Genomic DNA, 261,869 nt, shown 5'->3' on the forward strand with positions numbered 1-261,869 from the left:
TCTGTCTAATCCTTTTCTCTGTCTAAGCTATATAAGTACAGCTTTTGAAATAGCCACCTCTTTATCTTATCCCTTTGAAGTCCCTACACAGCAGGCCCCATGCACACAGATGTTTTCACTTAATTCACTTGATTAGCTCTCTTCTCAGGAGTGTTTGAATGAAATGGTTTGATTGTGCCTCCTGGAAGTTACATGTACTTCATTACTAAAATGTGTCCAATTCAATTTTGGTCACTAATGACATGTATAATCACTGGTTTATGCCCAAAGACTGAATTTATAAATAAAGCTGATCTGTGTCTGCCACTGTTGCATTAGCTTTTATTGAGCATGATCAGTATTCAAAGCATATGCTGTAAGATGCAGTAAGATGCTGTAAGATACAAACATCTCACTAAATTAGATACTAGTCAGGAATTTATCAGCTGTAATCTCCTCTCTTCCACCTGCTGTTACAGACGTAGATACTAGACTCACTCATGGACACTTCTGTCAAGGGCTGAGGTTTAGCCCTAGAATGTCTAAAAGTTCTACAAAGTGCTTAATGTAGCTAAGAATTTAAATTTTTTAGATTTTATTAGATGGTTTTTAAAAAATGGCTACCTCATCCATACATGTGGCGCGTGTCATGTGTATTGTTAAGAAAGTTTCTGTTCCAAAGCGCGAGGGCGTGGAGGTTTGTCTGTGTCTATGGCTCTATGTACTGTGGAGGCAGAGTCATTCACCTACCATTTAAAAGGTTATTGGTTTGATCCCTGGCTCACACTGAAATGTGGGTGTAAGTTCTACTGTTGTAAAAAAAAAACATTTAATATATGGCTTATTGTAAAAAGTGCTATATTTGGGGCCAAACCTCAAAGTCCTGTTGTAAGTTGTAACTGTACCAATTCTGATATCAGCTATTAGTTCCATTAGTTGTATTGGTTACATTTTATAGCCTCCTCTTTAGCTTTATGGTTTTCATCTTTTTATTTTCTGGAGCCAGAAGTATCTATATTTAGATAAAATGGGGATGTAATAAGTTATTAGCTAACAGCAGACTCAGCGGATGTTGTGTACCACACAGCAAGCCATAGTAATAGTCAGGTAATTTTATGAAAGCTACTCGGATACCCCACGGAGCTAAAGCTTAGCTGAAATCTGTCTGCTGCAGCTGCCTACATGGGCACACCTGTCACTCAAGGGAGTCACATCCCAAAGAGGGAGGCTTTTAAAAAGCAAACAATGACTTAAAAAGGTCTAATCAGTCAGAAAGTTTGTATAGGATTATTAAAATATATTCTCAAGTGTCAGGTTCCAGGGGAGTCCGGATGTTTGGTTTTTTTCCCCATTTCCTCTCCAGGAGGCTTTGGGTGGCTCCTAAAGTAACCTGAAGTAACCTGAAGTAACCTTCAGGGCCTTCCTGTTCTCTGCACCTGCAAGATTTATTCAGGAGATCTCCGTATTCAAGGACCAGACTGTACTATCTACCATGGTGATAATCTGGCTCTGTTCTTCATCTCCTTTGTACTCCCTTCTGCTTCTCGTCTCCTGTTTAGAATCCCTGACCCACAACCTGCTCACCCACTGCAAGAACCCTCCTGTTTACTCAATACCCCCTGGACTGGCATCTGCCCGCCCACTCTCTGCTGCTGCACTCATTATCCTAGCTCCAGAACCCAGCCTGCCCGCAGACTTAGCCCCTCACTTCCTTTACTCTTTCAACCACAAGTAAGGATTTGTAATTCAGTCACTACGGACACCATACCCATTTATTTCTATGTTTGCCAGGTGTAACATTGTTTTTACCCGTCCACAGACCCTCCCTGACCCCCAACGCGGTAACGCCCCTCTGCCCGCTCACTTCACTTTTACACCTTGTAAATAAAAACACCTGAACACCAACATTACTGTCTGAGTCTGCTTACTGGGTCCAGTAAAGGACCCAGTAAGCAGAGGGTCCAGTTTTTAATTCTAAAAATATGAAACACTCACAATCAAATAAGGTCTACCCACCCCATACATGTAATGGAATTGGAACTCACATATCCATCAAACAAGATTTACATCCATATATCCAGTATTTCTCTAGCTGAACTTTTTACTACAGTGCTCTTTTAATATCTGTTATTCTCAAACAGACACATTTTACTACAACAATGACCTAATTAACGTGTTATCACAAATGAGCTTTTAGAACAATTTGAAAAGAATACAGTTAGCAACTGTTAAATAATTTTTAATAGACTTTGTGTGGCATTAAAATATGAGTCCTGGTAATTCTATGTATTATAATACAGCATGAAAAAGAGTGACTGACCAAAGCAAATGGACAAATTATTCTCGAGCCATGCAGAAATAAATAAATGAATGAATGAATAAGCCAGTGTCGATTTCTGTAGGTAATCCCTGAAGCCTGGAAACTGCATGAAAACACACACACACCTATATGTGTGTGTGTGTGTGTGTGTGTGTATGAAATACCCATGGAGAGGTGTGGGATCATTATCGCCAAACCAAAGGTTGTGTGCTCAGTGGGAGCAATATTAATATTATAGTGATATGATGTTAATAACAATACCTTGCCTCACACCCAAATTAGGCAGAATCAGCTGTCTTGCAATCAAAGTTTTTTTTTCCTGTTTAATCGAGAATTTAATCAGTAAACTGAACAACGTGAATCTTAATCACGTGTTTGTTCTGTCATGTTGCAAATCTTTGGTAAAGGTCAGCACTGGCACTATCACCTTCAGTCTGTGACTCTGTGTTTCCCCAGATTTCCTGACACATGGTAGTTTTGATTGCACAACAAAGTCATACACCAGATAAAGTCCTATTACAATGGTAAAATAAAAAAAATGAATACATACCGACAGAGATAAAAGAACAAAATTAAAATATGACCAGCACTGTGTTTGGAAAAATGTCCAATTAAAGTTATTACCAAAGAATGTTTCTAATTCAAACTCGCCGATGACAGTGAAACTCCATTAGGTGTGGGATCCCTGCGCAACTGTAATTAAGTAACGGAGAAAGAGAAGTGGGTTGAGTATCAAACACAGACAGCTATCCACCATGTGCGTCTTCTCAGCAAATTACGCTCTCTTTTCATGCCATTCTGCTCTCTGTAATTTAATTTTAATACGATTCTAAGAAACAAGCCAAGGTCTACCATGCTCCTTGTTATTCATGAGAACTCAGCCTACCATCTGTTATCGCAACTAAGTCTGTCAAAAAAAACCAACCTAAATGTATTACACTGTCGGCTGCGACGTGTCGGGCGCTTCTGTTTCTTAGATGCACAACAAAAGTAGAATCATGTTACTGCCCTTTATGCTTTTTTAAAAAGTGATTCATCCCCTGTAGGCGCTTTAAAACCTCATCAGTTACAGATGTTTCCAAAACTGAACTGCTTTACAGTCTGCATCACATTACAAGTGCAATCAACTGTAAAAGGCGGTAAGTATATTGGCAATTACATCCATCCAATATTGACTGGCCCCTAAGATTTGAACATTTGGTGAGTGCTCAGGCTTTCCTTTTGCTAAATCCCTGTGCAATATGTAAATGCATATTTTGGCATGGCTAGAGGTCTAAGTTTTAGGTTAATGATATTTTATTAATTTTTTGTGGAAATAATTCATTCTGTTTAAGAGTACTGGCAGGCAAACTGGTTACTCACCACTGACTGAGGGAACGAGTCAAAGGTGATGCCAAGTTTAACAGTAAAACATTGCAAAGTAATCAGATGGGAAATTATATGAAGTTTAACTATTACTTGTTTGATTCTACTGTTTACACTGTTCAACTGTTCACTGTTGTGCTCTCAGTTGCTGAAAGTGTCTTTGAAACATCAGGATTTTTTCTCTTATCTTTATCTGACTGTCTAGCCCAGAGGCAATCCCCCTTCGGCCTTCTCTCTTTCTACAAACATGTTATAACTCACAGAGGCGCCATCCATTCTTTGTCGTTGATCCTTTGTATCATATCTTTCCATCACAGATACTGCAATGGCATCCTAAGGTAAGCTTTCATGCTGTATGTAGCTGACAAGAGCAGCTGTGCCTCTAATGTGCATCAGCCTCTCTGTGGAGTAGACAGAAAACACACCTTTGGCAAAGAAGAATGATGGGACAGTAGCAGCAATACTGAACCCAGGGCTGCTTGGCATGGCCTTGCTGTAAGTCCTTCCAAAGGTGTTAGGTAACCCCTACTAACAGGGCTGCGCATTAACCTGCAGCCCAGCAATTGTCTAGGTGTTCATGACTGCCAAGGGAAGCTGCCTTGGAAATACCAGCGTATGATAGACTGAGCTGTCTGCACCCTCCTGCCCATTTTGGCACCAGCTTCTTCCAGATGACAGCTGGGAAGTAATTAGCAAACTACCACATTCTTCAAAACACAGAAGGACCTCTCTCTGTCGGCATGCAAAGGCGCAACCGCTCGATGTCAGAGCGAGTTTCAGGATACAACTGCTTCCCCCTGAACTATGTGAAAAACGATCAACTGTTTCTGCACGTCCAGCCTAAATCTTTTCATTCTGAAGGGGGGATGCTAATAATTTAAAGGCCGATGTAGCTCTAATATAAATGAGTGTGTGACATGAGTAAATGAATCTTTCCCCACTGTCAAACACCAAAATAGAGCATGGATAGCTCCAAGTAATAGAGTTTCATAAAGTGGTAATAGAGGTGTGATCTAGCTTCTAAAAGTAAATAAGAGCAATGCAAGTGTGGCCCAAATAAGGCATTATACATATTAGAGAGAGCAACATATTCGTTTAATTTTAGAATAGTAAACGCCCACCTTTGTCTAATGCGCATATTAGCATAGCATGGAAACACAGTTGCTACTAATCACATTATTTAAAGCTTTGTGGCTAAACAGAGCAGTAACTCTGTACCTGTGTTTATAGCTACTCTTTTGCCACAATATGGCTGGTGTATATTTTTACTTTATGGACATACTCATAGTTTATGATTTTAATGTCTTGTCTTGCTCTAGGTATATGCTACAACTGTTACATGTTCATTCAGAGAATGCTACACACAGTTTAAACTGCACTCTAAGCCTCTGCAGCTAATTATTGTTTACAATGGTGTCATTCTGTTTATACCTCTGAAGTGTGCGTTTCCACTAACATGGCTAACTTGGAAAGTAACACAAACCAACAGCCATCATCGATTTTATTTGTTCACCTGTGATAGTCTTGGTATGACAAATAAAAATGGCTGCCATGGAAAGGACAGGCTGCTAATACAAAAAATGCCTACAGGTTACAACAGTTCCTGTTTCTGAAAATGTGTTAAAGGTAAACATGTTATCATTCTGGCAAGGATTTGTTTTTGTAAAACTATTTTTACATCTTCCTTGGCTCATACTTGAAGCAGTGACTTTTCTTGGCCGGTGCTAACTGCGTTAGCAATATTGTTCATAAAATAAAAGTGTAACTGGAAAGCATTAGCATGTGTTATCATCAGTGTCTTGATAAGTGTTATCTCGGTTAGTCAGATGTTTGTTAGATGAGAACGTAATAGGAAAGCTTAAAAAGGCATATTACAAATGTTGAGACTGCTTATTCAATAATAATAATAATAATAATAATAACAATGACAAAAATAATTTTGATTGTTTTTGGCAGTCAAATTGAAACAGCAGAACATTTACTTCAAGTGTAGTTTTGCAAAATGGTCACTAGAGAGCAGCAAAATATCACTGAATCCTAATTAGAAAATAGTTGAAACTGTGTGTTTCTGTTTTTAGGCTCCATACCTGTATCACTTGTATTTCAAAAGAAAAACAAATATCCTCAGAACAACAGCATATTGACCTGAACACAAACAAACAAGCAAACTCTAAATCACTCCCAGACTGGTTTTCATGTGTGTTTCCTTTTGGTAGGACACAAATAAGAAAGTTTTATTTATTTGATATCTATCCTGAAGCATTTGATCCTCAATAAGCTAAAGTTCAAAATAAAAGACCTGCACACACAACTGGAGGCACTCTCATGATAGTCTTGTCATGTCGGCACAGTGCAGCATTGTAGATGCGTTTAAAACCGCAACAGTGGAATTGCTAATATTTTATTGTAAAACCATTTTTTTGCAATGAGAAATCAGTACAGTACTGTGCAAAAATATTATTGATAGAAATTCAGAAATAGGTACAGAGATATAATAAAACACAGCCAAACATAAATGAAAATAAAGCATATATATGGCAAAGACTATGCAATTCTAAAGAGATTAAAAGGTGAAATTTGGTAGGACCACCTTTGTTTTTAAACACAGCCTGAACTCTCTCTGGCAGTTTTCGTGTAATTTGTTAAAGTAGTCTTCAGGAATAGTTCTCCAGGCTTCCTGAAGGACGCACAAAGCTCTTCTTTGGATGTTGGCTGCCTTTTGTTCTGTTGTCTGTCCAGATGATCCCACACTGCTTCAGTAATGTCGATGTCCCGGCACTGAGGAGGCCAATTCATGACTGATGGAGTTCCATTGTTTGTTTACTGTCCAGGTAGGCTTTTACTGCACTGGCAGTGTGTCTCTCCTGACTTCTCCAGTCCACTCCATAAGAGTGATGCTACTGATTTTCAGTCCAGTTTTTGTGTATTTTGGCATACCTGAGCTTTTGTCTCTGTTTCCATTTGTTAGGAATGGCTATATGACAGCCACCCTTCCACCGAGAGTGGAATCAACATAGGTCATATTACAAGTCTTTGATGTAGACAGTTTTTTTCACCTGCCACTTCTTATTTTGTCTTCCACCCATCAAGTTTCCTCAGATTTTTTTTAAAGACACACTGCAATCCATATCAAAATAGGCCAAGTTTTTTGGCTAATAGTTCTCTGGGAATTTTATGGCTGTCAAATTTTCTATTCAGCTAAAGAAATGGAAAAAAAAGTAACAAAGTGTCTAAAGATACAATTTAAAATTGGTTCTTTGCTGTGTTCATCCATTGCATTCGGTACCCTTTTTGTGCTTGAATGATTCAGCCAGTGTTAAGTGTCTTAATAAATACACTTGACCTGAAAATGGTGAGGTAAAAAAGCTTCACAAAGCCTGGAGAACTATTGCCGAAGACCACTTTAAAAATGTATTAGAAAATCTGGGCCCTTGGAAGCAAAATATTAAAAAAATGAGGGGTAGTTCAAAAGTTTAATACAGTACTATATTTGCACAGGTACAGTGTGATCTATAGCCCTTGTGCAGTCACATGTTGCAGTGAATTTTGCAGTCTATTGATGGAGGCAAGTGTTCTATATATCACCGGCCTGGTAATAAAGGGGGTTTTCTTGCCCTTGGCTAATATATGCCATATTCATATGGCATATATTAGCAAACCCAAGTTTCAGCTTCTTTTTGGCAGGCACCTGCTAGTGTTACTGATTTCAGAAAAGCTGAAACACGTCACATATTTCTCACAGTTTCAGTTGCAGATCTTCCAAGAAAGTTAAAAAAAAATGATCAAAGACATCTATTTACGTTACATAGCAAAATCTATTCAAAGTGCTTTACAGACAAACTAATAAAAATTTAAGAGTACATAACTATAATGTAATAAAACCGTGAGAGAAGGAGATGGCATTAAAATTTTCATTTAAAAAACAAATCCTTCATATTACAGTTTGAAGTTGTAACGTATTCGTGTAATTATAATTTTAGGGTAAAAACTACTCTATAATACTAAAGAGAGAAACCCCAAATTTTTCTCATGTGGGTTTCACAGGTTGCCTTATTTCGACAATTCTTATATGTAATACGTGTAATTCCTATAATATACACTAGGTGGTGGTGTCGCACTGACTATTCGCCTCATATCAATGAGCTCTGTGATTAACTGATATCAAATTTAATCTGTGCAATATATCAGCTCATGAGCTTATGTAGAAGCTCATAAAAAGATCTGTGTAATCGCACTAAATTTATTCTGTTTTGGTGAAGCGCGCAGATGATTTTCAACATATCTGTTTGTCATTGACCTAAACGCAGCAGCCGGGCCATTCCTGTATGCTTGCTTTTGCAAAAGAAGCTGCAATCAGTTAATGCCCCAATAAAAGCATAATATGCAAATCATGTGGTGACATATGGGAAAGGATTTGTGCTCGAGGGCTTATGCGAAAAACAGGGGGAAAAATGTGAAAGAAAATAATTTAAAAGTTATGGTGCCTGTTGGAGTGCTACCCTGGCTATGGAGCAGTGGGTATAACGCTGGACATTATGGGAGCTTCGGAGAAGAGAAGATTTATGCTGCGCTTGGTGGGTTTGCAGTGGCAATTTTGAACACTGAGATTTGAAATTTGCAATCACCGGGGCGTTGGTGGTGATAGAGTAAAGCTAACGGGAGAGACACGGAGAGAGAGAGAGAGAGGGGAGAAAGGAGAGAGGGAGAGGGGAGCAGATACTTGGTAACGCATCACAGCAGGACAGGCAATCGAGTCTAAAGGCGCCCAGCCAGCGACGGACACGGACGAGGAAGGTAGGACAATATGATAATGGCATGATCACACAGTTGTGAGTTTGTGGACACAAAGCAGAAATGGAGTGATGACTGCAACAGGGAAGAGGTTTCCACATAAATAATAATGTTTTGCGTGATCTGCTCTAACACTTCCATCACCATGTGCCGCAATTTGCGACTTTTTATGCTCACAAATAGGTCTGACTTCGGCATTTCGTGAGGCAGTGCGTTTTCAATTTCCGCACAAAGAAGAGTTTTGGAACTAGTTGCCTGGTGATGCAATTAATGTTTTAATGTGGTAAGATTTTACAGAAATTTTGGACATTAAAAAAACAGCACCTGCACTTCATTCAAGTTGCGTCGTTTTCTGTAACGCCTCTGTCCAACTGTTGCTGCTGTATCATCAAATTCTTCTTATGTTATTTTGTCAGAGTAACTAAAGAGACCGTACATGTGAGGTAGCGTGCATTCTTGCGCAGAGGTGTCAGGTGTACGGTGTTATCTCAGGTAGCCCTGGCGACTCTAGAAGTGCCTGCTGGGAAGCGCCCCGGTGCCCACTTACTTATTCATGTGTCACCTGAACACCGCTGCGACGCAACGCTTACTTAGAACTTTTATATATTTATAAATGCGTGTGTGTGGATTTGCTTCATAAATAGGTGATGCTGCAGCTTTGCATAGTAGCGCCGGTGTACTTGTGGTTGTTATGAAACTGAATGAAATCTTTATATGCTTGCCTCTAGCAAAGTGAAATATGTGACAATGAGGAAAGAGTAGCTCAATCAAGTTCTTTTCAAACTGTAAACCTGATAAAGTGAGCAGAAATCCACTTTATATGTTTTCATGTATTTATTTATTTATGTGAGCAAGCTTCTCACCATAGCAGTAATGAATCACTTGCAATCAAGGCTAATATGGGAATATCTTTTTGCCTTAAACAGTATAATTCAGATTAAACATTGTAATCAGCAGCTGCAGTTTTAATCGGGATTAATTAATTAAACAGTCAACAAGATTTTTGTTCCTCTGAGAACTGAAAGAGTGTCACTGCTTTTATTGTAATCCACTGCGAGATCATTTTGGCCTTGGTAATCCCATATTCTGGGTTTTCTTTCATCCTTGTTTGTTGTGGACTTGTATATACTGTAAGTGCAAATATAATTGCTATGCTATTGTGACTTTGGTTATAATGTTAAAATATACCATAAAAACCACATTTGCTTGTTTCATAAGCCTTTAAAACGATTGTTAGAATGTGACCTTCTGTTCAAAGAATCTCATGTTTTATATTCTGCGTGTGATAAACTGGAGAGAAACTATTTCAGTGTTTCATGCATTATGTGGGGAAAGCACGCCTCTGACAGTTGCCCTTTCTGAGTCACTGTCATTCTTTAAGTTCAAAAATACGAGAAAAAAATAGTGAAACGGAGAGTCCATATCTGACAGACGCCTTGACTGGCAGCCTCAAATGAAACCCAATATGAGGGATAGAGGAATGAATTGCAGATATGGTGACTGGACTGGACTGTTGTATGAGGTCTCAGGCAGGAAGCAGAGCAGAGGATAAAGACAAGAAAAAGAAAAAGCTGTAGTACTGTAAAGTTTAAGAAAGGTAAACTTGCGTAAGAGGAAAAGGTGGGAAGATAATGAAGAGTGTGGAAAAGTGATAGATATTAAAATGAGGCAAGTCATTTTGTTCCGTGGTGTTGGCATAATTGCTGCAGCTCAGCTAATCTGTGGAAATTGTGAGTGGAACCATTGGGAAAGGGCTGCTGTTAATTATCAGGTGTAAAAGCATCTGAACAGGCTGTATACCTGCTCTTGAGCGACAAAAAAGTGATGGCTGAAATGTTGGTACTAGTTATTTGTATGTTTGTTTATTTTGAATTAATAGATTTCTAGAAGCCAGAATTGAGTTTAACAGATTTTTAAAATTATCATCTATGTACAGTGCACATGTATATTAAACACAGTGCTCTCCATATGACAGCTTTCAGCACAAAGCTCACAGATGAAAGGTTTCCGGCCTTTTGACTTTCAGTTTTAGTAACTACACCACATTCCCTGTGATTATAGCCATTGCATGTTTCCCACTTTTCCAATTTCTGCACCAGCCTCTCTCCTGGTCCAACTACGTGTGGTCATTAAATCAGCCAAGGCAGTCGGGCAGAACTGAAGAAAACAGGCTAGAGAAGAGGAGAGGGAAGAGGAGACGATTTTGCTCAGCCAGTTGTTTTACAGGTGCTGCCATCCTTATGGATGTGAACACAGGCTTTTCTTTGTAATGGTGTACAAAAGGCACATATTTGATCAGATCAGTGACAGTGTCCTCTTAGGGAAGGAGATGGCTAAAAGAGTTGGTTGTAAACCCAACAATCCACAATAATCCTGTTCCTGTCTATTGCTACTAATCCCTGTATTGATTCTTTATTGTGTAAGTGTGAAACCATTATGAAGGAATTTAGAAATTGAAATTTCCCTAAGGACAAGACTGAAGCTTTTTACTCATTGTAGTGAAAACACTGGGGATTCATATCTAAGCCAGTAGCATTTACCATATTGAAATGCGTTCTCCCCTGGAAATAAACCATGCCATGTAAAACAAACAAAACAGCAATTTAATGGCAGCTCTGTGACAAATCCTTGTTGTTGGTATTTATGCCTGGAATACTGCCCTGAAGTCGGAGTGGAACAGAACGGAAGATGATGGAGGGGGAGGAGAGACAGGAGGGCGAGGAAAGATGGGAGGCAGGACTCGTTGAGGTGAATGGTTGGGATGCAAAGGTCATCTGTGTTGGAGAGGAGCTGCTAAATGTTGTGTTTTGATCTTTCAAACAGAATAGACAGTCAAGTGCAGGCAGAGTAGCATGACTGTATCCTAACAGAGACAGAGACAAAAGGAGATGAATGAGTCTCTACAGGCTATCGGCTGCCCTGTGACACAGCTGTCTGTGTTTATGTTGTCTGATATACACTCGGGCCTCTGCTGGGACAGCGTTACCAAGCTCATCGCAGCGCATGAAGGCCAAGTGGAGAAAGAGCCTGGTGACGATACGGGCGTTTTATGGCTGACATGAAAATTTGGGAAGGAAGCAATCAGTTCAGATTATGGAGGAGTTAAATTTGTTTAGCGTCACAGAATCTGAGTGTGAAAGAAAGAAAAATCACAGGTTAGCCCTGAATTGAGGGAAATATAGTGTATATTGAAATAGATGGTGGGTTATTTCTCTGATTATGGTCTAAAATAAAGGGAAGGATTTTAAAAAAGCTGTTTTAGGGTATCTACTGTATGGCTGACAGGAGTGGAGATAAACAAACATTGTGACCGAGTAAAATGAAAGTGGAGTTGAGAACAACAAGGACGTGACAGTATATCGATCTTGGCTTTTTAGCAGTAGATGGATGAGAGGAAAAAGTCACCTAGTATATCATTATGTTCACACTACATACTTATACCACATAAAAGTCTAAAATAAGAGCATTAAGATTGCGTTGTCACTGTGCACTTAGGAAAAAGGAGATGACAGGAGGAGATACAGCTGTCTGACTCTGCTGTGGTGTTTTAAATGAAAATCTTATGAGACAACGAGCTGTAATGTTCATCTTTTTTTCTCCCCACAAAAGTCCATTATGATACTTTTTTTTGTGCATCATTTTGTGTTTGTTTTTCATTGCGTCGAATATGGATCTAGTCAACTGTTCTCACTTTTTCTGGCAAATTAATATTAAAGACATTCCTTCAGAACCGTTCTTGGCTTTCATAGCGTACATATATCATCATCATTTATCATCCGCGCGTAAGCACTTAATCACCTAAACATTTAAAAGACTTGTATATCCACAAATGTGCTCCTTTACCATACTGTAATAACACATGCCTACTCTGTCACAGGTGTTGATTTTTGTCCCTCTGCTCTTTAGCCCACAGCCTCCGTGATTTCCCCAAAGTATTCGGATTTTGATTGGTTAGAGCACTGGATTTTCCAGAGCTTCATCCCAGTCTATCTTAGATGAGCTCAGAAGGTAGCAGCTTTTGTGGATCTTGTTTATATGTTTTTCTTTTCTTTGCATATTAGAATTTTAACATTTGTAGTTGGAGTGATGCACTGTCTTTGCTAACAGTTCACAGGATTTTAAAAAATGATCCCTGAGCCCATGTAGTGATTTTCACTGGAGAACTTTGCCTCTGAGGGGCTTTTATTGGTTTTTGGCCTTAATGCTGTTATCTCATATTTGTTAACCCCTTAATTCTTTGAGCATCATTTTTGATGCATGCAGTTTTTTGTGAGTTTTGGAGACTTCTGCATCATCAGTGTGATTTTTTCCCCCCTGAAAAACAATACATTTTTGAACAATAAAAAAATGCCAGCAAATAAGATGCAAATTAATAGTTAAATATGGAAATTAACATTTAATTTATTTATTTATTTATTCATTTATTTATTTTTACAAATTTGTGAGATAGTTCAATGAACTCTCCATTTTGTAAGAAACTTGGATTTCTGGCAATCATTTCATGGTTAGGCATTTCATTTTTTAGACTTTTCCAAATTTTGGGGATATGTAAAATCCCTCTGGGATGGTAATGTTTTCTTATATTGAATCATCTTGTTAATTAACTGAGTTGTGAAATGTTTCACCAGATGTCTCTTTAAGCACTACACTATTTTTGCACTCTTTCCCTGCCCCTGCTCCAACATCCCTGAAACCCTGTTGTTACTGTTATTATCCCATGTAACACTGAACATGCTGAGGACAGACTCTTGGGTCACGCCAGTAACACCATAATTGTTTTATTAGTAACTGTAATACGATGACTGAATTTAGGAACAGCAATACCTTATTAAACATTTGGATGTGTTGCACCCAGCGCTGATGGTAACTTGCTTTTCACACGTTGTGGCGTTGGTCAACACGGGACAGGGTGTATCAATTGCGCCTTTTCAAGCGTTTTGTTACAGGCTGCTGTAATGATGCGCCATTCAGTGCTCCCGTGCTGTTCTGGATAATTACCATCTCCTCAGGTTCTGTGTAAGCTGCTCCCTCTCCCCTACCGTGTTTTGCAAGGCACTACTGTCAGCCCATACAGGATCAAAGCCGATGCAGGCATCTCCATTGGAAGAACAGTGTTGTCTTGGCATGTGATCTACAGTCCCCCATATCTTCTAGTGGGGAGTTAGTGATCTTTTATTGAAGGGAGGTTTCACTCCAGCTGCTTTCTGAACAAGCCAATCAGCAGGGACCTGCTTCGGCTCATCTGAGAACTGGAAGCAGCTTATGTTATGTTTTCTCCAGTTCCTTAAGCCTTGTGTAGAGTTTGGTGTGCATATATATGAATGACAACTCACATTGTTATTAGAAGACTGGGCTTAGGTCACTGTCATAAAAACAATAAAACAGAAATATTTTAAAAATCAGTCAAAAACCTGATTAAAAGTAAAAAAATACATTTTTATTCAATTTGAGAATAATAAGCAGAATTCACATTTTTGTACCCAAATTTGAGCCGGCACACCCGGACTTGTCTGAGAAGTCTGAAATTAATCAAGCATAACATTTAACCACTAAAGCTAGTTTGTTCTGTTCTGGACTGAAAGTACACAACTGTAATTTAGCATCTTAATCAAAAAATAACACCTTTTAATTTCTTACATTTTATTTTGTAAAACAGTAAATTTGAAAATTCTAAGCATTAAAAATATAATTTTAATTTAAATGCTTGCTCACACTGGTGGATTTAACCATTACTGAAGCATAAAAAGTGATTTTGATAATTACCAATGCTGTTAGGTATTTGGCTGGACATGTGTTGTTTTCCAGGATATAGTATCTCAGTGGCTATTGGCTTGATTTTCTCAAGACTTTGACAAAATCAGTTCACTTATAATCAGGGATCTGTGCCAGTTTGATTACAATTTCTACTCAGAAAGCACTGCATGCCCTGCAATCCAAATGGCATCCTGTTTACACTGCACTCTTGTCATGTAAGTGAGGTTTGCTGACTAAGGGTTTCAGAAAGTCATGTCATATTGGAGATGAAGAGATCAGGAGGGCGGGAAGGAAGACATTACTCAGCTCATCAGAGCGGTGCTGCCCCTCCCTCCTCCCTGACAAAGCCAAATGTCTGCTAATCTGTCTGTGATCACTGTGCTAATGAGTGATGGCTTTTTTATGAGCACCAAGGGCAGGCAGAAATCACTCATTGATTTGCTGTAATAACCCAGATTTGGCTGCCTGCTGAGGTCCAACACTCTCCCCTGAAAACGGTGCCTTTGAGATTAAAGCAAGTCAGACACAATTGCCATGTAATCAATAATATCGAGTGGTGTAAGCCAGGAGATACCATGTGGGAAGGCAAGCCTCTTTGGACAGAACACACTGGGTTCAGATATTACTCTTAACTTTATGGTGCCTTAAAAGGTATATCGCTGTCAGATAAACTCTGGGGTTGTAAATCATTACACAGACGTGGATCACCGCTATCCCAAACTTTACCACCAGGACATGTATAAAAAGGTTTCCCTAAATATTAAATAGACAGTAAGTGGACTATTGGACTTAAATTGTGGTGTGCGTAAGTGTGAGAAACTTGTGATCCAACATTTACAGGTAAAGATAAGCTCCTCTAACCACAACAAGCGAGTCTCAAGAACAGCCCAAGGTTCTCCTTTTGAAGTGTAGTTTCGATGAGATTTACTTACCCACAAATAAAAAGAGCACGGCCCTTAAAAATATGTATTTGTTGTGTTGCTGATCTATATTTTAGTAGTAGATATGATTTCTTCCAAAGCTTAGCACAGCGGTCCTCAGACATTTTTTGGACTACCCCACTTCAGAATCGAGTTGCGTGGTAAATCAGAAAAACGTAGAAAACACTAATAGCAGAAAAGTGAGAAGACTAAAAAGTGAAAAACATGAAAAAATCAGGTAGAAAAAACAGAAATGGGAGAAAGAAGGAGATGAACAGTAGCTCTGACAGAAACTGGGGAGCTGGTGGTGAAGGATTGATAGATGGTGACAGTATTACCAGTGGAGTGGGACAGTGCTGGAGAAGGACCCAGGTTGGTTTGAGGAACACCTCCTGCTGAGTCGAGTCCTCTGCAGTTTAATTGGCACATTTTGAGTTCAGCTTTTCCAGTTTTTAACAAAACTTGGTTAATAATTTTTTTTTTAAAACATGGTTTAAATCTGTGTCTTTGATTATACAATGCTCCTAATTTTTTTTGTTTGGGGACACATATTTCATGAACATGCTTAGAAATATTCTCCAGTTTCGCTTTCGTACATCATTTATACAAAGTCTGCTATCAAAGAATTGGTTTTAAGTTTGGAGTGTGTAAGACACGTGGCCATGGTTAGTGTTCCCGTGGAGCTATACAGAGTTTGATTGCAACCCTTCACCTTCCCACACTCCCCTACTGTGAAGTGATTGCAGTGATACATACTGTATGCATGTTGAACTGCACATGTTCACACAATAGGCTGAGTTAAAAACTTAACGAATCTAATTACCATTTCATTTTCAATAATGTTTCAAGCTGCACTACAACATAACAAGAGGGGTTGGGAATATGTTGTATTTCAGACAAATTGGCTTGTGTGATAAGATCACATTATGGAGCATGTGATTAGATCTTCGAAAAACTGATACGTTCTCAGAAACTTAAAATTAATCCATTAAAAAAACGCAGTTGGTTTGTGGAAGCGGCCATGTTGCCCTGCCATCTTGAATACAGTTATTTATGCTTCTTTTTGCTAAATTTATAATATAATGTGTTTCAAAAGCCATGAAACAAGCATTAAACCAGTGAATCAAACCATTAAACCTACACAAGCATTGTTGAAATGATTTTTCACTGAGTTTTCTCTTTCCTTCTTTTTGTTTGAGGTTTTTTTTTTTTTGCTAAAGCCAAATACGTGTCCAAAGATTGGACGCAGCATTTTTCGTTGGAACACAATGCTTGAGCTGTGCAGTCGGCTAGTGTTTGACTTTTCCTTCATGATGTTTCCATGTTCAGACTGGACAGGTTCGATTCAACACACATGGTATTACGACAAAACACATAATACACATAGTGTGACTACACACAGTAATATGTTTTAAATGGAAAAAAATCACAGAATTAGGAAACATGGGGCTGAAGTTCTGAACGTCGGTTTTGACTTATTCTTGATTCATTTCTCATCCTATTTGTCGTCAGATAAAAACAACACATGTAAAATCATCCTATTTCTGATGTCTACAGTTCAATGAGGGAGATTGGCCATGTATATTCGAAAGTAACTTTATTGCTTTGACCACAGACATGCTGTCCATAATATGTAAACATGTGTAATATATCTGTAATAATCTATAAAAGTTTCAAGGTTTGAAAGCCAAAGGGCAAAATGTATCAAAACCACATTAATCTAAAAGAATCACACTGCAGATACTGTAGACGCTGAGGGGCTGGCAGAGGCGTGAACATCAGACAGAGAGTCAAATCTTCTTCTAACAATGAGGCCAATACTGTCATAACTATGTGAGATCATAAATGGCCGTAATTCATTATAGAAAGAGAAAGTGAACATGGATCTGGCTTTTGGCATCTGCTGCTGCATAAATTCTCTCACAGCTGGATGAATGACGAGAGCCCCGCAAGGTGCAGGAGCAGCTGAGTGTACCTCAGCACATGCTGACAGCAGTATGTCAGTTACAGTCTATTAGTTTGTTGGTTCACTAACTGTCTTGTGGCTCATATGTTGGTATAAAAATAGGAGTAATCAGTGGCTGATGCAGACCGTCATCTTAATTTCTGAACAGGAATTTTGAAAAATAGCTAAAAGTTTAGAAAAAGTGCATTATTATAAATGTTATTACTGTTGTGAGTGCAGCTAATCATTAAAACTTTATCATGCTTCCCAAACCATAACCAGTGTGTGGAACAGGAACTCTGGGGCCCCGTAGCTGTTATCTGCTCTCCCTGGGGAGCACACTACCCAAAAGGTTCTAATAATTAGTCCCAACCTGCATATCAAGGCTCATCATTGGCATTACGTGCTATGACATGGGGACTCCACAACAGTCTTTACAGTTCAAAACGCATGCAGGCTCCAGGAACAGGAACATAACCAAGAGTATGCTTGTTGTTTTTGAGGATTATGCGCCACGAGTTTGTCCCCCAGGGTCAGACTGTTATCATAGAGTCATAGCATGTCCTGAGGGGTCTGAGGTAGAACATTTTTTCTGGAACCAACCTGAGCTGTGGTGCATCATACTATTCCAGTGTGTTTATGTGTAAATTTCTTTGGCTGGACCAACCCAGTCGTTGCTCACTACCAAGCCTACTCATCGCATTTAGCTCGCGGCAACTTTTGTCTCTTCACAGAAATGAAAATTAAGTAAAAGGGTCACAGCTTTGACAGGAAACATTCTTAGCATAGACCGGAGAACTAGAAACAGTGTGCTCCTGCAAAAGATCACTGCATAAAGGTTGCCAAATTTAAATAATGCATGGTTTTTCACTTTTTACTGAATTTTTAGAGTTAAGTTATTATGAATAACTTTCAAGTTTGTCATTTGCTCAAAGCAGTACTTAGCAGCTGGTTACTTTGCTTATGCCTCAGGCAGGCTGTAATAGGAGCCTGGAGTGATAGGCACAATCCAGGTTACACACATAGATAAAACAGGAGGCAGGTCGATGTGTGAGATTCCCTCGTCCTCCAGCTGCAGTATTGTCCGTCTGCAACTTTTGGAGGAATGCATATTTGTGAGAATGTTTAATAATGAATCCACCTGCATCCAGGTCACAGCAGCGATGCTGATGCAGTAAGACTTTTTTTTATTTTCCATGGCTGCTCCCAACGCTTTCAGATCTAATGTGTCAGTCTCGACCAGTATCCGTCAGTCATATTCACCCATTTGTCATCTCAGAAATGTCCGTTAGCATTTGGAGGAAGACTGAGTAAGGGTCTGGATTATGTGTGTGTGTGTGTGTGTGTGTGTGTGTGTGTGTAGGTAATAGACTGAGGGATGTGTTTCAGACAGCAATGTAAATATCCACCATTAATATCTAGGACAGGGTAAATAAAAATGATATATTGCACAACAGATATTTAGTACAAATTTCAAGGCATTAAATTATATCTTTCACAACAATAATATTTTACAAAGATGTCTTTTTTTGTTTTCAGGCATTTGCCTTTCTTCTAAGAGAATCAGTAGAATATGACTTCATCCTATATAGAACTACAGACATATAGAAAATGCTTTAAAGGGATTAAAAAAAAGAATTAAAATACATTGAATGACTTTGCTCACTTCTCTGTGTACAATTTCTTAAGATCTTTTTGGAGTAGACAGCTGGGAAATGGCTTTATTGATAGTTCTAATTCAGACTGATCAGCCCCAAGCATCAAGAAGGAACATTTCACCATTAGGTCCAGCTGTGTTGTATTTAACAAGTTTGACACATTGTGTCAAATACCAGTTAAGACCAGTAACAAATATGCAATATTCTGATACTATTAACCGCTATTTTTTCTATCAGACACATGAAACATAAACTAATTTCCCTAATACTTGTTATGTGCACTTATTTACTTGACTGTAGAGTTTAAAAAGACTTTTGTGAGGGGTCATGGGTTTCTTGTTCACACTGTCTGCTTGGATCATTTAGTTGTTGTGTTCCTGCTATTCTGCAACTGTGTTACCAACAGGGAAGTTGCAGAGTGCCCTCTGGTGGAAAAACTATCCAACATTAAGATGGTTGAAGGGTGTTTCTTCCATCTCCATCAAATTTTAATTTATCAGCCTTTATAAATAATGATACTGATGCGTTTTGTATTCAGTTACTGTTTGGTTATCTAGTTTGGTTGTCATAGATCATGGAAACCTCTTCTGACAGCCTTAAAGGACTTCCGTCCTACATGGTGAAGTTCAGGGACTTGTTGCAGTGAAGGATTGCCCAGATGTGGCAGTAAATGGTAAATGGCCTGTATTTGTATAGTGCTTTTACTAGCCCCGCCTAAGGACCCCAAAGCGCTTTACATACCCAGTCATCCACCCATTCACACACACATTCACACACTGGTGGAGGCAAGCTACAGTTGTAGCCACAGCTGCCCTGGGGTAGACCAGTAAGGGGTCTTGACTAAATGTCAGTATTTGGCGGATTCAAAACAAAACTCCCCTGAACGCCAGGTGTTCGGGGTCCCAGACAGATAAATTCATGTGAATAAAAGGGGGGAAAAGGAAAGGATGAAGGGATGAGGTAAAACAAATAATAGTGACAGCCATACAGAATGCATTGTTACAGGAATTGAAATATAATAATGCAGAGGAAGCTAGAATCCAAATGAAAACAAATGTGCCTATTGAAAGGGACACACATGCATAGCTAAAATCAAGACATATACACATACAAATACACTCACACACATATTTATACAATAAACAATGACAGCCTATTCTTTACTTTAAATTTCTTTCTCACTCACCTGTAAATTTTAGCTGCCTTGTTGGAATTGAATCCACTGCATAGAGTACACCTCTAACGGCACAACAGCAGCATTTGAATTGTATATCCATGCTTCTTACGCTGGTGTCTCTTTAGTCATTTGCCATTCTTTGCTATAAGATACATGAAGGAAAAGCAGCCCCATATTTGCACCATTTTTACCATGAGCGATGGCACAGTGGGCTTCAGGGAGAAGGAGGATTTGGAAAGATAACACTCAAAAATTAAGTTGTCACCAAATGAGTTTGCCTACCTGTGAGGCCCTGCTGAAATGACCTTCTATGGACATAGAAGTACATTTCAAAGTACATGGCTTAACATAAAGTTCAACATACAAAACTAATGTTCAGAAGTGCTCAGTGTGTCCCCTGCACTGCATATGTCCATACGATAGTCAAACTCGACCCATAGTTTTGCGAGCATGTCTGGAGACACTGCAGCCACGTCTATTGTTATGCTACCTACTGTACCAGCAACCACATGAAACTCGAAAACGGTCTTTCCGACAGTACGTGTTGTGATCGTTACTGGTGAATTAAAGCGCTTTGAAATGAGTTGATTGTTTGTGATATACCCTGTGCTTGTGTTGGGGTATTATATGGCTAGAGAGCTCCAGCAATACTTGTAGTGTACAGGACAGTTGTTTTATCTGACACACACATTTCAGCTTGTGGACTTCACCAGGTTCACCATAAAACATACTGCAGACACCACTTGAAATAGGACAAGTATAATGTAAAAAAAAATGCTAAAGCACCAGTCATATAATTCAAATACATTACACCCACATGTCGTTTACATACAGCCATATGGGTTCAAGCTATTCATTGTTCTGAAGCAGTCCAATAATAATAATTATAAACAGTAAGTGGTAACTTAAATTGGAGCAGTATAAATTTAAAAGCCATTAAGAACTTCTGGCTGAATTCATCTGGAAATAAACACTGAAAATAAGAACAATTCCACATTAGAAAATTCTCTTCTTCTTCTTTTTTTTAGAGAACTGACATTACATTATATTACCATTTTTTTGTTGGGCTTAACCCAAGAAAATGCTTGTAAAATTGAGGATGAAATGTTGTCTGTCATTGATATATTGAGGATCAGGCCTTATTTTAGTAAACAAAACAATCTGTCTGTTTGTCTTTTATCAGGTGCAGGTGATGTCGAGGAGTGTGGGTTTAGGTGGCAGGATGGCAGTCGCCAAGCTCCTCCTTGCCTTCCTCTTTCTCCACTCTTTCTGTGAAGGTAAGTCCTGGCTGCGAAGAATAAGGATCTGTAAATCCACAGACTAGACTTTCATTTTGTCGAGTGTTGGTTATTAGGGAAAGGTCTTTATGCTGCATATTTTATACAGTTACCATAAATCCCTGCAGTAGTGCATGCATTTCAGTTTGATTTATGACCGTGGATAAAAAGTAGCAAATTGTGGTTTTAGTTGGCAGCTATTTTTGTGAATATGTAGAACAGTGTGAATTTGAAACTGAATAATTGAAAAGGTGTTAAATCAGTCAAACTTCCCAGAATAAAAGGCTTTAAAAAATGTATGTGGTGTCAACATTTAACTGTAGATCTACCTTTGTTAGTCAAATAAGGCATCACGAATAACTATGGGTTTTTTTAAGTATCTTTATCAGTTACTAGGCAAAACAGGAAGATGCCAGTTTATGTTAGTTAGGTTGATAGCAGGAGTAGTTGTCCTGCTTCCTTCTCTGTTCCCCGTGCTAAATGCTTTCCCACACTTTTTTCTGGCCTGTGCACCTTTTCAATCCTATTTCCCATTTTTTTCTCATTATCATTCCTTCGCTCACGCTTTCCTGCTCTACTCTCCCCCACTGTCTCTTGCATAATGTCTCACATTATTATAGTTAAGCCATAAGCACCACCAAGAAAAAAATGTCTGGTTTGTTTCCTTGCTGAGTATGAAGGCTTTGGGGGGGCAGATATAGCGAGAGAAAGCTCCGCTGTTGTGGAACGTCATGGTAACTGTCTCTCGGTGACAGGCAGGAGACACCTCCAATCACGCGCAGCGCTGAAGCAGCGTGGAAAGTTATTAAGCGAATGTCACAGCCTCTTTCCATCAAGCGCAATGAGTTTATCAAGACCTTCCTTCTCTGGAGTCCTCCAGTCTCTCACCTCTCACTATCACCTCGCACCTTGTGTTTTCTTTCCGTGTTGCTCCCTCTTTCTTCTCCTCCCCTTTTAAATCCCTCTCTTTCTCTTGCCTCTTCTAACTACCCCATTAGCACACTGACCTTGTGCTCCTCTTGAGCATTACCTCCCTGATCCAGCAAATTGGATTTATGATCATCATTGTGATTATTTTGTAGCTGTAATCAATCCGCATTACTTTAACCAAGCCTGGCGTAATGCTTCGCAGTAATTAAACCACAGGTACGGACAGGAGCTTATTAACCCTCACCCTAACCATCTTCAAACCCTGTCAAGCATGTTCTTGGAACTTAAGAGCTAGAGGCAAGCCAGAGATGAGCATCTTCTTCTGCACAGACGGGCACATGACTGAACAAAAAGCTCGTACTTTCAAAGCACCTATTCACTCTATCAAGCTCTCTCACTTCAAACAAGTTGGCCTCCCCTTTCTTTTGCTTCGCTGTCTCTGTGGTCTGCCGGCTTGTTCAGCTGATCAAAGACCATCAGCTTTGTTCGCTGATCTTTCCCCCTGAAAAACAGCTTGTATTGCTCTGCCTTTTGACATTACAGAACACTCGCCAAACACGGGACGCTATTAACCCTTTAACAGGCCCTTTTAACCCGTTGTGTTGTAATGGACAATCCCTCCCATACGTAAATCTTCCTACTTTTGTCTTTGCAGATGGTTTTTCTATTTGTTAAATTTAAGTAGTTGTCATAAAAAATTAATACAAAGAGAAGACATCAAAGATAAAGCTGCAGTGGAGGTTTTTTAAAGGAATTAAAAAGTAACTCACCCATTTTTAAAAAGTGCAGCTATTGACGCATTTTATACCACAGTACCTACACTCTGCACTAGATGTGCACCATTAAAATTAAAAAGTGAAGGTCATTAATTATTCACGTAAACTTTTTATACTATTAAAATAATAATAAAAAATGGTTATTTTGGCATTCAGGACAGGACCCCAGGAGTCTAGACTCTGGTAGCGACTGTGGGACAGGTGGTAGACGTGTGAGACACAATATGAACGATTCACCATCAAAGACCAGGGAAGAGAAGCTGATTGGATCATAAAAGGCAGGCAAGAAGATAATTGGAGGAGTGACGATAACAAAATCAAGGATGAGGAAAGACTAGCCCTGTGATGGACTGGTGATCTGTCCAGGATGTATCCCGGCCCACATCCATTAACAGCTAGGATAGGCTCCAGGTACCCGGTGGCACTAAAAGGATAAGCAGTTGAGAAAATTGAGGGAGAGATTGGGGAAGCAAACAGGAACAGAACAGCAGGAAAAACCCAAACACCCAACTTGCACAAAAGCTTCCTTGAGGTTATTAAAGAAAGCTTTGATTACGAAATCCAAGATAAATGGTGGGAAAATAGAAAATGTCCAAAGTTAGATTTTGCAGTCAAATCAAAGTTTAATGCTGCCTGCAAGACTAACATCATGAACTGAACACACAGCTGTAGTGCAGATTGATTTATAGACATTCATATTATGATGTTTGCTGTATAAATATTTGAGAGGGAGACAAATCAAAACATGCTGTTGCCTCTTTTTTTTATTTTTTGGTTTAAGAAAAGCAGCTATGTGCAAAAATATTACAGGAAGACCAATCAGAGACCATGAGCAACACTTGATATTCATGAATTCTCAAATTCAGCAAAGCACATTATTATTTTTTGATAAAAATGCCAAATTGCAGTTATTACTTAAATTCGTGAACATTAAAAATGGTTTTAGTGGTAAACTTTTGACTTCTGAGAGAAGAAGTTAACCTGGGATTAAAAGTTCAAGTTTTTAATAGATTTCTAAAATATTCGTTTTCTTGTTTTTATGACAAGTCGTCCAAAAAAATCTGAAATGTATCCTGAATTGCTCCCTTCTCCCCAAAGGCTCCAACCAGCCACCACGTTTCCTGAACTACTTTTTCTCGACCTACCTTCTCATCTATGAAGACACACCTATTGGTGAGTAGATTCAGCACAATTCAGTACATATACTTCGTATTTTGAATATATACTTCTTTTGACATTTTTGTTTGGCAGTGTGATTTTTCTAATGTAAAATATGTGCTGTGGCTCCAAAACACTGGGATACACTGTTATATGTGATGTGTCTACAAGGTCTAAAGTAAGTTATTCTTTGTTTTGGCTTTGTCACTGTACTCGCTGCACAGATATGTTCCGTCCTCTCTTCCTTGAATACAAACTGCAGAAGAAAAAGCAAATCAAGAGGAATGTCATAAAAAACGCTGACAGTGATGGAAATGGATGTCCATTATCATGATGCGTGTATATGTATGAGTCTGGTTGTCTGAGTGATTCTTTTTGCTATATAATATTTAGCTTGCACAACAGAAACCTGGGACGCTTGAGATTTTTCACCTCCTGATGTTGATGTCTGAAAGAACTTGTCCACATTGGGTACTTTTGTGTGAATATAATCTTGCTCATTACATGTCCCACTAGTTTTGGGGGAAGAGCAGGTACTAAGTTGAGCCCAATTCCTTTGGATCTATTATACCCTGTATTTATTTTCTCATTTTTTTTCATGTCATTTCTGTTGGTTGTGGTGATTGACAGGGCAATTTGAAGATGTCAGGCTTTTCATCATCTCTGAGGGTGTCAGTGGCTTGGAATTAAAATCCTTTATAGTGGATTGATTTTCTAGGAGTTTGTTTTTTATCACATGACCTTTACACTCTACCAGTCTGTCAACACTCCTAGCCTGAGTCTTAAATTGTTCACTTATGTCTACAACCTGAGAGCTGTTTTCTGCGAGTGGTTACATGTCACGGGCATTGTCTTGCGTTTTTAAAATGCACCATCAAGCTGTCAATGTCATCTCCAGTGTCATCATCTCAGTTAAATGTTTTGTACTATAGCCAGGACAGACTACTGTATCCCACAGTAGGCCCTACAGTAAATCTGCATCATCATGACCTCAAACACCGTTGCCTGGTTTGCCATATTTATTCAAAAGGACAAAGCCGGTTCTGGCAGAAGGCCATCTCTTCATAAACTCAGCTGCTGTTCTAACCAGTGAAGGGCATGGATATGTTAGTGGGTGGCATTACTAATTTCCCTAACTACTCCATTCCACATTCCAATTGCTCTTAGGCCATGAATTATTGTCCTCCTCTCAAGCAGCTGGGCTTTGGTACAGCATTGGTTTAGAGAGCTGTCAGTCATGTCCTTGGCCCGGTCTGTAATGGCTTACTCAGTAATGTGATTGTGAGGCCGGCTTGAATGATCAGACAGTGACAATTTGTCAAGATTATCGTTTATTAGCTCAGCAGATGTCCTCCTCTAGGAGGCCTTCCAATTCATAAACACGTAAACACACAAATGTACTCACACAACCACGCGAGCCTATGAGTCAAATGTTGGTGTGTTATGTGAGGAAAGGATGTGACCTAGTGAATAATACCTTAAGATTCTTTTTCAACCTAAACACCTACAGGTGTAGGTGTACAGCAGCAATTACAGCTGCACTGGATTGACGTTACGCTTGCTTTTCATTTGAATAAAAGGCCATGATGAAAAAGAAAACGCATATTTTCTCATCTCAAGGTTCGGTGCAAAGATTGTGCAAAGAATAAAGAAGTGTTAAATTGGCCTTTCAGGGCACAGTGGAGGCGATTTAATCATATTCAAAACTTAATATGTTCCTCTGTACTTCATTAGACCATTATTTTCACACAAATTTGATGAACGTAAATGAGCACCTGTCTGGCTGACTGGAAGCCAAACTGCTCAACTTGAGCGCAATGATCAGGTTTCCTCAGCCACTGTGATTGGTTACATTCGGTTACCATGGAGGTTGCTGGATTAAGTCATTGTGGTGGTGTAACAGTGGTTCGTGCGAGCGGGTTGTCTGAGATGACACCAAGAATTAGTATAATAGATACAAGAAAAACAGCCTGCCTTTTAGGAAAATTGCTGTACATGGATGCCCATGGAGACACTTAAAACACCGTTTTTTTGGCCTTGTCTTTTCAGCAGATCGGTAACTTCAGCACATGGCCTCTAAGTCAGTATCCTCATGCCTTCGTACAGCATGCAAAAACACATTCAATACAATATTTATCAGGCAGATGAGGGAACACATCCAAACATGGATATTTCACTCACTTCTCTCCTCCTCTCAGCAGCAAGGGATTTGATTTGGGAACTGGCACAAGGTGTTTGAAGGATGCTGCGCAGATGTGTGCTGAAGATGCATATGCAACGCAGTGGGATTAGGTTGTGACTTGGTGTGAACTCACACAAGTGACATATACTGTATACTGTCGACAACGGCTAACTTGTGGGCGCTTCCAATATAGTCGGTGAGCCAAATCTTCCTGCTACGTGCTCTGACCATTGTGAATAAATAAAAATTTGCTTTTAGGAAGCAAAATTGTGGTCAGATGATAGACAATAGTTTTGAGATTATATTTCAGCAACTACAGTTCTTTTTGCACCAAACACGAACTTGTGCATAACCAAAGCCTGCTCAAGCATGACTGGTCAGCAGAAATGAGTCTACAAGCAAACAGAAACCAGAAAGCTTGTTTCTTTCCTACACATTCTTCTGCAAATATCTCCTTATACTGATTATTTTGAGTCCAACAGAGATTCCATTGTTTTTCATGCCAAAAATAAGAACAATTTCAGTTTAAAACACGAGTGAGGAGGACCCAGGAGAAATCTTTTGCCCACCCTGGCATGAACGATGCTCGTGATTATGTTGTATTAGTGGTCTGCTGTACACTACAGTTATACAGTGATACCTGTGATAACATATATTTCAATGTTTTGTTTGGAACCAAATCCTCCCCATATCTATGTTCAGTCTCTGCACGTCTGTGTGTTTGTGCGAGCATGTCCGTTTCATTTGAGTCTGCATGTGTTCACATTCAGTGACTTTTATTCATTTATTTATTTTGTCACATCCAGGCAGTGGGATCATTCACTCTTGGAGGGGAGGGCAGCTAAACAGAAGAGCTGATGTTTAAATGCAGTGGCAGATAACAGTGTGTGTTGTGTCAGGAAATGGGATGTGTAATTAGACAGAGAGAACACTTTGATTAAACGCTCTCATCTCCTAATCCACTTTGCCCTGATTCGGCAGATTAAGCTCTCTACTAAGTAATTAACTTGTGGAAACACAACATTTGTAGAAAAAAAAACTTCCACACTCTGCTGGGAAGGTTGGTGCATGTCTTGTAGTTTATGCCAATTAAGCAAAAGGTTTTGCTGCCTCGTTCTGTTCAACAATTTGGCTCGGGCTTTAACGTCATGACAATCCGTGATTATTTATGTGGGGTAAGGTTTTTTTATATTCATTCAAAATCATTTCTTTTTTTTTACTGAGGGAGTGAGAAGCCTCAGAGGTCCAAGAGAACAACAGGAGATAAGTTTCTGGCTGTGCTGATTGCATGAATGTAGGAGATCTGTTTCTGAAGCAACCCTTTGAGTTATTGTAAGTTAATCATTATAATCATCAACCTGAAGAGAAAAAAAAAGTCTTTATTTCCTATAGATCACATATGGACATATATGACTTCAAAAAGCAGCAAAGCAGTATGCTAGGTTTTCTATTAGCCAAACTAGTATTTTCTTCTTTCACATGTTTTCTGTCTGATTTTAGAAGAAGCTAAATGAGACCTGAAGCATGGCTCTTCGAGTCACAGTTTTCCCCTCCCTCTCTCCTTTAGTCCTGCATGATAGATGTAGAGCCATAGCTGCATCTCCCATTACCAGGACACTATTAAAACAATTAAAATAACAACCTTCTGTCACAACTTCTTCCCTCTCCCGTTTCTCTCTCGCTCTCCTCTGCACCCTCACATTCTTCGACTGCCACAGTAAATACCTTGCACTTTTAATTAGCTCTGTGGCATACCCAATTCAATAATAATTAAAGAGCAAGAGGTAGCCCCAAGGAAGAACTTATTAAAGTCTTCCCCTAAATGTGTTGATAATGTCTGTGTACTCTCCCCAGCCAATTCCCCACTGTCAGCTGCCAAGCACGCTCTGCATTAACTGTGGCTTGTCAACTCTCTGTTTTCTGGACGCTGTCTCTTTCTCAGCCTTCTAATTCGGTCGATCGGCTCTGTCAGCTTGCCCGCATGCGTTGAAAAAGCGGTATTTATAATTTTCGCGGGTTGTTGTGGGCTGATGGTGTCCTAATGTGAATGGTTTTTATTTTTATTGGATCAATGCTTTTTGATAGATTTGTCTTTATCTGACATCTAAAAGCAGGTGTTTGAACCAGCATAGACAAATTTGGTGTTAAACAGGTCGTGGCAGGTTGTGATTTGGTGCTATATAAATAAAGTTGGATTAAATTGGATATGATAGTAAAATAGTTGCCTTTATGTTTATTTTTTTTATTTCTGACTCATACAAACTATACCTTTATTTACTGACTCAGCACAGGGCATCAGGTACAAGAATTGTAAGAGACAGATTTGTACTTGGTTACTTTGTGACTTCAGTGTGTTGGCAGCCATCTAAAACACTACAGTATGCATCCTGAAATATGCTATCATTCACATGAAGTAATGTTCTGTTTAGAACGTCCACTTACAGTTCTTAAAGTGTGCTACATCAATAAAATGCATGTAAAATTATTTTTTTATTTTTATTTTTGATTTTGGCTAAACGGTTATTGTTTTTCACCTGATCCTGGTCTGTCCTCTCTCTCTCTCTACATCCTCATCCCTCTTTCTCTGCACTGAGTTACACAAACTCTATATTCAAGTAGAAAATAACAGATAGCTGATGTAAATAAGATATGTAAATAGAGTACTTGCACTATCGTTTTTTTTTAGTATTTGTACTGTGAGTTCTAATAGTAGCAGGTTGGGGAGAATCCATATTTGATAAGAGTATCACACACTGCTAAGTGATATAAAAATGGTAACATGGTGAAAACAGAAGATACCTTGGATTTATCACTATGGGGTTGACTCTGACTACATGTCCACTCTTACTTTTTGCTCTCTCTCTTTTGCTGTCACCATCCTGCTCTCGTTCTCTTCCTCTGTGTCCTTGTGCTGTCAATGAAAAGATAAATGTAATACTGAAAAAGAAATTTCAACCCAGTAAAGGCAGAATTTGATTCAAATCAACGTATGATAATATTTTAATTGAATTTGCTGTTGGCCATTAACATATGAAGTAACCTCCTTGTGACTTGGTCTCATCTGGATTTAGCTTCAAATTTCCTTTTCTTTAAGAAAAACAAATATATACAATAATGGAAGAAAGAGAAATTTAACTCAAGCTTCTTTCTTCCCTTTAATACATTGTCCTTCCCTTTATTTACTGCAAACAACCAATGAAAAAAGTGCATCAGCTCCCTGTCTGGCATGTAACAGTATGCTAGCAAATAAACTGGATCAGAAAGCTAAAATAGCTAATAATCTCTTAGCAGTCTAACCTCTTTTAGCGCTAACGATTTTCAAGAGAATATAGAGATTAAATGAGCAGACACAGCAATAACCCTGTGTTATCAGAAATAATGTTTCAAGTATGTATTTTGAATTATTGTGCATCATTTATTTGTGTCGTGACATTACATCTTCATTTTCTTTCTGCTGACGCAAAGTAAGTCTCGTTTATTCATGACAAACCTAGCTGTTGAAGCATGTGAGGTCTCTGTGTGTGTGCACTGTGGCATCATAGCATCAGGAACATCAGACATTTAAATATGTTTTAACTCTGTTTTCACTTCCATAGACAAGATGGCAAAATATAAGATTAGAGCACATTGTCAGAAAATAATACTAAAATGTGTTATTCCTATAATAATAATTATTATTATTATATATTATATATAGTTATTTTTAGAGTCACTGAAACAGGATTTAGGGATGCATGAATGCCCTGAAAAAGGGTGTAAATTTGCTTATGTTTTATTGACACTTCAGTTGTCTTACTTATGTTACGGCAGTACAAATTCTAAAGTTATGCTTTTAAAGATTTTCCTGAGTTGTATTGATGTTTAGTCAAGTGTGCAAATGACTTTCTTTTGTTAAGATTTGTTGGAAAGATAAGTCAGACTCCAAGGTCAGTTGTGCTACCTTGAAAATAATATTTTCAGTGTAGCACTATAGTGTTTTGAACCATATTCCTGCACCAATGAAAATCTCTTGGGAAGCAGACATGACTGATTTTAATGTTCAGAAAATGACTAAAGAAACATGAATGCTCCTTTGAGGCTTTTCTCTTCCTTGAGAGGCATTTGGAAATCATATCTAATTCCCCATTTGTTGCACCTGGCTGGAGATGAGGACTGCTTTTTTTTCTGCTGCTGATCAAATAATTGGCCAGACTATTACCTGCTTGGAGAGAAAAACCTCATACCTGGCTGACACTACTGGTGTGAACCACTGACTGAGGTGCAGACTCCCCCATCTTTGGCTCTGAGCTTCTGCATCAACCAGCAATACATTTTCTCTCATTTTACGGCTCCAATTACACTGTAGCATTTCCTAACACTAACACCTGCTCCTCCTACCACATAGATGTTATAATATACTGTATATATACTGTATATTATAAATATATATCATAAATATTCTTAAAATTATCTTTGCACCACTTTGATTTTACCTATGTTGCTGTCCACCAAACAGCAACATCTATTTTTGATCAAGCAGGAATCTAATATGCGTAACATTTTAAATATGTAATGCTTTTAACAGTTATCTGTGAATTTTTTTTAAACCTGCTGAATAATATTAACCTTAAGGTTTTGTCCCATTCTTGCAGAAAAAATCTTAACATCTTAACAGTTTTAACACACATTTTCAAGGTGGTGCAAAGAGCTCACAAGTACTCTAAAGTAATCTCAGTTGTCACATTTAAATATATTAATATATATTTAAATATATAAAAAAACAAGAAAAACATTGAGTTCAAGAAAGTTGCTATGTTTTCAAGTATTTAGTGTTAGCCTTGAAAGGGTCTATCTTTCCCTGTATCTTTTACTTGCTCATCGGGAAGCATAGTCAAAAGCATTTAGAACGATTGTGAACCCTTAATTCTTTTGACATATTAAATACCTCAACACACTGGAGGGCTTTAACAGGACTGGAACACGCCCAGGAATGTTTTGCCTGTCTTTTGTGTTTTCTGTGGACAAAGTATGTTGGAACAGAAACAGAAGACATAAAAGAAGAAGTGAATAAAGATGAGTAGTGATTTTAAAGAAAACAGAAAGGGTAATTAGGGTACTGTTAGGAGAAAATGACAGGAGAAGTTCCTCCGAGTGTTTATTTAGTTGTTTTTAGCATATTAGCTGGTATCGGGGACCATCTCTCGGCAGGATGCATGCTCTAGATGTTTGTTATTGTTACTCCTAGCAGGGCAGCTCATTGGTCTGTTTTTACTCCCACGTTTAGTCCTCATTTAGCCAAATCAGAATGCTGTGTATGTGTTCTTTTTGAATCTCTGGCAACTGCTTTTGTATCTGTCACTGTGAGTTTGAGTTGGTGGATGTGCTTTGTGCACGACAGTGACTGTGTCTTTGGCTGTGCATGCGCGTCTTGGTTTTATAAATCCTATCTACCAGCTGCAGATGTGAAGTATTCCTTCCTGCTGAGGTTTGAACCATCCGATCTCGGCAGGAGATGAGTCCTAACATGTCCGGGAGATATTCTTAATGACTGGAAGTTTTTCCTCTCCACATGAAGAGTCTTCGCCTACCTCAGTTTAGGAAGGGGATACACTTGATCTTTTTACATCTTGTGACAGCTCGCTGCTGTCATTGAGCTGTTGCATTGACTCCCACAATGGCTTACCAATAATGCCAGCAGACTGCCATCCAAGAGGGACCTCTGTTTTGGTTTAGTCAATCATCCCTTATCTCTCCCCGGTGGTGCCTTGCTCCCCCTTTCCTCCCCCAGGAAATAATGGGGTCCACGGTTCAGCGGTGTCTGCAAACACACCATCCATCATGACGCTGTGCTGTGCTATATTGTCTGCGCTTACCTAGCACGTGATATGTTAGCGCTATTATGGCCCGTGCAAACGCTTAACACACAGGTCGTCATTGCAACATTGCCTCCGCGTTTTCTCGAACGCTAAGCATCGTGAACACACTTAATTTTCACTCGTCTTTTTTCTTTCTAAGTATCTGACTTCGTCATTGCTTTCCTGCCCGCACGGTATGCTGTCTCTTACTCAGTTTGGAATGATAAATGATACTGGTGGTGTGGTGGAGTGAAATGTTACCCACAGTATGTATTTCCAGTGCAGCCACGTTGCATGTTTTCCAGGAATGTGCCCTCCAAACCACTCAATATTTAATTTTTATCCAGGAGAAAAGTAACATTGTAAATTTTCACCATTCAAATAACAGTTGATGTACAGTAATTTGATATATTTCATTGACAAACTGTAGTCGAGACCTGGTTTTGAATAACAGCTTTTATCTGTAAGTATAAGGGCTATTAAACCACTTTATACATTTTGGGATTGTTAATCCATAATAACATGTTAAGATGATGTTTTTTAAAACATGTCATTCTTAAAAGTAACAGTTTATTACTTCTGCCAACCACAAAATTTTCCCCCCAAATATTTCCACCATCTATTTCTGAAAAGTGCTGCATGAAGCAAAATTATTATGAACTAACTATAGAACTGTTTGGCCTTAGTTAGCCAACTTAATCCTGGGCACATCTGTCATGTTCTGATGTGAAATAGTGTCGCAACAACAACATAAAAAAAAAACCTAACAAAATCAGTGGAAGTTTTATTTTAAGATATTTAAACATCTGTCAGTTTGTCTTTTCAGTGATTTCTTTTTCCTGTCTGTATATACTGTTGTTTAGCAGCGGTGTCCTGCGTTCTGCATGAAAATTTCTAAAGCAAACGTTTTACCTTTAAAACTATATTTCCAACAGTCTAGACTTTTTCTATGGGAGGTATTAAACTGGATCTATGCTGCAGTGTAAATGTTAAATAGACTGGTACTCATATAGTGCTTTTCTACTCTGAGCTCCCAAAGCACTTTTTACTACACACCTCATTCACCCAATCAGACCAGCATGTTTTTATATACCCAAGTTCCTGCAATAGCTGGGGAATCAATCTACCAATCTCCTAATTGGTGAACAACCTGTTCTACATGCTAAACCATCATATCAAGAAAGGGCACATTTGATTGGCTCTGATATGTCACTTTTGACTTGAATAACAGGTACGACTCGGCAAGCTCAACTGTAATTTTTCATTTAATTTCACTGCCTGATTACTGTCGACTGTTTATAATTTTCTAGGTATTCCTGGTCATTTGAGGCTCACCTTGAAACAGGCCTTTGTGGAGGTGATATAAAAGTGTTTATTGTCATGCTCTGAATCATCTTCACAGGTCAGCAACCTTTTTAAGGTTTGTTTAGCAGTAATTCCTCAGAGTTGGACTCTTAGACATTTCAGAGTGTAGTGATCTCTCTTTATCTCCCTATCTCCTTTAAAAGCATACTGCTTCTTTGGTGTGCCCTGCTCCATACAGGGTTTTTTTGTCTTATGACCAGACAGTGCAAGAACGTTGAGAAAAATACAAAGGTGGCGGAAGTGTGAATAACTGTAGGCTGTTTGTGAGATATTTCTCAGGGTTGTAAAAGTTAATTGAAATTGTCTGTGGGAATGTGCTGCGACACCAGGTTGAGCAGCGCTGCCAGTGCGCCCAGCGCCCAGCTGACAGGCCTCACCGCGACGGTGGCAGTTGTTAGATTAGCTGACTAATCGAAGCTGGGCTCTCACACAGTGATAATCATATTTAGACCCCAAATGAAATTTAGGTTTGAATGAAATTCATCTGTATGCGGGTCTCTAGAGTTTGAGGAATATACAGCATAAGGATTTAGACACACTAATCTGTGTCACTGGACAAGACACTTACTTGTGAGTGACTCAAAGTCATCAATCAGTACCCGAAGATATCAGCTTTGGTAAAAAGTTCAGTCTGTTGATGCGTTCGTGTGTGTGTGCAAATGAAATGCCTCGGATTTAAACCCAGTTTAATCTCCATCCAGAGGAATTGCCTTCCACCTGATCAGCACTTATGCATTTATGTAGTTTTATATTTAGCTTCTTTTTTTTTTCATTTTTTCTCCTCAAACGTACTTATTTGTTCAGGTTTTACTGTTTTGTTTACTTATGCATTTGATCGTGTGTATGTGTGTACTTGTGTGTGTGCACATGTTACCCCATTCTCCTGTAGTGAAGGGTGCATTGCTGGATGGCGGATCAGCTTCTCGCAGCTGCTTATCTGGCCCAGGTGGGTCACGGCTGATACCTGCCTGAGCCACGCAGAGCAGCTAACCTGGAAATTGATGTTTCACATCAGCGACCACCTCTCTCTGCTCCAGTGCAGGAAAGCTGAGGAGGAGGAATGCATATGTGTGCGCATTTCTTTCCATGTGTGTGTTTGTGAGAATGTATCTGTTGCTGTTTCTCTTTGCTCCTTTGAAGATGGACATGCGTGTGGCGGTTAGTGTCGTGACTCAAATGCTGATAGAGATAGGCTCGTTTTTTTTTTTATGCATACGGAAAAAGGCCTTCTTTTTAATTATAAAGAAGATGTAAGTTCGAAAAAAGACAAGAAATTAAATGTCATGGAAAACTCTTAATGGTCTTTGAAACTCAGAAGGTCTCAAATACCACTAGAGACGATTTTCAAAAATCTCTTAACTAGGTTGGGATAATTTTCTGAAAATTACCCGAGCATGATAGAAGAAAGTGAGTTGCAGCTGAGACAAAGGATTTGAGTTTAGTGCACATTTTTTGCAACACCTCATTTTTGCCATCAGCAGCATCAAAGTTGCGATAGTAACAGTACTAGGTTTTTGTTTGCTTTACTTACCGCAAAAATGCGTTCGTTTCTGGAGCAAGATATTTGCTAAACCTTCAAATTATTGTTTGGATGACATGCTAGATCAGCCTATATCCAGCCGCTTGCAGTGTGTAATATCACCGTTGGGTCGTCAGAGGCTGGTGTGCATTCTATGAAGAAAGGTTATCTCGTCCTTGTCTTGAAAGCTGACATTTGTTCTCATAAAGGCCATTGTGCTGGTGCCAGATGGAATTAACTGACATGTGGGGTGCCTGCACTCTGTCCCCCATTTTGTAGACCAGTCCCTGGCTCACATGTGCTTTCTTCGATTTACTCTATTTTAATAATTTTGGTCTGATTATGTTCTCAGTATACTTACATTCACATGAAAAACCACTACAGCCTTTTCAGTGCACGTTCATACATAGTGACTTTAGCGGTAGCTCTTAAGTATTTGTCTCTTTTAAATATGTGCGTGTTTGCTGTAAGCTCCATAAAAGGCCAAGAGGGCAGGTGAGTGTGTTTGTATCTGTATCCTGTAATGTTTATGTGGTTTTTCACGTTGGTGCAGCGGTGAGCTGGAATGACTGCAGTATAATAGAACTCGTCTCTTTTATCTCACAGCCGAGATGATGTGTGACGCGAGGCCTACTTAGAAGTGCGGATCACTTTTTTAAGGAATTAGGCAAGCTTGTCTTCTCTGCCTTTCTTTTTAGCCCCCATTTTTGGTTGGTTGGTGTTTTTTTTGTTCTCTCCTGTTTGTCTCCCTATGTGGTGGTTTGTCTCCAGTTATTTATTTATTTTTATTACAGATTCGGAGCTTTTCCGCTATCAGTCATTGTGTATGGTAAGGTACCTGCATTCACGCCTGCACAGCCTCGCACACTTACCATACAAAATACGAGGTTGTTTGTGCTCACTTTTAACCCACACCTGTCACAGTTCTCGGGAGATAGTGATGACAGTGCGTCTTGCTGAAGGAGACGCTCTTTTGTTCATGAGTTTGTTGTTGTTCACGAGTTTGAGGATGACACGGAGGAGGGGGGTGGCGTCCCAAACCAATAAACCAGAGCAGCTGTCATTGTCCAGATCTGTCCTGTTTTTGGGGTGGGGGGTGGGGGGTTTATGCCCCCCCTCATCACTATGTCCCTTTCCCCAGATTGACCAAAGAGGTCAATTGCCAATTTGCCAGTGCCAATGTCTTTGTCAGGAAACAATATTAATTTTGGCTAATTAGGACCTAAAGCTAATGAGCACTACAGATAATGAGTTCATTTATAATCCATAAAACAACTGCGGCGTGTTATGGGATGGAGGGAAAAAAACTGTGATGGTGGCAAATTCAGCTGCAGCGTAACAAACAGTCTGGACATATGCGTTTACACACACACACACACACACACACACACACACACACACACACACACACAGGGCATGCTCTTCAACACACTCATGCTCTCTCTTTCTAATACACAGACACTCACATACATGCACGCACACACACTTAAGGCTCTGGCATGTCTGCATTGCAGTCCTGTACTGGTCAGCTTAATATATTTTCAGCCAAGCTTTTCAGACAGTGACCGTCCCGTCCCCTTTATTTTCTATGTGCATCTCCTCTCTTCTCTCTACCTTTGTATTTCCAGCTGTTACCTGTCTCACACAGAAAACAGTGGGAGTTCAGATAGGAAATGTGATGTGGAGGAAAAAGAAGAAGAAATGAAAATAAAAATTGGGGGGGGGAAATCATGGGAGGAAAGTGCTGGAGGAATATTGAAGGAAAAAAATGAAAACGAGAGAATGAAGGATTAATGGAAGGGAAGAGGCAGGCTGAAGCAATAAGGGGGTGAAGGAAAACGTGGATGTGAAAGTGATACACACATGGAGAAATTGGAATAGATACTGGCAGAGGAGGCAAGGAGAGCAAGAGGGCTTCACAGCAGATGGACATGAGAGAGAGACAGTGGGAGAGGGAGAGAGAGCAAGAGAGAAAGAGAAGCTGAAGATAGAGCTGTGGTTGTACCTCTGCCCAGCCAGACAAAGTCCAGCTGGCATTGACTTGGCCAGTTAGTCAGCTAAACCTAACTGAGCTGGAGCTGACCGGGATCAGACATGCTCGGGCGGCGTCCAGACCAGAGTGTAGTTTTGCAACTGTTACGGTACACCTGTCTGGTGAGGACGAAGTCCCAGAGAGATCACCGAGCTTGGCTGCTGCCGCTAAGTTATGTTAAAGTTTCCAACAATAAATTAGGAGTAATGTGATGCTATAACAATGTGATCCAGGGGTGTCAAACATAAGGCCCGGGGGCACGAATTGGCTTGGCAATAACTCCAATCTGGCCCACTGGACAGCTTTGGAAAACATAAAATGCATAAAATTTGGACTTTTAGCTGTATTTTCATACATTTTACAGCTTTCTCTTTACTAACGTGGCCATTCTTGCTACACTAAAGTTAATTTGATTTTTCACCATCTACTACAGAAATGCAATTTTCAGCATTTCTTTGTCACATAGAAAAAGTGAGACACATTGTTGAAAATATATAATATATAGTGGGTAAAATAAGCATTGAAAACATCACCAATTTCTCAAGGTGCTATTGACATTTCTCCAGGTGTCAGTAACAACCCATCCAATCCATACATGTCGGTGGCAACTCGGGAACTCGACAGTTAGCAGCATGGATGGTCAGCATCAATGCTGCTTCCAAGATTTCCAATTTTGCTTTGAGAAAGTTGTGTTGTTCCTTTGCTGTTAGGAGATATCTGCAACTTGAGAACTCGCTGATAAAAACAGAAAGGTTACCATTGCTGTCTGAAGCATTTCAGCTGGAACTGCTCCTTAGACAAGGCGGGACACTTTGTGCCACCTCTGGGTGTTACTTTCAGTTCAACCTACCATGTGTCGATAGACACCGAAGTAGATACTTCAACACCATTTTCGGTATTTTCAGTGTTAACAAAAAACCCAAACATTTATTTCCACAGACATGTCTCCATTAAGCTGCTTTTTATAAAACTTGAGAATAGTTTTATAAAACCCCACATAAGCCAAGTAAGGAAAGTGGAAGTATTAAGTGGATTCAGTGTTGTTTATATTCACCAACACACTGCCTAAACAAAATATGAGATCTTAATGTAAGGTAGCCAAGTCCGAGCTTTTAACCCTATGACAAATTTGAAATGTCCACCATAATGCACGACCTTTTAAAAAAAATTAATTAGATCACTAACTGTACCTTAATGCCTCTTCCGTAATGACTTCAACATTCAGTGGTGTCTGCCATTTGGGACTGAAGTAAGTGGATCAAAGTGGCCTTGGAAAATATGAGATTTCACTTGGCAACAGGATGGATTGTAATCTATTAATTTCCTGTCTTTAATGCTCTATAGACTATTCAGCACATAGTTTAGAAGTATTTTACAATATACAAGCAGTTCAGCAGCCAATTAATCTATGACAAAAACAAAATAACGTGTCCTCTCTCTGGCATTCACGAAGGAGTCATGGTCCCAGGATTTTGTGATGCTCTTAAGTTTTGGTTCCTGTTTTGTATTTTAATGTCATTTCTTGTTGTGTTTCAAGTGCTTCTGTCTTCTCCACTGATTCCCTGATTGTTTCCACGTGAGTCTTGTACTGTCTCAATAGTCTGTCCCTTTCCTTGTTTTTTTAATGTGTGTTTTACTGTCTTCACCTGTAGCCCCGTTTTATTGCGTAATCGCTGTTTTGTAAATGTATATAGTCTTGTCTTTGTACATGCAGTGTTCCTCGTGAATCCTGTTCCTTTTAGGTTCTATATTTTTTGCTCGTATCTTTTAGACTGTTTCTCTAATTTTGTCCTTTGCCCATAAAGACATTTCCTCATTACCTCTCCAGCCTGTGTCTTGTACTTGGAACCTCTCTTGAACATCAGGCCACATAACAGAGGATGACAAGTATTTATTGATTGGCAGCTTTAGTATTAGCAGTAAAAATTACTTTACCTACCTGAGGTGCTCAGGTAGCTTGGTAGTTATTTAATAAATATTTAAAGCATTTTGTAAGTTTTCCAGGAACTAGAATGCACTTCAGTGTAACTCATCTTAGTCTACAACATGTCTCCATGCAGTTCCTTGCAATATATAGATAGATAATGCTAAGCTAATCAAATGCATTTATTTAACTGATCATCAGCAAATGTGATCATCTCTATAAAAGCAGGCGTATTGGTAGTTTGCTGCTCTGGAGCATTCAGGTGTGTTTTAATATAAGTCCAATGACGAAAGACATCAGCAATGATAATGAAGCAATAGTTGCTGCCAATCAATCTGAAAAAAGATCTAAGCTCATTTCTGTCATTCCACTGTGAAAAGGATTATTCAGAAGTGGAAAACATTCAAGACAGTTTCCAATTTTCCCAGGAGTGCACGTCCCAACGAATTCCCAAAGGTCAGATCATGCAATGCTCAGAGAAATTGCAAAAAGGCCTGTAGAGTTTGAGCTACAGACTCTACAGGCCTCAGCTGAATGTTGCCTCATGTTAAATGTTAAAGCTCTTGACAGTACAATGAGAAAAAGACTGAACAAGTATGGCTTGTTTGGAAGGGTTGCCTGGAGAAAGCCTCCTCTCTGAGCATTGCAGCACAGGTTGCAAACTTGCATCTAAACAAACCACAAAACTTCTAGAACAATGTCCTTTGGACAGATGTTTGGTTTTCTCCAAATGTGGTGCTGTGCATCATGGCCAAAGACAGCATATCAAGACAAATACGTCACACTAAGCATAGTGGTGGAGGGATGAGCCTGGGCATCCTCTTCTGTACACCACAGTACTCTAAAGTCAAACATGAGGCCGTCTGTCTGTCAGCTAAAGCTTTGCTGAATGGCTGAAAAATGAATGAACCAAGATGCTGCAATGGCCCAGTCAAAATCTAGATCTTAACCCAACTGAAATGCTGTGGTGGGACCTATACAGAGCTGTGCATGTGTAAACGGATGCCCACAAGCCACACTGAAGTGAATCAACACTGTAAAGAAGAGTGGTCACACAGAAACCAGTCCAAATTATTGCTGCTAAAGGTGGTTTTAGAAGCTACTGGAGCATCACTCAGTTTTTTCACACACTTCTGCATTTTGTCTCAGTTTTTGTTAAATAAATAACTACATGATTGTTGTTGTTCTTTTTTTTTTGTTTTTTTGTTTTTTTAAAGAATAAGAAGGACATTTTTTTCATTTCTGAGTGCTCAGAAGGGTTCCATATTAGTGGCAACAAGAACTTTAGGTCACCTCTCACTTGCCAGAGCCTCATTCTTGACCCTAGCTCCTGCCTTACCCCCAACATCTCCATCCACATTCGCAGGGCTGACAGAAACAACATCAACCTTATATTTCAGCAATACAGGGGACAAATGATAAACATGTAAACGGGAGAGAAAAGAGAAAAGGTCAAAAGGGAGAAGCTTTTGTTTTAGTGTGAATGTGTTTATGTGTGTGTGGCTTCACGGTGAAAGTGGCATGTTCCATTACCCGAGCATGATTTAGCTTACTCTGAGGTAATAGTCAGTCCTGGTGGGGTCAGCAGAGGGCCAGTGTGGGAGAGGAGGGCATGTAGGGAGAGAAACGAGAGGTAAACAACAGAATAAGAACTGGCTTGAAAATTGAGCTTAGCAAGAAAAACCAGATGAAAAGAGCAAGACGTGAAGAAAGAAAGAAAGAAAAGGAAAAAACTGGGCATTCTTCACAAAGTGCCATTGTTGATGGACATTTTGGCATATTGGCAGGAGTGGTGCGGTTTGGGGTGGATGTGTGTGTTTTGGGCAGGCATTTGCTTTTGTGACAACGACAGGCCAGGCTGGCTGAGCCGTCACTCCAGAAGCCTTAGCAGCACACAGCCACCTGTCCACTCCTATCAGCGCTGCCTGTGTCCCTCTGTCTGGCCTCCACAAGCAGGACGGAGCGTGACGAGAGGATGACAAAAAACGAAAGCGAGAGAGAGAGAGTGGGGGAACAGCAAGACTGTGATGGGATGGAACAGAAAATAGCAAGAGCAAAGAGCTTTACTGTGTGATCGGAGACCGAACGGAGCTGCGTGTGAATTTGCAGTGACAGGTCTGTCCCCCTTCACCAATGCGTGGGATGACTGTCCACTAATGTCCTTCACTGTCCTCCAATTTTCTCAGCTTGATTGGTTAGTCACAGCCTTGTCAGTCAGTGTTTTCATCACTTCAACATTTGGGTGTATTAGAAAGCCAATCCCGAGCCGGACATCCAATCAAATGCCTCGTCTTCCTCAGATCGCTGTGCGATCGCTCTTATCATACGCAAGGCAACCAATGGTTCGTGTCTGGACGGAAGGCAGCTTCAAAAAATATTTGCAAGAGTTTCTAATGGTATTCTTTTATGTGAATTATTTCTTTTTGTCTTTAAAATATACTTAACGGTAATCAGAGTTGCAGTTTCCTATGACATTCATCATTGTGCACCTTAAAAAAACAAAAACCTTGATGCCTCTTTTTCTGGAATCTCAACAGGAAACAAACAGATCACTTTGACTTTGTTCTGTTTTTGCAAGGTTACAGCATAGTGAGGAAGAATTTTTATTTTAAGCTGTGAACAGGTACCCAAACCATTTGTTTCCAGTACGTTTCGCCTCCTTTTTAAGCTCTCTAATAGCGATTGCCTCCTTTCTACAGAAGACAGCCATGAATCTGTACAGTACATATGCTACCCGACAGTCAAACTGCATGTTTCTTTGTGCTTCTCTCAGACATTTTATTTATCAGTTAAAAAAGAGGTTCCACATGAAATGTACATTGATATGAGTACTTCTACATTTTTATAGCTTATAAATATGTTTATCTTGTGTTACTGAGTATGTACAGCCTGTATACTAAAGTTATACGCACAGATGTTGAGTGTGTGCTTTAGGAGGTGTGTATTTCTCTCAGGAGTGGCTAAAGAAAAGGCAGAGGGTGTCCGCTCATCCGTGACAGATTTGGTCATAAATCTGTCGGATTAATACACAGCCTCTCAAGGACTCTTATGGTGTATGTTGTTGAAACACAGGAGTCACTTAAAGCCAGACTCAAGGTACTATTTGTCTTTGGCTCGATTCCACATCACAGTTATTGATGTCACCAACACGTGTGTGAACACTTAAACATGAGTACGCGTGCATACAGGAGAAAGGAAACTGAAGAAAATGAATGAGAGGAAGATGAAATGGAATATGGCAAATGTTTTGTTTCAGAGGAACTTTTGAAAATATTTTTGTGTGGTAAATCTACTTTGTTTTGCAGCAGCAGACAGATTTAACATCCTTTAAAGGGTTCTAGCTGTGATTTGTGTCCACTATTCAACAGGAACATTGTAGTCCTCTGCAGTTTTCAATTTACAAATGGGTTGCATTTGTTTATTTGAGACATAAAGACTTGGAAACATTATTGGTGAGCCATTTTCTCTTTTTTCCCATCTTTTTATTGTTAGCTATTTAACTGACCACCGTGGGGGAAAAAGGTTTTACTGTCAGTCTCCTTGGTTATTTTCATCCTACGGGGATATAAACTAACAGCATGCATCCTTTTTTCAGCTATTAAAGATGCCTCCCAAAGACGTACTTCTCTCTTTATATGGAAATGGAGGTCCAAGCACTTATTTTCTGGCCACCACACTATTGTCATTCCAGGAAGATCTGTTTAGTTTACTTCTGCGTCCAACTGGCTTCCCCGAGGCCACCTGTATCTGTAGACGTTAACGCAGCGCACAACACCGTGGGCATAGAAAGCAGCAATGAGTTGATTTTTAACTCATTTCCATCTCATTTCTAAAGGAATAGAAGAAAGATTCATTTGCTGTGTTTTTGACTGGTGGCAAGGGTGTAACTTAATGCATATGCCCCCAAGAGGTCTCTTAAAAGGATGAGTCTGAAACTGCTTAAATCCCCTGATGGAATCTGACTCATAAATTAGTCTCAAAGTGTTTCACATGAGCCAAATTGACTGACGGAGTTAAGTTTGTACGTTGCTATGACTGCTGAGGGTTTGGACTGAGAAGTGCATTGTGCTTCATGCTTGAGAGTCCATTTCTGTCACTCTCACTCAACTGTCAGGATGTGTTGTGAGGACCTAACATTGCATCTCACCTGTTTGAGGTGTGGAAAAGAGCAGAAAGTTATTTTATTACGTCCTGAGCAATTCTTTCCCCATATCATTGATTATTTGTTGTAACTAACAAATTAATATTGCGCAACTCCCTTGTTTCAGAAATGCTCATATGGATCCTGCTGCTGTCTGATGCTCCAGATGTATATAATGAATTCATAAGAAAGACAGCTACAAACACATGAAAGTATTAAACATATCATCTTTACAGTGCACAACAAGATAGATTGCCTCACATTAAAACCAAGAAAATGCAAATATTTTAGAAATTACTCCAAAATGTGTTTAAAACTTATATACTGTTGTTTATTTAAACTTTTTTCTGTCTAGAAATGCAGGTAAATAACCGTAATTTGTTGATTTAATCAACAACTAATTTTTGTAAAACTGCAAATGTGAAAATGTATGCATAACAACAAAAATTATTGTTTGATTCATCATGCACACACAGGTGGATTAACCATTAAAAACATGACTGTAGCATGAACCTTACATTGGGCAGTGGTCTAAAAAATTTGATAAGCATTTATTATTGCTGAGTCTCAATAGGGACATATTCTGTCCCTATTGTCTTCATTTCAGTAAATTTAGAATATTTTTATAGATATTTCAGTTTGCAAAACTGTACATGTGAATATGGTGAATATAGAAATATTCCACATGCATGTGAGGTATTCTGTGATTTCAGCTCACATACTGACACTTGCCAGAAACTCTTTGCGTCACATTTTATCTAAAGCTAAGCCTTAGTCCACATCTCAGCACCAAAACTGACATAAAATATAAATGACCAGAGTATGCAGAAGTCAGATTTTGCATACCTGAGTTCTTTAAAATCCAAACTCTTTTCATCTAGGTTTTGTCTCTCTCACTTCCCTCTTCAGTATCATGTCCGTGACAGACTGAGATTTTTCTAAAATTCAGCTTCACAGTAAAGTATTTACCTCAGCTAAGACAAAGTCAGTAATAGGTCAGATTAACAAGATTCACCATAGCACATATTCCATATGCATGTATAGGGACTGGTGCATTAGGGGTGTGCATGCTCTGCTAACACACTGTCAGACATACCACAAACAGAAACTGCTGATAGCTATTGCAGCCGAGTATATTCAGTAGAATTTCCTCCTGTATGTGTGTAAGTTTATAGCACAGCTTTATAGAACAACATTATATGATATTACCCTGTTGCTTTATTCAGGTTACTCTCTCGCTCTTTCTTTATGATATGAGTGTTTGCGTCCTTGCATTGTGCTGTAGTGGCATATAATTTGCACATGCTCTTGTTTGCTTTTGTGCTTTAGCTCTGCGCTTGCTATCTGTGATGCTGAAAAGTGTACGGCACTGTAGCTTGGAGTCACACTCATAATCACAACTGTTCTGTTTGACAGATGTGAAATTTAGTTTTGCTTCTCACCACAATCTTTTTTCAAATTTTCTTCACGTGGTAATCTATAAAGTGGCAAATGCTTCACTTTAAAGTAGAAGTGCGCTGTATGAAATTAGCTCATGCTGCCAGTTAACTTATGACAGTGTTTGCCTGTGTGAATTTTTGATGGCAGTGATTGATGTGAGGCAGCGCGGCTTCAGCTTGGCATTGCTGATGTGTTTGAAGGCTCTCTTTGTCAGCGGATAGACAGTGCAGTAACATGAGTGGCATCATACTGACTCATCAGCCAACTGATTGCATGACTTCAGTCTTACTGGCCCTGCCTCAAGACAACCCATCAAGTATTTATACAGAGCAGGTAAAGATCAAGATTCTCTCCAGCACCATCCTGCACAGTCAGTCAATCTCATATAGTTCGAGGTGGCTTCATCCATCCATTCTTTCTTTCTTTCTTTTTTTTCTTTTTTTTTTGTTTGCCCCTGCTGGTAGACAGCTGAACATTGCCCATATATCCATTAAGCCTCTGTGCTCCATAAAATTTAAAGCTATAATTCACTGCATGCCTGAAATTGCAGTGCTGACAGTGCCTGTCCCAGTGAATCAGAACTCAGATGAACGAGAGGTCTAGAGATGTCACCAACATAATAAACAGGGCTTTGGCCTACAGCCCCTTTTCTTTCTCAAGCCTGAGGCCCCAGGGCAGGGCCGAGGCTAGTCCCCGTCTAACGCGCACGACTCTTATTGATCCAGCAGGGATTGATGTCCTCCAGCGGCTGATTTAGCTCCCCCCACGGGCCCCCTTGCCTTTTCTAAAAGGTTGGGCTCAGTAAAACATGCAGGTGTTGCTCTCTATAGGTTAGCAAGTCTTCCTTGCTTTTTTTCCTCCTCCTCTTCTTCCTCAGTTTCAGGCTTCTGCCTATAGTGGTAGTGTGAATTTCAGTCCTGACATAGTGAAGCAAAAATGGTTTGTCTTTACGAACTCATGCTTTTGGAAAAGTGCTTACAGTAATGGGGTGTATTTGTTACGCCCTTTAAGAAACATCATTGTTCTTCCTCCTCTCTTCCACTAACATCTACCCTCATTTTTCCCAGCTTCCTTATTGTGGCCATCTCACACTCCAGCCCAGACATTTAAACCTAAATGCTCTCATTGTTTTCTGTAAGCTTCCCAGTTAGGTATCCATCCTCTTTGATTCTGTAAGCAGGTGGAAAGTGTTTTTATTTAACATTAATACATCTTTATGGAACCTTCACAGCTTGAGTGAGCAATCTGAAATTTGTGGGGTCTTAAGAAGAAAGTCTCAGATTCTTGATCTGCAGATCTAACAAGATGTGGTAGCTGTTTCAGTTCAGTCCCTAGATGTTTTTGTGAGCTTACCTTCCTTTGCTGTGTTTCTGACCCACTCATTCTCATTCCTATGCTGCCAGAAGCAGCGGATGTCACAGAGATATGCACAAGGTGTCCCTCAGGATCTGTGCTGTGATTCACCGGTCGCAGCAGTGTAGGATGCTGGGACCTGTTTGAAAGTGTCAAAATCTGCATTCAAAAATGTATAAGAGGCTAGATTTAATTTAGTTTTAGTTTTATATGCTGTTTAACTTTTTTCTCTCTCATTGTTTAGTTATATTTACACACAAAGCATCTTAATCAAGTTCATGATGGCAGTTCTTGCTGTCCTGGGAATGACGCTGTCTCTGACTTTGTGACTTTAGTGTCACTTTACAAACGTGAATACAACCAAAAAGTGGAGAGAAAAGTGAGAAAGTAAGAGGTTCAGAGGACAATCGTAGAGAGAAAGGTGAAGTAGAGAGATGGTTCCTCTCGCCCATTGCTCTTGTCATGAATGCAGTGTTGCAGACTAGAAGGGATGGGGAGGGGGTAATATTAATGTGTACTGTATCATTCATAACAGTAATACTGGCATCACTTGCTGCTAAATAGCATCATTTGTCAGGGGAAAGGGCTTGGTGTCACAGTGTTACAGATAAGCATTAGAGGGATACCTACGCTACACACACACACACACACACACCCAAACACAGCTGCGTATATGTGACTTTAGAGGACATTGCACCGACTTACATTCATTTTCTTTACTCCAACCTAAACTATAACCATTAGTTGCCTTACGTTAACCAAAACAAAACATTTAACTATGTCTTCACCTTACATTTTAATACTTCAACCTAAATCATGACCCAAAGTATTTTACACCTTTTTTCTTTACCCACAATCCTGAAAATGAATCCTAATGTTAAACTAACACAGCATAAATCTAACTTGAAATGAAAAAACAGTGTTTCAAAAATCTGTAAGAAAAAAACCAAAACAAAATGATACAATTAACCACTTTTCTACAATTCGTCGTTTATTGAAATGTCTAAATCTTTTTTCTACCTTAATTTATGCTCAGAATGTCTTTCACCAAAGTATAATATCCTAATATCTCAGAAATTTCCATATTTGAGGACAAAATAAATTATGTAGATCCTATTGTCTTTATCTAAGTACACCCATTTTGCTCTGTTAATGTCTATAACCTTAGGCAAGGTTAAAAAAAAATCTGTTAATAAAACAAAACTGACCCACAGGAGCCAGAAAAGAAGTTCTCAGGCAGTTTTACTGGTCTCTGCACTAAATCTCTATGTAAAAAATGTATTTATCGCAATAATATATAACTACACACGTATTTGGTGATATAATATATTAGCATCTAGAGCAGCCCTTCGTTTGTCTAATCAGGGCAGAGAATCTAACTCATATTCTCAGTAAGTTGGTCTCGGTTCATCTTTCTTCTCAGCAGTAAGAGTTAATCTTCCACAAGACTGTCTCTCATACATAGTCTGAAATGAACATTTGTTATCCTTCACTCAAGTGTATGTCTACCCACGTGGAGCAGACAATTCGTTCACAGTCGAGAGGGCCAAAAGGAGGAGGGAAAAAAAACAGTTATTATTGATGACTATGGGGTAAAATGCTTAATTTGCACCGTCTTCAACCAAATTATAACTCATATTGAAAGCAGCTGAATTTGCATAAATCTCATTAGACTGCAATGAGAGGGGTTCATAAATCGTTATATTAATTAGTCATTTTTGCCACCCTTTCATAAGAAAATGGGGTGTATTAATAAAACGAGAGGGGTGTGTGATTGTGAAGCCTAATTGGTCACTGTATTAAGCAGTTTGGTGCGCAAGTGACAGATTTGATTTAGTTTGGCTTCACTTCTGTTGTCTGGCCAAGTACGTCCGAAGAGGGAGGGGGGGACAAGTGTATGTGTCTGTGCAATTATTGAATGATCTGTTTATTTTCTCTTCTGTCCATGCACTCCTTTAAAAAAACTGTTCTTAACAGTAGTCAAATGCTTACCTCAGCATATATCACCCTGAGGTCAAGAGGCAGTCAAAGAAAATTACGCCCCAGATTAAGTTAAATGTGTTTCCGTGAGGTTATCCTGTCTTGACATTTAGGATAAATTCTCAAATTTTTGAATTTACAAACAGCATTTTTTGCAAATCTATTAACAGGTTGAGCACAAATAGCAGTTACAAGGCAAAGATAAGCCCACAGTGTTTTGGTATAGTCCTCTTCTTCTTCTTTCAGCCGATCCTTTAATCTGCCTTCATGTCATCCAGCCCGTGACAACAATCCTCCGCCTTTGTCTTTGGCCAACAACGGCACCCTGTTGGCCAACAACACTGGAGACGGTCATTCTTAACCTGGACCCCGACCGATCATTGATGAGCCGTGTGTTTGATTTGGCAAAGATTTTTGCTGGATGCCCCTCCTGACATAACCCACATTTATCTGGGCTTGGGACCAGGGAAATACACTGGCTTGGCTGGGTTCTTGCTATAGTCCATCCATCCATTTTCCCAAGCACTTATGCAGCTAGTGAGGAGGGTGCTGGAGCCCATCCCAGCTATGATAGGTTGAGAGGCAGGAAACAAACACGGGTAAAGTCTGTCACCGGACAGACCAGAGGCACAGGGCAGAAATGAACAGGAATTTTAAACTAGGTACCTGTGAAGTGACAGTGACTGGTATCTTAATGTATTTTATGTACCGTATGTTTTGGACTTCAGGGAGGAAAACCTTGCCTCTGATATTTGGGAAAAAGCTTCTAATCCTTCCAGGATTCATATATATATATAATATTATTTACAATGCTGTGCTCAGGCAGTTTGACCCTGGAGGGTAATGAACCTTGCCGACCAGCTTGGAGGTCTTGATACCGTCTTCTGTGCCGCTCTTAAACACAACCTCATGATACATTTGTCCAGCGTGGCGGATTAGCCTGCATGATAGCACGCCACCTCTGGCTTTGATTAGCCAGCTTCTACTCTTTATGATGAATGAAGCCTGTGAGCTGCTGCAGCTCCAATTAAAATTCCTTTGCTCCTGCACGCTACTGCATTTCTTTGTGCTGTGCCTTTGTGTGTTTTCAAGTCGACTTCAACCGTTACATTACCAGGACATCTGGAGTTTTACAACATATAGTTGTTGTGGTTCCCTCTTTTTTAGTAGGTTTCCTTGAATATAATGTTGAGAAGTCAGAGTTTCTGTCACGATGATGGTACCTTGTTAACTCTTTTGCATTTTATTTTGATGTATTTATTTATACATTTAAAAAAAAATCTATTTTAATGCAAGGCTAACTTTTTCATGTAGCATGCAAATATGAAAATCTGACATGACAACTGCATTTGTGTGAATATTCAGGAATTGCGTGCTCTCACAAACCAGCGCTTTCTAAATTGCCTCAGTCAATAACAATTTGTTGACGCCTTCTTTGACTTTGCAGGACTTCTGACCTTTGACTCTCTCCCTGACAGGTTCATCGGTGGCCCAGCTGAAGGCAGATGATCCTGAAGGGGAACCCCTCATCTATGGGGTTTCAGGACAAGAGGCCATGAAGTATTTCGTCGTGACCAAAGAAACCGGTGTGGTCTGGCTTCGACAGCAACTCGACCGTGAGGTACAAACAAACGAACTCGTGCACACACATACTAACTGCTACACACACGCTCATACATTACCAAAGCAAATGCACCGGGTACAAGAAAAGACACACAGAACAATTTTGAAAATAGGATACGCGGCGTAAATTATCAAATGATGAAAGAGTCCCGAAAAGTGCAAAACAATGTGAGGGGGAAAGCACAAAGGACGTCGAGCTCAGAGTGGCTTCTGTAGCTCCTTTTTGTTTTCTGCTTTTCTGCTCTGCTCCTTTGCATTACATGTCTATGCAAATTTTGTGCTGATATGGATCTCTGTCTCCACCAGACCAAGTCAGAGATGCAGGTCGAATTCTACGTGAGTGACAATCAAGAGGTAAGAGACAGATTTGCACTGCATTCATAGTTGTGACACATTTCTTCACACGCTGACATCCTGCATATAGCCTGACCTCATATCACACAGAGGCCTTGCAATCTGTCTCTTTTTCAGTCTCTCACTTTTACACTTACCCTTATTTCTCTTCCTCACATGACACCTGTCTGACTCAACACAGTATAGTCACTGAAACAAGTGACATTCAACCTACTCTCCCCAGCGAGAAATCTATCACACACCTGTCCTGTTTTTTTTGACTCTGAATCGTGGCTTTGTGCCACATTTACATTGACTTTGGCTCTTTGTCAGGAAACGTGTGGCAGTGGCTTTGGAACTATTTAACCAAGGTGTTTCTTTCCCCAGGTGGTCAAAGACACAGTTAACATCCAGATCGGAGATGTGAACGATAACGCCCCAAACTTCCACGGGCAGCCATACACTGTCAATATTCCAGAGGTAAGGATGCCCGGACGTTATTTACCGTTTGTACTCGAGTGGAAATGAGACTGTGATTTTATTCATTACTCAGGATTACATGAAAAAGAAAAGTCATCATATGCAAGACAATTTCTATTTAATTTGCTGACTTTTTGAACATCAAAACAATGTCAAAGTAAAAAAAGTTTTACTTCCAGTAGAAGAACATTTTCCTCTGGAATCTGTACTTCAAACTGATGAAAACTTTGGAAAACACAAAGCTGCTCTTGAATTTTAAGAAATGCTCAGAAAACATAAATAAAATTCACCTCACCGTCATGACTATTGCAACAGCTGTAACTGCACGGTGGCTACGTCTGATTTATGGTGATCATCTACTATTCATAGTGCATTTTGGTCTTTGCCATGCTGGAAATAGCAGTGTTTTGCTGCACCTGTGATCTTCCCACGATTTCAGGAGTTGTCTTCCAGCTAATGTTTAGAGAATGTGTACAGCCTCCCTTGCAGGGAAGAGAAAACACCGTCTCCAGTGCAAATCTCAATCTCTATTCTCTCCTTTTTCTGTCCTCCCACTGAATCGGCTACCTTCCTTCTCAGCTCTCACTTCTTTCCATCTTTGTGTCTCCTCTATGCCCTCTCCCTCATCTAATCCTTGATATGAAGTAATTGCCAAAGTGGAGTGGAGGACTTCAAACAGGGACTGAAATCCACACACACAAACACATACACATCCACAAGTCTTGTTGTGTTTATATTGAGCACATACCCCTTTCTGAGTCTTCACCAAATCTTCAAAGCCACTGGCGTTTTCTCTCCCAATCCATAAAGTCAGGCAAATAAATGGGAGAAATAAGGACTGTTTAGACGAGGCTGTTTAGATCACCCACCAGGGAAGATTCTCTCAGGCCATTGAATTGAACCGCCGCTAAGTTGTGTGGGACTCACTTATAGTCCACATGCAGACGTTTCAAGCTCTGCAAACAATAGGATTCAGTTTAGCCTTGAGAAAGCCATTAAACAGGGCTGCGTTTGACCCTCAGTCACTCACATACTGTTAGTTCCCTTGCATCACTTACTGAATTACTACTGCTGTCAATCCTGGCATCCTATTGATTAAAAAATTTAAGCTTATTTGTTTGAGGCTATAGAGAGTGGAAATAAATCAGACTCCAGTGTACTCCCAGGCAGTACATACATCCGAGTTTTCCCCAGCATTTCTTTACATTGGAAATAGTGTAAGCCTGTAAAGTGAGCCATCGCTTACTGAAAAGAAAACATGCAAACCTTGTGTGTGTGTGTGTGTGTGCGCGCGTGTAAACACAATGTGAGACTAATGCAAGTGAAATATGTTTTATCACACATCTCAGTGAACTAAATTGCGTACTTTGCTCGACAAAATGAGACACTGCAATTTCATTCATATTTTCACGACTGCGTTGCAATCACAATGCAGCACACAGTCCAATCTGTACGCACAGAGCTCTTTATTAAGCCGCTCTCTTTTCCACTTAAATCCTTTGCCAGTTTTGGGAACTGTTTTCGTTCATTTCAAGTCAGCCTCTTCCTCATTTTACCCTGTTTCTCCTTCCTCTACCCTTTTCGCCACCTTATCTTATTTCTCAGCAACTTTAGTTACCTGCATTTTTATGGCCTCATTACTTCCGTGACCCTAAGCGACCTTTAGCGGGCAAAGCAAACATGCTGCGACATCACTTCATCATGCTGTCACTCACTGGACATGCCACAATGACTGCGGGTTAAAGTGCCATCAGCGCATCAAAGGAGAAGATGGGAAACGGCGATGAGTGTGGAGGATGAAAGAGTGGCAGAAGTAACAAAGCAGAGGCGACAAACAAAGGATTCAAACGATGAGATTTACCGCAAGTGACAGAGAACGCAGGACGGAAAGAAAAGACCAGAAACAACACAAAGATTCTCGTGGGTTTTTCGAAGAACTAGGATGGGAGGTGTTATGAAGTGAGGCTCGACGGCACTGTCCAGATGAAGCAATGCGAGTGGCAAGGTGAGCAGTGCAGGAGGCAGAGTAGCAGAGAGTGTGTGTAAATGTCATTTTAATTTGTAGAGCCATAAAGAGGGTGAAGGGGAGCAGGTGGGCTGCTAGCATTCCCTCTGTCAGTGCTAATGAGCTCGCCAGATTTACAGCATCCACACAGTTAGGCAGCCAGCAGCAGAGACCAGATACAAAGAGCGACAACTATTACCTAAAATAATGTTTTGATGGAACAGCAGATGGGCTACAACACAAATCCATTACTGGATGAGAAGGCAGAGTGAACGTACAACACACTGAGAAGCATTTTTTCACATTCCCTAAACTCAACAAATGGTCCTCTATAAAGGAAGCCCTCTGTTGACAAGCTCAAAAGCTTTTGCTGAGTGTGCGTCTGTGCAGCACCAAGATCTGAGCAATTGGGAGGCCATCCGTTATTTAAAGACCAACCTTCCCAATACCCTCACACACTCCTCAGCCCAGCTGCCTGACCCTTACACTCACCCGCCGGGAGCCAGTCAGTGCCACTGTAATAATATCAAACGCCATCAGAAACAGCTTCTGTTAAGTGCGCCCAGTGTGTGCCACCTCCTGCTGTTCAGGCCATCCTTGTTCTTGAACACAGTTTCCTTCTTTTTTATTTCTTTTAGTCATTTATTCTGATCTAATCCTCGTTCTCACCAGCACCTTTTTGTCATGCTCACTTACATATATATATACTTCACGCAGATACATTTATTCCGAGTTTATAGCCAGTGCCTCTGTCAGTGCGCCCCAGGGCAACTGTGGCTACAATGTAGCTTGCCATCACCAGTGTGTGAATGTGTGTGTGAATGGGTGGATGACTGAATGTAGTGTAAAGCGCTTTGGGCTCCATAGGGACTAGTAAAGCGTTATACAAATACAGGCCATTTACCATTATCTCTACTCAGTTTCCAGTGACCTCTGCAAAGCATCACTATAGTAAAATGTGCTTTTTTATTTTGGTTGAGCCCCTCCACTCACAACATTGCAGAATTCAGATAGCATATCTTTTTCGTCCTCTAGTCAATACTCTCATTCACCCCTCCCTACAGTAGATATGCAATGCAGTGGAATCCTGTCTTGGATAACGCAGTAATGATGCACACGAGATTGTATAGCCGACTTCTGACCAGCGCTGTAATGCGGTGCATAGATGGATTAAACGTATTGGCAAACAGGCAGACAGGCAAGAGGCTCCTAGTGATATATACCCAAACTTTATCTGTTTACTGTCTCTCAGGTATGTCAGGCAGGTGAGCAAATCCCTCCTCAGCCTCTATTTTCTATCAGCCATATCTCAGTGTCCCTCTCTAACCTACGGTAATCTCTGATGAACTATGGCTGATGATATAAAGCAGAACAACCCAAGGTGGAAACCCCTCAGGTGAAAGTCAGACATCTAAAGAAAGAAAAGCCCTCCATTCTGGCGCGGAGTTGCTGTGCCTGTTTTTGTTTCTTTTCTTTTTTATAGAAATATACTATTAGGACTCATTCTTAGAACTCTAGCTAGACAAATATCCATCTGCTTTCTCATATTTTTGATTAATTAGAGGGTTTTACCTGTTTATGCGTTTGTTTTATAGTCGTGTGGAATTCAAATCTTCATTGTTTTAGCTTTCCGTTGTTGGCTACTACTTTCTCCCACAGGTTTGAGATGGATAGCATGAAGGCATTTCACACAAACACAGAGGCAAATGCACTCATATTTTAGATAATATTGGCAGAGGGTGTTTGAGAGCTCCTATTATGCCTGCGAATGAGCTGTTTAGTGCTTGATGTAGGCTTTGGCAGCAAAGCAGAGGCACCTGCTATTTGATGTGCCCTCTGTCGCTGTCAGGTAGAACATAGACAAATCTGTTATATTCCTTTCTTCTTTGCCTTTGTTCACTTCTGAAAGCTGAAATTCAATCTCTACTATTTTATCACCTTCTGCCCTGTATCTTAGCAGGTTGCAGCATCTGAAGGTAATTTGTTTACCAGGTAAGAAAAAATATCTTAGCTCAAAAAGCAAATACAGTATATGGATGACTTACGTCTTTGCATTTACAAGGTTGTCTGAGAACTTGAAAACAAAAGTCTTGCTTGTTGTGAAATACATTTCTTTTGAAATTAGGCTCATGAAATATGTGCTACTGAGTGTTTACATATCCCACATATGCACTGCACGCAACCATCATCACCACCATCATATACACAAACACACTGTACAGAAACACACACCTGCTTTCGATATGAAACTCACAAACTCCCTTTCTCTTTCATTTTCTCCCCCTCTCTCTCTTTTTACCTTCTAAAAGTCGGATTTGGCCCATAATTATATTAGTATCATCTCTCCTGGTCTCTCCTATGGTGAAATTGAATCTAGTGGTTACAGAGCTGAGTGGTGGCTGGTTGACAGGCGCAGGCCTCGAAGAGAATTCTGCTTGACACTAAGACCCTGAGCCCCATAGGGAGGGATGGAGGGATTTATGAAGAAAGAGAAAAAAAATGGATAAAGTGAGAAGGTTAAATGGGAAGCAGTCAATATTTTACTCACCTAAGGCACCATTTATAACTTTCCACTTTCTACAGTTTTGGTGCACAGAATCTAATCCTAGGGAAAAGTTGTACGTCCCCATTTTTGGAGAAGAAATGGGATGCTGTTTGAAATGTAGATAAAAACCAAAAATGATTTCTAACTATGTAAAGCCTTTGGCGCAAATAGTATAAAATCCGCTTGAAAATCTCATAACTAATTAAGCAGAAAGGCAATGAGTAATATGACTGGCAGTGTCGGGGTTATTTCTCAGAAATAATGTCTAATTTATTCTTACTTTTCTTAAAGGTAGTGCAGTACGTTACCTAATTACTCACCAGAGAAAGTCATTCATTACACTGCTCATTACGTTACCTTCTTGTTAATCTATAAAATGACCTGAAACACATTGGCTCATAATGATGTTATGCAAACAGACTGTCCCAAACCCTATTGTAATGAGGACACACATAGGACCTTTTTCTTAGTTTTTACCTATGAACACAAAACCAACAATATTGCAACGCAAAGATCATAACCAGCCTAAAGACACTTCAATTGACACAGTGGTTCTATTTCAGAAACATAAACAGGACTGCTCATCACTGCTGTTTTTTACCTGTTGAAGTTCAGGCTCTGGCTGCTGGGCCGGGGTGGGCATGCACTCATCTTTATCACTCTGGGTTCTTGGCTAGCTTTGCGTTAGCTTGCTGTCTGTGCAAATGCTTTCAACGGGCTGGAGTTCTGTCAGCAGTATAATGCATTCGTTTCCATCTTGAACACAGTTTGCACTTTACCATCACTCTCTTGTCCTTAAAAGTAAGTCCATATCTCTGCAGTAGACTGTTCCACCATTTATTTTCCTGCCCCCATCTGACATCAGTTGACTGTAGCACAAGCACACAGAAGAAAAAAAACCAACGTGTTTTTTAATTTACCCAATGTGCAGATAGGGGCAGAATCTTTGTTACTTTGTTACTTTGCAAGTAACAACATAATTGTATCTGTAGTGTAATGACAGAATTTAGCACGTGACACGTTAATACGCCTTACACCCAACACTGAGGACTGGGTGTGGGGAGTGGACAATTGAGATCTATGTTTTGTCCTCTGTTGTCAACTAACAGTTAACATTATGCCTACTTTTCTGAAATACGTAAGCTGAACTTCATGTCTGCATTGCTCATTCTGGATGGAATAGGTTCTTTTCGTTTTTGACTGATGATTAATTTTTAGACTTCACTGAGCCTTTCTGGACAAATAGCTACTTAAGGGAGTTGTCAGAGAGATTGTTGAGCCTGTACAACAATTTTTTCCCGCATCCTTTCCAGTCCAAGGGTTAACACAACACATACTGCCGGGGCATCACATACTCTGCCATTCGTGAAGGTAAATCACCTTCTCTTCCTCTCTTTATCTTTCTGTCATTTACTTTATCCCGCTGAGCATGAAGAGCACCTTGATTTGTGTGCTACGCAGAGATGGGTGGAGAATTTGTCTGTCAAAAAAAAGGGAGGGCTTATGTTTGCGAGTGACCATCGGAAAGTGTATTTCGGGGAGAGGGAGACAAGGGGAGAGAAAAAGAGAGGAGTAAAGGAAGTAAGGTGAGAGCGCACAAGGAAAGCCTGGAAAGGGGCAAGATTGAAGGGAGAGGGAGAACGGTGTGCACTCCCAAAAGCCATTAAAGTTTGATTCACCCACTCCTCACTCTTTGAATAAATCAACCTGTCGTTCCCTCTCTCCCTTTCTTTCAAGTCTGTGGTTCCCACCTCTCTGTGCCCACCCCCACCCTGCCTTTGGCACTCTCCTTCTCTCTAACACTCTGTTGGCAGAATTGTGAATTCTGACGAGTTTTGCCAACATAAAAGACAGCTACGCATGTTGTCAGTCCCTCCATATTTTGTAGCTGCTTGTGTTAATGTTTATGTGTGTATAGGAGACAGAGGAAGATAGAGTGCTAGTTCTCATGGCACTTTTGTGTTTTTTAGACCTTTCAAATACAATCTGACAGCATCTGTACGTGTTGGCTACATGTATGAATGAGCACCCCGGTGTCTTTTTCATAAGTACTTGATAATATTTACTTATCTCTTTCAACACAGCACAGTTAACGGATCGACACACAAGATTACACCAGTTTGATCTATAATGGGACGTGTTTGTGTGTAGTTTTGACTTTTGAGTTGTTCAGCTCACTTAAAAGTTTGGTGAATAGGATATGCAGCAGTAATATGGGAAAATATAGATTTTTGTCCATCATGTAGTAAGAAAATTTTTACTTAATTCAACCACATCATTTGTTGTACTGTCCAATCTACGGTGTATGACAAACGTTCTCCATCACCAGCTGAATGAAACTGCCACGACAAGAGCGTCATTACACCTCTCTGAATCGCTGTATACATACACATATACAGGGAGTGCAGAATTATTAGGCAAGTTGTATTTTTGAGGAATAATTTTATTATTGAACAACAACAATGTTCTCGATGAACCCAAAAAACTCATTAATATCAAAGCTGAATGTTTTTGGAAGTAGTTTTTAGTTTGTTTTTAGTTTTAGCTATTTTAGGGGGATATCTGTGTGTGCAGGTGACTATTACTGTGCATAATTATTAGGCAACTTAACAAAAAACAAATATATACCCATTTCAATTATTTATTCTTACCAGTGAAACCAATATAACATCTCCACATTCACAAATATACATTTCTGACATTCAAAAACAAAACAAAAACAAATCAGCGACCAATATAGCCACCTTTCTTTGCAAGGACACTCAAAAGCCTGCCATCCATGGATTCTGTCAGTGTTTTGATCTGTTCACCATCAACATTGCGTGCAGCAGCAACCACAGCCTCCCAGACACTGTTCAGAGAGGTGTACTGTTTTCCCTCCTTGTAAATCTCACATTTGATGATGGACCACAGGTTCTCAATGGGGTTCAGATCAGGTGAACAAGGAGGCCATGTCATTAGTTTTTCTTCTTTTATACCCTTTCTTGCCAGCCACGCTGTGGAGTACTTGGACGCGTGTGATGGAGCATTGTCCTGCATGAAAATCATGTTTTTCTTGAAGGATGCAGACTTCTTCCTGTACCACTGCTTGAAGAAGGTGTCTTCCAGAAACTGGCAGTAGGACTGGGAGTTGAGCTTGACTCCATCCTCAACCCGAAAAGGCCCCACAAGCTCATCTTTGATGATACCAGCCCAAACCAGTACTCCACCTCCACCTTGCTGGCGTCTGAGTCGGACTGGAGCTCTCTGCCCTTTACCAATCCAGCCACGGGCCCATCCATCTGGCCCATCAAGACTCACTCTCATTTCATCAGTCCATAAAACCTTAGAAAAATCAGTCTTGAGATATTTCTTGGCCCAGTCTTGACGTTTCAGCTTGTGTGTCTTGTTCAGTGGTGGTCGTCTTTCAGCCTTTCTTACCTTGGCCATGTCTCTGAGTATTGCACACCTTGTGCTTTTGGGCACTCCAGTGATGTTGCAGCTCTGAAATATGGCCAAACTGGTGGCAAGTGGCATCTTGGCAGCTGCACGCTTGACTTTTCTCAGTTCATGGGCAGTTAGTTTGCGCCTTGGTTTTTCCACACGCTTCTTGCGACCCTGTTGACTATTTTGAATGAAACGCTTGATTGTTCGATGATCACGCTTCAGAAGCTTTGCAATTTTAAGACTGCTGCATCCCTCTGCAAGATATCTCACTATTTTTGACTTTTCTGAGCCTGTCAAGTCCTTCTTTTGACCCATTTTGCCAAAGGAAAGGAAGTTGCCTAATAATTATGCACACCTTATATAGGGTGTTGATGTCATTAGACCACACCCCTTCTCATTACAGAGATGCACATCACCTAATATGCTTAATTGGTAGTAGGCTTTCGAGCCTAGACAGCTTGGAGTAAGACAACATGCATGAAGAGGATGATGTGGACAAAATACTCATTTGCCTAATAATTCTGCACTCCCTGTATATATCCCTTCGAAAGAAGGGACTGCACTCACAGCTAGAGATTGACGAGGTACAACATAAATGCTACGGCAAGGGGGGAGCCAGGACGCCAGGTCAGGGGGGAGATATCATCACCCCCACCCGAGATTGGGTACCAAGCCCCAAGTGCGATAGGAGAAGGATCGTTGAGTGCGAGAGGAACTGACCTGAAAGACAGGATCATGGCCAAGCTTGAAACCTGGATCCCCCGTAGCCGGTTACCAAGATTACGTGAAGTACCCTCAAAAGGTCTGCTAGATGATGTTAATGCAGCACTACGGACGATATCTACAGCCACGATTAGTGAGACTAACAAGCTGATCTACAATACGGCAGCAGTGATCAGTGAGATGCTTGGCTACAAGTTGAACAGCCACAAGGGGCAGTACCCTCCATGGAAAAGGAGGCTAGAGGCTAAAATCAAGGTAGCACGGAGGGAGGTCAGCCAACTATCGGCGTTGCAGAAAGGTACAATGAAGAAGGTGCCTAAGAAGTACAGCAAGCTGTCCATACCTGAGGCCTTGGAAACTGCCAAGCAAAGACTCACAGCCTTGGCCAGCCGCTTGAGGAGGTACACCAGAGAGATAGAAGGCAGGAGAATAAACCAGCTGTTCTCCACAGAACCAGCAAAGGTGTACTCTCAGTGGCAAGGGAACAATAACAGAACAGCACCACCAAGGCTGGAGACGGAGCAATACTGGAAGACCATATGGGAAAAGGACGCAACCCATAACGGCAATGCTCAGTGGCTAGTGGATCTGAGGGCAGACCATAGCAACCTCCCTGAACAGGGTCCAGTAACCATCACGGTGGCAGATATCCAAGAAAGGGTCTCTAGTATGAAGAGTTGGACAGCACCAGGGCCCGACATGGTTCACGCCTACTGGCTGAAGAGCGTCTGGCAGCACAAATGAACCAGCTGCTAGTTGACGAGAGACACCCGGAATGGCTAACCTAAGGTCGGATGGTCCTGATCCCCAAGGACCCCAAGAAGGGACCGGTCCCATCCAGCTACCGACCAATAACCTGCCTCAGCACCACGTGGAAGCTCCTGTCAGGCATCATATCGGCTAAGATGAACAGGCACATGGGTCAATACATGAGCGGCGCACAGAAAGGGATTGGCAAGAATACCAGAGGTGCAAAACACCAGCTACTGGTAGACAGAACAGTCAGCCGAGACTGACCAACCTGTGCACTGCCTGGATTGATTACAAGAAGGCCTATGACTCAATGCCCCACAGCTGGATACTGGAATGCCTAGAATTGTACAAGATCAACAGGACCCTAAGAGCCTTCATCAGGAACTCAATGGGGATGTGGCGTACAACACTAGAGGCCAACTCCAAGCCCATAGCACAAGTCACCATGAAGTGCGGGATCTACCAAGGAGATGCTCTGTCCCCACTGCTGTTCTGCATAGGCCTGAACCCCCTCAGTGAGATCATTAACAAGACTGGCTACGGATACCGACTACGGAACGGAGTGGTTGTCAGCCACCTCCTGTACTTGGATGACATCAAGCTGTATGCCAAGCGTGAATGAGACATCGATTCACTGATCCACACTACCAGGATATACAGCAATGACATCGGGATGTCATTCGGGCTGGAGAAGTGTAGTCGGATGATAACAAAGAGAGGGAAGGTAGTCAGAACTGAGGGGATCGAGCTACCAGAAGGCAACATTGCAGACATAGAGGACAGTTACAAGTACCTGGGGATCCCACAGGCGAATGGGAACCATGAAGAGGCCGCTAGGAAAGCTGCAACCACCAAGTACCTGCAGAGGGTCAGACAAGTCCTGAGGAGTCAGCTGAATGGTAAGAACAAGATCCGGGCTATCAACACCTACACCCTGCCCGTGATCAGGTACCCAGCTGGTATAATAAGTTGGCCAAAGGAGGAGATAGAAGCCACTGACATGAAGACAAGAAAGCTCCTTACCATGCATGGAGGGTTTCACCCCAAGTCCAGCACCCTGAGGCTGTACGCTAAGCGGAAGGAAGGGGGCCGGGGACTGGTGAGTGTCAGCACCGCAGTCCAGGATGAGACAACGAACATCCAAGAATACATTGGGAAGATGGCCCCAACTGACCGAGTGCTCAGTGAATACCTCAGGCAGCAGAAACCCAAGAAAGAGGAGGGAGACGAGGAATCATCATGGAAGGACAGGCCCCTGCACGGTATGTACCACCGGCAGATAGAGGAGGTGGCTGATATCCAGAAATCCTACCAGTGGCTGGACAAAGCTGGACTGAAAGACAGCACAAAGGCACTAATCATGGCAGCACAAGAACAAGCTCTGAGCACAAGATCCATAGAGGCTGGGGTCTATCACACCAGGCAAGACCCCAGGTGCAGGCTGTGTAAAGATGCCCCTGAGACAATCCAGCACATAACAGCAGGGTCCAAGATGCTAGCAGGCAGGGCATACATGGAACGCCATAACCAAGTGGCCGGCATAGTATACAGAAACATCTGTGCCGAGTATACCCTGGAAGTTCCGAGGTCAAAATGGGAGACGCCCCCAAGGGTGGTGGAAAATGACCGAGCTAAGATCCTGTGGGACTTCCAGATACAGACGGACAAAATGGTGGTGGGTAACCAACCGGACATAGTGGTGGTAGACAAACAGAAGAAGACGGCCGTAGTGATCGATGTAGCGGTTCCGAATGACAGCAACATCAGGAAGAAGGAACACGAGAAGCTGGAGAAATACCAAGGGCTCAGAGAAGAGCTCGAGAGGATGTGGAGGGTGAAGGTAACGGTGGTCCCCGTGGTAATCGGAGCACTAGGTGCGGTGACTCCCAAGCTAGGCGAGTGGCTCCAGCAGATCCCGGGAACAACATCGGAGATCTCTGTCCAGAAGAGCGCCGTCCTAGGAACAGCTAAGATACTGCGCAGGACCCTCAAGCTCCCAGGCCTCTGGTAGAGGACCCGAGCTTGAAGGATAAACCACCCGCAGGGGTGTGCTGGGTGTTTTTTGTATATACAGTGGCTTGCAAAAGTATTCGACCCCCTTGAACTTTTCCACATTTTGTCACATTACAGCCACAAACATGAATCAATTTTATTGGAATTCCACATGAAAGACCAATACAAAGTGGTGTACACGTGAGAAGTGGAACGAAAATCATACGTGATTCCAAACATTTTTTACAAATAAATAACTGAAAAGTGGGGTGTGCGTAATTATTCAGCCCCCTGAGTCAATACTTTGTAGAACCACCTTTTGCTGCAATTATAGCTGCCAGTCTTTTAGGGTATGTCACTACCAGCGTTGCACATCTAGAGACTGAAATCCTTGCCCATTCTTCTTTGCAAAACAGCTCCAGCTCAGTCAGATTAGATGGACAGCGTTTGTGAACAACAGTTTTCAGATCTTGCCACAGATTCTCGATTGGATTTAGATCTGGACTCTGACTGGGCCATTCTAACACATGGATATGTTTTGTTTGAAACCATTCCATTGTTGCCCTGGCTTAATGTTTAGGGTCGTTGTCCTGCTGGAAGGTGAACCTCCGCCCCAGTCTCAAGTCTTTTGCAGACTCCAAGAGGTTTTCTTCCAAGATTGCCCTGTATTTGGCTCCATCCATCTTCCCATCAACTCTGACCAGCTTCCCTGTCCCTGCTGAAGAGAAGCACCCCCAGAGCATGATGCTGCCACCACCATATTTGACAGTGGGGATGGTGTGTTCAGAGTGATGTGCAGTGTTAGTTTTCCGCCACACATAGCGTTTTGCATTTTGGCCAAAAAGTTCCATTTTGGTCTCATCTGACCAGAGCACCTTCTTCCACGTTTGCTGTGTCCCCCCCATGGCTTGTGGCAAACTGCAAACGGGACTTCTTATGGTTTTTGTTAACAATGGCTTTCTTCTTGCCACTCTTCCATAAAGGCCAACTTTGTGCAGTGCATGACTAATAGTTGTCCTATGGACAGATTCCCCCACCTGAGCTGTAGATCTCTCCAGCTCATCCAGAGTCACCATGGGCCTCTTGGCTGCATTTCTGATCAGCGCTCTCCTTGTTCGGCCTGTGAGTTTAGGTGGACGGCCTTGTCTTGGTAGGTTTACAGTTGTGCCATACTCCTTCCATTTCTGAATGATCGCTTAAACAGTGCTCCGTGGGATGTTCAAGGCTTGGGAAATCTTTTTGTAGCCTAAGCCTGCTTTAAATTTCTCAGTAACTTTATCCCTGACCTGTCTGCTGTGTTCTTTGGACTTCATGGTGTTGTTGCTCCCAATATTCTCTTAGAATAATTACGCACACCCCACTTTTCAGTTATTTATTTGTAAAAAATGTTTGGAATCATGTATGATTTTCGTTCCACTTCTCACGTGTACAGCACTTTGTATTGGTCTTTCACGTGGAATTCCAATAAAATTGATTCATGATTGTGGCTGTAATGTGACAAAATGTGGAAAAGTTCAAGGGGGCCGAATACTTTTGCAAGCCACTGTATATATATATATATATATATGCATATATACATGGATCTTTATATATGTAGAAAATCTTTATCTTTATATGTAGAAAAGTGTCAGTTAGCTTCTGTTCTGGGGTCTGCAGTGTGCCACAGTATATGATTTACATCATTTTCATTGAAAAGACTGTCACCCTAGAACAATTCACTGTAAGGGGCCAAAACATTGACAGCAAATTTTCCCCCAAAGCATATGACAGCCACAGTAGTTTCTATTTTGTTGTCTTTTGCCACTCATCTGTATGTCTGAATGACAAAAAACTGTCACAGCCTGATGTTATGTATCCTATATCTGAATGGGGCTTTTCATAGAATAGTTATTAAAGAGTTTTACTAAAAAAGGGAATAAATTAATGTCTGAAAAATATTTGTTTAGCTCCAATTAGTGCCTTTATCCTCACCATGGCTCCATTCAGCATTATGCAAAGTCCTCAGTGACTCTTTCTCTCTGTCTTCTTTTGTGTTTCAGAATCCCCCTCCCTGCCTACACATTTGTTTCCCCCCCTCCCGTTTATAACCTTTCCAATTTTTGCAAATCTGTTTTGGTTGTCACTTTCACTATTGAAATTGTAAGGATAGACGGTCTAAAGAAAAATTATGCATATAGTGGAACTATAGAGGAAAGGAGAAAGAAGAAGAACTGAAGTCTTCAGTTGATCGATAACAATAATGTGAGAGTACTAACAGACTAGACTAGAAAGGGATCAAAGACCTAATGGTACCATCATTTCTCAGTAGAGCAGCTCACTCACAGACCACAGGTTTACTTGAGGTTTCAAGAGTTTCTAAAAGTAGAATGGGAGGCTTCAGCTATCGGGGCCCTCTCCTGTAGAACCAGCTCCCAGTTGGGGTTCAGGAGACTCTTTCTACCTTTAAGATTAGGATTAAACGTTGCTCTTTGATGAAGCGTATAGTTAATGTTTCAGGATCCGGTAACCCCGAATCCTCCATCAGTTATGCTATAATTGGCTATGGCTGCTGGGGGAACTACCAGTGATGCACTCAACCCTTCCCCTTCAGTCACTTTCAGTCCCTGTTTATCTGTATTCTATCGCTGCATGTCGGTAAAACTATTGACTACGCTCTCCCATAGTTTGTGTTTTGTCCTGTTTGTTGTTTATAGTCTCTTTATGCTGCTTTTATCTCTTCTCGCTCACCCTCATACACAAATAGCTGCCCATCCATGAATCTAGTTGTGCAAGGGGTCCCATCCTGTTCTTTCTCCCCACTGACGCCAGTTACTTGCTCATAGGATATCATCTGCTCTTTAGGGTTCTTTCTCTAATATTGTAGACTTTCTACCTTACAAAAAAACCCCCCAAATGAATAAAATTTACCTAGAGACAGGTGTTATTCTTACAGTCGTGTGAGTCACCACATACAAGAAGAAGGGATGTCTGAACCACTTGGCAGGTGGGGGCCTTTGTGTGTGGCGTGCACTCCTTATAGGTTCTGTCCAGGTCCTCCAACTTCCTCCCGCAGTCCAAATATGTGCATATTAGGTTTGCTGGTGATTATAAATTAGCTATAAGTGTGACTCTCTGTGTTAGCGCTATGATAGTCTGGTGGTCTGCTGGTGGTCCGCCCAACCCATCCCTGCCTCTCACCCAGTGTAAATTGAATAATAGGTTTAGAAATACTGTACTTACATATGGTACCTACAGTCTCCCCCTCCTTCATATTCCTTCATGCACAGTCCACTATAAATTTAGCGTCATGACAGGGTTAAGTGTTTATAATCATGCACATTGTGTTAACCACAAGCAAGATTGCCTTTTTTTTTTTTGGTGCCATTTCTTCTGTTTATTTAAAGTTTAGATTTCAGGTTTAAGAGAGCTGTGTTGCAGCAGACATGCACTGCAGTAACAAAAACAATTCTTTAACTAATTAAAGTGACAAACAGATGTTTAAGCTCCAGCTTACAGCCCATGATTGTCAGATATCTGCTTCATTTTCAGGTTGTCATACTAGTCACTCAGATATGTCTAGTATCATCTTGTCTGGCGCGTCCTCTTATTGAGCATCCCGGCACCAGGAGCTGAAAGGATTAAGTGATAGTATTTTTCTAATGTAACTAAATGTTACTCGTTTTGTTCATTCTTTTGAATCACCAATCATAGCATTGCTTGATCATATGCCCCAGAAGTTTTAGATTGTATATCGCTGCAAGAGATTTGCCCTCCGTGTCTTTGTTCCTGGAGGGCATAAACTGGTTTTATTTTAATTTTACCACTAACAAATGTTATATTTCATTTCCGCTCCTAGTAGAGCTGTGAAAAGGGAAATTAATTATATATCGTAAACAAGCATGTGCTTAGTGGTTTCTAGCAGGTTACTTTTCCTTTTTGGGGATTTTTTTGATTTAATTTTTAAACACACCATTCACACGTTTTCTTATTTTCTGTCAGAATTCACTGTCTCAATATGGCACTGTGTTGTTTCTGTGATCATTTAGTGTTTGCACATTTCAGAATTACATTCCTTCCAATGATTACAGTTAAAAGCTCAGCAAAAAACCCTTTGTGTCAAACTAAATGAGCAAGAAAGGACAATGGGATGTAGGATTACACATTACTGAGGTCTGGAAGTTGGAAAGGAATGCTGCACTCTGACATTGTATAATTAGGTACCCAAAGAACAGACCACTCCTCATTTTTAATGAACAAAAGATAATGTAAAAATGCACTGTACAGTCATGAGGACTTTGTTATTCTGTAACAGTTTGCTTTTGTTTGCTTTGTTTAAAGTCAATGAGCTGAAAGACAGCTCAGACAGTCTTTCAGATACAAATCTTTGGCTTATTGCATTTAGATATTTTGTGTTATAAGCAAGTTTTGCCCCGTCCCCAGTGAACACTGATAATAGCAACAGTCACCAAGATTCCTCTTCATTTTTGTGAAACCCCTATTGGCCCCCTTCTCGTCTCCATATTGTGTGATGTGCCCAAAATAAGAGCTTTGATGTATAACTGAACTGTGCATTCGCCCACTCCTTTCCCCCCCGTGCCCTGCCAGGACTTAACTTATAGATAAAGCACATGTGGGGAGGGATTCTGAGACTCTAGTTACCATGAGGTAACTAGACTGGTTAATATAAGATTTCCTACAAATGAAATAATAAAATGCTGTTATGAAATGCTGAATGAGCAAAGGAGGCTGAGACAGTTAAAGACACAGACAATCCTTGACACTCCACTTGCTGAGCACTCCATCACTGGTGTCACGTCTCATCAACAAGATGTTAATTTAATTTGACAATATCACATTGTAATAATTGAGATTAAGATAGAGCGAGGAGGAGAATGAGACAATGGAAATAAATGGTGGAGATATTTGCTTTGGAAGTACCAATTTTCATCTAATGATCCTCTTTAAAAAAAAGAAAAGAAAAAGGAGATGATTATATGTGTTGCCATTCTGTACTGGTGTTATTAGTTCTGCCTTGCTTTTTAATTAGCTATCATCATGTAATATACACAAAGCCCACCTAGTAATTCTCAGCTACGTTTTGCTGTAATAAAGAGGCTGTGGAAGTGTTTTTGTCTCATTTATGTCCATCTTCTTCCTTCCAGTACTTTTCTTTGCTCGATTATCTCTCTGTCCCACTCTTCCCTACTGCAGAGCTACATGAAGTGATTGCAAACGGACCCCGGTAGTGCAGTGGTTTCTGTGTACTGGCTGTCAGTCTGTTCAGATCTGTTTGTCTTCCCATATCTGACATTTACATTTAGTTTCATCTATTTGCATCTATTTCATTCTATTCTATTCAGGCAGATAAACAGAAGGTGCGATGGTAGGACCATTGTTATGTTTACTTTGCAGCACACTGCTGATGTATCATCATACGTCTATCTTATTCTTCTTAGTCACGAGTGTTACATATTGACACGTCGGGAAATATACTGCAGCTCCATAGATAGTTATGTAGGACAACTGAGTGAAGTAAAAATAGGCCCATTTCCCTTTATGCTGATAAGTTCGCTGTATCTGTTGCCAGATTGGGAATGCGTCTACTGGACAGAAAAATGTTTTTTCTTACATTAAAAAAATGTGTTTTATTCTGAGTGGCCTAATTCACTACAGGACAGAGGACTATGTGATATGCAGATGTGCTTCTGCTAGCCCAACAATGCATTTTCTATACTGACATGAAGGCAAATTTCCATGAGAACCCATCGTAGTATACCACCTGAGTGGCAGAGGTGGCAAACTATCTGTGTTTATTTTTTAGACTTATGATTTTTTATCATTTCTACTAGATACTTCTGCTTGCTATCCTTACTGCCTCCTGTTTATGAACATATCAATAAATGCAATGTCGCTTGAAGTTGTTAAAATGAAAAAATCTTGACTACATATCTCTTAAAGTCCCTCAGCTGATAAGAATACCCACCCAATCCAAAGAACACACTTTTTTCCCCCTTTTTTAAAATATTGTGCTTGTTTGGGTCCCTGCTGAAAATCAAAGCTTTCCTTTGGGGAGTAACCACTGGCCTTTTAAAATCCTAGAATAATGCATGAAAATGAAAGGGGTGCCAGGGTTCATAGTGCAGGAGAAGGACAGTCTGCTTATATGTGGTCAGATGTGTCTCCAGTTGCTTGAAGTCTGTGAATTATGCATTGGAAAAAGAAGCATGTAGATTTCTACTGGTGTCTGTGTGAGTAGGTGTGTGCAAAGAGACACCTGAGACATTAAGACTCATGGAAGTAGAGCCCCCTTATGCCCTCGTGGTACCCCATGCCCGAGGCTACAGATAGAGAGAGTTGTTGATATAGAGTGCAGCATACCTATAGGACCAGACTACAGAATGGAGAGATTCAGGACTACAGAGTTCACAGTGAAGTGAAAACACACAAAAAGCTTGAAATCAAGGACACGCTGGGAAACAAGGTGAGAGTAAAGAAAGGCACTGGGGGAGGGAGAGAGAGCAGGGTATCTTTTGAATAGCACAGAGTGCATCAAATCCCGTGTGCTGTTGAGATGAGATGGCCTCAACAGCAACCCTGGCATCGCAGTTCGTTTGATAATGCCATGTGTAAAGTGCAGCTTCCCTTGGTCATCGGCCTTAAACACTTGCACTGTTGCACATGCACGGTGGATTCCAGTTGTGATTGTTTAATATTACTTTAAAACCAAAATGTTTCCACTGTAAAAGAGTGGTGGACACAGGCCATGCAGGGAGATGAATCAGAACATGAAAATTGAGATGCGAGGTCACTAATATCCTGGGTAAAAGCATGAAATAGAAATAGTAAAAAAAAATGAGGTTTTAGAATTGTAGAAGATTCCTTCAATCAGACATGAGTATGTGGGGGGCAGGGATTGAAACGCCTATCCATCACTCCGTCCTTTCTCTAAACTGCTTATCATTGTTGCTGGGGGCTATCGTAGAACAAACTTAGTGAGTCATAGACTGGACAAGTTTTCAGTCTTTCAGCATCATCACTTTTAGACAAGCATGCGCATCCTCAGTCAGAGCTACCGGTTGCCAGTTAGTCCAGCCTATGTCTGCGCACTCTGTCAAGATCTTTTAATGTTGTGGGGATGTCATCTTTTTGTGCCAGAGGCAGAGAAACGGTGACAGGTGGATGAGATCAGAACAGATATACAGACTGTTGTTAGGTGACCAAAAATATAAGACCTATTAACCTATTAATTATATTTTTTAAGTCCTCTATATCTACATCATCAGCTGGATTTTTGTAACTTAAACCAAAAACCCAAAACCCAAACTTTTTTTAGCCTAGGACCGGTTTATGTCCGACAATATACAAAATAAAACCAGTACCGGTACCAAAAAAAAGAAGATTTATTCTTAACACACGAGAAAAGACCCAGGGAAACCGAGTTAACGATAAAAAAAATAAAAAATAACGATAAAAACCGATAAAAACCCTGAAAACCATAAATTTCACACCTGAGCCTCAACTCTCACTGCCTGGTACCAAGCGACTCACGGACTGGTACCGGTCCATGGCCCGGGGGTTGGGGACCGCTGACTTAAACCCTTAATTTGTTTAAGATAAACAAACTGTGAGCAATTAATAGCACAAAAACATTGGATTTAGAAAAAACTGATACAAAATGAAAAATTTCTGTGTCAATACAGACAAGATAAATATATCAATCATTGATGATTTTTAAAAGCAAAGCAGACTTATCGTGACGCTACAAAGAAACTACAGCAATGAGCAGACTACTCTGACCCCCAGTAGGCGTCTTGCAACATCTCGTTAAATGCATGCAAAATTTTAAACCCTTGAAATGTACCCCAGAAACCCAAATAAGTACCACAAATCAAATTTTGAGCATCTTTTTTTTTTTTTTTTTTTTTAGCAAATTAACAATTTTTCAAGTGAAGCCCCACCCTCACAGGTTCACATAAAGATACCAAGTCTTGGCATCCAACACACGCAGCCCGTTTGGAGGTCAGTTTCCAAATTTTAAGTTACAAGGAATCTTTACTTTGCAGGTCTTTGCCTAAATCCCTTCCCTCTACTTCACTTCATCTCTCCCCTCTATGTTAGTTCTGGGTAATTACCCATTTACAGTGTTTCCCTCACTCCCAGTGAATTCAAATCAGATCACTTGCACTGGTGAGTGACTGCAAACATAATCCAGCTGCCATAAAAAGCCTCTGGACCACTATGTAAAATTGCCATTCACTACTGGATTATGGGGCTTTGCGTTATTGTTCCAGCTGTGCACCTTTACAGGTGATCGCGCTCACCTGTAAAATAAAACATCAAGAGCTAATTGAGCAGTGTGCAGAATGAAGCTGTACAGGTGTACGCTCTGCTCTTGGTCACATACCTCCCATATGCACACACAGAAGCACAAATACAGGCTGCCCACACATACACAGAAATGCGCGCCTCCCTTCAACTAGTCCCAAATTCCCCTATGTCTTTAAAAGAAAGTGCAGACTGATTAAAGTCAGAGTTTTATGGGGAACTGTGAAGAATATGACAAAATAAATAAATAAAGCCAGAGTGTCTTGCCCCCTAGGCAACAGCCGTTTATATGATAATCAGCTCTACTCTAATTTGCATTTAATTCTATTTTAAAAAAATGACTTCTTAAAAAAAGGGAGTTGAGGAGGACAGGAAAATTGTGTATAAGAACAAGATGTTCAACAGTAGGAAAAGGAAACAGGATTCATCGTCTTTCACTGTTATCCATTAAGCAGTCACTGGTAATCTGGTAATCACTGATTCATGTCAATTTGACTTTTCGGTGTTTCTTAACTACATTTTTGCATGAAGCAAATGAAGCTCAGTTATCTTGCTTGATAGTTTTTATTAATCTTGATAGCAGCATTATAATGTTATCTGGACACTGGGATGTTAACACCTTCAGCATGCTTCTTATGTTGTAATAGCAGCCTTGAAATGGAAAGCCATTAGTAGGGAGCTAGGCTTATTCATAATAACATGAATTAATTTGCCTAAAATCATTAAAAATGCACTATGCTAAAAAGCAGAATTTACTAAACTAAGCAATTAGAGAAGAATTTAGAAGTATAAGATCTTTTTGCAGCCTGACAAATACCAGAAATGCATTATGCTCTGATCTCGACTTCAGTTTGTCTGATCTCTACCTTAAGAGAGCTGTGCATAAATGAATGGCCTCAAGTCTCAGAGGACTGAAGCAATGTTTCACCCGTCCACACACAAACCTTTGTAGAGCTCTAAGTTAAGTTAGTCGTGAAAATAATAGCTCGTGTCAGCTAATACGAGCAGCTGTATGTCATTTTAACAACAAAAACCTCAGTGAGTGTCAGCTAGAATTGCTGCTACCCGAATGTTATGTACACTAAGCTGTCCTCACAAGACTGTCAAAGTCCATTTTAAAATGTGCACGTCATCCACAAACTTTTGCATTTAAATTTGAGAGAAATTTCAGAAAAAGGAGCTTACCTACCTCCAAGCAGCAGTAGTTTCAACCACAGCTACAGGTAACTGCTTTAAATAAGGCAGGAAAAATGAGTTGTACTTTTAGTACTCTAAACTGATATGGATAACTTTCCATAACGGGTAAAAAAAAGGTTGCAGAGCTGGCTGATGTGATGTGGCCTGTCCTTGTACCCTTCCCCTGGGATCTACCCATCTGTCTCTCTCTGGCTCTGTGGATTCCTGCAGCATGCTGGGCCTGATTACCTTTACATTTAAACAAACAGCTCCAGCTCTTTGGAGGCAGTCAGCCATGAGCTTTGACAGGGGGTTAGGCAGTTTTGGGAGAAGACTGATAAGGAGATAAATATGTTGTCTTTTCTCCACGGAGAAAATAGCCAACCCGTACATACAAACACACGCCATCCACTGGAGGCATTGATTCCCTATCTCATAATCCTCTTACTTTAACCGTTACTGCTACCTCAAACCTTTCCCCAAACAAAGTCCTACTTTTAACCTATATTATTTTAAATATAGTCACCCAAACTTGAAGCAACATAAGACTTTTCAATTAATACTCCATTATTGAAAATAGTAAACACTAAAATTGAAAAATATCAGCCAAACCAAAAAAAAGCCCCTCAAAAAAACTGTAAGATCTAAATGGAAATTACAGGAACACATCATGAATCTTTGACACTCACACGCTCTCACACACACATTGGGAGGCTGTCTTTGCCTTTCAAAGTGGCCCCTCTCCCTGTCTGCTGGTGTGGAATCATTTTGTTCGGCTGAGTGCTTCTCCAGAAAATCGCAGACGGGCCATAGAGTGGAGCGAGAGGAAAGCGGTGAGAGAACAAGAAGGAATAAAAGCAGGTTATAATGTAAGACACTTTTTGGACATCAGTTCCTGTATGGTACACAAAGACTGCAGCGTATTAGGCTTTACTGACTAGTTTAACAGAAGGGGGTCAAACGATTTGGAGAGGAAAGGCTAACTGCCATTAGAAAATGATTGATAACTGTTAGAGAGGCATGCCTATAAAATATATATTAGTTGGGTCTGATTATGGGGGGGGGATCATAACCCCCCTAACCCCCCTGGAAATTACGCTCCTGGTTAGGATGGCCATTGGTGACTGGGTTGAAGTGGGATGCTTGAGGCAGAGATAAGGTGCCGGCCAACCAGGGGTTTATTCAGCAACACTCAGGGACACAGAAAATCTAACAAAACAAAATAAAAATATGTTGGACCTGTGGTCCAGCAGCAGACTCCAGACTTTTATTGACTGCTACTAATTGAGTCCTAAGCCATATCTGATGCAATTGTATAAGGTTACATATTAAACTAAACTAATAACGTCAACACACAGCTTGCATAACAATGTTTATTAACATTAAATCAATACAACAGAAAAGGCAGCAACTATTAAATTCACATTTCCCCACTTGGCCTACAAGCTTTGATCTAAATGAGAGCAGATATGTCTGTCAGGTTACCTTTGAATGACACTCAGGATGGCTGGGAACTCTTTTGGCTCAAACACACAGGTAAAGAAAACAGTCTTGCATTTAAAATCTTTCACTTATTAAGACAAAACTTTAAAAGTATTTGGGGGGGGGGGCAAAAGAAAACTTGCCATATTAATCTATATTTCTGTTCCTAGAGCAGACTTTCACCAGTACCAGCTGGAAGTCTGTCCACAAGGAAGCAACTACAGAAAAACATCAATCAATAAAACATAGCAAACTTTTTTCTGAGTGTTTATTCTTCTATACAAATAGTATCACAGTTACTCATGTGTAAATGAAGACAACCTGCATTACAGCAAAGTCGATCTTGATTATTAGATTATAGAGACTGTTTGCAGGTGATGAGTTACACCATGAAATAATAATGGCAATATATTTTATTAAATTTAATCTCAGCTATTTTGCTCTAAAAGACAGTCAATAGTTGTCCACACTGTAAATAGTTGCACTAAAATCCTTAACAGTGAAAACACCCACATATGTCTGATGTGTGCTCTCTTAAAGGATCGCACATTTAAACATTTAAAACACTTTGAGAATTGATCCAAAGCAACTGGGAAAAATGAAAATGTTCTTTTAGACAGATTTCACTTTCTACTTCTACTCGACAAAGCACACTTAGACAAGTACAGGCAATTGGCTTATCACCGCTAATTCAGTGAATTATGAACAAAGCACACTGGGTGCTTGCACAGTTTCCATCCCTCATGTTCAGAGTTGAGCTCACTAACAGTAATTATACTGCGAGAAAGCATCATACCTGCAATTGGAGTTAAACTGCAGACAGGTACACCTATCAGTAGACTCCACGCTGTCACTCATACATTCAGTCTCTTAGCTCAAACCTGGCTCGAGATAACACTCAATACTCAGGCTGAAATGATGGTATCAGACACGTAAGCTTTACAAGTGGGTCTCCTAAGGTTAGAGGGCTTTATGAGGTGGGTTTCCCATTTCCACCTCAGCCCCGAGTCCAGTCTCCATCACATTATCACAGGTACGTACTACTGCTCACTGCCCCTGGGAAATCACAGGCTATGAAGGAAGCCCTGTCACAACATTTACCATGAGTGGAATTGTAATTACTGACATATTTCTTTATGAGACGGGCTGTTTCATTGGTTTGTAAATGTTACTGCCATGACATACAGTATTTAAACTTGTTATTACCCCCCTTGAGACGTGGGCTTGTTTTGCCACATGGTTTCATCACCGGCCTTATTCGCTGAGTTTCTTTGCAATAAATAATGAACGTTAAGCCACAAGCTAGGTTTCCCAAAGCTCGGGATCCTGGACATGTTTCTGGAAACTTACAGGACACCGTTATAAATATAACACGCAACACGGCCATGAGATAAGTAATGTGGACTTAAGTCATAGCTGAACAAGTATTAGTCACACAAACAGAAATAAGGGTTAAAAACCCCAAAGTTTTAAAGTAAGACGAACCGCACTCTTTTTGGCAGGGTATAAATCCTTTTTGTATAATTTTCCTCATTTGCTATCGAAACCTCGCAGATGAAGGACACTTTATCTTGTTTCAATACCAGTGAATTATTGATAAGCTAATTTCAAATGTGAAATATGGTTTTGTGTGTCACCTCTATGATTAATTGAAGTACTCTTGTGATTCACCTGCTTCAGCATCTCTGCCAAAACTGCATACTGTGAAATTATTGCCAGCTCATGGCCTCACCTATTTGTATGAAAAAGTCTTACATACTGTATAAACCATGTAACTGTGCAGTTCGTGCCTGTATTTTTTCAGGATCTATCTTACTCACTGACCACTTTATTCGGTACACCACTTCTTGTTAGTGCCCATATCTAATCAGGCAGTAACACGGCAGCAGCATATAGGCTTCGTCAAGTTGAGCTGAAATTCAAACTGAGCATCAGAGTGAGGAAGAAGGTTTGGGGAACTGTCTGGCATGTTAGACAGGCAGGTCAGAAACTGATGATCCACTGAGAATTTCCCACACAGCCATCTTTAGGGTTTACAAAGAATCGTCTGGAAAAAAAAATCCAGCAAGTGGCGCTTCTCTGAGCAAAAATAGCCAAACTGTTTTGAGCTGATAGGAAGGCAACAGTAACTTAGATAACAGTGATTTACAACCAAGGTATGCAGTAGAGCATCTTCGAACACAACACACTGAACCTTGAAGCAGCAAAAAATTACATTGGCTGCCATTTGTGACAGTTAAGAACACCACAAATGTTAAAAATGTTGCCTGACCTGAAGAGTCTTGATTTCTGCTGTGACATTTGGATGGCAGGGTCAGAATTTGGCATAAACCATGAATGAAACATGAAAGCATGGATACATCCTGCCTTGCATCAACTGTTCAGGGTGTAGGGGATGTTTTTGGGACACTTTGGGCCGATTAGTACAAGCTAAACATCATTTAAACAGCATTGCCTGTCTGAATATTATTCCTCATCATGTCCATCCTTTATGAGCACAGTGTACTCTCTTCATGGCTGCTTCATCCAATAGAAAACCTTTGGGATAGGGCAGAATGGGAGATCTGCGTCATGGATGTGCAGCCAGTGTTAAAGTTACTTAATCCTGCAGACAGTATTTGGAAATATTTGCTGAAAGTGAAAATGATTTTTAACTTATCCATGTGGCGCGATCCTGTATTACAGAAATATCTGTACAGTAAATGACACACACAGCACACAGTGGTGATATTTGATTTAAAAACAACAACAAACAACAGCTGTTTAAATGGTGCTTGCTTAAAATTCAAGTTATTTACGAACATAGGACAAAAAGCTAAGGTTTTATTGCTTTTTTTTTTTTTTTTTTTGGTTTTATTGGAACTATCAGGAAAAGGAAGGAAAAAAAGAGGCAGGTTTGAGCCAGAAGTGCAAAAAGGGAAAACTCAGAAGAAAGGAGCACAGAGCATGTAGGAGAACACAACAAGGAACTGAGGAAAACTGAGGGCTTAAATACATACTGGAGGTAATAGTGAAAGAGGACTGTGGGAAAACGAGACACAGTCGAGCAGAATCTAACTAACGAGACAGAGAGGAAGCAAAAATGAACACAATGCACACAAAGCAAGAGACAAACAAAATAAAACAGGAAGTAACTAAACACCTGACACAGAGATGGAGAAGGAAAAGGGGGAGGAAGAACAGGAAACAAGAAATTGATTATAAACTATAACTATGAGCAGAACCCAGATAACTAATCTAAAGAAAGTCTGAGAATATAAATACTAAAAACAGAGAACCAAAGAAGATGTCAAGAACAAAGGACTAAAAGGCACTTAAATCCACTTACTTAATAATAAGGAAACTAAAGACTAATAAACAATGAAACTCAAATTATAAGCAAAATTTGGAACTAATAACGCAAATAGAATAAAGAAAAGACAAAACTCAAAGCACTGAGTCCAGGACCCAGGAACCATGACAGTTTAAATCTCTCCACCTTGAACCTCTTCCTCACACGTCTCTCTCACATCCTTGTAGAGATTAGCTGAGATGCAAGGAAGGAGCAAAGGAAGCAATGAGAAATGTTAACATCACACAGCACAGCCACTGTTCTCAGACTGCCCCCTAAATGACTTTAAACAGCTCGCCTAACGTCAGTGTGGACCGCTCCTGTTTACTTGTCTCACATTCTTTTACTAATCTGTGAAGCACTTTGTGACACCTGCATTAGAGAGGACATTTTTTGCACATTATTTCCACTTTGTGTGAATTCCAACTGTTTTGTAGCATAGTTTTCAATAAAAATATCATATTTGAATGCAAAAATGTTGCTTTATTGTACGACAACAATGACTGTTAATTTTAGTAATCAGCATGGTGAGGTCTTGTGCTGGCTCTTAGTTTCCAGGTAACATAGCAATAGTGCTTTTTATTTGTCTTACCTGGAGAACCGGACCATTAACTTTTACAAATATGTTTTAAGCTGTTAAGTTGTACACACCAACAGAAATCAGCTCATCAGAAACCAAAGCCTGGTCAAATCATTTACCCTTTTTTGTAAGGGAACATCTGTCTGCCCTGCAGTTCTGCACTCTCTCCTCATTTGAAATACATTCCCTCACATAGGTCGGAATAATGTCGGGGTAGTGTGACAAGGTGCCACATGTGGGAGGCAGTGATGGAGGGACAGAGGTTGTGCGAGGCAGACAGTGAAAGGGCGAGCTGAGCTGGTACAATCACATGCCTGCTGGGTTGCAAGCGGAGAGCAGACAGCTGGGGAGGAACTGAAAACCTTCTGAGCAGTGTAGGTGTAATCATGGCTCTATTGTAGTGAACAGTTGGGCCTCTGGCGCTACGAGCAGCAGGGAGCCGAAACCCAGGCACTGCCCCTTCAAATCACAATGTCTTTAACATTTCTGACAAAATAAGAACAAAACATTGTACTTAGAAGTCTGTAGGCTGGCCATGGGCTTTACTAGGTTGGATATAAAAGTTAGCGTGACTTTTATCGTAGTGATAGCATTTTTAACTTACAAGTTAGTCGCTGAATCAACGGGTCGCAGATGGATTTTTGGCCGACAGCAGCAGGGCCACACATTTGGTGGCTGGGTTGAGTAGTTGGACGTTCAGTTAGTTGCTTTCTGTCAATCTATTTGCCTTATTAAGTTGGGTTTTTTAAGATATAGTGAGTCACATCATCATACTGTTTGAAATGATGTCCAAAGTTTCATATTTGTTCTGGCTTTACTCTGCTAGGATCTAAGGTGACTATATGTTACAATCAACGGTTGAAATTTTCTGCTAAGCCTGATTTATGAATACTAATTATTATAAAATATGCCTTTCATCAAAAAAAAATATCATGATGGTTACACTTTTCTCATATATGATGGTTTTTTTAAGGTTTGTTTAAGTTGCATTCAGGTGCTCTACTCAGAAACATTACAGATGCTGTCATGTTGGGCAACAATGTGGTTTATTCAGCTTGTATACCATCATTAAAAAGCTTTTTTCGCTTACTTCGAAGCTTCTGCCACCCAAACATGTTAAATAAGTAGATAAATAAGCTCCAGCTGACACAGGCCCAATCAATAAAACATTTAAAAGTATTTAAAAGAGCCGCATCTTTTGCTTATCACCACTGATCTCTAGACCATGTGGCTAGAAAAGCTCACATTCAATACACCTGTCTTTTCTGAGCAGTGAAATCAATGCAGTTTCTGTGCTGTTATAAATATCATAGATAAGTAAATCCTGAGCAAATGAAGCACTTAAGAAGGAAGAAGCATGGTGGCGTGAATCCAAAGTAGCATCAAGGGCTTCAGGTTATTTTTACAAGACGAATTAACTTAGACTTCGTCAGAAAATGTATTAAACATATCCAGTATGTGCTAGGAAGAATACTAGAAGAATACTAACTAGCTGGGATGGAACATTGTTTATCTTGTTCAAAAAATATACGCATTATGGCATAAATTCAGGGGCTGATGGAGACCAATCTGCATTTCCTCAGAGAGAAGCAAAGTGCAAAGTATTGGTGCTGCTTTTGCAGTCTTTTGTTTAATGAGCAGCAGTGACATGCTACCAGCCTGAGCTGTATTAAATATCACATCCTCGGTCTTTGAGGAAGTGTAATATCAAAAGCTTTAAATGTTTAACTTTTATATATTTTACTTGTTTCTCTCCTCTTTAACCAGCGCTGTATTTTTTTCTGCTTTGTAAGTCGTGTTTAATTATTTGCCGAATTAATTGAATAAATAATAGAGTAATTTGGGGCTTTTAGTTCGTCCAATTGAAGAGCATAATTTGCGTTTACACAACAGTGTGAATGAATTTGGCTCCATACTGAGAGTGACACAGTAATGAATTAACTAAGTGTACTCTTGGACAGAGTCTAATCTCATTGTAGGGGCTGCTCCCTCAAGGACTCCTAGAGGAGACAGCTGACATTTAACCAGTGGAATCCTCACAGGTCCAGCCCTCAGGGGATTCAAGCCCCGTTAAAGTCCGACAGAGAAGCTGCGGCGTGTAGTCCTGGTCCGTCCAGCTCTGACTCTCTGCGGCCTCAGAAGTGCCGCTGCCATTAAAAGCCGGAAATTTTAAACATAGAGGACGAGTAGTAGAGAAGGCAGGGCAAACACACCGTACGATAAAGCAGAGGCAAAGTTAAAAGCGAATGGGGACCCCCTTCTTTATTAGAAATGTCTCATGGTTGTTAGTGACAGGCCTTCAGTTTGATTTCCTCATCTGTATTCTCAGTCTTCCTCTGCCTTTTATCGCAGTCTGCATTCTTTCAGTCTCCTTACAACTTGTAGTCTGTTTTTTCGTGTCACATTTATGACCTTCTTCATACTTTTGTCTTTGCAGAGTTAAGATGAATCACTGAAATAGTAAGTTTTCCTTTGCTTTTGAGTAGAACTTACAATGGCACTGTTTAAAGTTTATTAATTGATATTAATTGGAAATCATTCCCATGAAATTCTGCTGCCTATGTTAGTCAGAGGACTTCACGGAGGACATCAGAGGTGTTCAGCTAATCTTGGAAACGGTCCCAGCACCGTCCTCTTGGTGTGATATGAGGTGACCTGAAATATTTTGGTTAAGTGGATCTTGAATAAGCTATTTATTCTTCAAGGCTTTGTCTCTGTCCCTGATAAGAATCCATGGCCACTGCATACTGTGCACAACATGCTTGATAAGAAAGGTGATGTACCAAGAAATTCACCAGACATATCTTGATATCTATGACATAGATTACCTTTCCTCCAATGCTTTGCCTTTTAAGTGCTGTCTGACAACTGGCATGACTTTCTTTTAGCCACACTTCTACAGCCTAATTGACGTAACGCTGCACAGGCAACTGTCCAGCATCTTTCGATCTGTAGAGGATCTCAGAGGTATTACTGAAGTGAGCACTAGGTTCTTGGTCACTTGCCTTCCTTCCTTAAACTTTTACTGAGTTGGCTGAAAGGCCAAGTCAGAAAAGTGCTTCCTGATTTCTTCCTTTTCACAATGATGCCCGCAAAGCTCCTGGGAAGTTTCATCGATTCCGCAGTTTCTCTCACTCTTTCATTGATCGGTGCTTCAGCATAATTGTATTTTGGAATTTTTTGGACTATAGAAATGTAAGGATACTTTTTTTGCTCTGTTATTTTACAGTATGTACTGTAAAATCTATCAAACTGATTACAATAACACAGGTAGCAATTAAAAATGTCAATTTTAAATATTAGTAGGAGTATTTAGTGGGAGCACTTTTGCATTTGAATGTTTTTCATGTTCATTTTTTTATGCATTTCAGCATTATTGTGACACAAAATTAGAATTAGCTCTCAGTTACGATCTGAATTTTGTACCATAAACAGAATGCTCCTCCGTCTCTATCTCTCTATATATCTCTGCTGTATGTTTCTCCTTCTTTCATAAGTAGCAGCTCTCAGAGGGAGAAGAGAGTGATTCCCACAGTGCACTTCAGATAAGACACAGCAGGGAACTGTCTCCATCCCTCCTCAACCATCTCTCCACTTAACATTCTTCTTCCCAAGGAAATAGCCCCATTTATTCAAAAGCTGCAAAGCACTGTCAAGGCTTATATGCTGGAATATGTGGCGTGACAAACCAATTGGCTTTTGCTCTTTTGAAGGTATAGGTAGTGACACATACATGGTTCTCAACTAGCATTCAGTGGTATCCGGTTTAGCTGCCTGTGCTTCCCCATTCTTTTGTCCTCGTTGTTTATCGTCTGTCTCATTTATGGAGGAATGATTGCGTAGTCTTATAGGTTAATAAAACCAGAATTATTCACTGCCTTGTATTTTGCGCCTGGTCACTCACATCGACTTCACACGAGTCCAATCAATAGCCCAATAGGAAGGGTACTGTGACCAATTGGAAAGCAGAAAAGTGCTAGTAGAAGATAGTATTGTGTAGTGGCTGCTTAGAGAATATTTCAGCTCTCTTTAGTGATGGACTGCTGGAATGCAGAGAAATCCATCAAGAGGAGCTGACGATCCAAGGCAACTCTTTAAATAGGTTGCTTTATTGTTTTGCTCTTAGTATTAAAATGCACCGTTTATGCAAACTGAGCAGTTTGACCTTCAGAGACTAAAGGGAAGCAAGAAGATAAGACTGAATAATGTGACTGGTTAATGCTCGCATTCAGTTTTCAGGGAGAGATTCCCAAAAAAATCGAATAGCGGCTCAGACGCGAGCTTCACCCGCACGCAGGCGAGCCCGCTAACCTGTGAAGCACCACACTGGCACACTGACACATTCTGCTGAGAGTTGGTCATCTGCACATCGCGGCAAAGCTTTGAACTGTTGTTGCTTGAAGTGCTTTGAATGCTGTGCCTCTGTCAAATCTGAGAGATCAAAACTGGCGCTGGCGTGTGCGCGCGGGTGTGTTTACATATACGAGCGTGTTGCGTTATTTACCGAACCTTGCGGCGTTTGACCCTGGCGGTGTTTATGAGTTATTGTTTCACAGGTTGCTGCGCAAAGAGAGATAGAAGGTGGCATGCTTCAGGGGAAGAAAAGGATACATCAGATCACATTCTTTATCCACACACACACACCTTTTTCCAAAAAGTGTCACACACACACACACACACACACACACAGACATGCATTCATCCAACACTTAACCATCAAACTACCTCCTTGACATCAAAGCAGAATTGATAATGTCGACATCCATTCCACACACACACACACACACACACACACACACACACACACACGTACATGCAACAATATTTAATTAATTCACCTAGAGTTTGATTGCATATATTTTCATCCAATTAATTTGTTGCTGTGCTCGGGTGTCGCGCTGCAGGCTGTGGGGTACCTTTAGAGGTGTTTCCAATTTCCTCCTAAGCAGACAACTTGACAAACATATTAAATATATCAGAGAAATGCAGCTTAGATGTTTATTCAAATGCAGTTATTGTTGTGGGGGAGTGGATTAGTAACTCTGTTCCTTCACTCGGCAATTGTCAGCCAGGTTACACTCAAAGTGATGCAGCAGAGCTTCTCGGGGACCCAAAAAAAGGAGAGCAGAGCATGGAAAGTGACTGAAAGCTGTCAGCTCTGGTTGTTGTTCTCATTTTGAAAGAAATATTTTTTATTTTCATTTTTTTTTCAACAAGAAATAGATTGGCAAAAAGTTTTCTGCTCTTCCTTTTTCACTCTTATTGCCACAGTGTCGTTCCCTCTTGTCAGAGCAACTGCACTAAAAGAAATATAATGTTAACCCGAGGCCTACGATTACATCTGAGCATTCACAACTTTCATACCTACTTTTTAAAAAAAAGTAAATTATATTAATTTTCACTACATAAATCTGAGAAATGATCCGGGACCCCGTCTGCATACATTACACAACATAGCGAGGATTCCAGGGATAAAAAACTTGCTCTGTTACTCTCGTTGACATTTGTTGCTCTCCTTAAATGCTCATATGGCAGTCTAGCTTGATGTGGTTGGACAGACCCGTTTGCGATGCTGTTTATGTTTGCATGCAGAGACCACTGCGAGAGAGCAGAGCACACATTTCATTACACAAATTACAAATGCGTACACACATATGCCCACGCGAGGTCTGATTCTGCTCATACTGTCTACCCCCTCTAACCCAGGCGTTCACACACAGTTACACAGTTTCATAGACTCTGACACACCACTATTTACACACACACACACACGCACATGCAAATAGACTTCTACACTCTCCTGACACCAGTGCAGACAGACTGTGGGGTCAACTGCTCTCTTACTGTGTCACTTTAGCTCTGGCTCAGGGCCCAGCTCAGTTCAACACCATGACCTCCCCATGTGGTCACACTCTGCCCCTGCGATAGACAAGACCACACACACACATAAACGTAGACACCCATACACACACACACTCTCTGGTCTGTGTCTACAGGTGTGGTAAACAGGAGGAGAGAGCAGAAGACCTGTGCAAGTGTTTTTTTTTTCCTTTTTAGTGGAATATCAGGATGCGTCCCATTCTCCTTCACGTCCTTTTCCCTCTGTACCTGTACACATTCTCATTTCTCATTAATCGTGCATGTATGTGTGGCTGTTTTGAGATAAAATTCCAATTAATGATGCCGTCGTTCCACAGACTTTTCGGGCTACCTGGAAAATGTGTGTCTTTATATACAGCCTTCTCTTTTTTTTAATTTAATTTTTTCTTTTGTTTGTTTGTTTGTTTATTTCACACATGACCCTCTGGTGTAGCATCTTGCGGACTTTCTGGGCATTTCATATATCTTTGCTTTTAGCTTTTTTGATACCCAAGACCATTTCTGTGGGCAACACAGATAGGCAATGCATATATTTACAGACAACAAAGTGCAACAAATACTTTCTGTTGTAGGGATAGATGCATTATTGTAACAATAACAGTTTGCTTTACCAAGGCAAGTTGCTCTTTCACTTGCAAACAAGAGGGTTAAGTCTGCTGTAAATTTGTCTTGTGTGCCAGAATTAAAGCCTGATCTTCATGGACAACTCAAAACAAGCATCAGGGTTAACGTTTCACACACGTGTCAGTTTAGCTGTATTACTGAAATAGAGCTATGGTTTCATCTTCTTTCAGACGTTCCGGAGGAGTCTGAACGAGGCTGTCTTTTTACTACAGCCTTTTAGTAAAGCTGGTGAACATTTGTCTCATTTTCGTCAATGTTGCTTCTTAGAAATGCATCCCAGCTTGGTACTGCAGGCAGGCATCCTGCGACAGTTCAGTTCACTTGTTTGATCTTTTTGCTCTTTTGTCCATTTTTATCCAATATGTCACTACCAACAATGGTGTGTCCTCCTCCATTCGTCATTGGCTCTCCTGACAAGCTGCTGAGTCAGACTTTTAGCCAGTCCAACAAGTTTGAAGTTTGAAGCAGTTTGTTTGAAGCAGCCGTCTTAATCATTGCTTTTATTCATCCAGATCGACTACAAATACTTTGTTATTAGATGTCATTATTCACGGGAAACGCTGCAGGGGATCAATCACAATCACAACCAAATTGTTTTTGATAGTAATAATTATTAATTAAGTTAAACTGCCATCTGTTGCTTTGGTAGTTAATAAAGCTTTCCTGTACCTGTTTTATTCTTTATTTTTCTCTGACTTTTAAATGTAATTATAGAAGGAGATATCTTCCTGCATACACTTGGGTTGTTGTTCGCCTATATTCACTTCTCTGTGTGTCTCCTTCGATGCGTCTTTCAGGACACACCGGTGGGCAGATCCATATTCATGGTAAACGCCTCCGATCCAGACCAAGGCACTGGGGGCAGTGTTCTCTTCTCCTTTCAGCCACCTTCTGCCTTTTTCGCCATTGATGGCGCCCGAGGCACTGTCACTGTGACCAGAGCTCTGGACTATGAGACGACGACAGCCTACCAGCTCACCGTCAACGCTACGGTCAGCACACATACAGTATCGAAACTTAGTCTCTGTTAGCAAAACTACATTAGTGCTGTTAAATGTATGCTGTATTTGTTTTTGTTTTTTGGTTTCTGAAAGGATCAAGACAAAATGAGACCTCTGTCCCGGCTTGCTGGCTTGGCTATCACCATCACTGATATCCAAGACATGGATCCCATTTTCACCAATCTGCCCTACAGTACCAACATAGAGGAGGATGTTCCCCTGGTCAGTAATACAGTCCCACTTAACATCTCACCACCACAGTGTGTATCCTCTTCAAGCAGCTTTCGTCCTTTCTTTCTTTCCATCCTGCTCTGATGCCAGAACATTTAACTTACCTTTTATCTTATTTCTCATATCCTGCTCCTCCTGTCCCATGCTCATGTTTTATTATTCAGTAGGGGTATACAACTCGTGCAAAGAAATATGATTTTAAAAAAAAGAGTTTCTAAAAGTAGAATGGGCGACTGAGCCTTTAGCTTTCAGGACCTTCTTCTGTGGAATCAGCTCCCAATCTGAATTCAGGATACAGATGGTTTGTACTTTTAAGGTTAGGCTTAAAATTTCCCTTTTTGATAAAGCTTATAGTAGATCAGCTGACCATGAATCCTCCCCTAGTTAGGCTGTAACAGGTCTTGGCTGTGGGGGTTTCCCATGATGCAATGAGCTCCTTCATTCACCTCTATGTGTTTATAATTGGACTGATTCTTATATAGCGCTTTTCTACTCTCCCGGAGTACTCAAAGCACAACATGCCACATTCACCCAATCACACCCATTCTCACAAGCACTTTCTCTATACATAGTACATTCACACACATTCATACGCCGATGGATGCATCGGAGAGCAACTTGGGGTTAGTATCTTGCCCAAGGATACTTGACATGCAGACTGGAGGAGCCAGGGATCGAACCACCAACCTTACGATCAGTAGATGACCTGCGCTACCTCATGAGCTACAGCCACCCCAAATTGAATTCACAGTGTGTCTTTTGTCCTGTCTCCCTCTCCTCACTGCCAAGTCTGGTTCTGCCAGAGGTTATTTCCTGTTAAAATTGAATTTTTCTTTCGCACTGTTGCCACGTGTTTGCTCAGAGGGGGTCATTTGATTGTTGGGGGTTTCTCTGTATTATTGTAGGGTCTTTACCTTACATTATAAATTACCTTGAGGTGATTTTTGTTGTAATTTGGGGCTCTATTTAAAAAAAAAACTGAATTGACTTTAATTGAATGACGGCATTATATTTCACATCTTATCGTCACTCCTGAGCCTCCAACACCGGAAACCTACATCCACCCAAATTCAGTCCAGCGCCCCCATATACAGCGCTGTGGTGGTTGAAGATGGTAATTACTGTTATAGATTTACAATCCTCATTCATAGATGCGAAGCCCCTGCCAAAGGTCACCAGGGTTACAGGATTTCTGGTCTTATGCGCTCATACTGTGGCATGTGTATGAAGTCTGGGTATAACATGAAGTACATTAGGGACTCAAAATGGCCATAGCTTTGTTTCAATCTCAAGTAGGTTTATAATGGGTATCTGATACACTAAATGTCTGTTTCTCTGTACACCATTATGTTCACTCTCCTGGCTCAGCTCTTAAACTCAGTTCCCAGGTGGCTAATGGTCCAGCTACTGATGTTTCCACTTGTAGAGAGAGAATTACACACAGGGGCATAACACTGTCCGTCCCGATTTCGGTTTCTCACTCTATCAGTTTTCGTTCTGTCTCCTCCCCAGTCTCTCACCCAAATCAGCCCCCCGACTCACACAACAACCCGCACGTCCCTCGTTCCCAGCCCGAATGCGCTGTAGTAGAAATGTCAAGTGCTACATTTGCATGCATATTAACGGGGCGTGACGGAGTCGAAGCCCGGTGTCTCCCAGACTCTCTGATTCATCAACTGTCACCAGGAAGGTCACAATAGGAGGAAGGGGGGAGGTGTGAGGGTATGGAAAGAGAGTAGGATGTTGGGGTGGAATGAGAAAAAGGTGACCGGAGAGAAGAAAAAAAAACAGGTATAAAGTTAGATGAGGGAATAAGAGGGAAGATTTTTTTTAAAAAGAGTGAAATTACATTGGATTGTAAAGTTAACATTAGTAAGTGGATTCCAGATCACAGCAGCTTGGAAGCTTTAATCCTCAGTAATACTGCCTCGGAGTGCCTCATCTCTTACCTCTAACAGTAGGGGGCAGTGTCTAATCCTATTACAGTTACAATGTAAGAGCATGTCACGGCAGATGCACAGCCAAAATCAGAAATCTATTACTTAGCCCTGTTGACCCCACTACAGACACAGGATTACAACAGTGCTTAAAGCCAGACACATAAGTACAAGCCCGCAGCAGCACCACACTTACACAGACACACCTTCAGTGACCTCATGTGGTATTCTGTGTCATTTCCATTATGCAGTGTTTGGTGGTGATAAGCCGAGGGCGTACAGTGACGGAATGAGTGTCAACTGTTCTCAAGGCCCTTGACATTTACACGTAGAGATATCAAACTTGGGTCCCTGTCATAGGTCATTTCTCAAAGGTGTAAGTGCGCACGCTCTGTTCCTACCTCTGCCTCTCTCTGGCGGCCTGTTTGTTTCTCTGTTTCTATCTTTCTTTTATTCCTGAGCCAATCAAGCGGTCATCCAGGGAAAAGTTTGACAAAGGAGTAGAAGAAATGGTTTTTTTTCTTATTTTCAGATGAAATCACAGGGCAGGGTTTTTAGCTGTTATAGCTGTGAATCTGCGCTCGGACTGACGTTTAAGCCCCTTCTAGGACAAACGCAATTTGGCTGTCAACTCAATGAGGAGAAGGAGAGGAGGATGGTGGGGGGGGTAATGCACTGTATAGCTAGAAATGAAAGGATGAAAAGAGGGAGAAGAGGTTCAGTGTATACATGTTAGTGTGTGTCTGCATGTGTGTGCAGGAGGGGAGGGATTGTATCTTTGACGCTTGATTGAACATATTGCACTTGTGTGGACAGCTCGAGAATATTGCTCATATTACTTCAGCATCACTTCTTCACACTCACTTTCTCTGTTCCTCTCTTAGTATGTCCCTGCATCTTTCTCATTTGTGTGTGTGTGTGTGTGTTTCCCCCTCAGTTTGTGATAGGTGCGAATCAGTCTCTCTAAAAGGCTTGTAATTGATTCTGCTGTAATTGGTCAATGACAGGAGATGCTTTGGCAGAAATGGAGCATAAACACGTCTTAGACACAATTTGCAGGATCAATGGGAGGCAGCCTGCTCGGGTGTGAGTAAGAGGGCTGAGATGGGAGTAAGGGAGGGACGGAGGAGAGAAGGAAGGAAGTAAGGGAAGGTCTCTCAATCTCACTGCAGCACAGGGGTTTTTAAGTACCACCGCTGCGTCTGATTGAGGCAAGAAGGCTGAGAAAGCTCAGCGGATCAAAGACTTTTCGAATAGCTTTCTGTCTTTCGTTTTGATTTTTTTTTCTCTTTTTTCAGCTGTCACACTGTGGTTTTGTTGAGTAGCAGAGTCATTGACGCAGCAGGGGAACTTCGAAACAATGAAAGGAGAAATAAACCCCAATGAAATGCTAATAACACACATAAAGAAAAAATAGTTTGTGATTTGCCTGCACTTTTTACGTTTTTTTCCACCCTCTCCATTGAAGAGATACAAAGGAGGATTGGAAATACAATACTGTTATGTTTTAAAATTTGATGGGCACGTCTTTGTGAGAGATAAGTGGACATTCACGGTCTTGATATGCCTAGGAATATTCTGTTAGCTTGCTGATGCTTTGGTTACAGATATCTGATTCACCGGGATGAAATAAGTATCCTGTCCTGATTTTAAAAAGAAGAAAAGAGAAAGGAGATTTCAAACATGTTCAAGTCTATCATCCTGTGTGCACATAGCAGAGGACAGAATAGCATGTAGTTGTATTTTATTTAGCAAAAACTGCTAACTGTGTTTCAAGTGTTTGATATTATTCTTATTCCTCTGATTAAAGTGGAAACTACTTTTCAACAACATGCAGCATGCAGCTTACAGGTTATATTTGTGTGTGTGTGTCTGCAGGGATACGAAGTGCGGAAGATAACAGCCATTGACCAGGATCTTGGTCGACCAAGAGGAATCGGCTACACCATCATCACAGGTCTGAGTCACATAATCGATCTGACATCCGCAGCACAGAGAGGGGAATCGATCACCTCTTATCATAATTCCGCAGTAATAATAGACAAGTCTCATCAAGCACAACAGTCAATAACAGCAGAGAGGAGCTCTTCAGAATTGGAGAATAGGCTTGGCTGTGAGCATTTATTAATCACTGTTTTCGTTCAGTTATGCAGAAGTCAGCTTTCATTTTGTGTTATCATTCTCAAGTTGGCTTGTGCCATCAAAACAGGATTATGATTTGTCAGCGTGACAAATTTTACCTTCGGCAGACGAGAAGGATGCCACGATTTTTCTGTTGTCGTCTCCCTTCGCTTTTTTTTTTGTTTGTTTTCTTTAAGATTTTGTTTTAGATTTGAGATAAAGTGCCAAAACAAATGACCGCCATATTAAGCTCACTTCAGAAATCCCTGACTTGTGTTGGTGTTACTATATCTGAGAGCTTTACTTTGGAGTTGTACAGCTTGTATGGTGCTGATAAGGATGAAGCAGTGATCCTGCATTAAATACTCAGTTTTCTTACTTCTGCCAAGGATATGATGTTTATGCCTGCCAGTTACTTTGTCTGTCTGTCTGCCAGGAAGATATCTCACAAACTGAACTGACTTCATGAAAGTTGGTGGACAGATTGACCCTGGGGCAAGGTTGCTTAAAGTTAAACTTTGGTGTCGATCCGCGTCTGGGATCGACTCAGATAGACAGGTATTTGTAATGACATGAATGCTATATTCATCCTTCCGAGGCTCAAGGAATCAATTTAATGTAAAAATTTTGTGAAATAATTATTGTTATGAGTACTAACGGCATGCAGCAAAAGCATTAACTCTGCACACACTTTGCAACTTTGTGTCTTAATCTTTATGCGCCACTGCACCACTTTGCTCTGTGAAACTGGTTTACTATGTTTCACATGCTTTGTAATCCTGTAAAACTCTTTGTTAAGCTTGCGCTAAAGGTGGAGATGGATATCTGGGAGAAGTTACAACAAGAGTAATATTGACTGACTATGTAACAGGATAAACTTTAAATGCACCCCAGTATTATGAATATAACTAGATTAAGTGAACACTCAGAATAATTCAGCTGTCATGTTTACACCTGTGCCAATTTATCTTACAGTTAGCTCTTAATGCAGAAAGCATAACTCAGAACAGCTTAATGACATAATGATGACAGTATCCTAAATTCCTCCTGCTGTAGTAAATCACTCTCTTTTTTTAAGATGCTATTATTTTGTAACTACAGCTCTTAATCAGTTTAAAAGAAAAGGTATTAATGAAAAGGTTTGCTGTGATTAATTGCAATAAATTACCTTTTTAAGACTGAAGCTTCTGATAGAAGAAAGGAAAAAAGCATGGAATTAATATAGAATTTAATTTCCTCTAAGTGGAATAAGTGGAAGCGAATATTAACATTAAATATAAATAAGCCATTCTTACAGTAATGTGCAAAAGTCTTGAATCACCACTCATTTTTTTATGTTTTACTTCAAAGTAGCAAGACTCTCTTTTAAGTGCTCGCGAGGTGATACTTATCAAGACTTAATGAACATCTTTCAAAGATTTTCTTTGGTCATTGTGAGAAAGGCTGAAGTATATCAAATTACACAGGAGAGAGGTACAACAGTGAGTGTCTGCAGCCCTCTGGAAAACACGGTGGAGGCTCCGTCAAGGTTTGGGACTGCATATTCGCCACTTCAGCTTGACGATGATCCCAAACACACTGCCGAATTCATTAAAAGCATGTTGACTGTCTAATATATCTATAAATTGATGCACTTATCTCCTATTTTCCTATCAAATGAGGGGCAGCTGAAGACTTTTGCACAGTCCTGTGGCTTGGATGAATACTTGGTAATATTTATTGAGAGAAATATAATCATATTGCCCAGTATACCCAGCTAATCAACCTTTTTAATTTTCTCCAAATCAGTAGTCACTGTGACGCCATCTTGCTTGAGTCCATTTCCTTCTTTTAAACTTAAGCATGCTCATTTGAAGTTTCAACATTGCCCCAGGGTAACTGGCCTGGACAAATGTTTAGAGAGTTAATTACTGGAAGGCACACTTTTCTTTTTTGTGCACATGGATATGAATGCATTTTCATGTGCCAGAAAAGCAGAACTCATGGAAGTGGATGCAGACCAGATACAGACAGATCGAGAGTTGACTGCACATTAACTTAATGTTAGTGCTATTTGTTGACATTGTATCTGAAGAGGATGGAAAACAAGTTTACCTGATGACTGTTCCATCAGTTTACCCTCAGCTGTTTCGTTTCTTTCTCCTCATTGATGCACATTAACACCTGTTTTGACACGGGGACGGTGAGCCACCTGTGCAATTTACAGAACCCTACATAACTTGTGAACAGATCCAGCCGTGCTAATTGTGTTCATTTTTCTTTCTAATGTGTCAGATATTACAATTGACTCACAAAAAAGGATGCAATAATTTTGACAGCACTATTATAAATTATTCTTGACTGTCACAAAGCTTCTGTGAGCGGCGAATAGTCAATTTAAATTATGATTTATATCTGAGTAATTGACCCAGTTGTGTTGCTTGTATGCATCGCAGCCGCTGAACGTATCAGTCAGACTTATTCGACCTGTTTGAGAATACAAACCTGTTGCCCAGCTGAATCATAGTTAATCAGGAGAGACATGAAGCATCCCTATTTTTATTAAGATAAAACACACAAACACTTTTGACTGTGTTGTCCATCCACTGCTGCAGTGCTCCTTTAATACCCCTGCAGGGTGTTTATTTCAACCACAATCAGTGTTTCAATCCTGAAGGACGAACAATCCCTCAAAGATCCTTCAGGACTGAAACATTGATCTGCGTGGTGGAAAATAAACACCCATTGGGAGGATTACAACCGTCTGTGGACTGTATCCTTTAAACTCTGCTTGCCCCCTGTTGAGCCCAGAATGGCCAGGATGGAGGGACATCGGTGCCTCCACTATTGCCAGCTGGCTGATAAGGGCTGGCACCGCTTGATAAGCTTGGCACACCATGGGAATTTGTGGTGATAAAGATATTCATTCTTCTACCATCTGCTGAGTCACTGCGCAATCTCACAGCTGAACGAAGGAATTTGACCCTTTGTCCACGCATGTGCGCAGCCATGCATTATTTGTGAGTGTGTGCGCTCGATAGCTGTATGCTCGGGACAAAGAGGCCACTGCCCAGCCCACTTCTTTACTGAGCTCACCATAAACCCGCTGCTCCCATTCAGTGCACACACCTACTCAGTCTTACTTACCGTCTGCTGCCACATGTTGTATTGTTGTGTGTGTTGTGCTTGTTGCAAAGTTGAGCTTGGCTGAGTTAAGCTCTGGAGGAGAAAAGCATTAAAAAGACATTAATTAGGTGGTGCGATGTATTCCCGGTCGTTGCAAAATCAAGAGTTATAGCACCGCACTAAGCCCTTATGGAGATGGAGTCTGTAGGCTTGATAAAATCATTATAAGTTTGATAGATAATGGAAGTTGAAGGGTGATGTAGTGCTAGGAGATAAAGGTGGGAGGGTAAGGTTATATGATGATGCATTTTGCATGGATATATGTGTGTGTATGCCTCTATATGTGTGTGCTCGTACATGCACGCTTACACATATGCCTCTGTCTATCTGCTCAGATTAGTGCGAGGGCGTGCTTGTTTGCAGACTTAAGTGTGACTCTGCATGACTCCTCTCTTGCCTTCCCGCTCCTCACCCCGAGTGTCCTCTGAGACTGCGGCTCACTCCTGCGGGACTCGTCTCATTAGTTCAGTAATTAAGATAAACGAGGTTTTAATTGCAGCTGTGATTCACGCTAATGATTGTGGGACTCAAGATGAGGATTTCCTCTCCCTCCTCCAATCAGGGGAGTGTATCTGGGATTTGATGTGTACATGAGATAGAATCGCAGCAGCACTCTGCCCGCAGTGTTGCAGTTGTTATTTTTTTGTTATGATGAAGGAGATTCAGGGTAGCGGTTCTGATGGTAAATCCCCGGTCCACAGGGTGAGACTTAGCCCTCTTATTGGACCTCTGACTCACTGCTCTCATTATATATCACTTTAGGAATAGCCCACTGCTGAACTATCCATTGGATTTTTCCTGCTCTAAACATCTGTGGGGGGGTTTCTGACCCAAAATGCTCCAACAATTCCTCAATTACTGGTAATGAGAAAGAAAGATTTTATCACATACCCATAGTGGCTGTTGCCTTAAACAAACAAACATATTCATGTATACTCCTGACAGAGTTTTGTTTTGTTTTTTAAGTGTGGCTAAAACACAATCTTTCTTCTGAGTTGATGGTCGGTAAATTACTTAATGCTCATCATTGTCAGTGGTACTAAAGTCGCTCCAAATAGACAAGTTACTTTTTATTTCATGCATTTATTACTTAATGATGTTGATCCCTGCATATCTTAAATGGGGCGTGCAGTATAATCATCAAAACAGCTTAAAAGCAGCTTAAAAGCAGCATTGACCATGCAATGTGCCTGCAAACAAGATTAAAAGACAATACTTAATTCACGTTGTAGTAATCATGTTAGCATGCTCCTTAATGCTGAGAGGCATGCTGAATTGAAATAAAATCAGTCCAGCATGCCTTTTTGTGATTATTGTATTTGTCATTTTTGCAAGGCTTTTTATTTGGGAAAGCTGTGCAGCAGATCCTTATCGATCACTCTTAGTGGTCCTTCTTCCTACTTATTCAGTCACACATCTGGCATGTAATAAAATTTAAATACACATTAAAAACCCTTTTTAAAGAAAAAAATAATGAGTTAATGGTTTGATTGGGAGAAGCTCAATCATTCGGGAGTGACTAGGGAGTAGATCCGTGGCTCCTCCTCCTTGGGGTAGCTCGTGCTTCAGGTGTTTCTGTATGAAAACACTTGATCTCAGGATGGATACTTGGCACTCAGATGTCTTTGGAATCAAATATCTGCATGCTTAGTCCTGTTTCACTGCTTGCTGTGACTCCAGTTCCTCTCAGGAGTATCAGATTACATGTTCCCGTGACAGTTCTCCTCTAACACTAGCATCTCAACTTTGACTCCAGTTGTTAGATCTTTGGAAAGATTAGTCAGATTAATCCCTCTAAAAGATAAGATCATAACAGCTTTGCACCACTGTCATCACTGAGATGATGCTTAGCCATCCTATCAAGCTACAGCAGAGCTAAAGAAGAAACTAAGCACATAAATAAATTGGGACTAAAAAGAAAGATAAAGAATACACAAACCCGTGGTGTTTCTGACTGATGAGCTTCTACACCAATGAGCTTCTGCCGTACCATATTATTATATTATCCACATCTATAGCATTACACCATAGCTTTTGAACATCAACTCAAGCAGTAAACAATCCCAAAACGTCAGCCATCATCTGCTCAAACCCATCCCCGAGGACGACAGGGGGGAAACACAGACAACACTAGTCAGTCTCAATGACACCCCCAATGACCTAAGGAACTATCACTCTAAAGCCCAGATGGACTCATTTTAGCACAATATCTACTCGCTACATGCTCATGTGTGTCTGTCTGCACACATATATGCTCGGACAGATCACCTACTTCACACTTACAGACAGACACAGACGGAGGAACGGAGAAATAAGAAAAGAACAGGAAATTAAAGCACAGTATTCATCTTAAGAAATATCAAAAATACCCAATATTGACCTACTGAACATATTTTACCTGCTAAAAAGAACTTTCTGTCTTGCTTTCTGTGATTTCTATTACAGAGGACTTGAGGCAAGCAGTCTTGCCCCAAAAATATTGCTGTCCGTTAGGATAAGAGTTAAGCTTGTGTAAAGTTTCTGTAGCCTCTCCTCTGCGCTGTAATGATAGTGTAAGAATAAGCAGAATAAAAGTCAGCCTTGCGTCTCACAGAACGAAAGGACATCCCCCAAGCCTTTCATATCAGCCTCTTGTTTATCTTTGTGTGCTTGGTTCTATCGCTTTTGTCACATGCAAGCACAACTAATCCCACTCTAAGCTCCTTCCATCGCTACACTTTTCTTTCCTTTTAGACCATTCTTCCTTTCTCATTGTAGCGTCTTCGTGCTGGGAAACTGCAGCAAAGATGTTATTTAATTTGCAGCTAAAGTAGTACAGATTTACAATATCATAACTTCACTGGGTATTTTGAAGTCTGTCAGGAACCTGAAGAGCAAGACCACATATTGCACATACACATTTGCCTATGGACACAGAGACAGAACAGGTGCCCACTGTCCACTGCAGTTAGTATTAGGGGGACATCCTCCAGCCTGCCCTCAGCAAAGCGGTGTCACAGGTACAGGCATGCCATTTCCTGCCTGGACACGCTGATAAGTTGCAAAGGCGATTATTTCCCGTTGTCTGTCTTTCCTCACATATCTTTATCTCTCAGTACTGCTACACCCTGATGCTCTGATTCCATGCGACTACTGCCTAACTTGTATCAGCAGACATGTTGTAATATGGACAAGCCTAATACCTGTTATTCTATAGGGAGCTCTTATTGTCACTGTCGCATCACGGGGATTTCTGCTGGTTTTCAATTAGACGCTCTGAGGCTCACCACAGCCCGATGCTATGTAATCTCTCAGGGAAGGCAGATAGTCTGCGGGACGCTGATTGCGACACAATCCCAGGACTAGTGAAGTCTAGTGGTGTCTAGTAGAGTGCAGCAATCAAATGCAATCACAGCCAAGTCCAGGCCTCACTTTGTTATGATGTGATCAGCCTCAGCATTACAGCAACTGACATGTGAAGTCAATAATACTGATCATCTCCTTACGATGCAAAATCTGCTGCGTTGTGAGGACATGATGCTCACATCCATGTGTTATTCTGATGTGTGCTAGCCAACTGGATGTGGTGGAAGACCAAGGACACCCCGCATGGCAACAACACTCCTCAAAGGCAGCAGCCCCTGCTAGCAGAGCAATGCACCTTGAAAGACCACAAAAACTGCACAGCTGTTCAAATTCTTTTCCACTCTTGAGCTCAGTTATTGGTCTGTGTTTTCATTGTAATAAAAGGTCTGTTTTGCTTTTGTTGTATTTCCAGCATACACTGAAGGTTTATCAATTGCTGTTCTGTTCATTTACCCTTGGGATAAAGAGGACACTGCTGGCCTTAAGAAGTGATATTCTAAGCTATTGGCTTGTGAACAACAGCATTTCCCAGTGTCAAATCCAATTTCCTCTTCTGCTGTCTTCTAACCCGCTGCTGTTTTGTACACTGTGCAAAACCTGACTTTGTATTGTCTAGCACGCTGCAAAAAAAATCAGATAATAGGGTAAATCAGTCTAGCCTAGTCTCACTGAGAGACACCAACAAGATTTTTCGCAAACATGCTGCTACAAATACACTTCAAATACACACACTGGCGATAAGACCACACTGCCAGTTCAATACTCAGTTGAAAAGAGACTGTGACGTCTTGGGCTGACAGACCAAATCCAGGAATCAATAGCTGTAAGCCTAATTATTTTTCATGAGACCTGAAGATTGTGGATCGTGGATACATTTATCTGTGACCAGGATGAGAATTGTGTGGGTCTGAGGTTAGGTTAGGTCAGTGGCATCTTGAGCTAAAGTCGCTGGAGGAAGCACACAGAATGTTTTAATGCTGTTTGTTCCTAATAAATATGTAATAAAGTAGGATTTATGCCCTGTCCAAACTGCAGTTGGACAGGCTCCCATTCCACCCACACACTTCCAACAATGGTCATGGGATGACTGTGTCTTCAATTATTTGTAACGTTACCAAACCAACAGTATTGTTGTTGGCCAGCAGGGTAGAGGTAAACTGTACTTCTCTTCCTCTTTCTTTTTGTTTGTTGTTGTTCTTAGCTGTTAATTTCACTTTTCACACATAAGTCAATAAAAAACTAAGATATGAGAAAATGTCCAGCTTGGCCTGATCATGTCACGTCGATGGGTGTGGGATCATGTCCCATGTCATAGAACAAGCAAATCTGACTAGTTCTTTTGGTAGAGGCTCAAAAGGCTAACATCTCATTGGATTCACTAAGCATATTCAAAGATAAGTGGCTGCAAGAGCCTGTTGTAAATTCAAGTCAATAAGTACTGCTATGGCAAAAAATTCCACTGTTGTTCAGCAATCCTCCCACTCGTTACTGGAAAAGCAGCATTTGTCTAAATGTTTAGAGCAGGGGTGTCAAACAAAAGGCCCGGGGGTCAGAATTGGCCTAGCAAAGACTCTGGTCTGGCCCACTTGAGAGCTTTGGAAAATGTAAAGAAAGACATATATTTTAGACTTTTAACTATATTTTACCGTTTTCCTACTAATAAAGACCTTCCCCATGCCCATTCATACTGCAGTGAAATAATAGATAAAGAATTATCTGTTTTTTCACTATCAACTATAGAACTTTATGAGATTTTATTGTTTTGTTTTTTTACAATGCCTCCATAAATAGGACATTTTTTTTGCAAAATATAAAAAAAAATCTGATTTATAATTACAGCTGTCTGGACAATGAGCTTTCAGTACTTTTTCCATAAGTTCACATTTATTACTTATCATTTAAGTCGTGCTGACAGATTTCTTTCATTTACTACAGCAGTATGTTTTATTATATAGAAAAAGTGAGACGTGCTGCTGAATGTACTGACAGAAATAGGAAGTTTGACGAGTCCCACCCGCTTAAAATCAAAGTAGGCTGTATGTGCCATTTGATGTAAAATGCATGTGGCATCCTCGGTGTAGAGATACTCATGAAAGTAAAGCTTAATTTATACATCTATAGAATCTGTGCAGAGCATACAACATAGCCTAGCAAATGGCCAACACCATTAACAGCATTTACATGGGTTGCTGGCAATGAAGGGATCCACGTCTCTGGAGCTGCACATCAGGTTACAGCATAAGTAAGGCAGGAAGGGTCAAAGCACAAAGACCGCTTACGTGCGTCTTACTAACTGTGTCAACCAAAGGTTGCAAACGGAAGTAGGTTTCATGTGCCAGACATTCTCAGACAATACTTGTCCTTGAATCTTTTCTGAAGAAAAAAACTTTTGATGAAGCTAATTCATTTAGTATTCATGAAATGCAGCTTGTCTGCCAATGGCATTATCACTTCACATCACAGACACACAGGAGCACATACATATGCACTAGTAGCTGTCATACACTAAAGGGTTTGTGTGAATGCACAGATGAGCACGTGCATAAGCAAATCAGTGTAAGTGAGAAGCTGTTCATTTAGATTTTGAAGCGAGTGTAGTTTGAAGACAATAACTAAAACCTCATCATTAATATGAATGCCTGTAGGCGTAATCCTTAAAAGTGACACTAATTTGTGTACATTTAGCAAAGTACACAAAATCTTAGCCCCGAGCCTCTAAGCACTGGCTGCTTGCCATATCACATTACTAGAATGTTCCAGCGCCCCCATGGTGTTGTCACAAACTAGAAAAAACAGTTGTCACTAGCTTAGTCATGGCGATTACACTCGGAGAAGTCCTGTTTCAGCTGAAAGTCATTGTTATCCACGCGCCACATGCCTGGTTGAACTCATCAGATCAGATCCCTTATTCCTTCTGCTCTCCAGGGCAATCCTCCCATAATAACTACACGTGTAAGTTTTCCACTTTTTCAACTTAGAACACGGAAGTCGCTCAGAATCACTAGCCCGTTTTTCCCCCTGTGTCTACACTCGCTCCTTTGCTCTTTGTGAGGGAGTGAATTTCAATAACAAAACTGTTCTCAGGAAATAAGCCTTCACTCCATTGTTAATGATGCAAGGGTGTAAATGTGTTTGTCAATACATAATATGAAATCTACACTCGTGTTTTCCACCTATTCTTTGGTAATGCCGAGATTCTTCAAAAGTGGCAAATTATTTGGATTTCTTTTATTTTGTAATTGTAGCACTGGCCATTGAAGCTGTTGAGCACATTATAAATTCCCAGAAAATAAGAGCTGCGTGTGTGAGTTTGTGTGTGTCTCAGTGCCTGTGGGCATTTCTCGAGGTGTGTGTGCGTGAGTGGATGAATTTGAGTGTGCAGACCCAGTCTAGACAAAATCATGCCATGCTTTCTCATTTTCCAGTCCAGTACTGTTGGTAATGTGAGAGCATGGCTAATCCCCTGGAGTCTCACATCACAGAGTCAAACTCTCCTGGTTAGCACTAAATGCACTCTGACACACACACGTACACAAATCTTTGAATTTCTTCTTAGGAGTTCGGAATTGAAACGGCAAAATATTAACACGCACGAAACACAAATTCATAATAACAAATTTGAATTTCAAAATTCAAATAAGGAGTTTATTGTTATTTGTGTATAATTTGGGTGCGTGTGTATCTTTGAACAGCAATTTTCATCCGTTGGGGGTCTAATCACTGTGTCCTAGCAGAGCACTGGAGAACACTTTGCATCAGCAATTAGATTATGATTATATTTTCTTTCTCAGTGGCACCTCTGAGTCACCCTGTGTAATTTCAGTCTGTCTCTCTGGTCAAGCTCAACACAACGGTGCCCTTCAAAGGCCCCTTCAATGGAACCTGAAGCAACGAGTCAAAGCCTCTCAACGGATGCATGCAGAGAGTACAACCAGCAGCCTGCTGTTATCTCGCAAATGTACATTACAGCACGGCACTCTAGAGCTTTTTGTAGATGCGCGTGTTTGTGTATGCACGATAGCCGCTCGGCCAGGTGAGCACCCAGTCGTCCGGGCAAGGGGCGGCTGTTGGAGAAGATTGGCATTCTAGTCAGGCCACTGAAGCTGACAAAGCAATTTAGAGGCAAGATGCCCACACAGAGTGGGTCTAAGTCCCTGATGCGCGTTACCCTCCCACCACCTCTAACAATTGTTGTCAACATCAACTTGCCTGCCTCTCCCATCAGGCAAAAAGAAATGTTGCAATGAATGTTGTGTCAGCTTAGTGTCACTAGTGCATAACACAAACTGGCAGTTTTTTTGTGTTTTTTTCCCCCCATGCACACTCTTACAGCAACACACTACTATACTTCTCCTAATAAGATACTTGGGTCTAGCGGTTACTGCAGGATTATTACATTGATTACATGTGGCCATCTTTTTGCAATATTCTATGTTATTGATCCTGTGTTTCATTGTCTTCCTGCTTCCGATTGTGGTCATTTTCAGTGTTCTACACCTATTAGGACTGTCACCCAAAGAAAAATGAGAGCATCTGCCGTTTTAGCAAATGGCCCAAAATGATTGTTGGTCAAATTCATGTTGGGAATCAATTTTGTGACCATAGGAATTATTCATGCTGACCATGAGGTCTAAGTGTGTAAGTGGGTAATATAACAATATAAAGCTGTTTCATACCAATGGTCTTTTGTTTCTTTGGTTTGTTTTAATCATAGCGATTGCCTCTAAATAAATTTGGGGTATTAAGTATTAAATTTGACTTAAGTCAAATAAGCCAGTAAGTCTAATGTTAACCAACAACTTGGAAAACATCAGACTTACTGGCTTATTGGCTCACTAGTCATTGTGCAGTTCATCAATAAGGTAGTCTCGAAGCTAAAGGATAGGTTTTATGATGGTTTTAATCCTTGTCAGCATCTTTATATTTCACTAGATAGATAGATAGATAGATAGATAGATAGATAGATAGATAGATAGATAGATAGATAGATAGATAGATAGATAGATGGCACTTGTCATCACTTACATAACTAAATTCATTATGTAGGCTGGATATGATCAGCAGTAGTTTCTGTGCCTTCTACATCCTACTCTCCACCTTTTGGCCTCAGTCCAATGCCAATTACCCCAAAGCTTTGCTCTCTTTGCTAGCTTGGCTCCTCTCCTCTATGTTCATTCTTCTGTAGTTTCCCTCCCTTCCATTCCAGACTAGATACAGGGCAATAATAGAGTGCCGAGTGGGGAGTGGGGAACACAGGCATGGGTTAATCTGTTGACCCCTAGCCGTTGTATACTATAGACTTACCATCTCAACGTGTTTCTCTGAAGTCTAGACCTCAGCTATTACTCTAACCTATCTGAAAGAGAATGTTTCTTAATCCCACTCAAAGTGTAGCTCGAGGTTCACAGTGTTCTTACTTGTGAATGTAGGGTTTCAGAAAAAGGGAAAATCCGCATGTGAAGAGAATATGCATTCTCGGGGGATATTGCATTTATCATGTCATATAGTGAAAGGAAGTTAGTTTAATCATGCAAAAGCTAATGAACAAGCAATTTGAGAAATGAATTCTGAGTCATGTCTCAAAATGTAAAGTGGTTTACCGTCACAATAAACTTTTCTTTTAATAATTGCAGTTGTTGTACGTTCACACAAAATAATCTGTCTTTTGCAGAGTAAAAGAAGTAATAGTTGGTAAGCTACAAAAACCATGACTGATTTATGTTATTAGGACAAAGCCAGGGGATTAGCTACAACGAATTTCTGGACAGAACCTTAAATTGTATTTCAGACAGATCTGTTTAATTTTTACTGAAAGGACCCTAAAGTAAATACAGTATACATATGTTTGTAATCTGCCAAAACTGGAGTTATGTTAGCCTTGAAACCAAATAAATTCAAGAGCTCATTTTTTGTTTTTCTCTAGGCCCTCTCCTTCAGACACAACACTGATGTGTGCCACAAAACACCCTGCCATATGTGCAAAAGGCTTCAGTATCAACTATGGTGAAGTGTAACCACACCTGTAAATGTTTAGCTCTCGCCGTCATTGCCACCAAAAGCAGAGTCCCTCTAAGTGTGCGTACTGCAGCAGGTGCTTCCGACCATCCACACAGGTGCAGACTGAGCAATCTGTTTTCTGCATGGAAATAGCAAAAGAGCATCCTAAACAAATGTCTTAATGCTATTGCAAATAACAAACATGGTATTAAATTTGACACAGGAGGCATGCACAGTCCAATCATGTGAGTGTCTCTCGTTCAGAGTTGTGCCATACTGAAAGCGATGCATGTTAAATGTTGTGGTGCTTAACCTTATAAGATTTCAATACCAAGTTTTAGTTAAACATGACCACACTGTTTATGACGCTGGCGTGTTCAAATTAAATTTGAACACGCTAGCATCGAAGTCATTTTTACATAGAATGCCACATACAGCTTACATTAATCTCAAATGGACCAGACCAGTCAAACTCTCCTATCTGTCAGTATAAACACGTTAAAATACACATTAAATGTCTCAGATATCTCAGTATAAGAAAAAGTAGTGCAATTTCAACAGTGCGACTTAGTTTTTCTACATTATAAAAAATCCTGATGTAGTAAAGGAAAGAAACCTATGATGCATTATGTAAAACTTGTTAAAACCAATAAATAAATGTGTCCAAAACAAATGAAAGAAATCTGTCAGCATGACTTAAATTCTACCACCTAAATTGTGTAATATAATTTAAAATGAAAATTCTTCTTAATTCACAATAGAACTTTTTTTAAACTGGGGCCATTGTAAAAACAAATTAATAAAAATCCATAAATTTCTATAGTCAATAGTAAAAAAAAAAACTTTACTTGTGTATCTATTATTTTACTGTTGTATGAAAGGCTATGGAAACGTCTTTATTAGCAGGAAAAGCTGTAAAACCTCTGAAACTAGAGGTAAAAATTGAAAAGCGATGCCATCCTTTATATTTTCTAAAGCTGTCCAGTGTGCTAGTCTATTCCAGGCCAATTCTAGCGCCCTGGGCCTTATTTTTGACAACCCTGGCATACAGCATAATGGTGTGCTGATGTGTAGTGCTCATTTTTGTCAGATATTTTTGATTTAGTCGATTATGCTTTATCTGTTCAGCATTATTTGATTTTTGATCATTCTCTCACATTAACCTGTTTAACCTGCAGTGTGTGACATCACAGATGACCTGCTGTGGTGGCCGCTGTTAAAAGTGTTAAAGTGCTCCATGTTAACACGGTGTAATTGAATTAGTCCTAGGTATGTTTCCCATTCATTCATTGATCTCATTTAGTCTTGTCTCCTCCATTGTTTGCCTTTAGCTGAACAGATTGCTGTAATAACATTCACATTTATAAAGTGCTACTTACCAGAGATTTCAAAAGGGCTATTCACGTCTCATATAACACATCATCGGCGCCAAGGATCACACTGAAAGTGTAAAGGCATTAGCTTCTCTGAGTGAGACTTGAGCATCTGATCTGAGAGACGCAGATACCAGGCAGTGCGGGGCTGGAGCGAGAGAACATTAAAAGTGAAGAGGTGAGGGCCATTGGGTGTACTTTTGTTTGTGCTCTCCATCTGCTGGGCGTAATTAGCAGGGTGTCTGAGAGAGAGAGGGAGAGAGAGAGACAGAAAGAGAAAGTGTCACAGAAAAGTGTGAGAGAGGTGTGAAAGTTAACGAGAAGGACGGTAATTTGAAAAGGAAGAGAGGGAATAAGAAAATATTAGAAGAGGACTCAAGTGGGCCTCGGTCTAATATTTTAACCTGTTTAATTGAAGTGAATAGATAACACCAGGCACACTTGAACTTGTTAATGAGAACAGTGCAGCGTTCATAATTTGAAATGCTCCTCTCTGAAGGAGTGCATGGAGTATGACAAAGTTAATGCAATTTATCAACCCGTGCAAAAAGGGGTGACTGCAGTCAGTCTGTATTGTAAGCCTATCATGTTACAGATTCTATTAATACCAAATTATACATCCAAATATGTTCTTTAAGTTCATCTGTGGATTTTAGTTTTTAAGTAAAGATCGTTTTAAATTCAAACTTAAAAACATTTGATATCCTACATCACACCCTTTCTTGCTAGCATGCATCGTCTTTGTTGCTTTTATTGCGATTGAACTGCCAATCAGCAGCACGAATGATACAGGAGACTCATGGTGCAAGCACAAATGGTTTTATGCCTGCATATGAGAATTCACAGACAAACAAAACAGTAGCCCATTTATTTAATTTTTAAAAAAGTCTCTGTGACACTAACAGCGATATTTAAAAAGAAAGATCTTTCCGATATCAGCCACGATGCTTGTAGTTCCTGGGATGTGTAACCATGCTTGCAATCAGTTACTGACAGCATTATCACTACATAAATTACAGATGAACTCAATAAAGAAGTGAAAAACTGAAGGCAGTGGAAGGGGAGGGTGACAGAAATAAAGCGGGTTCAGGAGAAGCAGCTTGTGGACAGGTTGGAGGAGGTCGGCCAGCCTAAGGGAGGTACAGAGATAAAAGACAGCACAGTGAACGCAGTATCCATATTACATGAAATAGAGACTTGCACATGGCTCATCCACCACCTTCCCTTCCAGAGGATTCTTGTTGTATCCCAGGAGACATGTTGAATTATCAACCATGCCGGTTTTGTTTCTCTCTCTGACTTTCTTTGGTCTGCCTCTCTCTCCCTCTCTCTCTCTCTCTCTCTCTCACTCCATCTAGGAAACACAAACAGTGTTTTTGCCCTGGACTACATCAGTGGATCCCTGACAGTGAATGGGCAGCTGGACAGAGAAAACCCCCTCTACTCAGCAGGATTCTCTCTGACTGTCAGGGTGAGCTGCTGAATGTGGGGGGAGTTGTGGGGTGGAGGGACTGTCGTGGCCTAGACAAGAGACTGAAAGGCTGCTTCACCGCTGGATTAAGAGAGAACTTTGATATGAAAGTGTATTCTATCTAGGCTAGATATAGTCTCCAAAGACCAACTAAACAGACCTCTTAGACTGGATATACAGTCTGTCGCTTATGCAGGAAATCAGTTTGTACTAGATATGTACGATGTGCGTGCAGTATATCTTTAGATGCTTTGTCAATATGCTTCTGCACAAATGAGACTCTGACAAACTCAAGTGCTTTTATTGGGCTCATTAGTGGCCATATTCATGCTTGTGATTCTGTGATAATGTCCCCTCCAGAGGCTCGTGCTGAATGAGCAGATATTAGAACAAGGGGAGCAGAGAACAAGAAAGAGGAAGAGGATTTAGAGTCCTCCTTAATGCTGAGGCCTCCTTTGTTCCTCCATTTTTTCCCTTTTTCTTTTGTTTGAAGCAGGTGTGATCTCTGAATCCCTGTATCCCTCCATGAGCCGAGTCTGTCTCGCTTGGCTTTTTAGCATGTCACTCCTTCCCTCTCGTCCCCCCTTGTCCCCCCACCTCCCGACCCGCAGCCTTGCCACCTTGTCCAGTCCTCCACTTTTGTTGTCATTATTTCTTCTCTTCCACCGTTGTACACCGAGTGGTTCCCACAGGGTGTGAGGGTGCGTGAAATGGATTTCCAAGTCCTGCTGAAAGCGGAAAGATTTGTGAACAAAGGCCTCATTTTTCTGTGTAGTTACAATGTTGCATTCGTGATCTTGATAGCTTGACAAGTCAAATCTGCCAGACCTTAAGATAAACGGCCTTTAAATATCAAATGGCCTCTCTGGCGTTCTTGCATTTACTGATTTGGCTGCAATTATTGGTAATAAAAAGCAGGTCGCGTGACATTTTTACACGAGAGACCATTGAGATACATTTGGCTCTGAGGTTTAATACAAAAAGAGATTCTGGCAAACATATTCCAGGCTCAGGCTTGTCTTTTTAATTGAAATCAATAATTACTAACCAGAAAAGTAGAATGAGCAAAAAGGCTGGAAAAGAAAAAATGTCACCCAAAAATGTATTTATAAGATATGGATTTTTCCCCCTCGTCTCTAAATTTTCTCTCCTCTTCTTGTGCTTTTTTAGCTGGTGCTGCTATTGATTGGAGTGTGCCGTAGTAATACAACTAATTTCTCAACTTCAGGCAGCTTAGATAGCGCTGAGCACGAGGAGGTGGAGGTCAAATTATTCTGGAGTACTGTTACGAAAGAGGCTAAACTATCTGATTATCCAGAGACTGGCATGTTGTTTCTGCTTCTCCTCCTATTGCCTGTGACACTCGCCCGTCAATAAAAGACAGCGGTTGCCCCTTTCTATCTTTCCCTCCTATTTTTTTCATTTCAGAGGGCAGCCATCTTCAATAACTGAGGCAGGCAAAAACAGAGTGTGTGTAATTGTGTCTCCTCAATTGGACTTCTTTCACCTAAATCTCATTGTGTGTTCATGCGTATGAGTGTGTATGTGTGGATGTACATGTGCTGGCCTTCTCTTGGCCTCACTTTGAGCCTATTTCTGTGATTGCTTTTAGGCCGTCTGTCCACCTTTTGATCCAATAAATGAACAGCTGTAAATACCGAGTGAGATTGCGTGCTGACCGCCTCCATCCAGAATGACATTTTCAGTCCAATCAAATGGATCGCTCTCTCTCACTCTCTCTATGTCTCTCTCTTTTTTTCTGTGTCCCTCTCTCTTTCTCTCTCTGATGAACATTTCCTGCTCTGGCTTCCTGTTAGGCCACCGAGCTGAATGACGACCGCAGTCCATCTAGGGCAACGGTGGTGACCACCTTCACCATCCTGTTAATTGACAAGAATGACAACGCCCCGAAGTTCAACAGTTCTGAATATCGGGTCCGCATCACCGAACTGGCACAGGTGGGCTTTGCCCTGCCCCTCTTCATCCAGGCAGAAGACAAGGACGAGGTGGGTAGATCACATCTTAATGGCTTCCAGTGTTCACAACATTTGTATGCCCCTGTGCTGACAACAGCTGTAGCGGGAGGCATTACGTTTTTGGCTTCTCTAGTCTCATCAACACCTTTCTTTTAATTACACAAGAACATTTGATCAGACTCGAGAATGAATGCAATATGTCGGGAACATCTGAAGTGACTTTCATGGCATCTGCTGCAAATATTCTCGTGTCAGTGATTGAATTTAGTGGTTACAAAACACGTATTTGCCCACAACTCAAGACTTCTTAGATCAGTGCTGGCAAAACTTTACATGTCAAAAATCCTGATGCACAAAACAACCAAACAATAACACAGTCAAACTTTTCAGTATTTCCAGTGACAACTTCAGTGACCTTTCAAAACTATGTCCAAAAAAGTAGTCGTTTAGTAAACAATTTCTGATGCATAAACTGCAGATATTCAACACACTTTTTTGCCCCAAGTCCTCATCTAGCAATCCTCAGGGCTGTGAGCCAGGCACATCTAGGGGTGGCCAGTTAGCCGGTGAAATTTGCCCCTTTAGTAATGCTGATGGCTTACCCACCTGTGGTGATAGCCCTGGGTGGATTATGATCAATCAACCATTTCTTGTAAACCTGGTACGGCTTTTGTCAGAATTTTGGTAATTTATGAAAATGCTACAAGTGGGTATTTATCTATTCATATCATTACTGAACCGATATAATTTGAATAATGAACACAGTGTGACATCTTCAAGCCAAAAATTTATAGAAAATAAGCAAAGAGAGACGAAATCTGTTGTTTGTTTTGTTAGAAATCTTTCAATTTAATTTTGGGGAAACATGAAATGTCTAAATGGATAAAATCACAAAATCACGCAACAAAGACAAATCATGTCTTTAGGCATTCATTCTAATATTCTGTCTGCCTTAGACATTTAATTTTGCTACATTGTTCTATTGTACAGTACAGTATCCTAGTGTAAAAGAGAACAAGAGTAAATCAGGATGTGAGAAAATGTTAGATGTATTTTGCAATCCTGCATCATACAAGCAGATCCAATATTCAGTATGAAGGGAATGTGATTAGAACTGCAATGAATAAATAGTAAACCTGATTGGAACACGCAGAATTGATAGCTCAAGTAAAGTTTTTTTTATCAGATTTCATACTTTTTTACTTTCAGTTGGAATAGATTGGCACTAACAAGATACATTCTTAATCTAGCTTGTTATCTTGTTTATAAATGCACAGCCAAAAAAGAACATCAGCCACTCTGTGAAACTATATTTCACTATGTCAGGCAGCAGTGTGTATGTGTGTGTGTGTGTGTGTGTGGATTGTCAGCAGGAGTGTACTACAGCCTCCTTTGGTTTGCCCGCCACTTCCCATTTACTGTATCTATCAGCCTACTGTGGTGACACGCAGTCACATACACTCAGACACCAAAACATACACAGAAGTCAAACATTTTAGGCTTGCTCTGCCTCACTCGCTTTCTTTCTCCCTCGCTCACATATGCACACGCTCGCTCACACCAGCGCATTGGACTCGACTACAATTTAATTTGCTCTGGAAGAGATGGGATAGAGCATCAAATTATACCTAACGAGGAAAATCAATCACCTAGGGTGCAGATAAGCCGAAAGCTAGTCAACTCTGATTGATTCAGGCGCAGCAGCCGCCAGGGTGGAATTTGACAGATAACTGTGAGTCAAGTGGATAGAAAAGAAGGTAGAGAATAAAGAGAAACAGACTTGCAGAGAGGAGAGGAGAGGAAAGGAGAGGAGAGGAAAAAAGATTGAGCAGAAAGTAGTCAGTGCGAGCAAAATCATAAGTTGTAGTAATTGGTGGAGCAGGACGAAAACAGTCAGGAGAGGAATACAGCACTTGAAAGGAGAGATAGCAGGAATATTTAGCAGCAGGTCTGTTTATCCATTCTAGGGATGGCGTGTTTGCTTCTGCCTGTGTTCCAGCAGCAAGCAGAGAAGAGAGCACTGCAAGCGTGTTGCTGCACGCAGGTGGGGTGACGACCCAGACACCTGGCATGTGATAAGAGGTCTCTCTGTAGGTTAGCAACCAACATTTTACCACCACCAATATCAGCGTTCGCTCAGGGGAGGCTTCCAGACACCTAACATATCTGGGCTAAGATTGCTTATTGCAAATGGGGGAATGGCTCCGAGACGGTTTTAATTCACTAGATTCGCCGTAGATGCTGCTTTCGAAAGCACTTACCAGAATCGGCGCATTAGCAGCCCCAGCTCACTGTTAAGTCATCATCATGCAACAAAACAAAAGGCATCAAAAAGAGCTTAAAAAGCAAAGTGTCACATGGAAAAAATATAAAGAGAAAATGCAGAAAACGTATTCCGGGGCATTTTAAACTCTACCAGTCTTGCATTGTTACTCTGCTGTGATAGAGCCACGAGTACATCAATTGCAAGGAGTAAAGCCCACGAGGTGTTTTTTGTCTTGCAGTTTTTTATTGCTTTTTTGATCTTTTAAACCTGCATGTCATTGCCGATACACACAAACTCATTCACACTCCACTACACCTGCTCTATAATCTCACTCCTTCCATGTGTAAGGGATTATAGGCAGGCATTTCTTTTCTTAGACTATGACACAAGTGGTAGTTACCTCTCTGCCTGTCGCTGCCTTCATATCCTCTTCTACTTGGCTAGCATCTTTAAAAACTTTTTGCTGCTGGAGCTTGTCACTAAACTTTGTGGCAGTTGCATCTGACAGGATGCTTTTATTGGGGGCTTCTAAAGGCAGAAGCAAATGGACGGGCAATTACGTTTATGGGCAGTTTGAGGTGACATCCCTGCATATTGGATGGTCTTTTAAATAGGAGTCATCAGCCACAATGGTTCTCCCACAGACGAAAACAAAAACAAGGGGGCTATTTCAACTGGCAGCATAATGCCAATTGACCACGCCACCCGTCTTCCTCTGTCTGCCACAATGGCTACATGATTGGCTGCCCTGAAGCTTTATACATCAAGACAGGAAGGACCTAGAGATGGGGTTTTTTCTCCCACTCAAGAAAGCCACAGGTATTTCAGACATGTGATGTCACTGGTTTATATTTACCCATAATGCATCTGCACGTGGGGATTTATCTGAGGAAAAAGAAGTAAAGAAGGAAAAGATGAGTTGGGGTTTTTTTTCCCTCCATTATTCCAAATTTCATATTCATACTTTTTCATTACACAACCGCAATGACACAAAACATAGTATTTCTAAATCAGTCTTCATGTTCACATAATCTACATAATCATAAACATTGTGCTGGCAACTTACGCTGCAGTGAGCTAGAAAGCAAACACAGACGAATGTAGCTGGATTGAGGTAGATAGTCATGGTTGTCACCAGGGATCACGTCAACCCCTTTTCCTCTCTCACAAAACACACAATGTGCGCAAAGCATATGGTTTTCTTCTTTGGCTAGGTAATCATGCAGTCTGACTTACTCTTAGAGCTCTGTGGGAAATAAATGGGGAATAAATTCTGTGTATCACTTAGACTGTGACCCAAGTTTTACAGACGGAGAAGCGATGAATCTGTGGTATGGGCGATGATTTGATTCTTACGTCTGATCACAGTTGGACCTTTCAGTGTTACTGTTATTAATATTCTGGCTTGTCACTTTGTTCTTTTTGTACAAAGTGCACTCCTCCACGCCAAATGCATCCTGAAGGAATTTTAGAGTTGGCTTCTTCCGTCTCGATTGAACATTTTCTTCACTGGTGAATTGTTTGGTGTGCCTTTTTATAACTGCTTCATTATGAGCGTTCAACATATTTCACAGTTGTTCTCAGAAAAGAAACATCCTGCTCAAGACCGACAATAAAAAAAAGCTGCTGCCTACATGCTGATGCTGGTTTTATTATTGTTAATTAAACACAACTCAAAATAAAAACTAGATGTGGGGAAAAATAATAAAAAAAATAGACTTTCAAGAAAATAAATGAACTAACTGAAATAATATTATGTGCTCGGAAAACTAACTAATAAAATACCGGAAATATCCTTAATTTTAGTCTTTATTAATGTTCATATCACAGTGACCCTGTTGAGGGTGTATTTGTATTTGGCTATATAGATTTATATATGATATATGATATATGATCATAATAACCGAAAAAAACTAATTAGAAAATCCAAAACTCTAATAATCTATTATTTTTAAATACAAACACACACATGTGACATATCAAAAGACGTGTTTGGAATAAGATAAGATAAGATAAAATAACCTTTATTAGTCCCACACATGGGAAATTTGTTGTGTCACAGCAGAAAGTGGACAGTGCAAAGTTACAGTAGCAAAAATTAAGAAAAACACTGGAATAGGATAAGATAAAAAGAATAAGAATAAGATACTATATACAACAGAATAAAATACAGCATTGTCAGAAAAAGAGAATTGCACTTAGTGTTATTGAGAAAAAGAGAATTATCCTTCCACATCATTCATGTATTTGTACAGGTATAAATTACAAGTGTCTTGCGTCCTGTCATCAGTGATACATTAATCTTTAGGATAGCTGCAATTTTATCATTTTATCAGCAAAGACAGAGAAATATTTAAATGAAAACACATGAATATCATACAGTTACTACACTGTTGTTAGTACATGTTATTACTTAACATTACTAGACTATGTGCAGGCTTTTGATATACATCATTCTAGGTACAACAGCCATAAATGCATGAAAAATATGTATGCTGTCTATCTATCCTGTCTAGATAGATAGACATGTTTTTTTCCTATAATTAAATGTGATTTCTTTTGACTTGCTAAATATACAGTACCATGGATCGTATACTGCACATTTGTCACTCGCAGGTTAGACTCAGTATATATTGCCACCTGACTGTGCTCCATCTTTTAAAAACACAATTTTCTTGCTGTTATTCTATCCTCTCTCTTATCCTTCCTATGGCAGGGGGTGAACAGCATGTTCCAAGTGTTTCTGACAGGAAACAATTCAGAATACTTCACCATCTCCCCCACAGCGGTGCAAGGGCGTGCCGACATCAGGATGAGGGTTGCCATGCCGCTGGACTTCGAACAGATTCGCAGCTTCAGTTTTTCAGTAAGTTTTTCAACTTAGTTTGAGTAGTTGTGCCCTGTAGATTTACCTGAAAAACCTGCATCACTGTTTTGTTTTTTTGCTAATATCTATTAAAAAGCCCAAAGTAGCTTAAAGATTTATAATCAATGGAAATGAACTGTGGACCGAGCCAGAGCTGTGAAAAAGAAAACCCGAATGTAACTTCATTTTGTTTCTTGAAAAGTGTTTTGATTTGTTTGGACACAAGGCACAGTTAGACTGGAGCAATATCTCTTTCTAAACAGCGCCGAGTTGTTTGAACAGTGAAATTGCTATTTTGTCACCTCAGTTTAACCCTGAGTTGTTTATAGAGTCAGAGTAGCACACTGTAAATCTTAAATAAATTCTTTCAGTAGCAAATTCAGATTACACTTTTTAAAATGCAACCAACAGCCTCCATGCATAATAATCTGTTGTTTTTTCCTTTAATTATTCTTTATATCTGAGGCAACATTCATGTGTGTCTGTGCGTATTCATTGCTTCTGTTCCTTGCTCTCTCTCTCTCAGCTTTATGCAAATGAATCCATTTCGGATCATGTGGGGTTTGCTCGCGTCTTTATTGAACTAATCAATGAGAATGATAACCGCCCCATCTTCAGCAGACCCCTCTACAACATCAGCCTTCCTGAAAACACACCACCTGGTACATCGCTGCTGCGCATCCTGGTGAGTTTCTGAGCGAACCACTGTGCGGTGTTTACACAGCTGAGAACGTGATAAATTACTCACAGAGTGGGGATTTATTCCTGGAGAGAAACTTAACACGGCTCCAAACAGATTACAATAAAACCTGGCTTGTACTAGTAACTTTTACAGGGCTTGCTTTATTGGGGATGAAATCTTGAAGTGTTTGTTTAGCCCACGTGACCCGGTACTCTCTTGAGACTTTACCATACGAGTAAGGATTTAATGTGACCCAAGCAAGGCACTGCCTGAAACTGAAAAACACAAATGAAAAACGCAGTTACCTACTCATCTACTATACTGGGCCACAGTTAACCAAATTACAGACAGCACAGTGGTTTAGGGAGAGAACAGTAGTGTGGTTAGTCCATATCATTGTTTGGGCAGGATAAAATTATCCTCAGAATTAAGATTTAAAGTTTCATATTAAGCTAAACTTCTTTGATCTGTAACAAATTGAAACATATTGCAGAAATGCCACTTCTAACTGGATTGTTGTTATCAGAGGAGGTTAAGGTGTATTGCTTTTCATATTGTATTGAAATTAAAGATGTCAATAATAATGGCATGACTCCATACAAAATAATGCAATTTAAGAATCGAGTTAAGGATATTTTTTTTTATCATATGTTGCATTATTTATTTCCTCCATGTCTATCATTGTTATTTAGTTTTGCACAGCTGAAGTAGCTTTGTACCTGCTCCACCTTAAGATCTCAGGGTCCCACCATTTAGCACCTGCAGCCACAGCTTTAATCAGATGAGGAAACAAAAAAACAAAAGCATTTCTGACTGTCTCCTCATAAGTCTGCATTATTATTCATTACTAGTCATCGCTGTGATGAACGCCCACAATCCACTAGATACATGTGCCAAAAACCACAGTGTGAAAATCAATAGTGTTTATAGACCAGTTGTTCATGAAACGGAGATTGCAGGGCTGTCTAATACCCAATAAGTATAGCTGGTGTTGGCCTCGTGCTGGAGCATGTGGTTTGCCTTGGAATCCTGATATCTGGCTGTGGGGAGTGAGTGGACTGTAAACAGAATGAAATGTGATGGCTTCAGTGAGGAATATACACTGGCGTGGCTGCTAGCACTCGTATACCCTGTTAGATGAAGGTTTCGATTGTCTGACCTGTTATCAAACACACACAAAACTGCACTGATATAGACATTAGTCCTCTGAGATTGAGACGTAACACATACATTTTAAAGAGGCATTTAATATAGTACACATTTCTAGGTGGGTTTTGAGACTGAGAAATAACAGACGCATACACACCTACAGGGTACAGTATATACAGTATTTAATATTAATGCTGAGGAGTTTATACTTTTGACGTCAGATGAAAGTCCATGACTGTCTGTACTCTTTGACCTTCTTTGGTCTTCACATGGTGCTTGGAAGGTATTTTCTGTTTCAGTTGGGATTCTTTCTTTTTTCTGCACTATGAAATTTTCTCTGCAAAGATGCAGATGGTGTAGCCCGTCTCTACAGAAATGAAAGAGCACTTGTCTCTGGCAAGAGAGGAATCCATTTGGTGCAGGTGTCCAACTGCAGGAAAAGGCGAACAGCTCCAGACTTGAATATTCCCACTGACATGTTTCAGCTCCTCTAAAATCTCTAGTCATCTATACGCCTTCATGTTTAGAGACTTCTAGACATAGTCTGATGTCAGTAAAACTACTTGAGAGCCATTACAGTGTTTTTGCTGACTGGAGTCTTGTTTTCTTCATCTTGCAAATTCTGTATCTACGGTGAAGTTTCTGCTCTTTTGCTCTGTGAGGCCAAGGCTAAGTGATAACTTTCCACTTGCTTTATTAATGACAATGCCACCTAGGTTTTAAAGAGCCGGGGAAATCTTGTTTCTAAGTTATTAGTTTTTGGTTTGATTCCACAGGGGAAGGCAATGCAACCTAGCCCAAGGACAGAGACTGGAGCAAGGATGTGTTTGGAAAAAAACACACATTTTAATTTCCCTCTCAATAATAAAAGAAAACAATCTGTAAATAGAAGGTAACTTGAGTCGATAAAAGTGACTAAAAAGAGTAAAACAGTTGAGCATTCAAATCCTAAATGAAAACAAACTTAACTTGTCAAAAAAAATATTACTCATAAGATATTGTACACCGATACATTATGACAAATGAAATCAAATAAGCTACACCAGCCTGACAAACAAGCTGTTACAGCACAGTCCAGTCTGTGTTACTCTGTCCAAGATTTCAGATCAAAGGCCTTTCCCAAAGCATGATCCTTTCCCATCCCCATATCAAACAGCCTGCCACAGTCAGTGATCACACCTCCTCCCTCAACACAGAGCCTTCCTCCCAATAGCACAGAAGACAACACTGGGCAGCGCTTTTGCTAAAACAGAGCTGCTGCAAACAACTCTGACACCGACACAGCTCCTCCTAATCCCGAATGCCCCTCTGGAACTCCTTCTATCCCGACACTAGTCCGGCTGCTTCACAAAGAGATGAAACAGGTTACTCACAGAGGTGTGCGAAGCTCTGGGCTCTGCCCTTTGGCTCTTCCAGATTTGACCATAGCATCTAGTTTTGGGTCTCGTTATGGTCGGTTAGCAGTGGCAAGGTGGTCATGGCAGCACATCTTCTACTCTGGCATCTTACTCTGGCATTCCCCATGTTCAGAGGAACATGGGGAATGGGTAGCCTCCCCATGGGTAGCCTTAGGCTACTTATAATATCTCCAGGTATTGATCAGCTCTCCCACCTATATCTCCATATTGCAGCTACTAAATGTTCCTCAGTGACCTGCCCCAGGCTGAAGACTTTGGCAGCTTTCTCTCACACTCCTCATTTAGGACAATTATACAGTCATTAAATCTGGCAGGTTATTAAAACTTTACATATATCAATTAAAATCAAGACATTTAAAAAAAATAAAACCTACACTATGCAGAAAAAAAGCTAAAAGACTACAAGCACAAAATAAACTGGCAAAGCACATTAGCCCAAATATTCTACCTTGTGACATCCCCCACCCCTTTAATGGTGGTATTCCCTAATACCTTAACCTTCATCAGCAGCTGCGCGCCCTATCCCAGGTGGGCGGTTGCTCTAAGTTTGGGCCTGTGAAATACTGAGGTTCTCGTACTGTCTTTACAAGCTACAAAGGAGGAAGTCGTCCAGAAATAATAAAATGTGCCCCTGCCTCAGACATCTGCTGTTAAGGCTCAGCCACTGGGACAACACAGAATTTCTATTTGTATATCTGTTCATCAGTTACACTCTTTGAGATGTCAAAGAAAAAGCCCTGTGCCTTACAGTCATTAAACTGTTTATTGTGGGCAGCAGCTTTTGCCATCTGCTGCCTACACCAGCCCATAAACAAAGAAAAGTTTTGGGTGGTCGTCTTTAGCACAATAGTGGCAATCTTAATCCTCACAAACACACTGCCACATTCAAGGAACCTTGTTAACCTCCATCTTCATATCCCTCCCAAGCCTAGCTGGGTTCCACGGTTTTCAATCTCAGGTCCTTTCATGAAAACCTCTTGTTGGACAATGTCAGTTAAGAATCCTGTGGCCTAAATTATTTTGTACAACCCTGCCTAAAACCCCAACAAGTCCACTTCAACCAGTGAGTCAGCAACATTTGTATTCTTTTATTTCCAATCCTGATATCTCCAAACAAAACAGTTAACTTTGGCAACCAGGAGGTATCGGCGTACACAAGCATTGTTGTTTTGAAAACTAACCTCCTTATATCTGTTCCTTACACCGCTATCTAGCTTCTTACATTTAGTCAGCATGGGTGAAGCTGAGCACACTGGTATGACCATTATTTTGTGTGTCTGAGATATCTGGGCACTGATCACAGCTCTCAAACCCGTATCCAGCCGACAACGCCAGAAAAAGGCCCACGTTGCCAAGGCCAAGTATTAACTTTCTGGTTACTTTATTAACCATGGTTTAAAAGAGCCTTGGATACATATATATAAATATATATATATGTTTTTTTTGTTGTTGTTTTTTTTTTAAGTTATTAGTTTTTGTTTTGGGGTCCACAGGGGAGAGCAGCGCAACCTAGCCCAAGGACAGAGATGGGAGCACCAATATTAACTAAAAATTTCATTTTATTTTCCCCCACAATAATACACGAACAACAATCTGTATAAAGAAGGTAATTTAAACTAGATAAAACAGTTGAGCATTAAAATCCAAAGGGAGACAACAAATATTTAACAAAAAAGGTATATTTTTATATTAATATAATGAAATGAAATTAAACTACACCAGTCCAAGGAGCAAGCTGTTACTACACAGTCCAGTCTTTGTTACTGTGTTCAAGACTTTAGACCAGGGGTCTCAAACTCGCGGCCCGCGGGCCATTTGCCGCCCACGTCTCCTCTACTTGCGGCCCGCATATTGATGTGAAGAAATATTTTTTTTTAATTATTATATGAAAAATGATTTAATACACGGCAGAGTGTTACAGGCATGGCCCTTTAAGACTGTAGCCTCATGGGCGGTGTAGTCCTTGCTGCAGGGAGAACGTGTGGGACCGCCCCTCCCGCTGTGTGTCTGAGCGTGAGGGAGGGAGAAAAAGGAGAGTCAAAAAGTACGAGGTGCTACCGAGCAGAAACGGGAGATGGAAGCATGTAAATATAAAAATAACCACTGCAGCCAAAAAGAGTGCCTGACGAGCCCAGTTGTAAGTGCTATTAAGACTCGACTGTACACCGTGTTCGTGTTTTCCTCCAAAACAATAAAGTTCTGCTGGAGCAGCCTTTCAACACCTCTCTCTGTCTCTCGCTAGCAAAGTTGACCCAGACAGTAAAGCTCGTTCCCGCCTACGAGCCCGACATGGAACCCAAAGTATTAGCCAGAGGTCTCCTTACCACTGTTCGGAGCCGCAGACCTGGCCGAGGTAACAAGAGAGTGCAAACATGGTTAGGGCTGTGTTAGTTCAGTGAGAGATTTATTTGGAAAGAAAACTATTTTCACTTGCAGTCGAAAACTAATGTGTACGCTTATGCCTGCATTTTTATTTTGTTAAATACAAACAAAATTGTAGCAAAAGTGCTGGAAAGTATCTGGCCAGAAAGAGCTGTTTATTTGGTAGTTCAATGAAACTACTTAAATACTTTTCATTGCAATGTTGACCCTGTGCTAACTTGCATATGACAAATGAAACTGAAGCGGAAAGGCTTCAGATAGTTAGTGAGAAAAAAAAAATGCGTTCATGTTTGCAATTTTGTCTTGTTACACAATATTTGGAATTAAATAAAACAAACAAAACACTACATTTTAGGAAATATTAGAGGGTGTTTTCGTTTTTGTTTTTTGACGGTGCCAGAAGTGGCCCGCGGCTCATTTGAGTTTGAGACCCCTGCTTTAGACCAACTGGCCATTCCCAAAGCTCAATCCTTTCCAGTTCCCATATCAAACAGCTGAGCCACAGCCAGCAAGCAGTCCTCTGTGGTGCGATGGTTATGTCGGAAATATAAGGAGGCCCAGACGATTCTGGGTAATGTTATTTTTGTTGTAGTAGGGACTAAAGTTGTGCACAATGATGGATGCTTGTGCCAGGATACTGGATCTCTATGATTTCCCATGAGTTTAAATGGTAAGGCAACATGGTGTGAGAAGTGGGATAGTATATAACGGCATTTGGAAAAGTCTGGGTGAGATCGCAGACAATGGAGTTAGAGCAGCTGCAGGGCGTGGATAAGGCCCCGTTCCCAAGCCAAGTGTGACACTCGGCTAAAGCCACCAGAGCCTTTTGACTTCAGCAAACATTACAAATGGGTGAAATGGATTAGATAGTTTGAGTGCTTTCAGCAAGCTAGTAATCTCCACCCAACATCAGAAGACAACCAGGTAAACATTCACTCATGTACTGCATGGGTGATGAAGCGGACGCCAAGAGGAGGGGCTGAACTTGTCTGTCAGTATGGTACGGTGAGAGATGGACTCCACAGCTTTTTTATTGCCAAAAAAATGTAGTATATGAAATATCATCCTTTAACTTGAGAAAACAAGGAGAAAATGAAACTGTGGACTCATCTGTTACTGATTTATATTCTTTGGCAGAACACTGCAATTATGTTGCGCTTCATGATGAGCTAATCAGAGACAGGCTGGTTCTAGGATATACAGATATACACGTGGGTGGGATACTGTGGGAAAAAGAGAGACATTCTTGGTAGATAGAGTTATGAGCAGAGACAAACATCTTCACGAGAAGAAGAAACTCAGTAAGAGGGGAAAAAAGCCCAGCCAGTAACATGTTTAGACTAGTAGACTGTCTAAATGCTAGAAATGTGGAAAAGTCCCTCAGACCCCAAAAGTAGAGTGTCCAGCAAACAGGTCGATCTGCCATTATGAAAGAGTGTGTGCCTCATCAAGAGCAGTGTATAAGGTTCAGGAAGAAGACAACACATTCCTTGGCATCTGCACTCTTCTCTGCTCAGCATACCTGCTGTTGAGGTGCTAGGCCTGGTAGCTCGAGTAGTTAGTGTCAGCCTAGAGACGCTGAATAGCAAATATTTGAAGGTGTGCAATGCTCTTGGTCTGAGGTAGCACCTATTTACTGTCAAACTGAAACCCAGTGCTATGCTGTTCTCATTAAAGACCCCACAACGGGTTCCCTTACCACCAACGCTGAAAGTCAAGAAAGAACTAGAGTGAATGGAGAAGACTGGAGTAAGGAGAGTTGATGAACTACTGGATAGTGGTATGATGGTGGTGCCTAAAAAGACAAGTGATCCTCATATATGTGTTGATCTCACCAAGCTCAGTGAGTCTTGACTGTAACATGGGTCTCTTGCAAATCCCACTAGCTAAAAAGTCTGCTAAACCAACAACCTTTATGACATCACTTTGCCACTATAATTTAACCAGCTGCCATTCAAGGTAACTTCTGCACTTCTGAGCAATTCTAAAAAAGCATGATGGCAGAGGTTGCTGTAGGTTTGGATTAATGTGTCACATGTCATTTGAGAGTGTTCACAGGAAGATTCTTGTATACATATTGGCACGGGCATAACTCTCAATACAGAGAAATATGTGAAAGGAAGTTCATGGTCACATTATCTCAGAACCAGAGAATGTCTGAACCAACTAATATGAGTGAACTGCGTAGTTTCCTTAGAATCGGGAACCAACTGGCTTTTAAGGAGAAGCAGTGGTTCTGGGTACAGATCGAGACAAAGAGCACATGAAGAGCATGAACACCACTGTGGACAGTGTAAGGAACATCTGGCATCAACACCTCCTACCTGAACAGTGTAAAGCAACATGTCTGAGAGAACTGTGTCTGCTCCAAGGTCATGAAAATTTGTCAGAATGGATGGCCAGAGAGCAGATCATGTGAAGAGTGTGCCTCTCTTACTGTGCATGAAGAGGGCATATCTGGTCATTGCTGTAAGTTTAAGAAACACAGTCCTCAGTGGTCTACACAGGGACATCTATGAGTAGCCAAATTCAGGGCACGTGCAGTGGAATATATGACAGTCTGGCTTGAGTCAGCAACTGAATGAACTAGTTTTGAACAATAAAACTTGCACTAAGGAGCATGCTAACCACAAAGACCCACTGCTCCCAGCAGATCACCCGGAGAGACCCTGCCAAGAGCTGGAGGCAGATCTGTTTACACTCAAAGGGAAAATGTACTAGCTGGGAGTGGTACAGCAGATTGCCTTTCACAGCTAACTGGAAATACTGCAAAATCTAAGATACTGTCATAACAAGTTATGTTTGGAAAAACATAGCAATCCACAGAACCTAAAGAATCTCCTGCCACGTTCCTTGTGCGAGACATGTTATGAGATCAGCTGCAGAGACGCTGGTTCCATGTGCTGAAGGGTCAGAGCTTGACCCTTTGGGTCCTGTAGGTTTTGTGGTGGTTGTTCCATCGATCAGGTGTGTTTGCTGTGCATCCTGTGGATTGGGATCTGGGACAGCTAAGGTTACTCAGGTCGTTGGTTTGGATGCTTTTGTGTTCTGCAACACTTTCCTGAGCAGTTCTGTAGTGTGGCAGAGTGTCTTGTCCAGCATTAGGGAGGCGAGGGATTCAAACACCGTGTTAGGTGGAGTGAGCATAAGTAAAATGAATCTCTTGAACTAAGGTTTCCCAGCAGAACAATGGATTGTAGCAGAATGATCAGGAATTAGTCCCCTCACCTGTTACTGTTTTTCCCCTGTGACTTCATGGCTGGTCAGTGTATATATGCATGGAATAAACACATCAATCTCCCCGAACACCCTCAAGGTCAACACAAGATGCCTAAAACCAAAGTCATTATTTATTTTTGGCTCTTCTCTATTTTCTCTTCCGTAAGACTCATATTAATAATCTCTTTGTATAGATTTGTTTACCTATGTGGGTTTGTCATAATGTAGTTAATTAGTGATTTAGACAGTAAGTTAGAGTGGTTGTGATCCAGTGAAAAACACTGATAGTGTTTATTTTCATGCTGCACTTGGAGCAAACAAGCTTCATCTGCCTCGTTTGTGTTTGTGTGAATGATAACATATTTATTTTGGCTCTGGCAGTACATGTATTTATAAAATAAGCGATAATGTCCAAAGTGAGGCACAAGAAGATGTTAAATCCATCAAGCTGTTGTTTCTGGTTCATAATGTTCAAAGAGAAAATAAAGGGGAGAAAGGATAAATGAGCTCATGATCCTTTTGTAAAATGTAATGAATCACATGTCTTTAAATGAATATTCTGTTCTGGCCATAAATTTTAAAGTGCAGGAATTCAAAAGTGGCCTTGGCTATATTCATCTTATGCTAGAACACTTCAAATTCCACTCAAGTCGGTCTGTACCAGGTAAAATAATAACCTACCTTGTCTATCACCTGACTGTTAAGGTCAAATTATCCTGATCGCCAAGCACAGAAAATCATGCTGAGATGGAACATTAGTTGTGAATAAATTAATTCATAAAGACCTTTGCTAGTGTTTCACTTATTACATTTCTACTTAACATTGGTATTTTATAGCTCTATGCAACTGTGCTGTTAATTGTTACTGGACTTATTTATACAGTAGTTGCATTGTCATCTTTCTGATACTCTCCATACCTGACTCAGTCTTTACCAGCAGTTGCTGGAGTTGTACCCCTGGTATCACAGTATAACCAGACAAGACTGAACTCACAGTGCTCTCTGTCAGGTGGCTGTAAAATGCAACAGATGGTGGTCAAATTATGTTTTTGTACCAAACAGAAGGATAACTCCTTCATTCTTAATCAGTGTACCCTGGTGGGCCGTCTTCAAAATGCAGCTGTAAACACACAGGCACACATACATACATACTGTGCTAGAAACTACTGAAATACAGTACACACATATAAGTAAATAAGTGTTTGACAAGATTGTTTACTGCATTGTTGGTCTGCATTATTCCCCTCTTGGTCAGAACCAAGTAAGTGGTTTCTCCCTGTTTCCAAACTTCAAGATAAATGAGGTAATCACGTATTAGAATATGTGAAAATTAGTACATATGTGAAAAAATAAATAATATGATACCTTTCGATTATGTTTTGCATATCAGCACATGATTTAAAAAAAATTGTCTGGTTCTTACCAGGTTCCAAAATTACTTAAATAGAGCCGTAGATGAACAACATGACATGTTACACCGTCATTATTTATTTAACAAAAACTAAGCCAAAAAGCAGAAGCAGTGTATGAAAAACTAATTACACCCTTGTAGCAGCAATAACTTGGAGTAATCATTTTCTGTTAATACTTTATTAGGCGCACATTGTTGTGGAGGAATTCTTTCTCACTCTTCTTTGCCATGTTGCTTCAGTTTATTGAGTTTTGTGGGCATTCGTTTATGCACACTTCCCTTGAGGTAGAGGTCTGGACTTTGACTGGGCCATTGCAGCACCTTGGTTCTTTTTTTTTTCTTTCTTTTTTTCCACCCAGTGGCTCTGTTGTAGATTTGCTGCTAAACTTGGGATCATTGACATGTTGCATGAAGTCATTTCATCCAAGCTTTAACTGTCGGACAGATGGCCTCAGATTTGATACTAGGGTACTGTGGTATACAGAGGTGTATGTGGTTATCTCAGTGACTGGAAGGTTCCCAGCTTGCCTCTCCATTTTTGTTTAATGGTTGTTAAATAAGCAATGACCCAGTTTAATATGTCATGTGTTGTTATTCATATGAACATGTATTTAACTAATTTTAAGACCTGGTAAGGACCAACTGAGTTTACACGTGGTCATCATCTCATTGGCCAGGCCTCGCCGGTCAGGCAGGCGGTGTGGACACGCAAAGTTTTGAATGCAATAACTCGAGAACCAGGCGACATAGGATTTTGAAGTTGATACCATAGGTGTGTCTACTAGGAGGCTGTTGGGTATCTGCTGTGTAGTGCAGTTTTGTTGTCATGTATATCATAGATATACCTTAAAATAATCATGTTAAGTGATACACCAACATTATGCCCACCTGCCTAATGTAGCACTGGTCCCCGTTTTGCTGCTAAAACTACTCTGACTCATCAAGGCACAGACTCCACGAGACCCCTGAAGTTGTGTTGTGGTGTCTGGCACCAAGATGTTAGCAACAGATCCTGTAAGTCCTGTACGTTGTGAGATGGGGCAAATGGATCGGACTTGTTTGTCCAGCCCATCCCACAGATATTCTGTTGCATTGAGATCTGGGGGAATTTAGAGGCCGAGTCAACACCTCAAACTTGTTGCTGTGCTCCTCAAACCACCATGAACCATTTTTGCTTTGTGGCAGGCTGCATTATCCTACTGAAAGCTACCCAGCTATCCTGTTTCCATAAAAAGAAGCACTAATGCTTACGTAGGTGGTAATGTCAAAAAGTCTAAAGGTAATATTTAAATGGATGTCATGGCCCAAGGTTTCCCAGCAGAGCATTGCTCAATGGTCCAGTTCACACTACCTGAATGGCTTGCCTAGTGCATCCTGATGCCAGGTGACACACACGCACCCAGCCATTCCCTAGATGTAAAAGAAAACATGACTCATCAGGTGAGGCCACCTTCTTCCACTGCTCCGTGGTCCAGTTCAGATGCTTGATGCTTTCAACATGGGAACCCCGACTGGTCTGTGGCGTGGCAGCCCCATAAACAACAAACTGTGGTACACTGTTTGTTGTGTACTGTCAGAATGCACACTGTATAGTTTTAGCAATTTGAGCTACAGTAGCTTGTCTGTTGGATTGGGCCCCCTGGTTCACCCTTCGCTCCCCACGTACATAAATGAGCCTTGGCTGACACCCCACAAGAGCTGCAGTTTTGGAGATGCTCTGACCAAGTTGTGTAGCCATTACTATTTGGCCCTTGTCAAAGTCAAACAAATACTTGTGCTTTTGTTTTCCTGCTTCGAAAGGATCAACTTTGAGGACAAAATGTTCATTAGCTCACTAATATATCCCACCCACTAATAGGTGCCATGATGAAGAGATAATCAGTGTTATTCACTTCACCTCTCAGTGGCCATAGTGTGATACCTGATCAGTGAATCAGCCCTCTAATTTACATGATTTTAAGGAACGTCAAAAGTTTCCAAAAAATTCACTGATCCATGCAGTCTTTGTATTTGTATCTAGCTGAATATGTGCACGCCTAGGGACTCAACAATTATAATGTTAACCTGGCTTTAAGCATCATTTGAGCTTTTTAGAAAGCTCTTGTCATTACCGATGACAACAATGAGGTAATATCATTATACTGAAAAGAAGAAAAGCTTCTTTTTTTTTAGACAATCGTGATGCCTGGATTAGTATCGGAGTTGAATTTGCTCTTTTATTGGTCAAAAAAAGGCTCATTCAATTTGAAAACATTTTGGCTATTGCAATAAAGTGAGAAATTACCCTCTGTAATGCTGTAGTACAGTCTGGATCTACCATGTAGGAACAACAATAACAGGGAGGATCATCCAATTAAGATTTATCCCCTACTATTTTACTACATAGAGACTGATAGTAGTTCCTGTCTTGCTTGTTGTCTTGTTTAGCTTCCTAAGAATGAAAATGTTTTTGCATCTGTGTAGCATATTAATACTGTGCTGAAAGTGGCTTGTATGTAAAGAGCGCGGGTAATTCTTTATACCTATGCTAATTGAATTTATGCATGTTGGTTCCCAGTTGTTTAAAAAAAGAAAAGAAGTGCCAAACAGCCAATCTGAAATGCTTTTTTTGGGTTAATATTCATAGCTCATCTGATCAGAGCTTATGTACAGTGTTAGTAAATGCATTACTCAGTGTCCGCTCCTGCATCCCTGTGGACACTTATGCTTAACATACCAGCGCGCACTGATACACAAACACAGACACACACACACATGCGCAAAAGCAGCGGCTCTTTAATATTTATGGTCTGCAGCATTACTTATCATTATAAATATTTATTGTGATTTACTCTTTTGTCTGGGTCTTTTTCTCTCTCCCTCTCTCGCTCTGTTCTTCTGTCTGTTCCTTACCCTGGGGAAACCAAGCAGCTGCTCGTATCAGTGAATCACTGTGATTTTTTTTCCTCTCCTTGGGTTTCAGAAGATCTGCCTTCTTCATTTCTTATTTATCGTATGCCCTCAGTTCTTGTTGTTTTTTCCTCTTTCTCTGTTTTACCATTAGATTGCTAATGGTTTTCAGGTGTTGCTCTGATTCGCTCTGTGATTCTTTGCCCATTTCTGCTTGGATGACATTCTCTAGTGCTCGTGCTTTCTATCCACCGAGCACTGAAAATATGCACATTATGCATACTGGAGTTTGCCTTCCCCCTTCTCTCCTCCTATAGTTGGTATTAGCGCTATAAAATATATCAAATCCGGCTTTCTCCTCCTCTCTTGTAACCTTCCCGTGATGTGTGTTTTACATGTTCTGTGCAGATGCTCTGCGTTTTAAGGCTAAGGCACAGTGATAAATGCTTCAAGTGGGTGGTTATAAATTACAGAGTGGCAGATGAACCCACCGCTACTGTTTAGACAGGCGTTTTTTAGGGTAATAGTCACAACAGCAATTATAATTCATTATTGTAATAAAAGGGGTGAAGCCCAGCTCTCTCCTGCTACTGAATACTCATACAGAGTTTCTGTTAATAATGGGGCCCCTCATTATAGGTGTCCTGACATTGTGAAATGGGCTGTGAATGGGAGTCCGGCGCAGAGGGTGAACAGACAGAAGCTGAGAGTTATGAAAAGCGAGTGCTTTCCAAGAGTTGGTACACTATCAGCTCCCGTTCCAGTTTGATTTCTATGTTGGCTCATTTTTATCTGGACAATATTGAAATATTTTGTTAAGAACTGGAAGCTTTTGGTCACAGGAGGTGTTAAAATTACAAGTGATGTTTAGTCAGAGCATTAGCTGGACGATAAAATGTGAAAATAATGAGCATCTTTAATAATAAGAGTCAAGAAGAGGGTTTCAAATTAGAATATTTTTTGCTCAAATTCTATGATGCTCACTTTACATTTATATAAATCACTACCGAAAACCTAAAATTACTTTGGTTTGTTCCCATTTTTCTGCTGTTGCCATTGACATTGTACAATTTTTTGACCTCAGCCCTACTGGGTTTATTCATAACCACAAACACATTTTTGTCTTTCCCTTTGCATGCATCACCTTTGTGGAGTTTTCTTTACTCTTTATCGTGTCTTTACATCCTCCCTGTTCTTGTGTTAATCTCATTCCTTCGTCACTGAGGCCAGAGGAACACAGGGAGACGGAAAAGGGGAAATCAAGACCTGCTGGTAAAGTGAAGCTGCCAGCCACTGAGAACTGCATTAAGCCTTCTCACTGGCAGCTCAGACTCTGTCTATAGCTTATGCCCACACTAGAGTCATCTCTCTTTCTCTGTCTTACTCCTCGCTTCTCTTCTCACTTTCACAGACTTCTTTTCCAGAGGTCTACATGTGGAAAATAATAAAGTGGCTACGTATCCATGCAAAGACAGAATTTATCTTGCAAGCTGCCACAGCGTGCCGTGAAAACATCCCCTCCTCTTTGTTGGAGACATTGTTAGAAAAGCGTTAAACTTTTATCTCTTTCTCGTTCCCGTTGTCTTGCTGTTATCTGGGTGGTCAGGAGATAATAGAAACAGGCAGTTCAATCCTGTCGGCAGGCGGCGGTTGCTTTGAGCACCCCCACCTGCTTGTTAATGGTTTGAAGAAATAAAGCAGTCGTAAATGTACACTCGCCATCTTCATTGCGCTAAAGTGTCTGCCATAAAAAACACACACAGACACACACACACAGCCCCCATCAACCCCAAGCAGGTGCTCTAGGTCACAGCTGGAGAGAGAAGCGGTCAGTCCTAGTGCGATCCGAGGAGGCGAGGTGTATTTCATTTCAGTTTTGCTGTTGGGGTTTGAGTTTTGTGTCTTACCGCACAGCTTCATGTGTCCGATATGAAAGTGAAGAAGAATGTATAAAATTCACTCATTAGCTCAGTCACAGGAGGGTTGAGTCAGTAGATGTTCAGGATATGTGATCATTAATTGGACACATGTCTGAATAGCCCCAACGTGGTATCTGAGTTTCTGTGCTTTTTCCAGGCTGCTGCTCTGCTGAGTCTTGCTCTGTAGAATTGATCAGAGACACAGACAGGCTCTATACAGTCCCATGTTAGTTTGTGGGCATAGAAACAGAGATCTGAGTGAAAGCCAACACTGTGTTTATTTAATTAAATTATTTAAATTATTTAATTCACTTTTTCACACGTCTTCGGTTGGAATGTGACTTGTTGACATGTCCCCTGTATGTTGATGTTAATTTACAAACTCAGAACGCCAATTTTTTTAAATCTACGTTCTTCAGAGGATTGTTAAAGGATGGAATTACATTGTTCTGTATCTTAAAACAACTTGAATTAAATAATAATAATAATGCACCTATATGCATGATGAAACAGCTTTAGTTTGATTTTGTTTCTCCTGTCTGCAGTAGCATTGCATCCATCCACCCATCCATCCATCCAGCAATTCGGTGTTCCCCAAACTTTGTAGTGTAAGTTCACTTACATTACTCCACCAATGCACGACACAGGAAACACTGGCCTTAATTAAGATTTTAATGTCAATTTGATCTGATTAATTCCGACTACTACAGCCTGCATTAATCTGGTAGCTTTCATTAAAGATTAGGTTGGCGTAATGTTGATTGTGGAGTTCCTAAACCTTAGCAAGAGCATCTTCACTTATTATGTGGACCACATGGTTATATCAATAGATATGACCATGTGACATGTGTTTACAGTATTTTAAAGCAATTTAATCACCAACACTTCTGTCTGCTGGTTTGTAAGTTTGTTTCTGATGATTAACAAGCAGAGCTGTTGTGACAGAATTCTTTTAATGAAGTATATTTTGACAGTTAGTGAAGTACCATTCACCATCGCCATCTTATTTTGAAAAAGGATGCGTCATACGATCTGACTGTGAAACCGACACTACACGCTTACTGCCTAACAACGTGATAAATGAGCCTGAGGTTACAGACAAGGAAGCCGAGGGCCGTTTTACCAAAGACTTGTATACCACCCTTATTGCATCCAGAGGACTCACTGCTGGTCATTTAAAAAAATGCAGTTTTAAGACACCTTGTAATGTACCGGTTTTACTTCTCAGACCTGAAAAATCCCTCTGTCATTTATTTATAACTATATATAACTATGTCAGTTTTTCACTTTACTTATGTATAGAAAAATAGACATGATTTTAAATTATCATGTTTTTTAATGTTAACCGTATATAGTAAGATGGCAAAAACGGTTGTTCATAAACACCAAACAAATGGAAAATTAAGAGGTTCTTTGTCGTCGTCTTCTTTGTAAGCTCCATATTCATTGTGTAAAACAAAAGGCACATATTTACACTAAAAATTGTTTAGCAATATCTATTTACAAAGAACAATGTACATGTAACGTATTGTACGTGTACTGATAAGATAAGATAACTCTTTATTGTCATTGTACAGTCATACATAGTACAATAGTACAATGAAATTGGAAAACTGTCCTACGTCGGCACTACATGTAACACAACACGACACGATACGTAAAAGCTGTCCTTGAGTCTCTTTGTTCGGGACCTCAGCAGCCTGAACTTCCTGCCAGACGGCAGCAGCTTAAACACCCCGTGTCCTGGGTGTGTGCCGTCCCGTAGGATGCTGCGTGCCCTCTTGAGACAGCGAGTGCTGTACAGGTCCTTCAGGGAGGGAAGAGGATGTCCAATGATTTTTTGGGCCATATTGATGACCCTCTGGAGTGCCTTTCTCTGTGCTGTGGTGCAGCTGGAGAACCACACACCGATGCAATATGTCAGCACACTTTCAATGGAGCAGCGGTAGAAAACGGTCAGCAGCTCCTTCTTCAGCTCCATTTTTCTGAGGATTCTCAGAAAGTGGAGACGCTGTTGGGCCTTCTTTAAAACCGCAGAGGTGTTAGAGCTCCATTGGAGGTCTGTGTCTATGTGCACACCCAGAAACTTGAAACTGGAGACCCTTTCCACGCACTCCCCGTTGATGCTGACAGGTTGCAGCTCAGACTTCCTCCTGATTTAAGTATTCACAATGATGTAGGGGTGTTTGATTAAATGATTGTTCTCTGGGCCTTACTTCTTACGTAGCATTTATGAATGTTAATCTATGATTTTGCCACGATCAGTAGTGTGGAAACCTAACCAGAGCAGAGGAACCCAGGTTCAGGACGATAACCTTGTGGACCGTGACTTTATCATCGTCTCCTCCACAGTCACTCTCACAGACCGGACAGCTTTACTTTTACTGTTTATGTGCCCATGTGGGTCCGCATTTGCTATCCCTTCTTTGTGATTGCGTTTAGGTGTGCAACACTGAGACAGAGGAGGTTGTCTGTGTTGGTACTGGGGGTCATCTCTATTTTGACAGCATGCTTTGACAGGCAGTAATTGGTTTCCTTTTCCATGCCTCCAAAGCTCCTGCAGAAAAAGCAATTTTGGTAGCCAATCAATTCAAATTTTAGCTCACTCAAGATAGAGAAGCCCGTGCAGCTTTAACCTCCTCGCTAAGGAAAATGTTCCTGCAAACCCCCACTCCCTCAATCCCAGCCCTAACTTGCACACATACGCACACAGACTACCCTTGTCTCTCTGCCATCCTCGAGGGGAAGCTCTCATTTCCGTTTTCTCTTGAAAGCAATTGAGTGTAATAATAGCTGTTTATACTGTAAATGGTTCGGGTGCATTTTTACCTCAAAACTGAATGAACCTATGAATCTTTGTCCATCTGTATCCTTCTCACATGTTCACAAACATATGCGCACACATACACACACCATCCAATACAAAATACAAAAGGTAAATACACAGGTACTCACACACACACAGAACTGTGTTTGCCTACTGGCTCTGCCCCTGTGATGTGAAGAAACACATCATTTAACCAAACTGGTCAACTGAGAACTAATTTCTTCTTTGTAGTTACTGCCTGAGGACCCTGGGGTTTGCAGAGTTTATAGTGGCAATCAGCAGCACTGTGACTCTTTGTGCAGAAACTTCTTAACAATTTAGTTTGGACTCTGATCAGAACGCTGACTCTGATACCTCAGTGCCCTGCTCCTCAGCGCTATTACAGTCCAGGCCCAGTATTTATCAGTACATCTGCCGCATAGTCTGTACACAGTTGTAGAACACAGTAGCGATATACCTAAAGTGTTTTGTGCTATCCTGGTATACAGCATTCACTTACCAGAATGCCTCCTTTACAGTTTATTTTTTTTCTTTTTGTGTTTTTCTAACTCTTTTCAGTTATTTCAGTTGCTCCCTAAAAAGTCATGTTTCATGAATCCATTAGCATGAAAACTATTTATCCGCGTGAACCATCACTGCACTTTAAATGGTGGTTGTAATTGTCTGCTAGGATTTTAGTCACATTAGTAAGGCACATTGCCCAGCTTTATTTCCATGTCATTTCTTTCCTCATTAAGTCCTACGCTCACTCTCCCCCTGTGCACCCCACCTCAACTTTTCTATCACCTCCAACTCACTGACTAAGAAAGAAGTTTAAGCTGCCATGGCAACGAGGGGCAAATGCATAATACCCTGGTGTCAATGATTCCGATTCCCAAGATGTTAAGTGACTGCAAAATCCCTCCGCCAACCAGTCTCTACTGTCCATCTGCCGAGGGCCTTCTGTGGCTAAAGTTGAAAGTCTTTGACATACAGTTGGCAAAGTGACTGGGCCATGGCGATTGTTTGGCTGAAGAAAGGAAGCATGCTGTCTGTAGGTCTGTCTGTCTGTCGTAGCGAGAGCAGTTCGGCTGTAGCGGCAGAAGCAACATTAGCTCCCAGGCTGGGCTCGGGCTCCTGTCACTGCCTCGATAGCTGTCACGCTAACACCCCTGCCACTATCATTGGAGCACTTATGGGCCTGTCACTCACCTGGGAGCAAAGGGAGGGAGGGAGGCACCGAGGGCCAAGGGTGTGCTAAGGGAGATACGTGCAGGGGAGGGGAGAACGTGGAAAGGCGCTCGGATGCAGAAAGGAAAGTGAGGAAAAGACACAAGGAAAAAGGGGAAGATAGTGGAGGAGAAGGGATGGGCTGGAATGCAAAGACGGAGGGTGGGGGCAGCCAGCTGAGCGGCATTAAATGATGAAGTCATTGAGACTCAATAGATGAAAACTCAAAGGTTAATATTACAACCTGACTGGATTTCCAAACACTCCGTTTGTATTTAGCAAGCCGCTCTCTACTTGTTCAGCAGGATGTGCTCCATTACACTTGACAACTGAGAAGGGGCCATTCGGACATTAAAAAGAAACATCGATTTGCCATCCAGGACAATGTACTCGAAGCTCTGTGAAATTACAAGCTTCAGCTAAACAGCATAGGGTAATTTTTAGAAGGAAGTGGAAAACACATTGATAGCTGCAGCTATCCGGGCTCACAAGGACATGTCACAGCCGCGTTCCAGAAAAAAAAGGCAGGCACTCTGGACACACACGTGTACGCAGAGGTCCACATAATAAGGTCGGTATCGGGGCATCACTGAATCACAGAGACCAGCACTGTGGTTGACAGAGCAGGCTGCAGACACGTTTGAGTCTGGCCCTTCAACTGACTGTAGAGGCACTCAAGTGAAACTCTATTACAACACCCTCTCCAGCCGCGATCCATCAGCACCAACACAACACCCCGTGTACACACGCCAGTTCACGTGTACACAAGCAGGCGTGTGTGTTTGTGTGTGTGTTTGCACAGACAGATCGCTTTAATGTGGCATTTCATTAAGCACAAGATTTCTAGAAGTCGTGCTCTTTCTATGGTATTTCTTCTGACACCCCTTTTATCTGCAAAACTTATGACAGCAATTGTTGTTGCTTTTAAGGCAACTGCGGGTCATGCGGGTGAGGAAAATGTATCACTCCTCCCATCAGACTTAATCCAATCAACACCTTTGGAGCGTGAAGCATGGCTTTCATGTTTTATCATAGAGTCATAGACAGCTGTTAGAGTGAGAAATTTAGGAAAAGGAGCAAAGTGCAGTCATGACAAGTGAGCTTATGCTGCCCCACACTTCAGCACAGACAGGCACAAATGTATGCAGAGGAATAGCATAACAGATACATTGTCTCGAATGGGATGAATATGTCATGGCTGGTTTGTGAGAAAAAATGATTACAATGTGTCTTTGCTATCATCTCACAAAACTTCAACAATAACTTCCTTTCCTAATTGTTTGTGCTGTAGCCTTTTCCAAGGCTACAGCACAGAAAATCAAGGTACACAGACACATGGCACAAAACTTTTTTTTCACATGAAAATAGTTTAGCCAAATGATGCTTGAAATTGAAAGTGACTCAAAAGTTAAAGTGGATGAGAAGCGAAAAAAAAAAAAGTCGGGATGAAAATCAAAATCGACAAACGACAGGAACTGAACATACTATCAAACTTTACTGGGAAGCAAATAAACAAAATTAAACATGATTTTAAATGTGTGTGTGTCTTCTTTTGTTTTTGGGTTTTTTGCCCGTCTAGGCCACAGACGGAGATGCAGGCACTTTTGGGATTGTGCGGTACTACTTCACTGATGAGCCAGACCAGTAAGACACAGCTACACACATACACTCACTTACACATAGTCAATCAGTCCACACACACACACACACGCGCATTAATTTTTCATTTATTTGGCCCCTTGTTAACAATTGTACCACACTGTTTCTGGCACACAGCATCACCAGAGACAGCTGAGCTACAACAATGTCTGGCGCTTATCTCAACGTCTGCTCTCTTCAGGCCACAAATACACCGAATCGCACACCTAGAAAAACAAACACTCACATAATTCACTCATTAATTATCACCAGTGTTTTAAAAGACCATCATTAGTGTGGCTTCCTATAATATGTATATTTTTCTGTCTTTAACAAATTTATTTATTTAATATTTAATTATTTATTTAACATAATATGGTGTCTTATAGGGGACCTCCCTGCATATAACTCTGTATTATACATATTTGAGTGGCTTTGCATGACAGTTTAAAATCTGTCTTTAGCTACCTTTTCCGTCTCTTAAGCCAGCTTTCTCCTGATTGGCTCCCTTTCACAAACAAAAGATTTGGGTGCCAGTTGCATGGGACTTCTGGGCTCTCACCCAGAGCTGTGTCATTTTCTAACTACTGTCTGGATTTCTAGTTTCATAGGGGGTGCTTGCCAGAATTAATTGGCCCCTTTGGAGCTGTAGTCCAAAGATGTAAATTTCCTGTGGTAGAGAGTGGTCCGTGGGATAGTGTTGGGGGTTTCTGTGCTTACAGCCAGAGCTAACCATATTAATCTTATGAAATAAAGTTAGTGCGGTGCACTTGTAGTCACAGGAAGAAAAAAAAATGGGCCTCTAACCTCACTTGTTTTTCTATCGCAGGTTTTCAATTGACGAAGAGACAGGCTGGGTCGTTCTGCAGGCCAGCCTTGACTATGAGTTAATGCGCCGCTTCACGCTGACTGTGCTGGCGAAGGACGGCGGTGGGGAGGAGACCACGGGGAGGGTCCGAGTCAACGTACTAGACGTCAACGACAACGCGCCACTCTTCCAAAAGGAGGCGTATGTGGGCTCGCTGCGAGAGAACGAACAGACTGTCCAGTCAGTGGCACGAATCAGGGTGATTATAAAGGCATAAGGTCGAAGAAGCACCTACACACAAAAGGCGGTGGAGTTTTAAAAGCATGCTTACTGTACAATATGTAGGCAAAATTACGCGCTCTTTACAAGACAGTGTCGTAAAAGTGTCCTGTTTATAGCAGCTGTAAAATACCCCATAAACATACACCTGTGACCATCGCGGGTTTTAAATATTAACACTCGAGACTAAAATCAACATCCATAATGGTATTGAAGTGCCGCATAGCAACAGTTTGTTTGGTTGCAATAAACAAACTACACTGTAAGATAAAAAATAATGTTTATTTATTATTGATTTGAAATGAAATTATTCCACACACTGAGCACTGAGACAGAATATTTCCTTGTGTTCTCTTGCACTTATTTGGTACATTCACATAAAATCTACACCCTGCTATACAGAATCTCACTCAAACCCCACCACAAATCTGACTCCCAAGCCTTTTGGCTTGGCTGCCCTTCTCGTCTTTCTTCTGTGTTCCTTCTCTGTTACTGTAATCACGCAGTAATATGTTTGTCTGCACTGTATCCAAAAAGAACAGGTCAGCTTGCTGTGTTGGCCATCAGTCACTGCCACACATAAGGCAGAGGTGCGCAGGCACAGTGGTAACCAATGGGTCAGCGTTTGCTTTGATTGCACCCACAAGAGAAAGACTATTACATCCCTTGTGGCTTTACGCTGCCACGGTTACACTATGGCAGTTTGCCTTTTGCATTGTGGGAACCGAGCTGATGGCCGGGCTCAGTGCTTTGGCTCGCTGTGTTTGATTAGTCTGAGCTAACCTTAAACGCTGCTGATATTAATACGCCGCCTCAGGAGGAAGGGGAGGGAGGGAGCCGGTCGCATAATTGTGTGTGTGTCAGCAGTATGCCCTGGAACCTCTTGTGCACACACAAATAAATGTACTCACACACAGAGTACTCCGGGAAAACAGGGAGGGATGGAGGAAACGAAAGAACGCTGAAATAGAAGGAGAGGGTGTTTTGAGAGACAAAGCAAAGAGAGGCTCTTGTGTTGTTTGCTTTTTGCCTTGGAGATTTGTGCCTCCTACCACTGCGCTTATGCTTTCTAGCTAAATCTTTTTTCATTTTCTCAACACTCCTTATTCCTTTGCTTCCTTAGCCGCTCATCTATTTGATTTGCTGCCCCCAACTCCTCTTACCTTTGAGTGGTAATGCAAAACTATTTGTCAGAATTTGATAGAGGAAGACGGTCTGGAAGAGAAAGCCGCAGCTTAGGAAGTTGTGGGGGAAGAAAGGTATTGCTTACTCAACACTCTGGCGTTAAATCAAAGAGGAGAGATTTGTGTTATGGAGAGAAACAAGTGAGTGTTTTTGACAGCCTGTCCAGCCTCTAATGATGCCAGTGAGGGCCCAGTAGACTCCCCTCACAGCCGGAGGACTCGTGTTTAAGTTCCTGCCAACTCGAGAATAATGAGGGGGTGTCATCATTGTTGTTGTTGTTGTTGTGGATTAGACCTGCAAAGTACGGTTTCATCTGTCCTCTGCCTGCTTGGCTTGTCTAGGCTCGGTTGGTGTTCATCCAGTATTGACGCCTGCGCCACTAATAGCCAGAATCAGCTTTAATCTGTCCAATAACATAGCGACGCTGACTGACACTTTCCTGGCTGCACATATACACTCAGACTCAAAAACACCCATGCTGTGCAGACATATAGTCATAAATATTATCACTGTCTAATGCAACATCTGTCCCATCGCACTCTGCGAGACTTTGCCTGTCGATAGCTTCTTTTACACTCCCTCTTCAAGGTGGGAAAACCCCACCATTATTACACCTCACTGCTTTATATAAAAGGTAAAAAGGCAAAATAAGAGTGCTTTGACATACTGCCCTAAAGCCGGCAGTGGAGGTGGTAATCTACTGTATGCATGTGTAAAAAGCAGATCCAGAAAGCTGAAGCTTTTGTGCAGAAAGCACACCTTTGATTCCGCTAAGCCAGCATGCTATCACACTCTTCCAGCATTACGTCTGCCACCATCAAGACACACTGGGTGTGTAAAGAGGCCTACTGAGCCACATGTTAAAGTCACTAACATCGTCTGCTCTCGCACACCTTCTGCCCAATCACAGGCTACGGATGAAGATTCTCCTCCCAACAACGTCTTGACATATACCATCATTTCAGTGTCGGCCTTCCCTGATTACTTCCGTATCATCATGGTGGAAGGCTACGCAGGTACGCAGATGTGGTTGAGTTTAAGAGTGTGTGCGTTAAGCTAAAAAGGATTGTTTATACGTAAATTTTTGCTTGGATTATTTGGGATTATAATAATTATTTGACCAGCAATTTTACTTAGATGTGATGTTTGTGCGCCTTCCTCCAGTGATCAGTGTCATCAGACCTCTGGACTATGAGATGGTTCCCAAGGGCATGATCTATCTGACAGTGATGGCCAAAGATGGGGGAAATCCAGCCCTCAACAGCACTGTTCCTGTTACGGTGGAGGTGATCGTAAGTATAACCCTGCAACATACACACAACAGCAACAACTTAATGACACACAGCCACAACTGAAGGTTCGAGTATCAGTTCCTCCTGCAGTTTTTGCTGACAGCTGTCAACAAATGCAGACACAGAGCAGTATTTTGCGAGTACACAGCTTTTGACTTGGTTTAATCTTCAGTATGTTTTCCACCTGCATAACCCAAATATAAACATGACAAGTATGCAGCCTTATTCAAGCTGTGAACGTTTTCTACCATCCGATGCTTTGTACATTCTCTCAGATGAAGACTAATGACCTTAAGCAACAACTGTCACGTCTTGCTATGTGCTGTCCATCGGCATATAGCAGCTTTTATGAAGTCTTGCCTTATGTGTAAAAATGTTATGGACCTCACATTATCACCAAGGGGATGGCAGCTTTTCCCGGGATGTCAAAGACATTTGAATGCTGTTTTTCCAAAGTTATTTACAGCAAACCCGCAAGCAGATGTGATTTGAAGTTTAATTGTTCTGGGTTCAGGAGTTTGTTAGTTGTTCCAGGAAATAAAACCTGAAAGGTAGGTCTCAGAGGACTCAAACAGTTCAGTGTAACTAGAGTGCTTGCACAGAGGTCACTGAGGTTAGTAACGCTAAATCTATCAGAGAAAACGTGCATTTCCCCATTACCATTGTGCAGCATGCTTAAGCGGCTGGCACTTTTAGGATTATAAAAACGACTTTAAAAAAGTTACTAGTACCCTAGCGGCCTTCAACCTCTGTTTTCTTTCTTAACATTAGCTGATGTGGAACCTGCATGTAATTCATTAAGACTTAAAGATGCCCATTTACTGATTGCTAAGACTTACATAATGTGTTGTCAGTAAATGTTAATGCATCTTTAATAATATAAAAACTGATAATTAATTAATTAAACTTTATTTGCAACTAATACCCCACAAAGTAAATAACTTCATTATAGTAACTATTTTAATCAAAGCTGAGATTCTTTCTAATTCTTCAGGCAGCATTGAATGACAGACCCTGCGACAGAAATCCTTACAGTCTCCCCACTTTTAAGACACTTTTGCCAAACCCTTTAAAAATTAGGAAAGAAGCCCACAGAGCTCTTATATCATATGTAGTGAATGAACACAGAGCTTCCTTATACTTATACAAATCCACATTGCACTTTGTGACAGGTGTCACCAGCCTCATCTGGTGGATTGTTTCATATGTTTCTGACTTACATATTGCTTTCAGTATTCCTTCACTGTTTACCTTCTCAATCCTTTTAACCCGTGTCTCACTGCAACTTTGTTTGCAGCTTTATCGCAGTCTGTGCAGCTATCTGAGCTTCCAGTTCGCTTGTCAGTCTTATCAGTAAATGTCTTATTTTGAGGCACTAGAAAAAGTCACAGCTGTCTACCCGCACCCGCACTGCATCACAGATGTTTTAATATATTAAAGGGTGGAGGAAAGAAAACACTCTGCATGAGCTTCTGGGTTCTGATCCTACAAGATAGTGCTTCAGAGCTTTTGATGCATGTTTCCCTGCAAATGTGTACATGAAGAATTCTCTTTTGTTTCGTGGGACAGACCGTATTGTGATGCTATGCACGGGCAGTTTTCACCTATATGGTTTCATTTCATGATGCTTTTGGGTTTTTTAGTTATCTTTGAACCATGTTTGAATGCTGATGTGTATGGAGGTTGTTCAAATGTTCTAATTAAAGGCAGTAATGACATCATGCTTGCACGTTCAAGACGACTCGCGTTGGAACTGTGGTCACAGAAAGCTGTCTAATATGTGTCCAAATTCTCATATTAATCAGGGTGCGGGTGTAATATCGTATTTTTTGTTGACTTAAAAAAGGATGAATATTGACCTTTGCTAAGGTGCAATAAATACAGCTTTAAAAATATAACGAGCAACCCAACACTAATAAGCAGTCTCTCTGCTGGCTCTTAAGGTCATTTCCCACGATAGCCATCAATTATACATGAAACCTTTTGTTCATAAGAGGGAAAAAAATGGCGTTTGAATGGATGAATCCATTTGGAATATTCCTTGATATGCACGGACAGTAATCATATCTGTATACATCCTACAAGAGGGAGAAATATTGTGTAAACCAACTGGGAGAGATGTGCCAAATTCATTATACTCTCTCTCTCCCCCTCTCTCTCTCTCTTGCTGTCCTCCACAGTGTCGTGACTCACACCACAGGGGTTTATCAGTGGCTGGCAGCATCACATACACACAATGCTTTGCGCCAGTGTAGCACAGAGCCCAGATAGATAATAGTGCCAGTGACTGTTGTTAAAGTGTTAACATTTCTCAGCGGCTCACACAGTGGGGAAACTCTCCGTGAATAGCCACACAACTGGATGTGTTGGTGTGAAATAGTCTAATTCAGCGAGTGGGAGGTTGTGAGGAAATGTAAATACTCTTACAAAGTCTGTTTTTCAGCCGAAGCTGTTGCACGCTGTAGATTCCTATCAGTACACAGGACTTGATTACTCTTTTGCTTCAGGCAGTGCCATTAGTAGTAATAATAATAATGTTTCTAACTATTTTCTCATATATTGCTGCAACAGTGTCTTCTTTTTTAATATCTACCTCAGCTTGAGCATCAATCCACTTATTGTCCAGCCTACTTTTTTTTTCTCCTAAAGCCACAAAACACATAACATTGCATTAACTGGTGGGATAGTTAATGTAGTAGCTTCAAAATAGTTTCTGACTGGACAGCAAAAACAGCAGCCGGCATGACAAAGTGTTTGAAGTCATAAAATAATATATTATAGGGTCTTTCAGCTCAGTAGCCATCTTCAAAGAGATTCCACCAGCACTGATGCTATTAAAAACGTTTGTGCTTCTCACTGTCTTAATTCCCGAATTTACTAATCTCAGTGTTAATGTGTGACGACGGTTTCAGCAACTCTTCTTTTTTAAGCAACATTAGCATTTTCTCATTGTTTAGCACATTGACTCAAGCTGTTGTTGATGTTTGTACCTCCCCCAGGATGAAAATGACAACCCACCCGAGTTCAGCAAGCAGTCCTACATCATCAAAATCCCCGAGAACATTATCGCCGGTGAGTCATTTCATACGTTTGGGGTTACAGTTTAGTTGCTAGAATACATTTTTCTGGTCGGCGCAGCCAACACAGCACTTAAACACTCCAGACAAACACCATGTGTTGCACATACAGTCACCACTCACTCGAATTGCCTTACTATTAGGATACATAACAAATGGCTCTGCTTTCTTGGGACTGTGTTTCCTTTTTTTTTTCTTTTTTTAAATGTTTTATTTTATTTCCATCCTCTGGCCTGCACTGTCTTATTTGTTTTGATTTTGCATAATGTTTTAAAATTCTCAGTTAGAATAGGATATTGACTATTCAAGGGTATTCACTGGATGCTATATTCATTCTCATGCATGCATTCAAAGGACTCTTTCATCCCAGACAATAGATTAGTTTCCAGTCGCTAGAGGGAAATGAGATATTTGACCGCCTTGTTCTCTGTCTCGAGTTCTGCCAGATCCTGGCCAGTTTTTATTCCTCGGACCCGATTTTGAAGGAGCGCATAGCTGAGCTGCTTGGGCCGGGGCTCGAGGTTTAGGAGACTATGTCTAAAGTGTTTGGCCCTGAGCTGAAGGCCCGAGGCTTGGGATGGAAGGCTGAGCTCAGGGCTAACCCTGCGGCTCTGGCTAGCCTCTCATCCCCTCTGCCTGCCAGGGTATTGATCAAGTCTGTGCCAAGTATGGGCTGTGCCAAACAAGCTGATAATCCACTAATCCATAAACCCACTCACTGTCATGCCATCAGTTGAGTTGTGGATGGGGGCGGTGAAGACATTAGCTCTGTGTTTGCCATTTCAGTCTGTCTCTGCTGCTCGTCTATCCCTGCCTTCTTTCCTTTGTCCTAGACTTCACATGTTTTCTCCATGATGCTGTCTCTCACTTCAGTGAGTTGTAACTTTCTTTATGTCTAACCCCCCCCCCCCCCCCCCCCCCTGCAGGGGCTACTGTGCTGCTTGTGAATGCTACTGATTTGGACGCCTCGCGGGAGTTTGGCCAGGCCTCACTCATCTACTCCCTGGAGGGCTCCTCTCAGTTCCGTCTCAACTCACGCTCAGGTACGTGTGTGTGCATGTTGTGTCTTTGTACCAGGGACATGTGTGAATTTTTTTTGAAATCTGTAAATGTAAGTCTATTTTGTTTGATTTTAAAACTGATTTTAGATTTGACATGCTACAAGTGACGGCTTATTTAAATCTGTGTATGCCCAACCTTTTGTGCTTTTTTTGGTTACTTTGCTTCTGTGCACTTTGCGACTGGCTTGCACCCCGTGTCCACAGCGATCCTCATCAAAAGAAAAAGAAATCTTTTTTTTTTTAATACTCTACAAACTTCTTAAAGTACCTTTAATAAGAAAAAATAAAACAAAATGAATACATATAAAATATAATACTGTTTGCTTAAGTAAATACTGCCCGGAGAGTGAGCTGTCTCTGCGGGGGTTTGCGCTCTCTGAGTGTTTGCTGTTGTTGTTCTTGTTGTTTTCTTTTTCCTTTCTTGGCACTTTTGATCTGATACCATGTGTGTTTCAGGAGAGATTACTACCACAGCACTGCTTGACCGTGAACTGAAGTCAGAGTACATCCTGATAGTCAGAGCAGTGGATGGAGGCGTGGGCCCACAGCAGAAGACTGGGATTGCCACGGTAACTATTTTATATCACTCATCAACCAATAATTTGACCTCAATAAATTCTGCTTCATCAGCATAGACGCTCCATAGCATGTTTTTTTTCTGTAGTATAAAAGCTATGAGGTTCTAGTAATCGGACTTGGCTCATCATATTGTATCAGTATGGTCAGTTAATCAAAATAATTTCCCTCTCCCACTGAATTTAGGTGAACATCACCATCCTGGACATCAACGACAATGCCCCCATGTGGCGAGACGAGCCATATAATGCCAACGTAGTTGAGATGAGTCCTATCAACACTGATGTCATCTCTGTGAGTGTATCTAGCCCAACTTGTAACTTGACTCATTAGGTGGTCTTACTAATAGTAACATGGGCACACTGTAATAATAATAATACTAAAACTGCATGTTTATTATCTCCACCAAGGCGGTTATGTTGTTACTAGCATTCGCACACGTGTGTCATTCTGTCTGTAAACACAATTACATCAATTCTGATATTTTAGGGGTGTAGAGTGGGGTTGTGACCTCTGACCTCTCCTTCACGGTGATTGAAGGAGAGTTATTATGGATTTTTTTAAAATAACACTAGGTTTTCAGACTGTTGGCACTTTTTGACTAATTTGATGGCGACTTTTTTTATGAACATTACAGTAAGAAATTTTAACCATTTGAATACATGTACAATGTTTTTGAATATTTTTTTAGTTTTTTTCAAAAAAAATTAATGTACTAGAGCCACAAAAAAACCACTCGAAATTATGTCAAGAATATTAAAAGGGGGCAAAAGCCCGAACTTTGCACATGTTGGGACTGCAATACAAACTTCATAAAGTGCATGTAAAAAGAGAAACAAACAAAGAAAAGCACAATGGATTTATACAAAACATAAGATGTTACCTTATTACCTGTTACCTTAAAAGTCAATACTGTGGTCTTGGAGTAGTTTCGTGTAGGACGGGTAGTGAATGAATTTAGAAGTAAGTTATTGAATTTTTTATATCTTTTGATTGGTGCACTGGTGTCATTTGATTTTTTTTTTTTTTCCTGGTTTGATTCAGTATTTTGCAGCTTAATTTGATTAATCTGATTTTGAAAACATGCCAAAGATGTGTTTTTAATTAAGAAAAAAATACTCAGTATCAGACACAGGGTGATCAAAGTGTGAAGACTGAATCATCCATTTTTTTCTGCTTTAACTGAAGAACAACATTTGAAATATAGACCTGCATACATACTCCGCTATCGATGGACAAATGGCCATCATGCATAGGTCATCACAAAGTAAACTCCTCTATTAGCCCAAACTCTCATTGTCCTGCTGGTGTCTTTGGCAATGTGTTGTTGTTAATTAAGCCCTGATTGTCCATTAATTAAAGAGGCGTCAGTGAGTGTAATTAAGGGAGTCCAATTGCTAATTAAAATGTAGCCCGCAGTCATACGCAAAGCAAATTATTCAGCTTCTAGGCAGAGAAAGAAGCAAGAACCCATCTCGCAGTGCAAAAAAAAGTGAAATGAAGAAATGGTGGGGAAAAAGAAATGGAAGATAAGCTTTGCACTGCTAAAATGTTGCCACTTTTTCCTAATCTCGTGTAGTTATTCCTCAGTTGACTTCTTTCAGGGTGCATCCAGCAATGCACTGCATACTGTATGTGCACAGTGGACAGACACAGTTGCTCCTCTGACCATTTTTCAATAAATCTGACCACCCAGGCTTACAGTCCTGTAATTGGCCCCAGTGTAGCCCTGGCCCAGCCAGTGTTTCCATGGTGACAAGAGGCCACCTGCTGAGTCCTCCTGGAGGTGTCCAGTGAGCCGATGAATTTGGCCGCTGTGTCCAGTGCAAGGATCAGCCCACTCAAATCTCAGAGAACCCCACCATCAATGCTGCAGCCTCTATACACACACACACACACACACACACACACACACACACACACACACACACACCGTAAGCCTCCTCGAAGATCGCCTTTCAAAACAATATTCCCTTTTCTGCCACTCTGCAGTCAGACGAGGACCACAGTTCAATAGACAAGGCTAATATATTTGCTCTCCATCTTTTAATGTGCTCTGCTCGGGCCAGAATTGATCAGTTCAACGGGCCCCGGCCAGACACTTCTCTCCGTCTTATATCACCTGCCTTTGTCTGTGCAGTTGCTAATCAATGAGGCTCTGAGATGCCTGCCTACCATGTCCCCTTAATAATTAAATACCTGCAAAACCTTTGTTCCTCTAATGACCAATTAACCAGTTTCCAGCATTTTTAGTCAGCGCTTTGAATAATTGATCAGCTCTTTAAAAATCAGCCTGTGCTTTAGCTGGGCTCCCGGCTTCGTGCATTCATCACCCATCGCCACTCTGTGTCACAAAATGAGACATTACTATTTTTCTTTTAGCTGACTGATGTGTTCGAAAAGTTGAAAGGAATTGTACACGATGCTCAGCTGCTGTTATTCTTTTCCCTCCCTCTATGTTCCTCCTCCTTCCTCTTCCTCCTTTCTTTTTTCACCAGAAAAAATTCTGTTGCAGATCATCCCTTCATCTTTAAATTGTTTTTGCAAAGTAAACCACTAATTTAGCTTTTTATATATCTCTACATGTGTGTGATATATGTGTGTATAGCAAACGGTTTTGAGGAAGCTGTCTAAAGAGCTCAAGCAAATGAAAGTAAAGGGTTTTCTTTACTGGTTTCTGTGTCCAGGTGTTGGCAGTGGACCCTGACAATGGGGAGAATGGGACAGTGATATACAGTATCAATCCAGAAAATCCTTTCTACACCATCAACAGCAGTACAGGGAAGATCCGCACCAGTGGGGTAACACTGGACAGGGAAAGCACAAACCCCAGGGACACGGTTCTTATGAGGACTATCGTCGTGTCAGCTGTCGACCGTGAGTAGTGTGTTACAGTCTGATTTTGGTTTGCGCTTGTAAAATGCTCCTATTAATTACAGGGGATCCAAAAGCAAGCTTAAATTGTAATGTGTCATTATCACATTATAGTTTTCAGTTCTCAGCAATGAGCCTCTTTTTCCAAGCCTCATTCCTAAAGTTTTATGTTGACCATGAAACCCTTTACGGTGGCTAATAAACTCCTTTGACCATGAGATATGGTGTGTGTGTGAGTGTGTGTGTGTGTGTGTGTGTGCGTGCATATAAATATATCTTTATCTATCCCTTTGGCACCCTCTTTAGGTGGTACACCTCCACTGCGTGCATCAGCAAGCACCACAGTATTTGTCAACCTGCTGGATCTCAATGACAATGACCCAACCTTCCTTAATCTGCCATCTGTGGCTGAAGTACCCGAGGGACTTCCCATTGGATCCTCATTTTTTAGGGTAAAATAAAAGACTGTGGCTTTGTAAAATTGCATTCCATTGCATTTTGGGGTTTATTTCCTAATGGCCTCTTTATGATTCCCATTTCCCTTTGCAATTCCCAGGTACTTGTAGCTTTTTTAGATGTCTACAATGTTGCCTTCTGGTAGTGCAATCCCCTCTATTTGGACTAATTTCCCTCTCTTTGTTACCATCCGACTGCTGATACTATTGGTAAATCCCGCACTTAATGGTGACTTGTGCTACTGGCTTGAAGTTGGCCTCCAGATACAGTCATAAGCTTTCTTGTAGTCAATCCATTGAGTATACATGAGTACAGGTTTTCTGAACATTTTTAGCATAGTGAGGTCCTGCAATCCAGTCTCAGTTCCAAAGAAGTTAGGATACTGTGAAATGTAAATAAAAACAGAATTGCATTTAGAATTAGACATTTTGAGTTTGATGTCAGCAACACATCTCGAAAAAGTTAGGATGGAATCAACAAAAGATTGGAAAAGTAAGAGGCACTAAACAGAAACAGCTGGAGGAACAACTACAACTACCGATGAGGCATAAAAAACAAGAGGGAGGGTTTCCCAGAAGTAACGATAGATAGAGATACACCCATGTGAAAAAATTGTGTCTACAAATTGTGGAAGATTTTCAGATGAATCTTCCTTGATGAAACATCGTGAATGAAAACTGAAAATATCAAAATCTAAAGTGCATAATATCATTAAAAGATTCTAAAAATCTGTGCAGTTCATGATCTCCAGGCCTTCAGACAGGCCTGCATTTACAAGGTTCATTCACAAATGCAGGTTAACTCTGTCATGCAAAGAAAAAGCCATATGTGAACATGCACAAACACTGTGCATTCTCTGAGGCAAAACTTTAAAATGGACTGAGGGAAAATGGAAATCTCTTCTGTGGTCAAACTGACTGAAATTTGAAATTCCTTTTGTAAAACATGGATACTGACTCCTTTGGAATAAAGGAGACAGGGACCATCCAGGGTCTTATTAGTGCTCAGTTCAAAAGTCTGCATCTCTGACGGTATGGGGTTAGTGCCTATGGGCTTGGCAGCTTGCACATCTGGAAAGGCCCCATCAATGATGACAGGTATATTCAGGTTTTAGAGCGACACATGCTCACATCCAGGAACGCCTTCCATATTTCAGCAAGACAATACTAAACCACAGTTAATGCCATACAACAGTACGGCTCTAGAGCAGAAGAGTGCGGACAAGATGAAAAATCGTGAAACATCATGAATCATAATGAATCATTTTGAATCATCACAAGCCAAAAATAGGACAAAGAATACTCAGAAGTCTTGAGCAACAACAATCTTGCTGCTGTCATCAAATTCAAAATGAGCTTATACTTTCCTTATAATGGTCAATTTTAACAGTTTAAACATTTGTCGTGTTTCCTGCCTTTTAATGTAATTAAATCTGGGATTCATTCTGTTTTTATTTATATTTTCTGTCCCAAATTTTGTGAAATTGGGTTTTTTTTAGTAAGTGCTATCCAACTTTTAAGGGAGGATTATATTATCAGCATATTTAGTGAAGATAGGCGATGACAGACAGAAACACAAAGTCCTAAAGGAATTTCTCACTTTTTTTAAAAACTTGACTGCCAAATAACACTGCAACACTGAATAATAAGTTTTAATCAGTTAAAATAAACATCATTTAACCACATTTTATTCACCATCTGCTATCTGTTACCCTTCTATGGGTTTTCTTTTCTCTGTATCGCTTCCTCTCTTTCTTCTGTAGATCCAGGTTGAGGATCCTGACGAAGATAAGAATGGTTTGATTACACTAGCATTACAGATGGGAATGCCTCGCCTCGACTTCTACCTGAACATCTCCACTGGCGTCCTCACCTCTTCGGCAGTCCTGGATCGCGAGCAGATCGGACAGTACCAATTGAGGATAATTGCATATGATTCAGGACGGTTCCCTCGTACCTCTACGTCAACCCTGACTGTCATAGGTGAGAGATTCAGATTGAATTTACCTTTGCTTTCTCTGAAATTACCCTAATGTGAAAGATGAAAACGAAAATAATGACTGTTTTTTGAAATAATAAAGAGTTGCTTCATTATGGCAAATAGCCCACCTCTGATTTCTCAAACATCTGCTGAATAAAATGCTGCCACCTGCTGGTGGGATTTGAAAACCCCCAAATGGGGACTGGGCTGATTGCTCTGGATGTGATTGAAGAAGATTGGAAAATCTGCTGCCATTAGTCAGAGAACAGCACACCTGAGCGAGAAAGGCAAAAAGGAAAAAAACTGTACTACTCACTGCACCACCCTGCTGCCTTTATTTGTCCTCATGTACATCTATCCGTGTGTCCTCGTGTTTTTCTGTGTGTGCCGTGCGTCAGTTCTGGATGTAAATGATGAGACGCCCACCTTCAACCCTCGCGTGTACAATGTTTCCCTGAAGGAGAGTGTCCCTAGAGACCACACTGTAGCCCGCCTCAGCTGCTTTGACAACGACGCGGGTCTCAACGCTGAACTTAGCTACTTCATCACAGGTCAGAGGTCACAGTGGGAGGTGTTTTTCTGTGTTCGTGGGTTACAGTGTTTTAAAGTCGTGGGAGACTTTGTGTGCCATCTGAACCCTCCTTCCATCCATCCATCCATGCGTGTGAGAGTTTTGCATGTGGCTTTTACTACGTACACATATTAATTCGCTTAATTTCTAAAATTGTGACTTCTTTTCATTTTTAGATGGTAATCAGGATGGTAAATTCAGCGTGGGTTTCAGAGACGGTATTGTTCGGACAGTGGTCGGTCTGGACAGAGAGACGCAAGCAGCGTACACTCTGATCATAGAAGCTATAGGTGTGTCATAAATGGATTTTTCAAATGATGCAAAAACTTGATCTTTTATCTTTGTCATTTTTACATACTGTGTGTTTATATATATATTTAAATAATGTGGTTTATCTTCAAAGCTGCTCTTGTTTGCCTGTGCATGCATGATAATGGTGTGAGGAAAAAGAACTGCCTGCACATCTGCAGTGATTTCAGACCATTGCTCAACTGCCTTTGTTCCTGTGTGAAAAAAAGAACAAAAACTCAGAGGTTTTCCTGTTTTGGAAAGCATTGAGTGGGGGTAGCTTATCTGCTGAAGAGGCCAGAGACGCCAGCGCTGGGAGAAGAAGCGGAGATAATGTAAAACTGTGCTCATTGTCCTCATTCAGCTGGAAATGACCCAGTTTTTAATGAGCCAAGTATATTATATAAAAAATCTCTTTTAGGAGGATTAATAGATTGTTTAGCCTGTGTCAGTGACTGTGTCTGTTTCTGTTATCAATGTCTAAAATTGATGTTAACCTTGAAACTGATGCAAACGTGTTTGTTTTTGCACATAGACAACGGTCCGGCTGGCAGCCGAAGGACAGGCACGGCTACCGTGTTCGTCGAGGTGCAGGACGTTAATGACAACAGACCCATCTTCCTCCAAAACAGTTACGAGACCAGCATACTGGAAAGTGTTCCCCGAGGAACAAGCATCCTTCAGGTGAAAAACACACACGGCACACACACACACGCTCATATATACTGCAAAACACATCCTGACAGGAATGGCACTTTTAGCGAATTTAAAACTCAAATTTATTTCCTTAAAACACACCGAATGAGTTACAGAGTGATCTCTTTTTGGCTTGGGTTGCATTTGTCTTGTCAATACAGGGAGTCCCCCATAATCTGAGACTAGCGTGACTGTCTTAATGTGTGTGAATTTCCAGATGGATGGGTTTCGGTGCATCAGAGCAACAAGAGTTGTGATGTTGGGTAGTGATGCTTGTCCCCAGACGTTGAATTTGAGTGAAAATATAGTAATAGACTAAAGTGATATTCTGTCATTTGAGGCTTAATTTTAGCCTCCAAGTCGTTTTGCTGGTGTCTTGTGGTAAAATTTTCTGTACTGATTTCTTTTGCTCACTGTAAAGTCACTTGTGACTATAGCACAGAGCTGTGATGAAAAAGATCACCTGTGATCCAAACTTCGACCTGGGATCAGTAACAAAAATGGGCTTTTTGATTATCTACATTTTAAATACTTTTCCTGTATTTTGTACCAAACTTCATTCACCTAGCATTCAAAGAAGGTTAAAGAAATACTATAAATGCACTCTTCACTCTCTCCTGGTATTAGTGATGTTTGCTGCACCGTTTAGGTAACAGTCAATCGTCCTTCAGGTGCTCTTCAAGTCAGATTTCGGTAACATAGTCAAATAGACAAGGCACAGTGAGGTGGGGTTCTCCGCTGGCCTCTGGCTGTGTTGTCTGTTGAGTTGGAGGCTGGGGAGCATGTGTGCTCTCGCGCTCCTGCGGCCTGCGATGAGGCGGCCGTCTGAAGGAGAGATTGTACGAACGCCGATACGAGCCCAGCCTCTTCCACACCTTCAGCTGGGGCTCGCTGGACGTCCTCCTTCTACGAGTCAAGCTCTCCCCCGGCCCGCAGCTCGCCTCAGAGTCCCCGTCCTGTTCAGAGGGCCGGCACACTGCCAGGAAGGCTGCAAATCCTGCCAGCAGCAGCGACAGCCCCAGCACCACCATGATGGTGAATTCTGGGTCGTGGATGTCTGAAGAATAAGATGGGGGCTGTCGAATGGTGGCAGAGGTGGCAGTGGTGGTGGTGGTGAGGGTGGACAGAGTGAGGTTTTCTGTGTTAGAAGTAAAGGTGACGTTGGAGCCCGGATCAGTGGTGTTCATATTGTCTCGGTTCTGGAAGGAGAAAGCTACATTAGTCAGGATGTTTCAGAGATTGTGTGAGTGTTGTTTTTAGTCTATTTGGCTAATTTTGGTTTATGCGTGTATGTGGGGTGTGTGTGTGTGTGTGTGTGTGTGTGGTCAGCCTCCATCAAAGCGCCATAACAGCTCTCTTGACATGCTTGCGTTTCGCATCTCCAGCCAAGCCTAACTTTGCTGACTAGGTTTATTTTAGGCCTATTCTCATGTTTTTGCTTAATTAGGCTCATACACTCAAGAGCTCATTATACACAATGACACACATGCACAAATATGCATAGAAACGCCTGCACGCACAGCCAGATGCAGAGACTGTTTGGCATTTGCGGCAATTATGTAGCTATTAAATCAAGGACTACAAAACAGTCAATGCTTGACAGGCTTTCCTCAATGTAAAACAAATTGGGTTTATTAAATTGCCCTCTTGTAAAATGCAAGGAACCCACCTCTTCTACCCCAGTCTCCAATTACCCACCCCCGTCCCTCCCTCCCATCTTCAGCATAGTAACATTTGTAAATGTCATCGTCCTTAATTCAGTGGAGACAAAGCATGGCTTATCGGTTTAAGGGAAACACATTGGGACGTGAAATTATTTTTAAGACCAAATGCCAGGAAAGCTGTGAAAAGGCCAGTGGAGCAGGATGGCTCGTTAGAGAGTCAGTTCATTAGTCAGCGCCTCCAAGCACATACGCCGCACTCGCATACATGCACGGACACACACACACACATGGCTATTCAAACACAAACTTTCTTTCTTACCCACACATATTGTAGCTTGCACATATTCGTGATTAGACACGCTGTTCTTAAGCTCGGCAGCCTGGCTCTAAGGTGCTCTCCCTCTGTTTCTCCCCACATTGTTGCTCCTCCAGATCTGACTACTCAGCTAGTTTTGAAACCAACAAAACTTTTTTCTATCACGCCTTGTTTGTCAGATTCACATTTGCAAATTTAACTGACTGTGCATGCAATTTCTCTAATAATTAATTTGTAGTAGAAACAAAATGAATTCTAGCAATATAACATCTCCAGTTTTTCAATAATTTACCGTTGTGGTAAATTCTTAGCAATTAATATTGACGCTGAAATCCCTTGAAAATATATACTCACGCTGACACTTTGGAGACTTTAAAGCAGAACTTTGTTTCGTTCCAGTAGTTGAGGTCAGATCTGTTTTGTAGATCCACACTTTGTAGCTGCACGCTCTTGTTTTTCCCCCCTCAAACTACGGCTTTTCCCAGAAACAGAGGGGGAAACGCTGGGGAGGAAGAGGGGAACGGGGTTGAAAAGGGGGTAAAGTCTCAGGAACAGCATCACAGAAGTAATACGTCTCAGCTGCTTTAATGACAAGGAGCCAAAGACAATAAAATATTTTGTCAGTCACACAGAGCCTTGGTATTTAAAAAAAAAGCTGCGTCTACACCACACAATTGCACTTCCAACATCTGGCTCCGCAATGTAGTCTTGCACTTTCATGCACCCCCTTTTATGGACCAAGTGGTGCATTCCACTGTGTAGTGCCCTATTCATCACTCACCAATCTGACCCCCAGCCACTTTTTTTCCTCCCGTCTCCCCCTCCCCTCCCCTCCTCTTTCTCCTCTCCTCTCTACATCTCTTTATAAAACTAATGAGACTGAAGTTGGGCCCCTCTTCACAGAGGGAGTGAGTGCGAGCAAAGGAGGACACACAGGGCAAGACAGAGACCGCGAGAGTGTGGGTCTCACTATATGCGTGCACCTGACTGCACATGTAAATGTGCTTGAATGGGCGTTTCTTCTGTGTGCAGTTAAGTCTGCACTTTGTAGGTACCTCCACAGATTTTGACACATTCACAGAGAAGCGAGGTGTGACATAAAGCCTCATCCAGTGCCGGCGACGATGCGCCTCTCTGGATTCAGAAAGTCAGTCGTATGACATGGCCCATTCACCAGCAGCCCAATATGTTTCACTGTTTATCTGTGTACGCTGTGGAGTCATGCTGTCTGTGCTGGGATTGGCTTTTTTGGGTGTTTCTGGCCATCTGCCTGTAACACACAGAGAGAGAGTTTATTGCTGCCAAGCTACGAAGAGGTTGTTGTGGCAACAAGACACTGGGCACCCGGCAATGTGTGGTGCATGGGATAGTATACAGATTTCTCCCTCTGCCTTGACAATTATTAAAAATGCATATGAAATGTTCTGTCTATCATCGGAGAAAGAGACTAGAAAAACTGAGATGCTCAAACCTTGTGGTAACCAAATCCAACTCTTTAAGTCTGTCCTGATTTTAGTTATGAACAATAAGAGCTCTCACATGAAGCTGCAATAATTGTCATCAGACTATTTTTTTTTAAAAAGCGTGCCATTGCCAATTTTAAAGCAAAAACAACTGCAGAGCTGTTTCCTTTCCCGGAGCTGGTTTGCTTTTCCATGTTATTTAGTATTTAAGTTCAGTGATCCTGTGCAGATGTTTTAAGGAAAATGCAGATGTCTTCTTTTTGTTTTTTCATTTTTGGTCTGTAAAGGTTCAAGCTACAGATGCAGACCAGGGAGAGAATGGGAGAGTCCTGTACAGGATCCTCACTGGTAAGTGTCGCAGTCCTTTAGAAAACCTTTGCACGTGGTCATCCTGCTCGCTGATTGAATGTCTACAGGGCTAAATACAGTCTTAAAAATGTGATGGCAGCTTTGTGAAGATACGATCTTTAGAAAAATGTTGACATAATGAAATTGTCAGAGTTCACTGATTTGATCATTCCTCTTGGTTCCTCTGCTTTAGCTTTACTCAGTGTGTATGAGTCAGGTCTTGCCAAAGAGTCAAAGTACCGGTGATGACGGGCTCTTTAAACAAGTTGAATTTGCCGTGTCAGCAAATGAAATGACCCACGACTATAGTGGACTTCAGTAAACCTAGGTTAAATGTGGATTTTTGTTCAGGTCTCTTGGCTTTGTCTCACCTTCCCTTTCTTTCACTGTCTCTCTGTCTGTGCACTCGTTTTTGTGATGGATGCAGGGAACAGCAACAATCTGTTCAGTATAGACAGAGACAGCGGACTGGTCACAAGAGGCCTCAGGGCTCTGGACAGAGAAACCAGCAGCTCCCATATGTTGGAAGTGGAGGCGTACAACAGTGATGAGGGCAGCATGAGGAGCTCTGTGAGGGTGAGAAGCAGAGAAACCACAGCCAATGAAAAATATATTATATGTGCATTATAATCAATTTGTGTGGAGGTGAAATTATTGTCTTTTATGTGGCTGTTTGATATATTTATTTAGGAAATATGAACCGTCTCCTCCTCAGGTGATCATATACGTAGACGATGCCAATGATGAGGTGCCGGTGTTTACCCAGCAACAGTATAACCGTCTGGGCCTGAGAGAGACCGCTGGCATCGGCACCTCTGTGATTGTGGTGCGTGCCACTGACCGTGATACCGGTAAGTCCAGTTTCAAATATGGCAAGAAAAAGGAATGTTTGATTCCAAATCTTTTTAATAACCATTCAGCATCAGGTTTTCTTCATCTAACACCAAATGGAAATACATATTTAGCTGTGCTATTTAGCATAGCTTGTACCTTTGATCATCAGCTTGCAGATCAATAAACCTAACACTAGTGGGTGCCTCCACAAAGAAGACAAACCAACCTCTTCTTTATTTTTTTTTCCTCTGGTTTTGTAACTATGGTGTGCACGAAACATCGCAATTGGCATTTAAATCACTACTTCTGCTCCATGGTACAAACTTCCTCTTATTCACTTCCCGTTGGGTAAAGTGTTGCTTAGGCAGCTTCTGACGCATCTTGTGCCGTGACATACATTTTCCAAAACATTAGATCAGGATCGAAACCGAAATAAACATCATATAGCCAAAAGAGCAGGGTTGACAACTGTGATTAATAAAAAACAGACTCGAGGAAAAAGGTTGCGTTTTGTAACTATAGCTTCACCGAAACAATGTTACAAACTTTTAAAGTTGTTATTCTTAGTAACAGTAGGTGGGGGAAAAAACACCTTTTTATTATAAGTTGTTTTTCTTTTAAATGACACCTTTTTCCTCTCTTGCTGTCCAGGTGATGGTGGAGCCGTCGCCTACGCCCTTGTATCCGGCTCAGACCGCAAGTTTGAGGTGGACGTAAGCACCGGCCTGGTTACCACTGTGGACTACCTGGACTACGAGACCAAGACCTCCTACCTCATGAACGTCTCAGCCACCGACCAAGCGCCGCCATTCCACCGTGGCTTCTGCACCGTTTACGTCACGTTACTTAATGAGTTGGATGAGGCCGTGGCCTTCTTCTCCGCTGGTTACGAGGCGTCGCTTCGTGAGAACATCGCCACGGGCACAGAGGTGGTCCAGGTGCAGGCGCAGTCTGCCGACAACTTGAACCAGCTGAAGTACCGTTTCGACCCCGACACGTCGCCCGCAGCTCTGGCCCTCTTCAAGATAGACAGCGTCACGGTGAGGGAGAGGTGGAAGAAAGGTCACTGATGATTTGATCACAATGTGCATGCCTTGTTTTCGTGTGTGTGTACTTCAAAGGCTGCGCCTACCTTCCGTCAGATATGCTTCATCCATTAACCGCAATGCGACTCAGTAACACCTCATCCCCGGTGATTTAGGCTAACACTCGTGTTGCTGTATGACTGTAAGCTGATCAAAGTGCTTTAGGTGCTTTGAAGTCATTTGATTCCTCCTTTGATAGATGAGAAATGGGGATTCCTTTGTTGATTTGTGTGATACTTGTTAATTTTCTTGTGTTTGCGTCGCTGTCACACTGGGACTTACATCTTGTATGGACTCTATGACGGTCACGGTATCTGCTGATGCGTATCTGTGTGTTGTTTCAGGGCCGCATCACAGTGACAGGCCTGCTGGACAGAGAAAAGGGTGATATGTACACGCTGACTGTTGTCGCTGATGATGGAGGACCCAAAAAGGACTCTACTGTGGTACGCCCCTTTGTTGTGAATGGTGTTGTTTCGGGCCTACCCCTCCTATTATTGTGCCTTGTGGATTTATTACTTCATGTGTTTGTGTCTACTCTGGTGCAGAAAGCTTAATGGCCTTCCTCTTTTATTAATTGCATCCCTCATTGGAACTGCAGAAGGTAAGACTTTACGTTCTTTTTATGGTGCCCTGAATGTTAAGTACAACAGTAAATGCGTTTGCTGTGTAACGTGATCATTATGTTTTGTTTGCCCGGGTTTGTTTAACGTTCAAGGTAAGTATTACTTTGCAAATCTGGAATTTAACCTCCATTCGCTCGTACCTCTGTACAGGTGTCCATCACCATTCTGGATGAGAATGACAACAGTCCAGAGTTTGACATCACATCTGATTATTCAGTCGCCATCGCAGAAAACACACCCAAGGGTAAAAAGGTGGCAGTAGTTCTGGGAAGGGACAGAGATGCTGGTTTAAATGGACTGGTGAGGTTTTTTTTAAAACAGCAGAAAAAAAATTACAGATCTTCTGTGTGTGGCGCTTAATATCAAATCTTTTACTTTACGTTTTACTGCACTTAACAGCTGACAAAGAGCAAAAAAGATGTTGCTTCCCGAATATGGTGCTTTATTTTTTCACTTCTTAGTTCTTAACACATCCTGAATCAAGTAAGTGTGCTTTCCCGGCATCTCAAAAGTGAATGTGACATTTATAACTTGTGTTTCACTTATTTTAGGTTGTGTATCTCTTAATCTGGCACGAGTACTACAAATATTCACTTCCTCAGACCGCATTACAAGAAGTCAAATTATGCTTATTTCAGTTTCACACTGGCTCACTTAGATTTTGGCATTTTGATGGCCAACTTAAGCTGCCAGAGTCACATTTTCCTGTTTTGCTACTGCCTACTGCGCAGGTTGTGGACTCTCACTTCTTATTTCTTCATTTACTTTCTTAATATGAAAGAAAAGCTATTAAAAATACCCACACTCTCATTTTTGGTTGCAGTAAGTAGAAGTAATCATCTGACATTCAGTCAGTGACTGTCTGCCCCCATTTTTCTTTCACTCATTCTGACTTGTTGCTCTTTTTCAGATCAATTTCACTCTGGTGGCAGGCAACATGGAAGATGTGTTCATGATCAAGACTGTGAACAACACTTACGGAGAGGTTTATGTCAATGCTCCTCTGGACAGGGAGTCTGTAGACCGCTATCTACTGAAGGTCAGATTACTATAGTTACCATAGGACAGTTTTTACCTGTGTCTCTTTCACATTCTACACTTACACCTCATCCCTGATTCAGCACAACAATGAACTAATTACTTGTCATACTTTTAACCAACGCGATCGCATGTTGGGCCACACACATAACCCCCCTTTCTGTCACTGTTTAGGAAGTTTAATTAGAAATTAAAATCCCTGAAACGTCTCAGTATATAAAAAAGAAGTGAAATTTCAACATTATGTTTCGGTCAGTATGACGCATTGAGGTTAAATTCTAAGAAGCATGTAAAATTACAGAGAAAGTTCTGGTAGCTTATTGCTCAAACTGTCCTGTAATTATAAAACATAAAGTTCTTATTAGTTCGAAGAAAAATCTCTGTGGTGGATTATGAAAAAACATCTTTAACTGTTTAACCGTTAAAGAGTTAGGATAAATGGCAATGGGGGAGGTCTTTCTTTAGTACAAAAGTTCAAGATCTTACTTCACATTTTCCAAAGCCATCCAATGGCCGGGTTGGAGTATTTGCTGGGCCGATTCTGGCCCCCGGGCCTTATGTTTGATGCTTTTAATTTAAAACCAAATAGACATTTTTTGACACTGTTGTTCTGTAGAGACAAAAGGCACAAGTGTTTTTTCATTTACTCGTCATGTTTTAATATTATTGATGTTAATGAAAACAGATTTTAATACAGTATTCAAAGTGCATGCATTTCATTTATTTATTCTCTGTGGGGTTTAATGCCAGGTATCAAAATGCATGCTGAGGCTTGTGTTCTAATACCCATCAGTTCACATGTATTGTTTTAGGTCCGTGCCACTGACAATGGCTCGCCTCCCAGACCCACGGACCACTCTCTCACCATCAACATACTGGACGTTAATGATAATGCGCCTGTTGTTGAGAGCCAGAGGGGCTACAACGTCAGCGTGAGTGAGGTAGGGATGCACTCAACACACGATCTAAACTAAGCAAGCCGGTGATGTCAGTGTATACAGAAGTATTTAAGTATTGAGCTGTTAAGTTTTATGATAGTCTACCACAGACAATCCATAATTTAACAAGGCTTCTTTTTTGATGTATTTTGCAGAACGTTGGAGGAGGTACATCAGTCGTCCGTGTGATGGCGACAGACCGGGACATCGGTCCCAATGCCATGCTGTTTTACTACCTCACTGCTGGAAACCAGGACCTGACTTTCCGCATGGACCGAGTGACCGGAGAGATGGTGACGCGCCCATCCCCTCCCGATCGAGAGCGCCAGGCCGAGTACCAACTAACGGTCACCGTGGAAGATGACGGCACGCCACCTCTGTCGGTAGGGCACAGCAGTAAGCATGGCATTACAACAGTGCTGCCAACATACAAAATACTCTCAAATCACTGAGACTATTGAATCTGAATTCATCAGGATGATAAATAACTAACCATTTTTTGTGTTTGTAAATGACATTACATCTTATGCACAGTGGTGCAGTGGATAGCCTCACAGCAAGAAGGTTCTGGGTTCCCAAAGACATGCATGAGGTAGACATGAATAGTTCTGTCTCTGTGGGCCACATTTACTAACACGTAGCGCCGCCGCAATCTGGGTTGTGACGTAAATAGTACTGCCAGGCGTCACAGCTCAGTGGATGAAAAGAATGTGTTAGTTTTGGCACATGATATTAAAGTAAACTCACTGCATCTGTGTTGGGAAAACAAAACACAAACTAAAACTGCCGACACCTATGAGCGCTATTTGGGGATTTGCAATTTACCCTATTTTTTAAATTGGACTCATGTGTTGGCCCGGCGACCTGTTCAGGGTCTACCGTCCCTCTTGCCCTATGATACCGAGCTTACACTCCAGCAGTATACAGACAGATGGGTTATTTTCAGTGTACTAATAATGGATATAAGCTCTCAAATAACACATGTAAGAGTTATATTTAAGAAATAGATGTTAAAATAATAACTGGGAAATATACTTAAATGTAATTTCAAGGTGAGTTTCAGGACAAATGATGATGATGAATAAAGTTGAGTAATGCTGGTGCCCAGAAAAAGGTCATTAAGAGGATTCAGCATCTTATACATAACTCTGTTTTGATCGTATTCACACTCTTGTCCGAGACACGGGTTCTGTTGAGGTCTGCTTAATGCTTTCTTATCTGCCTGACCTAATTAAGGCACAAATATGGCAAATATAAAATACAAGAAGACAAAAATATAGCGGTTTCTTGATATTCTCTTTAAGCTAAATGGCTTTCATTTCGTCAAAACGAAAGCCACAATTCACATTTCTTCTTTTCCCCTTTGTGTGCTTAGACAGAAGGAATAATGTACAGTACTGTATGAGTCACAAATGCATCCATTGTCATGCAACTTGTTTTGTGCTATAAATTTACTTGTCTGCACATGGTTAATGCACCTCTTTTTAATGCATTGTATAAATAGTCAATGTAAAGCTGCAGAAAAAGCTGGGAAGAGAACAATGGCCATCACCGGGGATTTTCACTTCTCATCTAGCTCTGTCTTTTCTCATGAAACAAGATGCTAAGCTTGTTTTATCATTTTCTCTCCTCAATGCCGGTCTCCCTCTGGTGTGCACCATCTTAGAAGCACACAAGTGGAACAACCTTGTTCTATCTGTGATGGTTCCCCAGACAGAAGTGCAGTATGTCCTTGTAATTTAATAGTTTTGGAGACCTGCCATTTGAAAGGAACAACTGGGAGACACAAGGCTTTAAAGTGCCACTTTATTATAAAAGCCACTAATAGCAGGATTCAGCGGTAATATACAGAACAAACATGCTATTTACAAGCCTTTTTGTATTATGTTAACGTTTGCGCTCATGTCAACATGCACTCACGCACTCAGTCCAGATTTTTTTAAAAACACACATACACAGACACACATAACCAGGCATATTGGAGAAAAAACACGAGCACTTAAACACAAAAAACAATCATTAACTCTTAGAAAATAAAAACATCTGTACATAATACCCTGAACTGTACACCTGCTACACATCGTTTCCTCCAAGCACCTCCTGTACAACTCAGTGTGAAAAAAAACCCCACCAGTGGTTTTAGAGTCACACTAAATAATATCAAAAATGCTGTCATATATACTTTTGCCCTTCTTCTCTTAAGCCAGGTTGTGTTCACTGATCTTAGGTTAACATTTTAAAGCTTTTTTCCCACACTTTCACTTGAAATATTTGATATTTATCAAACAGCCCCATTGCACACATACAAATAGAAATGAATACTACAATATATTTTACCACAGTCTAATACAAAAAACAAAAATATTCATAAGATTTACCTCCACTGCAGTGATTAAACCGTTTTAAGGTTTTGTTGTTGTTCTTTATTTAATAAAAATCTGACTACATTCAAGAGTAAAAAACAATGTTTAGAATTATTGAACTGTACACGAGCACAAGCAAGAACACCTTTTCTAAATGCTTTTTCTAAATTCTTCCTGCAATTTTCAGCACTTTATGAGAATATTTAAGGCCACTGTGAAGGGCTGCATTTCTGAAAGCACAGGAAGGAAAGACAGTATTTAAAGCAACAGGGCTTACGCATAGCTGAGGTAGCAAAGAAGAAATAGAAAACATGGCAAGTTCAAGTTAAAACAGACACAACATAATGCCTTTGAAAGTAAAAACTGTTCTTTTTTTGTACAAGACCTTTGGCACTTTTCTGATGATTGAGAGTTCGCTGGTGCAGACGGCTTAAATAAAATGACTAAAGAGAGAAAAGGGCGTTAAGTCATCTCCACACCAGTTGTTCGGTTTTTAAAAAAAACATGAAGAAGAAAGAAAACAAAAACAACACTGTTTGCTTCCTGGAGATGTAACCTTCCTGCCTTGTTGCGTAAAGGTTACAACATCAACAAGTTAAAAAGTAGTCATGTCTGGAGTCTTTTACATAGGATTGTTTCTTTGACAGCTTGTGCATTTCGCAAATACATAAAGACAGATTTACAATAAGTCTTCTGTTGGCCCCCTTACAGTTACAAAGAAACCACAAGAGTGACACAGGAAATTTACAGAAATCATTGTGAGTTCTTTAGGGTTTGACATGTCCTAAACAACATGCCACCCCTGCACATTTACTATAGCATAGGTCTTTGGTTGGTGTGCTTGCTGACGTATAGAAACCGCAATACTGACACAAAGTATACAGACAGTCACGCAAAGTGAGTTATTTAGGGCTGGAATCAAAAACATGCCAACACTATTATAAGCAGTGTGTTTCATCCAAACGAGGTACCTGATTCTAATTAATGGTTCGCAAGCCATTGCCAGTGTTTGGATGTAGAATGAAGCACAAACTCAGCTGCAACACAAGTCGTCACGAGCCAAAGTTCACTTTTTGCCTGCAGCTGTTGTTGCACGTGGAAGTAGTTTACGAATCAAAGAAATGCAGCCTTCTTTTTTCCCTTCTTGGGTCCAGACAATGTACAGACTAAGATCCGGGGTTATTCTGAGATGGCTCGCAAGGAGAACGTCAGTCTGAAGGCAGAGAGAAGAGGAATATAGTTGCGGGGCTCTTTCCAGATCAGCAGTTTGAGTGATGATTGAGGTTCAGCTCCTCTTTAAACCTACTGGAACTCTGGAGACTCAGGGATGGCAACTGCAAGCAAAGACAGTGCATGTCGGTGAGAGTACAGAAATCATTGTAGGTATCACTATCCACCTACACAAACACACAATTCTTTTCTTTTCCTTTTTTTGTTATGTGGAAAATTAGATATGGGGGTGTTCGAACATGCAAATGTGCACTTCCTGCCTCAAACATACCCGATCTTTCAAAAGTCAAATGAAAAAAATTAAAGAATTTCCTTTTCTTTACTTTTTTTTCCATAACTCCCACCTCTCAGAGTACTACAGACACGCATGGAGACTGATCAGTTACACAGAACTACTCGTGTTTCTGAAAACTCATTAAAAAGCAGAACAACAAGGCCTTGGGTCTTGGTTGCAACATGCTAGCGATAACAGGGAAGTGCTGCTTGTTGAATTCCGCAAAGTTTAAGGTCAGCAAGTTGGGAAAAAATGAAGAAGAAAGCTAAAGTGTGGCCTCCATCCACGTAACATGAAACCTTATGAGAAGCTGTGTATTTCGACATAACATCTGTGGACCACTGAAGGAAATGAGCTCCGGCATGGAAAATCCTCCTTGACAAATGTCAAAGATATTGTTTTTTTATGTCGAACATATGAAGGTTTTATCAATAATTTTGACTTTTCTTTGCAGACGGGAAACATAGAGATCACACCAAGAAATGGAAAAGGTGTCCAGCTCCCCAGTAAAAGAATAATGTTTGATTGAAGAGGTGAAAACTGCAGCGTATGGCACAATTTTACCTTATGTTTATGTTTCTCATTTCTGAGCTTCAGGAAGGCTTCTCCATATATTCACCTATTACAGTGTTGAAACCTTTATGGGTTGCTTAAGGCTGTATACTCAGTAAGTTGTACCTTACCCTCTTCCCATGCACATCTCAAACCGTGCTATAAGGAAATGGGGCCAATCCGCCTCAGTATGCCTGGAATGTCTGCACAGGTGTCCCAGGAATCGGCAGAAAAACACTAAGGATTGAACCTCTTAACCGTGACTAATGTTTCAATATTATTTCAAGTTGAGTCAGAAGGAACAACTGAAGGAGCCATTAGTGTTCAATGAGAGTGCTGATGGGTGGAGAATGACTTGTGGGAAGAATTAAGAAGAGGACAGTGCAAGGGTGTGTGTGTGTGTGTGTGTGTGTGTGTGTGTGTGTGTGTGTATGGTATGGGGGGGTGGATTAAATTTCCTACACAATATATTTTCAGAGTCATGCAAGACTCAGCCCAGCTGTTTTGGAGTGTGCAGCTATGCACTACAAATTCGCAAGCATCTTTCCACCAACACTTCCACCAAACGCAGGATGTTTCAGCAAAAGCACAGAAAGAACTAGTGGTTCTTTGTTGATTGCATCAGTCTTTTACCAGACTGAGTGCACATTTTGATATAGGTGTCTTGCAAAACCCCTTTGTGCAATGCAGTTACACGCATATACCGGTACTTTTTCAGTTTTTTTCAGTTTTTTCCAGTTTGTTTTTGAGTGTGAAATAAATGTGAACAAAGTGATTTGCATTCATTCACAACAATAAGAATATCCTAACAATAGATATAACGCACTATGCCATGTAAATGACCTCTAAAAGTGAGATGACTTGCACTGCCTTTTTGGGCTTTGATGTTTACCAGTGGAAGGTCCCTCATGTCAGCTACTCACTCTCAGCATGAATATTGTATGAGTACAAGTTGTGAAGCAGGGTGGGGGGGGTCCTACCTTCTGCTGGGAAGAATACGTCGCCATGTGCAGGAGGAGAAAGGGGTGTTCCCGGTTCGGACAACAGGTGGCGACCTGTCTCGGATGACTGCCTGGTCATGATCTGAGAAACAGTGCGGGTCTTTGTTTCTGGCGATCCCCCTCGAAACACTGGGTTTTCATGGCCTAGAGTCTCACTGAACACACACCAATATATGAAGAAGAAGCATGATTACAAGCGAGAAACTTTCGATATGACCCAGTAAACTGTTTCAAAACTTTCCTAGAGACATGCAAGAGTTTCATGTTTGTCACTTTGGATTTAATAAGGGCTTTTCTGTAATGACAATTTAACACTACCTACTATTAAATGATTAGCAGTAGGATTTGCATATACAGGACACATCATGTCAAAAGAAAAAAATGTATATGGCATACATGGTTTTAACTAGTTTATTTTAATGAGGCTAGTGGGTTTAATCTAGCTATTGTGTCACAAGTGTTGTGGCCACCATGTTCACAGTCTATTATTCTAAAGAGCAGCTGTGTTTTGAAGCTGGTCGCTGAGATCAGCTGTCTGTGGGAAACCTTACCTGTCCATCCTCACTAGCTCTTGTCCACCTGGGAGAGAGGAAATAGGAAACAGGCCATTGTAAATGAATTGAAACAAAGCGGAACACTACAAAAAGACTATGAATGCGCTTCCTACTGTGTGAAATACAGTTAATCGAGCTCACTGACAGGAAACATGTGTCAGAACAAACACTATGGGAAGGCCAGTGTGAGAGACTTATGTGGCCCAAAGGTGGAAATTAAGTGTGAGTGTGTGTGTGTAGCTGTACATCGGTAATACATACGTCTTCCTGACGATGAATTCTCCCTCTGTTTGTACACGAGCACTAGAATAAGAGGCAGGGACAGCAGAGCCACGATGCAGGCTGTTATAGCCAAGGCCACTGGCACAGAGCCTAGGGAAGCAACAGACAGGCTGTGAGTTGAATAACATCACGGAATAACTGCCTCAGACATTTATTGGTTGAAGGTCTGAATAATGTGTCATACTTGCAGTTGGTGTGGGATCCCAGACAGTGCAATTCTGAAATCCTTTCCTTGCTGGAAAGAGATAAATAAATCGGTTCTCACTCGTGTCAAAACAGTTTCACTGTTCAGCACATGCGCAACATCAGCTCCTGAGCTTCTTGCAAAATATATTGATTAGTGGCATTTCTGGGCATACCCAGTATAACCTTACTGCACATTCACAGCGTTTGACATACTTACGCGGTATAACTTGTAGAATAACATGGTTGTAGGCGTTCTGCGCCAAGGTATGTTTATGCGCCATGATTTCTGCAATCACACAGCAGTAGCGGCCCTGGTCCGAAGGTTTCACATTCTCTAGAATCAACCAGTGGTTGTGCTCCCTGCGATCCATCTTCACTCCTGGTGGCAATGGGCTGTTATGGTGTGAGTGAGAAAAATTCCTTGGGCCCATTCCTTTAGGACAGCGCTGGTCACTGTGGGCTGTGAAGAGCCAAGTACTCCTCACAACATCGTCGGGGGAAACCAGGGTACCTTTCTGGACACACGTCATGTTGACTGTTGCACCTTCAGGACAGGTGTAGTACAAGTGGGGAGCAGAAGCAATCAGCGAGTTATGGGGCTGGCCGTGGTGTGTCTCACCTTTGGCTAGAGACAAAAGACAAAAGCAATGGAAGAATGTAGGTAACGCAGATAACTTCCTTTCAGATGGTACCTCCTCCTTTCTACGTATCCATAGAAATGTTTCAGCTTAGAGATGCTAATATTAGGGCGTCGCTACTGAAAGAGGCAGGACAGTGAAACTTGTGGCCAGCTTTTAATAGGATCACACCAACTACAAAAGTGATGCAAATCAGTTCTCAGATCATTTGCATCTTCACTGTGTGCACTCATGGGTGAGACTGTGCCATATTTAATTCTGTTTGCTTATTTAATAATACTTCAATGTAGTATAAATATGATTATTTATTAAAATTGGGATAAAGTGTAGGTGTAGAGTATAGTGTAAGAAAGTGGCTGTGACTGTGAGTCAATCTAAGGGTGCAGGTATGTATAGTATAGTTGAATGTATGTATAGATGTATAACTGCATATGTTTTAAGTATGCATATCAGTGTGGAGTGCATCACTGACGGATCATTTGCTGGTATAACTTTGGAACGAGAAGACAGGAAGGAGAAGTAGGATCATATAAGTTTACACTTCTTCATTCTAATAAAGCAAAAAAATCGAGTCTTTTATTTGCTGATGTTTTATAGATTGTTTTTTTTTATTATTATTTTGTCTCAACAACTCCCATAAAGCTCAAAGTACTCGAAGCAACCTTTCTGGCTGTTCCTACTACAGACTTACTAAACTAAGTCTCCAGCACTATATATCACCATAATGACACACACAGAGTCACAAGGTCAAAGCAATAATAGCCATTCTTGTTATTATTCTGCTCGGTTCAGATCACACAAATTCCCTATAGCTATCTATTACAGATGACCCAGAAGAACCAGAGGAAAAAAGGAAGTACAAATATAAGTCACATCTGGTTTGGCAGCGGGTCTTTCCAGGGTACAAACTGCTGGAAAAAATTACACAACGAAAAAATTTTAAAAAGCAAAGGATAAAACCCTACAGTGACATTTTGATAATAACATGTTTTGAGCAATTTGAAATTAATATAGAAAATAAATGGCGGGTCTGCTGAAATTAGTTGCACACCTAGAAGTTGCACTGTGTTGAGTTCCTGCCAGGTACAGTGAGTCATTGCACAAGTAACCACAGTAAAAGCAGTCATTTTATCACCTGCCAAACTTAACATGGTCTTTAGTGGCACTCTTCTGCATGCTTCCTGGGTTTTTGTGCAAGGTTTGCTTCCTATTTTGTACATTTAAACTGTGGTTAAAAACCATGCATAGTTTGCTGTCTTGAAAAATATAAAAATGTCCTGAGGGAGTTAAATCGCTTGTTCCTCTTTGTGAGCTACAGAAATATATACGCAGGAACTTCTTCATCTCTTAAAATGGGGACAGTATAAAAAAAATCCCACTGAAGTTCTGTTTATTAACTTTAAATATCATCTTGCTGTTTGGTATTAATACACAGCAATTGTTGTGTATCGATATGTGTATTAATATCTCAGAGGATTGTACGTTTAAAGATCTTCTGCACACACTCATGTACATTCAGGAAACCGGCTACACAGCTGTGAGCCCGTTCTCAGCTTATTGCATAAACCTTTCTCCCTCTCTCACTCTCTGCCTTCAACCACATCCTGTTGTGAATTCTTCAGTGTTGCAGTGGAATGCATGAATAGATAAACATAAATTGTGTGCTTTCAATGATTATTGCATTGCAAAAACACAACAAAATTAGCTCATCCTCAGGGTAGGCGGTGTGACGCCACTCTCTGAACCTCACCTTAAAGCAGACACATGATCTGGAAAATACACACTGTAAATGACCCCTCGCTATGTTGTAAAAGAGCAGCGTAAATGCTGTCATTCTCTAGCTTCGTCAACGGGCGCAGATCATTATTTTGTAATGATCGGCCTTTGTAACAGATGATTAAAGAATGCTTACTGTTGCAAAAGTGACAGGAAGGCTGCATGCATGGGTGCGTGTGTGGGTGGACTGCAGAGAAGGAAGAGTATGCCCACGTATGTGTACCTTTTATAATGACACCATGGCAAAATTTTACAGTAAATGTGTGTGTGTGTGTGTCTGTTTAGGAGAGTCAGGGTGGAGTCTCAGTCAATGCCAGAATTTGAGGAGTGGACTTCCTTCCTGAGTTATCCCAGCAAATAAACACTCCCACACCCCGTTTCTTGCTCATTATTCCATGAAGCCAAACTTCAGATGTTGCGAACTTTGTGATTCTTTATGTGATGAAAACCTCAAGCAGGTTGGATGACTACCCACAATGCCAGTAATTTAACAAATTTCCCACCTGTGGGACTAATAAAGGCCATCTTAATTATAGCACTGGAGATGACTGTCCCTGCTGATTTATGCTCACTTTTAATGTTGGGGATTAACCTGTGAATCAGAGTCTTGATTAAACTATTTAAATGTGTATAAAATGCCAGTCATTATTTCCTAGCACATCTTTACTGTATTTGTCTAAACAACTATTAAAAAAATCCCTAAAGATCAGCTCTCCTACAATATGAGGCAACGCATTAACCAGTTTACACATTACTTACACAATTACTTGATCATTCAAACAGTGGTGGATTAACTTTGTTGTGCCTGCCTTATTACAGCCATATCCCAAACTTTAAAAACTTTGGTCCTAACTCTTTGTGTTTGCACAGATTCATTTTAACTTGTTCTGCTGACCTGCTTGTTGTGGTGCGTTCTCTATTAATAGTTTTCTTAGAGAGCCACTGCGTCATTTAAAGTATTTTCCCCTGCTAGTTATGAAAAAAATAAGCTGACAAGCTTCATCAAAGAAAGAAAAGTAATTTAAAAGCTCCCATCTTTTATTAGTTCAGTTTTTATGTTGTTCTATGTAGCTGTGTAATTTAGACAGTTCATCTCGTTCATCAACATTTTTACTTAAATCTCCAAAGTAACTAACTACCCATGTTTTTGTGAATCACTGAAAGCACTTCCACATGCGTCTAAGCCTGCAGAAACTTTTGCTTTGAATATGATTAGAGTAGATTTAACTACTTGCTGGCTCGTACTGGCAGTGCTACTTATTTGTAAGGGGAAGCTGCACCGTGCAAACAAGCCAGAATTAATAAGCGCACAACTGTTTTTGTCTAAATATTAACAGAATCAGCTGCTGTTAAATGCAAGAACAGTTGATCACCTTTCCTCTTTCATTGGCTGGCACATTTGTCTGCACAGTATGTGTGCATCCTGTGTGTGTGTGTGTGTTTAACACAATGTTAGGTCGATGCCATAATCCTGTATTCGGGGCTGAACTCTACTGGAGTCATTGTGTGTTAGGAAAAGCAATAGGAAGACCTGGGATGGTGATTAAAGTGAAACTTTTATCCCCCCACTGTTCATGGCTTCCTAGTGGGACAATAGGAGAGGAAGCCCTTTGCCTCTCCTGTTTCACACCCACCCTACCTTCCTCTTCTCCTAATTTCATTTTGACAGCTCTTTAAGCTTTCTGTAGACCTATTTCACAGAAGTGATGCATATCTAAGGCGAGAGTAAAGAGAGCATTTTTTTCGGTAAATATAGTTAAATGTTAACTAATTGCTGGGGGAACAGCTTGGAAGCGCTAATGTGCACACACATTTCTTACCGACAACGCTGTGATCTTTAAATAGGTATTCAAAGGAAATGAATATGATTTCTTTTAGCAAGCCAAGTGGGTGGCGTTTGCATTCTCGGCACTACCTGAGCTGTCTTGATGTGGTTTCCAAACCAACAAGCTATGCCATGTGTCTGGAGCGGTCTGATTTTCTTTTGCATGTATACAACAGACGTGTTTTTGGCTCAATTATACATATAAGTTTCCTCCTCTGATCTCTGTTCTCAGAATCCTGATAGCCCCCGAGGGCCCAGAAACAGGCCCTCCTTTGTATTAAGGCAGAATGCCACCTGTTTAGGACATGTTGCCACTGACAGCTTTCTTTCGTTCAGACATGGATGATAGTCTGTGCTGATTAAACATATATTAACCCTGCTAAAATTTCCCCACCTTTGACGTCTTGAATAACCCTGTGGTGAGTCTGCACAGTGATATTACCTCATGGTACATAACCTGCTGAACCCTACAGATAAATCTGGTTTTCTCAAACTGCATTAATCCTCTACTTGCAAGTGTTGTTTCCCAACACAGATCTCGCCCTTTTCACACCCACTGTAATGGTAATGATGATCAAGCCCATTACAGGGTGTTAGTGAAAGCAGCAGGAGACGAGCTCCTCTCTAAAGTAAGAGAGTTTCAGTTAAAGCCCCTGGCATGAAATGGCAAACAGACGCACCTTTTCAGCAACAGGAAGCCTTTTAAATATGTTGCTCTACACCATACATTGTCACAAAGGGAAGTGGTTATGGGTCACAGCTGCAGGTCAACGTTTAGAGATTTACATTTTCTTATAATAATCTGATGTGCCCCTTGGCACTTTGTAAACTAAATTTGTGGCAACATTTTCCAAAATAACGTGCGCACTTTGTGTGTTTAATTTGTCTTCCTCTTTTTTTTCTTCTTGACATAATAAATGGCATGTAAACGGTTGTGTAATGACAGCTTTGTTAGAAGTTTTACAACACGATTGCACGATTATTTCCTCACTTTAAAAATGAAGGTGGCCTCTCATTTCAGAGGTGGAAATGAGCAGACGTGGGCCTTTCTGTCTTTTCAAAAATGGTAAAAAAAATCCAGGGATTACATCATTTTTAAAAACTGACTTCATTATTATAAACTAACTTCCTTCTTTTACTTTGACCTTGCCTTCCTGTTTTTGACTCCAGCGTCCAGTGTTAAACTGTTTCTGGCACAGTTAAATGTCTTCATATCTCAGGTCGCATTAGGTTGAAAGCAGAGTCAAGGTTCCACCAACAGTGGTCATCACTGTGTCCTCGAGCTGTTCAGAGAAACGCCCTTGTGAGAGAAAACCCCTTCCTGGCAGCATGAAGGCCACTGCTTTTGGTGACTCATACTATGATTTTACTACAAATCCACAGACCTTTCAAAATCTGATGACCAGAAAAATTTCAAGCCGAACAGGGGCCTCCCCCTCCTCCGACATCTTCATCTCATTGCTGCATAGGTAAAGATTTGCCCATCTGGGGCATGTGACCAAGCACAATCCCTGCCACAACACGAGCAGAAAAGGAGGCAGAGAAAGAGTGAGTAATTTTGTTTTTACTCACTGGTTGGAAAATTGGCACCGTTTGGTTCCAGTTTTTTTTTATGAGGAAGACACCCACTGCTGGCAGTGGCAAAAACAGCTGTTTTCATCATAAGCTGAAAGGAAGGAAACGTCCCAACAAGGAAGACATAACAAGACTGAAAGGAGGAAACTGTCTTAAACGATACGGATTTCATTGTGCTGCATAAACAATTCAGAAACATATCAAATGGTATATCTGAGTCACTGAATGCTTTGGCTTTATACCTGAATCCCCACAAACAACTGCTCTAGAAACGCTTTGAATTGTATAGAGTTCGCTTAAAGTTTAAGTAAAACATTACATTCGTCTTTGGGTGAGCTTATTTAAATCCTAAAGGCGAAAGCTGATAACCTCTCCCGAGTTTTTAAGCGGCGTTTGAAGTGAAGGACCCTACACCCCGGAGGCAACAGCTGCATCTCTTCTCTCCTCCGGCGTCAGTTGCCTAAACTTCAGGCAATCCCAAAGTCCCTTTTATAAAATAAATAAATAAAGTGTGCGTATGATCGAAGCTCCCAACTGAATTCCAGCAAAACAGAAACCTATGGGCGTCTTAAAAAGATAAACTATGTGCAGTTCTTGCGCTGCACGGCACAAGGAAGTCTTTTCCTCAACTTCTTTCAGAGGATTAACTTCATATGTTTTTGCAGGCGCCTCTTTTCGTGTGCATTTATTTTTCAAGTTGTTTTGCAACTTGGGGGGGGGGGGATCTCGTCAAGCTCAAAATCGAGGACTTTAAGGTGGATTTACACTCCACTGGGCTGCATCCATGGCGGGGGGTTTAAACAGCTCCACGCCAGATGTTCTGTCTCAAAACAGCAACAAACCAACTCAGTAAAAACTTTAAGAGACACGCGAGATGAAATAACGGGCTTACAGGGTCGCTGCGTTCAAGTGCATGTGGTGAAAAGCTAAAAGAGGTTAAAATACCAAAGTCCGAGTGTGCAGAGGGTTTACATCAGGCCTGTCACGTCGGTGTCTACGTCTACAGTCGTTGGTACAGACACGTAAGACACAGCAAGTTGGCTGTTTTCAGCGGCTTTGTTTTGTCCGTCTAGATGCTTTTTTAGATCTCTCTCTCTCTCTCTCTCTCTCCATACATATATATCAGTGTGTGACAGCTGACCTTTCTAAAACAGAAAATCCATCTGTGACTCCAGTCAATTAACCGCTCACTAAACAACACAACTGACAAGTTCACACACGCCCGGATCAGCCAGTTAAGCGAGTCTTAAAAGGATGGATGTCAGACATTTGTGTGCTTACCTCCAGCTATGCAAAGCAAAAGCGACCAAAACACGAACTTCTTTCCCCAGACTGATGAGCGACGGAGTGAGACCCATTCCATGGCTGTCCGGATAACAAACATTTGGCTATCAACTAGATCTACAAGTAGCCTTTGTTCAACTTTCTTCCCATTCAGTCTAAAACTAGGCGACTTGTCTGAACTTTACTCCAGAACACTTGGGGAGGTTTATCGTCCCTTGTCTCTCCAGCTTCTCTGAGTTGTGAAGCGCAAAAGCAGCGTGACAGTCCCTTATTCGCTCCTCCTCATTGTTTCCCTCTCTCACTCTCAGTGACCCACCCACTACAAAAAGAGCCTCACAGATACTAGCTTTTTAACGCTAATCTTGATATAAATGTTTAGGGATTTTAAAATATATTTTTATTTTCGCGTTCCTATCTGTTAGACTTACATTAAAAGAGTTTGAGCTGTTTTGAGTGGTGCAAAGTTTAAAATGTTGCATCATCACATTTTTGGGGCCGCCTGCAGGCTTTTACATCTGCATACTGTAATCGCACCAAAGTATTACCTTATCAGCTGGCTCAGTCATTGTTTATCAGCTTTCACACGCTAGTTAGCAAACGACCATCAAGACACATGTTGACTCGACATGTGCTGCACATATTGTTGAGGGTGCTGGAGTCTTTTGTTGGGAAAAAAAAACAAACCCCTAATTATGTGATTAAACTGTTTCTAAATGAGCTTGTTCTGTTAACGGACTTTTTCAGACTGGTGCATATCTGACCACTATATCTGTCACTATATCAGGAAATGTCTGCTGACCTGTGAGATTTTACTTCTAATTAGGTATGTCTGGAAATATCTAGACGTTTAGTCTGTGATAGAGTCTGCAGCCCAGAAGATGTGTTTTGGAGTGGCAGTATATATTTCTGATAAATCTCAATAATGTTTATTGCGAATGCTCAGAATCCAGTTTGTAGCAAACTGGGATTTTGTTTGTTTCCAATCAGATTTTTTTCAGGCACAATTAAGACCGAGATGACCCCAGTGGCATCACGAGGACACAAAACATAAATTTGATAGTAAGAGAGCTCTTTTACAAGTAAACTGATCTTCCTGTGAAAAATGATCGCACTTCACCTTTGGGCCTTGAAAATATTACTGAGGTCTTTTTTTTTTTTAATGTAGCCACAACCTATTTAGAATAAACAAAGCTGTGGTGATATTCAGGTTATCACTTGGTGGGTTTTGTTTTTGCAGTTTCATAAAATTGGAATGACGAATTTAACCCCCCCAGCCTGAAGGGCCAGGTCAGTTGCTGTTTCTTCTCGCAGCACTGGTTGGGGAACTGGCAGATCAAACTGGTGGAGCAGGAACTTGCATGACCTTTATCTCATGCAGTGATACCTCTACTTCTGCTGATGTATCAAGATCTGAACAACCAGAAATGAGTGGTTTGGAACAGGCTGGGCTTTATGCCTCACTTTCATGATTTTGCAGTTTTGGTTCTCACAAGATATTCTTTCAGCAAACAATGCACCTGTTTTTATTTCTTTATTTTATTATTCCTTCATATTAAGTGAATGCTGAATATCCAGTGTGACATGAGAGCTTTACAAGTGTTTTCTCTTCAACAGAAAATGTTAGAAATCCTCCTGCTTTGTTGTGTTGTTGACCTTTGCACGCCCAGCTGATGATAACCCATTGTAGTTTCATTGTAATTGTAATACAAAAGAAGTATGAACTCATATTGAGACTCCCTTGCAGACTCAGTTGCCACAAGTTGATCGTTTTTTTTTTTGTCATTCACATAAATAAAATCACTCTAAACAGAGCATGCAGCTGTGAATGCTTTTCTGTGTCTCTCTGTGTGTAACGCAGACCTCAACCACCATCTACGTTCGCATTGTGGATGAGAACGATAACGCCCCGGAGTTCCCCGAGGAGGAGTACGTCACAGTGCTGAGCGAGGGACCAGAGACAGTGGGTGCCACCATCGCTACGGTAACGGCCATTGACCCAGATGAGGGTTTGAACGGCACCTTGCGATATGCCATCGCTTCAGGCAACCTGATCCAGACTTTTAACATCAACAGCATCACGGTGAGACATGAAAGCAGTTATGCTGAAGCGTTACAAGCGGCAGAAAAACGTTAACCTTCTGTTAATGCTGTGTGTATTTAGGGGAGAATTACAGCTGTGAAGGAGCTGGACTTTGAGATCAGCAACGGACATTATGCACTGGTGGTCACAGCTACGGACCAGTGTCCAAAACCTGCTCTTCGCCTGACATCTAGCACAACAGTGATGACGAACACTCATATTTATATTTACAGAATAACGCACATAGAAATCCTCCCACGTGCATTCTGCATTTTATCAAGGATCGCCTTCGTCTGTGTACCAGCTCTCATTTGACGCTCCCCTCCTGTCCCCTCTTTAGGTGTTGGTGAACGTCCTGGATATAAATGACGTGACACCCACTTTTCCCAGAGCCTACGAGGGACCTTTTGAGGTGACTGAAGGTCAGCCAGGGCCTCGGGTGTGGACACTCCGAGCCAGGGATGAAGACTCTGGGCTCAACGGCAAAGTGGAGTACAGCATCACCGGTGGAGATTTCCAAAGTTCGTATCAGACTGATTTTCTGTGGTGACGGTAAACTGTTATGAAATCCTTTATTACCACGTCAAAACGTCTCTGAACATCCTGAGAACATTACAGTTATTGTGAAGGGCAGCGTCTCGTAACACTTCCTGAAAACGTGTCCAAAATGTCCTTGCAACATTGTAACCTGACTATTAAGTAACCAAATTTTAAAGTCGTATAAAAGGGACGTGCAGCATTTTCACAACCGAGGCAGGTCGTTTCAGGGACATCCCCAGCGTCCTGTAAAGGTCTGGGACATTTTTCACCTTTAGTGAAGTAGAGAATCTTTAGATAACATCACATAAGAAGCCTAGGAACACCCCCTTTTACACTGATATGCATCTCCACTCTCTTATATGTTTTTCTGTCAGACGAGTTCATGGTTTCCCCAGTGGAGGGTGAGCTTCGAGTGAGAAAGGATGTAGAGCTCGACAGAGAGACCACGGCCTTCTATAACATCACTGTCACAGCCCGAGATCTGGGAACCCCGTCTCGCAACAGCTCGGTGGGCCACGCTTTCACACATAAGCACCCACACACTCTGCCATATCTGTTACTGTGTGTTAAATGTGGCTTAAGTTCTATTATTTGCTTACTGTACACACTAACCACATGCAGGATACAGTCATTCGGGAGATCACCCGAATAACTGCTGTAGTTTATTTAATCTCTTTATGTCACATAACCCACAATATAAAAAACATAATAAAGTCTTGTTTTTATGGGTTTATTAATAGCTGTTCGACCAGTTTGAATTGAATGCCTTTATTTTTAAAGGTGGCTCTTATATTTTCAGGTGTTGGTGGGGGTTTATGTCCTTGATATCAATGACAACGACCCAGTCCTCCTTAACCTGCCTTACAACACAAGTGTAAGTGAAGGCGCGTCGATACACACGTCTGTGGCCAGAGTCCGGGCGCAAGATGCAGACAGCGGACGCAACGCGCTGCTCACTTATAACATCACTGCTGGCAACCAGGATGGAGCCTTCTACATCAATGACACAGTGAGAAACTGAATGGTGGGGTTTAGGCTGAAAAAGGTGGAGCAGGTGGTGGAAGATAAAGAAGCACGCAAGTGCTTCTAGATTTAGTCACAGATCAGTTTATCAGTTTAACCTATGGAAGTGTTCAGGCTCCCTTTAATCTGCAGTCCAGCTATATACATTAGCTGTATAGACTATAAATAAAAAGCTTATGTGACAGGATATGAATTTGTCTTTTTTTTAGATAAGGGTGAAATATGCGGTCTCTTGTTTATATCACAGACTGGTGTCGTCCAGGTCAACAGACCACTAGACAGAGAGCGAGTAGCCGAATACACGCTCACCATCACCGTCAGAGACAACCCCGAGAACCCCCGCATCGCTCGTAGGGTAAGCTCACTCTCCTATGTGCATTTATTGCATTTATTGCAAGTGTTCGCATGCTACCACCCTGACAGTTTCACAGAGAGACCAATGAACCCATCGGCACTTGCCATAATGTGAATGAAATGTAAATGAACCCCTCAAACTGTGGGTGATTGCTTTAGGTTGAACGATGAAAAAGGCGCAAATGGGTAATATAGCCCTAAATCACAACAACAGTGACCTCAAGTTGATTTATATTGTACAATAACAGATGTGCTCCATAACAGAGAGAAAACCCCAACAATCAGACACCCCTATGAGCAAGCATTTGATGACAGTGGAAAGGAGAAACTCTTTTAACAGGAAAACTCCAACAGAACCAGGCTCAGGGAGGTGCGGCCAGCTTCTGCGATGTGTTGGTGGTGAGTTCTGACTCACATGGACAAGCCAAATGCCTTCTGGAGAATAGATTTTATGGCCAGACGAGACATTTGGCCGCAATGTCAAATTCATCAACTTCACCTGAAATCAGCAGCTTGATGATTGAAACTTGACACAGCTTGGTGCTCCAACAGGAAAATGATCCAAACACACATCAAAACTGGTTTTGCAGTGGATAAAGCAGTAAACGTTAAGCTTTTTGATTGGTGTTCCTAAAGCCCCAACCTCAACCCTATGCTTAAAACTAACATGTGCCAGGAAACCAACTAATTTATATGAATTCTACCAAATCTATGCAATTATGCAAAAGCTTGTTGATGTCTGCTGAAAGCATGTATGCATGATGTACTGGAAAAAGAAAACTTTCAAGTCTTAAAAGTTTCAAAGCCCATGTTTGTCACAAGGCAGCCCGGAGACCAGCTTGAGGGAAAGGACCCAAAAGCAGACTCAGTAAGCTCAGCGATGAATTTACACTTGATTTATTCAGTGATATCAAAGCCATTTACAAACACCAAAACCCACAACAACCCCACAAGATATTAAACAACTATTTACATGAATATATACAATATGGGGAGGATGTGAGCGTCAGTGAGGTGGAGGGAAGACTTCTTAGGGAAACACAGGAACAGAAGACGGGCACAGATGACTGGTTTAACCAGAGCAGGAGTACAGTCTCCTCTATGGCACAGGGAGAACAGAGACAATGAGGCAAAGTGAGGCAGGAAATCTGAGGAGTGACTCAGTGGGTGTGGCTGCTTACTTGGATCAGAGCGGTTTTCCAACTGGGAGGAGTTGTCGTGAACCCAAGTGAATGGTTTTGTGGCAGGGAATGGTCCTACCTGCACATCCAGAGCGATAGGTGAAAGTGGAGGAGGTGAAGGAGATTGCCTGACTCCGCCTCAAGGTGGACCCAGGAAATACACCGCCGGCCCCGCCACTCAGTTGGATCGTGACAAATTTACCATGACATTCATGCCCATGATGACTGTATATAAACCTTTGATCACAACTATAAAAGTTACATAATGTAAAAAGTGCAAAGTGCAAACGGTGGACTGATGTAAGAAAAATAGCAAAACTTTCAATCTAAAGTTTCTCTATGCCCATTTTCGCTCTACTAGGTACAGTGATACGTGATTTCAAAAGTTTATCTTTGAAAGTTACATAATTTTGATACTTCAAGAGTTATAAGTCACTTCTGTTTATACCTATGTCTCACCTGTTTGGTATTTGTGATACTTTACTTCCTGCATCCTGTTCATATGTGGTCTTTTTACTTAAAGCGAGAGTAACAGAGTTCATCAAACTGCAGTTGTGAGGTTTTCTTTAAACGCACCCCATGCATCTGTGGGAATAGGTGTGAAACTGTTCTTCTTGGCTGCAGAGACAGGAACTGCTAAGAGTCTGAATGCAGTCTATTAGCGCGTGCAACAAAGTAGTGCAAAATCTGTCTGATCTGACGTCTGATATCTCTATATTAGTTTGCAGGTTGACTGACCTATATTTGTCTTTCCTTGCTGTGTCACACAGTCTTCTAAGTATTTTCTTTCCATGAATCTTTTGTCCCACACATGCAGGATTCAGACTTCTTGGTTATCACCATTTTGGATGAGAATGACAATAGGCCTGTGTTTACCAGGACCAGCTACAGGGCTGAAATCACAGAAAACTCTGCTGCAGGTAGCATCCGTGTGTGTGTGTGTGTGTGTGTGTCTACCTTTGCAACCTATAAGTGCATGGCAGAGCAACATGGTCTGTAGCACTGTCTAACCCACTTCCTGAATCTGTTTACACACAGTTCGTGTTCAGCGAAGGCTTTTTTTTTCTCACTTTGTCGAGTGATTTTTGAGATAAGGGGTTACAAATAGTCTTATATTATAAATACACTTCAGAGCTATACAAAATACATTTGTTCAAAACACAAATAAAAAACACGTGACCTGGGGACTCAGTACAGAAGACTTCTTCCTAAAGTCCTTTACCTTGTAAGGACTGATGATCAATGTTATTTTTGAAATCTTGTGAGACTAATTTTCGGTGTGTAATAATTAAGACTTTTCTTTTGACCACAGATTGATTTAAATTAAGAGAACAGCTTTTTCCTCATTCCTGACATCTTTGTCTGTTTTATAGGAACCACTGTAACAGTTTTAAATGGACCAGTTCTAGCTGAGGATAAAGACATTGGACGTAATGCTGTGGTGAAGTACCACCTGCTGGGACCAAGGGTGGACCTCTTTGCCGTAGATGCTGATACTGGTAACATTGTGACTGTCTAGTAACAAGAAAGAAGAGTGTCTTCTTTTAAAAAAAAAAGTGTGATGGTAAAGTCTGTATCTCCCTCCAGGTGTGATACTTGTGCGCCAGGGAGCAAAGTTGGACCGAGAGGCATTTCAGGAGCCTCGTGTAGAGCTGTTTCTGGTTGCGGAGGACATAGGAGGTTTAAACAACAGTGTACCTCTCACCGTTACCATCCTGGATCAAAATGACAACCCTCCTGTCTTTAGCCCGTCCAGTTTCAGCGTTCGACTTCCTGAAAACAGCCCCACTGGTGTGTGCATTGCTTTGTTTCTATGATCTGGGTCAGTGAGTGGGATGGGAGGAGGGGCGTTGAAACAAAAGTATTACCCCTCCACTGTATGAGGTTTAGGGGCTTTTTGTGTTCGGGGGAGCGATGCCTGATCACAATGTGTGTATGCGTGCATACGCCAGTGTGTTTGCTCTCCAGTCATTACTTTGTCTCCTCCAGGTGTTGTGGTGACTCAGCTGTCTGCCACCGATGCTGACTCTGGCTCTAATGGATGGCTGACGTACCGGTTGGAAAGTGGCGCCGAGGACCGCTTCGTGGTCGAAGCGCTGTCTGGCGCTGTCTTAGTGGGCAACACCACTCTTGACAGAGAGGAGCGCGGCTCCTACCGTCTTGTCATCATAGCAACTGACCGTGGCACACCCCCTTTGTCTGGCACGGCCACCCTGACTGTTATCCTGGATGATGTCAACGACTCACGGCCACGTTTTATACAGCCTGTAACCGTGATAAACGTCAATGAGTCCACTCCACGCGGTGTGGTGGTAGCCACGCTGACTGCCGAGGACCCTGATCTGCATCCGCGGCTGGAGTATTACATTATTTCAGTGGAGGCAAAGGATGATGGGAACAACCCAGTGGATGGGCTCCAGGAGTCCTTTGGGATTGATTTACACACAGGTGAGACATATATTTCTACCGCATTGTATATGATCTAAAAAGCTTTACTTTGAGTAATGATGATGGATACTGGCTATATCAGGTCTTTTGTGTGTCTTCATATGGACTTTCAGGTGCGGTATTTGTACGCAACCCTCTCAACAGAGAACTGGTAGCTACATTTGAGATCATTGTGTCTGTACATGACAATGCCAGCGATGTTATTGACAGGTCAGGCAGTGTCCCCAATGGTAAGTGACTCTTTAACCTTCAGTTTATTATAAGTGATTTCCTAAGTAGTTTCCACTTATCTCTCATATCATGATCTCCTCTACAGCAAGATTAACCATCAACGTGTTGGATGTAAATGACAATGCTCCTCGTTTCCGGCCTTTTGGAGCGACTAACTTCACAGAGAAGATTTTAGAAGGAGCTCAGCCAGGCACAACGCTGTTGTCAGTGTCAGCTGTAGATCCAGACAAGGGTCCCAATGGCCAGATCATCTACCAACTGCTTCACCTGCCTCGAGGGGGATACGTTAGACTAGAGGACCCTTCAGTTGGTGGGCTGTCGTTGGCTGCATGCTGTCAACAAACGCAGCATGCACCAGTTTTAGATTTGCTTTCATTTAAGATGCTGTGTGCTGTTACTTAGAACATCAAATAAAACAGAATGCAATGATTTGCTAATCTTATTTTATTCACAGTATACAACAAAACACATGATTGAACTGAAATATTTTTAATATTTCATGAAAAATATTAGCTCATTTTGAATTTGACATGTTTCAAAAAACTTGGGATGGTGCCACGTTGTGAAACATTTTGCAACTAATGAAGTAAACTGAGAGTAAACTCAGAAGTAGAGAGAGCAGAGGCAAAAAACTGCATCTGTAAAAGGATTTCAGAATAATATTCCTTAATGTAAAATTGCAAACACTTTCAATGTCTCATAATATTTCTCTTAAACTGGTACATTTTCTCAGTTTAAATAAGTTTTCTATGTTCATATGGGTTTATGAGATTTACAAATTACTATTTACTAGCTTTATTTTTTTATTTGACTTGTTTTTTATTTTAATTGTGTTTCTATTATACTTTTCCATACTTGTTGTCATGCAGGTTTAAAATATAAACACAGGCTATAGTATATGAATGTTGACTGTGATTATCATTGTGATACCATTTTTTCTAGGTAAGATCGTAGCCAACCAGACGGTGGATTTTGAGCAGGTGCAATGGCTGAATTTTACAATTCGTGCTCAGGACCACGGCACTCCTCCCAGGATTGCTGAGCTGCCAGTTTATCTGCGTATTGTAGATGTCAACGACAACAACCCTGTCTTTGTACAACCATCATATCAGGTATTAAAGAGGATGTTAAGAAACACGAACACAATTGAAGCAAATTTGTGAAGGACTGTTGCTTAAAATGTTTCTATATTCTCTGTGATCACTGCGTAAACTTGATATTTGTGGAAATTTTAAGAGCCTACAGCAGGAGAAGCACAAGCCTCAGGATGCCAGTGTTATTAGTGTCATTAGTTACATCTATGTCTAAATTAAATTAAGTACCAGCGCACGTGAGCCCGAAAAGGACAAAACACAGCAAACCGAGAAATAACAAAGTCATTAAATTATGAATCAGAGCACACAAAATCCATGAAATTAATTCACCACCGTAAACTGCCACCAGTGTATTAACTGTAAAAATGAGCTTGCTTTGCAATGTCATCAAGCATTGTACTGCATGAGTGTGTTTTTTTCTTTTTTTCTTGTTTGTAGGAGCCTGTGTTTGAGAATGTAGACTTAGGCACCACCATAGTTCGCGTCCGTGCTACAGATGCTGATTCTGGCCTCTTTGCAGTGATTGAGTACAGCCTGGTAGATGGAGAGGGCAAGTTTGGAATCAGACCATCTACTGTAAGTGAACTCAAACGCCAGCAAAATCTGGTCTAGTGTAAATATAACTGCTTTATTTTTGTTTCTGTAATTGGAGTTTTGTTTGAGCATTTCCTAGAGAATCCAAAATGACAAAGCTTTGCTCAAAGTGTAACAAAAACATCTCAGAGTAGTTACAGTAAATATAACATTCCACTGTGTGAGATTTTAGTGGAAAGGTTAAAGCGAAGCAATCCATAACCTTTCGAACAGCAGGTTCCACTGAAAATGTGGAATTTCTGTCCTCTGGGGAAAAAATAAACATTTATTGAGTAGTGAGGAGTGTTTTACTGTGTTATCTCTCCTGGCAGGACTGAGGAGCATACTACCAGGAAACACAAGTTTATGCAAAAGGATTTTAATGACCTAAAAATATCTACAGTACATATTTGACCGTATTTGACTTCTGTTCTGTCATAAACACAGAGTCAACTAAATGTTCTCCCAGTCAACACTTTTACTTCTTCCCCTCATCATTCTTTCTCTTCTGCGTTAGGGAGAGATCTACATCCTGTCCCCTCTAGACAGAGAGACCAAGGATCACTACACTTTAACAGCTGTCGCCCGAGACAATCCCGGCGGCAGTCCAAACAACAGACGAGAGAACTCTGTCCAGGTAGAAGTCGTAGTCCGTGATGGCAAAAACCTTTGGTTTACACATAAACAATATTGTAAATATCTTTAGTATTTGGGTGATTCATTGAACCCTTATGCAAATGAGAAATAGGCCAATTTTACAAGTTGTGTTGTCAAAGTCAAAAAATAGCAAATCATGCAAACACTTAATCAAATACTTAATAAGGGTGTCAACCAGGGGGAATCTATGAATTTGAAGCCAATGCTTATCTTATAATATATATATATAATATTTATAATTTGAACTATTGCTTGAGCTGTGTGATGAGCTAAAGTCTGCAGATCTTAAAGCCCAAGCTAATACTATCCCTAATATCCTTTTGCATTATAATGTGTCAAATCAGGTCCTGGTGACTGTTCTCGATATCAACGATTATCGGCCGCGCTTCTCAGAGCGAGTGTACAACACCAGTGTGTTTGAGAATGAACCCAGTGGTACTTCTGTGATAACAATAAAAGCTACTGACCTGGATGAAGGCGAGAATGCCGCAGTACTGTACAACATGCTGGGACCCCATTCAGGTATGAAGATGCAGTAAAATCCTCAATAGGGTCACATGACTAAATCTTTTCAATGAACTATGCTTTGAATTAAAACCTTAGGTACAGCTTGAATTCTTCCAATAAATATCCACATTTTACTTTTTAATCACTTATATAATTGGTGGAAAGAGAATAGTATTACAACTTTGTCTTCTCTTGGGCTTTTTTAGATGCATTCTCCCTGGATCCAAACACAGGACTGGTGCGATCTCGACGTCTGCTTCAGTCGTCGGAACGTTTCAACCTGACTGTGGTGGCTACAGACCAGGGGCGTCCCCCCCTTTGGGGCACAGCGGACCTGATCATCACAGTCATAGACGTCAATGACAACAGACCTGTGTTTGTTAGGCCAGCCAATGGAACCATCATCCATATCTTAGAGGTACTATCTGCATTCACAGCCTTCTTTAAGTCATCATTATCAGCATGTGCAAGAATGTATATGTCCTTATTTCTTTACTCTAGTACTACTATGATGCTCAAAAGAAATGAGTCACTGGTTTTACTGTGAAGAGTTGAACTTATACTTTTACTTCACTGCTAATAAAATGTATTTCATGTGGCTTAGTCATATTTGTCTGACACTCCATCAGTATCATAAGTGGCTATTATAAAAGAACCCTTATTGTGGTTTGTGGTCTTTCAAGAGTTGTTTATCTTCCAACTGAGAGACATGGAGATTGCTAATCATAGCATATCACAATATAGAAACCTCTCAAAAACCACAAATTTCTTGCATTTGAGTAATACAGGTAGATTGGTTAGTTCACGTCACACAAACACTCACTGCCCTTCTTTGGTCTGTACAGGAACAACGTCCAGAACTGGTGGTGTATGAAGTGCATGCTACAGATGCTGATGAAGGGCTCAATGGAGAAGTGCGCTATGCCTTCCTGCAGACGGGAGCGGGTAACAGAGACTGGGAAAACTTTCACATTGATGCCGTGACTGGAGTCATTACTACTACTGCAAAGCTGGACCGAGAGAAGCAGGCCTTGCTTAGCGTGAGTCACCAGAGTTTGTTTGTGTTTCCAGTCGCTGTAATTGTAGGTATGTGACGCTAACCCTGTGCAAACTGTTCTCTTAGCTTATTATTGTGGCCCGTGACATGGGCCAGCCAGTGCCTTATGAGACCACACAGCCTCTGCAGGTGGCGCTGTCGGACATCGACGACAATGAGCCTGTCTTCCTCAAACCGCCTGTGAGCACACATCTAGGAATACATCATAAATGTAACATCTGTACGTAAGAGATCGTGTAAATGTGTTTTTATGTAATATTTTCCCAGCGTGGTGGGTTGCCTTACCAGAAGCTTACAGTGCCTGAGCACTCCCCTCCGGGAACCATTGTGGGGAACATAACCAGAGCTGTGGACGCCGATGAGGGCTCCAATGCAATCGTCTACTACTTTATTGCAGGTCACTTGGTGCTCTACACACAGTAGCATGTTCTTGCTGTTAATTGTGATTTTTTTTCTCAGTCAGTTCAATAACTGATTTAGCTAAAGTCTTGGATTTAGGAAGATTATAAAACAAGTTTCTCCTAATTTATTGTATCTCTATTGTGTGGCCATCTGAAAGTCCTTGAACTTCAAAAGCTTGAGAATAATGAAAACATTTGTATGGATCTAGCTGTCTTTGTTCCCTCTTTGAAGCGTCAGTGTTTAATGTGGCCAAATGTGTCTCTTCCTGAAGGAGGAAACAGCGATGGAAACTTTGGCTTGAGTCTAGATGGAGAGTTAAAAGTGCTGAAAGATCTGGACCGAGAGGAGATCCCAGTCTACTCCATCATAATCAAGGCTTCCAGCAACAAGAGCTGGACTCCTCCCAGGGGTCAGAGGTCATTACGGGCGAAAGCTCTGGATCCGGCTCAAGACCCCAGTCTGCTGGAAGTCCGGATTGAACTGGAAGACATCAATGACCAGACACCACGCTTCATAAAGACAGAGTACACTGCAGGTAACCTGCTTTCCTGCATTAATCTGTATGATGGACTATGTGATGCCGACATTTACTTTATACATTTCTTTCTTGTTTTAGGAGTTGCAGCAAACGCCAAAGTGGGCTCAGAGCTTATCAAGTTGGTGGCTATAGATAATGATATAGGCAACAACAGCGTGGTCCAGTACCACATTGTTACGAGCCGCTACTTCAACTCACAGAACAACAGCAGTGTGGATGTTGGCAGTGTGTTCATGATTGGTGCGTTTCTATAATGCATTGCTGTAATGCAAATCCTCTGAAGGGGGAACCGAAATGCATTGTATTTTAATCTTGGGTACATTTTGACCTGTGAGAAAAAAGAAATTTAAGAAACTTGCACAACAAGTATTTGGAATTCTAGAGGGCAAAAACACTGTGTAGCAATGGATAGAGATTTAAAGACAATTCAGATGTCAAATATCTCATAATAAAAACTTGATGAAAAACTGGTCATATATTGTTTTAAAAGATAAGGCAGACTCTGTCACAAATGAGTAAGTTCAGACTTTGAATTCGTTTGCAAACAAATCATAGGAATTGATATGGCTTTATTAAAACTGAGGTAACAAATAGTAACAAATAGTAACAGTTTCCTCACACATGAACATTTTGCTTCCCGTAACCATTTTCCCACGCAGAGAAAGTTACTTAAACCACCGCCTATTGTCAGATGCATGGTTTCAGTTTTACTGGGGTACACACAGTGACAAAAGTCTTTTTTGCTCCTGAGTGAAGCAAATTTCTTACACAGAAACAATGCTGTCCCTTGATTTCCACAGGTTTGACAGATGGCATCATCCGCACTAACGATCTCTTCACAGCCTTTAATCCCGGCTACTTTCAGCTTGAGATTTTGGCATGTGATTTCGCTGGACACAGCACAACAACTAATGTGAATATCTATATTCTCCGGGACGACCAGAGGGTCAAGATAGTCTTCAAACTGATGCCTAATATTGTTCGTGCAAACCAGGAAGATTTCATCAACCTGCTCTCCAACATCACCGGTGCTATCGTCAATTTAGACGACATACAGGTTAGGCTTTCTTAGAGAAATGCTTTGATTTGTTTGCAGTGTGTAGATATCTGACATCTTTGACCCTTTTTTTCAGCGTCATGTGGACAAGAAGGGCACCGTGAGCGATGGTCAGACTGATATGTTCATCCATGTTGTCAACAATCAGACCAACACCATCCTAGACGTTGAAAGGTCGTGTATGCACTAGCGCTCCAAAGCAGTGTGGTTGCACTTTGATTCACATACACTAGGCATAATACGGCCAGTGCAATAAGGCCTCTTTTATATAAGCACTACACATTCGGAACTGATTTCCTGTTTTTAATACTTTGCAGGGTTATTCAGATGATCGATGAAAACAAAGAGCAGCTGAGAAACCTGTTCAGAAAATACAATGTTGTGGACGTTCAGCCAGCTGTTGGGGACAAACTGCCAGACGACATCTCTACTCTGCAGGTGTGCAAAGCTGCCAACTCTGGAAGTCTCCAGCATGCTGCAGATGTTATTTGGTTTTGGTGTTTTTAATGTGTCTTTCTTTTTCTCTTTCACAGCTGGTCATCATTATCTTGGCTGTGCTGCTGTGCTTTGCGGGGATTTTGTTTGTCACAATGAATTGGCATTATCGCAGAGTGTAAGAATTTTGTATTAAGGCAGATTTGTTTACATTGTTTGAAACTCGCTCAGTCATGCTACCAGTCTGAGCTACTGATCAACATGTTTATGATCTCATAATGTGTCTTTTTGTTTGATGCAGACATGAGAGGAAGCTGAAAGCAATTGTTGCAGGATCAACAGGTGAGAAGCAGCTTGATTGGTGGGACGGTCCCTTTATCTGTTGATCAGGAAATGACTTTGCTATCTGCTGATGTACAGTACAAAATATCAGTTGACTCAAAGCTGTTTTTCCATTACATCGAACTTTCCTCTACCTCACAGGAAACCAGGGTCTAATGGATATCCTGGACATGCCCAACACTAACAAGTACTCCTTTGAGGGGTAAGATAATAGCTGTATTTTTACACTTTATTGGCTAACATTATTTACAAGAAGTTCTCACTTACAACAAAGTTCTCACTTGATGTTTGTTTTTTAACAAGTTCTGTTTTTTCAAAGTTCTCACTTGATTTTTGTTGTTTGACAAGTTCTGTTTTTTCAGGCATGCCTCTCCTTGACTTAGAAAACAATAAACAAATAAATCCTTAATAAGTATATTTATTAATAATATAACAGGGGAGGTTAACAGACACTGCAACAAAGGACAGAAGAAGAGCAGGGCACAGGAGGGAGACAAGACACTTGACAATAATGAAAGAGTGATACAGGAGGGGAAGTAAAACTAAACACTAGATTTATCAAAATAAAACAGGAAGTAAGCGCCATAACTAAATGGCGACACGTTTTATCTTAACCTACAAGATGGAACAAATTAAACTGCAAGGACTAAATTATAACAAGAATTAAATGCTCAAGAAAATATAAAGACCAGTAAACAAAACTGTGAACGACAAACAACCTAAAAAGTTGAAAGTTAAAAATCATCGTCCTGCAACCCCAAGAAATATTATTGGAATTTAATTCCCCATAAAACCGTAAAGTGTTGTTTTAACATGTGACAGCAACACTAACATGTTAATTAGTAAGTGTTAAAGGTTATCTCTGCATACCTCCGGGCTAGCTGTTTCCAGTGTCATTATATCAAACTAAGTTAACTGCGCATTAGCGCTAGCTTTATAATTAGCTTACAGACAAAAGAGTTGTAAAAATCATAGTTAACTGCATTGAGATAACTATTTGAGCTGTTTTCACCATAATTAGGTGTCTTCATTATGTCTATAGACCAACAAATTATGAGAAAAGAGACACATAATCCAATCATTTCTTTCCTTTCTCCATAGATCAGGAGGTTCATTTAAATCAACCATTTTCTTGAAGCTTATTTTGATGCCTTCAAAGGCAAGGTCCTTTGTGTAACCTCTCACTGATGGATGTAATGCTTCTGCAGGGCCAATCCAGTGTGGCTGGACCCATTCTGTCGCAACCTGGAGCTGGCTGCTCAGGCTGACCATGAGGATGACCTGCCTGAGAACCTGAGTGAGATAACTGACCTGTGGAACAGCCCCGCACGCACTCACGTCAGTACCAACATCCATTTGTATTTCTCACAACACCCCAAGTATATTAATAGAAACAATTTTGCTATGTGTTTTAATACTCAGAGATGTAGAATATAGCCAATGGGAGTTTGTATCGTTTACCATGAAATACTCTACCATTATGTTTTCAGGGCACATTTGGTCGAGAGCCTCAAGCGAAACCTGAGGATGATCGTTACTTGAGGGCAGCAATTCAGGAGTACGACAACATTGCTAAACTGGGCCATATCATGAGGGAGGGCCCTATCAAGGTGAGACCAGGAGACCTAGTAATGCACTCACACGTGCACATAGTTTCTTTTTTATTTTTGCTCCATCCATCTAATAATTGTCGGGACAGCTTCTTGTCCCAGAACTCAAGCCTTCCCCTATTTTTAAGAAGTGGAAGAGGTCCTGAGTATGAAATATAGAGGCAGACCCTGACGACTCTATTATAGGCTTTTAACATGCCTTCCGGGATAGGCCTTCCTGCTCTGGATTCGTATTTATCTCTCCTGTGACGGTGTGCAAAGGTGGATGGTGTTACATACTATGTTTGATCATGACTGCCATCCTGTCAGGGTTCCCTGCTCAAGGTGGTCCTGGACGACTACCTGAGACTGAAAAAGCTCTTTGCAGCACGGCTTGTCACAGCATCCACAACCGAAGGAGACATCTCATCTGTCACTGAGGTGGGCTACAAAAAACGGACGATCTATCTGCACCCGCTGAAGGTGTTCCTCTCTGCTGGAGAATGATCTTCTATTTCTCTCAGTTCCCTTTCTGACATCTTATCTGCTTACTCTGACGTGATTCCTTCTTGCTGGTTCTCCTTTCTCGTGTACTGTGAGCCAGACTTTAGGTCAAACCGAGTTTGTGCTTAAAATTTGCTGATCATTTGTTTCAAGTGTTTTTTGTTCCAGTGACCTACTAATTTCGCTTCTGTTTCATTCCACTGATTTACTCCTTTCCAGCACCTTGTCAAAGCTATTTCTTTATCAACCTAATGCATTTTAATCCCAGCATTACTAGCTAGCAGCTTCATTCACTCTCCCTCTCGTCTCCTGTCCTCCTTTAACAGCTGATCCAGAGCGATTTGGATGACGAGGACGATGAACATCTGGGTATGGGTGGAGGTCGGGGCACTCTCCGTTTCAAGCACAAGCTTCCTGTGGAGTTGAAAGGGTCTGAGGGTGTGCACGTGGTCCACGGCAGCACAGGCACGCTCCTCACGTCTGACCTCAACAGCCTGCCTGAGGACGACCAGCGGGCCCTGGCACGTTCTCTGGAGGCACTCAATTCTGATGGGGTGCTGTACTCTGAGCGCAACGCCCGTACAGAGTCTGCAAAGTCCACCCCGATGCACCGCCACAAGGATGGGGACACCCTGTCCGAGAGTCCGCTGGAGATCACAGAATTATGACTAGCCGAGGCCTCGCTGGTCTGAGAGCAAACCACAACTTGTGTGTGTGTGTGTGTGTGTCCTTGTGCCTCCACACCGCCACCCTGATAAGTTTGGGAAGGACTGGAGGAGGAGTGTGTGTAGTCTAGGGAACATCATCATCGAACGTCAGTGCATCATTGAGACATCCTGATAAAGGATGAACGCAGCACTGGGTCAGCTTTGGTGGATCTTACATTGGAAATTGTCCCATGTTGGATTTTGTCAAGGTTTATTTAAAAGAAAACATAATAATAAAGGAAAGTCACAAGCTCAACAATTTCCTTCAGTGAGACAGAAAAAAAACTGGTGTCATCAACTTTTATTTGAAGAGCTGAGTAGAAAAGAGTAGTCCCTCCCTGTGGGAGAAGCTTGTTGAACCACGACCTTAAAATCGTCAGAAGGTGCCTCATTCTCACTAAACTTTTTGAAGTCATGCCTGGACTGCAGACACTCACACAAACGCACACACACACTCAAAATAAATAAATAGAATAAAAATGATGCTACACACACTCAGACCAGCGGATGGCCGTCAATGGGAGACTGAGAAAATAACAATTCCTTATCACGCTGATATTTTTCCTTATTGAAAGATGCCTATGTCTGTGTTGAATGAGATATTAGATATTGTTGTTGGGACTTTATTGATGAACACTTCATGGATACAGGGGAACCTCTGTATTTTCCCAGTGATGCTCACGGAGTGGCGTTTTCGCCTCACACAAAGGGATGAGGAGGCCTGAGCTCTTTTTGATCGTCACAAAAAGGTCTGAAGAGCAGCAGAGAACATTCAGACTCTAGTCCAGCTCACTTTTTAGAGCATACCTGCGTCAGTCACAGGTAAAGCAAGAATCTTCATAAGAAGAGGAAGACTTCTTAAATGATGAACATGGTGGATGAAAGATGACTGTTATCTGGTACTGGGGTTACAGGGAAAAAAGGGCAGTTAGAGAAAGCCTTGATAAAGACTTACAGATGGGGGAAACTATGAATTATCCCATTTTATAGACATAAAGAAGGCATTGTGCCCACTGAGACTTTACACTGCCACCTGAGGGAGTAAAAGTCATGCTCCAATGAGCAATGTTTGCTTTATTTTTTATTTTCTAGAATATGTGATGGAATTAAAAGATATTTTTGAAGAAAAAAATATGCTGGCTTACCAAAATCGGTAGGGAACAACTTTGGATGTTTGGAGTATGTGTATTTTGTGCTATGGTGACATGTCGTTCTGTTTTCCTTTGCAGGACAACTAATGCTGTTTCTGATGAGTGGTGTGTTTAAAAAAATAATAATTTTTTATATTCCCATTTTGTAAGTTTTTATTTCTTTGTCATTTTTGTCACCAGCCCTGAGATCTGTGTTGGGAAATGTTGTGGGATGGTCTGTGGTAATAAAAAGACTTATGCAATGGCCTCTGACCTCAATAGATGTTGCCATAAGTCTGGTGTCTGATGCAGCAGAACGAGCTCGAGCAGGAACAAAAGCCTGGGAATCTGAAAATAAACATTAATAAACCTAAATATTTGTCCCCCAGTTACCTCACAGTTGGCGTCTGTTCTACCCACGAACAAAAGCTTAAGTGGGAACATAATACTAATAATATTGAATTCTGGAAGGTCTTTGAACTACAAAAAAAGACTTAGCAACTGTGGTGAGGTGGTAAATACTGCCTCCTAGTGGAACACACCTGGTATTAGGGAGCAAAAACATACAAGTAATTAATTTGCACTCCAATCCATCCTTTTATTGTTATTAGATTACATAGAAAATCTTTCATTAATAATAGCTGTCAAAAAACTGGAAGGAGGCATTAGAAGACTTGATGTGCCGTCTTGTCTCATCGGCTTGTAGCGGTTCCTGATGTCACAGTGGTAGCAGTGGTTGACATCTTCTTCAGAGTCCTGTTCAACTGTAGGGACACAAGAAGTGACCATTAGTCCCGTATTCAAAATCTTTTCAGTGCAGGCAAACCAAAGGAGCAGGTGATGTTTTTAATTTTAATATTAGAGACAACTGTTTAATTTCCAAACTTTTAATATTCCAATTAGATTGTTACACCTTGTAATAGTTAGCAACTGAAACATATTACATATTTTCCCATTCAGAGACATTATGAATGATTGCTTACCTCCTCAAACTTGTGGATCTGTCTGATGAAAAAGTCTCCATACCGACGAGCGACTTTGGTGTCGGCAATGTGGATCATGTCCTGTGGGAAAAATGCCATCAAATATAAAGTACAACAAGCCACATCCACGTATCTAACCTCTGTAAAACTTAATGTATTTAAATCTTATGCTTAATTTTACCCGAACTAAACACCAGAGGCATTCCTCGGAGCCATCCAGCCCTGTGACATGCTATTTAAACAGCAGCACAGAAACATCAAAACGAGCACTTTCATTTAAAAGATATTCACCTTGTCAATGTAAAAGTCGACCTCAGAGGCAGACTGGAACTCTCCGTCCAGCGCTGAGATGCCGCTGGTCCACACCAGATTCTTCATCTTGTGTTTGAAGACGAGCAGCTGAATGCGGAACTCCTGCTCTGTCATGTCCAGAAAGCCGGCCAGCTTGGCTACTGGCATGGTTGTGTACAGCTTCAAGAAGCTACAATGACATATTGTGATTTAGATGACATATATAAGCACTCAGACACAATCTAATAGTTCATGTAAAGGATTTAAATATGTAAAGTGTGGCAAAACGTTTGGAGGAGATTCAGGACATTTTTGTACATAATTCCAGCTTTTACAGGTAAAACTACAACCTCCACATACTCACAAGTTGGTGGACTCACCTTCGAATGGTGGAGAGCTGGGCCTGCTGCTGCACCTCCTCAGCAAAGACCTTCAACTGCTGTTGAAAAGGTTCTTTGTGGTAGTTCGGGTGGACGTTGTCGTAGTTTGGCACTACAGGTGACAAGAACTTGGGACAGGCAAAGCTGAACAGCTCCTCGAACACCTGCAGATCTCTGAGATGGTAAAAGTAACATTTGTGTCAAAAGAAATGTTTGAGGCTACGAGCACAAATGCTGATGAAGTCATACATTACTGATTCCATATCCCATAAGCAAAGCTCCACATTTTATATAACATTCTACATAATACAAAATCATAACAGTAAAACAGAAAAGGACTGACGCACAACTTAAACAAATATGTTGTAAAGCAAGGCAGTGAGTGTAGGTCTTACCCCTTTTGCATGCGGAGCATCTTATCTCCGTACTTCTCCCTCAGCTGGGTGTGGATGCTCTCGTCGATGCGCATCGGGTACATGGTCAGAGCGATAGCCAGCAGGCCGTGCATCTGCTCATTTTGTTTGTTAATCTGAAGAAAACATACAGGTATTATGACACCTGTTCCGAACATAATACTGTTTGATCATCCAACACAATGAGAGTGCCTGATTATTATTCATGTGTCAAAGCGTTTTAAAGCAAATCAACGCATCCCAAATGTTACTGTCTGAAGTTCTCTCACCATGTTCTGTACAGACATAAGTAAAAGAACCCACAGCTAAAGATAAGACAATGTCTAAAAACCACTGCTGTTACTGACCATCTCATATTTATACGTTGACCTCTGGAACATGTTTCTTGTTCTCTGGATATAGAGCAGGATGTTAGCAAAGACTCGAATGGCATCCTGGTAGCGCCTCATCATAAGGTAGGCAAAACCCACATAGTAATATGTGGTGATTTGGCACTCTGGAACACGCGAGTACATACTCTGAAAGACAGGCAAAAGAAAATATGCAGAAATATGAATTACAGAGCAAACGAGCAGTTTCTTTTTTTAATGTTTAATTTCAACAGATCAACCAAACTTTTTTATTTGTGGCTACAAAGGTTGATTTAACAAAAACTTTGAGATGAAATGAACTATTTGACTCTGTGCTACTGAAGAACTGAGAACTTTGAATTATGTATTTACTTTACAATGTTAGTATCATAATTGTTATTCATTGTTAATGTGTCAGGTAAATTAATGAGTTCCTTCTTTTTTACTGCAACTTCACTTTGCCCACATTAAATTTCATGAGCATAAAGACTGATAAAGCAGAAACTGTGCTGAGTCAAATTATCAAAAGAATCCTCGGAGAATATCGTTTGTTTGATTTAAATTAAAAACATCAGTATCTGTCAGCATTGTATCAAACCTTCTAGGACAAGAGGAAACAACAACATATTTCCATATAGACACCCAATCCTAGCGCTCATCATCACCATTGGAGCAGACCAGACCTCTCTATACATGAGGTCTTAAATAAGGTCGTACCTTCTTATTGAGCTCAATGTTCTCCAGGACTTTGATGGCCTGGTAATAGTCACCAAGCAGAGAGTGAAGCCTCAAAAGCCCGACCAAGCTGAAGTAACCCAACATCTTGTACAGGGAGTGACGTCCATATTCTCCAGCCACGCTTTCTGGGTCTCCTGCATTACAAGAACACATAACATGTTCACGACCTATACAATCCTGGATTTTAAAGCCTTAAATTGACATAATTCAAGATTTTAAAGTAATTAGGTTTCTAGAAACACTCCATCTTTTCTATAAATATCATAAAAAACACTGTTCTTTACCTCCACTCGTGTAGACCTCAAGCTGACGGTTGATGTTGCTCTTGTCCACCAGGGAGTGGAGAACATTGAGGACACTGTGGACGTTCCAGATCTTCGGATTGCTCCTCAGGAATTCAATTTCCTCTTCAGACTTTTTGGCTGTCTTACAGCGGTACTGACTGAATGACTGAAACTGAAGGTGGAAGAGATGTCTGTTAGTGGATTTTAAATATGCTTTCTAGCCACGTGGACTAGTGATCATTAAAGACCACGAATATCTTCATTAATATGTCACCTATCTGGTGCTTAAAGCAATGATAACATTAACAACAACAGCTATCAGCCCTTTTCTTTATTTTGATCTTATTGATTGTTGAGCATGCACTCTAAAAACACTGTAATGTACCTGGTAGATAAACTCATCAATGATGTCCCAGAGCCACTGGTTTGGCAGCTCCAAGGGGGCCGGCCCATCAGCATCTGTTTAGAGTCAACAATGATCTCATTAAGCTGCTGTTCTTGCACTAACAACAACGGGTAAGAGAAAATGTATGGACAATTTGTGCTACTTACTGAGAATGTAGTTGAAGAGGTTGCAGTAATTGTAGTAGGACTCAAATCTCTGGTCCAAAGTTGGTCCACCCTGATTATACAGAAAATACTTTTTTCAACCAAATTCTAGAAAGTTTTTTGGACACTGATAAAAAAGACCCAGACAACTGTTCATATTTAGCAGCTACTCACGCTGACTTTAGCGTAGATGTGTCTGTAATAGAGTTCCTTGTAGAGAATGAGAAACACGGCATCTGCAAAACACAAGAGACAAAAACAACATGAAACATCTCCACTGAACCACACAAAGGAGGCCTAAAACTTTTATAAAATCTTAAATATACAAAATAAATAATAATAATAATCTTAAGCGGTGCAAGTTTATCTTTTTTTTTTTTAAATCACACTCAAACAATAAAGAATAAAAATGATACTATCCATACAAAATCAAAAGTAGAACAAGTAATGGATAACGCTCTCACCATTGCCAACAAGTGATGCAATGGCCTCAGCCTCTGGCCAGGGAGAGGTCTTGAAGAAACGGTCAGTCAACTTGTTCCAGCTGAATGGGCAAGAGCATGAAAAGGTCAGCATATTAATCTCACACGGTGTGAGAGTTATGTGCACAGAGTTAACTTTACCTGTTTTCATAGACGTCCTGGATCTCGTAGATCTTCTGCTCAATGCTCTCACTAGACACCCGGTTGGACTGCAGCTCATAAACCTTCTGGTCAATCAAGTCAGAGATGGTTTTGTGGAAATACTGCAGAAAGTTCTTGATCACCTCTGGGATGACATGGTAGGTCTGCTGCTCATACTGCCTCTCGTAGGCAAGGTCTGCTTTAGGGTCACCTGCAAGGAAAATTAAAAGAATATCCTTTACTCTCCTCTAAAAGTTACTTATGTTGTGTATGTTTGTGTCTGTGTGTTATACACTGACTGACTAAACAAGAGGATTGTATCTGTAAATATTGATAGTATGAGTATAAAAGGGATGGTTATTTGTATACTTACCAGTGTGCAGATCGTAGTCGTTTGTGTAGGAGTAAGGATCGTACTGTAAGGAAACAAAGCAATCGGGCATTTGTTACTGATACAGCATCTGATATTGATACATCTGCCCAGCGAGAAGCGACCAACTGATCGATTATATAGCGATATTTTATAATAATAAAAATGCACTAAAAAGAGTTACAGACAATTAGCTAGTTGTCCAGGTTGCATTTTCTTAAAGCAGGGGTTAAGAGTAAATTTATATCACACTAACTCATTGAAGCCACTGTTATACTATGCCGGTGGAGTCGAGCTAGCTACACAGCTACCTAGCTAACAGTGTGTGTTACCTAGCTAACAGTGTGCCATTGTTATTGTAGTCAAAACGTTAAAATGTCTGAAGGAGTAAATGTGTACTTACATCCTCTTCGTCGTGGTATGACATTGTATTAGCTATTAGTTCAAGCTAGTTTAGATGCTGGAGTGAAAAAGGAGAATGTATGCTCAATTAGCTACCGCCGCTAAACCACGCAGCTGGCGGTGGAGAGACGAGAAGAAGCGGAAGGAAGTAGCTGTGACGTAGGAGTGACACGCATTGTTATTGGAGCACTGTGGGAAATTGAGTTTGTTGTTCACCAAGAGAAACACTCGATTCTCAAACTTTCGCATGTCTCCTCTAAAAGCCATTTCAAACAAAAAAAGATGTAGAGGGTGGTGAATTTAAAAACGAATAGCCATTTCTTTCCACGTTTTTTCTTCTTAAGTTTCTCGTAGGGAATGATACCTATGTAACTGAGAACAAGAGCAAGCTAGGGCTCTGATTAGGGTTTCATAAATGTATTTTATGAACCTCATTGTTTTGCTAGTGTCTGTTCGTGACACGGCATCTGTGTATTTGTTTACAGCTGTGCTTTTTACTCACCATAATGTATTGTAAAGATGTCTAATGATACTAATTAGGCTACACCAGTTTTGACCAAACATATATTCGGGAAACAAACGGACTCTTGGCGAGAAATACCTTTCTACTGAAGGGGTTCTTGTGCAGGTACTGAAAAACAAACAACCAAGAGGAACAGATATAATTTGATATAGGCCCTATGTTCTTATTTGTCAAGTTTCTTTGATTCCTGCACAAAAAAATGTATGTTGAAAACTCAGCCTAATTTTTCTCGTGGAGAATAAAATAAACTTGTGGAGAATACGTTACGCAGAGTTCTGGCAAACGCAAAAGTCCGAACTGATGTGTAGAATTTCGAAATCCCCGACAGCTATTTGACCATATGGAGTGTATTGAGCAGACTGTGAAGACTATCATCTACCATTAGGTGGCGTTATAGTCGTAGTGGGACGCTCTGAAACGTTGCACTAGTGGCCGTGGACTCGGCGAATGGAGAGTTATTGGGAAGAAATTGCAAACTGGTTCGTGCTCATACAGCATATAGTTACAAAGCTGAGAAAGGTTTAATACAATATGGCCAATAAATATGCTATTTTGTCTTATATGTGTGATCAAAGGGACATATTGTTAGATTATTTTACTTTTGCCAAAATATTTGTTATTCTAGGCGCCGCTTGTTTTTTTAATCTGTATTGTGTGAAACTCAGGGGCTTGTCTAACTTTGTTTTGAGAATTGTATATAGCCGTATAATCAAAACTTTAAATGTGATTGTGTATGCGTCCATCAGAACGAAAATTTATTTGCTGATCCACCTAGCAGACACTTTCTGACCCCTTCCTGCGTTTTCTCTTCACTGGGGTTGAGCATCCTCACACCACTTTCTTACGTAAAGAAAAGAATACCTGACGTGTTTGACTCAACTACCAGCAGCTGACGGCGTAAGCTTACGCCTACCTGACTGACTACCGGCTGGGGAACCGCCTGCATCCGATAAGGGATCTAGTCCACAGAATCAAGTGTAGCAGAAAGGGGGTGTGGAGAAACGAAGTTGAGTTAAAGAGAGGGAGAAAGAGACACCGAGGGAGGGGAAAAGGTCAGGGACACGGGGGGGTTTATCGGACTGCCAGAAATAAGGAGCGTGTCTACACAAACGGGCTGGCAGACGAAACCAAGGAAACGACGTGAAATACACCACCGACCCCCAGTGACTTCTTCGAAAGGACTGGTGCGGATTTTAAACTATTTTTGACTTTTCCCATAGACAGTTTTGCGCCTAGGTGAACTCCTACCAACACGATTTTGGACCGCGCGTAATTTGGAGAGTATATTACCACGCTGCGTCAGGATGCGCATCTGTCCACTGCTGGTCTTCCTCTGTCTACAGTGCGCTGGAGGCGTTCAGAAGTTCTCCGCTCTCAGGGTATGAGGAGGCACTTAACTCCCGGAATGAATGTCATTCAATTTCATGAGTAAAAGATGTTTTAAATGGAAAGGATGTGCATGTGCTTTCTATGAATAAAATTCCAAAATTCACAATCTGGAAAATATTTTTAATATAAAAGAAATAGTTCCTACGCACCCTTTTCTTAAAAGTCAAGCTTCTTGTGATCTATTTAGTCTAAGAATCTGAAATAATAAAATATTCAATACCGATAATGACGCATTTGAAGTCAATTACTACTACACTCTGCCACATTCTTACACTGAAGTCTGAGTCTGAGGTTATCTCACTCTAAAAGAAGTGGGCTGTATTAGTTGAATGTTTTATATGTGGCAGAAATCCATTTTAGAGCTCAAGAGAGCATCAAGTAGAGCTGTGCACGGAGAAAATGGCTCTGTGTTTTTTGTCAGTCATGTAAACTGAGCGCCACAGCTTTTCAGAGTGTTGGCACAGCAAAGGCTATAGGTTTGTAAGCAGTTGGCTGGTGTGCAGCAGATCCTTTGCAGGTTTGGTTTTGCTGCTGTAACCTGCCTGCCAGCTTCTCGGCTCTGCTGCCTTTCTGTCTGGTTTGCTCCTGTTGTTCTAGTTGCTCTTCAGAGGCTGAGCTGCCGGGATCTTCTGCATTAAAGCACATGGCATTGTTTACAGCAGCATCCTCTCCATCTTACATTAAACTCTGACAGAAAGTGCATCTTCTGGGGAATTTCATGGCCATGATCAAGTGCAGGTACAGTGGTAAAGGACACTTAATAGAGAGTGGAATGTGCATTGTCAGAGGCTCCCCCTTTTGATTTAGAGGCTGATGTGACAGCCACCTCTCCCAGCACCAGTATTTATGGTTCTGGAGAAGATGCCTCGGTATCCAATTGGAAACAAATGGCCATGAGTTGTTAACCTTCAGGTGAAGGGTCGGAGATCCTTTCTCCCTGACGGCACTACAGAGTTGTGGAATGTGGGAGGAAGCGTTGTACTGGGCAGATGCTTCACTGAGTTGATACACACAAACACACACACAGACCAAGGCTACAGATAATTAGTGTGAGGAGTATTTCTCTATATGTGACATGGTTGATACCATTTACCTGTCATTTAATAGAAAGGTTACACGGGTGTAGCTGTGTTTGTGGTTGTTTGGATATGACACATTATCTGCTGTGCTCTGGAGACGAGTGTAAGAACGAGAAACTTCTCTACTTTGTTGCGTGCCTCAGTTTAATTTTGTTTCATATTGTGTGCCATACCTCCCAACACGGGCTAATCAGACTGTCTTTAGTAGTATAACTTTCTTTTACAAAGAAGGTTGCAAGTGATTAATGGCTTATTGTTTAACATATACAGGAGAGACCATTACTGGTTAAAAGAAAATGTCTTCATGTTATATTTTGTGCATATTTGAGGTCAGACAGGCAGTTAAATATATGAGATATTTGCCCAGGGTTATTCATGAGACCGATTTTTTCCATTGTTTATGGAAATATGAAATAGTGTGTGAGAAGATGAGGGCACACAGAATAGTGGCTGCCTCATTTTCAAATCTTTATGTAGAATTTTTGATCTAACACGGGCCCTGCTGCCCCCCAAGTGCTTTCCTAAAATTTTCCACCTGCTCAAAGAGGCGGGTTTCTTTATCACATGACTACCACTAGCCTTTTGCAACACCTCCTTTTCTTTTTAACATCTCTCAAAGCAATTAAATCCCTTTTTCCTTTGATTGAGTTAGTAGGCTGGTTAAAGGCTGACACTTTCTTCCCTTTCCACCATGCTGGAAACTAATGATCCCCTTTGCATCCTAGCATCCACGCAGGAAACTCCCGGCAAGGGCATTTAACACGTTTGCCACAGCTCTCAGCTGGGGCCCCCATTGACCCTGTGGGGCTGTGGTGTGAGGGGCCTCTCAAGGCGCTGGAAGCAGGGGCCTCCCAGCCCAGAAGGCTCTTATCAGCCTACAATGCGCTCTCTGCTGGAGGTTCGCCTCCTCCATACCCCATTCAATCCCACAATGCCGTCGAGCCAGGGGGAGGTAATAGGATTTGATTTGTATGCTGGTTGATCTTAGAAAAAAAATTTCCCTTACACTCCACCCGCCTCGCCCTCTCTTGCCTGTCTCTTGTTCTTTTGCCAACCTTCTGTATTATTAGAGCAGATGCAAAAAGCATCTTCCAAGAGAGATCCCACAAAGAACAAAAGAAAAAAAAAATCACGAGAGGCCAAATAAAGAGAAAGGCAAACAGAGAAAGTGAGCGCCAGATGTCTGCAAGTAGACGGGAGTGGGATTTGAGCAATAAATTGATTTGAGTCAAAATGCGTGTTCAGACTTGCACGAGTCTCCTTTTATGATAATTCAGGGTGGAAGTCTGTGCCGCATGTAGCTGAGGCAGAGGCCATCCATCACTCTCCACCATATTCCTGTGCAGGATGATGGTGTCGACTCGGAGAGGCTGGAATGAGACATCAGGGGAGTGTCGGGGCTCTGCCTCAGCCTCACCCATCCATCACCACAGGCAAAAAACACACAGAGATCTGTAGCAGAGAGCTAACTACAATTAGGTGTACACAGGAGGAAGAAGCCCTCAAAGCACCATTAGTCTCTGAAGTTTCTTCCTCTCCCTCACTTTCACATCTTATTTGTTTGCACTTCCTTCAGTGTGGCCAACTTTGAAACGGCTTAGAAATAAATATTCGGATGTCTGAAACTGAGTCTGGGTGGTTGATTTCATGGGTGGCTGATTTCATGATTTCAACTGTGTTTTTCCATGCTGCGTTCTTGGAGCTTCACTGTAAACTTGCTGGAGCTTGGCACTATGCTGTGTGTGCTGGAGAGCAGACTTCTAGCAGGATGCTGGGCCGCTGAATGACTCTGTTTGCGATGTCAGTCTGCTGGCTGGCAGGGGCTAATGCTGGTGTAGTGGGAGTACATTGGCTGTGGCAAGTGCTGGACAGTCACCACCAAGTGGGGTTGGATGCTCTAAGACACCATCAGTGTAGTAACTGGCTTCAGAACTGTCTGTATGTGAAGGGGGAGCTATGAGAGACTTTCGGTGTTGAATAAGTATGCCCTCCTTACCTGTGTGTGAAGCTAGTAGCACTGGAGAGAAGAGGAACAGAAGGGAGGATTGTACTAATGGGACTCTGTCAGTTAAATGCAATGATGCAAATAATTCAAACAGCTGAGAGATACAATGAGGGAGTAGGGGCAGGACATGTACGATCTTGTGTTTATCAAGAGAGCGAGCCAAACACATAAGCAACCAAAAATAGAAACTCTTAAGTGTTTAGTTGAAGACAAAAAGTGCAGATGTTTGTTTCAAATTCAGTCTTGATTTCACTAACATGTTATGAACAGGAATCTTCTGCACAGATCAATTACATTCAGTTTCATTCATATAGCACCAAATTATAACAACCATCACCTCATGGTGGAGAGAAAACTCCAACAATCAGACCAACTCTCCATTAGCAAGCACTTGGCAACATTGGGAAGGAAAAACTCCTTTTTAGCAAGAAGAAATCTATGGCAGAACCAGGCAGCCATCCGCCACAACTGGTTGGGGATAAGGGGAGGAAGACAAGACAAAGGACACGCTGTGGAAGAGTGCCAGAGATTGATAATAACTAATGATTAAGTGCAAAGTGGTGTATAAACAGAGTTAGAAGATGTGAGAGGAGGAAATGTTCAATGCATCATTGGAAGCCCCCAGGAGTCTAGGCCTACAGCAGCACAACTAAGAGAGGGTTCAGGGTCCAGATCCAGTCATAACTATAGGATTCATCAAAAAGGAAAGTTTTAAGCCTGATCTTAAAAGTAGAAAGGGATCCAAAGTGGGAGCTTTTTTCACAGAAGAGGGGCCTGAACGCTGAAGGTTCTGCCTCCCATTCTACTTTTAAATATCTTAAGAACATCAGAGCTTGGAGTCTGACAGCAAAGTGTTCTATATTGATCAGGGATCAATTAGAGAGAGCAAACATATAATGGGTAATTTCTCCAGTTCTGCCTTAAAAGGATAACTGTTTGATGATTTGTGACATGTTATTACAGACAGTAAGACCTCTTGTTTCTTGTTTTCAGAACAACAGACTATAAATGAATGTAGCCCCAGAAATCAGTTCATCTCCTCTCCTCTCCTCTACATTGGGACACTGTATAAAGCTCCTTGTCTTCCTCGTGACTCGTGACAGTGTTATGCTTACCCTTCGAAAATTTTTGATTCATTCCAACATATTCATCTTCCCCCTCTCAGCTCCTTCTAATGTGTTTGAACGGGCCTACCATCTCTGATCTACCCATTGGGAGATTTATGAGCATGGTTGACAGAGTGTATCTGTGTACCCCCCAACCCCCACCCCTCCCTCCCACTGGCCCAGGGCAACTTTACCTTACCTGTTAACCCTCTTCCAGGTGCATGCAGCCCTGCAGCTCTGCCTGTCAGAATGCGGGGGGTGGGAAGGGGGAGTTGCCCCTCCCACTCCTCAGTATATTTGTAAGATGTCAGACACAACACATTTTGTCTTTGGCATTACCACAGCCTTTTTAGCAAACGGTTTTTGCCACAGATTGATGGTGGGAGTGGATGAAAGTTCCCGCCCGTCTGTCTGTCTGTCTGTCTGCCATATAATAGATGACATGCAGAGACTTTTGGGGTGTTTGTGAATCTAGGAAAACTAGAACAAAACAACAGTGTCTCATATGTGCAATTATTTTTATTAAAAGAGGAGACAAAAGTTCACCGAGGTATTTCTCTGTGGATATGACTGACTGAAAGTGCACCTGCATCTGCATGAGTATCAAGTTTGTTTGTTTTTTGTTTTTTTCAGTCTGCCCTAGGTTTGCATGAATGAATCATGCAAACTTTATGAAACCACTCACACCGTAGCAGCACAAAGCTCGCTGACATCTAGTTTATTCAGGTACCCATTCGCTGTCTTTTAATTCATTGTAGCCGTCACAGCTTGTTGCCACCCCCCACCTTTTCCACCACCACGGCCCCATTGTGTGGCCTGGCGAGGGAGTTTCATACCATGGTGGCAGATACAATGGTGGCATTGACACAGGTGATCCGATGCGTTGAGCCTGGATTCTCCTGTCCTTGTTCCTCTTTTCATGGTTGAGTAAAACATCCTTAGCAGTGATTCCAGGTGAATACCTGTGCAGGTGTTGGCACAGACAAAGAAAAGAGGAAGTGTTAGTCAAGTCCTCTTTAGCCCTTTAGACAAAGACAAAGCACAGCTGCACCCTTGCAGATTTGCAGCAACCCTGCCCCATCTTTGTGTCTGTCTTGTACTGATTATCAGTGTCTTCTTGCGCTTGATTTTTAATTATAGTCTTTTTTTTCTGTTGTAGCTTGTTTTCAAAAAAATGCATTTTGCTCCACCAGCTCCAGCTCCCAGCCTTTCTAAATTCCCCGAGACTCCTACTTGTTGGTGTGGAGATTAAAATGTTTTGGTGCAGAGTACACTTATTCCCAGAAATGGCTCATTTAGCAACTGATTTCTCTGCTTATCTCCTCCCTTCTCACTTGTGCAGTTCCTGCGGGTGGATCAGGATAAGGATTGCAACATGGACTGCAGCGGAGCTCCTCGCAAGCCCCTGTGCGCCTCCGATGGCAGGACCTTCACATCGCGCTGCGAGTACCTCCGAGCCAAGTGCCGCGACTCCCAGCTGGAGGTCAGCCGAGGGCCATGCAAAGGTCAGGTCATGAGTCACGCTTCATCGCCGCCTGATGCTCTCAAATGCACAGAGGGGGGTCACATTCGAAACTTGTGGGTTAAATTCATTTCAGCATAATTGATTCTTTGAGTGGTGGGAGGACAAGTGGGTTTGACACTGTAGAAGTGGGGGCTTACTGCTGCCTGCGTGGTTTTATAATTTCACACCATTTGTGTGATGAGAGACGCATCATTAATTTGTCAAATCATGAATTATTTTGATTACCTGAGTGATTTCCTCATTCATGGAAAATGCAGAAATATCTTGACAAATCATGACAAAGATTTCATCATCCTGGATGTAAAGCTTTAGATATATGATAAGTTGAAGAGAGGGAAAGGGAAGGAGAGCCTGTGAGGTCAGGAAGCTCACAGACTCTCTCATTGTTAGTTGTTGAAGGAATTAAGAAGAAGCCATACACCCCAGTTCTTCAGCCCCGAACCCTCTCACCCCTTCACCCCTGCCCCACAGACTCACTCTATACTGCTAGTTCATCGTTCTGTAGACTGGGGACAATGACCCATTCTTACCGCATTACATTAGACCTCTAATTCAGGGAATGTGAGCAAAAAAGTTTGCTTAAAAAGAAGTGTCATATGATGGAAAAGCATTCCACAATTTTATGCCCGTGCTGGGTTTCCATGGCAACGTCTCTAAGCGGACATCTGGATGTGGTGGACAGCGCCGGGATGCAGAATAGAGGATTCCAGCCAGGAAGCTGAAAGGCACGAGGGTCCATGAAAGTCGTATTGTATGCGTCAATAACATCGGGTCTATAAGAGTTTGGACCCCCCTACTGCTTCTGGATAGGGGGGAGTATAGACACAGCAACAGCACCCGAAATAAACCAGAGGTCTCGCCTTGCCTAAAAGCACAGAGATGGGATTGTGCAGATGGTGAGAGTGGCACCACATTTGTTTTCTATCACTGTGCTAGGATGATTCAAGTGTCCTGTCATTTTTTCCAGTCAGCTCTTTGGTCAGAGCCCCCTGGAGAAGGATGATGGTTTTGGGGTTTTCCACTGCAGCTAACTTTAGAGCTCCTCAATTCACTGTTTTCCTCCCTCCAGAGCATCCAGCATCTTGCCTGCTCTCCTCACCAGTCAGCAAAACGCACACATACAAAGGGTGCACGCTAGAGTAAGAGAAAGTGTGCACTTCCCACCTCACATGGCTAATCTACCTAGAAGCCATGCTGGCAACAAGACTGCCATCAAACTGGTGAATGTTTTTAAACTTGGCATTAATTATTGTTTCAGTGTGATTTGAAGCCAATCCAGCACTTTACACTGAGTTACCATCAGACTCCTTTGTACAGCTGCTGCTGCTGGCCAGGTGAGATAAAGCAGCTTTGGAAGAATGGGATGAGGGATGTGAAAAGACTGGAGGCACACCTGGATGAAAAGTTGCTGAGGTTGAGGGGACAACCTTGGCTGAACCTCTCAGACGGTCGAGGTTTTTAGAGGAGAGTGAGACAGACTCAGACATTAAGGAAGGGTCAGGTTTTCCCCGTGCATCAGCCCTTTTCTTGGGTGACTGGAATGTTCTTACAAGAGCAGCATGAGCTGTCTCGCTCAGTAATGGCTTTACCACCAGGCAGCGTGCAGGCTTGCCTGACTTGTCCTAATAAGAGTGGGGGTGTTGGTTCTATTCCCAGCCACACAAGTATCTGCTGCTTCCGAAATGTCTTGAATTGTTTCCCCCTCCGTCGCTGCTCTCTCCCTGCATGTTTCTTCTATTCTTCATCTTCTGTGAAATTCGACATCTTCTTCTGACTTTTCAAGTATGTTGGTTACATAGTTGTAGACCATAAGAAAATAGCGTGTCTACTGATTTTGCTGATTTGTGATGCTCCTCAGATACATCCAGATGTGTAGCAGAGAAGAAGTACACAGAGCAGCAGGCCAAGAAGCTCTTCCCACAGGTCTTTGTGCCTGTTTGCAACCCTGATGGCACGTACAGCGAGGTAACGAACAACACTCTATAAACTATATTAACTTTACTGCACAAGCCAAAGCTAATAACCGTACCAACAGTCAACGTTTTTCTACATTTCTCATTTGTTCTGCACAAATCAAACTGTTCTTTCATTTCATTTGATTCTAACATGATGGGTTTCCAAACGCAGCTTGTACTGACTCTGTGTGTGCACGCTGTTTGGATTTCAGGTTCAGTGCCATAGCTACACTGGATACTGCTGGTGTGTTACCCCCAATGGCCGGCCAATCAGTGGCTCAGCAGTGGCCAATAAGAAACCTCGATGCCAAGGTCAGTAAAACCCAAGTCTTTTCAGATTTGCAGTTCTCAGCTCTTGGCATCTAATTTTGTAATATGCTTGACGTATGACACTTGGTTTCAGTAATTCAGTGTAGCAATGATGATAAATCAAAGTCAGCACAGCATAGAATGGCATTTTATGTTTGTGTGGGGGTGTAGCATTCAATCCTGTGGGAAAGCGGTCAGCGAGTGGACTGACGGCCAGAGGGTTTGAGGGCCATACGAGGACTGAGCGTTGCTCAAGGCATGGGGCATTAGTAAAAATAAGCCTGGCAGAAAATCTGCTGCAGAATTGAGAAACAAAGTTCAGCTGCGAGGAATGTAAATGTCATTGGAGGGTAGCATCTGCCAAACACTATGAACACTACTGTTAGCTCTTTACAGATGTTGGATGTGGTTTATCCTTGAGATTCATCACAGGATGTAAAACTCTTACCCCCCATTGTACTCTATACTCTTGGGTTAACTTACCTTCACTGTCCACACACAGACTATACATTGGTCTATTTTCATTTATAAATCAGTAACTGGATTACCACCAGTGTAACTAACTTCCTGTATGTCACCTAAACAGAGTAATTACAGCCTCCGCTCACAAGCCTTTATTACATTCACTGTTCCTTCACCACATACAGAACTTGGGAAAAAGGCATTTTCTTACAATGCTCCTTATACTTGGAGCAAATTGCAACAGGATTTGAAGCTGTGCAGTTTAACTGAACTCAAGGAATTTAAACAAATTCTAAGGACAAAGGAGAAAAGATTACTGGATGGCCGTTCCTGTTCATAATGTGTTATTGTTACTGTCTTTTATTTTAGTTTTAGTTGTATTTTTCCAGTTAGCTGATTATATGACGTGTAATGACTATGTTGTAAGTTTTAACATATTTAAAACAGGTCAGCCTTGAATATAGACTAATTTAAAAAAAAATCTAATCCCTTTGCATCTAAGGGGCTGCCTTGTAGTTTGTTGCTGTCTCAATAGTAAGAAGCCTGCAGAAGTAGCAGCAGAAGTTATATTAGCAGCAGCAGTGTTTCTGCTGCATTTGGCAGGGTTAGGGTTAGGGTATAGAGGTAAGCTGATATGAAGCCTAAATATTTCATAAAACACATTCCAGCTGACTTGCAGTGTGTTACTTTTAAATTAGGTGGCTTTAATAAAAGTGCGTAGTCGGTTAAGAGTTACCGTGTGTCAGCCTGGTAGCTATTTTATCCTTAAAGCGTGCCAAAGATTTCCAATCTGTTGTCCTCTTTCAAAAAAGGAAATATCAGCAACACGTTTGTGAATGTTTAAATAATTTGAGCCTTTTGCATTTCAGGATCGAAGCAGGAGAAGACAACTACAAGAGAGCCTGGTAAATCAGGTGAGAATTCAAGAAAAGTTCCCCCTCATAGGCACGCTGGCTCCTTGGCAATGCATGTTTGCTTTTGTGTTTGTTCGTGTGCATGTATGTACCTATCAACGCTGGCGCTGAGAATGTGTGTGTGTTCCTTTGTATCTGTCTATTTGTCTTCATCTTTGTCAGAGATGTTCAAGACAGGTCGCCTGTTTAGGCTTGCCTCACCAATATTTTGTCAATTCATGAACGTTCGAGCCGCCTGAAGGCTGATATAAAAGCAGTCCTGAGTTAGGAGTGTGTGATAAACTTTGCACACCACCGGCAGCTTTGGTGCCTATAACTTGCTTGTTGTCTTTACCAGGCAAGCAGCAGGAGCAAGACTGGAGGACCGATGACTTATCTTCACTAACCTCTTTCCATTTTGGTTCTTTTTTCAGCCACAGTGTCATAAGATACAGCGAAATGTTCACACTCAAGTCTACTTTTTCTGTGTCTCTCATCAAGCATCTTCCCTCTTCCAGATATAGAACCACTAAGCTTCCCTGTGACTGCGCTCCAGAAATTGTATAGCTTTCTCATCTCTTAAGAGACAATTTGTTTAACTGCTGTGATTTGAGGACTCGCAAAGAGTCCAATTTGGGTTCATTCAGACTGACTCATTATGTGATTGTATGTGACGGTGCATGGTTGCATGAGAGAGAGAGAGAAAGTGTGTGTGCATCCACTTGTGTTTGTCACATGGGTTATTCCTGTCAGTGTGACATTCATGTCTGTGCCTCTCTCTCGCTCTGTCTCTCTCTGTCTGTGTAAACAGTCTTGGGTATAGCGCCTGTCTGAACCCAGCCAAGTCATTACGCATAGATCAAGTGGGAATGCAAAATTTGAGAGAGGAGGTGGGATTGTGGGAGAAGGAAAGAGGGAGGAAAAGAGGTGGAGGGGTTGGTTGTGGTTCAATCTGAACTGGTTGGATAAACAGGGTGGTGAAAAGCAGAATAAACTGTAGGTTTGTGGTGTGCCAGCGCTCAAAATAGCAGTGATTGCATCAATATTTTGATTCAGCAAAAGCCCATCAGTAAAAAAAAATAAAGAAAAAAGAAGCCATTTCACAGCTGCCTTTGCAGCATTTTCATTTTCTTAAAGTAGGAAGAGATATGCACTTCACATTTTGCAATAAAGCCATTTCTGTTACTTGACTTAACAAATTCACATGCTGGAATCATATGCAGCTGACGACTGACAAACAGCAGTAAAACTAATGCCATATGACCACAAATAGCACGGGGGTTTCCTGGCACATGCTTAAAGAGGTGTTACAGTCATGTAAAAGGCCACAAAGTAAAGATAGGCCATTAGTGGTTTATCATAAATCCAAATCATAAATACACTTTTTGAAATGGCATTTCCATCCTTGAAGTGAGCAGAGTAATAACACGTCTGCCTCAGTTATTTACACTGCACACAGACTCTACGTATTTTTATCCACCTTACGTGTTTGAGAAGATGAATGGCTGCCATAACTGTATTTGACTTTGCCATGGAAAGTCATTGTTAAAGAAAATATGTTTGAGCCTAATCCCTGTTTGTGGAGCCAACCATTAGAGATTCTCTGACTCATACATTAATGGGGCTTTACTTCAAGCAGGAGGAGTGACCAGTTCTGAGGTTAACCACACCTACAGCCATGGTTTCACCCGAAGCGCTCCAAAACCTCCATCCCTGTCTCTCCCCTACCACAAATCAAACAAACGGAGACCAAACAAACATACTCAGTTCTCTCGCTGTTAATTGGTTCATCTGAAACTTGGCTACTGCATTTTAACCCTCTTCTGCCCCGCCGCCACCTCCGCACAGCTTTCCCAATCCAAGTGCAGGAAATGAAAGATTGGAGAAGAACATCAGGGACAATCAGTCCTAATTCTCTCTTAATTCACTATAATTGATCTCAATCTGTCCTCTGTAGCACTGTGACCTCCCTCCGTTGCATGACGTGATACCATTGGAATATGTGACCACTACATTCCTAGCTTTCCTTTTCTCATATTGCAAGTCACATCTTTCAGTTTTCAGCACACGTGCAGCCTCTCTTGGTCATTTTTCATCCCTCTAACTCTGCTTCCATCCTTCTTGACCGGGCAATGTGCAAATCTCACATAGTTCAAGTGTTCTCTAATCTAGCGTACTCTCGTAATTGTAGTCTCCTTGCAAATATTCTCCATTCTAAATGCAGATGACACCGACCTAGTGATCGATCCTCAGCCTCCTGAACACGAAGAAGGTGAGCTGTTATTCGTCAGACTGTGAGTAAAAAATGTTTGGTACTGTGCCTGTGTTTACTGACATACCGCTGACTGACTCAAAAGAAAAAGCCCCTTAAATGGGCAGAAGAGCCTGCCCGAGTCAGTTACAGCACCATGCTCCAAAAAGGTCACTGTGGAAAACGTTATAGTAAAACACTGTTTTGTAATGATGACATATGATGAAAATAGAAAGGAAAACTTCAGCACTTGCTTTTTTCCCTTGTGTATTGTATACAGTAGTAGCAAGTGAGGCATATTTAATTAAAGCATAGTCCAACAATAGCATAAGAAAATGAGTCATTAAATTAGTATTTTTGAAATCTGCCAGAAATATTGAACTTGTCAGTTAAATAGCCAGCAGCTATGCAGAAGCAGGATGTGGTACTTATATATGTAGAAAAGCTGCGTCCCACATTTTACTTTAAAGATAAAGAATGGAAAGCAGCTGCATTTGAGCACTTTTATAACTAGTTTATATATTTTTTTGAGCAAAGTAGCGTTTTATGGTGTCACGCTAGTGCGATCATTTGATAAATATTAGATTCTCGCCTACCCACCCATCTTTTGATGCTATAACTCTGGTCACAGCTTTCATATGCAATTTATTATCCACATCCACTGCAGCAGTTTGAGATATGATAACCTTCATGTGCATTTTACAGGCTGTGAGTTTTGGTTTGCTTCAGATGATTTACGAGCATGTGTTTGACTGAAGCTAATGAAGCTGCCTTGGTGATTTCTTTCAGATAGCAATTCCCAGTACCCCACTCTGTGGACGGAGCAGGTTCGCAGCCGACAGAACAATAGAACCAGAGCACCATGTGAGTTTTCAAAGGCCGCTTTTTACTTAATGATGGCGAGCGGGTGTTTGCAAACCTCAACTGAAAGCCCGCTGTGTTTTTCCAGCTTGTGTGAGCAATCGTGGTTTGAGGCTGTTCCTGTCTTTTAAGGACAGATGGCGGGTTGTGAAACCAATACATCTTGGTGTCGCAGTGCGTCAGGCTTTGAGGATCTGCTTCTCTGTGGTTCTTCTCATTGCAGCGTTCCTGTAAATATCCTCACATGGCACGGGCAGACGATTCATTTTTACAAACGCGCGCGTTAAGCTTCTTCCTCAGTTGTCTCGGAAATGTGCAGCTTTTCGTACCAAACAATAGTATTTTAGGCTGGCCTAGAGATGAGAACCTTCTGTGCATGTGTGCATTTGTGTGTGAATCCCATTATCATAATTTACAACCAATAAAAAGCTTGAGAAATGCAGCATTGATGGTTTTGATTACCACATGCTCTTTGGGGTATTGGGGTGAAAAAAAAAAACCCACCCGCTCCAACAAAGAGAGCCCATACGGAACAACTGGAGCGAAGAAAGTTGGTTGAGAAAGCGGGGAGGCATTTCATTTGGTCTCTTTTGTGTGGGTAAAGATCTCTAATGAAAATAAACAAAGAAAAGGGATATCCATAATCCTGCAGAAGCCTGCGAGCCTCGAGGCAAGCACCGAAAAGAGGAAGAGATAAAAATCCCTCATGGCCAGAAGAGCTCTCCTTCCATTCCTCTGTTTAATGCGGCTGCTGTGCAGAAAAAGAAGTCTGATTAGATCCTGGTGAGGCTCAGTAAAATCCCATCAAGCCACTTCATTTTCTGTATGTATGGATAAAAGACAGGAACACGCACTTTTTCAGGGGAATTCTGAACATGTAAACATATAGGTCTCTGGTACTTTACAGTATCCTGCAGCTATGTGTCGGTCTGTGTGGGTGTTTGACAGCATAGCCCCAACTGACCACTGTGCTGCCTTTGTCCTGTCTGTTTCTCTCGCTGTCACACACATCCACAAAGGGCAGTTGAGTGTCCAAATATTTACTTAACTTGGGGCACGGGGAGCCCGTGCTTAGTCATTAGCCCGTTAATGTCCGTAAACAGTGCCATGGGGGGCTGATATAGCAGTCTACACACCCTGTCTCCGAGCGCTCGTCCTCCACCCCTTTGTCTTCCTCCTCCTCCTCCTCCTCCTTCTGCTCCTCTGGGATTTGCAGCAATGGTTAGAATGGAATGAGAGAGCAGCTGCATGCGTTTTGCTTTTATACAGAAATTAATTCAACCATAATGCACGTTGTATAATTCCAAATGTGGTTGCCAGATCTGGTTAGGACTAAGTCCAAATTTAAACTTCAAACATACCCTCTTGTTCATATCAAATGTGCCTCTCTGGAGTGAGTATTTGCCAAGTCACACAACCCAGACCATCAAAACGAATGCTCAGGTTATAGACCCCGTGCATGTGTGCTTGCGTTCTTGTGACCAATACGCTAATACCTTTGCTGATTCCTGTATAACCTCTGATCTTTCCCAGCCTCGTCATGTGACCAGGAGAAGCTTTCTGCCCAAGAAGAGGCAAGGCAGCACAAGAACGACGCTGTATTTGTACCAGACTGTGCCCAAGGAGGACTTTACAAGCCTGTCCAATGCCACCCCTCTACTGGCTACTGCTGGTGTGTGCTTGTGGATACTGGACGGCCCATACCTGGGACCTCTACAAGGTGGGCAAAATATCACGTACAAAAAAACCAATGTGCTATACAGATATTTGCGCCTTTATGTGTGGTACTTAATTACCCTGTACAAATATCCTTGGCATTTATTGCCTTGTTCTGTGTGGGAAACAAACTAGAAAGTTGCTACACAAAGCAGGTAAGTGATCATTAGCCAAGCTTAACAGAGCAGAGAGGTCACAAGAAAGAGAATCTGCTCAACTAGATGACCTTGCTTTTTGCCCTTTGGCAAGTATCTTCTGCAGTTAAATGTTCTAAAACTAGATTAGGAATTATTTTACAACAGGTCTTAATATCTGCAGGCTTTCAACCATGCAAACTTTGAAAATACTGAAAAGAAGCTCTTAGAAAAAAATACAATTTCAGAGAATAAAAACAGGCTTCTCTATCAGGGATTTGTAAAACTGCATAAATGTCAGACTTGTGAGATTGCTCGTCTAAGAACACACATGGACATCTCCATTGCTGATGGCGCAGAGTGACTCGGTGGTCTGGTGAGTGGCAGGTCAGAGGTCAGTGAGCCTGGCAGACTGGAGAACTGGTACACTCTTATTGAGCAGCATGGCTGGGTATCAAATTAACAAGGCTCCAGGCAGAGTGCCAGACAGCACATTAGCACGCATATGGAAGCATGGATTTTCTTCCTTGTCCCAGGCCAGCTTTTGGCCCACTTGCACAGCAGCAATCGGGGCTCTTCGACAGAGACTGTGAAAGCTTCCTTGTGTCCCACGCTCCCTGTCTCCCACACTTCTATCTCTCTCATTCTCGCCCTCCCTTCCCATTTCTATCCTCATACCAGCTCCAAATCCTTCCCCTCTTATTGGATGTGTTTCACAGCCCCTGGATTTGCCACAAAACAGTTATTTCTATCCCTAAGATTTAACTGCAATGGGTAATTGGAAAGCATGGGAGTCCTCTCTGACTTTACAGTAAAGATAGTTTCACAGTTATTGACAGTCCCTTTCACCCATTTCCCTTGATTGAACAGATTTTTTATTTTTTTTTTACGTGGTGCATTTTCTGTCACAGGTATGAACAGCCAAAATGCGATGGCAACGCTAGGGCCCACCCAGCTAAACCTAAGGACCATTATAAAAGCAGACATCTCCAAGGTAAGTTTTTCAAAACTGGACTCAGTCTCTGTTTTTTCTCTGTGTCCAGACCACACGGGGATGTTCCTCTGCAGCCTTCCTCTAACCGCTGCCTCGTTTCCGAGGTTGTGATAACAGTGCAACTATGTGTGTGTGTAAAACCATCATTAGTGCTGTTGGTCAAGGAAACGCTTGTTAAAGAGTTGAGGATTGCCAGACCCTGCCCTTCGTTGGTCAATAAGCAGGGAGATAGGGACAGATTGGGGGAGAATTCATCTTCAAGTGACATGGGAGATGGAGCATAGTGGGATGAAAGCAAAGAGGTGAAACAGCAGGGAGGTGAGTGATAATGGATAATTGGATGCCAGAGATAGGTGGTGATCATGGGATTGATAACAGTGTAGATAACTATATTGAGGGCAGAAGATCACTTTGGGGGTGGAGGTCATGTAGTGGGCTTAGTTACAGGTGAAACTCTGCTGGTGCTGGGTGCATATAGTATGTGAATGTTACTTACACACATATAGGGCTAAATATTAATTAAATGACTGCATATTTCATTATTTTAAGGCAGATTTAGAAAACAAACTAGTTGCCAATACATTACTGGGCCTAAGCACTGAGAGGTTTTTAAGATGTTTTTCAGAGTTAAAGTAGCTAATGTGTTACATTATCCTATCATTCACTGTTTTTACACAAAAACACACACATGCACACAAAAAAAGTTGTTCATTCATGTTCCATAGGCTAAAACATTTGGCTAATTTATTGCTATATGTAGACAAAGTAAAACATGATTTGGTGCTGCCTCACTTTCTCTTCATGTTGGAAGTTGAACTAACAGCTTTCTGCTGGAGACGCTAAACAGAGTCAGGTCTCAGTAACCTGCCAAAAGTATCTGACTTACATGTGTCACTTTGGAAGGAAAATGCAGCTGGAGGACTCTTTTCAAGGAGACTTCTGCCGTGGTTAGTAAAATTTGGAAAACTGTCTCATGTCCAGTTTTCCTAAAGCAAGGGAGATATTACATTAAAAATAAGTCAAGTTATAGTTAAAGTTGTTGTATGCACGTGGATCTTAAAATGATCTTCTTGCTCTGTGATGAAACTCACATTCAAACCCACACTGAGATGACTAAACCATTTTTAAAGATGCGCCAGCTTTCATTCGGCTGCACTCGCTTTTTTTTACTCATCACGTAACTGCACAACTTGTACCTCTCATTAAGCCAATGATAGGTGAAGTAGAGATATAGTGTTCAGCCGCTGCCTACAACCAAATCACAGTTTAAAGATGAATGGTGCTTGGCTAATTTGCAATTTTTTTGGTGGTTTGGTAAACATGCTAATAGTCCAGCAGCATGTGAACACAGCCACCACTGTTCCAGTCCTCTCCACAACTGTTTATGTAAGAGTGCGCCAGGCCAGAGCTGAGCTCTCTGCTCGCAGGTGCTGCGTTTAGCAGGAGAGCAGCACTCTGTCTCTACTCAAGCATCAATGATTCTTGTACAGTTAATATAAAACAGAGGGACATAGACAGACATAAATGGTTGGTAGACCACGAAATGCTATTCATCTTTTGCTTTCCAGAAAGTATGCAGTGGCAATGGGGGTAAAAAAAACCCCCAAAAAGCAGCGACAATATCCCGTGAGAAAGACCCTAAGACTGAAACATTATGTCTCTGCATGTGTTAGGTTGCACAGACCGAATTTTAAACCTGTCAAAAAAAATCTGCACCTGATCAGTCAGTATGCTCATGCAGTAAAAAAAAAAAAGAAGAAAAAAACGTCGCATCTTGTTTTCTTTATGAGCAATTGCGTCAATGGCTGTAAACCGTGTTACTGTACAATCCAGGTATAATTATAAACGTTGCCTTCACATTGCTGCAACCCATTTGCTGTTGAAGAGCTGGTGTTGAGAGGTTTATGGGGCGAGACTTGAGAAAGGAGCAACTTGCCCAGGAAGAGCCAGGAAAGTAAAGCTGAGTATTTGGCTAACTCTATCCCCGCAGCAGGCTCATGGGACAGCACTGGGGCAGGCGCTGGGAGCTGCGGCCGCGAGTGCTGACAGGGCTCAGCCCCATGTGGCTCCGTAGAAAAACACTGCTTCTTACTGACAGTAACGCACAGGCACACACATGTAAACACGCACTTACACGCCAACGTTTTACAGGCCGCAGATATATGGAGGCTTGTGAATGGTGGTGCAGCGCTTTGCTTTTCAAAAAGAAAAAAAATTGAAATCATGAAGGCTTTCTCAACTTGATTCTGTCCTGCAGCTGTCAAACTTCGGTATTACATAATTATAATTATTATGGAATAAGACAGCAGCCGTTTACTGCTGCAGCCTTGAAATGGACGGAAAATGGCCAGACACAATTTCCCTCAAATGACAGCAGGCACATTTGTGTCCTTCCCTTCAGCTAAACAGTGTCCAGACATACAGAAGCTGATCTGTCCCACCCCCACAGTGAAAGCATTGCTGCTAAGAGGAAACGACTGAAACATTACATGATGGCTTCCCTCTCTGAATGAATTGCAGACGTGCTAAGATTCCTGCAGCATTACAGAGAGCGCCGGTGCTCTCCATGAAAAACACTGAGCCTCAAACAAGTCTCAATGCATCCCACGAACCTCTCTTCATTTAGAAGCCAGATAAAAAAAAACACTTTGCCTTCTGAGGGTGCAATTATTTGACTGTCTAGACTAATTTACCACAAGAAGGTCCACAAGGCACCATTTTGGCTATTATCAGGTGGGTCAGATATTTTACTGGGCAAGAGCCAGGGAGGGCCTACTAAAAGTTAAGTACAAGTCTGTTTAACGTGTAAAGGAGACCGCGGAAGAGTTTGGATGTGAATTTTTAAAACCTTGGTCTCGGCACAAGCTGCTAAAATCCATGAAAGGTGGAGCAGAGGCTGGATGTTTATGCCGATGCTGGTCGCCACCTGTTAGAGACGCAAAGCATGCTATTATCTCCAACACAGGAGAATCGGGCCCCGCAGGCCTGGGCCATAAAAAAGAGCAGAAAACTATGGAGAGTTTCTTCTTCTCCAACGGCGCAGGGAAACAAGATTGTGAGAAAGGGGAGAAGAGCTGGAATCCCTCAGGTCTCTGTAGCCTTCAGCTCTAAAGGAATAACTTTGGTCTCCTCACCCTTAAAATGGGCTCACAGACAATTACTGTCATTAGGGTCATTCACCCAGTGTTGTTCTTTATTTTAATTTTTTTCCCCATCAGTCTGCATGCAATAACACTTTACTGTTAGTTTTTACTGGGTGGATAATGACACATTTCATCCTATAGGTTCATGGTCTGATTATATCGCCATTCTATGTCAGTCATTTATAGAGTAACCCCACCACACGTTGAACATTGGGTTCTAAATTTTTTCTGTCGTTCTCTCCATGAATATCTTTAAAGCAAACACCTCAGTAATTAGTAAAATCTAGTTACTAGTAACATCCGGTATGCCTATACCTGTGAAAAACCACTCCAGAATGATTGGCAGGTTTCCTCTACTCCTCCACAGGAGGGGAGCTCTGATACTTTATGGGAGCAACTGCGAGTGTCCTGGGTTTCTTTTCTCCTCTGCTGTCTATGTTAAAACTACGCCGGCTGTTACATGACGTCCCTCCCCAGACATTTATTGGGCCACCTATGATGAGAGCATTTAACATTGTTGCAAAGCTTTTTTGCAAGAGAATCTCTTTGTTTGCACACTCGCTTTCATACAAGGGCATAATTCCTGCTTTCACACATCCATGTATCTGTGGTTGATTTTCCAGGCTGTCCCGGGGCTAAGAAAACAGAGTTCCTGACAAGTGTTCTTGACGCGTTGTCGACAGACATGGTGCACGCTGTCACAGATCCAGCATCTGCGGGAAGGTATGACATTTCAAAGTGTGTATATTCATGCTATGGTTCGTTATGGATCAGTGGGTTCAGTCATTCACCACAAACACATAAATGTATGCCACTCACCAATTTTGAGTGCACTGAAAAGTGGGAAAAGCTTTTTTTTTTCCTCTGAAAGCAAGCGACTACATTTCACTGTTGTTTTTTTGTTGCTGCATAAAGAGAGATATGATTACTGGCTGATAATCTGATTTGTACCTGACCTTTAGGGTGGCTGAGCCAGACCCCAGTCACACCCTGGAGGAGAGGGTTGTCCACTGGTATTTCAGTCAGCTGGACAAAAACTCCAGCGGGGACATTGGAAAGAAGGAGATCAAGCCTTTCAAACGCTTCCTGCGCAAGAAGTCCAAGCCAAAGAAGTGTGTTAAGAAGTTCGTGGAGTACTGCGACATCAGCAATGACAAAGCACTGTCTCTGCAGGAGCTCATGGGCTGCCTTGGGGTGACCAAGGAAGAAGGTAAGATGAATGTAAACTAATCACCCTGAATTTGTGCTACATGGTTTTTTAAACCTCTCCTCCAAACGTTATTGCCCAGTAATGGGGCAACGAGGCACCAAAAAGATTTCAAAACCAAAAATCCAACAGCAATATGTGACCTACGCCATGTGATGACATAAAGCGGGGTGGGCAACTCCAGGCCTCGAGGGCCGGTGTCCTGCAGGTTTTAGATGTGTCCTTGATCCAACACAGCTGATTCAAATGGCTAAATGACCTCCTCAACATGTCCTGAAGTTCTCAAGAGGCTTGGTAACGAACTAATCATGTGATTCAGGTGTGTTGACCCAGGGTGATGTCTAAAACCTGCAGGACACCGGCCCTCGAGGCCTGGAGTTGCCCACCCCTGAAAAGAGTAACCTAACCTGTCTAATTAGCACTTGAATGGCATAATATAATGTTTTACAGCACGCTGTACCAGAGTCAGCCGGAAAAAAAGTTTTTAACCAACTAAAAACATTTAAGGTCATAATTAGCCAGCTAGCACCTACCTAGCTACTTGCAAATAATAGAATCCACTAACAGCAGTGCTTAATTACACGGCACAATTGTACTCTGCAAAAGTTTCTCCACAATACTTCAAATTCATGTCACATTTCTTTTATCCTAAAGGGTCCATACCAGGAGAAGGCTTAACCAGTAAACTAGTAAGTGCACTCCTAATTCATTGCATATCTCCAGCCTAACTGAAAAGTTATTGCCTCCGGTAGTGTTGACTGAAGCAGTCCTTAAAATGAGTATTTCTGAAAAAGGGGCACGTTCAAATGAAGTGACTTCAATTTCCTCTCCCCAGAATCCCTCAAAGAAGCAAGGCTAAGCCCTCCAACAGTGATTTCCCCTCTCATCTGGAGAATCCGCCCTCACCAATCGGCAAATGGAAACCATAGTATTTGCACTTTGTACTTTAAAAAAAAAAGTAAATTCACTTTGTAGAAATGAGGTATTTAAACAGACTGCTGAATCTGTGAATGATGTAGTTAGCTTTTTATGTCCTGACAAAACAAAAAATATTTAACACATACAATGTATGTGTCCTTTTGTGTCTAAAAAGTGTACTTTTGAAAGTTGTCTAAGTTTTCATGTTTGATGTTACATTTTTGTGCCCATTTCTCCCCAGTTTACTTGTCTTCTTGTGTTAATGATATCGAGGTGTTTATACTGATCGTTTCCTACACAGCTACAATAACCTTACCATCTCTCACGTACTGACCTATTTCATCTTTTCCTGTACTTTGTAAAGCAGTTTGCAAGAATGTTTGGAAGATGCATCATAAACAACATTCTACATGTTCGCATATATTCATGATTACTAGAAATAAAGAACTCTTTTATATATTTTGCTCCTTGGGTCTGCTTAATGTGTCAAAGAGGATGAATCAGGTCAGCAACTTTCTTTGGATCCAATTAGTCTTCTGTATTTTCCCTCGTTATATAAATCTTGTAATGTCTTTGCCATTTTGTCTTTTCTTGCTGTGTCTTTAATAAAACACCTTGTTGACACAGTGTTTAAGAGCCAAGTATTAGTCATACATAGCAGAGGTCGTGTATCATCCCATTTAAAGACAGTTTTCCAATTCCCCTGAGGCAACGTTGGAGAATTGAAAAAAATAGATGGTACTGTTTTACAGTTTTGTCATATTGACTGAAGACAGATAAACAGACTATTCTCAGCTCTGTACAGTATGAGTGCCCATTAGAAGGGCATTATATGAGCTTCTGTTTGTGTGCACGCGCATGTATGGTTGATTATGGTATACTTAAATGTAAACCTAAAGAGTCAAAATAAAGTTTGAATAGATTCTTTGTTAAGAAGCAGCTCTCAGCTCAGAGCAGCCGTGACACTTTACACTACTGTACATTGTTCCTGCCTGATTATTTATTATGTTGAGGCTAAGTGGTAAGCCGTGGCTTTTCACACATACAATCCTCTATAGGGCTCAGTGGCTGACCTGCTCACTCAGGTTTGTCCTCTAATTTATGATTAGCACATTGCTCTCCTTTCTTTGATATAATCCGACCCAATGGTCTGGTTTTAACACCACAGGGGAACCAGAGGAGAGATTATAACCGATGGTGGATTAGCTATAGATAACCTATGCCCTTTTTAAGTCCCCTCTCCATCCACAGCAAGTTATATCTGAAGCAACAGGCCTAAAGTAGTAAGAATATTTAGATTTCTGTTTCCCAGAAACAAAGTATCCAACCAAGCCTGTCTATATATTTTTAAAAACTGCCTTTTGATTAGCTCCAGCCATCTGTGATGCTCTATGTACTAAAATACAGTCTGCTAATTCTAAATTTCCAGCCATGTTTCTGGTTTGTCAACCTGAAGGTGATGTTAGCACCATGCCCACGAAAACATTTGCTTTTCTCAAACAACCATACGATCTGTTAAGGTCACCATACTAGTTGCAGGTGTACCAGCAAATGCATCAACCTATAGCAAGCCAGATGTCTGCTACCGAAGCTCCATCCCATAACCACAATGCTAAAGCTTTGTTGTGTACTTTTTACTCCCCTGGGCTCAAATGCATGTAAACACAGTTTATGATTTGGCTTCACGTCAAGGTGTGGTTTTCCGAATATGTTTCCCTGATGGCTTGGACTTTTGCCTGAACTGATGGAGTAGTTGAAGAAAGGCATCCAAACTTTTGGCCCAGTTACCAGGATCTTCTCACAGTTCCCCCCTCCTCTTCTCCTTAGTCGTGCTTCCTCACTTCTCTCTTTCGCATATGCGCAAACACACTCCCTGAGCACAGAGATACCATTGAGCGTGATTTGTGGGCACAGTTTGTGTGCTTTAATGGGCAAGAGGAGGCACCCGATCTTACTGCTGGCAGGCCCTGCGGGCTGTGGACTCATGAAGAAATTACTGTCAAAAGCCATCAGGGCTTTAATAGCCTCTGGCCCAGCCATGGCTTCCCCCTGGCCTTCAGAGGGGGTTCTGGTCTGTGGGTAAATAGCATGAGGACAGCGTGCACCCTGGGAGCCGCTCTCTTACTGCTTCCCCAGCAGTCCAGCCAGTACGGCAGGACACAGTCTGACATTACACTCAAGAAAATGAATTGCTAGAGGAGGTGTGACTTTTTAATGGATGGGGTGCAAACGAAAAATAAGCAGCATAAAGGACTAGGTGAATTCACACAAGGGGCCTTTTCATACTTTACCTCCCCTCTGAATAATTCTTTTTGCTACAGTGGCTTAATTAGTGCAACTTTCTTAGTGGTTGTTTGCTTTCATTATACAATTTAAATGGGATCACTTTTTTTCAAGTAAGCATAAATTGTGTGTACTGTTTTTATTGGAGCCTAAAGTGAGCTTAATTATGACTTAGGCAGGGTGCATCCATAGAGTCTATGGGTGCATTTCAGAGACAAATACATGCTAACGCTAAGTAAATAAAATAGGAAAATAGTGGTAAGTAGATTTTTTTTCCCTTCATACAAAGACAGACAATCTATTTCCCATTCATACAGCTTTCTGTCATAATGTGCATCTGGAAAGCATTCACAGTGCTTCACTTGTTCCACATTGAGTCATGTCACAGCCTCAGTCCAATGAATTCAATTAATTTTTCATCTCAAAAATCTACACACGATATCCCATAATGATATCCCAGGAATTATGCCCTTGTATCCCATAATGAAAAAACATTGCTTTAAAGTTTTGCAAATTTACTCAAAATAAAGAATATATAAGATCTACATAAGTATTCACAGCCTTTGGTCAATACCTTGTTGAAGTACCCTTGACAGCATCAGCCTCAAATCATTCAGAGTATGACACTACAAGCTTGGCAGACCTATTTTTGGGCAGCTTCTCCCATTCTTCTTTGCAGACTTTCTCAAGCGCCATCAGGTTGAATGGGGAGTGTCGGTGTGCAGGCATTTTCAGATCTATTGGCAGAGATGTTCAATCGCGACTGGGCTCTGACTGGGCCACTCAAGCACATTCGAAGAGTGGCCCTGAAGCCACTCCTTTGTTATTTTAGGTGTGTGTTTAGGGTCGTTGTCCTGTTTCAAGATGAACCTTTGAGGTCCAGAGTGCAGGTTATCATCAAGGATGTCTCAGTACATTAATCTTTCCCTTGACCCTGACTAGTCTTCCAGTTCCCACTGAAACATCCCCACAGCATGACGCTGCCACCACCATGCTTCTCTGTAGGGATGGTATTGGCCAGGTGATGAGCAGTGCCTGGTTTCCTCCAGACATGATGCTTGGCATTCAGGCCAAAGAGTTCAATATTTGTTTTATCATACCAGACAATTTTGTTTCTCGTGGTCTGAGAGTCCTTCAGGTGCCTTTTGGCAAACTCCACACAGGCTGTCATGTGACTTTTACTGAGGAGTGGCTTCTGTCTGGCCACTGTACCATACAGGCCTGACTGGTGGTTTCAAACGTCTTCCATTCCTTATGGAATAAGGCTGTAACGTGACAAAATGTGGAACAAGTGAAGTGCTGAGAATACTTTCCAGATGCACTCTATTTGTCATACACACATCAGACTTGTTTTCAAAACATTTAATATGGCCCTGTTTGCTTCAATTGTCTGCTTCAATCAGTCATCTGTAGTCTATAAACTTCCTGCACCAAAACACAAGTGTTGCTGTTGTCCAGAACTGCAGCACGGCTAGTTCAGCCATCCTTGCTGGACACGGACACACATGGCATTAGTCACCCCTTCCGCACAACCAACTGAGAGAGATAAAATGTTCTGATATAGATAGAGCGCCGGCTGAGTCGGAGGAAAACTTGAAGGGAACGTCATCTTCTGTGCTTTTAGGGTGAATTGTGATGCTTTTCTCATTTATGTGTTCCAGCTGAACGGAGTGGCTGCCAAGTTCGGGATCTGGCCTGACATCAGAATTTCCCAGGGAGATAAAGAGACTCTTGTTTTAAATTCCTGTAGACAGAGTTATACACATGGTCTTCGCACCTACACACACCCACTAATTACACACACAGGCACAGAGGGAATGGACAGCAGATTTCTAAAAACGTGTGTTCATGACAACATTTTGATTCAAGACTGATAAAGTCAGTATTATTGCATATAAACTTAAAATGGACACTATGGACACACAAAGTTTTGTGTCTATTAATCCTTTTCCTTCCCAAAAATAAGCCTACAGATTTGGACATGATATTTTCTTCCATTCTTGAATATTTGGGGGGATTAAAACCTCTGGGCCTGGGAGCTGGAGGGTTGGTGTGCATGTGGAGGGGGGGCTACTTGTCCTTTAATCTCATTCTCAGTGTCCAACTTTGACAGAGCAGTATTCCATTTGAGCCTGACCAGGGCTGAGAGGGGGAACCGCGTGCAAATGGACAACGGTGGGAGACTGAGAGAGCGAGGCAACGGAGGGTACTGGAGGTAATGAAGGTGGGAGGGAAGGAGGTGGGGAGCTGTCTGGCCTAAACCCAAGGGATTAACGGGGTGACTTCTCCTCTGGAATGTTCCACTGACAGCTAAGGCCCGCCCACCCACAGCTGCCTCCACCAGACAGGTGCACAGCCAAATCGAGGCAGGAGGTGGGTAGATGTGCGAAGGAGACAGAGTGCCTAAGGTGGTAAGGAGCAAAGCAGACTTAACCACATCACCCTATAGAGCACCTGAAAACAGGCATCTGTGCCAATCAATAACCGTTTAAAGAAACTGCTAAAAACAATAGATAGAGGCAGAGGTTTACGCACTTTGCAAACAATGCTTATAGTCACCTTCCTGAGCTGATTTAGTTGAATCTGTGGCAAATCTAGAAAAACAGCACAAACATCTCGGCTGCTTTTCACACCAAAACAATGCCCATTTGTCTCAGTCCAGTCATTTCGTCGAGCTGTATACAAAGCAGACTTGGCATTTAGCAACACACACAACAGCGTAAGTGAATTCATTTGTCATGCCTTAATTTGTGTTTGGGAATGTACGAGATCTTGCCCCTGCTTGCTGTGCAGCGTTGAGTATTACTTTGCAAATATAGGAAACAAAGGATTTTTTTTTTTGCTGTATTATTTCAGCGTTGTATTATTACCATATGGGTAAACACAAAAGGGTTTTAGTGACATCCTAAGGTTGTGCCCGAGGATGTTACAACAAAGGACAATAAACACTGCCGCTGATCTACAACAATCCTATGTTCAGAAGCGAGGAAAAAAAATCCCTCACACATTTCCCTTTGAAGCCAGTGGGATTCCTGAAGGTAGTGGGACTGTGCTTCTAAGATGTGTGATTGATAGAGGGTCTGTGAAATCTGACTCTTTGTTTTGCGCTCTTCGGTGACCTGCCCTGTCATGCCTCCCCTGTTTCGAGAACCAGGCTGCCTGTCCCAACATCAGGTGAACGTTGGTGTGTGGAGGGGGCACGGCGACACTCAGGTGGTGAGACTTTGAGGTCAAAGGTGATAAACCAGGATCACTCTGTTGGATGAACATCACAGACCTCTGGTTTGTTAGTTGCTAAGGAAAAAATAAATAAATAAAAAACAAGGGATCTGTCTAAAAGTTTGTACTTCCATTTAAGTAAAGCAGTAATTTATAAAGTAAAAATATTCACAACTGCTCTTCAAGGTTTTTTTTAATAGGGTTGCACGCTTCAGTGTCAGTGTTGGATGAGTGTGCCAATTTCATCTTTCATCGTTTTACTCATGGTAGAAGTTTTGGCAGTTTGCTAGTCTGAGACATTCTTGTGTGTGTTAACACAATGTCACAATCTTCCCAGGAGTGGATGTCCCAGGAAATTCACCCCCAGGTCAGACTGTGTAATGCTTAGAGAAATTGCAAAAACCCCAGAGCTACATTTCAGACTCTACAGGCCTCAATTAGAATGTTAAATGTTAAAGTTCGTGACAGTACAGTGAGAAAAAGACTGAATAAGGATGGCGTGTTTGGAAGGGTGGCCATGAGAAATCCTCTTTGCCATAACATAGAGCATGGCAGAACAACCTAGGTTTGCAAAGTTGCATCTGAACACCACAAGACTTCTGGAGTGGACTTCTCAGAGTGATGCTATTTATTACTTATACTGTAATTCATTATTATCAGGCTGTCCTAAAAACTCCCTGATAAGCCTTCAGCTGATCCAAAATGCTGCAGCAACAGTACTGACAGGGACTAGAAAGAGAGACCATGTTTCCCCCATACTGTTAAATCCAGAACTGAATTTGAAATCTTTCTACTCATCATCACACCCCATCGTATCATAAAGATGTCATAGTACCATATCACCCCAATAGAGCACTTCACTCTCAGACTGCAAGCTAACTTGTGCTTCCCAGGATATTTAAAAGTACAATGGGAGGCAGAGCCTTCAACTTTCAGATCCCACATCTGTGGAACCAGCTCCCAGTTTGGATTCAGGAGACGGACACCCTCTCTACTTTTAAGATTAAGCTTCAAACTTTACTTTTTGATAGAGCCTATAGTTAGGGCTGGATCAGGTGACCTTTAATCCTCCCTTAGTTATGCTGCATTAAGCTTAGGCTGCTGTGAGCTTCCCATGATACACTGAACATTTCCTTCCCACTCATCTCTTTTCACTCTGTTTATACACCACTTTGCATTTAATCATTAGTTATTATTATTAATCTCTGGCTCTCTTACACAGCGTATCTTTTGTCCTGACTTCCTCCCTTCACCCCCAACCGGTCGCAGCAGATGGCTGCCCCTCCCTAAGCCTGGTTCTGCTGGAGGTGGAGATTTCCTCCTGTTAAAGGGGAGTTTTTCCTTCCCACTGTCGCCAAGTGCTTGTTCAAAGGGGGTTGTGATTTGAGCTTTGTATGTAAAACCGAATCGAATTGAAATTGAATTGAATGTTCTTTTGGCATTTGAGAACAAAGTGGAGATGTTTGACCATAATGCACAGTGCCACCCACACAAAGGACAACAGCACCCAACACCTCATACTAACTCTCAAGCATGAAGGGCCAGAGGACCCGAGCACTTCACGGTCAACTCCTCTATATACCAAAGTATTCTAGAGTCAAATGTAACGACATCTGTCTGACAACATTGGTCAGACCTTAAAACAGCTGTGCATAAATGAATGCCTGCAAACCTCAAAGAACTAAAGTAAGCACTTTAGTTGTGGGAGAGAGTGTTGTGGGAGATAATAAAGTCACAGTAAAAATGATTCAGGTTGCTGCTGCTAAAGGTTGTTCTACGAGCTACTAAATCATGGGGTGTATTTAGTTTTTACAGAACTCCACGAAGGTCCTGTGAAAACTTCTTTTTCACATGGCTTTAAATGATAGCTTTAGTCTTTTTTTTGTTAATTACATAATTTGCAACGTCTTAAACAATAACCTAAACTGCTTTTTGTGACACAACTCTCAAATTTCCCGCAATAAATCAATACCTAAATGCTAATCTAATAACTTTAAACCTTCGCTTGTAAATAGCAAACAGCAGGAAACAAAGGATCTCCACACATGGCTCAAGCTCCATTTAAGTGTTCAGATTAAGTATTCAGTATTCTCCTATCAAATCTGCCTCAAATCTATGGTGCCTTACAGTCTTTGCAATTATACAGGATGGATTTTCAGTTGGCCGCAGTAGTGAGGAAGATGGTGTTGACAAAGCAGGTGTGTCTTTGCCACACCACCATCCAGGCTGTTTTGGGCAGATCATCTAGGCATATGTGCAGACCACCAGGCAAGGCTTTGTACTTTCCCTGTCTGAGCTCTAGCTTTAAGCAAGTCCAGGACGAAGGAGGTACACCTCACATAAACCCTCCACCAGTCACTCGATGCAAACATCAAGAACAACATAGAGGTAGATTAATAGAGTCCTAAATCACACGACTCACAAACAAGCCAGAGGCAACAGGAAAGCAACTCGACAGGCCAACGGTAAACATGTCTCGTGATCATTTCCCTCATTAATCCTGCATGCTATGACTAACTCCGTATTTGTAACTGAAGCACAAAGCTGTCTTTTGAGAGACTGCTTTATAAATTTGGACTAAAGTTAATTTATACAAGAATATAAATCGCGAATTTAATATTTATGAGTGACACACTGAGCATATTTCTCTCTGTGCACCCTGTTTTCCTCCCCGTGTCTCCATATGGTTCTCATGCTGGTTTAATCTTTCTACCTCTTTTTTTTCCCCCAAAAGGTGATTTAATGATTTATCAGAAGTGCCAAATCCAGCAAAGCTACATATCACGAAGGCCTCGTGGTCGCATTGTTCAAACGCGGGGAGCAGTCAGCCGCTGTAATCAACGGTGAAATGCCTCTGAAAGAGGCTCTTGTTGCTGCCCTCCCTCCCTTTTAGCCGCTGGAAAACTTAGAAGTCACGTTATGTGAATGTCCAGTGTCAGAGGGCTGCTGTTATAGCGTTAGTTTTGAATGTCCATATCAGAGAGGACATTCTAGCGCTTCGCTTCAGATCTGTAGGCCTGAGAATGGGACTCGTCAAAAAAAAGACCAGATAGCTGCAGCTGATTCAGATCCCTGCACACATCCATCACTACCAGAACATTTATTTTAAAAACCACTTTAGAAAGCAATAAATGAAAATACCGGAGCTGTTACACTAAACTGTTCAGACCTTTCACTACTTTTTGGGGGCTCAGTTAATATGTATGTATATATCTACAGTACATTTACATAAAAGGGTCAAAAAAATAGATTTATTGCCCCTTATAGGCAATCAACTTTTTCCATCTTCACACATAAAGTATTATACTTCCTTTTTTGTATTGTATTTAAAGGGATAAACACGTGACATCGAGGTTAAATTAACACATAAACTTAATTCTGAAGGATATTTTCCACATTTTATTGTAATCCAAATAGCGTGCATCCAAGTGTGGAAACTTCTCTGTAAAGGTGGATGACGGATGTCAACAAATGGCAAAACATGTTATGACAAATTAGAAACGCTGATTGTAGCACGATCATGGCTAGATGGTTACACACAAAGCCCTTCTTTATTCTTTGAGAGCGTTTTTTTTTTTTTTTGTCTTCACTTGGCCCCGGATTCAGACACATCCTTTCATAGTAGGTCCTGGGGGAGCCACTGACACCCCGACCCACAATCGCACATCAACCTCCACCCCCGTCGCTCCCATGCCCCCTCTACCGCCATCTCTATCAAAGGCTTAGCGTGATCTGCGGACAGATGAAGGAGAAAATGTGATTCTGAAGAAAAAATTAGGAAAAAGAGGGAAAAAAATGTAAGAAGCCAGTGAAGTGTAAGAGAACAGATCATAGGACTCGGTTCAAGTGTTGATGGAAGCAGGCCATCATCAAACAGAAAGCCCGTTTTAGCCCATAATTCAACACATTTTATGCGGAACAGCATGCTAAGCTGTGAGAAAAGAAATTCTGCTGTCACAGAAAGAGGTTGCCACTCAGTTTGCTTGAGGTAAAATATTTGGAATAAATTTGTTTTTTAATCATTTTTCTGCCAAAACTGACAAGAAAATAATCAGCGATGGGACGTAATTGGTGCTTTTCAAGTTAACTGCATATACCATAAAAAAGTGGTATGTGTATGCGTGTGTGCTGCTTGGTGTGGGAGGGTGTGGGCATGACAGATATGTTGTTGAAGGAGACGGCATACGAGGTGTCAAAGCAAACAGGATAGAGTTGCCACAGGTGTGCAGTCCTCTCACCTGAGAGCAGACTGCAGACAGCTCCGAGGGCCCGGCGTGCAAAACATATACAGCAGTTTGTCCTGCAGGATTCTCTTTGACTGACCTCCTGCAAGCACCTGGACGGCTGCACAAGAAGCACAGCACTCTGAAAATGATCCATTACGAGACAGAAAACAAGATGTGGTGCCTTTTTCTGCAAACATAGCACGTGTTTTGTGAATGTAAGGATGTCATGATTGCAGAGTACCAGTATGCATATCTTAGGGAAAAAGATCAGATCGTTTTGTGCACCTTCAAACACGACATACAAGAAATTTTGTGTAATAGCTATTATCCAAAAATCGGCTTTTATTCTGAAATTGAGCATGCTTTTCCATTATAGCTGCTCAAATATTCTTTTATGTGTATTCTGTCTGTACTGCTGTAGATAAAGTGCAAAAAATATTTTATCATTATTGTTTTGTTTGTTTGTTGTTGGTTTTTTTTTCATTCTTGAGTCGGGCCTCTTCGTAAATGCACACTTTGGCTCCTACCTGCACCTCAGCCCTGTACAATGATTTCCCTCCCTCGCTCTCACACTCCCTTGTTTTCTCACAGTCACGCTGCACCCACCACCCCAGCCCCCACACCTCCCGCACCCTCCACCCCACCCCCCCTCTCAGAGGATAAGCTGTGGTTGGGCCCTGACATCCCAAGTAATTTACTAAGTCAACACAGAGTGAAGAGGGCCCGTGTGCTTTCAGAGAAAGCCCCTCTATATGCAACAGCCCGGCTCCCCGAGGAGACATGGCACACCACACCAGCAGGCTTCCATGCTGGGAATCATTTTTTTGTTGTTGTTGTTTAAAGAGGAAGAGTGTAAATCAATGATAAATATATGTTATAGTATATGTTTAAAATATTTATTAAAAGTACACAAATGGTTCATGAAAAAGTACTTTATTAACATCCAGTAGTATATTTCTGTTTGTTTGAGTTATGTATGAGTTTATAATAATCTTAGCAGCAGTACCATTACATTTTACTGAATTTTGATCATACACTATGAGAGTATGATACAAAGACATGTCACCAGTGTTGGCATTTATTAGTTTTCCAGTCTTAGTAATCAGTAGGCCGATTGCTGATTGAATCAGCCTGCCACATTTATATGCCTTCATGAAACATTTGCACTATTTGTTATTATCATCTATGTGTAAACATACTGTGCACAAATCTGTATGAACTCCTTTTTTTAGTTTTGATAGCAGTAGCATATTAAGGTTTCCTTATGATATTTAGTGTCTTTGTAGATGGTATTAGAGACGGCAAGTGGAAAGAGAGGAGGGATGACAAGCAACAAACAGTTACCCGTACATGGCCAGCAGACTGATGCTGGTGGTGAATGCTACAATATGTATTAAAAAAAAGTACTTAGACTTTTCAGTGCGTCTTCTAAAGTTTTGTTCCCCTTTAAAGTGTAATTTTTAACCAGAGGTCATCATGCACTCAAATATGTATGCCCAAAATGCCGACTTTAAGTCATCTCATTAAATGTAAATCTTCCATTCATATTGTTGCATAGGTACAAAGTAAAACTCTAAATAAACCAATCATATTTTAAATTTTTACATATTTTCATTGCATTTCATGTTTACGAGGGTAAAGACTCATATTTTATAGGGTAGCTGTGAGGTGAACTGTCAGGCCTGTTCATTTAGGATTCTTGGTTTTACATAGATCATATGCAATGTTTCTGAAATCTCTTTAAACAAGTCAAATTTATCCTTTTTCCTCAAGCTTGGGTACACTGGGAGCTAAAAACAATAAACAAAGCCCCAAATTTCCATTCCTGCAGTTGCCCCTTGAGGCTCTCTCCAAAAGTGAATTAATCCCCACAGACCCATACAGTTTATTGATGCAGCTTGCTAATCAAGCTTGCTGCTAGATAACTCCATCAGCTCATCCAAAAGCATTTTTAGATTACAAAAACAAGTATAAGGCAGCTGCCATAATGCTAACACAAAAGGCTTTAAAATGTACTTTGAATCCTGTTTACACAGCACTGATGCCACATTTATTTTATGCAATAGCATATCATAGATAATGTAGTTTTGCAGTCTTGCCCAAACAAAGAAAGGAAGCCACGTGGTTCAGTCAGCTCCAACTACATACACTACATGAGCGTGAATACACACACCCATGCTTGCTCAGGTGCAGGACTGCACTCTCGCTGCAGGCTGCTCCTTGTAAAGAGGCCTTGGTAATCACTGTGTTTGCTTTCCCATTAGGCCACTCTTCAGATGTGAGGGCTACCTGGGCCCGTTCGCTCCCTGAGGAGAGCTTTTCACTCCTCTCCAAAAAGCATTATGAAGAATTAGCCACATAAACACATGCAAATTAAGAGCGAGACTCGGACACAGCGCAGATACAGCATTCTGGAGATCGCGTCTTGCCCAAATATTGAGCGCATCTCCAGATACTTCTCACTGATTTCCTCTTTGAGATGCAATTGAGCACAGCAGTGAAAATCTGCTGAGCAATTGCAATATTTATACAGGAAGGCTCCCAGGTGTGAATGTGGATATTTTTGTAAGGAGCATGCCTGCTCAGCAACTTTCCACTGAATGTGTTTTTTAATGAGGCGCTTTTGTGTGTCTCACTGGCTTTTGGTTGATTTTGTCCAAGTTTGCCTTCAGTTTCAGCAGAGCAGAAAGAGACTTGTTCTGAATCACTGGTTTAAAAAAAAAAAGCATGCAGGTATTTACCTGCGATTTCTTTTAAAGATTATCTTCTTTAGTTCGTCTGCAATGTTACTGAGGTGAAGACAGACGCTTCAGCCACAGCTGTGTGTGGCGCACAATAGCTCTGGCATGAGCTTGTGCAGCGTGGGCCATCGGAGCAGATGTTCACAAGAGGTGGATTAGGGAGACAGGGATAAAGGGAGGTGATGGAGCTTTCAACAGTGAGCGAGTACCATGATAATTTACTGCTCGCCGCGCCGTTAACAAAAGAACTGGCTGCTTCGCAGCCGAGAGCGAGCTTTATGCAATGACGGACGACGAGTCAAGAGGAACCCCGTCCTGAACCCGGCGTGGAATGTTTCATGTACAGTCACCAGCACGGATACCCTAGCCCTCTGCCTCGTGTGCCGAGACATGAGAGATAATTCAGAGCTCAGACGTGCACTCCAAAGAACGCGAGGCACTACCCACTCTCTCTCACTTTGTCTTCCCTTCCGACACTCTCATATCACTGCTCTGTTATCTGTTATCTTCATCTCTGTCCCTCCACCAGTGATTTGTCACGTTAAAATGATTCAACATGAACAAGTCCACGCCAAAACGTGCACGCATGACGCAGGTTTCTCTAAAAGTCACTGAAAAGCCTACATTACCGGTGTAAGCAAAAAAAACCCAAACCCTCAGCTGTGTGTGTATTTTGCGTAGATTCCTGCCCCTTAGCATTTCTCATGCCTTGAGACAATATTTTGACTGTGGTAATTACAGTATATATGAAACGCAATCATTGCAGCTGTCAATAAAACCTGGTGTGACATTCACAGCTGGCACGTGAATGCGGAGTTGTTGCCATGCTGGGTTTGAGCCCAGCAGAACGAAGGTTTTTCTCCATGAAAATATCAACAACGTAGGTTATGTTGCAACTCTGATGAATATCTGGCAACAAAAGAAAACAGCTGAAATCAAAACCATGAAGGAGACATCAACTAAAAGCGTATTTTTCCATGCTCTAGTTGGAAGTCTGCGCTAAATTCATCTGATTGAAAATGTAAAGTTTATGAGTCCTTACAGAGAGGATCTCAGGCAGCGATATCAAGATGCTTTTCAGCGTTCAAGAAAACATCAACGTATTGGAAATATGAGGGAGGATGATGGCTGTTTTTACCATGATGTAAACCGAGCAAAACCCTGCACTGTTCAGTGCTGGTCAGTGCTCAAGAGGCTCCTCACTGTGCTAGGTCATGTACAAGCCATAGTCATCAATCACAAACAGTGGGGACGAGCTGGCGAAAGGAGCCGATGGCTTGACACGACTTGGCCTTCGGTGCCTCCTCAAATTCCAAGCCATCACTGACTGAAAGGATTACTTGCATAATCTAATATTTGGTGGCACAAGAAAGCATTCATGCCTCATTTTGCATGAAGTTTTTATTGGCTTTTTATATGTGACCTATTTGTGTGTGGCTCCCCACGCTGCTTCCAATCCTGATATTTTTCTTTGCATATCATTAATGCTTTTTCATTAGCATTTAAATGTAACTCTTCATTTTACCCACCGAGACATGCCTCGCAGACTCTATTCAGCCCCAGGTAACGCAAGCCCATATTCCCATATGCAAAGCCCCTATTGCATGCTCTTGATTGTAGTCATGGATATCTCTTACACACGCATAAACTCACTTTTCTTTTTTTAAAAGAAATGCTGTAACATTTCCCTGTTAGACCCAAGTCGATGTAACTGAGTGATGTAACCATCCAGTGCCACAGGGCACAGAGTGTGTGGCATGATGGTAACTTCAAGCAGTGTGGTATAAAATCCAAGAAATGTAGCTTAAACAGAAACTGTTAAATTTATTTACGTTTTGTGACACTGCAAAGGGCTGAAATCACTTACACTGACCATTTCACACAGCCGTAGTCTGTGCTCATCTTATCTAACGCAAAATCAGGGTTAATAAGTTTCATCAAGTTGCAACATGAGCGTTCATTTCTTAGAACCTGCCGCCAGATATTGAGGTAGATAACGAGGTAATGAGGCAATCTTTACCCATATTTATGATTACACTAAATTATCACCAACCATTCATGCATAGCCATGTAGCGGGGCGAGAGATGAGCAGTCACGATAAAGACATGGCACCTGGCACTTTCCTCTTCATCTCATCGTGGTGATGACACTATCTGTGACTCATCCTGCAAAATAGAGCCATGTTGTTCTTTACCTTTGCCATTGTCTCTCAGAGCAGATCTGTGGGGGAAGGAGTTGTTGCGCCATGACCAGCCGTGGTGAGTTTACATAGCTCAGAGATACTCTGGCCTTTTCCCCGTGCACATCCGTATCACGCAGAGGGCAGATAGGAACTAATCAGCAAATGTGGTTTTAACTGGCAGGATGATCTAACGTAGCTGGACCTCACTGTATCTCCAGCATGCTGTCAGAAGCTAAGACAGATTCTATCACAACAAAACACGCTCTATTTCCCTGTATGAAGAAACATTGCCCTTCACAGTAATTTCTTGTGGTACACTTACAACACCCAGCATGAGTCTTTGTATATAGGCTATAAACTGATTAGTTTGTATTTTGACATGACGCTATGTATGCTAACATGTCAATAATAAGAATGCTAGCATGCTAGAATGCTAGCATACTGAAGTTTTTAATATATTCTGTTTCCCTTATCTTGGCTTGGTAAAAGGCAAAATTATGGTAAATTTGGAATTAATGGTCATAAATTTAAAAAAACAGATTTGGTGATATAACTTTGACCGGGTCTCGATAAAGAAATTAAAATGTTACGACAGGTCACCATAAGTGGCAGCTCCTGAAGTATTAAAAAGCACGTTTAATTACACGTTTAATTCAGTACTTTGCAGAAGCCTTGAGCCATCACTCATTTCTTTTTATTTTCCTTTCAAGGAGCTAGACTTATTGTATTTTTTTAAAGTGGTCTTGACCAATAGTTCTCCAGGCTTTATGAAGGTTTTTCCTCTGCACTATTTTTGGCAGCTTTTTCACTCATTTTCAGTCCAGTCCATGTATCTGACCATTTTCAGAGAAATGTTTTGGGGGTTTTTTTGTCATTTTACACTGACCTAGGAATCATTAAACACCTGATCCAGGTGAACCAGTGTTGTTTCTACACATAAATGAAAACTTTTCAAATAACCAATTGTAAATTTTATCTTTATGCACTTTGTTTCAAGGAGGCTGTTCCAAAAAAAAAAAGCAAAAAACAATCAAAAAATCATTTATTCCAATTTCTTAAGTTGAATCTGTGTAAAATGCCGAAGATCACATAGTTTAAAAGGCATAAAGAGCTATTACCTGAAAACTTCTCTCTCAGCATAGAGTGCAGCCTTTCCTTAAAAAAATTTGAGGAAACTGGACAAGTGTAAAGGGTGTAAAGTGTAAAAGAAGTGGCACATAAAAAAATACTACAGGAAATGAGCGGTATATCAAAGTCATGTCCTTATGAAATGGGAAAAGAAACATCCACCTCAGAGCTGACACAGGATCTGATCAATTTATTGTTTGCAAAAGGTTAATCAGAAATTCACTCAGTGGTGGCTGTCAAGAAGCCAATCTTGAAGAAGGGACAAGGAAAAAAGGCTGAAGTATGCCAAATTACACTGAAAATCAGTGGCAACAGGTCTTATGCTGCAGGGAGGCCAATCAATGACTGATAGTGTTCCACTGTGTGTTTTTCCATCCAAGGATGCTTTTACTGCATTGGCAGTCTGTTTGGGTATTCCAGATTAACAGTCCCTAAATAGCTTTCCCATTTTCCTAGCAAATTATAAAGAAAAGGGGTGGCTCATTACTTTTGCACAGTGTTTATTCATATTCAGCTAATATTGAGTGGTTTTTTTTTTTTGAAAAGTGCAAAATTGTGACTGATCATTTTCCCTCTATCACATCCTGAATATTGTTGTTATTTTAGTCTCTCTTGAACAAAAATGTAAAATTTTAAATGTTTTTATTTTATTTACTTCACCATTAAAACACCACAAGATCAGAGCTAAATATTAAAATTACAAACAAGCAGAAATTGATAGATTCCAGCATGTATATAATTACAAGGACTTGAAAACCTACGTTAGATATCAATAGTAAAGGTTGTTTGGGTAGTACTCAAGAAAAACTGAAAAAAATATTCCGGTTACTTACAAAACATGAACAGCTGGTTACCAAACCAAGTAGCTCGCTGACACAGATGAATGTAATGATTAAACTTTTGAAAAACAAAGTTTGACTTTCTGTAGTGGAAAACCTTCTGTCTGTTTATAATTTTAACTGTTTTTATTTTCCATGCATTTTTCAGCCTGGAACATCAGCTCACTAATGTATACATCTGCTGTGTGTACAACACTTTACCACGAGCACGTACTGCCTTGCATATTTCAGCAAGAATATTCAAAATCAAATACTGCATCTAATTACAACAGCATGGCTTCATACTAGAAGAGTCCAGGTGATGCCTGCAGTCCAGACCTTTCACCATTTGACAACATATGGATCATATATCATATGATACTATCATATTTCCCTCTGTCCCAACTTTTTTGAGACGTGTTTTTAAATGAACCCCTTTCCTCAGTTTTGAAACCTATGCCAAAAACCTACAATGTAACCTGACGTGCATATCTGACAATTCCTTCTGTGCATTTCTGGCTACTTTTACACTACAGATTTTGAATGTTTCAGTGAGGGAATAACAACCAGTTGTTCCAGTATAAAGAATAATACTGCACTCAAAATATCAGCAAATTCCTGGAGGAAAATTACTGAAATTGTTGGAATGGACTTGAGGGAATGCACAAAGAAAAACTAGAGGGACAAACAGATCTGCACCTGAAAAAAATGGACACAGCAAAGCGTGACCAGGAAGGGAAAAAGTCATTTTTAACAAGTAATGCACCAGCACAAGCAAAAACAACATTAGCAACATAGCTAGATTATGCGCTACAAAGACTCCCAGCAGAAGTGTAAATTGGGCATTGCACAGCATCACAACTGTTTTTGGAATTGGGGTTGCAAACAAAGGGAGATGTTTTGCAGATATTTCACCTAATCAGGTAAGCTCGTACAGTTTCTTAAACCAGGAGCTTTTGTTAAGCACCTTTATGTGGGAAACAAAATGCAGCTGATGCTTCACAAATCCACAGAATCAATATGTGGCTGTTGCGGGATGCTGTCAGCGACAGCACACAGGGGTTTCCATGCGGCACACAGAGGTGACAGAGTTTCTGTGGCTGGCTCACCACACAGACCTGCTCTGTCCCAACCTGCAAAGCGTCGGACTCCCTGCGTCAGACCTGGCCTTGGAGAGAAGGGCTATATTATGGCGCCTTGGCCTCTGCTTCTCCCCTGTAGTTCACAACTTTTTCACCACAAGAAAATGTCAGGGATGGAGGTTTTTTTTTAATTTCACCCCCAAATTTTCCTCTTCTGCTCACGTGTTTTAGCTCTTGGCTCTAGAAGCTGGGGAACTCAGCACCCAGTCTTGTCCAGAAACACGTCTGCGCTATCAGCCACTCCATCAAAATCTATTTGCCAACCAAACACAGTGATACATTAATTCAGAGCTTGAACGCTTATTTAAATAGTCGCTTGGCTGTTCCATTTTAAATACTCTCCCTGATATGTGATCCTAGAAGGATTTAATGATTTGTAGGTCTTTTTGGGAGAAATACATGACCAATAAATACAGCAAATTAATTACTAATAAATAATAACTAGGAAAAAAGTACAGCTCCATCATCTGCTACACCAGAATGCCCCTCCCCCCACTCCAGCTTCCATAAACGTAATGTGAGTCGAATCTTCTGAGCAGAAAGACAAAAGCTAGGATGGAGGATTTAAGCCATCCAACAGATAATACTTTCCCACAGCCTCCAACAACCGATCTCTGACATTTTATAAATGACTCCATGTGCTCCACAGCTTGACCTTTGGCTTCCTCTATATTAGGTGTCAAGTCCTGGTCAAAGGAGGATATCATTCAGCATATAAGGTCTGAGTAACGGCCTGCCAGTGCAGTTTAGAGCTCTCATTCTTTAGATATGTGAGGAGTAATGCTGAAGAATTTGCAAACATTTGCTGCGCATTATCTTGTTACAAACACTCCTAATCCTTACTCTTTTCCTGATAGGAGGGAAGCATAATTGCTCTACCTCGGAGAGCGGTTAGCAGCAATTGTTTTTCTTACTGTGCTGAGCTCTGTTTGTTCGATTCGTTGTACCTTTAATTGCAGATAAATTTGTTGACTTAGTGTTCGTGAGTGGGCGTCTGGAGTGAAAATACAATAAAACTAAAGCCCTGGGAAACAGGACGCTCTAGAATGGCTCTTGTCCTCCCCGTGTGGGCCTCAGTAAAAGTCTGCTCATAATTTTAAAGACATGTGAGTCGCAGAGGTTGCGGGCAAACACCTCAAAAACAAAAAGGTACATTTTTCAGTGGACTTTCGCTCTATGATGGCTCTGGGAACGCAGCCCTGAGCCTTTGTTTGTGCAAAATCAAACTTTAATCTGGTGCTCTTGATAGATCTTGCCTTTTATTTCGAATGTTTATGGAAATACCGAACAACAGTCTTGTGTGGTCCCGTGTCTAATGAAACACACTCACGTATGCCTCTCACGGCCATCGGATCACTAGCTAGCACATAATGTTAACTATGGAGTGTGGTTTCTGAAGGGGCCAGCGCAACACGGGCATGGGGCAGGAGAGGGTTTTCATTCTCCTTGGCAATCATCACTTGTGTGAAAGAGCGTCCAAGGCAGGTCCCAGTCCCAACCTTTGATTCAGCAGGCCAGCTGTGTTGGTGCTGTCAGCCTCATTGGGCTCTGGTCCATCTCCTCCCGGCCACATGAGCTCCCACGGAGGGCTCTAGGAGGATTAGCACACCAGAGGAGGGAAAGGGTTCAGGATCAAGTGTTTAGGGGTCAGGCTGAGGTTTCGGATTTGATCTCCTCAATTAATGTGCTGTGATGTATTATTTTGATTGAGCCTCCTTGCACCGATATCCGCCTCAGTTCGTCCACCTATCAGGTGTAATTTTCTCACATCCACACTGAAGGATCTGCTCGTCCGACGGGCACATGATCACCTGAGTCTGCCGTTTTCCTGTTGACTACAATCAAGGAGGGAGAGAGCCGCAGTTTGCCTCAGTTTGATGAATTGCGGGTTGTGGTTACAAATCACACAGCGCATCGATTTGTCTTGACAAACAGCAAGGTTCTCATGTCTCAAAAGCAGAGAGCTGAAGCAGGGGCTCACATTTTTCTATTTGTGTATAAGGGAGAGGGGAGTGGGGTAGTCGGGGGCACATTTGATGAATTCGACCATTCTGCGCGGACAGACGTATTGTAACGTTAGCCTAGGGGCACGAGCAATTCTGTCACACTCCCCACAGGAGGGGATTCTGCAAATAAAGAGGCCCCTTAAAACTGCACACCTGCATGCTGCAGCATTTCAGCACTCAGCCTGTGTAGCCTGTGGTTATATTCCTATCAACCCAGCAACAGATCTCAGCACAAACTCATCTCACGCAGATTTGATGCCAAAATCTGATTCCGATCGGACATGAGGGAGGTTTAGACAAGGCAGGTTTGGTTCTCCCGAGTTTGTCTTGTAACTTCATTGTGATGGCTTAAAGCAATGTCTGCTGGTGTTCCTGTGTACAAGAAGCAACATGCTCTGTCCCCCCGAAAGGAGGAGAGGAGATTTAGTTGTTGTAGCTAAAAGAAGCTTCTATGTCTCTACCACCATCGTGATAAACATACATAAACATCGAATGCAGGACAAAGGACACAACAAATGACACGTAGCTCTCTTTAACAACAGAACTTCCCTTCACTGGATGGCGATAACAGAAGCTGGGTGGAAAACAAAACTTCCTCTCTTCACGAGCATTGGTGCAATAGAGAAACAGCGGATAAAGGCCTGTATTGTATACTTACACTTTTGATCAGTTTTTGAAATGTGATAGCGGCACACTGATTGTATTTGGCTTTTATTTATCACAATCATTTCACTGAAACTTTTGACTCAGAACCACAAATGTGTGTCATGGTCAGGATTGTGCAGCTTCATACAGATTAAAATGGGCTAGCTGCCATTCATAGTTTACAATAATTAATTCTGAACCAAACTCACAATTCGAAAATGTAAGCAGCTCAAATTCATTTCTAATATATTTTAAATTAGGTGGTCTGCGTTATTCTCCTTCACAATGCCCGTCTTCTGCCATCTGCGCAGCCCTCAGTCATTACAGCTTCATGCACTGAATGAATCACTGTGTACTTCATGGAATCACAGAATGATTACATTCAAAAGCCAAGGAGAAACAGTGAGAAACTACCCTAACCAATGTAGACAACTCAAACAGCAGGACGACTTGGAACAACTTGCAGACAGTTTACAGTGGAAAGTTTTTGTGACTGTTGGCTTATGCTGTTACCCATAGCCAAGAATTTCTTGTTGCTATCAGTCCCTCGCAGCTATTTTTCTACACTTTCCTAGACCTTAACAGAACATGTTTCATTTTTCAAATTTATTGCTAGTGGCTGATATTCTGACTAAAATCAGAGAATTTGGGGGGTCAGAATCTTTTCTAGTTTTGTTCATAAAACTGCTATCAGGTCTTTAAGTGATAACGTGATGAATCCTGCTTCCGGGCCCAAACTACTCTGCTTTTAATAAGACTGTTGTGTTTTTAACATGTTTTAATGCTTTGTATTTTGTTCTGTTTAATCTCAACAAGCCCCTAAAAACAGTCAGTGATCACTGTTGGTTTTTATTACCACTAATCATTTTAAAGCTCAGTTTTTATTATCTCAGTTGTTCTCCTTACTGAAGTTTGGTCCCTTTACAGCATCCTGCCGTGCAATTGCAATTGCATTTGTCCCTAACCATCGGGAACCCTCACATTAACTTTAATCGAGTGGAAAAAAGTCCTCCGTTCATTAGCGTTCATCCTCCAGCTTCACTGTTTATATTATCCTAACATAGCTGTGTCGCTAGTGATCATGCAGCACATCATTATATACCAGCTAGCCAAACTTCAGTAACCCTACAAACATCACTGCCGTTTATTTTCCTGTCTTCATTTATGTTGGAAGTGATAGCAGAGCTGTACGTCTTAATTTGTTTCAGAAATCTCTCAGTCAAAAGATGGTATATTATATTTAGACGGAAGCTAGCGCGCTAACTCCGTGCTAACTTCTAACTCTGTTAAATTTAATAAATTCTGTTTTCATTTGAGTTATGGACCTGCAGTGGAGTTTGGGCCCAGACATGGCTAATGACATCAGACTTAAAGACCAGGTAAAATTAGGTGTTTGTGGCGTATTAAACATGTCTTGCTGACAACAAACATGCCCTCTAGTGGACAACATCAGCACTCATAACATGGCTGAATGGTGTTAATCTTCTTCAATTTTTTTCCATTTCATTTATTGGCAACTATGAATGTTGATGCCCATAGATCAGTTAATGGCTAAAATCAAATGGATAACACAAACCTCATAAATCGCTCAGGCTCTAGTTCACAAGGACTGTCTTCTGCAGTAGACTTGTAGCTACAAACAAGAGTCACATACAGGGTGCTTACTGCATTAATATCTGTACGGATTTTAATGGCAAACTGTTCCATTGTTGTTGGCTCATTTCAATCTGGGCAGGAGTTGGACCAGAGAAGTGAGTTGTTGTTTCAACCATTACTGTTCAATTATCTTTGTTGGCAAAAAAGAAGAAATGTCAGTGACCTTCAGTCTTCCACCTCGTTGCAAATCCTAAGGCTATTCCTCAACTCTGTCCAGAGGTAGCAGCCCTACTACACTGTATATAAAAACATGCCACTGTGTCATTGTCTATTGGTTTGTACACTCCTGTTGTAAAACTTTATTTTAAGTATTTTTATTTAATCTGCTTTTTTCTTTCTTTTTTTTTTTTTATTTCATATGTAGAGGAATGATGAATCTGACTGAGAAAACAAGGAACATTACACACTGAGTAGCAACTTGTTAATCACAAGGTTGTCATGCCCTAAATAATACCCTGCTTTATCTTCTGTTTTACTGTAAATGGGATCATAATTTACAAAATGAACACCATGCTCTATGAAATAAGACCTGAAGGTAGCAATTGAGACCATAAACTCTTTACTGAGATATTGTTTTTCCCCATGGACTCCTATACTGTCTTTCTTTTTTCACAGCCAGAGGAGTCCCCCCCCCTGCAGGCCTTCAGAAAAACTGGAAGTTTAGGTCACTTCTACGCTCACAGCACAGACCCTGGGGCCAAATCTCTCTTTTATATACAGTTTATGGGAATTACAATCTTTTCAGCTGCAGCAATTGGAAAAAAGCAGAAAATTAAAGTGTCTGGTCTCTGCTGTTGTTTGGCTAGAAACAAAGCAAAGAGATGACAGCAAGGAAATATGTGGACTGTGACATTGTGTGGTCTGTCTGAAACTATTTAATCTAATTTAAATCTAATTAGCAATAATAAAAATCTCCTTTTTATTAGCACATGTGGAATTCAGTTTATTCCCTATGCTGCAGTCTGTGGAGTAGCATGGGTCTCCAGGGCACTGCAGACAGGGTTAGCTAAGTACGATGTCCAAGCCTTCCACTGCTCAGATGAATGTCTCCATGCCTATGAAAAGATACAGGCCATTTGAGACTCTCCATGATAAGTGTCCCTTGTATGGACTTTGACACTTTTACATTCATGCGTGAAATGTAACCATTCCCCTGGTAAATGATGTCTTTCAGACTAACGTCTTAATTCTGTTTTTCTCCTTCTGAAGCCCAAACAGACATGCATACTGTACACATAGGTACACATGAGTTATCTCAAATCTCTATAAAATATATGAGGGTGAGAGTGAAGCAGGTGTAAACATATAAATATGATTTTTTTTTTTTTAACTCCACATTTGTGCCGATTGTGCACAGCACACTGTGCCCCTTGACCAATCCCACTGAGGATACATAAGTGGGGGGGGAGACTTTCCAAACAGCTTTCCCAGCTTGTCACACAAGAGGTATAGACCATCCAGTGGAACTTGGCTGAAAGCAGCACACTGCATTCAAAAGGTAAGGCAATACTAAATCAGTTAATTTAGACTGATGTCTTTATGATTTGCAGGAGTACAGCGTGGAAGCCAGTCTCCTTCACTTGCTGAATAAACAAAAATTTGCTCAACCCAAATAAAATTTGATGAGGAGATAATTTTGCGAGCCTGCAGTATAAAGGTCTCTCTCTTGTGCGGGGTTTCTGCACTCGGAGGGCAAATCAAATGAAAGTCTAAAGAGTTAGTTCAGCACACAGCGGACAAGATGATAGAGAGAGATACCATCAGTCCGGTCCAACACTGGAGATACGCCCATGTGCCCCAAAAATTTATTTTGTACCTTTCAAAATTAAATTATCCTCCGGGTCTTCCTAAACTATGACATTTTTACAAACCTCATATAAGCTTTTCAGGATTTAAATGCTCTACCTGAGGGAACCCGTGTTATGCCTGCTTTAATGAATATCCCTCTTTATTATTTAAATAAATGTCCGGATTGAGTAATGAAACTAACCCAAAGGAGAATTCTAACACTATTAGACAGGCCATTCAATATGCTTTATCGTGGACAACTCGCAGCTACAAACCCACACACACACACACACACACACACACACACAGACACAAACCTCTAATCTGGGATTTCATCAAGAGACAAAATCTTGGATCTGCTCCGCTGGCAATGAATTGGAAACTGACATGGTGGATTGCGTAGTAACTGTCTGATCTTTGCTCTTAAGTCAGAAACTGTAGACACAAGCAGAACATATCTCAAATACCTTGTAAAAAACAAAAATTCCTGGGAACTGTTCTGAGTGTGGTCAGTAACATAAATTGGATCAACAAATGTCAGTTCTGCTTTCTGTTTTGGAACTTTAAGAGCAATGAATTCCCAGGCAGCCCGCTGGAATCCCTGACATGTCTCATGGGCGAGATCGAGTTGGATCTCTTTAGATTAAAAATCACTTGAGGCATTAAAAGTAAGCCAACAGTTTCATAACATACAAAACCGCAGCAGAGAGCGATTCTACCGCCAGCCTTTCTTTTAAGAGCACGTATATGTGTAAGAAGCTGCAGATGAAGGACAGATGCATTAACTTTCCCAGTAAAACTCACTTTGGACGTAAAATTTAATGCCGTAATCTCTCTAAGTAACTCTAGTGGAGGAAGGAGACTGGTGAGCAGCTGCGTGTTAACATCAAAAAAGCAGTTTTCGCCATACGAGGTTCTACAAGACTCATTCATTCAGTGCAGCGAGTGATACTCGTGTTGCGGTGGCCAGAGGTGGCAAAGCAAGGGAGGCTCTGTTGTCAGATACAAGGGGCCACTTTGATCTCTGAAAGTCCCCATCTTGGCCTTTGTTACCTGGATTTTCAATTAGTGAGCCTGCATGGGAATCCCCTGACAAGATCAACAGTACACAGAAAGATGTGACAATACAACAAGGCCAGGAAATAACTCAAAATCAGCAACTCCCTTCAGAGGAATTCTGCTTCTTTTTTAAGCCTGTGTCTTGTCTGTGATATCAGATTTTCATCTTTTGAAGTTAAAAGGTCAAAATGCCTACATGTAAAAAGCTTTTTTTTCCATGTACACAGAGCTCACAATGGATCCACTCCTGTCCTCCTCCTCTCACCCTCCCACATATGACAGCACCTCATGTTTACCCCTTCCATCACGCGCATCCTGTTTGTGGCATCATCGTCTGCTGCTTTGTTTCTGAAATCTACCTGAGCATGTACAAAACACTCCTCCTGTCTTGGCTGTTTTCAAGAAGTGTCACGGGATACCATAAAAGGGATCCGCACCCACGCGCTTTTGTCTGTTTTATCATACCTTAAGTGTGTGGAAAAAGAGGGAGGATGGAAAATATGCTGATAAATGCAGCACGCAAAAAAAAAAAAAGAGACGGCACACAAAGATAGATATTTTTGGACTTGGCTGGCAAAGCAGTTAAATGTGCTTTTGGAAGTCCAAGTGGAAGAGGATAAGAAACTTGGTACATACTTGACTGCTAAAGAGAGGGGACCTTTTTGGAGCAGTACCCCAAGTGATGTCACATTGAAGGAAGTGCTTTGAAGGCGATGAGGGCACAGCTACATCCAGGCATCACAAAGCAGTGTTTTATTCCAGCACCATCACAAGGACATGACGCTATCCCTGTAAGGAGTGGGCTTCACAATGCACTGTATATGTTTGCTATAATGTGAGCATCTTGATGGGGGTCCTGCCAAAGTGGACTATCAAAGTGATGCGGATGTGTTTGTGCAATCAGAGGTTGGTAAACAAATGATTTTAGCTTTGTATCTTAAAAATAATCTTCATGTTTCATGATCCGCTACATAGTGAAGGAGTGACATGGCGTTATTTTTCCATCCATGATCAGAATTCCAGGTGAGAGCGATAATGCCACGTCCATAAAAGTGTATGCAGCAACAATATAGCAAAGTGTAAAAAGGATTCTCACATAAATTGAGAAGTTGTGTAACACCACCCTCTAGTGTCTAGTGTCTTCATTTTTTTAAGCCATGTTGTCAAGCTTTCTTAATCCCATGTAGCATGCATGTGGGTATGTGTAAGTATGGGTGGAGCCGGAGTTGATTAATGTGTCATTAATTAATTAAAAATTGAAATGAATAAATAAATAATTTATTAAATGTTGAACATGAAATTAATTGATATTTAATTAATTGTATATATATATAACTAACTAATTAATTATTATTATTTTTTTCAGATGTTCTCATGTGAGTCATACTGATGGGAGTCTGCTAACATCTCCATGATAGAACAAGGCTGCAGCCTTTGTACACTATATAAGGCAAAGAACTAATTAGCCTCATTAGCCTTATTTTGCTTTCATTCTGAAGCTTGTTTTATTAGCACATACAAACATTTATTTTCAATTCGGGCAGCCTGATTTTCCACCTGTGATTCAGTGTGAACAGCAGTCATAGTAAAAACACACTACACCCTCTTTTAACTCTGCCCGAACTGATGGACTACAAGAATTGCTTGTTTTAAATCATTCCTGATATTTCATTGAAGGGCCACAAATGCCAAAATGAATTAAATAAATGTGTCATTAAATCATTATTTAAATATATCATTAATGAATTACAATTGGAAACTAATTATTTAATGTTTAAAATAAATTAATTCCTTATATATTCCATGCGGTGCCCCTGGCCACCCTGGCCACCGCAAAGTATACAATGTGTGTGAGTGGTGGGCCTACAGGAGTGAGCATATGGCCTTTTTTTGGGCTATGCCCACCCGGGCACCATGGACTGAGGCCCAGCCACCAGACGCTCACCCTTGGGCACCCTTCCCGGGCCTGTCTCCAGGACAGGGCCCTGCTGTCTCAGGCAGTGTGAACTGTTCCCTCAATATTCTGCTCATAGAGGATTATGAATTGCTCTTTGTCTGGTCCCTCACCCAAGCCAATTTACCACGCGAGACCCTACCAGAGGACAAAAAGCCCCCAACAAAGCCCCTGGGATCCCTGGAACACACAAACCCCTCCACCACGATAAGGTAGCAATTGATGGTGTAAAAGCGAAGCTCTCAATTTACCGGTCAAACTACATCCCTACCCTCACCTATGGTCACGAGCTTTGGGTACTGACCGAAAGAAAAAAGATCGCCCATACAAGCAGTGGAAATGAGTTTTCTCCAAAGGGTGAGGAGTTCGGCCAACCGGGAGGGGCTCACAGTAGAGGCGCTGCTCCTCCACATCGAAAGGAGCCAGTTGAGGTCGTTCGGGCATCTGACATAGATGCCTCCTGGGCGCCCCCTGGGTGAGGTGTTCCAGGCATGTCCCACCAGGAGGAGGCCCGAAGGCAGACCCAGGACACATGGAGAGATTATATCTCTTGGTTGGCCCGGGAACACTTTGGTTTCCCTGAACAAGTTGGAGGAGGTGTCCAGGGAAGGTAGGTCTGGGCTTCTCTGCTTAGGCTGCTGCCCCTGCGATCAGGCCCCAGATAAGAGAAAGAAAATGGATGGATGGATTTTTATATATAATTAATTCCTATTTCATTTAATTATTGGCCCTCTATCTTTTCTTATTGTGGCATTGAGTTAATGCACACCTGATCAGCAAACTGCCAGAATTTTGCTCACACTTAATGATGGTCAGTCAATCAAGCACTGCTCATTTGACTAGCAGCAAATACATGGTACTTATTCTGTTATCCCTATAAAAGCAGTGACAATGTACTTATTTTTTCCACACAATGTATCTTAATTTTGGCGTAATTTTTGTTAAATAAATAAATGTATATTATTTATTTAACTGTAAATGAACAGTCTCATGCTGCCCCCCCATAGCATGAAGTGGTGGCTCAATCATTTTCTGTCATTTATTTCTTATCCGATTTCTAGGTAGGTTGTTTTTCTTAGTTATTGAAACAGCAGCTGAGTTAGAAAGAACTCAGATGTTTGTCCTAAGAATCATACTGAGTCTACTAACATTTGTTGCATTTAGATTTTCATGCCATAAAAGAGCAAGACTGGAATCTTTATACAGTATGACATATAATTAATGGCTATATGAAAGAACAAAGGTCAAGATTTAATTAACTTCCCTCATTTTAATTTGCTTTCATACTGAGGCGTATGTGGTTAGGAGAACATCGTTTAATTTTTTATATTGCACCTTTAATTTATCCAGCTCAGGACTCGATACAGTCACGGTAAGAAGAAAGCATACCCCCTTTCAAATTTAGATACCAGGACACCATGTCAAATATATTAAACAAATAAAGAAGAAGTGTGTGGAATAATATATTGGTGTGGGAAAGTGTTTGCGCCTTTCATGATATCCTATTTTTTGTATGTTTGTCACACTTAAATGTTTCAGATTATCAAACAAATTTAAATATTAGACAAAGATAACACAAGTAAGTAAGCACATTTCTAAATGAAGGTGTTTATTATTGAGAACAAAAAAAATCCAAACCGACATGGCCGTGTGAAAAAGTGCCCCCAAACCTGGACTAAACTGGTTGGGCCGCCCTCAGCAGCAACAACTGCAATCAAGCGATTACTGGCAGTGAGTCTTTTACAGCAATGTGGATGAACTCTGGCCCACTCTTCTCTGCAGAGTTGCTGTAATTCAGCTACATTGGGGGGGGGGCCTTTCGAGCATGAAGAACCTTTTTAAAGGTTGTGCCACAGCATCTCAATCGGATTCAGGTCAAGACTTTGACTCCAAAGTCTTCATTTTGTTTTTCTTAAGCTATTCATTGGTGGACTTACTGGTGTGTTCTGGATCATTGTCCTGCTGCAGAACTCAAGTGCGCTTCAGCTTGAGGTCATGAACAGATGGCCGGACATTCTCCTTCAGGATGCTTTACAGAATTCATGGTTCCCTTTACCAGCAACAAGTCTTCCAGGTTCTGAGGCAGCACAACAGCCCCAGACTATCAAACTACCACCACGATGTTTTACTGCTCGTACCATGTTTCTTTTCTGGAATGCAGTTACTTTTACTTCTATACTTTCCAAAAAGTACAACTTTTGTCTCGTCAGTCCACAGAGTATTTTCCTAAAGGTCTTGGGGATCATCAAGATGTTTTCTGGCAAAACTGAGTAGAGCCTTTATGTTCTTTTTTGCTCAACAGTGGTCTTCGTCTTGGAATTCTGCCATGCAGGCCATTTCTGCCCATTTCAGTCTCTTTCTTATGGTGGAGTTGTGAACACTGATCTTAACTGAGGCAAGTGAGGCCTGCAGTTCTTTGGATTTTGTTCTGGGGTCTTTTGTGACCTCTTGGATGAGTCATCACTGCAGTCTTAGGGGTAATTTTGATCGGCTGGCCACTCCTGGGAAAGTTCACCACTGTTCCATGTTTTCGCTGTTTGTGGATAATGGCTCTCACCTTGGTTTGCTGCAGAAATGGATTTATAACCTTTTCCAGACTGAGCGATCTCAATTACTTTGTTTCTCATTTGTTCCTGAATTTCCTCAGATTGCAGCATGATGTCTGGCTTTTAAGGCAGGTCCAATTCAAGTTTCTTGATCGAGAACAGGTGTGGCAGTAATCAGGCCTGCGTGTGGCTAGAGAAATTGAAATCAGCTTTCCAAAGATGTTTATTTATGTTGTTTAATGGTCTGAAATATTTAAGTGTGACAAACACACAAAAATTGAGAGACTTCAACATTGTAAATACATCCTTACAGCATCCATACAGCTTCAATAGCACTTAAAGGGGTAAGAAAGTGCCATGGAGGAAAAGACATCAGTAATGATCTTAAAGAAGTAATAGTTGCTACCAACCTAACTGGGAAGTGATTATAAGGCCATTTTCAAAAAATGTCAATTCCATCATTCTGCAGTGAGGAAGATTATTCACAAGTGGAAAACATTCAGGACAGATTCATATCTGGGCATCTTGCAGTCATCGAGTTGACCATGAACTCTGTATACCAAAGTATACTAGAGTCAAATGTGAGGCCATCTGTCCGACAGCTAAAGCGTGGTTAACACTGGTTCATGCGCCACAACACTGATCCCAAGCACAGCAGCAAATCTAGCAAATCTACAACAAGTCCAGACCTCAAGCTGAGTCAGAGAGTAAGAGAGCTGTGTATATACAAATGTCCTCAAACCTCACTGACCTGAAGCAATTTTGTAAAGAAGAATGGATCAAAATTCCTCCACAACAATGTGAGACACTGATAAAGCCACACAGAAAACAAGTACTTCAAGTTTTTGTCAAAGGTTGTTCTACAACATCATGAATCATGGGACGTATGCAGTTTTTCCACACAGTCTTCCTGCATTTTGACTTGCCAAATTTAAAACCTGGTTAGAAACAGATAATTTTTATTATGTCCTGATACATGAAAGCTTGAGTGTGCTTCCTTTTCACTCTGACTGTAAATGTAAATTCATAAGATAAGGCACAACATTTTCATTTTTTACTCAAAAGTAGATACTATAGAGTTTATCTTCATAGAAAGATTTTATTTGAAGTTGTGCTTTCTAATGTTTCAGATGTGTAGACTTCTTCCAGTCGTTGACTCTATTAACTTGGCTTTGATGAGATCACCCATTAAAAATATGTATAAACTACACTGTATCTAATTGATGGGCATTCCACGTGATTCATATCATTTCAAATAAACTTTATTTCTACAACATCAACTGACAACAAGAGTTGCCCGAAGGTGCTTTATATTGTAAGACCCTACAATATCCATACTTTCTCATCAAAAATCATTGTCTTTCTTTTCAGTGCTGTATAAATTTTCTCGTATTTTATCCACAGTCATGACCACACTCCCACTTTGTGCTGCTAAGCTGGCTCTTAACACTTAGTGACATGAGGTATGTGAGGCATTGCTTGTCATTCTTAATAGCTGTGTTGTTATAATACCTTAATAAAATACAGTTTCATTTCTAAAAGCCTAAGTTGAGTTTATTAATCATTTTCTCAGCTTAAAGCACCTGTTTTTAACTCATTATAGAGATGATGAGTTTAAAAAAATAGCCACAGTGTCATGTTAATAAACTGTATCTTTCTATTCAACCACACGATGGAGCTGTTTATCTGTCATTGGTCTATATCAACCGGCCAGTCTCTTTTATTGCATTTGTTTAATCTTGCAGGTATCCATTTAAAAAATAATAACAATAAAAACAAAAATGAGCACTTATGATTTGTGTGAGTTTTAACTCGATGATGATTATATTGAAGAAGACTTTTTTAAAGCGCCATCGAGATCACACCAATTTAAAGATGAACCTTCTGCCTCAAATTTGTTGAATTTCACGCCTCTGATGGGATTAAATGCGTTGTCTCGTGACTACAGAAAGACCTGTCGTTTTTATTCACACGTCTACTTTCCCTGAAAACATTGGCAGATGTCCACAAAGATGATTTCGGATCTTTGTTTTGCTCCGCTACTGGAGAGATTAATAGCAACAAAAGAATGATGGAAATCGCATAATAAAGTGTCTGCGGTATCTTGTGGTATTACGCAGATGAACTTTGCGCATGCCTGGGCAGCTTCAGTCAGCGAGGACTTGAATGGGGAGGATTAGAACCAGATGTTCATTGGGACCGACGTGCCAGCCAATAAGGAGGAGGACCGTTTGGTCTGTGGGAGGAGTTTAGTCCCTATTCTGTACTCAAAATTTATTCTAACAGGTAGTTTAAAATCCAAACAGCACAACAAGGGCCGGGGGAGAAGGGAAGCGGTTATCCTTAACGGCACTGTGTTTCTGGATGTTCCCGGGCGGCGCTGATCATTCAGCATGCTGAGCAGAAAGGGTTCTTGTACGGGGATGTTGAGCGCAGCAGCCGTAGTGGACCGCAGCAGGGTCGGAGAGAGGCTGCAGGCTGCTCTGGCAGGGCTGCACGAGCTGCAGCTTCTCCGGGACAGACAGAGCGATATGGTGAACTGGGCGCTGAGAGTCGACCGAGAGGAACCGGTCACTTCGGTCAACGCAGACTCAGAAGGTGCGAGGTTCATGGGGGCCGAGGAGCAGCGACTGGAGGCGACCCTGACAGCCCTGAAGCAACAGCTGGTAAGATATCATTTCATTAAAAAGCTATAAAGATGAAAAACAACAGAGTCTCTTGTGATATTATGCGTATGCACAGCCTGATGCTGTCATGATATTTTGTTGCAGTTTTCATTAAATATTAGAGAGCTTCACTGTGCTCACATTTATTTATTTTTAATTTATTTTTAATAAACAGTTTATTTGTATAGAAAGGGTTTCCGTCAGCTGATGCTCATGTGCAATCCGCCTTCAATTATTACCAGACACACTTTTATGTCCTCAGCTGGGGGTAGGAAGTAGGATGGGTGTCATAAATCAAGGTTCACTGCAGGACCCGAGGACTTTTTAGCTGTGTGTGCGCGCGCACTTTGTGCATGCGGACCGCAGGGGGTCAAACCTCAATCATTAACCACTAATGCTGGGAAATTTAAAAAAAAAATGGAACTTTTGCTGTGGATAAGAATCAAGGGAGTCTTGTTCCTCAGAGGAGTTGTAGAGACAGAGAGCTCTGTGGAGTTTTCCATGACAAGCTTTTTCCATGCACGCTGCTGTTATAAGCATTTTAAAGGAAGTGCAAGGGATTAGGGTGCTATACTTGACATGCAGCACTGGTCAAATGCATCAGACAGCATAAGGTTTAAATTGCGTTTTGCAATCATGCTGATAACAACTGGGAGTTTTCCAAGAATGGTCTCAGTTTAAATAGAAACCAGATGATCTAACGTGATCTTCCAAGAGAATGTAGCATTCAAAGTAGTGTGTTTGCAGGCACTGACTCCAGAGATTTCACTTTAAGAACCACTGTAACAGTAAATACCCCACTCAAGCTGCAAAGTAAGCAGTGCTTTGCCCCAACCCCCAAGCTTTCCTCCTGTAGTAGTTTACACAATGGCCAGCCCCTCGCTGTGGGGGAGAAATGAGTTATCCACCACTGCTTCTTCCATGCTCCCCCATGTCCTGCTGGGGTTAATCATCAGCCACAGCTGAGTCGCTTTTGTTTTTCTGATGGTTCTACATTAGAGCTTCTTTTATCTAAACAACAGACCTAATCCTAATGGAATTACAGCATTACTGACATATACTTTGACTTTTAAGACCAGTTTTCCTGTTCAGAGACTGGCACAAAGAAAATCTGAGTGAAATCCTTGTTTGCATGGGAAGCTTTACTGTGTAGCTTAGAAATCTTCTACCTTTCTAAGGAAGTCTTTTTAGAGACGGTCTTTGTTCTAGGGTGTACCACTCACACTTATGTATTTGTTGCCTGTTTTTCAGTCTCGTCTTCGGAAGCAGGATGTGGGCCTGAAGACTCACTTGCAGGAGCTGGATCAGCAGATCAGTGAGCTGAAGCTGGATGTGAGCAAGGCCTCCACGGAGCAGCTGGAGAGTGACAGCAGGCCAAGTTCAGGTGTGGTGGCATACTATATTAAAGCATACACCCAACCAACTACACATACTCTTAAATACTGAGAAGATACTCATTGAATTGTTCCTTCTCTTTCAAGGTTTCTATGAGCTCAGTGACGGCGGCTCTTGCTCCCTGTCAAACTCGTGCAATTCGGTGTACAGCGAGAGCCTGTCATCTTCACAAACAAGCCTTCTCCTCGCTCCCATGAGCCCTTCTAATTGTCACATTAGCCCTCCACCACAAGTTGATGTATGCCGCCGACGTTCTGCTGATGAGAACACTACCCAGCCCAACCCTCCACGGGGTTCAGGCCTTCATCTGGGCAGCAGCAGGATCCGAGCAAGCGCTACAGGCTCCGAACAGGCGCGGCCAAGACCTGTGTCAACTGGTAATGACATCTCTTAATTTTTTATTAAGACAGTCTTTCTTCTTGTAAAAGGAGCCAGAGCTGTGGAAAGTTAATGTTTGTTTTTGTTTCCATCAGGTGATCTTGACAGAATGCTGGCTCAAGTTCCAGGCTACCACAAGTCTGTGGATGCAAAGAAACCCCCAATGTGTCCAAACCTTAAGACCTCCACAGGGGACCCAAAGTTTCAGCGCAATCTGGAGTCCCGCATTGGGACGGAAAAGTACCACTATCCCAGCCCGCTGCATGCGGTGGCTCTCCAGAGTCCCATCTTTTCCAATGGGGGTGAAGCAAGCATGTATGGACTACTAGAGGGTCAAGGACCCCCAGGAAACAGTTACAACACCCTAGAAAAGGCCTATGAGACAAAGACACTGACACATTACATTGACAACCTTCTCCAGCGCAGCCTGAGCAAAATCCAGAGTGATGCAGGAAGTCAAACTCTGGAGAAACACAGTGACTATTGCAGGAAACCCATTGAAGATAAAAGTGTTTTTTCTGAAGTGGCTCAGAAAGAGGTGCTTATGCTGCAGCCTCTTCCAACTAAGATGACAAACATCATTCCATTAGACTTCACCGAGAAGAGACACTGCATGGCATACTCCAGCCAAGAGCTAATCGATATTGCAGACCATAAACAGTCGGTGAGAAGCCCACAGGTGCCACAGCAGTACTCCTATCCTGCTGCCATGAAGGAGTACAGCTCTGATGAGGTCACCTATTCATCGCTGAAGAGAAATGATAAACCACAAGAAAGGTATGGCAGTGTAGCAAAGAGCCTTTCTGACAAACGATGTGGAGAAAATCCAGAACCAAGGCTGCAAGATAGGAAGGATCACAGGCAAAGACCGGTGATGACCCATAGCTCTAGTGCAGAGGAAAGTCAAGGCTTTGAGGTTCATGGCAGTCACACAGCTTCACCTGAGTTTGTCCATGCCAAATTTGTCCCTGCGGGTTCTCAGAAGGGCAAGGTTAGGCAGGCAGATCGTAAAAGCAAGGCTTTGAAACTGAAAAGGAAAACCAACGAGAAGCCTCGAGCTGCGAGGCACCAAAACTTTGACTCCTTCTGTGAGAGGACCAGAGAGATGAGCACTGGAAGAAAGGGAGACCACAGACGATCGGGAAAGGGGAAAGCGACCCAGAAAAATCCCACCTGTCAAACAGAGGGATACAGACAGGGTTCAGGCTCAGACTCCAGCCTCTACAGTCCTGGACTCATGTCTGCCCACAAGACCTACCCAAAGTCGCATCCCAGCCATGCTGTTACGAAGTCCAGCAAAAGCCCCAGATTGCAGTCTCTGGAGTATGAGCATCCTGTAGAGCAGAGGAAGAAAAGGCAGATGACTGCCAAATGGCCTTCTGATGCGGATATGTTCCAGGCCTCATGTGGTCAGCGTCTGAGGTTAAAAGATCCCCACGCTCTGGCACCAGGGAGCATGCAGATGGTCCAGAGTATGAGTGCCAAGCCAGGCCAGTGGATACGACCTGCACGCCCCTTCCAGTCCTCCGTGTCTTCTAGCTCTTTTCTCCACAGTCTTAATGCCAAATACCCTCCAGCACCTTTTCACGTTACCAGTCACTACCCTCCAAGGTGTGAGTCTGAGTATTCAGCTGAATGCGCCTCACTGTTTCACTCCACCATCGCTGAAAGCAGCGAGGGAGAGATGAGCGATAACACCACCAACCGCTTTGGAGATAGCGAGTCCAGCCAAAGCTTCCAATCCTTCTCAGACTCCGACAGCAGCCTGTCCCTGTACGAAGGAGAGCAGGCAGACAGCCATGAAGAGGAGGGAAGCATGGTGTGGGCTGAGGCTGCGCTGGGACCCACAGCAGCTGGAAGGCCCCTCAAGCAGCTCCCACCCCGCCCCGAGCCCGCAGCCTGCCGCATCAAAGCTTCCAGAGCCCTGAAGAAGAAGATTCGTCGGTTCCAGCCAGCCTCCTTAAAGGTCATGACCCTGGTGTAGAAGAGTTTCCTCCAGGCACAATGAGAATTCCTGGGGAAAACACAGAGAGCTTTAGCCTCCCAGAACTGTTAAGATCTAATGCAGTCTATTGTAAGAAAACCCCTAATTCAAGTTGGATCACATTTGTGCACTGATTGTGTAATTACTATGACAAAAAAACACAGAAAAAAACAACAATGTATGAATGAATCTGAAAGTGTAAAAAAAATCACTGTATGTACTGCATGTATAAAATTACCACTCTTACACTTAATTATTTTAAAATACATATTGCTATAATGGAATTTTCTCATAGCTTGCAGCTGCATTGAACAATTTCATTTCTCTGTCTTATAACTGTCTGTACACGAGAAATAAATCTTGTTTATTTACCATTTTACTTTCACTTGGCTGATTGCTTATAGTTATCCATCTTATTTGAATAAACTGATATTTAATGTACACTGCGAGATTTGTGCGTCCTTTTTTCTCATATATTCAGACAGCTAGATACTGTAGACATTTTTAAAATGAACCAGTGAGCAAAACAGTGTTGCCAGTGTCTTATCTGGTAACTTCCTTCTTCTTCTGCTCACTCTTTGTTATCAGTCATGTTGGAAAAGTCTCTACTTAATCCTTACAAACATCCCACTGTGACTAGAGATGGCACGATACCACTTTTTTATGTCCGATACCGATACCGATATCATAAATTTGGATATCTGCCGATACCGATATGAATCCGATATAGTGTTTTTTAATCAATAAAACTGTTTTTTAAATATCTTGCTGCATTTTGTATAAGGTTATACTCAAGTTTAAATAAACAACAACACTAAAGCTATTCTGTTATACCTGTATGTAAAAAAATACACTGCACCCAAAATATTTCATAGTTCAGCAACACTGATCAATCTAATAAACTTAAACCTACACATTCCTCCCTATTCTGGTATTTTAAAGAGTACTTAGCAGAAATATTAAGCAACCTAACTAATAGGGTTGCAAACTCCCAGCAAAAAAAAAGGGAACCACCCTCCACCTCATGATGCTTAATCGACGTAATCAACTTTAATTTGATGCAGTATGAAAAAAAAATGCACAGAAATAAATTATTTTTCAAGAATAATTAAATAGATTCAACATCTTTCTTCTACAGAATTGCAGACTGCACAGATGGTATGTTCCCAAAGGAAAAAGTACTATAGCTTACTAGGGTATATTAGACTTAACAGTTACTATATACAGTAATGGACTTCTATACATTTTACATCAGATTAAAACTTTGGGTGTAAGATTCAGATAATTATTTATTAAAAGCTAGACATTTTAAATGAGAATAAGAAAGAAAAGTATGTCTTTGTGCCCCCTTTTCCCTGTTCATGCCCTATCGGCCCCCCCTGGCTAAACTTTGCTAGATCCGCCCCTGCACAGTTACCAGCCGTCAGCTAGGTAGAAAAGGATCCTGGTGTAGAAAGTAATATTAAATACATTCTAACAACAGCTTATCAAGCTTAAACGTGCTGCTGTTGTTCAGCCGCTGGTTTCCTCTTTCTGGTGCAAAGTGGGCCAAAAACAAAGAAGAGAGACGGACTCGCGACAGAAAAGCTGATCAGCTGATCGTTAAGCAGTTTCATGAAGTAGCGGCAGGAGAGGGAGAGAGAGAGGCAGTCGCTCCATGTATCAGTTGTTAAGCTTAACGTGGGTACGCTTTACAAATATTCAGAGATGAACTTACACACTTGCTTTACTTCTCTCTGGGATCACTTCCTCGGAGATGAAATGCTGGTTTGGTAGTGAGGCTACAAATACACACAGCCGCTCTATCACGTGAGCACACTGCTCCGACGTGCTACGGTTATGAGCCGAGTTAGGCCGTGTCGCAAGTTTTGTGAGGTCCTTTTTTGATATTTAATGGATCGGATTACATTTTTTATTTCTCTCCGATATCCGATCCAGTAATTTACGTCAGTATCGGACCGATACCGATACCTGGTATCGGATCGGTCCATCTCTAACTGTGACTGCCCAGTTTAGCATAGATAGCTCCTTATCTGCTTTCCTGATTCTGCCCAGCTGTTGGTTTAATAAGTCGCAGCTTCAACAATCAAACCAGCCGGTCGTGTTTAATTACAGGGTTAAACCTATCAGCCCCATTCGTTTGAATGTAAGTAAATACTTGCAATGACGAACTAAAACACACACTCCCACTCCTAGAGTTTCGCAAACAGACACCTCGATGACGGTCGCTGCAGAGGTTCGGGTTTCTGTGGAGAGACGTGCAGTTTTTAAATCAGTCGGTGTGTATAGCAAGGGGCACGTGGGATTTAGAAGTAATGACAGATGATAAGAGCCTCCTCATTTCTGAGCTGTCATGAGAAGCTTAGGCAGAGGGCAGCTGCACGAAGTTGCCCAATAATCTCGTTTCTAAAAAGCCCGCCTTGGTATCTTTCCATTAAAATTCTTTCAGAGATGGGGTGAGTGAAAGGGCATGAATGAAGGTAGGCAGCACTTCCAAAAATCAGTCCTCTCTACTTTGGTCATATTTGATAATGTTTTCTCCCATCAGGAGGCCACAGTGACCTTAAAGTTCACAACTAAGAAGCTTACAGGCCTGACAAACATTTTCAGCATTTGATCAAATTTTGCTTTGATGTGGTCCCTGCAAATCCAGTCATTACGAAGGCCGTTATTTTTGGCTCATGAATCATTTATTCAGCATGAGTCTCGCGCTCTTTTAACTAGAAATGTTCACTTTACCTTCAGAGGTTTAAAAAATGCATTTCTTTTAAATAGAAATGCTCAATAAAGAGCAGAAGCACATTTCTTCTATTCGTTTTAGACACAATGGGGAAAAGGGGGAGGGGGGTACATGCTGATCTAAGTCAGCACTTTAAGTTCACAAAGTTGCAACAATCAAAACAGCTTATTAGGGTTCGTACATCCAGCTGACCTCTGTCCTCTTTGTAAGAGTGTCAGCAAGTGGTCGGTGGGATTAGCGCTGTTGTTTTCAGCCCAGCTCAGAGAGAGCATGACAGGAGCTGGACTTGTCTTTGATGTTGAGTATTGCAGGATCGCGTCGGCTGACCTTGTGTGTTCAGTGACCTTTCCAGATGTAGGGCCAGCTCATCTCTGAGAGAGCATCTCGTCATAACAAAGAGGTCAGGGGTCTTGTTTTATGCTTGCCGTCTCTGGGCTTTCTTTATTATTTTCCTCCGTGTCCGACATATCAGCCAGTTACTTTCTTTTAACTCGCTGTTTGAGACCATGGCAAGAGGGCAAGCCTGGCTGTCTACTGCAAGCCCATTCCACGCAAAATCTTGCGTTTTCATGCAGAATCAGTCAGAATCTTAACTGTGATTATACTCGGATACCTGGGGGAAATAATTTGCCAAGGTGATGAAACCACGGTGGGTGGAATTGAAAGCAGCACGTTGAGCATCAGGTATGCAGGCAAACACCTGCAAACAGGATCTTCCCATGACATTTTATAGGGTTTAAAGTTGTGTACACATAGGAGAAGGATTCCCAGTGGATACGGGTCAAGTCATACTGAAGGACTACAGATGTCGTGTGGGATCTCATTACAGCCACTCTGCTCTGACTCTGACACCATATACGTGTGAACACATGGGTAAATGATCACATCTAATCAAGATGAGACATCTTCCTGGCTCACACCTGCCAGTCGAAGGTGTTAACAAAGGTGCTTTAGTTTCGTTTAGTGTTTTTAAATAACGTACTTTTGTAAAAAGTCTTGATTGAAATAGCATCAAAACAATGATGGTACATTACCTAAGTAAGTAGAAAAATTAAAATAGCGCATTAGGTTTCCTTACACGCACATGCAGACCCGGCTTGTGAGTGTTCAGGGAGTTATAAATAGGTGCATGTGTAATGCTGATTTACTTTGAGTACAGTTAAACGGTGCCAAAAACGCACGCCACTGAGCTGGCTTTTACAGTTACAGTGATCTTATTATGCATTAACGCCTTACTTCTTCAGTTAACATGCATGTGATTTGATTAATAGTCCATTCACAGCTCCATCTCTGTAACTGTCCCAAAAATAACAAGAGAGATAAAAAAGGGAATCAGATTATTTTAGATTGAAGTTAGCAATCCTGTAACAATGTCACATCTGCAAAACAAGGTAAATATCACAAACAAGCGTGACTGAGAGCAGAAAAAGAACAACAAAGGGCGTGTCACAGACAGGTACTACAGTAATTCAATTTTGACTTGGTTCACACTGGGTCACAGATGGAGGAGGGATTCTGCTCTTACACATGCATGAGGTAATCCCAAAACCCGATCCACACCAGCCCTTCCCAATCTGCCTGCATGTTCACAGCGCACAGTACCACATCAAGCAGTCTGTTTTATCTCCTCATCACAGTTACTCCAGTATATAATGCTCCTTTTTTAATTCACGCTGCTTATCGTGTAATTCTCTTCATTTCTTGTTTGTATATTTTCCATCCTGTAGTTCTTTTTTTATATACATGATTTATTTGAGGCTGTGTTGCTTCCCTCATGTGAAAGAGGGTGCTGGGCTTCAGATATAAGATGTGGATTTACTATGTTGACAAATGTGAGCTCAGAAACTCATTACCACTCCGATGAGAGGAGCTTTCCTCTCCTGCCCAAAGTGGAACCCCCCCGGAAGCCCAGGAGGGGGTCTCATGCTTTTCCAGGATCCTGCAAGAAAACAAGAAGGATTAACTATAGTTTAACATGTTGGATAACAGAGCCAAAGCAGACTGACTCATGAGAATAGCCACAGCCGAGTCACGGCCATGTTTAGTCATTTAGTCATTTTTATTTCAGATTATCATGGACTGATTTCTGAAGGATGATTGCAGATTTGGCTCATATGAGAACTTAAGATCAGCTGAAAAAGATGTATGTTGGCACAGTAACACAGAGATTATTATTTGATGGTGCAAACGTGCAAAATGCAATGATACAGCTTATTTACATGACATCTTAGTGAAAACTGTGGATGTATTTTGAAATGTCACCAGATATTTTGTGGTGAGCGATCATGTTGACAAGATGACTGGGTTTTTAACTGTAGTCTCTTCACTTTTAGTTAAGCCACTGATTCAACCAGCAACTCAACTGCAGTCCTTTGGATGGGGGATGGGCTCTGTAGTGTGTGGGGAGGCTTTTGTCCCTTTGCTTACTGTACATATGAATGGGGCTGGACCGGAATGTCCAATCTAATGAATGTCAATAGTCTGAGACTTGGGTTAAGGAGCAGGCTTCGCTGGTTGTGTAGAAGTGGACAATAGAGATAGTGAACGGAGAGACAACACTTTAGAAAAGCGGGGATGTGAACAGGAAGAGATGAGCAACCAGAGACAAGTGTGAAAGATGCAGAGCAATAGAGACAGAGCATGAAAATGCAGAAAATGGAGAAAAAGCTGCAGGGAGATGCATGATGTTAGGGCTTAGCTGGCCCTTTCTCAGCTACCACCTGTTCCTCTTTAAGCACATCCTGTCATTTAATACCTAATCCCTTCATTCATTCCAGCATGTTTACTAACCATTGTCTCTACTCCCTTCAAGCTGTGGTCAAGAGCTGGTTCAAAAGTTCGCAGTGTATGGAGGGCACGCACTCACAGTAACTGAGGGCATTGTGAGTATTTTCGCTCCTGCCAAGCAATTGTCTGAGACAAAGATTGTGCACGCATGTGAGGGAGTCGTGGGGTTCTAGCATTTGAAGCCAACATTATCAGCTTTTTTTATATGAAAAAAAAACAATGGCAGACGGATAATTGGGCAGACTACAGTACAGATTGTATTAGCAATCCATGTAAAGACACACATTTGTAAGAAAATATGTGAAGACAAAATTAATGATAATATAATAATAATTAATTTAGCAGCGAATACAAAGCTCAGTGGAAGCTCAGGTATCTGATCATCAACGAAAGTAAACAAATTACAGTTTTGGATGGAGATCAAAGTAATCTCAGATAATAAAGTAACATCTGATTGGTTAAATAAATCCACACGTTGCTGAGGCATTTCAATTAAAAATCACAAATGTCAAACAGACAGATGTGCAAGTGGAAAAGTATTTTGCAAATTTAGTAAATTACAATGATGTGCAAATCCTTGAATAATAAAATGCTGATGTCGCTAAGAAAAGAAATATTAACAGCAAGCGACGGTACATTTTTACTACAGTAGAGTTTATATATTGGTGGGCATGTTTAAATTCAAATCAGTAATATAAAAGTGATTTCTGCATATGTGTTATGTGACTACCACACAATGGGCCACCAGGGCCAAAAATTGCTGTTGAAATGAATTACATTCTTCCTTGTGGTAAAATAGTATTTTGTGTGGCGTATGGTGTCGTGGAAATGGGGCAAATCATGATATTTTATCACTGTTCAGGAATTGAAACGGAAACAAGATTTTAATGCTGCCACATCTAACAGTACCACTGACCTTACTTACAAGCTATCTGTAATTTAACAGGGACATTTCCTGTAAATCTAAGTGACCGGGTTTATCTTGTGGAGACCACAAATATATGAAGACTTTATTACTTTCACCCTACTATCCATATAGTAGATATTGCTTTCCCTGCTTGGCTAAAAATCACTCTTGTTTTGTTAATATATGAATGCTAAAAACATTGAAGTAGGAATCCAGAAAGGAAGGTGTGAACATGCTCTCTCAGCTAAAAACAGCTGAGATTATATAAATCAGTGGGATATGGAAAATTGACTTTTAATCCAGTAATGCTTAAAGTTTATTAGTTAACGCTCAAGCATGTCGGTGCTGCTTGAACATCAAACTTTGTAAAAAACAGTCCACTCCTAGTGTTTTCACGCTTGGATAGGCAAAATGATTACTCCACAATCCCCTTGTAGCTTAGTGGGACTCTACCTAAAGTGTGCAATTTAAAAAAAAAAAAAATCATAAGCTCATTATGGCAAATGGAGAGTGTATTTGTGAAGTATTAGGTAACGTTTCCCCTTTTTCTTTTTATCAGTTTCAGTGTCTCCGTGAGGATGTCCTGGCGTTTTTATGAGCAGGATGTCCTGTTTCAGCTCAAGGAATTGCTTCTCTTTTGTCCAGCCTCAGGCTCTAAACTACTAAATTGAACCACCCGGGCCTCATATATCCTCAGAGAGCACTAACTATCTTGCTTTATCTTGCATTTTTTCCCCCTACTTTTGGGTTTGTCAACTGGCTCGCCAACAAAGCCACCAATTCTCATCATGAACAAAAAACAAGCCTTGACTCCTCTGAAGTGTTGTGTGAGAGCTCTGAAGGAGCACATCAAAAGAGCGGGGAGAGTGACAGCTGGTCCTCCTCTTGGTCTGGCCCCCTGATAAGATCAGAGTGACAGGAGTACATGAGACCCAACAGGTACCTCCCTCACGCCCCGTCACCCTCCTTACTGCTCCCATATGGCTACTAACAAGACTCTCACCTACCAACGTAGCAATTCTTTCTGTGAATATTCCGACTTCAGGCACATCCGTGCATACAAATAATATCTCTATTAAAATAATGCATTTATTCGTTCACCCACCAAGCTACAGGGATTTTATCTTTGACCTCTAGCTATCTTTAGTTATCACCTCCACTCTGTTTGCCTGTCCTTCACATGTGACTGCTCTCCTTCCACAAGATGCCATAAACCCATTGGGAGCGTTTGCAGCCGACCACTTGAAAGCTGTGGCTTTCTACAGCTCCAAACCTAATGGACTCGAGCCTAACACCTGTAAAAATATTTTAGACTTTGAGCGAGGACTCCCCATTTGTCTCTTTCCAGCCCATGTGTTCCAGTTAAAGATGGGCTCAGCTGGCTTGTTTTAAACAAGTCAATATTCTGTTAATTTTAGGAGCTCTAAACTGTTTGTTTGTCACAGATTTATGACCCCAAGTGCTTCTCATTCATTTAAGCAATTCAAACATTTTTTTTAAATAGCTACTTGATTTAAAAGGAAAAGCACCATCAAATAAAGAAATTCTAATGAAATACACACACTGTATTTTCTTGAAAGCATCTGAGACCGTCCAATTAAATTCGAGTCAGCTGGGGGAAACTGCTTGTTATGGTGGAAAGTGCCACATTTCCTTGGGGTCAGTATCTTGCCGTTTCGTTTGTTTGCCTCTGTCTCCAAGGTACAGTGGTTAGCTTGCACACCCCCCATCTGAGACAGGTCCCAGCTCGCAGGTGCAATGGAAAAGATCCAACACTAAGAAATAATAAGGCTCTTTCCATAACACACCCTAACTCAGAACCTCCTTTCTGTCCTTTTGTTTTGCATTAGTCTCTGTTTCGCCTTTTTTTTTTCAGAGTGTCTCAAGGCAAAAGTCAAACAAACAGAAAACTGTGGAGCAGACAAATGTAATTTCATCTGGCTCCACTAACAAACTGCAGGACACCCTGAGGTCTTGTCACAGAGCTGATTTGGACAGGCCTCTTCTCTCATCACAGGGGTCAGGGGTCATGCAGGGAACAGATCGTGTGGTGTCAACTCACTGCACCTTCAGGAAACACAGAGATAACACAAAATATTCCAAAATATCTTTCATAGCTTAATTTATAGACTTGTAAAAGAAAAAAAACATAAAAATGCCAGTGTAGCTATAAGAATAAGAGATGGACAGTTTACGCTACACATTTCTGTAAATACGTAACATGAAACCTAATAATTTGAAGCTCCAGAGGGCCAAAGTTTGTTTGAATGCACTCGAGTGTCATTTGTTTATGTTGTACTGAGGAATGGGTCTTTGAAACATGACACAAAAGCAACTGATGGGGGAGGGCTGGCCTTAAGCCCTTTTACTGTGGTAGTAGGGAAAGTTGAAGAGAAGAATTACGACAGGAAATGGGGTTCAAGTCATTCTAAAAGGATCTTTCAAATAAAGAAAAAAATCTATTATTTCATTAATTATCATATTTCTATATTGCATGAGCTGCTGGCTCTCGCAGTGGAAAGCAACATACGGCTAGGCTTCTGTTATCGCTTTTGGGTGTTAGCGCCACAGCTTCCTGGCACAAATATGTTAAAAGGGCTGCAAATGAACTTCCCATTTATGGCTCTTAAGATAAACATTAACACCTGAGAGTGAATGTGCTTCCAGATAAACCAGGATTAGTCTTTGATAAATGTTCTGGAGGCAAAGATGAAGGGGCTTCTGGAGAAAACTGGCCTGGTTATGACTAATGTTTCATGGTGTTAACCGCAGAGAAGTGGATAACTCATCCAAATCTGGACGTCAGCTCAGTGAAGCAGGCCTGCATGATGACATGAGGATGATATGTTTATACGGGGTGTGCACTGAGGCAGTAAATCAACACGGGGCTGGGACGTGAGGAAGGATGATAGTAGATCTGGGGGCCCTTGTGTTTTTAGAAGGATGGGGGATAGTTTGGGGGTAAACTCTGGCACTCTAAGGTTGACCTGCCAAGTCTGACCCTGCAGCTCCTTTGAACAGGACAACCCAGGGGGACACACTATGCCAGCTTGTTGAGGGATTTGCACATGAAGGACAGAGAGTTTAGAGGGTCTCAAAGGAGGAATGCAAGTAAGATCCCTTATCTTTGTGTGTGTGTGTGTGTGTGTGTGTGTGTGTGTCATTCATTACAATCAGAGCAGCTGGGCTTCACCTGTATCAAAAACATAACACCCTTGGAGCTTTTGGAGGTGTTTTGACATGAAGAAGTTCAAGAACATCAAAGCATCGCTGAAAATCTGCGTAGATTGAGTTAACCATATGAATATTTGGCAGTGATAGGCCTTGACTAATGGCACAAATCCAACAGATAAATCAGTAGCAACATGTCCGGGCGACTCATAGAAATGTACACTACATGGCTTTGCAAAAAGCGGAGAAAGGGAGTGCTAAAGATCAATGAACCACGTGCCACTTTGTTAGTACAAGCAGTTTTACTTTTACAGAAAAGCTCTTTTGAAATAATACCGGTCTGTCTCTAACCTCTTGCAAGGTTAGGTGGTGGGGAGTTCCATGTCAAAACAACTATTAAAGTATATTCTGTGGGAACTCTGCTCACTATGGCCTCAGGTAGGCTTATGTAGTCACGCTACCTTTCGGCGCCACCTAACAAATGCCACAATCATTAAATAAAGAAAGAAAACGATGACAGATAGGGTGACGCACAGCTTTAGAGGTTCCTGTCAGACTGCTCTCCGGCAGCCTTCAGCTCTCATTCAGTTTAATTTGACGCCCTCACGCTCGTGGCTCCCTAGCCGATCTATTTTATTGATCGGTGCTGGGTGTGCTTTAGCTTGATCAATGCCTGTCTCTTTTCACTGCTTTTTACAAGCTGCACCAAAGAGCGTATCCTTCCTCGGTGAGATCGATGACAGCAAAGACGTCCTCTCTGCAGGATGTGTGTGCAGATTTGGATTTCCTCCTCTCTAGTCAGGAGAGCTATTAAACTCTAAAGAAAAAAAGAGGGCCAAGGAAGAAAAAAAATACAATAAGGCAGGGACTGTTTGGGGGAGAAAGTCCAGCTTTTATCCTGTCTCCAGCTGACTCGTGCTTATAGAGCACATTAGCCTTGACGGTCGTTTCTGCAGAGAGAAAGCTAATCTGAAGGTGTCTGAAGATCCTCATCCATGTCCAAGAGAAGTCAGCGCGTACTTGCTCTGACCTCTATGGTGCACGCATGAGGATCACTGGCCTTATCTCAAAACTCCAGCATAAAGATTCATGAAGCAGATTAAGGCTGAGAGTTTTAGTCCAGCATTCCAGTAGAGTTCAACATGTGTGAAAGCCAAGAACAGATTCCTGTCTTAAACAAACTGTGTCCCTGCAGCCAGAGAGCTTCTTATTTTAGTGGAGTGACAGGCAGCACATGAGCCAAAGCTGCATGCCCCAGCACAGAAGGGCAACGTTTGGGCATATCTCAGTGTGTATCCACCTAACAAACACCCCAGCTCTCCAGGAGATCCACTATGTGTTGTCATGGCAGTCCTCCAAACACAGTAGGGATGTATTTAGTGGCTTTGTATTTCCTGTGTTTACCAAGCGTCTTGGGCAGTCCTACAGTGAGGCACAGGATGCTGGTCACCACAGCAGCAGCAGTGAAGTCTATGGATCCTCCGTGGAGGAAAAACACACAGCCACAGAAGGGAAGCTAATCTGAGGCGACAATAGTGTAAGAACTGAGCCTGTACATCACTTTTCCATCAAACTGGGGAG

General features: G+C 41.3%; 6 protein-coding genes and 1 long non-coding RNA gene across 10 annotated transcripts; 4 read left to right on the forward strand and 3 right to left on the reverse strand.

Annotated features, from left to right (window-relative positions):
* Window positions 1-8,074: 8,074 nt before the first annotated feature.
* Window positions 8,075-187,401, forward strand: cdh23 (cadherin-related 23). 3 transcript variants are annotated; one of them, XM_019366741.2, is made up of 69 exons: window positions 8,108-8,458; window positions 21,093-21,186; window positions 23,991-24,065; window positions 49,299-49,441; window positions 49,750-49,797; window positions 50,164-50,256; window positions 83,875-84,069; window positions 84,172-84,300; window positions 88,125-88,203; window positions 103,606-103,718; window positions 105,536-105,724; window positions 110,677-110,826; window positions 111,353-111,511; window positions 131,511-131,575; window positions 132,399-132,636; window positions 134,752-134,857; window positions 135,006-135,133; window positions 138,133-138,205; window positions 139,137-139,253; window positions 139,728-139,840; window positions 140,034-140,141; window positions 142,535-142,724; window positions 143,028-143,173; window positions 144,940-145,159; window positions 145,556-145,708; window positions 145,905-146,018; window positions 146,552-146,700; window positions 150,443-150,503; window positions 150,931-151,079; window positions 151,219-151,354; window positions 151,989-152,377; window positions 152,767-152,868; window positions 153,024-153,026; window positions 153,199-153,348; window positions 153,959-154,087; window positions 154,899-155,027; window positions 155,180-155,407; window positions 170,423-170,644; window positions 170,726-170,845; window positions 170,985-171,165; window positions 171,559-171,692; window positions 171,984-172,193; window positions 172,455-172,562; window positions 174,560-174,662; window positions 175,116-175,241; window positions 175,330-175,533; window positions 175,732-176,190; window positions 176,304-176,420; window positions 176,507-176,731; window positions 177,364-177,533; window positions 177,954-178,091; window positions 178,606-178,725; window positions 179,090-179,267; window positions 179,459-179,670; window positions 180,098-180,292; window positions 180,376-180,489; window positions 180,577-180,706; window positions 180,983-181,246; window positions 181,328-181,489; window positions 182,050-182,306; window positions 182,383-182,480; window positions 182,624-182,744; window positions 182,840-182,919; window positions 183,043-183,083; window positions 183,225-183,285; window positions 184,292-184,421; window positions 184,574-184,693; window positions 185,003-185,113; window positions 185,503-187,401. In XM_019366741.2, exons 2-69 carry the CDS (start codon window positions 21,102-21,104, stop codon window positions 185,842-185,844), a joined length of 10,107 nt encoding a protein of 3,368 aa, XP_019222286.1. In that variant the 5' UTR covers window positions 8,108-8,458; window positions 21,093-21,101; the 3' UTR covers window positions 185,845-187,401. The 3 variants fall into 3 exon arrangements, with proteins under 3 accessions (XP_025753109.1, XP_019222286.1, XP_025753108.1); XM_025897323.1 differs by lacking the exon at window positions 185,003-185,113 and having other exon boundaries at window positions 8,109-8,458; XM_025897324.1 differs by lacking the exons at window positions 153,959-154,087; window positions 154,899-155,027; window positions 155,180-155,407; ... (30 more) ...; window positions 185,003-185,113; window positions 185,503-187,401 and having other exon boundaries at window positions 8,075-8,458; window positions 152,971-153,026; window positions 153,199-153,327.
* Window positions 146,772-149,404, reverse strand: LOC102083045 (uncharacterized protein C10orf105). The gene is made up of 2 exons (XM_005473865.4): window positions 149,047-149,404; window positions 146,772-147,911 (listed from the first exon to the last, which is right to left on the reverse strand). The coding sequence occupies exon 2, from the start codon at window positions 147,897-147,899 to the stop codon at window positions 147,396-147,398; it is 504 nt and encodes a 167-aa protein (XP_005473922.1). The 5' UTR covers window positions 147,900-147,911; window positions 149,047-149,404; the 3' UTR covers window positions 146,772-147,395.
* On the reverse strand, window positions 156,815-168,811 carry vsir (V-set immunoregulatory receptor). Its single transcript, XM_005473866.4, has 7 exons — window positions 168,562-168,811; window positions 161,684-162,091; window positions 161,465-161,515; window positions 161,260-161,370; window positions 160,996-161,023; window positions 160,424-160,599; window positions 156,815-158,721 (listed from the first exon to the last, which is right to left on the reverse strand). The coding sequence occupies exons 1-7, from the start codon at window positions 168,662-168,664 to the stop codon at window positions 158,690-158,692; spliced, it is 909 nt and encodes a 302-aa protein (XP_005473923.1). The 5' UTR covers window positions 168,665-168,811; the 3' UTR covers window positions 156,815-158,689.
* A 185-nt stretch (window positions 187,402-187,586) lies between the features above and the next one.
* On the reverse strand, window positions 187,587-192,558 carry eif3s6ip (eukaryotic translation initiation factor 3, subunit 6 interacting protein). The gene is made up of 15 exons (XM_003441051.5): window positions 192,398-192,558; window positions 191,998-192,040; window positions 191,625-191,835; window positions 191,466-191,545; window positions 191,176-191,237; window positions 191,005-191,074; window positions 190,838-190,911; window positions 190,453-190,624; window positions 190,148-190,302; window positions 189,428-189,598; window positions 189,063-189,196; window positions 188,668-188,841; window positions 188,288-188,477; window positions 187,997-188,077; window positions 187,587-187,777 (listed from the first exon to the last, which is right to left on the reverse strand). The coding sequence occupies exons 1-15, from the start codon at window positions 192,419-192,421 to the stop codon at window positions 187,706-187,708; spliced, it is 1,713 nt and encodes a 570-aa protein (XP_003441099.1). The 5' UTR covers window positions 192,422-192,558; the 3' UTR covers window positions 187,587-187,705.
* Window positions 192,559-193,804: 1,246 nt separating this feature from the next.
* smoc2 (SPARC related modular calcium binding 2) lies at window positions 193,805-215,488 on the forward strand. Of its 2 annotated transcripts, none has more exons than XM_025897325.1 (13): window positions 193,805-194,298; window positions 199,841-200,003; window positions 201,882-201,988; window positions 202,191-202,290; window positions 203,619-203,663; window positions 205,834-205,914; window positions 206,683-206,757; window positions 208,288-208,474; window positions 209,516-209,598; window positions 213,365-213,464; window positions 213,704-213,951; window positions 214,603-214,637; window positions 214,784-215,488. In XM_025897325.1, the coding sequence occupies exons 1-13, from the start codon at window positions 194,224-194,226 to the stop codon at window positions 214,805-214,807; spliced, it is 1,323 nt and encodes a 440-aa protein (XP_025753110.1). In that variant the 5' UTR covers window positions 193,805-194,223; the 3' UTR covers window positions 214,808-215,488. The 2 variants fall into 2 exon arrangements, with proteins under 2 accessions (XP_025753110.1, XP_005473921.1); XM_005473864.4 differs by having other exon boundaries at window positions 193,811-194,298; window positions 205,867-205,914.
* Window positions 215,489-238,288: 22,800 nt separating this feature from the next.
* LOC112841932 (uncharacterized) lies at window positions 238,289-241,294 on the forward strand. Its single transcript, XR_003213428.1, has 3 exons — window positions 238,289-238,411; window positions 239,988-240,666; window positions 241,127-241,294. It is a non-coding gene; the product is annotated as an uncharacterized LOC112841932 (long non-coding RNA).
* Window positions 241,295-246,440: 5,146 nt separating this feature from the next.
* dact2 (dishevelled-binding antagonist of beta-catenin 2) lies at window positions 246,441-251,124 on the forward strand. Its single transcript, XM_003441215.5, has 4 exons — window positions 246,441-246,926; window positions 248,178-248,310; window positions 248,408-248,698; window positions 248,795-251,124. Exons 1-4 carry the CDS (start codon window positions 246,654-246,656, stop codon window positions 250,681-250,683), a joined length of 2,586 nt encoding a protein of 861 aa, XP_003441263.1. The 5' UTR covers window positions 246,441-246,653; the 3' UTR covers window positions 250,684-251,124.
* Window positions 251,125-261,869: the final 10,745 nt, after the last annotated feature.

Source organism: Oreochromis niloticus, linkage group LG13, assembly GCF_001858045.2.
Source record: "Oreochromis niloticus isolate F11D_XX linkage group LG13, O_niloticus_UMD_NMBU, whole genome shotgun sequence".
NCBI classification, from domain to species: domain Eukaryota; kingdom Metazoa; phylum Chordata; class Actinopteri; order Cichliformes; family Cichlidae; genus Oreochromis; species Oreochromis niloticus.

Bases quoted from the DNA above. Each gene is read 5' to 3' on its own strand.
- cdh23 (XM_019366741.2), top strand. From the start codon at position 21,102: ATGTCGAGGAGTGTGGGTTTAGGTGGCAGGATGGCAGTCGCCAAGCTC. The intron at 151,080-151,218 runs GTGAGAAGCAGA...TCTCCTCCTCAG, and splicing joins GCATGAGGAGCTCTGTGAGG to GTGATCATATACGTAGACGA. The intron at 176,191-176,303 runs GTGAGACATATA...ATGGACTTTCAG, and splicing joins TGGGATTGATTTACACACAG to GTGCGGTATTTGTACGCAAC.
- LOC102083045 (XM_005473865.4), bottom strand. From the start codon at position 147,899: ATGAACACCACTGATCCGGGCTCCAACGTCACCTTTACTTCTAACACA.
- vsir (XM_005473866.4), bottom strand. From the start codon at position 168,664: ATGTTTGTTATCCGGACAGCCATGGAATGGGTCTCACTCCGTCGCTCA. The intron at 162,092-168,561 runs GTAAGCACACAA...TTTTGTCTCTAG, and splicing joins TTTGCTTTGCATAGCTGGAG to CCAAAGGTGAGACACACCAC. The intron at 158,722-160,423 runs GTAGGACCCCCC...CTTTGCTTGCAG, and splicing joins CGTATTCTTCCCAGCAGAAG to TTGCCATCCCTGAGTCTCCA.
- eif3s6ip (XM_003441051.5), bottom strand. From the start codon at position 192,421: ATGTCATACCACGACGAAGAGGAT. The intron at 188,478-188,667 runs GTGAGTCCACCA...ATGTCATTGTAG, and splicing joins CAGCTCTCCACCATTCGAAG to CTTCTTGAAGCTGTACACAA. The intron at 188,078-188,287 runs GTGAATATCTTT...TTTTTCCCACAG, and splicing joins TCGACTTTTACATTGACAAG to GACATGATCCACATTGCCGA.
- smoc2 (XM_025897325.1), top strand. From the start codon at position 194,224: ATGCGCATCTGTCCACTGCTGGTCTTCCTCTGTCTACAGTGCGCTGGA. The intron at 201,989-202,190 runs GTAACGAACAAC...TTTGGATTTCAG, and splicing joins CTGATGGCACGTACAGCGAG to GTTCAGTGCCATAGCTACAC. The intron at 213,952-214,602 runs GTAAGATGAATG...TTTATCCTAAAG, and splicing joins TGGGGTGACCAAGGAAGAAG to GGTCCATACCAGGAGAAGGC.
- dact2 (XM_003441215.5), top strand. From the start codon at position 246,654: ATGCTGAGCAGAAAGGGTTCTTGTACGGGGATGTTGAGCGCAGCAGCC. The intron at 248,311-248,407 runs GTGTGGTGGCAT...TTCTCTTTCAAG, and splicing joins TGACAGCAGGCCAAGTTCAG to GTTTCTATGAGCTCAGTGAC. The intron at 248,699-248,794 runs GTAATGACATCT...TGTTTCCATCAG, and splicing joins GCCAAGACCTGTGTCAACTG to GTGATCTTGACAGAATGCTG.